This window comes from Corvus hawaiiensis, chromosome 13, assembly GCF_020740725.1.
Source record: "Corvus hawaiiensis isolate bCorHaw1 chromosome 13, bCorHaw1.pri.cur, whole genome shotgun sequence".
Taxonomy (NCBI): Eukaryota; Metazoa; Chordata; class Aves; order Passeriformes; family Corvidae; genus Corvus; species Corvus hawaiiensis.
The window spans coordinates 21,933,943-22,210,549 of NC_063225.1; the positions used below are offsets into that span (position 1 = coordinate 21,933,943).

The following is a 276,607-nucleotide window of genomic DNA, read 5'->3' on the forward strand; positions in this document are numbered from 1 at the left end:
GCTGAGGCTGGAACTGGAGCAGGGGCTGAGGCCTGGAATGGGAACTGGAGATGGGGCCTGGAACTGGAGCTGGGGGCCCTGGGCCCGGCAGAGAGCCTGGAGCTGGAGCTGGAGCTGGGCCTGGCGCTGGGATCGCGGCTGGAGCCGTGCCTGCCGCCGGCCGTACCCGCTCGGTGCCCGGGGGCGGGGGCGGTGCCGGGCCCGGCGGGCGGGCGGGGGCGGCCCCCCCAGCGGCGGCGGCCCTTGGACCCGGGTCCGCGCCGAGCTGAGCCATGGCGGCACCGGGGCAGAACGTGGCCGTGGTGGTTCACCGAGCCGGGGACCTGCGGCTGGTACGGCCGGGAGGAGCCGGGGCCGGGCGGGGGCCGCGCTCGGAAGGCGGCGGGGCGGGGGCGGCTCCCGGGGCCTGGGGCTGAGCCCGCGGCACTGGGGGCGTCCGGCAGCCCCGGCTCCTCCCGGCCCCGGGTGACCGTGAGCCGGCCCCCGGCTGGGAGCGGGGACGGGCCGCGGCTGCCCCATGGCAGGGCGGTGACCAAATTCGGGGGTGTCCCGTGGCTGGGGGGTGGCCGGGGGGGCGCGGGGGCCCGGATTCGGGGGTGTGCCGTGCATGGCTGGGCCCCCCCATCCCCTCTGTGGGGAAGCCTGTGACCGCTCCGGGCTCTTCACAACGTTACGGGGAATGACCCGGACAGGGAAAAAAAAAATGCACCAGCCCTCGTGTGCCTGGGAGGTGTAACATTTTTACAAGGGAAATAAATTCATAGATACGCTCATTCCCGCAAACGGAAAGGATGCAACAGTATCAGAAGCATGGTCTATTTTTAGCTGGTTCTGGCAACTTTGCATGTCCTGTCCTGTACATTTTTTGCTTTTCCAGTCTTGGAAAGGTTTCAGCTGCAGAATGCTCTTAGGGGTCACAGGAGGGGATAATCTTAAGATCTTTGCCAGCTCCGTTTCGGTGGAAAACCTTTTAACCCTGAAACCCAGAACACCCCCCCCCTTCCCATTTCCCCCCCACCCCTGCGATTAGTCATTCTCACACCTGAGATAGGCGCTCCCAGGGAGCAGGGGTGGAGGGTGGTTGTTGCTTCTCTGGGCTCTCAGAGCCCAGGTGAGCAGCAGGACAGAGGGTTTAGGGGGAGCAGGTGCTGGAGGACCCTCCCGGACGGAGGGAGCTTTTATTTTCTACTTTTTTACTACTTTAGGCTCATTCTGCTTCTCTGGCTGCTAATGCTCGGCTCTTCCTGGATGCTGAATCACCATGGCACTGCTGGAGAGCCGTCTTCCAGTTTGGCAAGTGCCAAAGGGAGGAAGGAAGATTTCCATGGGCAAACACTGGCAGGCACCAATGTTCTGTACACAGAGTCCTGGCAGGAGGGCTCTTAGGAGCACTCAGACTTTGGATACATGCCTTGTTTGGGGGTGATTACCAGGGAAGCGGTTGATTTTTTACCATTCCCGCCCAGCTCAAGCAACACGTGCGACATCTGTGTTGCTGGGCTCTAAACTGGCTTACACGCAGATGTGTGAGTTTTCCTTGGATATTTGTAGTGCTGGAGACCTTAGAGCTGGTCACCAGTGCCCTCCTGCATCACTGGCAGCACCCTGTGTGATCCTCCTGGGCTTCCCTGAAGTTCCTTTCCACGATGTGGATGGTGCTAGCTGTATTGACCCACTGGTCACAGTAATCTCAGCACTGGACTCTGAACTTGTTATTTGTTATTGATACCCAAGGTTGGGTGACACCATCTTCCCGTAATTCCTGCACCTTTCTTGATTCCTGGACATGTTTCTCATGGGCAGAGTCGCTGTGGTCCCTGTGCCATGTGAAAATGTGTTTGCTTTGTTTTTGTTGACTCTCCTCTTGTCCTTAGGTAGTTGCACAGGTTCCTCTTTGCTGCCCATTGAGGATTTATTTGTTTTATACTTGTACTATGGCCTCCCTTTCCATGTCTCCTTTCACTGAAAATGCTTGCTGTGTTTACTTTACCACCATTTCTGAACTTTGCAGTGAACAACAGAGAACAAGCAGAACTTGTGTCTTTGGTGTTCTCCACTTTGGTCACTCCTATTTTCTCCAATTCAGGCTGGAGGATTCACTTCCCACCAAGATATCTGGGTTTTTTGGGCACAGTTGTTATTGCCAGAAAAAAAAAAAAAGTGGTTTTGGTTTTATTTCACGCACACACACACACACACACACTCTTTTCAGCTAGAAGTTGGCTTTGTCTCTCACCATGGACTTTCTGTTTGGTCTGAGGTGGTCTGTACCTCTGGTGTGTCACCAGATCCTGTGATTATCACATTTTCTATAGAAGAGGTTACATCTAGATTGACCTCTTTTAGAAATAATGCTCTGGGCTGTGTCCTCAGTGGAACAAAACAAAGCCCCCACATAGAAAAATTGCAGATACAGGCCTGAACATGGAAAATTTCAGTTGGTTGAGTTGTATGAAAACATGTTTCCAGAGTTTGTCTTTCCATGATGTTTAAAAGATTGACATACAAAATAGCAATTGTGGAATATGCTGGGATTTAAATAGTTAAAATGCAGAACAGAACTCCTCAAAGGCTGAGCAGCAAATGAATTTTTAAGAGTTTATTGTTGGTACTACTCTGGGGGGCTTTTCTTAGAGACATGATCCTCAGGGTGGGTATTGTATTGTCCTGATGTTGTAAAACCCAACAAAATTATTCCTTTGGCTTTTGAGGCAGCTGAGGGAGCTTGGTGAAGGCAAAAGCTCTGTGGACCTTTTGGGTGGAAGGGTAATATGGGCCACTTTTCTAACTCTGGTTTCCTCATTCATCCTGTAAAGAGGTGCCATGGCAATTACAAGAGAATGTGAGTGTTTACCTTATTAGGTATAAATCATTATGTATAAATTATTTTGTAAAAATATTATGTATAAATTATGTATTACTGGCACAGGTTGGGGAGGCCCTGGCACAGGTTGCCCAGAGAAGCTGTGGCTGCCCCATCCCTGGAACTGTTCAAGGATGGGGCTTGGAGCAACCTGGCCTAGTGGAAGATACCCGTGCCCATGGCAGGGTATAGAATGAGATGAGCTTTAAGGTCCTTTCCTTCTGTGATTCAGTTATTCTATGATTATGTAGTAAAAAAGTTTTGTATTATTTAAGATAATAATATAAGCTTTAAATAATAATAATAATAATAATAATAATAATAATAATAATAATTAAGGCTTTACAGAACAGGTGGTTCAGAATCTTCCCAGAAGATTACAGAAGGGGATTTTTTTTGTCAGCCAGTGGGATGGATGAAGGATTCAGCTGAAACTTGGGGCTGCTCCAGTGCAGGGAAATTTAGTATGTGCCTCTTGTCTGGGCAGGGAAAGGGAATTCACTGCAAAATAATTTGGCGAGTGGATTCACAAGCTGGCAGTGTGCCCGTGTTACTCCACTGGGCCTGGAAAATGAGGGCAGCCTAGGAGCAGGCTCCGTGTGGCACAGCCGTGTCTTATGGAGCAGACAGAGCCAAAAACCCTGTCTGCTTATGGATTTACCTGAGCTAACCAGGGCTAAGTTTCCACAGATATTCCCAGAGATATGAACAAGCAGCTAAATGCTTTTTTTCCTTTTGTCCATAGGAAAACCGTCCAATCCCAGAACCAGGTCCCAATGGTAGGTCTACAGATGACTGATTCTGTCTGCTTTCTTTACTTCTCTCTTTGTTTTCTCATTCTCTTTTGCTGCTCCTAGATAATATAAAGTATTTCTGAGGAAGAAAATTATCCAAAAAAAGATTGTGTGACTGAAACAGATAATGCTGCTTTTCCAGCTGAAGAGCTGAAGCAGTCACAGATAAACCCCTTTATCTGGCTTTTTTGCTTCCTGTTCCATCAGTTTGGGTATGTCACAGTAAATGGCTCTTGGGACATGTCAGATGATCTTATGCAGGACTCAATATTAATAGGATGGGCATATGGGCTGATAAAAATTTGATTCACTAACTCTCCAGGGCTGAAATCATAGCTTAGGGAGAAGGAAAAATTAAATGGACTTGTTCTTTTATTCCTGCTTCAGCAATTATAACGTCCCTCTTAAATTGTATTATTTTGTTGACCGTATTTTTTATTGACATTAGCTTTTGTCTTACTCTATTTTAAGCCTTCTTGCTTTGTGAATCATTGCACAGTTTTGTATTTCAGCAGGTGGCTCATGAATGCGCCACTCTTCTAACGTGCGCACACACAATTCTGGTGTGTTGATTGAGTGCCAGTAAATTTGAACGTGTCGATACTGGCTTGGCCTTTGCCCTGGGGCCCAGGGACAGCCCACGTGCTACTGTCCCAGTGCCTAAGAAGGTCAGTTTTTCTACAAGGAACCTTCCCTCCTTTTCTGGCAGAGGTCCTGCTGCGCATGCATTCCGTTGGCATCTGTGGCTCCGACGTTCACTACTGGCAGCATGGTCGAATTGGGGATTTTGTTGTCAAGGATCCCATGGTGTTGGGCCATGAAGCTTCCGGGACTGTCGTAAAAGTGGGCCCAGGGGTGACTCATCTGAAACCAGGTATCTGGAACCAAAACCATCTGTTCCTTTTCCTCCTAATCAGTTCCCAAGGAAGTGTCGATAACAGGCTGTGTTCTGTTCTGTTTCGTAAGTTTATCTGAGGTTCTGAACTCACAGTATGACCTTCTCCTTCAAAAAGTGTCACTGCACTGCTGTTAGGCACCCATCTTGGCCACTAGATTATGGTAGCCTTGTCCTGGGATATCTTGAGCTGGTCTGGCTGTATTTTAATGCAGAGCAGAGTATATACTGGTACAAGGTGCCTTTTAAGGAAACTTGATAAAGCTTCAGAAACCACATCTGTAGCTCTTTCCAGCGACTTGCTGTGAGTGTTTCTTTTCTGTGTGTGTTCTTGAAGGAGCAAATGGCCTCCTACAGTGCAGAGGTCACTAGAGCAACTGCTCCAGGCCCTGTGGTGGGACCTCCACAACTAGCTGTGCTCATGCATGTCCTAGAAAATGGACTGAGCAGGGAATTTTGCAAACTTTGCTGATGAGAGCAACTTAGGCAAGAGGATGTGGGGGAGAGCCAGGAAGAGTTACAGAGAGACCCAAGGAGTGCCAATGAGATGCAGGTGAGATTCAACACAGATAAACACAAAGTGATGTTCACGACAGAAGAAACAAAACCAGCTTCATATCTAAAATGCTCTGCTGACCATCCCTGCTGAAGGGTGATGGCTCTGGCACTGTGCGTAGGAGCATTGGCTCAGCAGCAGTGAAAATGCAAATCACTGGTAGGAAGGGGACAGAGACTCAGAGGATGTCAGTGCACATCTGGAACTCTGCATGCAGTTCTGGTCTCCTCCTTTCCAAAAGGGTGTAAGACAAGTGAGAAAGGTTCAGAGGAGGACAAGGAAATAACGAGATGTGGAACAGCATCTCTGACGAATGTCCAAGTCAGGAACTTCAGCTGGGAGCTAGAGAGACAGCTCAAGGATATGAGGACTCATGGAGGGCTGGGAGAACAGGTTGCCCATTCTCTGGTTGCTCTGATGACTTGCGAGGCCACCTAAAGTCAGAGACTAGACAGGAGTAAGGGAATAAAGGTAGGTACTTATTTGAAAGGCCTTCAAAGGTACCCCCTGGGGAGTCCAGAGGCTACTGCTGAGATGGACCCCAAGATGGACAGCAGGTCACAAGTTCTTCACACTTTTATAGGTTTGGTTCATTTGCATATGAGGGTTAATTCTCCAATTAAAGTTTCAGTTAATGATGTAGTTTCCCCAAGCTTGCCCCCCCTTTTAGAGGCTTTGGTTTACATTTTGGGCCTAGGACGGTCTGAGTGTCCTTGGAGAGCAGGCCTGGAGAGGCTTTGTTATGTCTGCCTGGCATGAGAGAGCAGAAGTTAACAGGCTGCAAGAAACTTCAGAGTTACACACCAGGCAGTGCAGAATTTGAAAAATATGAAAGTTCAAACCTAAGGTATCAGGTCCAGCACCAGAGCAAGGCACAGTGAGGTGCAGCATTCACCTGAGATGTAGCAGACCATGTAGTTTACATGGTGGAAGGAGGAGGAGAAGCTGTTGAGTGTTACTGAAGACAAAAAAACCACTTGCAACTTGGGAGGCCTCACAGCTGCGTATCATATGAGGCTGGGATGATTCAGTATGTGCTTGTCTGCCTCTGTCCTGTCAGACACCTGTTGTTGGCCAGCTCAGAGGGGATGCAGTGGCCTAGATGGCTCTTCCATGCTGCTTATCCCCATGTCTGCCTGAAAGCCTGTTGGTGGAGAGCTTGGCTCAGAGGTTTGGCTCTGATTGGCTTCCTCTGCCAAATAAATGTGAGGCTTTGTGTCCCCTTGTGTACTTGCAAGTTGTACTGTGCTCACACTGTTTTCTCTAGTCCATCCTGCTTTGTGACTGCAATGAAATAATTGCTCTTTGTCCTGCAGTGTGTGTCCTTCCAGCACCCTGAGCTATTCTGTTGTAGCACCAAGCTGTCTCTGTTCCCAGATACGTCATGCCAGGCTCCTGGGTGTTCTGCACCTTAAGCTTCCTTCCCTGTGAGGGTGGTGAGGCCCTGGCACAGGCTGCCCAGAGAAGCTGTGGCTGCCCCATCCCTGGAAGTGTCCAAGGCTGGGTTGGACAAGGCTTGGAGCACCCTGGGATAGTGGAAGGTGTCCCTGCCCATGGCAAGGAGTGGAACAAGCTGAGCTTTAAGGTGCCTTCCAACACAAGTACTTCCATGATTCTATGATTCCCAAGGAACAGCTCTTTCCAGCTGGGAGCGTGGTGGCTAGCTGAGCTCACCTGCCCTATCCTCAGTATTTCCTCTTCTGATTACTACAGATTCAGCAAAGTATCTGGCCACAGTGTGATTGCCTGGGGGCTGCCCTTTCATCTGCTGAGGTTGTCTGCAAGGCAGCTGGAGGGAGGTGTGTGCGTGGCTGAGCTTCCATCTGTGCCTCCGAAACACCTCCTCTTTCCAAGTACCTGGGAAGATCTGGGTGATGAGGCTGCTGTGGAGGGAGCATTGGGAACCAGCCTGGTGTATGCAGCAAGACCTTCCTCATGTCCCTCCTGCCTCTATGGTGCCAGTGTTCCTGTGGGTTTTGATGCTCCTGCTACCTGTGTGCCACCCTGTCCCTGACCCACTCTGTTTGCTCTCACCCTGGCAGGTGACCGTGTGGCCATCGAGCCGGGTGTCCCAAGGGAAGTGGATGAGTTCTGCAAAACCGGGCGCTACAACCTGTCCCCGACCATCTTCTTCTGTGCCACACCGCCCGACGACGGGAACCTGTGCCACTACTACAAGCACAGTGCCAGCTACTGCTACAAGTCAGTCCATGTTCTCTCCACAGGGAAATATACACTCCCCGGGGGGAGATTAGCTGCAGCAATCACCTCTTGGCCCTTTGGAGCACTCTTTATGTGATCCCAACAGGTTTTATTGCTTTCTGGTCCATAAATAACATGCCTAAGCTTGAATGGCAGCCACTTTGCAAAGGGTTTGTCAGGCAGGCATAGTTTTTCCCCTCTGGTGCCAGACATAAACATTTCTTGCATGTCTCCTGGGATGTCACCGCTGGTTTACCCTTTAATTATTTTCCTTTTCCCATTTGCTCCCTGTTCTTGGGTTTTTTCCTGTCTCTTTTTATATCCTTGCCTTCCTAGGCCAGTGCCTGAAGGTCTTTGTCTGGTTCTTTGAGCTGAGTTTTGCTGCTGCTTTTCAGGAAACACCAGGGTGACTGCTGACATCTCGCTCTGTCGTTTGAGACAAAGTCATCCCGCTTTGAGCAGAGCAGGAACAGAAAGCAGGGGCCCTGCTGAGCTGTTTTCTTGTGTGACTCTGAGTGTCCCCACTAAGCTACCAGCATTACACATCTGTTTTCATGTCCAGTTCAGCAAACTTGAGTATGTTACCAATTGTGGCAGCACTGACACATTTGCTTAGAAGCAGATCTGTGCTTAAACACTCTGGCAAATCATAGAATCCCAAAAGGGTTTGGTTTGGAAGGGACCTTAAAGATCATCCCATTCCACCCCCTGCCATGAGCGGGGACACCTTCTACTAAACCAGGTTGCTCCAAGTGTCATTCAGCCTGGCCATGGACACTTCCAGGGATGGGGCAGCTGCTCTGGGCACCCTGTGCCAGGTCCTCAAATACTCCCAAGACCTGAAAACCCCTGTGCAACGTTATACCCACTTAAGTGCCTTTAACAAGGAGTTGAAAACAGCCCAAGTAGTGTCCCCCTGAGGCTGCTCTACCTGTGGAGCTTGTTCCTTTTCAGTGTGTGCAGAGCTGGTACTTCCATGAGCAGGAGCACCCTTGCGATTGATCTTTGGTGTCTGCAGGGAAAGCGTTCAGGATTGCATCAGTCAGAAGGAGGCACTTGACTGCTCTTCTCCTGAGAGTCCTCAGGCAGGAAGCTTTCAAAACAGATACCAAGCAGCTGCTGGTCTGGATGGGATTAACATCTCACTGTCCAGACCCACTGTCATCGATTTCCTGTGTATCAAAATAACATTTTCTGACAGCATCACATGTTTTCGCTTGACAGGAAGTGGTTGGTTTGTAGCTGGCTTCTTCCAGGCTTTTCCTTTTTCTCTCCAATTTGAGAAAATATTACTTTGGCTATTTATTTTATTTTTAAGCCTTGGGATACAGAGCCTGGACATGATGCTCCCAGTTTCAGATCAGCAGTGCTGTGGCTGGCTCATGTAGAGCTGATTCCCTGGCATGCAGTCACTCTGCCAGCCCAGATTTGCTGAGAACAGGTGATGGCTGAGCTCAGTGAGCTTTCTCACATTTGGGCAGTCATTGTGTGTCCTGCTGGTGGACAGACTCTGTGTTGGGTGCTCTGAGTAACTTGGTCATGCTGTGAAGCTGCCCTCCCCACTGACAGGGCGGTGCCCAAATCCAGCAGTAGCAAACGTGATGCCAAACTCTGTGACAACCGAACTTTTGGAGTTAGACCTTTAAAGCCTCCTGGAAATAAGGGACATGCAGATATGGTACAGCTGTCCTCCCTTAACCATCATTTCCATTTTTTTGGCTTCACATTGGCCTGGGTGAGATCTGACCTTGAGCTTCCCAGTGCTGTCACAGAGACCCTCCTGGCAGGCACAGCTCCCAGAGCTGTGTGAGAGCCCACACTGGTGGCTTGCTGGTGGGCAGCGTTGTGGAGCTGAGATTTATTTCTTCCAGCAGTTCAGAAGGGTTTCACATCCTCTCCTTTTGTCTGTCACTTATGTTGGCTGTGTTACAGGGCTGTTTTTGTCCAAAAGGTGTTTGATACCCACTGCACACATTGTCTCTGACTGCTGGGAGGGCTCATGCTGGGACCAGGCCACTTGTTGAAACACTTGGTGCCTCAGGAGAGGAGATCCTGGATGTTACAGGGAGACATGGATCTGGCTGCCTTCCCTGGTGGCATCACCTTTGGCAGCAGGATGTTTTCTAAAAGCTGATTCAACCCTGGTGAGGGGCCTGGGAACTCACTGGTGGGTGAGGCATAGGGCAGCTTCAGGGTGGTACATATGCAACTGAGGGAATCCAAAGGGAATGAGTGGCAACCGAGTCCTTGTTGACTCACCAAGTACCAGAGAGTTGATGTGGGGAAGTTTGTGGGTCCCTGAGTGTGGTGCTTGGGGAAGCCTCACTGATAAATGGTTCAGGTGTACTTGATGCTGCTTCAGAGGAGAGAAAGAAGCAATGGAACCTCTTGAAGCGTGTTCCAGCCTGGTGTTTCTCTGATCACAGGTGGCAGTGTGTTTTGCCACTGTGATTTACACCCATGTTTGGTCTTCGAGTGTCATGGTTTTCCTCATCACCCTCATAAACTACATTGCTAAGTGTTCATTGTGTCCCATTCTTGCAGGCTTCCAGATAACGTCACCTTTGAGGAAGGAGCCCTTATCGAGCCCCTCTCGGTGGGAATCCATGCCTGCAAAAGAGCGGGAGTCACCCTGGGAAGCAAAGTCTTCGTGTCTGGCTCTGGTACAGTGATCGTAGTCAGTCCTTGGGTTCCCTGCCTGCTGGGAGGGGATGGACAGCCTCAGGCTCTGTTTCTGGGCTCTGCTGTAAGGGTGGGTCATGGTGGAGCCACAGGCATGGTGAGGGGGACCTTGGGGCTGCCAAAGTCTCCTTGGGCCAGGAACACGCTGAGCTCTGGGCATGTTCCGAGGTGGGGCTGATGCTGCCTGGCAGTGGTTCATGTTGTCTTTCTCCCCTTTGTACCCAGGACCAATTGGGCTCGTGAATGTGATTGTTGCTAAGATGATGGGTGCAGCAGCCGTGGTAGTTACAGGTAAGTCCTTTTAGCCCTTTCAGAGTGTGCCTGTTTCCCACCAGACAGAATCATAGAATCATTAAGGTTGGAAAAAACCTCTTAGATCATCAAGCCCAACCATTAACCCAGCACTGCCCAGCCTAACCATGTCCGTGAGTGCCACATCCACATGTTTTTTTAACAGTTCCAGGGACGGTGATTCCACCACTTCCCTGGACAGCCTGTTGCAGTGCTTGACCACTCTTTCAGGGAGGTTTGATCTTAGCAGCTTATTTTTCCCTCTGGTAGTGCTGGGTGATGGCCTGGACAGTGTTTGCACACTGTTTTCTGCATGCAGCCACACTGTGCTTCTCCACTTGTCTTTCTCTGCCCTTCTGTCTGCTCCTGCTGGGGGTTTCATTTTCCACTGGTTATCCACAGTGACTGAAGTGGCCTTTTCAGAGTCTCTGCATTTCAGAAATGGGCCTTCCTTGCATAACTCTATCCTAGACATTTCTAGTCCAGCTGCTGCTTGCAGGAATGTCTTTGTCCAGCTGTGTCTGGAAAACCTCTGAGGAAGGAGATCCCATTTTTCTAGATACCTTCTCCAGGTTTGCATCTCTTAATGATGAAGCTCTTTCTGGGGTCCACTCACAAACTGTCATTTATGGAGATTTCCCCTTGATGCAAGAACTGAAATGAGTCTTCATCACCTTTGCAGCTGCCCTTCAGGTTATTGAGACAGCCATTGCCACCTTTTTTTGCCGTGCTAACCTAGCCCAGCTCCCCCTAGCTCTCCTCTAAGGTTCAGGCCCTCTCTCTCTGTAGCATGCCCAGAAGGATGGAGAACTGGAGTAACTGCAGGATGTTCTCTGGTTGAAATTTCCACCTGGGGGTTGAACAGGGCCTGGAAGTGGTGCTTCCAGCTCCCACCGTGACTCTGGGATCTTTCTGAGTGCTGATGGCCAGGAGGAGCAGTTAGAGGTGCCACTGGACATTGAGCACAGACTGCTGCCATTTGTATGTCAAAGCCCTAAAGGATCTGGACCTCTCAGGAGGCTGTTACTCACCTCCCATACTTTGAGCCAGGTGTATTTTTGACCCTTCTGTTACTGTGTTTCCATCTTTGGGTTGAGAGATAAAATTCAGGTCCCACCCTCTTGCCTTTACGGAAACATCCTTCTGTAGTAGCTCAGGTCAAAACACGAGGCACGTATTGCCTTCTCCCTTAATCCTTTTCCTGCGAAGTCCAGGGCATTTTTAGCTGTGCTGGCCTCACCCTGCAGGTGTGTGTGTTTGATGGACGTGATCAGTCCACACCTCAGATTTTGTGAAGTGTTGTCATTTGAGGATGATGTTTGCTGTAGGAAGAAAAACATCTCTGCCTCCTGAATCACACACGGGGAACCTTGTGCCCAGCTGGGCAGGTGCAGGGGCTGGGGGTGGTCTGGGTGGGGAAGGCTTGGTGAGCTGGGGTTGGTGGGGCTGAGGCAGCTGGCTCAGCCTGCCCCCCATTCCCACTCCAGCCTGGGTGTATCTCCATAGCACCAGGAGCTGCTGCTGCTGGGGGCCTTGGGCGAGCTGAGCTGGCGGTCATGTGCCACAGGAGGTTCCCGGTGCTTGGTTTGTAGAATCAGCAGGCTTGGATACATGGAATTACCCCTTCTTATCTTTATGTGCTGGTCTAGGTACTGATTCTGACTTACAGATGTCTCTTCCGCATGAGAGGGTTTTGGCTGAGGTGCTGAGACACCCTTGAAGGTGCTGTCCCAAGTCAAATATTTGTGTGTGACATGAGCTGAGGAATGGGTTTGGTTTGGCTCATTGCCGCTGGAGATTTTGCTGCCTGTCTCAAGGAATTGCTTTTTGTTTCGTCTTTAGGAGCCAACACCTGTGAGGCGCCTGCCTGCCCACAGAGGCCCTCTTGCACTTTGCTACCAGATTATTTGAATACACTGCCCTGACTTTTTATCATTTGTTTGTCTGTGAGGAACTTTGTCTGTGCAGCACTTATGGCTTTAAATGTTTGTGTTTGTTTTGACAAGCTTCTCACAGGTATAGAAATATTTAGAAAAGCTTTTCTGCAAGAACTCACCTCCTACAGCTTCTGTCTTTGGCTGGCCTGGAGTGTTTGATGTATTTAGTGGACTCCAGTTGGGTGAGAAGATCAGTGTGTTTCATGGGTCCTCATCTACTCTTCCCAAAGGTCTGTGTCTTTCTCCACTCCACTCCTGAGTGGGTGTGATTGGTGTTTATGGGCAGCCTTCTCCAGTCCTTCTGCCTTGCTGTTGCTCTAAAAAGCTGCTTTTCTCCTTAGATACATGTAAAAGATCAGCCTTCCTCACCAGTAAGTGAAGGGACAGTTTAGGTGTTTAGGGCTGTCTTGCTTTGCTCTGTTAGTCACTGAAGGTGCACTTAATAATTCCTACTTAAGGCAAATTATTCCTCTTGTTCTATCTGAATCTGAAATTCTGGGTGTCAGTGCCTCCAGAAACCCTGGCATTCAAGGTCAGGGGAGGTGAGTAACTGTACAGAGCTCAACTCTTTTGAGAAAGAAGATCAACATAGAAAATCTGAGAAAAATCAAGAGTATTTATTTGTCTGTTAAGCTGGCTCATAAACCATCATGAGAAGTTAAGGGTAATTTGATAACTTCTCTGGAAGCAATCAAAACTTTAATTAGCTCCAGGGCTGGGAAGTAAAAACAAATTTCTGACTAGAGGCAGGATACAAGCCTTTAATTTTACAATTGACCAGTTTCCCAAGAGCTGTGTGGCGTTCAGCCACAGTATGGTTTAAAGCCCAAACGATTTGATCCTTCCCAAGACTCTCAAGTGTCTGGAGCTCTGAACAATCCAGTGGCTTGCAGATCTGTCTGCTTCAGTAAGTGCTTCCTGGTGATTCAGGTGTACTGAGGTTATTGCAGCCCTGGCCAGGGCTGACAGTGTTGCTGCTGCATTCCATGTGCTGCTTGGAGCCAGGGCTTCCCTCCCGAGCAGGTCAGCAAAACAGAGGCCAGCTGCAGGAAAGGTGTTGGGTGTTTTCCTGCCTGAGAATGATTTTGTGGCCACTTTGAAATGCACTGGCTGCCCTGTTACTCTAGGGCACTGCCTGAGGATTATTTCTGCCAGAGAGACAGTATAAAATATATAAAAATATGTGAAATATAGAATAGAATTTCTATTATATTTTATATGTTTATATATATAATACATATTATATATATATATGTATTTATAATTTAAAATATATTAGTGACTGAGCAGATGTTAAAAATGGCAGAATCCAGCTGTGTCTGCCGTGAGCTGGTGTTGTGAGACCAAACTTGACAGGGAGTTGAGTCATTATTTGAGGAGCACTGTTGAACCCCTGTGGTCTCCTTGCCATACACTGAGGTTTGGGAGATGCCAGCCATGCTGGGCAAAAGTGTTTCATAGCACTTGAAGTGCCTCAAAAAGCTCCTGGCCGTGCAATTGGTGCATGGAAGGTGTCTGAGTGCAGCTCAGCTGGGGTCAAGCATGACCCCCACACAGCCTGGAGCCCAATGCCCAGAGCTTGGGAGGGACAGACGTGACTCCTGCAGCCACAGGAACGAGCCCATGTTGGGGCTTCCAGGGTGATGCTGCCTTTTCTTTTCAGCCTTGGCTTTTCCTCTTTCCTTCTGCATTTTATTATCCTTTGTTGTCCCTTCTTGAAATGCCCTCCACAGCTCTCCTGGGTGCTCAGCTTGGTAGGTGTGCCCACACTTGGCATCCTGAGCCTTCCAGCTGCCCATGGGGGCTTGTCTGTCATCTGCCCTGCCAGTGAGTGCCTGTCCATCCCCTGCCCTGCCTGTGAGTGCCTGTCCATCCCCTGCCCTGCCTGTGAGTGCCATCATTTTTGCTGTGGGATGGGCAGGGTACAGCCTCTGCCTGGCTCACTCCCAGAGCTGCAGCTGAGTCAGAGCAGCTCATGTTGGAGAACTGGCCTTATCCTCCTCCTCTTTCCCTTGATATTTTCACCCCACCCTACCTCTGACTTCTTTGAAGACTGTGCCCTGCCTCTTTCCCATGTGTGTCCCTAGCACAGACATCTTTTTCTGAGTCTTCAAGCCCAGGACCTCTGAGAGGAGCCCACCCCTCAATTTTGGGTCCAGGAAATCTTGGCTGTTACATCTTTTCCAGTGCCAGCATGCAGACCCCTGTAGACCACTGCTTTAGTGCAGGGAAAAGAGGTGATTCCTTCCTGGGAAATGCCACTCTTCTCCTCAGCTGTCCCTGTCCTTATCTCCAGAGGTGGCCTGGTTACCAGTGGTGCCTGGAGAGGAATAGGTGGCTTTCTTCCAGGGGATGTCCCAGCAGGACAGCTTGCTCCGTGGTACAAACCCCCTGTGGATCTTCAGGTGATGTTTACAGCCCTGTCAAGATCCCTCAGGACAGAGTACAGGAGTACAGCCATGCCCTCACAGATGTTTATCATCACCAGCTTTGTTGCTCTGTGTTAATGGGGTGTCTCAGGTCCTCCTTATTACCAGATCCACTCCCTTTTTTCTTCATGGGCTTGTCTGCTCATTCATGTGTGACAGAAACTGTCTGAGAGAGGCTCAGCAGCCTCCAGAGCTGCTACAAGGAGGGTGAAGAGCGGGACAGGTCTGTGACAGTGTGAACACACTAAGTGCTTACAACTAATGCATTCTGCAGTTTGCTCAGCTGAAAGCACTCGCTGGGGGCTCCTTGAGGAAGCCCTTGGAGACCTCATGGTCTGTTCTCATCATGAAGTGAAATGGCCACATTAATAATCCTCTGAGCCTGTTGTCTCCTGTTGGAAAGATTTCTTGGTGCTCTCCATAGCCAGGTGATTGATGCCACCGAGGAGCAGGGTCAGAGCAACTTTGCCCCTGGCTCTTGCTCTTTGAGAGGTGTCCTTGAGGGTGGGAGTAAATAATGTGGACAGCCAAGAAGGAAAAATACAAGAGTGGTGCAGTTTTGCCTCATTGTAGGCTCTTCCCCAGGCTATCTCGCTGAGTGTGTGCAATGGGGTTTCCTACAGTCCATTCTCACTAGAGGATGAAGGTCCTGTGGGAATTAATGAAGCTGCTTCATCAGAGTCATTGCCAGAGAGACACTGGGCAGTGCAGCTGCAGCCAGAGGCAGCTTTAGGTAGGACACAGCTGACTCTGGAGTAGGTGCCCTGTCAGCCCTGGCCTCCTGCTGCCTTTTGCCTTTGCCTGCACTGAGGTTCCTCTGCTCTGCTGCGTCAGGACAGCGACCAGTACAACCACAACAGCTTGGCCATGGCTGTTCCTGATCTGGTTCTTCTTGTGGTGTCCCTGAAGTGCCCTTTGGAGTTAAGCTTGGCCTTGGTTTGTCTTGACACACTCTCAGTGTTTCTGGCAGTGCCAAAGAGAAATTGGGCCATCTACAAACTGATGGTCTTAGAAGACACTTCTCCAGTCTAGGGGTGGTGGCTGTTCCTTCACTCAGACATGGTTCTGCATGGTGTGGGTTTCATCTGTGGGTTTGTGCTTCAGTCTCTTTGAAGCACACCCTCTTCTGCAGCTGGGGAGCCTTTGGCATCTCCTCTGTCATTAAGTTGTCCTCGTCGCTCACCCTTCATCATCCTCATCATCTGGAGCCCCCAGCACATGAAAGATGTGGATCTGTTAGAGCAGGTCCAAAGGAGGGGCATGAAGAAAATAAAGGGGAAGAGCTGGAGCCCCTCTGCTCTGGAGCCAGGCTGGAAGAGCTGGGGGTGTCCAGCCTGGAGAAGAGAAGGCTCCAGGAAGACCTCAGAGCCCCTTCCAGTGCCTAAAGGGGCTCCAGGAGAGCTGGAGAGGGACTTGGATCAAGGGCCTGGAGGGACAGGACAAGGGGGAATGGCTTCCCATGCCAGAGGGCAGGGATGGATGGGATATTGGGAAGGAGTTGTTACCTGTGAGGGTGGTGAGGGCCTGGCACAGGGTGCCCAGAGAAGCTGTGACTGCCCCATCCCTGGAAGTGTTCAAGGCTGGACAGGGGTTGGAGCAACCTGGTCTAGTGGAAGGTGTCCCTGCCCATGGCAGGGAGTGGAACTTTAAAGTGGAGTGGAGTCTTGAAGTCCCTTCCAACCCAAACTATTCCAATATTTTATGATCATTCTCTGCCTGCCAAGAAGGAATGAACTCTCACATCTTCTGGTTGTGCGCTGTCCTGTACACACACGTAGTGAGCGTGTGCCAGGTTCAGGTTCTTCCTCTTCTTTCACATAATACTCCAGTTTTTGACTTGATTTTCTTTCCACAGACTTATCTGCCACTCGCCTGCAAAAAGCCAAGGAGGTGGGGGCAGATTTCACCATTCAGGTGAAGAATGAGACCCCGAAGGAGGTGGCCTCCAAAGTGGAAAGTGTGCTTGGCTGCATGCCTGAGATAACTGTGGAGTGCACAGGAGTGCAAACCTGTATCCAGACTGGAATTTATGTGAGTACCACTTGTTCCCAAGGCAGACTAGTGATGGCATTGGTTTGTGTTTTCTGGGATGGTGCAATGAATGAGCTATTTCACTCCCACAGTGCTTAATTTAAGTGGGCTTGGTGTGGGGAGAGAAGGTGCTCATTAGACAGTAAACAAAGAGAGACAATTAAAGTGTTAACATCAGCATGGGGATAATTGATAACTGATTTGATGCTTGGGTGCTTAACCACTTACTAAGGAGACCCCAGTAAAGACCCCAAAACCCAGGAAGAAGGACAGCACCTTCCACTGAAGTTATGTCCAAATAAGAAGAATAATCAAGAAAATTAATTCCAGAAGCAATGAAAGAAGCAATTAAGAAAGGGATGTTTTGCTGCCATGAGCATCCTAACAGGAGGATGGGGGAAGGTTAATGTGGAGTTTCACAGTGAAAGGATGGGAGGGGAACGGGACAAACTGCAAAAAGAGTAATGCCAGTAGAGCATCAAGCTCTTAGTTTTAGATCTCTCCCATTGAAATCCCAAAGTACTCTTTGTAGTCCTAAATGCCAGCCATTTTTCAGAATGGGATTTGGATACCAAAATCCTTCAGAGATTTTCAAAAGATTGCACTTTTAGCTTTGATTACCATGTGTTTCACTCTTACAGACTCCTGACAGCATCCTGCCTCTCCCCAGCTTCTCTGCTGTGCCCCAGTCAGTGCATTGCAACCACAAAGGGGGGCTTTATTTTTTACAGACCCTGCACACGCTGTGTTCTGCAAAATGTAGCCTGTTTGTGTGTTTGCTCTCCAGGCCACTCGTTCTGGTGGGACCTTGGTGCTGGTGGGGCTGGGGCCTGAGATGGTGACGGTGCCCATTGTGAATGCTGCCGTGCGGGAAGTGGATATCCGCGGGATATTCCGCTACTGCAACACGTGAGTCTCGTGCAGGGGGTCCGACGTGTCTCCGAGTTTAAATTCTTCAGAGTCGTACTTTCTTGCTAATGGAGCAAGTATCTTTGCTTGATCTGTAGCTCTCCAGGAAGGATTCATGGGATGTTGTCAAGCTCCTTCTTAAAATGAGAGGTATTATTAAGTAGGCAGTTTGAAAATTAGATGAGCTGCTGCATTCCTTTGTATCCCTATTGCTCTAACTTGGCCCGTTCATGGTTGGGCTTGATGCTCTTGGAGGCCTTTCCCCACTGCAATGTTTCTATGATTCTAAATGGAGTTGCAACGCAATCCATTCGAGAGACTCTGTGCCAGAGAAGAAGCTGGGGGCTGACTGAGGCTTTTCCTTTTTTCTCCCTGCACTGAGTCCATGAGTTTGAGCTCTGCCATGGTCAGTGTGGGGGCAAGGAGGCCGGGCAAGGGGAGAGCAGAGCACGGCAGTTTTGGTTTTCATTCAGGGCTCCCAAACTGGTAGTTTCCTGTGATTTTCACTGTCTTCCTGTGATTTCACTTACGCTCCCAACTGTCTGTATAGCAGTGCCTGTCTTCTCAAAGCTTGACAGCCCAGAGCAGTTGGCTTGTCCCATCTCCCATACCAGACACTTGAGGTTCCCTCCCCAGAAAATTCCTTGCAGGCAAAAGTTCCCTGGGCTAAGGAAATAACTGTCATGATCCAGGCTGCTCCGTGCTCTTTCCTTGGACTCCAGACTAGTGGCTGCTCTCATCCCTTGCTCTCTGCTTCCCTTGCAGGTGGCCTGTGGCCATCGCTCTGCTCGCATCCAAGCGGATCAACATCAAGCCCTTGGTTACGCACCGTTTTCCCCTGGAGAGGGCTCTAGAGGCCTTCGAGACCACCAAGAGGGGTGAGGGGGTCAAAGTCATGCTGAAGTGTGACCCCACTGATCAGGGCCCCTGAGCTGTCCCAGTGCCCAGCTCTCATCCCTGCTGCTTGTAACTAGGAAATCACATGTAATGAGGGTGAGTGGCCCTGGGATACAGCATTAGAGCATTAACAGGTAACTACAAATGGACATCCAATAGTTTGAATCAAAATGCTGAATTAGAGATGATGGTTTGCACAGTTGGTGGCTGTTCTCTGCAGACCACACATGCAGGAGAGCCTGGCCAGGTTCCTCTGTGCCCCGGAGGGTGTCAGCAGCATGTGGCACAACCAGGATGGAGGTGCTGGCACTCCCCCTTCCCACCCCGCACTGCCCTTGCTGCAGCATTCCCTGCGTGGATGCAAGATAGCCCTATGTGAATATCCCCCCTTCCCGTGGCACCTTCCCTTGTGCATGCTCAGGGACTGTTCAGCCTGTGGAACAAAACCTGGCCATCCCCACTCCACGGGAAGCACTGGCACATTCAGGTCATTCCCTCCATGCTCTTCACAAAGCTCAGAACCTGGGGTTTATGTGGAAGCTGGAGGCCAGCTGGGGCCACATTTGCTGTGTCATTCCCCAGCAGCTCGTGCGACCACTGCAGGCAGGAAAACTGGAACTGCTGAGAGCCCTGTCCTTATGTGGCTCCCATGAACGAGCTGTTGGGGAGCACAGCTGCTTTTGGTGTGGAGGGGAGCACAGGTGAGACATGAGGGGACAGCATCACTCAAAGGTTTTGCCACTGTAAACAAATCATTATTATTTGGGAATATCAAGCCTTCCTGCTGTTTGTGAGCCACAAAAATGGTACTAACAAGGTAAAAAAATCTAATCTTTAATTACTGTTTAATTAATGTTAATTTTAGTACTGAAAGATCAGTTCCTTCCTTGGGCTGATACTGAACTTTCCTCAATAAATTCTGGCTACCTGAGACCTTCCAGATGTGTCCATTAAAGTGTGGGGTGGTGGGTTGGAGGGGTTTGCAGGGGACTGTGCAGACCTAGGCCTTGCCAGCGTGCACGTTGAGCTCAGTGTTAGAAGGACTGTGAAAGCTCAAATGACCCAACTACCTGGAAACCAAATCTCATGGTTATTCCAGATGTGGCCAAGTTAATTCTGGCAGAGATGGAAGGCCCCAAGTCCATGCTGAATTTTACAGGGATGAGACATATCCCAGAGGAGTTTTCTGTAGCTGGAAGAAGTGGTCAGAATACGTGTGCTCAGCACATTCCCATGCTGGGAGGAACCCTGTTGGCACAGCTGGGGATTCACTGGACACTGCAAGACTCTTCTTACTGGGAAATGGAAACTTACTCCCTGTAGTCTTAGGGGGCTGTTTAGCATCCTGAGGGCTGGAGTTATTCCCACAGCTCAGCCTGGTTGGGCTCCTTGTCTGATCTGCTCCCTCATCAGGTCTTGCTGGGGACATTGGCACTGCGGGAGCGTTGCTGCGGGCCACAGTCAGTGGGGCTGTGCCTGTAATCCCCGACCCCACCTACATCACCAGTGCAGGGGAAACTCACTCCAACATAGCCCATTTCCCAGGGGGCTGGAGTTAATGCTCTGTGCCAGGAGCAAGGCCAGCACTGTGCCACAAGTATTACAAGTCTGCAGGTGACCAAGACCCAACTACAGGAGGCAAAAAAGTGTTTTAAAACTCCAATCAGCTTTATTTAAGCTCAACCACCAGCCTGCAAAAGCAGCTGTGATGCAAAGCCAGGCGTTCCTTAAACAAGCACAACTGATCCCTGATTGAAGGATGGTGACACTGCTGGAAGAAGCCAATGCAAACAAAACTAAGGCCCTATGCAAACCCAGGGAAGGCTCGGAGAGTTAACAAGCAGGCACTGAAGAGTGTGTGAGGAAAGCTGTTTCAAGAGGAGGGATAGTGGGGAGCTCTCTGGCTCCTCACCCCATCTGTTCACCACACGGATCTTGGAACAAAGTGCTGTGAATTCAGGTTGTGTGGGCACCAAGCTGTTCCCCAACGCTGGTCAGAGACATTCCCTGAGTCTCCCAGCAGAGCACAAGCTCTGTCTTGTGGGATTAAGGTGGCAGAGCTGGGTTTAACTCAAAGAGTGAATTTTCTGGATTGGGGCACACCAGCCTGACCCTGGGCATGGGGCTGCAGGAATGTGTGGATGGTAGCAGGATGCCCTGGGCTCAGGAGTTCACACTGGGGCCATGTGGGGCAATGCTGGGATGTCAAGGCTTTACTGGCACAGCTGTCTCAGCTCTGTGGGTCTCAGCATCCCTGCTCTCAGCTGTGGATGGCTTTCCCCTGGGGAGGGTGGTGGGTGGGAGCCTGGGCCCACGGCCACCTGAAGCATCGCTGCTAGGTGCTGGGGTGTAACAATGCGGGCTGCAGCCAGAGGGTGAAACAGTGTGGGGTAGGGTCAAAAATTCTCATAGTGATGTGCAAAGTAGGTCTGGTCTTTCTTGTTCATCTGCCGGCAAGCCTGTTCCACGCTCTTTGTCATCCCGGGCGGGCCACAACTGAACACCCCGATCTTCTGCACCTGGAAAAGGAGGGAGCCAAAGGGGTCAGACTGCAGCACCAGTTCTCCCCACAGTCCAGCCCCCCTTGATCCCTTGCTCTCTGACAGCTTGGGGCATGGATGCTGACTGAGCAGTCTGTCTCAGCCTCCAGAGGCTTTTGGAGAGGTTGTCACCTCCCCATGGATCTGCCAGGGCCGTGGAGGAAGGATGGGAGCCCTCCAGCTCTGGTCAGTGGTTGCAGCTGGGGTCCTGCAAAAGCAGGGGGTGTTTAGCTGGTACGGGGCACTGCTGACTCTTGCAGCTCAGCCTGGCACCAGAGGGAAAGCAGGATTCATTCCCCTTCTGCCCTGTTCTTGGTGCAGATGCCACTGAGGTCTCCAGGACCTTGGGGGCAGGCTGGGACCAGTCCTCCACACTGGCCAGTGGGTGCACCTCCTCCTGTTCCCAGCTGGACACTGACCTCAGGGTGCACCTCCTGCAGCGAGCTGAAAAAGGGTACAAAGGGAGGGCGCCCAAAGTGGGTGATGGAGCGCAGCCCTGTGAACAGGCTCTTGTTTAGCACCTTCTGGAAATGCCGTTCACAGATGTACTGAAAGAGAGATTGGTGCACGTCAGATGGCCCAGCACAGCCCAACGTGGCCCTGCACAGCCTGGCATGGCGTGGCATGGCCTGGCATCCTTCCCATTGGATGTCCAGGCTCACCAGCATGGTGGTGCGCAGATCGAACTTCTCGGCCAGCTGTGTGATGTAGATGTGCACGGAGACCAAGCTGTTCTTGTCTAACTCTTCCACCTCCCGGATGATGTCCGTCAGCCACTCAAACTGCCGCTGAGTGCGTGTCACCCAGATGAAGTAGATCTGTGGCACATTGGGACGATGCTCAGAGTGGGGCCAGCATCCTTGTGAATGTCTATGGACTCCACAGAGGATTTTACCCCCAAAGAGGCCAGCAGCAGCAGGAGGCATCTCAGAATCACAGAATCAGTTAGGTTGGAAAAGATCTCTGAGATCATCAAGTCCAACCTCTCAGGGGGGCTCATCTTTCAGATACTTTCTCTTACCTTCTTACACAGCAGCTTGGAGTTTATGGATGACTTGAAGACCAGGTCCTTGAGAATGGATGCGAAGGGTGTCACCCCGATGCCTCCTCCCACCAACACCGACACCTCAAACTTGTTCCACTCCTGGTGGCCCTCCCCGAAGGGCCCGTCCAGGTAGAGCTGGAAGGGAGTCAGCCGTTAGCAGAAGTCTCTGCTTGCCAAGGTCTTGGCTGCCCTCAGGACTGGAGAAGAGCCTCAGGCTTGGCACAACCCATTGCTGAGATGCTCTTGGGCTCAGATGTCCCCATGGATGAGATCCTGTTCAGGGCTCACCTTGGGCAGTGTGCCGAGGAGGCCCAGGTTCTCAGGAGAGTAGAGCTCCCGCAGACGGGTGGTCCAGGGCCCCACGGCGCGGATGTGCAGGCTCAGCGTGTCGTCGTGCGGCGCCGAGGTCAGCGTGAAGGGGTGGTACTCGGTGGTGCCCAGGGCCACGCAGGCAATGCGCACCCACTGCCCGGACTTGTAGTCAAAGTCCTGTGGCCGCTGGAACTGCAGGTGGGTGACACCTGTGGGGAGATGGGGAAGGTGGAGCTGTTGAGGAGGTGATGTTCCTGCATTGCTGCAGCCCCTGATGCTCTTGCAGGGAGCCTGGGCTGGGCTGCTGCTGTGTGGCCAGGGATGTTGTGGTACCTGAGGGCAGGAGCTCCGCTTTCACCACACTGATCTCCACCTTCTTCCTGCTCAGGCTGTACAGCTTGTCTGCACTGTAGATAAGAGCCGGGATGATGAAGTAGATATAGAAACGGGGCTGCTGGATCAGTGCGTAGCTGCCATGGATGATGACCTGGGCAGGGAGCAGAACCCTTTAGCAAGGTGATCGTCACCCCAGGGATGATTTGGTGTAAGCTCAACAGCATGGGAAGCCAGGACTGGGGCCACCATCTCCCTTGGGACCACCCCAGCTATTCTATCTCATCAGCTGCACTGACTTGACCTACAGGCTTGCAGTGCGTTGGCACCATCCCTCCCTTCCAGCCCAAATCCTTTACCAGGATGTAGAGCAGCACATAGAGGTGGTGAGTGATCCAAAAGCCCTGGAAGCTGACACGTCGGAAGTGGTGGGTGGCAAACACGTACATCACAGCAAGGACCACGAGAAGCAGCACTCCTGTCATGCCTGTGAGAGGAAGAGTGGGGAGGCCCTGTGGGCGGGAACAGGGCAGCCCCACAGGGGCTCTACCTGGGCTGGGCAGAGGGCTGTCCATCCTGGGCACAGGTGTGCAGGTCTGTCTGTTAGGTGTTCTCACCTGGAATAGTCTGGAAGAACCACCAGTAATACTTCTGTGGGAGCTGTGACCTGGAGAAAGACAAGAGATTGCACTATGGAGTGACCAGAATGAAGTAATGGTTTCCATTTTCATTTCTGTCCATGCCCAGGACACCTGGTCTGGACTCTGCTTTAAATTCCACCTACCCATCATTTGTAAAGACGCTGGAGAAGAGGCAGGACAGCACACTGAGAGGTGTGACTGAGAAGATGTAGACATTCACTACGTGGCCTGCAGTGTGAAGCACTGTAAGAGACAAAAATACAGAGAAAGCATCACTTGATGTGGATGGAGATGTGTCAGACTCTGCTGATGTCCCCAGGGACCCAGAGATGCCTCCTCTTCTGTAGTGCAAGGCATCTGTGTCTCTGCAAAGTCTTTAGGCTTCTGCCTGGTCCTGCCATGGCGTGATGAGCTGCTCCTCTGCTTGTGGGTGGCACATCCCCCAGCAGCCCACCTACCTGAGAAAATCAGGGCTGCCATGGCAATCCAGCGGTGGAAGTCGACGGCGGCATCAAAGGGGATGTAGTGATTGAGGAAGGTCTCCCGCAGGACGGTGATGAGGTTGCGGCACATGGTAAGCAGGATGTAGGAGTACATGAAGGAGATGGAGGCAGCTGCTCCCCGGGAGATGATGATCCCCACGAAGGTGGTCTGTGCAATTCCAGTGCTGGGGGATGCAAAGGCGTAGTCTGGGGGGAGAGAGTGGAGGGCGTGTCACGTGCCTGGCGCTGAGGGCCATGAGCCTTCCTGCAACAAGGGGATGGCCACTCGTGTGGCTCCACCGAAAAGAGGACACCAGGGATGGTTTGTGTGGGGAAAGGGACACAACGACCCAGAACTGCCGGGTGACAGGGTGACCTTGGAGATCCAGGGAGGAGAATATCCAACAGGGAATCTGCACCTTGGGACTGTGGACTCAGTTGGGGAATCCAATATAAGAGGTGTCCATAAACTGGAACGAGTCCAGTGGAGACCACTAGGATGGGTGGGAGCTGGGTGACATCATGTAAGGGAAAGGCTGAGGGAAATGGGCTTGTTCAGGCTGGAGGAGATGGGTCAGGGAAGTTGGCTGTCTGCAGCCATTACATGGAGGCACAGAGCAAGTCTTTCTCAGGGATGCACAATGGAAGGATGTGAGGCAGGAGCACAAGTTTCACTGTAGAAAATTCAGGTTTGATGCAAAATAAAAAGTCTCCACAGGGAGGATGGTCAAAAACTAGCAGAGACCCAGCAAAGTGGTGAAATCACCAGCCTTGGAACTCTTCACACCTTCTCTAGGCAAGGCCTTCATCAGTCTTGTTCAGCTTTGGAAAAGGGTTTGCTCTGAGCAGGGCACTAGACCAGACCGTTCCAGAGATCCCTTCCAACCTCAGTGATCCCTTGGTCATCCCAGGGGAAGACTGCCACTGTTGCCCAAAGCTGTGCTGGACAGCTCCCCATCGTGGCCCAGGCAGCCCCAGCTTTGAGCCCACGGTGGGGCTGGGGGGGCACTCACAGTAGGCTCTCTCTGCAAAGACGCCGACGGTGATGGCGGAGAAGAGGACGACACAGACGATGTGGCGCCGGTAATTCTCAACGAAGCGCTTGAACTCCTGGATCTTTTGCTGAACTCTGTTCCTCTCGTACTTCTTCCGTTGTGCTTCTGTGTACGGATGCAGCTGGTACTGGTTTGCCCTGGCAAATAAAGGAGTGCTGGTGTCACCGTGAGGTTTTCCCAGCAAGGAATGGCTCAGGGCCCAAGCTTGGGTTTCCTCCCAAAGCACCGTGATCTCCCCTGCACTGCATCAGTGACAGGGGTGACCTGCAGAGCACACCATGAGAGAGTGATCTCAGGTCAGCCTGCTCTACAGTGCCTTCAAAAGCTGATAACAAAGGTGGAGAGAGTGACTCACAAATGAAACTGTAGATAAGAACTGTAGAAGAAAATTTCATAATAATACTCAACTGTCAAAAATTACGCCACAAAGGGGGACTTTCCTTAATTGGTGCAATTATGGCAAACCAAGATATTCTGGCCATCAATAACAACAGCTGAGCTACTTCCTTGAAGAAATACTTGCTTCTGCCCCAGCAGGGAGGACCAAATTCTCTCCTGCAGCTCTTGTAGGCAGCCCAGGCAAACCAGCAGCATCCCAAGGGGCAGAGGAGCACAGGCAGGAACTGTCAGACAAGACCCCTCTCTAAAAACCACTATCCCAACCTCTGGAGTTGGCCACTTCATTTGTTTGTTTTTTTTGTAGAGGTACATCACCCAGACCCAGATACGGCACTGTCCTGCCAAGATGGGACTGTTTCTGTAGTTCCTTGGCCAATGAGTGCCTCCTTGGAGTAGTGTCATTTGACTGGAGGGCTACCCATTCTGACATGGAGATGTGAGAAACAGCAAATAGGCTGAGCCCAAGCCCCAGAGACACAGCCAGTGAGGGGACTCACTTTCTTCCTGGTCTCTTCCTCAGTTCTTGGCCTTTTCGCTCCGTGTAGTGACTCACAGTGTCCAGATTTGAGTCTTTGTTCTCCTCTGAGATGGTTCTGTGGAAATAGAGCTATGTCTAGCCCAAAGCTCTATTTGCCAGAAGTGCTTGCCAAAATCTTCCCCTTTTCTCCACTTCTCGTCTCGGGCTCAGCTGGGAATGTGTCCAGCTTTTTCCCACAAGCCTGCTTGCATTAACTTTAATTGCACATGGTCTGGATTCAGTCCAAGATAACCCCTCCCTCTGACAAGCAAGGCCGGACTCCCATCTCCACACAGAGGATGCAACAGGGCTCTACAGGAGGCAATTCCTCCCCTCTGGCTGTGCCCAGGGAGGAGGATGGCAGCCCCACTGCAGCGCCCAGCGTGCACCTCCCACCCCTTCCCCAGCGCTGGGAGTTCCAACATCTGGTGGGAGCAAGTGTTGGAAGGCCTGGGCTGAAGGATAGATGTGAGCCAGGGCAGAAGGAGAAGGAATAGCAACAGTGACACTAAGGAAGGGAGCTTACCCTTTCGGCTCTTTCTTTTTTATGAAGGAGACACAATTTTGCAGATTTTGCTTGAACACTTCAGGGACACCTTTGAGGAGACAAAAGGACAAACAGCCATTCAGAAGGTGCAAGACAAAGATTAGGAATCTCCTGTGGGCAGGGAAAAGCTCGGAACTGGCCCAAACATGTCACACATGAAGCAACAGCTGATGCCCCATTACTGCGGTTGGGTTGGGGGAGACGGATGAACCAGGATTTGAGAGTTCCGTATTGGGTGCTGCCCACTGCCTCCAGCCTTGCAGGGCCAGGGGCGTCCCAGTGCTCGTGCCCACTGACCTTTGACACAGAGCTGGGTGAGCCGAAGCTCGCTGTCGTGGTCCCGCAGCATGTAATGGAAATTCTCCCATGTCAGCTCATCCCTGTCCTGGAACCCCGAGGCCCGAAACATGGACTCGGTCACCTGCTCTGCCTGTTCTCTTGACAGGCAGTTGTTGGAGATCTCGATGAAGGACCTGGAGCAAGGAGGCAAGATGGGAACACCAGCTGAGTCCCTCAAATAACACAGGGCAGAGTCCCAGACCAGTTTCAGGGGAGAAATGGGCTCTTGGTTGCAAGTGTTGAGCCCATGGTCTTCATGGGGCCTGAAGCACAGAAACTGGGAGCTGCTTCTGAAGACATGCCTATAAACATTGTGAAACATTAGGAGAGAGGAGGAAGAGTACCTGAGCATCCTCAGAAACTCCTCCTTGGAGAGGAACCCATTCTCATCAATGTCATACATCCTGAACATCACCTTGGATTTCTCCTCTGGGGACCCTGGTGGGGAGGGAGAGAGGCAAAGTAAGAACAAGATCCTATTTTCATCAACAAAGATGCTTTCATATGTTGTTTTTGAATGTCTGGACCTGCAGCAGTGAAGCCTCACCCTTCCACTTGACTTTCTCAAGTGCAAGGTGAAATATTGATCACATATTCTTTCTTGCACATTATTTTTCAAAGACAAGGTGTGCTTTTGCACAGCAATGATTTCTCTGGGAGCTGTTTTGATTGAATCTGGCATTCAACACCTCCACCTATGAATCCACCTTTCCAGTGGTCATTTAGGGAGAATCAGATTGCAGACACGGTTGCTATGATCTCTCAAGTAGAGGATGCACAGCCCTTTCAGGAGAAGGGCAGACACGTCTGTGGTGCTGGAAGACAGCTCCCATCTTCCAGAAAACACAATTACATTGTCATGCCCATAACTCAAGCTGAAGCTGTCCTGAGTGAAGGGAATTTAAATCTGTAGCAGGTTCAAATGCCTATAGGTTGATCTGCTGGGTGAATCTTGTCCTCCACTCTGACAGAGCCTAGAAATGGGACCAAGGGCAGCAGATGGAGGCATTAACCAGCTCCAGCTCCCACCTTTCATGAAGACCACCAAGATGTCCAGGAATTCCCGGAAGGAGATGTAGCCATTGCCGTCTTTGTCAGCCAGGGAGAACATGGAGTCCACAAACATGGAGTGGTCTTTGAGCCCCAGGGCTTCAGCAAACTCAGCCCTGGTCAGCTCACACGTTAGAGCCTCCTTTGCCTTCTGTGAAGATTCAAGGCTGAGCTCCCCGGCATCGGATCTGTCAATTTCCAGCACCTGCAGGTTGTGTCCCACAAAAGAAATCCTGTGAGTGATGGCAGAGCACAAGGCTGCTGTTTCCTTTCTGACCTATTGCACAAAGACTGGTGGCTCCCTGGCACAAAACTCGTGGCAGATACCATGGGGAAAGTCCCATGTCTTTCCTACACGGTGTGACTTTTCACACTCCACACGACTGACCACTCTGGAGACCTGATACACCACCCAAAAGTCTCCTTGCCACTTTAGGCACTTGTATCACTGCAGCAGATCTCCCTTTGTCTTCTGCAAAGGAAAATGTCCCTCGGTCCTGGAAGTATTGGCAGCTTCCTTGTGTGTGGCTTACCAGCTCTTAGAGAGAGCACCAGCCCCAACTTTCTTTGCTTAATCAATACAGAAATACCTTCCCCCACGCATCAGGGCTTGCTATACCTCTACACACCTGAGCAAACAGGTGCCTGAAGAAAGTCTCCAGAATTTGTTTTCTCTGCTCCTGGGTGACTGCCCGTTTCATCAGGCTCTGCTCCTTCATCTCAGACAGATGCAGGTCAAATCTGCTCTCCTTCAAGTAGTCTCCTAGCTTCCCGATGAAGATGCTCCTCTCAGCCTCCTCACTGAAGAGCAGCACCTGCAAAGGACCCACCAACTGGCCGTGATCATCAGAGGCTCAGCTCCATGGTATTTTCTGGACCTGGTGGTTCTCAGGAGGCCACAACCTCCCTTCAAGGACTTACACTGCTCCCAGTGTCCCCAGCTGAGTGGTGCAGAGGACTGTGGAGGGTCCAGGGGAAGGTGTCATACCCCATGCACCATGGTACTTACCAGGTCGTAGTCCTTGGGGCTCTTCAGGAGCAGAGCTTTGTTCCCTTTGTTGTTGGAGAGGATCACCTCCACTCTTTGGTGGGCTTTCAGGTTGATGCTCCGGAGCACAGACCCTCTGCTATCCAGCACTTTGAGCACTTTGTCAGCTTGGAGCTGAATGTAGACAGGAGAGCTGTCTGTCTTGGGCCCGTGCCACTCCAAGGCTGGTGGGAGAGAGCACAGGACTCAGCTGGAAAGGCTCCTACTAATCCCAGAACCTCCTTCACCGAGAGGCAGTTTGGGAGTGATTTCATAACCAGGCACATCTTAAAGGAATAATGATGATCTCCTAAGTGCAGAGCTCAAGCACATGGACACAGGAGGAGTACAGACTGTGGAGCAGGGAGGCAGGATTTTTCCAGTGTGCAGAGCAAGCAGATACAGTCCCTCTCCTGGATCTACTGGTGAAATTGCTCTACACAGGTTTCCTTCAGGCGTGGTGTGATCTGGGGAGGATTGGAATCAGAGTGGCACAGGATGACTCAGGTTGGAAGGGACTCAGGCTGGAAGGGTATCTTGCCCAACCTCCTGCCCAAAGCAGGACCAGCCACACGTCAGTCTGCTCAATGCTTTATCGGGTCAAGTCTTGGATAGGATGGACTACCAAGCTCTCTGGGCTCCCTGTTCCACTGCTTGACTATGCTCCTGGAGAAACAGTTCCTCCTTACATCCCATCTGGGTATAAGCCCCAGGCCCAGCCCTGCCTCAGTGTGTGCCCTGACTGCAGCAGCATCACCAGGTGCCATCGCAGGGTTGAAAGGGCCCCCTCACCGTGTATGGCCTCGCTGGACACCTCCCTGCGCACGCTGGTGCCCTGCTTCCTCTGCAGCTTCTTGAAATCTCTCTTGCGGAAAGCGGCAACAACCCAGGCAACAAACAGAGTCACTGGGGACACACGGGAGAAGGAGGCATGAGAGATCACGCAGCTCCTTCCCAGTTTCGGCTCCCTCCTGGTGCCCAAGGACCCTGCCATCTCAAGGACCTCAGGAGTGACCGGGACTCCGCGGCTCCTGCTGGGAGGTGCTTTGTCCATGGGCACCCAGCCCCTTTCTCTGGTGGAGAGGTGAAAGAGGAGAAGGGTTAAGAAACAGTGACAAACCCAGGGGCAGACAGCAGAGGACGACGATGATGATCCCGAAGCCTGCGCCGCTGCCTGCAAAGTAGTCCAGCACCATCATGGGTGTGCAGTTGGCCAGGTGTTGAGCTGTCAGCTGCTGGGGCTGGGGGCATGGGTCCCCTGCAAGGGGGAAACAAGCTGTGAGTGTCATTGACCTTGTACCCAGCTCACCTGCATCGCCCCTAGGAACTTCTGCATTAAGATGTTGATGGGGTTTGTGGCTGAGTGACTCAGGGAGCACTGCAAAACTGGGGTGCTTGAGTCAAACTCCAGATCTTGGGGACAGCCTTTGGGTTTGAGTTCAACCTTTGCCTGCCACAGCAAACCAAGCACAGAACTGGACTCTAGTGCTCTGGAGCCCATCTCCTGATGGGAGGGGCTGGCCAAGGGGCACCCTGAGCCACAGCAAACTGGGGCTCAGAGCCTCTGCTCATCTGGATGCTGCAAATCCAGGGAGACCTCCTGGTGTGATTACAAGGAATACACACCAAGGGAACAAGGGCTGGAACGTGACCCAGATGGAATGCTTACAGTAAATGGAAAGAGTGTGGCAAGATTCCAAGAGGAAAAGGCGTATTGCCAAACACAGTAGTAGGGATTTTCCCTTTGGGATCATGCCTGCACTTCAGCTCTCTTTCAACACCTGCATCATGCATCAACATCTTGCTCACAAGCAACCCTTGCATTTTGTGCCCATTTTGCTGGTTTAGGGTCATAGCAAGTGTGAGGCTTGAGAAACTCCAAACCTGATGTGTTCCCTGTGTCACTGAGTCGCTGGCTGTGTCACTGGGATGACTCTGCTTTTCTTGCTGCCTTGCTGCAGCCATTCCCTCCCTGCTCCCTCCCAGTGCACAGCGCACTCACCCTCTCTCCAGACGAACACGTGGGGCTGGAGGTCTGTGGATTTGGCATAGGTGACAGCAGTCAGGACACTGTGAAAGGTGGTGTTACGGATCTCCCTGACTTCCTCCTCCGTGAACAGCCTGAGGAAAAGGAGGTGGAGACAAGTGGTGGCCCCAGGTGTCACTGACCAGCAACAGGAGGGAACTGAGGAAGCTGGAGGATGCTTTTTCCTCCAGCCCCAGTTTCCATGTGTTACTGGGGTTTGGAGAGCAGCTACCAGATAGGGACAAGGCCATTACCCATTCTTGGTGTTTTCGAACCAAAACCTGTCGCTATCACGCAGGCGCACAAACTGGTCCAAGATGATGGTAGAGAAGAGGGAGCCATCAGCCTCCAGCATGCCTCCAGGGAGCAGCTCCAGTGCAGCCGTGTTGTTGGCATACAGGGCAGCGACGTTCTGCAGGACCTGGTGAGAAACCCCACCACACGTGAGGGAATTCTGTCAGGGCATCAGAAAGTCCTGGCAAGCCTTAGGAGGTGTGAGGAATGTGCATTTCCCAGGCATCACACACTTCTGTGGGCTGGGAGGATGCTGAGCCTCACAATGCCTCAAGCTCATGGCTTGAACTTGAGCGACTGAGCATTGCTCCCAGAGCATCTCAGCTTCAGGAGGAGCAGAGTGCCTGGGGGCACGGGAGTTTAGCACTGGGGCAGGATGGGTTATTCGTGCCATGTAATTACACAGTTACCCCAATGCAAGAATGAAAATTACACAGCTACCCCCCTGCAGGCATGAAAATCAGCCAGGGCAGGACATGCACGGATCTCCCTCTTCCTATGATGCTGCAGAATTCAGTTCCTGCCTGGAATGTCCCATCAGCCTATGGCCCACATACATTCCTTGCCCAGACCAATTTGCTGTTACCTGTGGCTCCAGGTGTGAGGCAAGGTTTGACCAGTTTTGGAGAGGTTTCAACCCAAATCGCTCCCGGACTTGGTTATAGGTTGGCAGGCCAAGGTCTCGCCCACGCTGAACCCAGCTGGCCACGTAGTCGGTGCGGGAGTACTTCAGGGGCCCATACCAGTAATCTGTGGGTGGATTTGAAGCCATGGTGATGGCAAGGCAGAGCCAGAGGAGCTGCCCCAACTGCCACAGCTGCTGGCCCGGCCTTGTCCTCTGCCATGGGCTGTGCCAAACACGGAGATACCTCCATGCCCTTGCCAGAATGGTCCCATGGACAATGCACCTCCATTAACAAGGCTGAAGCTGAAGCTGAAGCTGAAGCATGTGGTTGGGTGCTGCTGGAGGAGGCAATGGGACCTGCCTCCCCACCTTGGCCCCGGCACAGCCTCAGGCGTAGGGGTCCCCCACTAAGGCACAGCTGCAGTACAGACCTCGGAGATCTTCCACCACAACATTGTCCTCCCGCTCTGCGATCTGTGAGCTCATCCCCAGCAGGAGGTTGTCCACATCTTCTGCCTGCTGCAGCCCGGGCCTCTGAGAGGTATGGGAAGAGCAAGTGATTCCTCTTGCATGAGGGAGGACAGACAGTAGCCCCACAACCCGGAACTGGTGCCCCCAGGGGTGCAGACCCATGGTGCAGGGGAATCGGGGACTTCTTCCAGGCTCATTTTCTCCACATCAGCTCAGCCTTGAGGTCTGAGCCTGACACAGCTGAAGGCTGGGGATGCTGGATGGGGAGGGTCTCTCACCCCTTGTCTGGCTGTCATACTCTGCACCTAATTTCCCTTTCAGACCCCTGTGAGGTCCCCCACAACACAGAGCAAGACATGAAGCCCCCTGGCCAGCCTGCCACATCCTCAGGACCCCCGTGCTCCCTCCCCTGTACCTCTCTGCTCCAGTAGCTGTTGCAGAGCCGCACTGCTGGGAACGAGCCACTGGAGACAGACACGTTCTGGAACCGGCACTTGGTGTCTCTGGAACAACAGAGAAGAATTGGACCCTCCCAGGGCTGCCTGGAGCTGACAGGGCTTGGCTGTCTCAGCCGAGGGCAGGACATAGGGAAGGGGCAGAGACCATCCCAACAAAGGCCATTCCCAGCCACCAACCCAGCTCGGGTATTCCCTCCCCTGACACAGGCACTGCAGTCCCATAATCCTGCCGGGCTGCTCCTACCTCTTGTAAACACCTGGAGGCACCATGGTGGCCAGGAATTGCCCCGCAGCCGCCACGAACTCTGGAGAGAGGCTGGGGTCCAGGTGCTGCTGGTAACCTGTGGGGCAGCAGCCAAGCTGGAGGGAAAAGGGGCCAAACTCCCTCTCCCTCCCCACCCACCAGCTCCCCTGGTCCCCCTACCCCTGCTTCCAATACTCCTTTGTCTGCCTACCCCTCACCTTGGTACTCCGGGACCGGTGTGCCCAGCAGGGTTGGCAGCCACTCATACAGAACAATGCTCTAGGGAACAGGGAAGCTGGGTCAGGGCCAGAGCCATGCAGGATGTTGGGGGTCCCAGCAGAGCTGGGGGGTCCCGTCCCTCACCTGGAAAGTGGCGATGACTCTCTTGCGAGTGTGCTGGAAGAGATCCTCATCGGACCAGGCAGGATGCTGCTGGGCCAGTGCTTTGGCCAGCTGGTTGTGGTACCGAAACCAGGCGATGCTCTCAGCCTGCAGGAAGGGGTTCTCGTTCCCCCAGGCACTCCCCAGGTCTGCAAGAGCCACCATGACCATCAGCAGGGGATGTCACCACTGGGTCTAGCTGTGCCCATGGCTGGAGGAGCACACCTAGCCCTGTGGATGCAGCCCAGTGTCCCCTTGTCCCCTTGCCCTTCCTTCCTCCCCAGGCAGACCAGCAACCTGAGCAAGTGAGAAGCAGCATGAGGCCCCCAGCATGGATGAAGGGTTGGGCAGGTGAGGAATTCAAAGCAAGCTGAGCGAGTTTGTATCAGCAGCAGCCCTTTCCCCCAGAGGAGTTCACCTGGGATCAGAGCTGGTCTCTGACATTGCCTCCTGGGCATGTGGCCTCTGGAGTTTCTGGTGTGTCCTTGCTGGGATGTCTTCACTGGGGCTCAAATCTTCCTCCCCCTGGGGAAACTGCTGCTCTCCCACAGCCTCCTGACCCATGTGTCCTGCCTCCCTGCATCTCCTGCCCTTTCCCTTTCCTGGGGACCCCTCTGGGCTCAGCTCCAGGGACCTCCTGCTCCCCCCGCTCCCAATCAGGCATGAAAAACTATTTAAATGCCACCATTACCGTAGATCCCTTGGGGACCACCCTGTCCCGTGGATGGATCCAGTGCCTTCCACATGGGAACCTTCCCATCCGTCTGCCTCGGGAGGCCCCTGTTGGACCCTGATGCCAGCTGCCCCCCCGAGAAGCTCCTCAGGGCATCGCTCCAGGAGTGCAAGGAGCCGTAGATGGAGCTGCCGTCCAGCCAGCCTGTCACCTCGTTGGTCTAGGGCAGGCACAGGGAATAGGCATTAAGAGGTGCCAGGATTTCCCTGGAAAGGTGTAAAAAAGAGGTCTGGAAAGCCCTAGTCTGTCTCTGGTTCTTGCAAAGCAGCCTGTTTTAACAAGAGCTCTCGGGAAGCAGACAAATACACAGACAATCTCTGTGTAAACTTTGGGAATTAGTGCCAGGCAGAGGAAAAGACCAGGTCCAGGCTTTTCAAAAGTACATTTGGGGTTGTTTTTTCCCCAATTACTTTGACTATGCCCAGAAGCAGACATCTGTGAGTCCCTGTGTAGGCTGGAAGGAGACAAAACCCATCCCTTGGGAAACTGGGAACACCAGAGCTGACCTCGCAGCAGGAAGTCCCACTGTCCTGGCAGCAGGTTGAGTATATCCCCTGCCAAATGTTTGCATGGAAACAAACATCCTTTTCATTCTGAAAACATGCTGGAGCTTCCATTTTTTAAAGCTCTTAAATGTTGATAAAAACATGACTTGATAAACTGGTCTCTTCAGGATTTGTCACATGAAAGGTTTGGGGGGATATTTCACTTTGGTGAGTTTGGCTGGGAAGATCTCCAGCATGAAAGGAATCTGGGGAACACAAGCAGAACAGCAAAATCCAGAGAAATTGGGGGAAAACCTGTGTTTATTTTCCAAAATGACTGAAATTCAGGGAAGCATTACAACTTTATGGTAGTGCCAGCTCAGCTTTGTGATACATTATTGAAGATAGAGCTTGGTGCCTAAACCAGTGTGCAATAATTAACTGACCTAATTACCTTTTCTTTGTCCAGGAAATGCTTTGACCTTGAGCAACCACCAGTTGTGTAACTTGGAGGTTGACTTTGGGTTCATTTCATTGGTTCAAACACTAGAGAGTTGCATCTTTTTAGGGAAATAGTGGTGGTCTCATTTTACTTTTGCAAATTATCTTGGCTGCTACAGACCCCGATGGTGGGTGAAGAAGAATTTAGACGAAAGGCAAAGAGCAGAGGAGACCACACCTACCTGCTCCCTGGGATTGTTGGGGCTCTGCCCCGTCTCTGCTGCCCAGCGCACGCGCTGGAAGGGCAGGACCACATGTCCAATGCCAGCAGGGTCAAACACTGGGTCTCCAGATGGGATGTAGATGTTGAGGAACTCAGCAGGGCAGCCAGGTTTCTCCGTCTCCAGGATGTCCAAGAGCACATGGAAACCTGGCAGAGACCAAAGCATGGTGAGCAGCTGCGAGGACTGTCCACCTGAAGCAGGACATCAGTGTGGGCAGCTGTAGGTGGGCTGAGGGGACCACCATGTGCAGCAAAGGTGATCAAGGCCAGGTTGAACAGTGCTTGGAGACACCTGGCCTAGTGGAAAAAGATGACCATTGAGGTCCCTTTCAACCCAAACATTGTGGGATTTTATGATCTCCCAGAGATAGACATCTCTGGGCCTGGAGACCTAAGACCCCACTGAGCTCCTGGGAGACAGAAGAAACTGCTCCAACTTACAGCAGTTCAGCCCAGCATGGCTCTTATCGGTCCTGTCCGGTGTTTTTGCCATGGGGCAACTCCACTGCTAAAACAAATGAGGAAGCTCCCAACAGACAAATATCAGCACTTGGGTCAGCTGGCAAAGGTCACCGAAAATCCACACAAACTCTCCTGGCTGGACAGTGCTGTGGTACGGTGGTACCCAAGGCTTTGTGGGGCTGATCTCCACATGTGGGTCTGCTATGGAGGGCTGGGTGAGGAGTGCTCTGATGCATGGCCTTGGGTGTGTGAGAAACCAACACTTTTCCACCCAAACCACCATTTTTCCAGCCAGTGTCAGGCCCCAGCTCTTACCGAAGAAGACAGCCAGGACAGTTGTGTTCCTGCGGGAGGGCAGCCCCGAGGGTCCCTGTGCCACCGCGTTGCTGAGCTGGCGAGCGTTGGGCACGTGGGGCTCCTGCAGGGCCTGGTAGACGCCGTCTGCGTAGTTGGCTGGCAGGAGACGCAGCAGCCTGGCCCCTGCAGTGCCAAAAACATGGAATGGGTTCTGTGGTACCCGGTGGGAGGCACAGCCATAGTGGGATACAGAGATACGTGTGCAGGTCCCAGAAGAGGGTCAGAGGATAGCATAGGTTCTCAGAGTGGCCAAGAACACGCAAGTTTTGGTGTCATCACCCAAAACTTCTTGCAACACTGGGATCAGTCATCTTAAAACCAGGAGGGATCCTCCATCCTCCATCTTCCTCTCTTCCGCTTGTCCTTCTCTTGTCTATGTGCGTCCCTGTTGCCTCCTGGAGGTCAGGGGTGGTGCTCCAGTGGGTAACTGGAGCGATGCTGATGTCCCATGTTGACTGTGCAATCCTACACACCTGTGGTGTTTGCCAGCATGGCAGGAAATAGGAGAGGGAACAGCCAGAGAGGCAGCAAGACAAGTGCAAAGATGAGAGAGAAACACCCTGACCTTGCATGCACTGCTGGTGCCAAAACTGAAAAGCCCAGAGGCAGGAGGTCATTTCTCACTGGCTTGTCACCAGTGTGGTGGGCTCCATTTGCTGGTGCTCCCCAGAGGTGGGGGGAATCCTGAATTCCTGCCTTAGTTTGTGGCTTAGTTTCTGTATGTTGGTTTCCAAAAGTTAAGGTCTGACCTATTTGCTCTAGAAGAGGAAGACCTGATCTGCCAGGGCTGGTTTTCCCTGGCAGGCTTTGGTGTTACCAAAGGGCTGGTGACACACGTCGTGTGGGAGAGCCCATTGGACTCGGAGGAAGCTGTGCAGCTGCTGCTCCACCTTGTGCCACTGTGTCACCAGAGCAGTGGCCAACCTGGGCTGCCAGGAATGAGGATTCAGAAACTTCAGTGTTTCAGATCCTGCCTGATCCGTCCTGGTCCCTGACTCAGGGATATCTGGAGCTGAGCCCATGGGCTGGCTGTAGGCATGAGGAAGCAGTTCACCTCTGGCAGAGGGAAATCACAAATGCCTCTCCCAGTACCAACCAGTACATGGTATCCGCTCTGTGCAGGGCAGAAAATCAATAGGTTCAGCATTCCCGGACCATGAACTCTTCCACCTTGTGTTGAATCCTGGTTGAACTACATGCTGATTTTGGCTAAAGACGGTTTTTTGCAGCACTGGGATCCCTGACCATCACAGAAACACCTGCTGGAAAGAGCTGGGTCCTCCCTGCCTTGGATATTCTGAGTGATCTCACAAAGGCACAGCTTTGCTCTGGGACAGATCCAACACCAGCATGACCTGCAGGTTGTGCCTGGGCAGCAGTTAAAGGTGGCAATGCCCGGACACGGGCTGCCTGGCCCCTCCACACTTCTCTATCAGGGCTCTCAGGTGCTTCTGGGGTCTAGAGGTCTAGCTTCAGTGGTCTGAGGGCCGTGGGAGGTGGCGTTGTCTGCTCACCTGCCTGGTTCAGGCTCAGGTCAGAAAGGTTTCTGTCTCAGCCACAAAGCAAGCCAGATGGGCAAGGGGCAGCTTGCCTCACCCCATCCCACCTTTCCTGTCCCCAGGCCTGGCACTCACCCACGGAGCCATGGCTGTGGTGCAGCAGGTTGTTGTACCAGCCGTCGTAGCGCTGGACCTCCCAGGAGATGCTCTCCTGGGCTCCTGGAAGAGACAGGACCCACTTGATAAGCAGCAAGAAAAAAGCATGAAACAAGCACCAGCACTAGAGAATTATATTTATATTGTGATCTTTTCCCATAGTCTTTCTGCAACTTCCCAAATATGCATTTTTTTAGACAAGTTTTGCAGTCCTTTTGAGGGACAATAGCTAAAATTAGAAATTTGTGCTTGTGATCCTGATGTCCCCAGATCGATTTGTGGCCACCACCAGTCTAATCCCAAAAGACATTCCTCTTCTCTTTCTCTCTCACTGGATCAGAAACCTCTCCTTACTTCTGACTCCTACAATGTCCACACGAGCCAAGGAAAGATCTTGGCTCTGGAGTTGCGCTCTTGTGTCAGCATCAGCCTTATTTCCTTCATGTTAATTTTGATTGCTTTTACTTTTACTTTTTACTTTGCTAATACTAGCAAAGACTTCCAGTTCCTGCTTACAAGCTGTGTACTCATCTCAGCTGCAGTAGTGCAGTCTCTCAACCTGCACTTGGCTCCAATTTTTTCTTATCTCCTCACAAACTGCATCATAGAATCATATAATCATAGAATTTGGGTTGGAAGGCACCATAAACGCCTGTTCCATTCACCCTGCCATGCCATTCACCCCTTCCACTAGATCAAGTTCATCTGATATGATGCCCTATGAGTCAGAGGAAATTCCCCAGAGGGGCATCAGCTACCCAGGATCTCCCCTTGGGTTCCCTTCCCCAAAATCGCACTTACTCCCCAAGGTCCACGTCCCCACCAGAACCACAACCAAACTCAACATCGTTGCTGCAGGTTGCATCAGCCACTGGGTCCTTGGAAGCAGCGACCTGCAAATGGAGAGGAGAGGGAGGGAGGTGGAGCTGGAGGTGGGCTGCTCCCCGAGGCAGGAAACATGCACAGACCAAAACCTCAGCTCCTTTTTGTGGTTTCTGCTGCTGGGTAAAACCCCACTGCTGCCACCATCTGTCAGCAGTGTCTCCTGATTTGGGCTGTGGGAAGTTGGCGGGGCTCATGTGAGACCCTGTCACCTTGGGAAAGTTCTGTCAGGATGTGTCAGCTGAGCTGAGAACACCTTCCTGCTGCAGCAGGACCAGTGGCCCTGCCTCGGGGTATCCCAGTTACAGACTCACAGCTCATCATCCCGTTGTGCCTGCTCCGTTACAGAGAGCCCTTCATTACAGAAACAGGCACATTTCAGCTGGACATTTTTCTGGCATTGACCCATCCAGCTGTGAACATGATGGAAAAGCCTCAGCACACGGGCAGACATCCCAAAGTATGCGACTACTGCAGACAAGACAGCTTGATCCCTTCTGAGCTAACCTGATTGCCATCCCTCCTGACCAGCCTTTCTCATGATGCTTTACCACCTCCCTTTCCACAAAAGCCCTGGATCCAGAGCAGATTTCATCACTGGGAGCTGAACCTTTAAAATCCCAGGCAACACCTGGCAGAAGAGAGGGATTCCCAGCCCTGAACTGTGAAGTGATTTAGAGCCACAAATGTGACAATGCCATGCATAGAAATGCCAGACCTGAATTTAACTCCAAGATGGGGTTTTCCACTAAATATGGCTCTTTGCCCCTGTCTCAGCGTGAATCCAAAGATCAGCACTATTTCAGAAGAGCTGTGCTGCCAAGAGATGCAGCAATGCACAGGTTTCAGCTTTTCCTACACCACTCTGTCACATCCAAAGTGATCCTTTTAATTTTTTTTCATTATTTTAATTAAAACTTGAAGAAAATCCGGGTTTGGAAAGGCTTACACATTACCAGCAACTCTGCAGGTTTTATTTTGGGTTTACTGAGAGTTGCAGTGGGGATGTTTCACCTGTATCTCCCAGTGGTGCAAACCACAAAACATGAGTTCGTGTTGCACTGTCTGCTTGGAAAACAAAGTGGTCTGAGACTTAAATATTATCATTTGCACTCACATTAATTATGTTCATCAATTTAAACACTCATCACCAGGCTGTGAGCAGAGCATGTAAGCCGTGGTCACTCCTTCTGCCAGAGATCCCTGTACTTCTGGTCTTTTACATTAGAAAGTAAGTTGTGTCTAAAGAAGCGACATTTCCACGCTCCTTCACCATCACAACAGCTCTTCCACCCCACATCCTTTCCATCCCACAGCCCTGTGCTTAGCGTAGTCTGGTGGATGTGAGATTTGCACCGTGCAGCTGCTGGGAACTAGAGGCTCCGTGAGCCCCATCCTGTACAAAGAACGTGAGTTTGGCTTCTGGTGACACATGGAGATGCCTGTGACCTCTGGCAGGAGTGGCAGAGCCCTGTCACCATCATCACATGGGACTCTCCTGCCTGAAAGCTCTCCCTGTTGAAACAGCCCCTTCCCTGAGCATCGGCAGCACTTGTGGTTGACTTGTGCACAGAGGTCCACGTGGCCTCCTGTGCTGTGGGAAGGGACACCCCAGAGGCACAGCTGGCTCAAAATGGGCAGAGTTGCAACCCCCATCCCGAGTGAGGTCTGAAGGTGCCACAGAAGCGGCTCAGGAGACACAGAGCAAAGCCAAGGCTCAAAGCACATCACCACAGCCACAGCACAGATTGTGTCCCCCTCCCCTGGGTCTTCTCATAGAGCTCCTGCAGAACAAGTGTTTTAAAATTCCTTCTGTCGCTGAGCACATCTCTCTTCCTCAGGTATGGGAATTGCTCTTGTCCCAAGCCATGAGATGAGATGCCTTTATCTCTCCGTGCCCCAGAAACCAAACTTCACTTATTGCCTTATCAATCCAAGACTCTGAAGGTTTTCCAGTCTGAGTCATGGCCAGTGTGATACAGTAACAGTGGTGATCTTGCAGACTGACCTTGGAAGCCCATGGTGCAGCTTGCTGAGGGAAAGCTTGCCAAATGTGGATTATTTCCACAGCCTTGTCAAGTTTTCCAGGAATATTGCAATGATGAGCCATCCAGACTCTTCCACAGATTCCCTGTGCCACCTCTGGAAGCTCATTCCCTCGCTCTGCATATAGTGAAATTAAGCTTGTCATCCTTGTCTTCTCCCATCAGAGAGGATCCCTGTGCCCTGTCAAAGCCTGGAGTTTCACTGCCCTCCAAAAACTGTATGTCAGATAGTGCAAACACACAGCTTCCCACAGAGCAAGGGTCTCTTGTTCCACCTGATCCCAGCAGATTTGGCTCCACTAAAATTAGGGTTTCAGCCTCCAAAAGTCTCCTGGACTCTCCCCAGGGCCACAGGTCACCTGGGGTTGTGGAAAACACCATAATCCTGAGAGAGCATCAGCCCCACGGCAGAACCTAAGTGTGGTCACACAGAGGACAGCAGATCCAAGGCATTCCAGAAGCCTGGGGGCTGATCCTTATGGTCCTTGTGAGTGCCAGCTAATTTCTATCTCTGGTGGGACACGCTTGGGGGCTGCCGCCTTACCCCACCCACCAGTCAGTCTTAGGATTTCAGAACAGGCTACATCTCCCCAGCCTTGGATCCCAGAGTATCCTGGACACGTGCACACCCCATGGACAATGTGCACACAGGGACGAGTGGTGTCTCCAGCTTCCCCCTAGGGCCAGGTGCCCCGGTGCCTCCGAGCACAGCAGAGACTCCGTCCCCTGGAGGAACATGAGGGGTCTCTCTCTGCCTGTGCCTGCGGCAGGGACACGCTCTGTCCCGTGCCTGCTCCCTCACCGGCAGGGATGTGCGTGGCTCCACCGCACCCTGCAGGTGAGGACACGCACGGCCCCGTCTCACCGTCCTCACACATCACCCAGAGCCCTCCAGCCCTGAGGACGGGCAGTGACACGGGGACACGACCCGAGCCCTTCCATGCCCCGGGCACGGCCCCATCCCAACGTGTCCCCACAGCAGGAGAAAGCGGGAGCAGCACGGGCCCCTGTCCCCTCCCGAAGTGACACAGACCCCCGCCGGTGACAGCGTGCACGGCCCTGGCCACCGCGTCCCCGGGCGGGGCAGGGGGGGCACGCGCGCTCGCGGTCCCGCAGCTCCCACGCAAGCGGGAACACGCGCGGCCCCGATCCCGAGGAGCCACCCCACCCACGCAGGCAGGGACACGCGTGGCCTCGGTCCCCCAGACATCCTTCCAAGCGTGGACACTCGTGGCCCTCAAACACACCCCCAGCGGGGAACGCGAGCGTCCCTGATCCCTCAGTCCCCCCGCGCAAGCAAGGACACGCGCATCCCCAGCCCTTCTGTCTCCCTTTTCTCCACGCAAGCGGGGACACGCGTGTCCCGATCCCCGTCCCAGGCAGTGACCCGCGTGTCCCCGGTCCCCCGCGGGCGCTGAGGTGGCGGTGGCCTCACCTGCGTGCGGCGCGGCCGGAGTGCGGCGGGCGGGCGGGCGGTGCCGCGGGTTACATACGGCCCGCGCCGCCGCCGCCGCCTATAAGAGCGCTGCGGGCCGGAGCCGCCCGAGCCGCCGCCTGCAGCAGCGGCAGCAGCAGCAGCAGCAGCAGCAGGTAGGTGGTGTGAGGTGTGAGGTGTGAGGTGTGAGGTGTGAGGTGTGAGGTGTGAGGTGTGAGGTGTGAGGGCCCCCCCCGCCGCCCGCCCCGGTCCCTCTCTTTGCGAGCGGCCCCCGGCGCTGCCCGCCGCGCTCCGGGGGTCCCGGCTCGCAGGGACCGCGAGGGGAGGATGCTCCCCGTCTGGAGCTAACCCTCGGTTTCTTCTATTCCACCCTGCTACAGGGTCGGGAAAGTGCAGTGAGGTTGGCCCCTCGCCCCTCCTTCTCCACCTGCGAATTGCAGCTCTGATGATTCAGTTTCCAGGGGACAGGATTTCTCTTTTTCCTACGGAGAATACCGACCTGCAGCCCTGAGCAGCCCAGCTAGGATTGCTGCTGGCTCTGCCACCGGGAGTTTTTGGCTGAGCACTTAAAAAAAATCCTTTTGTCTCGATTCATTCTGAAGCAGGGAAATGGAGTTTCTGTAAGGAGAAACTTCTGGGGTTTGGGCAAACTTTCTGCCCCCTTTGTCTTTCTCTCCAAGTCCAGAATGTTTTAAAACATAAGATAAATCGTCTATTTCTGCTGAATTGCTGACCCTTCCTTGAAGATGTTTCCAGTCTTCCCCCCCTCCATACACTGTGGCAGAGGGAACCACAGGGGCTCTGAGGTCACAGCAATGCTTCAGTGTGGAGGATGCTTTCCAAGGTGCAACAAGTTCAGTTTCTCCTGCCATGAACTGTAGGCAAAACTTTTCCACTTGAAAGCTGCAAAAATGCCAAAGAGCTGGTCTTCTGTGAAGGGTAATCAAGGGAGAAAGATGGGCAGGCAGCAAAAGAGTTGTTTCCCTGGAAATTCTCTGTAAAACAAGTCCCAGAAATTGCAAAGTGTACAGAAATACAGATATCCCTTGGTGTTGGTTGAAAGTTAAATTAAGATTTAACAAGGCAGCATCCTCCTTGTTATGTTCTGGTTTCTCATTTTTTAAGCTGTGAAGAGTTGCATTTTAGTGAATACAGACTTGGAAATCTTTCTTTACTCCATTGTATCTCATAGGAAATTTGGGCAAAGATACCAGGAAACAAGTGGAATTCAAGTCAGTAAGATTTAGTCTGTCCTAAGTTAAACTGCTCATTTATTTCTTTTCTTGCAGCAGCTCTGACTGTTCTGTGGGCACTTTTGCTGGATTTCGGTATCCTTGGGAATCAGCTACAGCTCCTGCTTGCCAGGTAATCATAGCACTTGAAGGCTGTCCTTCTCTGGGTTTGGCTTTCCAAGGAAAAAAACCAAAGCTCTTGCAGCAAAATAGCCCCAAAGAAGATTCGTAAGACCACATGACAGCTCTGCTAGTCTGGAGCAGAGACAAGATAAATTCAGGTCCAGATCTGTTGTAAAATCCCAGTCTCCATTAAACTCTTGGCTGTTATTATCTGGGTTACTGGACAGAAAATTATTCTCAAATCAAATACCGCTTTATGTATTGAAAAGCAATTCAGCTGTCCAAGCAAACTGTTTTATGATAGCTGTCATGATCCCCACTCACTTCTAGGGATTTGGGACCAATTTTTTGTGGCTGAATTGCTCTGGGTTGGATCTTACCTAAAAATATGAGTAATACTGTTCTCGAAAAATGAGAATAAAATCACCTCCTCCGTACAGGGAGAGAATAAAACGCTGTTTGGTCAGGAATCAAATCAGCTCTGGCATTGCCGGGGTGGTTACATGCAGAGAGGCTATTAAATCAGCAAAACAGGAGGACTAAGCGTGTTATCAATCTTATTAGAAAAGATCCAACTCAGGCGCAGGAAGAAGGCGTGTAATTGCTGGAACTGGAGTGTCAGAGGAAGTTCAAAGTCATCTGTGGGATTGACACATCTTTTCAACTTATGTAATTCAGCTTCCTTTAGCCTTGAGATGTGCTCCCGAAGTTTGTATGTTCTTTGGACTCTCATCCTGGGACTAGGGGCTGCTTCTGGCCCCTCTGGACCAAGTGCAGGACCAATCCTCCCTCTTCCTCTTCCTCCTTCACCAGACCAGCAGCTCTTGGGGAAAAGCTTCTTGGAGGAAACGGGCAGGAGTGGGAGTAGTGGGCTTTGTTCCACTTGGCACTGCTGGCCCTTGGCTGGAAATAATTTTGCTATTGTGAAATCCATGTTTTCAGTGGTTCCTTGTAATTTTGAAGGAAAACACTTCTGCAGGGGTCACTGGCTTGGGCACTTCCCCTAAGGGATCACCCCAAAGCGGAAAGCCCTGGCTGCACCTGCTGGAGGGAAAGACCCGGCGCTGTCTGGGCAAGAGCTGCTCAACAGGTTCCTGCTCTGGGGCTGCTCCTCACCCTGCAGCAGCTCAGGGGCTCGTGGTTCCTTGGGCTGCCACAGTCCCTCGGGCTGCTGGAGCCCTGCCCCAGGCACCTCCTCTTCTCCACGGAGGGCTTTTGGGTGGCATGCTCTCTGCTGGGGAGTATTCCACCCTCCTGCTTGCTTGCAGCGTCACATTTCCTTGTCCCTCTGGGGACTCTTTAGGCGAACCTCCCTCAGCTGGTTACTCCAGAGCTGAGCCATCACGGGCTGGAGGCATCCGGGCAGGGCAGTGCAGGGTCCCTGCTGTGACCACTCCTCTCCCACAGGCTTCTGGAGGTGCAGGATGACTCTCTTTGATGGCGTCTACCCGTTCTACCCGCAGCAGAGGAAGGCTGCTGGGTTCGACATCAGGACCATCATAGTCATCGTGGTCTTCCTGACGCTGGCTTGCAGCTTTCTGCTCATCATCCCGGGCATCCGCGGACGGGCGGTGCGTGGCCCCGGGCACGGGCAACTGCTCCCCTTGTTCTGGCTGCTGGGACCCTCCGGGGTGGTTCAGGGTGAGGCAGGAGGAGAGCCGGGGTTGTTCGTCCCTGCCTGATGTCCCACCTCTCTCCCTGCAGAGGCTGTACTGGACTCTCCGTGTTCTCCTCAGCCTCTTCGTGGGAGTGGTGATTGTTGGTAAGTGCTGCGCAGCCCTCGGGGATGGGTCTGGGGGCGGGATTAAACCCTGGGGCAGAGTCTGTGTCTGGGAAATGTGAGCTGGGGTTGTGGGGTCTACCTCACTCACCCCTGCTCTGCAAAGCAGTTGCGTATCTTCCCAAAATGGCTTTCCCTTCCCTGGTACGGGGGCTGAGGGCGCTCGGAGGTGCCCATGGTTACTTCTGGGAGCTTTGCTGGCTGTAACTCAACCCGCCCCAGCTCCATCAGGCTGCGCAGCCCCACATTCCTCTGACAGCGTCTGTGACCTGACACAGACAGGGTGCAGAAACAACCACAAAAGCGAGGATGAAATGCAAAGAGCAGATTTATTTTCATTACCTCACCCTCGGGAGGATCCCCAAAGCAGCACTGGGCAGGGACAAGGAGGGGACCGGCACCACGGAGCTCAGTCCATGCCAGAGGATCACCAAACCTGCTGTTTTCACCTGTATTTCAGGGATTTGTGCAGGTATAGTTCACTGATGTACTTTGATCTTTCCTGTAGCAGGGTAGGATCTCAAGCCTGTTCAATAGGTGCTTCTGAGCTGCCTAAGAGATGCTCTGCTTCTCCAACACACAAGGCTAGACAGTGGTTACTGTGATCTATGGGTTTTTCTACACCCCAGCTGCACCTTGGTTGAGTGTGTTTACAATCCTCCTCACCAATTTTCCATTATTTCCCTCACTGTGTGAGCCCTCTTGTGCTGCCTGGGGCTGCAGCCAGGATGCTTGGAGGATGTGAGGAGCCTTGCAGGGATGTGGAGGGAGCAGGTTGGAATAAAACACAGGCAGGACAGAGGTTGCAGTAGTGGGGTGAAGACCTCCCAAGGAGCAAGGTCAGAGGAGAGGAAGGAGAGGATTTAATTTAGTAAAACCCAGGAAATCTTCTGTAATAACTGGTAGTGGAAACCAGCAGTGGGATTTCCAACTTGGACAGGGCAACAGGATGGGCAAGAAAAGGTGTGCTGAGGGGACAGAAGACAACAGGTGGCGAGAGAAACCAACCCTGACCCTAAATCAAAGAATCCCTCCTGCTGTGAAGGACAAGTTGGATTATAGGACTGCTCAGAGTGGGATGATGAAGGGAGAGGGATAATGATAACCTAGAAGATTCAGCCCTGATTTGGCCAGGCACTGGAAGCAGGTAGCCAGACTGGGACCAGCTGCAGGATTCATGGACCATCCCAGCATGCGGTTGCCATCCTGGGGATGTCCAGGTTCTGGGAGATGCCACCAGAGCTGCCTGGAAGCATGGTGCCAGGCTGGAGGTGGCAGAGGGGTGGAGGCCAGGGCTGACTCCACAGCCCCCTATCCGGGTCAGCCCTGGAGAGCCATCCAGCCCCGCTCCGTGACACGGCTGCAGCCGGGCTCTGCTGGGGCACATGGGAGGAACGAATTGTTCTGAAGCCAGAGTCAGAGTTTCTGTCTGGCAGCAGCAGGGCACACTGCAGCCAAAAAGCATTCCTGTGGAGCTCCCACTGCATCAGTGCCCTCTCAAGTTGACTCAACAACTGAACATTTTCTCAGGAAAGTTTTGTTCACCCTGACATCAAATCATCGGCTTTACTTTCCACACCCACTGCGAAGTGGAAGTGCTTCAGGAGAGGATACCTTGTGCCAAAAAAAATATACCAGAAATGCTTCAAATTTTTCTTTTTCTCCCAGCTGGAAGGACTGTCCGAGCTGTGATGACACTTCCCACCCCTCTCCACTGCCTCCATTTGACAGTGACCTTTACTATTCACTAACAGTGCGATTTAGGGAGCTGAATGTGTGAAATGAGACTCACCCCTGTTCCTGTGGCTGACAAACAGGCTCATCTCTGAGCCTGGTCCCTGGGTGCTGTGGTGCTTGCCATGGCGGGGAGCTTGCAGGGAAGTTCTGGAGAGGATGTCCAAGGAGAAATCAGGTCATGATGTTCATCCCTGGGGATCTGAGCTCTGCTGCTCCCGGATCCAGGGAGTGGATGCTTAGCAAGGGGAGGTCCTGAGCTCTGCAGGGTGTGGGAGCTGGTTGGGGCACATCCTGGTGGCTGAGTCAGCACTCCTGCCCTCCTAACACTCCCTTGCAGTGCCATGGTGGGAATGCTGCCACTCTCCTGTGATTCTCCCCTTGAGCACAGCAAGGCCTGAAACTGGACCTGCTTTAACCCCGCTTTAATTCTTCCTGGCAGTTGTCCAGTTCACAGGAGACTGGGAGATGGGCTGGGTGCAGGCAAACACCTCCTACAAGTCCTTCAGCCGTGCCCAGGTGGACGTGGACATCGGGCTGCACATCGGCCTGGCGGGGGTGAACGTCACACTCAGGGGTGAGTCTGACGTCCCCATCTGGAGCTCTGGAGTGGCCATGGCCCCAGGAGGTCTCCAGCTGCTCTGGAGGGGCCCTTGGTCTGTCTGGAGGCTCCTGGGACCCTGCTGTGCCCATGCTCCTGGCTGGCAGTGCCCAGCTGCTGGCACAGCAGGAGCTCAGCTCATCCCTCCTGCAGGAAACCCAGTGCACCAGATCAACGAGACCATCAACTACAACGAGCACTTTCCCTGGAACTTCGGAGCCGATTACGACCGCAGCTACAGCGAGGGGCTGGAGAAGGGGCTGCCCAGCCCCATCCTCTACGTGGCAGAGAAGTTCAGCAGTCAGAGCCCCTGTGCCGTGCACAGGCAGTACCGCATCGCCGGCCACTACGCCTCAGCCATGCTCTGGTGAGCCCTGTCCCGTCCTGCTGCAGGCATGGGAGGCGCAGGGATGTGAAGGGCTTGGCTGCCTTTCCCCCAGCCTTTGGGATGGGTGGGATTGCCTCCTTCCGAGAGGGATGCTGTGTGCACGGAGGGGTCCCTGCCAGGCGCTGTAGACACTTTGGGATGAGCGGAGAGGAAGTCCTGGTTCTCTCTGCTGGATAAACGCAGCAGGACTGAGCACAGGAGAGAGGAACGTGGTGCAGGTCCTTGCTGTGATGTGGTGATGATGGCAGAAGTCCATCCCCATGGATGGAGTTGAAGCTGCTGTCCTTAGTAGCCCAGAGAGGCCCATGGACACATGAAGAACTCTCCCAACCTCCCCTGTGAGTGTATTTTGTACCTAAGATTGGGATCAGGTGAGGAAAAATGGTGCTGCTGTTTCTGTGGAGTTGATCTGGACTCCTTGGCAAGGTCAGAGATATGCCACTGCCCACCTGGGCTGGGTGAGAACTGGTCCCCAGCTGGCAGGGGATGGTCCCTTCCCCCACATTGTTGGCCATCAAGAGCCATTGCAGTGCTGTTCTCCCTGCTTGGTGTTTGACAGCAGGGACACAGAAACTAGGGAAGGATGCCATGGAACAAGACCTCCTGGTCTATAGCTGAGGGCTTCCTCTGTAGCCCAACTCCTCAGCAAGTGCAGAGCTTTGCCTGCTCCTGCAGTTATCCCAGCCCTGGTGCTGCTCTCAGGGTCTGTGCTGCCCCACACGTGGAAGGGCAGGGAACTGGCATGGTCCAGATACACCGAGTGGGCTGCCACAGCCTCCTCTAGGCTGCTCCTGTCTGTGGGCTGAGCAACAGGAAGAGGAAATCTGTGTTTCTGCCCTTTGGGTGCAGCAGTGTGAGCCTTACACGTGTGCTTGCTCAGTGTGGGGATTAGGGATCGTTCCTGCCTGCCTACAGAGCTTCTCCACCTGTACAGTGCACTCTGGAGCCCAGATTCCTCCTCCCACTTGGAAATCCTCACACAGAGCATCCTAATCCGTGGCACTCGCACCATTCATCTGTTGGTCTTCTCTTGTCTCCAGGGTAGCCTTTTGCACATGGATCATCTCCAACATTCTCTTCTCCATGCCTGTCCTTGTTTATGGAGGATACATGCTCCTGGTCACAGGGGCCTTCACCATCTTCTCGCTGCTCTCGTTCTCCACCGTGAGGAACTCCCCGATGTGTCTGATCCAGATTGGGACCGGGACCCTGCATGTAGCTTATGGGGGATCTTTCTGGCTCGTGCTAGCAATTGGTAAGAACATCAGGGTGCCCCAGGTCACATCACTGTGTCCCTCTGGATGTACAAGAGTCCCAGTGCTTCCCTCCCAGGTGGGAAGTGCAGCTCCCCAGAGCCCCAGCCTGTGCCTTGGCAAAGCAGATCCTGGCAGAGATGTGGAGAGGGATAGGAAAAGGGGAAACACCATCTCAAGGGCGGTGGAGGCATTTATAGCTCCTGAGGTGCAAAGACATTGGGATCACTTGCCTGGGTTTTCAGACCTGTGCCTGGGCTTTAAGATGCTCAGAACAGCTCACACAATAGAAGGTGACCTTCCATAAGCAAAGGCATTGTCCTCTGGCAGGGGACCATCCGAGAAGAGCTGTTGGGTGGGGACAGTGCTGGAATGACAGGAACCCAATCAGAGAGCGTGTTTGTTTCCAGGCCTGCTCTGTTTTGTGGCTGGGATCACCATCGTGGCGATGCACCACCTCAATTTGGACCTGCTGAAAGCCTTCTTTGATCTCCGTGAGGACAAAGCAGAGGAGTACCAGGAAATGCCTGAGGTGTTCATCAACCCTCATTTTGTGGACAAGGGCCTGTCTCCTTCTCAACCCTCTGAAATCAACAGCATCTAGAAGAAAGTTCTCACTCCTTCCCTGAAGATGGACCCAAAAGGGCAGATCACAGACTCTTCTTGATGTCCCCAGAGACGCATTTCCCCATCCAACTGCCTTTGAAGTCCACGGTGGGATAGGTCCTTGCTGGCAAGTGCCTTCACAGACTGTATCTCCCTGGCAGTGCCCTCTGGAAGGGGCAGGCGATGCTGGCAGGCTCCCAGCAGAGCAGCTCACAGCTCCAGAAACTTGAGCTGCACAGCCACCTGGGGATCCCTGTCCCAGGAGGAATGCCCTTCCTGCTCCGTGCCCTGCCACAGCACAGTGCAGGGATTCTCCAATGGTCTGTTCCTGCTGAAAATGAGAAGCAGCTCATGGGTGACATTTCTCCCTGGGAGCACCTGCCACTCCAAAAGCCAGGGATTACACCTGCTCATTTCTTTCCCAAACATGAAATTTCGTGGTTTAGGTGTGTCCAGGAAAGCCAGGCATGGATCCAGCTTCTGCAGGCTGGATGCTACAGGAGCTGGAATAAAAAAAACTGCTCCAGAAACAAAGACTGAGTAAATGTGCCACAGAGTTTGTCGTGGGGGATGTGGTGATGTGATCCTTTTCACTTTCAAATTTGGCCTTTATTAGACAAAACTTGTAGCCTAGTGTAGGCCAAAAAGGTGCCATAGGAAAGGAAGGAGAGAGAAGAATGAAGGATGAAGAAGAAGAAGAATGAGAACACATCCCTGTCCAGCTGGAGCAGCAGGGGAGGGAGGGGAACCTGTCCCTCTGCCCCACTCAGGTGAGACCCCACCTGCAGAGAAGGACCTGGAGCTGCTGGAGGGAGTCCAGAGGAGCCCACAGAGATGCTTTGAGGACTGGAGCCCCTCTGCTCTGGAGCCAGGCTGGGAGAGCTGGGGGTGCTCACCTGGAGAGGAGAAGGCTCCAGGGAGAGCTCAGAGCCCCTTGCAGGGCCTAAAGGGGCTCCAGGAGAGCTGGAGAGGGACTGGGGACAAGGGCTGGAGGGACAGGACCCAGGGAATGGCTTCCCACTGCCAGAGGGCAGGGCTGGATGGGATCGTGGGCAGGCCCTGGCACAGGGTGCCCAGAGCAGCTGTGGCTGCTGCACCCCTGGCAGTGTCCAAGGCCAGGTTGGACGGGGCTTGGAGCAGCCTGGGACAGTGGAAGGTGTCCCTGCCCATGGCATGGGGTGGAATGAGATGGAGTTTAAGGTCCCTTCCAACTCAAACTATTCTGGGATTCTATATCTGAATGCTGGAAGCCTGGGCACCTTCATTCCAATTAATTGTAAAGTACAAAATTTCCATATTTTGAGTTTTCTTTCTGAGAAAAGACCCTTGCTGGTAAGTTACTTATTTCTGTCAGATGGTATTTGTGTGTCACTAGCGTGGTTTGTTCTGCACAGGAATTATTTTCAATAAAACTTTACTAAAACCCCTGTCCTTTGAAACACTCTGGACATTTGGGGGGCTGGTTTCTCAAGGAGGGGCCATGGGGCACAGCTGAAGCTCTTGCATTTCTGGCAAGCCTCCAGCAGCAGCATCCTTCCCATGGGGACAAAAGTCTCGCTGGCACATTTCGGGGTCAGCCACTAAGAAATCTTTGTCATGAGGAGCTGTGAAGGGATGGGAGAGCCTCCAAAGGACTTTAACGAGCTGAGGGCTGGGACCAGAGCTGTGAGATTAAACACGGGACGGCCGGGATTTCTGCAGCAGGTCTTGCACGGGGCCAGCAGAGCTGCGACAGCGACAGTGACACGATGGGGGATGCAGAGACCCTTCGCGCACTGCAGGGGCGGGTCAGGACGGACGGGGCTGGGCTGGCTGTGCCAGGGGCTGGGCTGGCTGTGCCAGGGGATGGGCTGGCTGTGCCAGGGGATGGGCTGGCTGTACCAGGGGATGGGCTGGCTGTGCCAGGGGCTGGGCTGGCTGTACCAGGGGACGGGCTGGCTGTGCCAGGGGATGGGCTGGCTGTGCCAGGGGATGGGCTGGCTGTGCCAGGGGACGGGCTGGCTGTACCAGGGGATGGGCTGGCTGTGCCAGGGGATGGGCTGGCTGTGCCAGGGGCTGGGCTGGCTGTACCAGGGGACGGGCTGGCTGTGCCAGGGGATGGGCTGGCTGTACCAGGGGACGGGCTGGCTGTGCCAGGGGATGGGCTGGCTGTGCCAGGGGACGGGCTGGCTGTACCAGGGGACGGGCTGGCTGTGCCAGGGGATGGGCTGGCTGTACCAGGGGACGGGCTGGCTGTGCCAGGGGATGGGCTGGCTGTACCAGGGGATGGGCTGGCTGTACCAGGGGACGGGCTGGCTGTGCCAGGGGATGGGCTGGCTGTACCAGGGGACTGGCCACCTGCAAGAACATGTGCAGGCGGGGGGCTTCTTCCCTTGGCTCCACACGGACGGGCACAGCCAGGGCCGCTGCTCGGGGGTGATTATTGTGCCTCACCAGGTCGCAGCAGCTTCTGCAGTTGCCCTGTAAGAGCCGTGATTGAGCAGCCCCTGCATTGTGCTGCTGCAGGTCCCACCTCCTCCCTCCACCGCAGCTCCCAGCTCAGTTTCCTGGCTGGACTGAGGTGGTGTTGGACAACAAGAGGTAAAATGATCACCACTAAATCCCCGGCTCTTGGCCCATGTGGACTCTGGCCCCCCAGTGTCCAGGGAATCTGGCATCCAGCCGGAATCAGTGCCAGCAATGGAAAAAGCACTGTGAGCATCTCGGGGAGCGCAGCCTGGGGCTCTGCGAGGACCGTGGCACCCTGGTGGCACTCACTGCAACCACCACGGCATCTGGCAGGCGGCCACTGCCCTGCTCCCCAGGCAGGAACACACCAGGGAAAGGTTTTTGAGGCCTGAATTTCGACTGACTAAATCAAAGGCATTTGTTGCGCCTTGGATTTGGTCCATCTGCAGGCTGGAGCATCTCCTGATAGGTGTCCTTGGAAACATCCCAGCTGAGATCCCAAGCCGAAGGAGTTCAGCTCCAAACCCTGTTGGGTCCTCTAGGTTCTCATTGAAGGCTCTTCCCACTGGAATGGGACGGGAGAGGATGCCATGGCTGAGCTCCTCCTCCCCAGAGGGCCTGGTCCATGGTGGTTCCTCTGCAAACCTCTCTGCGGGGCTGGATATCGCTCCCATCAAACCTCCCACACACTCAGGGGCACGCCAGGAACTAAAGTCCTCCCATATTCCCCCTGCTTGTTTGCTGGGGATATTCCAATACCCTCTTCAGGGTGCACTGACTTGGCTTCATTGCCCCACACTGGCTGGCCCGGGTTAGGTGCCCCATTCAGGACCACAAAAGGTCTCTGCCTTTTCTTTATCCCTTCCCTGTGGCTGCCACGTCACAGCAACAGCCCTCAGAGGGACACCTCTATCAACAGGCAAGTGAAAGGCCAGGTCAAACATTTTATGGAGATAGAGGGGAAAATAAACGAGCACAAAACAGAAAAAAAGTAGTGAAACCCTGAGAGAGGCAAAGGGGGGCAAAGCTGAAGCGTGCACCCTCCCTGCCAGCGTGGACAAGGGTCCTGCTGGCTGCCCACAGCCCAGAGTGGCTTGGACAATTCTGCCTTGGAAGTGCAGAATTTCAGTGTCTCCTGCCCCTGACATGAGGATTTCCACAGCTGGGCAGGAGGAACCCAGACTGCAGGTGCTGCTCCCCTCTCCCTAATTGGTTATAGCTGGTCTCCAAGGCACTGCTGCACCTCCCTTCCCACCTCCTCCTCTCCTTCCCTCCACCCAGCCTGGTACCTCCAGCATCCTACTAGATCATATTCCTCTTTGCCATCCTGCTCTTCACCCCATACCAAGAGATGTTGGGTACAGGGCACCCTGGGCAGCGCAGCTCCATCTGCACCTCCTGGCTGCTGATGGGAAGAGCATCCAAGGGCAGGGGGACTTTTCGAGGGTTTTCAGGGTGAGGGGGCTCTTGTGGGGGCTCTACTTCTCTTTGGTTCATATCTATGAGTCTGCAGTTACTTACTTTCCTCCCAGCTTATTCTGGTTTAATCTCTGTGTCCTGGGGAAGACACAGGAATGGACAGAGGGGAAGGGCAGAAAAACAGAACAACAAACAAAAGGCAAACTGTTGTATTTGAGACACCTTTTCAGATCTGGATATTCTCATCACTTGGCTCTTGTCATGTCTCTTTCCACCTGGCCTCTTGATGGATTTGGTGAATTCAGGAGCAGCATCTCCAGGCCTTGCCCTGCCTCCCTGTGCCTCAGAGCTGGGTGGCTGTCACCTGGCAGAGCTCACCCAGGGGGACCATGAGCACATCCTGTGCAGAGCAGCTGGGCTCAGCTGGCAGGCGGGACTTGTCCCACACCTCCTCTTTGCTGCTCTTGTCCAGGCTAAAGATGAGCTTCAGCTTCTCTGGCTGCACGGAGTTGAGGATGATGATGGCCAGCCCCAGGAGCAGGCACAGCAGCCCTGCAATGCACGGTGACACACAGTGACACCACTGCAGGAGTCCTGCTGGCTCCCAGCTCCATCCAGACCCAGCTGGGCACCAGGGACATGTGCTATCACCTGGCACGTCAGGGGAAGGTGTTGATTTCTCTTTCCCCATCTCGATTTTAGCATCGCTTTGGGCTCCCCAGTACAAAAGAGAGGTCCATAAACTGGGGCAGAGAGTTGGGGATGGAGCCCACTGTGCACAGGGAAAGGCTGGAGGAACCTGAGCTTGCTTAGCCTGAAAAAGAGGATTATCCAGGGGGAATTCATTACTCTCTGCTACTGGAAAAGGGCTGGTCTCCCTGGAGTTGGATGTTGTAGCATGGAAAATTCTGGTTTGATCAAAGGAAACAATTGCTGCCCGGATGTGGGGCAGGTCCTGAAAGGCAGAGGGAATCTCTATCCAGCAGGGAACTTCAGACATTCAAATCTCTTGACTGCTCTTCTCTTTTTCTCCCCAACCTTGATAATTCTAATCTAAAATCTTCTAACCCAAAATTAACGTTTTCTGTGACCAGCCATGGAGAAAGAAGGGATGAGGTGCTGTTGGGGCATCATCTCTGCAGGGAGGGACAAGAAAAGCCCCAGAAGCAAGCTGAGCACTCACCTGTCGCTAATGTGAGCCAAAAGGATTCGCCATAGTCTGTTCTCAAGGAAACTGGGCCGAACTGGATGGGGCACTTCGGGGTGTTTCTCGCGGTGAAGAAGAAGAGCAGTGAGAAGAGGATCAGAGCAGCAGTGAGCAGAAGCATGTGGCCACCATAGAGCAGGATGGACATGGAGAAGAGCAGGATGGAAATGAGCCATGTGCAAAAGGCCAGCCTGCAAAAGGACCACAAAACCGAGCAGAAAACATCAGGCTTAGAATATCTACTCAGGATCTCCTCTCCATGTTCCAATGGAGGGATAAAGCCCTGGGCAACCTGGTCTAGCTGGCCTTGCTTCAGCAGATAGCTGGACAGCCTGATCTGAAGAGGTCCCTCACAACCCAAGCAGTTCTGTAATGACACGAGTGCTGGAGCTGTGGGACAGATCCCGCAGCGGTGCAGAGCCATCTCCACACCTGGGAACGTTCAGTGTTGAACTCCCTGAAGCCCCCAAGCACCTTGGTATGGCTTTGGCATCAGCCCTGCTCTGAGTGTGGGACTGGAGGAGAAATCTCTGGAGGTTCCTGTGAGGGACTGAAATGTTAATGTTTAATAGCACAAACATTTGGCCATTTGCAGAGGCAGCAGATGCTTTGCTGGGCCTGGGTTTGCATCCCACGAGAGGGAAGGAGGGGTTTTGGGTGTGTGGTGGCAAACCCTCCGATGAGTGTCAGACAGAGGACCCAGCCCAGAAGCTCTGGGTTTTGAGCCAGATGAGGGAGAAAGCTGATAAAAAGCAGACCCCGGAGAGGCAGGGTGGTGTTTATTATCGTGCCGATGTCCCGTTACACAACTGGCTCAGCTGGAAAACTCGCCCTCCCTTCCCGGGAAGGTCCCGTTCACACGGGATGGGACGGTGTTCCCGCTCACACCTCGGCCTGAGGGCTTGCATCCCTTCTGAACGGGCAGAACCGGTTCAACGCTGGTGTGAGAGGCAGGGTCATGTCTTAGAAGGGATCATGAACCATTGAAGATCCCTGAAGCACCTCCAGGGTCTGAGCCCTTCCACCAGAAAAATACACCTGATCCACAGCGTTGCAAAGGGTAGGAGTCACCCTGCAGGGAAGGAACCTGGGTGTTCCCACCTAAACCTAAACCTGCACAGAACTCTGAGTTTCGTGGGACCCCCACCACTGAGAAGACCAGAAGAAGAGGATCAATGGGACACCGTCTGGTTCCATGGGTGGTCATATTTTTCACTTAATCTGTCTCTCTCTCACTCTTTCTCCTCCCCCCTTTCCTTTTCTATTTCTTTCTGTCTTTGTCTACCTCATATTTACTGTGACATAAAATCCATACTGTCGATGTCAGCATATGGTCTCGTTTGCACCTTAATTTGGGCAGAGGTATCTCTCTAACAATCAGATCTTAACAGTCCCTCCAAAGTAACTTTTTTCTGATTCTTGTGATTGTCCACAACGGGCCACCCCCAGGCAGTTCCCACGTGTTCAGAGGAACAATGGCATCGAGGGACACCTTTGTTTGGAGAACTGCACCATGAGCCATGCCCACACCTGATTCAGCACCTGGAGTGCACCCAGCTGCCAGCCCTACCCTGTAGGTTCAGCACCCTGGGGGGTGAGCCTAACAATTTTTCTGATTCCAAGGAAAAAAACAAAAATAAGGTTTTTGTGAACATTTCTGCTTTGAAGTACAGGAATGTTTGGGTGGGGATAATTATTTTCCCTGAAAATAAAAAAGGAGATGGGTAGAGGGACCTGGAACCTCCATTCACGGGGGAATTGCAAGGCTCGCTCTTCCCTGTGGTGCCTTTCCTCTGAGACTTCACAATCACAACACACACAAAGGGCTCTCAGCTTCATACCAACAGATGAGCTCTGAGCACCCTCTTGATGGTCCCTCCTGCTCCCCTTGGGCAGGTCTGTGACCACTTGGATGTGCAAAAGAAGACCCTTCACAGCCTGTTTTAACTGGGACTCTCTATCTTGGTCCTTGGGAGAGATCTCGAACCATAAGCCCCACAGCTGCGTCTGTTTTCCCTTAAATGAAGAATAATTTTTCTCAGACTACAGTTCTGTACGTCAAGGCAGGGAACACATAAGAGGAGTCTGGAGACATCGACAAAAGATGCTCCAAGGGTGGAGCCCCTCAGCTCTGGAGCCGGGCTGGGAGAGCTGGGGGTGTTCACCTGGAGAGGAGAAGGATTAAGGATCCAGGGAGAGCTCAGAGCCCCTTGCAGGGCCTAAAGGGGCTCCAGGAGAGCTGGAGAGGGACTGGGGACAAGGGCTGGAGGGACAGGACACAGGGAATGGCTTCCCACTGCCAGAGGGCAGGGATGGATGGGATCTTGGGAAGGAATTCCTGGCTGTGAGAGTGGGGAGGCCCTGGCACAGGGTGCCCAGAGCAGCTGTGGCTGCCCCACCCCTGGAATTGTCCAAGGCCAGGTTGGACAGGTCTTGGAGCAACCTGGAATAGTGGCAGGTGTCCCTGTCCATGGCAGGGGGTTGGAGCAACATAAGCTTTAAGATCCCTTCCAACCCAAATCTCTCTGCGATTCACAATTCTATGGATCTGTGACAGGCCAGGAAGCACGAGAACCCCAGATTCTGCAGAAAGCCAAGGCTTTGGCACGGCCTTACAGCGATGAGGGTGGCTCAGTAAAACTCCCTGTGCTGTCCCCTGGCTCTTTCCAGCTCCCCCTCGCTGCGGGGGACAGGGCTGACCCCTCGCTGTAACTCACCACAGTGCGAGGGACGCGTAGTGGCCAGCGATGCGGTACTGCCTGTGCACGGCACACGGGCTCTGACTGCTGAACTTCTCTGCCACGTAGAGGATGGGGCTGGGCAGCCCCTTCTCCAGCCCCTCGCTGTAGCTGCGGTCGTAATCGGCTCCGAAGTTCCAGGGAAAGTGCTCGTTGTAGTTGATGGTCTCGTTGATCTGGTGCACTGGGTTTCCTGCAGGAGGGATGAGCTGAGCTCCTGCTGTGCCAGCCGCTGGGCACTGCCAGCCAGGAGCATGGGCACAGCAAGGTCCCAGGAGCCTCCAGACAGACCAAGGGCCTCTCCAGAGCAGCTGGAGACCTCCTGGGGCCATGGCCACTCCAGAGCTCCAGATGGGGACGTCAGACTCACCCCTGAGTGTGACGTTCACCCCCGCCAGGCCGATGTGCAGCCCGATGTCCACGTCCACCTGGGCACGGCTGAAGGACTTGTAGGAGGTGTTTGCCTGCACCCAGCCCGTCTCCCAGTCTCTGGTGAACTGGACAGCTGTGAAGACTCCAGGGGTTAGTTACAGCCTGGCAGCAAGATGTCTGGTGCTGGAAGCACCTGCCAGGACAGTCACCATTGTCTGAGCATCCCCTACCTCACCCCAAGGTCATGACTGGGCTGGGGCAAAGTCCTGTATGTCCTTCCTCAATATCAACCCCGGCCCATGACCCTGAAAGCCCCATTTGGGTTGGTTTCTCCCCAGCTCTGGTGCAGATCCTAACCCTGGAGGCAGTGGGGCTGATGTGTGGGCACTGTCTGGGCACTGCTTCTCATCTAAGCCCCTGCCAATTTGCCTGAACCCCTGGAAGCTGGTGGTGGGCTTTTGGTGACTGCCCTGGATATGACCACCAGTCTTCAGCCTGGAGACAGATGGGTGCTTGCACCTTCCACCAGTTGCTGGAACCAGGCCCCAGACAAAAGACATGTGTCCATCTTCCCCATGAACTCACCCTACAGGCTGGTCTTAGGCCTTGGCTGGTCTCTTCACCCTCCCCCACCTTTCCCTTCCACGTCTTGAGCATCCATGAGCTTCCCCCCAGGACCCCAGTACTCACTGAGCACCACTGCTCCCATGAAGAGTCCCAACACCAAGCGCAGGAACCAGAAGAGTCGCTGTAAGGGGTGAGCAGAGTGCAGGGACAGGTATCAGTCAGATTTTGCCGTGGACACCTCAGGCACCAAGCGTGGAATTCACCAGATGGTGAGAAATAGACCCCTTCCTCCCCTGGGGAGTCACCCCATGTGCTCTGTGGGTGGGTGGCATGGGGGATACATGTGGCCAGGGCATCCCTGCCATGGTTGGGGGGGAGGCAGCAGGGAGATCCAGATAGAGACAGAAGATCAAAAGGACCCACTGGAGAAAGCTGTGACGTCCCCTTTTTTGGGAAGGAGGGTGGAGACATTCCTCCTAACAGTCTTCAGCTGGAATTTCCACACTTATCCAAACCTCGCGTGTTTGGGCCTGTTGACAGCTGGCCACAGCTTTAGACAAAAGGAGTGACTGAGCATTTGTAGAGTGTCCCCTGGGGGGCAGAAGCCCCTCAACCAGCCCTGCTGCAAAACTGGGCACACAACAAACACCCAATGTGGCTCACAGCGGGGTCTGTTGGCCACGCAGAGCCCAGCGAGCAGTGCTGGGACATGCGTGGTACACACCTCCTGCTTTTACTGAGGTTTCTGAGAAGGTGGGGTGAGATCTTTAAGCCTCACCCTGCTGCTCCACTCTGGTGAAATCATTCAGGCTTGTTCACAGAGAAATCCAGACAAGATAGATCTGGCTTCCTCAGAAATCTGGGGTGGTGGTGTTTGGTGTCTCTGGGATGGGTGTGCCTGCTTGGACGGGCTAGAGCTCAGCCCCATGGCTCTCTAGAGATCCCAGAGCCCTGGCCCTGAACCTGTGGGCAGGTTTGCTTGCCAAGTCTGTTATCGAGGCTGGGAAGGAAGAGGAATGTGGGACCAGAGGTCTGAACTGCCCCTGCCCCTCCACTTACCCCCCTGCCCCGGATCCCTGGCAGGATGATGATGAACATCAACAACATGGAGAGGAAGACGGTGACGATGACAGCCCGGGTGGTGTCAAAGGGGAAGCAGGCATTGGCTCCAGGGTAGAAGGGGTAGGAGCCATCCCACAGCGTCATCTTGCTGCCTGGAAGGACTGGAAATTGGCACCCAGATGAGAGAAAATCATCTCCACACTTCCACTCCACCCAGCCTTCTCCACGGAACCACCTCCTGCCCCCTTGCCAGCACTCTGCTGGTCCCGGGCACGGCTGTGCGTGCACCTCAGTGCCCCTTGGACTCTGCAATCCCGCACTGGGCATGCACTCAAGCATCTCCTGCGGGAGCCCTCCATCCTCCCGGCGTACAGGGTTGGAGCCACCAGGGAATCAGGTTGTCCCCAAAGAGGGACAGCAAAACACGCAAACACCGCTGGGCTGCTCACTCCCCTCCTCTGCCTGTTCTCCATCCCCAAAATCTTCCCTGTGCTCCCACCCTCCCTAGTTCAGCTCTTTATCCAGCAGCCTGGCTCCCTCTGTGCCCGGAGCTCTGGGTGAATCGCTGCAGGATGAGCCCCGCCGGGCTGCTCCTCGCTGGCCCGGCAGTGTCAGCTCCTCATCGTCCGAGGAAGCGGCAGGAACCCGGAGGGGACAGAGAAACTGCCCGTCCCTGGCTGCGCTGTGCCGCCCACCCGGGACCCGCCTGGGGCAACGCTGGGACGCTGCTTGGGGGCGAAATGTTGTTTTCACCGCAGCACTCGACCAGCTCACTTTCCCGCTGGGAAAGGGCTGCCATTCCTCCCCGGGAATGGAGGCTATCCCTGCAGCAGCAGCAGAAACACCCACATCCCCTTCCCCACCCCGAGCCTACCTCCGCTGCGGCCGGTCCCGGGCTGGGAGCTGGGGCGTGCGCCGGGAAGCGCCGGGATGAGCCGGGAAGCGCCGGGATGAGCCGGGATGCTGCCTGCCCGCCTGCCAGCGCTTCCTGCCAGGGCTGCGGGCGAGGAGCCAGCCTGGCGTGGAGTCACGGCTGTGTTTCTCCCGGTGTTTTTCAGGGTGCCCTCCTCCAAAGGCGGTTAGATCATCCAGCCGCTCCGGCACTCCTGCTGAGCCCCAGGGCACACAGGGAAGCTACGGGCTGGCACAGTCCTGAGAGCGGTTTGCCTTCTTCTCCTTTACTTTTCTTGCAGAACAGTGCAAAGTCCAGTTCCACACGGCAGGAAGACCCTGGAGCTGCCAGGCCCCTGTGGATCCTTGTCCGAGACAGCAAAGCCCTCACCTGCACCGCCTGGTGAAGGTTCCCAGCTGAGATCATCGAGCACGGGCTGTGGCTGCGTGGCCTCCTTGATGACCCTGCTCCTGGCCCCATCCTTGGGGGAGTTTCCCTGGGAAGGTCCTGGTTGAGCTGTTGGTCACCGGGCAAGGTGACACAGTGACTGGCACAGGGGACCAGCAGAAAGGAATGGGTCTAGAGGTGCTCCCAGCTCCATGATGCAGAAGATGCTCAGCTTTGTAACCTGGCCACGGCATGGAGACCATGGAAATTCAAGCTTTTGTGGTTTGCTCTTGTACTTTGGCATTTTGGTTGGCTGAAGAAAGTTGTATTGATACTGAGAGGGACCAGCGTGGCAGAAACACTCTCCTGACCCATGTTTGGGGTCTTCTCTCTGAAATTGGCCCAGCCATCCCCTGGCTATTTCTTTTTGTATCCCAGTGAATGGGCTGGCTGGACGCCCACCCCCTTGGCAGAGGGAGGCAACAACAAGTTTCCACTCATGCCCAACAGGAAATAAAGGCATTTTTTGGGCAAGGATTTTGCCATTTCCCCTCAAGTCCCCAAATGGTCCTACCCAGTCTGAACACTGAATCCCTCCCCAAGAGTTGTTCAAAAAAATTACATAAAGGGTGGCAAGGGTGACGTGGCTGGGGAATGCATGTGCAGAGATGTGCTGTCTGGTGGGGATGTGGCACCAGCTCCAGCTCTGTCAGCCTCTGCAAAGAAGAGGGAGTTGTGAACTTCACAGCAAACAGAGCAAATCCTTAGGAGTGATCACACGGATGCCCGTGGGGCTTTGGACCTGTTGGAAAGGTGGAAACACATCTCCCTTCAGTGTGGGAGAGGACAACTGAGGAGGTGGGTGGTAACCGGCAGGATGAAATTAATCAAGGTGGGGAAGTGAAGTGACTCACGGGATGAGGGTCTAAACCATCCCTCCTTGCACTCCCTGGAGCTGGAAGAGGCAGCAGAGAGATGAGCCCTGCACTGGCTTGGATAGACCAAATGTGGAGTTTGCCTTTGAAAGGGATTGAGGCCCGGCGGGTTTGGGGCTGTTCAGGTGAGCATCACAAACCTGTCCTTTGGGGAGATACCCTATTGCCAGCAATGAAAACAAGGGGGAGGGAGTTCCCCTTCTTCTCAGCAACACAGGGTTTGTGTGCAAGGATGTCAGGGGGGAGTTCCCAGAGCTGCTCTGGTTCCCTCATCTGTCCCCAGCAGTGATGGAAATGGGGCGTGATGGTGACAGTGGGATGCTCCTCTTCCCTGGACTGCTGATGAGATCATATCCTGGGAAGTGTGAAAAAACTGCTTGATTTACCCCTCACCCAGCACTCTGCATATAGGAAGAGGCCATTATTAAACATGGTGTTTTTTCCACCTTTTCAAATGTTAAATTTCCTGGCTATTTCTGCAGGTAGTAAAGGTGTGTGTTTCATCACACAGTTTCGAGGGAACATTACACGTTTTCCAGGGAGTTTCTTCTCCCGCTGTCAGCACCCTGCCCTTGCTGGGGCAGTCCTCTTCCTTGGGCAGCTTCTGCTTCCCTCCCTCTGGAGAGATGGATCCCTGGATTAGGGATGAGTCATTTGATGCAGGTCACCGGAGGGAGGTGGGGGCGAGGGGAGCAGCACCCATCACCGCTTGTGCAAGCAGACGTTTAGTGCTGGATCAGCCGCCTCTCTCCGTGCTGGGAAGTGCAGTGAGGAAAGAGTGGGTACATGCCTGGGCAGGGAGGTGATTTTGGGGATGGACCAGGAAGATTTCTGACCCACTGGAGCCAGAAAAACAGATGCCCAGGTGTCACTCTGCCCCATAGCTGTCCCCATCACCCCTCTGTCTTCTTCCCTGACAGGGACAAAGCTGCAGCTGGGGTCGAGCTGGGACTCTGTTGTGATGAAGCCCGTCCCATGGGTCCTTGCCCAGGAATCTTTGTTACAGCTGAATGGCCCATGATTGAGCAGCTTGAAGGAAAGGACAGGAGGAAGGAAGGAGGGACTCCCTCTCATCAGTTCCACCTTGGTGAGCAGAGAGGCTGCCGTGGCCTTGGTTTGACTCTAGATATATTTGCAAGAAGGATCCATTTTCCAGCTCTATTTGGAAGTTACACATTTTGAGAGAGGGAGAAGGTGTTGCTACCCACTACACCGATCAGTGGGTTTCCTATCTTATGATGGAGACAGGTCAGGGTCACGTGAAAGGACTGCCAGGAGATGGAGGCAGAGCTCAGCAGGAGCCACACATCATCCTGGTGGGAACTGAAACAGGAGGGGTTTCAGCTGCACTTTGAGGAAATCCTCATCCAGAAATTTTGTTGAGTGTTCAGCCCTCTGCCCCTTCCAAGAGCCATCGTGCAGGAGAGGAACACGTCTCTGGACACAGCCTGGACCTTCTGTGGCACATGACAGGAAGAGCATCTTGCTTTGGGTACTTGATCATCTCTACTTCCAGTCCCAAACAGCTGCTGTCAGCTCCTGCCAGTGTTACAGGTTTCCATGTGTTCTCAGAGATCATGGGACAGAAGCATAGCTGTCCCATTGCCCTCCCAAATATCTCCATCCCACCCATAGACTCCATGTTTGATCCCATGGGCACTACAACCCATGTCTGGGTGGGGAACGGGCTGGGCCTGGTCCCGTTCCTTCCCTTGCCTTCCTGGGGCTGCTCAGCTTGGATGAGGGGCTGCAGGTCCGGCCCTTCTCTGCTGTCCACGGACCCCAAGTGCCCCTTGCAGGCTGCCCTAATCCCAGCCTGCAACAGGGATATGGGGAGGGATCATGCGAGGATCTAAGCAGGTACCCTGATACCCTGGGGGGTGGGAGGAGAGGGGAAAGACGTCACTTCCCATCTTGCATCTGTTACAGGTGTTTCCTCTCCATCAGAGTGCAAATGGATTTGCCTGCTCCCAAACTGCTCCTCCAGCCTCATCCCAGAGTGTCTCCCTCATCTGACAGAGCTCCTCTGCCCTGGGATGAGTCTCAGGGAAGTGCATAAGCTTTGGGATGCGTCTCATCAGGGATTTTACTGTCCCAGTGTGGGGAACCTTGATAACAGATAACAGCCCTTCCTGCCAGCTTGATGTAACCATCAGGGAGTCAAACTTTTCCCAGCTTTGCTGGGGCTTGTTAATGATGCACTGTGTGGTAATTAGCACTTTCATCCCTGCCCGCAGCTTAGAGAGAAGCTTTCTCTTGTAATCCCTGGCATTAGAGGCCAGTTTTAAGCAATAAACATTTTTCCATGGAAACTCCTCTGTCTTATATCTCCCTGCCAGCCTTGGAATCCCTTCACACCACCTCCTGAGGGGTGTGAGCTTCCAGATCTCGGATCAGCAGAGTGAACATTGTGGTGGAAGATATCCAAGGCAGATTTGGGGTTGGCCAGGTCTCCCATGCATGTTGTCTACCAGCTCTGGGTGTCACAAGAGCTTTGATGGACAATGTTCAGAGCTCTTCCCACCCAGTGCTCCTGTCCCACCAAACATCACCCTGGGATGGTGTCTTGCAGTTGGTGACAGTCCTGCTGTGAGTGAAGGGTTGAACCAGAGGCCCTCAGCAGTCACCCACCAGAATTTACACGAGACTGAAGGCCCTGTTCCTCGCACCATAGCCTCACAGACCTCCCAGCAGAGCTGGTTCCCTAAAACCTTTCAGGGTATGTGTCTCCCATCCTTCCAGGGAAAATACACATGGCAGGGAGCCAGGAAGCTGGCCCTTCATGAAAGGACGTGGTCTTCTGAGGTCTAGGCCTGCCACCCAAATGTTCCCAGGCAAGAGGAACAGAGTCCCTATTGTCCCAAGTCCCAGGTAAGTATTCCCACAAGTCTCCTGCCCTGCCAGGAGCTCCCTTATCCCTTCCTGTGGCACTTGGATCCAGGTCCTGGAGCAGGTTGCTGCCTCCCACACCAGCAGCATGGCCAGGCTGGAGCTGCTTCCTGAGGCCATGCTGGAGGCTGGTGGCTCCCTTATCAGTGCTACCACCCTGGACCAGTTTTTGCTGGTTTTGGCCTGAAAACACTTGGAACAGGCACAGATTCCCTCCTGAAGGCAAAGGTGTCCTTGGCACGTGAGAGGGTGGGGGATGTCAACAAGGCTGTGGGAACAGTGAGAGAAGGAAATGAAAAGAAAGGCGTGTCCTAAGTTCCTGTATCCCACCTGGACTAGGAAAAGGTCTTACTGTATCCACCTCTGCCTACTCCTTTAGGAAGCAGATTTGCCAGAATTACTGCTTGGCTTGTCTGCCACAATAGGAAAACACCTCAGTGTGGTGGTACTGACCTACACATATTTTATAAAATCCCTAAATTCCATGGCAATTCTTGCACCTCTACAATTCCTGGCATAGTCTCAACATTGTGCAAGGAGTTCAAAGGTTGGCTGGTGGCCATGGTAGGAGGTGGTTTATGGCACCTTCCTCTGCAGCACAGCGGGACCGTGAGTGCCACGAGCTGTAACTGGTGCAATTTCCCAGTGCTCCCTCAGGTGCATCCTGCTCACTGTATTTTATGCTCCACGAGCCTGATGAACCAATAAATATATGAACACCTTATTCCTATTGGAGTCCTTGGTTCCTTCTCAGCCCCATACAGAGGTTAAAATGAATAGAAATGAATAGAAAATGGCAGCGAGATTGTGTTGTGTTCTCTCACTGCACTCCAGCACCCTGATGATTTTGTGAGTCCTGTGGCAGGAGGGCTCTCATCCAACCCCATGGCTGGTTTTGTCCCTACTGCTCTGGAGCTGTTTTCATCCCATACAAAAGCCCATAAAAGAAGACTTTGTGGGTCTGTAGCTGGGATGGTCCCTGTCTCTTGCTCCAATTTGGTGCACACACACTGTAACAGCATCTCCTGAGCAGGGTCATATAGAGGGCTTTGGCTCAGACACAGCCCTGAGACCTCCCAGACTGGGCAGGCAGGGGACTGTGATTCTGCTGACACAGCCAAGCACCTGTGCCTCTTTCCTTGGGTTATTCACAGCAGGAGAACACTCAGGATTTCAAGGCTCCATGTTCTGTGATGTCCATGCTGTAGTTTCTGAAGCACAGCCCATCCCAGTCCAGAGCAAGCCATTTCCTTGGGGCCAGGGTGAACACATCCCTTGGGGGAAGATTTGGCTTGGAACCAGCAACACTGGAGTCATTTCATATCCCAGAAGGCTGGGATTTCTCCTGGGCTGAGAAAGAGGGTCAGGAGAAGAGTTTCCTCTAAAGACCAGAGCAGTGAGAACAGACTGGTGTGTCCAGGGAGTTTGGCCCCTTCTCATTTCCAAGTGAAACTGGAGAACTGTTGTTCCAATGTGAAATGGGTTCCAAACTGCTGGGGCTCCTACAGAAGTACCAGATCTCTGTCAGGCCTCTTGCTGTCTACCATCTTTAGTTGAATCTCTTCAAGAGCCAAGGACCTGATGTAATGAAAGGCTTCACCACAAGAAAAAGGAAAAAGATTCTGTGGATTGAGATAAGAACAGTTTGATAATTGAAAGATCACAAAAATATAAAAATACTAATAATACTAGTGATACTCCATACTACTACTGCTAATGATAATAGCTGTAATTAAAAAAAATGTTAAAAGAACACCCAAGAAAAACAAGGGATGCACGATTCATGCTGACCATCTGCTGACCAATGCCCAGGCTGCCCCTGAGGGCAACTGGAGGCTCTTCCCAATTTATATACTGAATATGATGTTCTGTATTATGGAATATCCCTCAGCTGTCCTGGCCATGATTCCCCCAGCTTCCTGGGCAACTCCTCACTGGCAGAGCGTGGGACACTGAAAAGTCCTTGGCTTAGAGTAAGCTCAGCAACAGCCCAAACATCCCTGTGTTGTCAACATTATTCTGGTCCCGCATCCAAACCACACCTCTGGACCAGCTACTGAGACAAAAATTAACTCTATCCCAGTAAAACCAGGGCAGTAGCCACCCCTTACCCACACCACTGACGGTATGCCAGGTTCCACACTTCCCAGGACGCCGTCACCTTCCTTGTGTTCTGATGGATACACACAGAGATCATTCCCACAGTTGATGGACTGTGCCTGTAAAAGTCCACTGAGTTCATTTCGACCATGACCTTGGGTTCCAGCTGTCTTTCAGGGCAGCAAAAGTTTGTTCCATGCTAAAGCCAGTTCTTATTCCATCACCACTGCACTTGTCCAGTTTCATCAAAGTTCATCCCTTGTTAATGTGATGATCAGAGGGGAGTCAGGTTCAGATCTCCAAATCCAGACCGTGCTGTGAAGTGCCTGGTGGGATGAGGAGTGTGTAGAAGTGCCATAGAAGTGATAATGCACAGCATTATGTACCAACTGACTTCATACAATTGAACTTATCAGCTGTTCTCACCCGAGATCAAATTGCCTTGAGGCACAATTGGTCTTTCCCATCCTCCAGCACCCACAAAGTGGACTCAAGTCCTTGAGCAAAAGGAATGCCATAGATTGGGTTTGCCTTTGCCTGAGGCAGGAATAACCCAGATTGTTTTCTCCAGCATATACTTTATGTGCACTGCAGGAACTTTACCCCATTCTGCTGTACCTAAAGGTTTGGATTGGGCAGGGCCAGCCCAACAGGCAGATCCCTTGATGTTGACTGAGTGGTTGTTGGCCTCTGTTAAATGCATATCTCAATGTTTGAAGGTCCTATCACCCTCTCAGTGTCATCTTCACCAGTCTGATTTTTCCAGAGGCTGGTGCATGATAGGAAAAAGTGAGCTGGTGGGTTATATCATAAGGAAAAGGCCTTTGTATCCCTTAGCACAGAATCACAGGATCTCTGAGGTTGGAAAAGACCTCCAAGACCACTGAGTCCAACCAGTGACCAATCCCCACATTGCCAACCAGACCAGAGCACTGAGTGCCCTGTCAAGTCATTCCTTGGACACCTCCAGGATGGGGACTCCCTCTCCCTGAGCAGCCCCTTTCAATACCTGACCACCATTTCTGTGAAAAAATTTCTCCTGATGTCCAAACTGAACATCCCCTGGCACAGCTCGAGGCTCTTTCCTCTCCTTCTGTCCCTGTTCCCTGGGAGCAGAGCCCGACCCTCCCTGGCTGCCCCCTCCTGTCAGGGACTTGTGCAGAGCCACAAGGTCCCCCCTGAGCCTCCTTTGCTCCAGGCTGAGCCCCTTTCCCAGCTCCCTCAGCCGCTCCTGGTGCTCCAGCCCCTTCCCAGCTCGGTTCCCTTCTCTGGACCTGCTCCAGCCCCTCAATGTTCTTCTTGGAGTGAGGGGCCCAGAGCTCCCCCGCAGGACTGGAGGTGCTTCAGCAGTGCCCAGCACAGGCGATGGGCACTGCCCTGGGCTGTGGCCACACTAGTTTTGCTACAAGCCAGGTGCTGTTGGCCTTTTTGGCCACTTGGAATCTCTATAAGCTTTGAGATCGTACACTACATTTAACGTCACCTCCTCTGCACTAGGATGCCCTGCTCCCTGGAAATCATTTGGATACAGTGCCAAGCTCTGGAAACCCACTTCCTCGGGCTGTCCTGGCCTCTGTCCTGGCCGGGTTTACCTTGGTCAGGTCAGGGTTTCACGCCCATGTCAGGATATGAAGAGCTTTTCCTGGAGGAGCGTGGGGGATGGCAATGGAATTTAGGAGACGGTTTTGCTCCCTGATGGCAGCCTGCTTCCCTTTCTGCCTCTTTCCCTCCCTTCCTCACTGCCTGGCTTGTTGGTCTCCTGTGGAAGAGAGGTCTCCAAGCGCCTCAGAGGAGGGAGCACCCCACCCCGGGGCCTGATGTCTTTGCGAGAACACAGCAGGAGAGTGTCCTCTGTCAGCGAGCACGGCAGGGAGCACTTCACCAAGCCTGGGACAACAATGACACCAAGTGGTGGCAGTGGGCTTTCACTGGCACCCCCTGAGCCAGCTCCTGCTCTGAGTCACCCCACAACCAAAGACGCAAATGTCAATGGTGAAGGTGGCTTGTGTCCATTTATCTCACTTCACGTTCTTTGCCATGGCAGGCTGGGGGGGAAGCCGAGGAGCAGCAATGCTCACAGCTGTCCAGGAGCCCTCAGGGCTTCCAAGGAAATGTGTCACAGGTCTGAGCAGCCCAGGAAAGTCATCCCAGTGACCCTGAGGGGTCTCCTTGCATCTCTGCTTGTGGTGTGCAGAAACAGCAAGTTCTGCTGTGAGCAAGGACTTGAACCCCAGCAGCAGTGTGGAGGGTCATCCTCAAACCAGAGGAGCAATGGGAACAAACCAGAGCTGGGAAAAACACTAGAGTGAAGAATTTACTAATTTTCTAAGCTAGGGCACAAAGCTTTGGTCCTGGAACTTTCCAAAGAACATGACCTGGTGAGTGATAGGACATTGTGCTAAGCCTGAGCATGCTGTGGGCCAGCAGGTAAATGTCAGAAAGGTGGATGACAGGGCAGAGCTGGCAAACTGCCAAAAATTATGAGCTTCTTCAAAAGCTTTCTTGACTTTCTCAGTTTGTAATCTAAATTCAAGAGGGAATAGGGGTTGAGTTGTTTGCCTGTGAGGGAGAAATAGAAACATTGAAACAGCCGAGCAGCGGACCCAGGCTCCACACGTGGAGGTTTTCAAGCCCTGAGTAACCCAGTCTGAGCTCAGGGCTCACGCTGCTTTGGGCAGATGGCTGGACTAGAGATCTGCTGAGATTTTCTCCAGCCTGAGTCATCCTGCGCTTGTAGGATGGTGTCCAAGGGAGGTGCAGGACACTCAGGGCTCGGGGGACCAGCATTGCTCCAGTCTGTGCAGCAGTTCAGAGGAGGAGGATGAAGAGATGCTCCACGGTGGAAAATGCACTCCTTGAATGGACCACTGCCATGGAAGGCACTGCCTGTGGAAGGCTCATCCATGACAGAGCAGGTACATCCCTCCTGCCTGCAGCTGTTGCTTCCACAAGAGGACTGAGTGTCACCTGCAGTGACAACAGGGAGGAGGAGAGGTGCTGGAAGTGAGTCTGGCAAAGGGGAGGGGAGGTACCTTCCCCAGGTGTGAAAATGCTTGGGGGGTTTGTTTTTTTCCAAAACCTGAATCAAATACTTATATTAAATTAATTGACAATAAATTAACTTATATTCCCCAAGGTGAGCCTGTTCCGGCCATGGCAGCAGTCACCAAGTGACCTCCCCCTTCTTTATCTCAGTCCAGAGGAGAGTGACGGGGGGCTGGGGACAGACAGACAGAGAGGCAGCTGGACAGGTTCTGGCTCAGTCAGTGGGAGAATGAGGATCTCACCTGGGTGTCTCATGGCCAGGAACCTGCTCCTCCTCCAGTGAGCTTGACAGGGTGGTCCCATGACACATCAAGTCAGGAACCCCATTAGGCTGTCAGTCCCTCACACTGCTGGCTGGGTGGCATCTGGTTTCCTCCAGTGTCAAACACTGTCAGAAACAGTGTCATTATTTTTCTTGCTAATAATTAGTTTTAAGCCAATTAGCTTAGCTCTAGCTAATGAAAAGGTGAGCTGGGGGTCACCCACATCCCAGAACACAACAACCAGTCTGGGCAAAAAGTAGACAGAAGTCAGATTCCTGCGCGAACAACTGCAGGACAGTGAGAAACCTCTTGAGCAAAGCTGGTGGGTAGGAGACCATGAAGGGCTCACAAAAGGAATAGCTACAGGTGGTGCTACAGGTGGGCTGTTCACCAGCAGGATGTAGAACCTGGGAGGCTCAAGGTGATGCTCTTCCCTGGGGCTGCAGCCAAGCAACTGCTCCAGTGAGGAAGAGGAGGCTTCACAGGATCTGAACTATCTTTGAAGGGATAGGGAGCATGGTGGGAAGGTCTCCTAGCATGGCTTTGACCCCTTTACTAGTTATCAGCATCTTCAGATGCTGGATCATCCCTTGGCTTGGTGTGATGTGGCTCTGAGGTTCCTGTTCCTGGGAGAAGGGCTCTCGTCCTGTGGGATCAGAGGATCAGGCTGAATGGGGAGCAGAGTGTGAAAGTTCATGGTTTCATTTATGGCATCATTCTGGGCTCTGCTGCCAGGTTTTGCCCTTCCGGGGGACATCCCCAGGGCCATGGAGATATTCCAAGGAAAGGCTGACACAGTAGCAATTGCTCAGCTGGGAGGAGAGAAGGCTCAGGAGAGACCTCAGAGCTCCTACTAGTGCCTAAAGGGGCTCCAGGAGAGCTGGAGAGGGACTGGGGATGAGGGACTGGGGATGAGGGACTGGGGATGAGGGACTGGGGATGAGGGACTGGGGTGCCAGGACAAGTAAAAATACCTTCCCACTCCCAGAGGGCAGGGACAGATGGGATATTGGGAAAGAATTTCTCCCTCTGAGGGTGGGGAGGCCCTGGCACAGGGTGCCCAGAGCAGCCGTGGCTGCCCCTGGATCCCTGGAAGTGCCCAGGGCCAGGCTGGACAGGGCTTGGAGCAACCTGGGCTAGTGGAAGGTGTCCCTGCCCATGGAATATGGCTACAAGATGATCTTCAATGTCCCTTCTAACCCAACCCATTCTCTGATCCCATGACCCCAAGGAGGGGCTGGCAGCCCTGGGGTGCATCTGTGAGCAGCACTTTCAGAAGGTATAGAACCAGAGTCTGCTCATGGGACTGCTCCATCACTCATTCCAGCCAGGTCGCAGCTCCCTTCCCCAGCCATCCTGCACAACAAAGGGCCTCAGGGCTGTACCTCTGCCCCTGGGTGTGCTTAGCTACATGCACGAGGTGAGGGTGCACCAAGCCATCCTCACAAAGCAGCCTCATCATCACACTGTTTGATGCCAAGGCCAACGAGCCTGCAGTTAACCCTGAGGTGCCACAAGGCTGGGACTCTGACTGAGCCAGAAATCCCACCACTGCCAGGACAAGATTTTGCTGGTAATATTCCCAGCAAGGAGGGTCACAAATACGCTCCAGTGGTGAGTGGCGTGATCAGCTCACCCAAGTGTGCCGTTTTGTCACATCAGGGTCTCCTTCAGTGAGTAGAGGCTGCAGGGACTGAATCCAACCCCTCTGAGCTGTTGAGAGCCAGGAACTCCCCTTCACCCTGCCCCAAGGTGCTCTCACTCCCCCCTTCTCCCTGCCCTCCTACCTCCACAGAAGAGTCTGTGCAAAGAGCCAGTTTTATTCACGGGGCACATCAGATGTCAAGAAAACACAAAACATACAGGAACTATACAGGGAGGCTCCGCTTTTCACACACACCATCACTATTAACAATATTACACAGAGAGAATAAATAAAAGTGATGTTGCTGTAGAAACCCCCAAGGACGATGCTGTCCTGCGTTCATCACGCACAGCCGACCTTGCAGACCTCATCGTCCCCAGCTGCACCTCCTCAGTTTGAAAAGTATTTCTCCAGCACCTTTGTTAAAAGCCCTGTCTCCTACAAAACAAGACACAACGGTGAGACACGGGGTCATGAACACAACCACCACCATCACCACCCATGCTGGGTGCCACAGGGCAGATCAGACAAACATCCCATGCTGGAAGCATGATGGCACTTTCAGGGGTGGCTTGGGACAGCCCATGGGAAGGACACAGCCAGAAGCCTCCCATCTGTGCTCCAACAGCTGAACCATGGCTGTCAGATGCCAGAGGGAAACTTCATCCCAGTGAGGCAGCAGCTCCAGGGGAGAGCCTCATTCAGCAGAGAATGTGAGAAGGCAAAAAGAGAGAAAATACAGCAGGGAAGAGTCACAGAGGGGCTTGTGGGAGTGGCACTGCCCACAGGTCCCAGAACTATGCAAGGCAGCACCTGCCTTCAGGCAGAAGGGCTCTCCCCATACCCCTGGAGCTGTTCCGTTCCACGAACACGGTCTCTGCATCCTGGGGAATTAATGCCACCCATCCAAGGAGATGACAAAGGATGGATCCTCCTCTGCCACCCCAATCCTTGTCACACACAGCAACGTGGCAGCACTGCGAAGCCCCAGCATGCTGAGAGCCAAGCCCTGTCTGCCACACATGGCTGGAAAGTTGAGATGGAAGAGACAGATCCTGAGCAAGGCATGGACAGGGAGTTGCACAGGGCAGAGCTATGAAAAAGCCTGTGAGGAAGGTCAGTTCAGGCTGGGTGCTGACACTCAGTGTCTAAAAACAGTCACGCTGAGGGGGAAAGCCGTCAGGGTAGACAAGCTACCCAGACAGCTTTCCCCCTCAAGCCAAGCCAAGCTGGACTGGCACTGTGACAACCACAAGAGCAAGAAAAAGTAACATCACACAGAACAGTACAACCAGGGCAGCACTCAGAGGCACTGGGGAGAAGCAATTCTGTAATATCCACAACAGCACAGAGGTGAGGATGCCCTGGGGATGGGTGGGAGAAAGGAGCAGGAGGGCAGGAGTTGGGGAAGTGAGGTGCTCAGAGGTGCCCAAGGAGCAAAACCAGAAACAGCACCCAGCAAGGGAACCAGGGCACTGGCCAAGGAGAGGCTTCAGGCTTTGGGAAGAGAAAGGGAGGGGCAGGAGCCAGCTGTATATCAAGCAGCTCAGCTGTGATGCCACACATGGGCAGGGCATCCCACCCAGAGAGGCACCAGGCACTGAGACAGGCACTGGCCAGCACCTGCATGGCCACAGACAAATTGCCCTCCAGCAGCAGAGCTTTGGCACCCAGTCCCACACCTGGCCAGTACCCACCCCTGAGCACTGGGAAGGAGCACTGGCAGGGCTGGCAGGGCTCAGGCACTCAGCTGGAGCCTGTGGCACAGCACCAGTGCTCGGGGCAGCCTCTGCACAGGCACATCTGCAACATGAGCAGCGACCTACGCAGGGGAGAGCCCCAGGGAGCACCTTTACCAAATTCACACCACACACTCAGAAACAAGGCAGGTCAGCGCATCTACCAGCTCTGCCATCCTCTCAACAAGTGCCCTCCTGCTCAAAGGTTCCTTGGGGAGGATGGGGAAGAGTCCAGAACCTCCACAGCCCTCATCTTCTTTCCTGCTGCATCTGAGAAGCAAAGACTGCAGCAGCCCAGCACAGCACACTGCACAGGGAGTGGGGTGGGCTGATGCCTTCAGCCATGCCCAGCTGGATCTTCACTGTGAAAAGCCCTCTACCCAATGGGAACTGCTCTTTAGGAAGCCTCAGTTTACCTTAATCTGCTGAAAGTGAGTAAAACAGGTGCTTGAACAATCAGTGGCACTCAGGCTCCCAAGTCTGCAACTCTGCTCCACCTGTGCCTTCCCAAAAAAAGCATAGAGGAGCAAGCCCTGCCTAACCCTGCGTAGCAGAAATAGCTTTACCTGTGTGCAGTGCTACTGGACAGCTCCTCAGGCTTCTGGCCCAAAGCACAGGTGGGACTGACCTAAGAGAATTTCATCCTTTTTAGACTCCCAGTTACTTCCTGCAGTGAGTGGAAAGGGTGAGGCACCAGGGAAGTGTGCAGGAGGCAACAAACAAGCAGAGCCACACAGACGAATTCCATCTGTGGACACAGCAATTCCATCCCTGGACTGAGCAATTGGATCTCCACATCCTGCCTGAGGATCTGTGTCTGTGCACTGCTCCCAGGGGCAGGTTTTCCACGAGGAGCTGAGCGAGCTCCAAGGTAAAAGCCACAGTGAGGAGGCTGAGGATCTGCCACAGTGGGACCAGTGGAGCTCCTGCCCCCTCCCTGCTCCCCAAAACCCGCTCTGCAACAGCAGGACCAGTGCACACCTCCCTTCTGCAAGGCTTTGTGCCCTCAGCACTGAGGAATCCCAACCACCGTGACACAGAGCCAAAGCTCTTTGCTTGACAGATACTTTCCCTTCACACACTCTGTCCCTCTTGGTCTCTCTCTTCAGAAATAAGAGGGAGAAAGGATTTCCCTGTCCTTGGAAAAGGGGACACCATCCTCTTCTGCATCTGGCTGAGGAAGACCCAGATGCTTATTAACAAGCCCTGGAGATCACCACTGTCACAGCTCCATCGCAGTGTTACTTGCTCATCCTCACACCCTTCCCAAGCACCTGGGATTGTTACCGCCCAGCTAGACACACGCCTCAGGACACTTCTCCTCTGTCCCTTTATGGTTGGTCTTAAGAAATGGTTTAAGGAGGGTTAAAAGGAGGGTAAAGGGGGGAGTGCACCTCTAGCAGCTGTGCAGGTGCTCCCATCTCCAGCACAGCTCCTCCACCTTCCTGCTCAGAGCATCTCCCTCCATGTAAGTCAATATTCACCTGGTCAGTGAGGTCATATTTCCCTTGGTTCTCATCCAATAGTCTTTCTTGCAGGAGGATTTTCAGGAGCTCCCGGGTCAGCAGTTCCATCATGTCCTCCAGCAGGGCTCGTAGAGAGGGACCGAAGACCACTGGCACTGCAGGCTCCTCCGGAGTCTCCAGGTGCGGGGAGCCTGTGACGCTCTTCTTCCCCATGAAGTGACCTGCAACACCACACACGGTGTGTCTGGGGGGACACAGGGCTCCGGCTGGGCTGTCACCGGCCACCCTGCACCAGCACAAACCAGCAAGAAGCACCAAGTGACCTAATGCCCAAACCAGCTGAGTTAAGGGAAACCCAGAAATCCCAGGTCGTCGCTCCACATGGGATTTTTGGGAAACTTTCCACTCGGCTCCTGCTGACAGGCTCTCCGGGGTTACAGAGATGCCACCCGGGGAGGCTGAACCTGATACCCACGGATGCCGGACTGGTCAGTCTGCTGGGGATGTTGGACCTAACACCCGGGGATGCTGTACTCGTCACTCGCCTGAGGACGCTGGACCCGCCGCCCGGGGATGCAGGTGGAGGTGGCTTCACGCCTGCCCTGGTCTCCCCCTGCCCACCGTGGTCCTGCCAGCACTCCCCTCCCCTCGTGGGAGCGGGGGGCTCCGCACAGGCAGCCACAGGACAGCGCAGGAGCTCGCCGTGCCCCGCACACCCCGCGTGTCCCCCCGCCCGGTACCTGTGGCCCAGAGGTTGCCGCGGGGGTTGACCTTGATCTTGGCGGCCTGGCTGCGGTGCTCGGCGAAGTCGAGGTGGACGGCAGGTCCCAGCGCGGCTCCGCAGAGCAGCAGCAGGAGGCAGCGCAGCGCCATCGCCGCCGCGGGACCCGCGCCCGCCGCCGCCGCCGCCGCCGCCGCCGCCCTTATACCCGCGGGGGCGGGACCTCGCTGACCCCGCCCCGCCCCGGGCGGGCACACCCCGAGCTCCGCTTGTGCCCCTCGGGTGCCAGCCTGGCGCTCGGGCGGCGCGGGACGCCTTTTGTACTCACTTTCAGCAGAGCCACCACTGGGGCTGAGCCCCACTCCCAAATCTCTCCGTCATGGCCTGTCCGTGCTTCCACCTTCTCCATGCTGCCTTTTTGCGCTGGAGCTCAGCCATGAGCTTCATTTCCAGCTCAGCTCAAAGCCATCTCCCAATACGTGTACCTGCGCACCTGATTATCGCGATGGATAATCCGAGGATCCTGTCCTTAAGGACCTGCCAGCTCTGCCCAGCTCCTTCACTTTCCAGAGGAGCCTCCCAGAGGATCCCACTTACAGCAGAGCGTGAGCACCAGTCCGTGTATCACTTCTCACCTTTTCCACTCCCTTTGAGGTTTTGCAGACCGCTGTTTCCTCATTACTTATACCCAAACCTTCCATGGATTATCATGTTCCCCAAGAGCTCCTCCTTTTCCATTAAAGGCATGGAGCTGTGCCCAGCCATGCCAGGGATGCAGATAGTGGGGGCCTGGGACACAGACTGTGTGTGCCCAGGGCTCAAGTGAAGTGAATTCCAGGTAAAACTGGAAGCATTTGATCAGAGGGCTCCAAGACACAGGTTCTGCTCTGTTTCTTCTTATCCCTTGCCTGCAGCCAGCAGGGATTCCTCCAGGTTCCATATTTACACAGGGATACTCTCAGAGTCTGGACCTCAGCAGGCTGGGGTGAGGTCTGGTGGGGGTATCCAGGGTCCGATACAGTCCTGGCAGGTCCATAGTGATGAGGAGGGCCTGGGGCCAGGTCAAGCCAGTCACTCAGTCAGGCACTGCTGAGCTCCCACAACACAGATCACTGACAGACTACAGGCCCAGGGCTGAGCTCAAAGTGGTTCCTGGGTCCACGTGGATAGAGGAAATTCCCAGGTGAGACATGAAAGTCAATTAGTGTCCTAAAGACCCTGACAGCTTCTGCTGGATTTACAGTTCCACAACTTCGCGAGGAGCTGCTGGTCAGTGGGGATGAGATGACCCAGTTCTGGGAAGTGGCAGAGGGAATTCATTAGCAATGCCCTCCTCAGCATGTGCTACCGTTCAGGAGAACAGGGCTGGAGGGGACACATTCCCTTCAGCAGCAGGGGGTCAGAGTTCAGACTGCAAACTCAGCTCTAAGTTTACGAGAAGAAAAAAAAATCCCAAAGTGTTCCTGTGTTACCAGGCATCCTCCCAGACTGTGTGAGTGTCCCCTTGGGTGGCCAGGTCAGCGTGGGCTCCCTTACTGTTCCAGAGATGTGGCACAGTGATGGACAGGGCCTTCTCCTCCCTCACCCATCAGGTGTGACACCTCTGCCAGCCGTGTGTCCAGCTGTGCTGGAGGTCCTGCACTCCAAAGGGGGACCTCACTCCGCTCTCTCACCACATTCCTTCCCTGTGTTCAGCAGGAGAATGGCTGAGCAGGCAGTGCTGGGCTTGCCACTAGAGGATGGGATCCTTTAGGGGGCCACGGGGTGCATGAATACAGTGCTCACCCCAGATATGGCATTTGCAGCACTGCAGCTCCAACTCTCACATTCACAGCATGGCAGCCTCGTCTCCCCCATCGAGTCAGCAGAGACAGGAGACCTGAGGCCCCTGGTGCCAGTGGTGCTGCTGGCTGGGACCACCACTTGGGCTCTGGCGCCCCTGCCAGTGCCCACACGCCAGTGCTGCAGCTGGACAGACAGAAACACCCCCGGTCCTTCTCTATTTCCTCTCTCAGGCTGTGTCCCCCGCCAGCGTCCTGCACTGCCATTGCACTGACAAAACACAGCTTGAAATGGACGGACATTATCCCAAGCCTTTTCTTTAAAACAGTTTTAAATTCACTCATGGTGGCCAAAGTGATGGAAATTTGGGGTGTCTGGAGAAGGTGTGGGATGTAGGAAGGGCAGGAGGAGGAGGAGGATGTGAGGTCCAGAGAAGGTTCTGGATGTGGATGAAGCTCCTGGTGCTGCCCAGCACTGGCACAGCTGAGTCTGGCTTCTCCTTACCCTGGGGAAGGAGTGTTTTTTGGGAAGCTGAGCAGCAGTCCTCCACTGTGGGGAAGAGCAAGCTGAAGGGTTACCTGTAGGATTAGGGAGGATGAAGCCAGGGATAAAGTGATCCCAATTACAGAGGGCAGAGGAAAGAGCCCCAGGCAATTACAGCACCAGCTGAAGTGTGACAGGGTTAAGTCCCACTCCTTCAGCGCTCCTCACAGGCAGCCCCAGGGACAGGGGCTGAGCAGCGGGAAGCTGCAGGGTTTCAAACAGGATGAAGCCTTTTGCACTGCTCTAATTAAATGCACAACCAAATGGACCCAGATCGTCCTTCTTTTTCAGCTGGTGTTACCTCAGCCAAGGTAGGAGCAGAGGCGCAGGATTTTCCATCCCAGTGGCACTGCTAAGCAAGCTTGGGAAAGGCTGGGAAAAGGAAATCAGGGAGTTCCTGCCCTTTTGCAGTGTCACCGTAAACCCTCAGAAACGGAGGGGGGTTTCAGATTAATTGCTGAGTACTGAGGCTTGACAACATGATGTCTGTGTGGGAGATGTGAGCCCATAACCCTGATTTCAAGCCTGGAAAGAGCAATGCAACAGCTACTCAGAGACGTGTTGGAGGCTGGAAGTGGGAGCACAACTCAGGGCAGCCGGTAGGGCTTTATTGGAAAACAACTGGTGAAAGGACACCGAGCTCAGCACTCACTGGGCAGCAGCAGCACCAGTGCTGTGGATCCAGGCAGGGCTCCAGGAACAGCAATTCCTTCCTCCACAGCAGCCTCGGTAAATACCAGCCCCAGACACCAGCAGAGAGACCAGATTTTCTCTGGATTTCCCAGTCTTCACAAAGAAGTTGTTCCTAATTTTCAGGAAAATAACTGGCACCCAGGACCTGCTTGGGAAGGGCACCAGGACCTGAGCTCCAGACCCTGGTCACCCACCTGGTGGGTTTGTGGGAGATTTTCTGCCTCTGCCTTTGTCCTGCTTTGGTGGGTCAGAGCACCACATCCAGCCTGGAGCCTGCTGGGACTTGCAGCATTCCAGGTAGGAATTGACACTGCAGTGCTTCTCCAGCACTTGCTCTCTCCAGCTCAGCAGAGATTCACCTTCCCAATAGCTACCAGCCTCCACGGGAATCTTCCCAGCTTACATATCAAAAAAAGCTGTAGAAATTCTACTTTATAAATCAATTTTGCTGGCAGAGGTCAGCACACTAACTTCCACAGGTGATGCAGGAGATGCAGAGGTGACTCCTTGGAAAACGGCAGGCTGCTGCTGGTTATGTCCTCGAGGCAGAGGAGGGTCAGCACAGAGCTACCCCTCCCCTCCCCGTGGGATTTACCCTCCGGGGCTGGGTGAGAGCAGCCCTGCACAGCCCCACACCCTCCAGGAATGTCCCTTCCCTCCCAAAACACCTCGAAGGTCCAGGGATCCTCAGCTTCCCCGGAAGATCCCTGCAGATGCCTGCAGCCAGAGGGAGCAGGGGTTGTTTTGCTCGGTTTTCCCCCAGCAATCGACACACACCATTTCCTCTGGATGGCTGCTGACCACAGAACTGACATTTTCACAGCACAATCTGTAACAACGCCGACGTTTCAGATAGTAACACTTAACTTGGAACCCATTGTTTTACAAATAGAGTTAAAATTGGTTTTCCCCCCTGTGCACTGTTTTATATTTATGTACATTAAAATTTCATCTTTTTTATTACCCAGTCTCTTCCCTCTTCCCTTCTCCCTTTTGTTCTTTACATTTTAACAAACAATTTTTTCCCTGTAAGGATCTCACCCCCTGTTCCAGGGCTGCCTCCTTCCTTCAGGAGCCTTTGCTGAGGGACTTTGCCAAATACCTGTGGGAATCCAGGTGGATGATCCCTGTGGGTTCACCTTGCCCGTAAGCCTCTGAATTCCTTCAACAAGTTCCAAGTCTACTCTTAGGGTGTCCTGTTCCTTATCAAATTCCTGTCCAAGTAGGGATAAGATGAGCAAAAACAGACCTGTGAAACAGGCACTAGTAGCAAATCCTCTAAATGCACCTAAAGATGAAGCAGGATTTCACCAGATAAAGAAAGGAAACCACAACTAAGCAAAATAAATGGATGCAAAAACTGCACAGCCAAGAGGGCCTTGCTAACAAATGTAACAGATCAACCTGGAAACACCCTGGTTCAAGGGCTTTAAAGCAAGGTCCATTTTGTTTTTTCTCTGCTTTGCGTCCAGGTCTGGAGTCCTCAACACAAGAAAGACATGGACCAGCTGGAGCAAGTCCAGACATGGCCACAGAGATGCTCCCAGGACTGGAGCCCCTCTGCTCTGGAGCCAGGCTGGGAGAGCTGGGGGTGCTCACCTGGAGAGGAGAAGGCTCCAGGGAGAGCTCAGAGCCCCTGGCAGGGCCTAAAGGGGCTCCAGGAGAGCTGGAGAGGGACTGGGGACAAGGGCTGGAGGGACAGGACACAGGGAATGGCTTCCCACTGCCAGAGGGCAGGGATGGATGGGATCTTGGGAAGGAATTCCTGGCTGTGAGAGTGGGGAGGCCCTGGCACAGGGTGCCCAGAGCAGCTGTGGCTGCTCCATCCCTGGAAGTGTTCCAGGCCAGGTTGGACATGGCTTGGAGCAGCCTGGGCTAGTGGAAGGTGTCTCTGCCCACAGCAGGGAGTGGGACTGGTTGGGCTTTAAGGTTCCTTCCAGCCCGAATCATTCGAAGATTCCACGATTTAGTACCGTTGGCGTTGACTCTGCATCTCCCAGAGAGGTGGCCAGGCTGGCAAGGGAGAGACTCCATGCTGTGGAGTTCAGGCTTCCCAGGCCCTGCAAATAGCCACCTGGGCTCAAAACTGATGGCTCTAATAAAAAACAAATACAAGGAGCAAAGGCCTCGAATGCCCCTATTTGTCTCCTTCACAGAGCTCCTGGTGCCAATAAAACTCTTAGTAGCAGTTAAGTTGCTTCAGCCTCTTCTTCACCACTTTTCCAAAGCCAGGTCCTGCCACATGCCTGAAGGGTCTATTCTGATGTACTTTTCTCTTGTTTACAAAGATTAAATCCCTCTGTTACATCCATCTGTCCACAGGCAATAGCTGTTGTTTATAAAAGATAAAAGTTGAAATCTCACACATCTTGTTTTCAACTCACTTTCAATTTTCATTTAAGCTGTAAGTGAGTTGTGGTTTTCCCGGAGGTTTTCCTTTCACTCCATGCCTGCTGGATGTATACAAATAACTGCTCTGCAAGAAGACTTAGAGAAGAAAATCGTGTTTTCTTGCAGGCAAATCCAGGCCCAGCTCAGAAGTGTCCCAGCTAGAATTATACAGCAGAAATCTGACATCCCAGTTTGAGAGAATCAAGGCCCAGAGAAGTTAATTTCCTTCATATTATTTTTCCTTCAGATCTGTTTCTATGGAGAAAGAGGAAGTTGGAAAACAAAGGTGATACCAAAACGTTCAGCAGAGAGAGATGCAGGAATTTTTGAATTATTAAACAGAAGGAATAAAAATAGTCAAAAGATAAGGAACTGGGCAGAAGGAGCAAGAGACTGAGAGCATCTGCTCCATCCTGGAAGACAGATGTTCTGAAAGGGTGATTCTGTGATCTGAATCACAGAGGCTGGATTTCTAGTCCATCCCTATTTAGACTGCTCTTCTCTGTGAAGATGTTTATTTCCCCCCAAGGTTCAGGGAGCCCTGCTAGATCAGCCATTCACAGGACCTGCTAGAACTGAACAAGTGCATGAATTTCCCCATGAGCTGGAGCAGGTTTAACACACAATGTGCTCAACCAGCAGGCCAGCACACAGAGGCAGATCCTGCTCCATGGGGAAGCAGGACTGTGTCTGAGGGAGCTGGTGGGTTTTTACAGCAACTGAGGAATAAGAAGGGATGAGCAAACTGGAAGAGGGGCTCTCACAGCTGGGCAGACTAGGAACCTGCAGCAAAGCCACCCAATTAGGGCAAAATAGAGCAGGGTTCTCAGGAAAGCTCCTGTGCCCCATGTGAATCCAACATGCTTGGGCTGGTGGATCTACCCCTGCAGAGACCTGTGGCTCCTGGCAGGTGAGAATCTGGGTGCAGCTGACAAAGGGACAGAAGTGTTATGAGGCTGGGGAGAGGTAAAAGGGGCAGGAGGCTGTTCAACTGGCTCAAAGTGTGGGTGCTGTTTCTCTCCTCCCAGTGATGAGAGGGTCAGATCAGTCACCCACCACACATCAGCTCCCACCCTGAGCTGCTGACACGGTGGGAAGAGGGCAGGCTGGGCCCTTCTGGCATCACCCCAGTGCACCTTCCCGGAGGATGGAACCAGGACATTCCTCATCTGATTCAGCCACTGAGTCATTGGCACTGTGTGGGGCACACAAACAGCTGCTTTGCACTGCCCCTGCTCTGGCACAGGAGCCATCCCCAGGGCACGTGCTCCAAGCACCTCTCCTCTCTTCCTTCTCTCCTCCTCTGTCTCCTCTCCTTCTCTTGGCCAACTTTTGGGATGTCCTGGGAGCTGCATGCTGGGTCTGCATTGTGCATTTCTCCAGCAGAGAGTGGTCTTCAAACCATGCACGGACCAGGTTTCATCTTGAAGATGCTCCTTGGAAAAAAATACAGTTGACTTGTTCTGATTTTAAGGGCACGAAAATCACCATGAAATCACCCAATCTCATTAAAGACAGTGGGGAACTGACCATCTGACAAACCTGAGCCCTGTGAACCCCTGCAAAGCAATAAGCAGCGACAGATCTGCATGAACCACCGTGATGCTCACTGCTGTTTAACCAACAACCGCGTGTTCAAGCGTCAGAAATACACAAAACCAGCCCCTGTCTCACGGAGCTCCAGCTCGCAGCACGTCACCCCCCACAGCTCACTTCCTGACCATCACACTCTTGCTTATGCATTTAGCTTTGATACAAAAAAAAATCACCCACTAGAAATCCAGCAGCCATCAGACAGAGCCCAGCACGGCTTTGCTCCATGAAACAGCTCCTGCCCGTGAAGGAATCTGTGCCCTGAACTGCGGATGTGACTGAACAGTAATTAAGCACTGGAATTGCTACCAGAAAACCTGCCCTGTTTGGCTGTAACCACAACAGAGACAGGAGCAATCAGCCCTGGCAGATTTTTTCCTGCATTTTTTTTCTCCTTTATAAACCAGACCTTTCAACACCCACGTACTTTACAAACAAATCCCATTCCTGTGGTGACACAAAGATCTCTGTCCATTTCCAAAGCCTCCAGTGTCACCGGCTTTGCTGGAGCTGCCCAGACAGTTTCACCTTTAAAAAAAAAGTAGTGTAAAACTGAAATAAAACATGAACACATCAAGTTCTACCATCAACAACCCTGGCTCTGTGGGAGCTCAGCAGTGCTCCCAAACACCTCAGCATCAGCACCCAACCAGTCAGAGATCCTGCTCACTCTGTAGCTTTTCTGCTCAGCAAAGCAGAATAAATCTGGCGGGGATGGAGCCAGCAGAACTCTGTGTCATCCTGCCCCCACATCCCCAGTTTCCAGCCTGTGCAGGCTCATCCCCGGCACTCCCTCATCCCACTACAGCAGGAAAGGTGCTGCTGGAATGCAGGAGGCAATGTGGGAGGTGCCACAGGAGGTGGTGGGTGTTGGAGTTGTGAGGGGGTTGACTGCTCGTTTATTCTCGCCCTAATTAGTCAACTCCTCATTTCATGACTGCAGGTAACAGAACCACATTCTCAGCTGCACAGAGCTGAAAACATGCAGAACAGAGGCTGCAGAGATGAATTCCCAAATGTCATATGGCAGCCCCTGGTTTAGGGCAATTGCTCCTGCTCTTCAAGCACCTGCAGAGCCTGGAGAGGAGCCCCCGAAGCTGGGCTGCAGCGGGCTCCAGTCACCCCTCACCCCGCATTTTTTAGGCACTTTCTGTTCAATTCCTTCACACAGCATCAGGCAAGGGCAGGGCACATCCTCCTGCAAGAGCTCATGTTGGCCATGTGTCCCCCAGCCCAGGGACTCCTGACACCAGCTGCCACCCTCTGGACACATCATCCTGCCAAAGAACTGCGGTCTCAGCAGTTTGAGAGCTAATCCTTGCTCTATAATCCTTTGTGGTTTAGCCTTTTTTTTGTTAAATTAACTCGGTCACAGGAACACAACTGCTTTCGCATGCTCAGAATTTTGGAGGTGTGAAAGGAAGAGGACTTGGAGAGCAGCAGCAGCAGCAGCGCTCCCAGCGAGTGCTCATGGGGAGGTGTTGATTAGCAGCTTTCAGACGAGCTCAACTCAGCCCTTTGTGTGAGCCCAAGTCTAAAACCCACTTATGCACAGAAGCTGTTTAGGTTCAAGGCAAAGCAGGGACAGACTCAGGCTCCACACGAGCTGCAGAGGCGGAAATGCTGCTCCAACCCTCAGGAAGGTGCTCTACAGGGGTAGCAGCTCTCAAAGATTCTCTGTTTTCTCACTGCTGCTTGGGTTTGACTTCTGACAGAACATCCCATCCATATCTCAAGAATTACAGAGAAACTCTATCCACATTCTCCACTCAAGGGCTCTAACACTGGGAGCAAGAGATACAGATTTTACTACCATTTTTATTATGAAGTTATGATTACTCAGAGCCACAGGCCCGAGGCTCAGTGCTGGGGGCTGGACCTGTTCATAGACTCTTGCAGTGCCCTACAAGTGATGTTTGCTTATCCTACACAGAGAAAAATGCACCTGGCAACATCAAAACCAGCAAAACAGCACAATTCACCTCCAGAGATAGGAGAGGCCTGACAAACCCAATGAGGGACATATGCAAGAAACTGCAAACAGCCATAAACACCCCACTGGGGTTTGTCCTTGCTTTTCCTGACTGCTTTTGCTTTATCCAAGCTGTGTGCGTGGCTGCAGTGACCACCTGCAATGATTCCTGTTGCTCTGGAATCCTGGAGCAGTCATGGAGAAGAGCTGACAAAATGCAGCATCGCTGCCTTGCACCTCCTTCCCTGGGCTCTCTCTGACACCTCCACCAGCAGGATCACTAGCCTGAATGAGAAGCTCAGAAAAAACAGCTGCTGCATGTGCTGACAAGAGGGTTTTTTATTTCAGACCTCAGGGCAGCCTGTAGCTTTCAGGTGAGCTGTGAGATGTGGCCAGCTGGAGACATGAAACCCTTTTCCAAAATCCAGCAATTTTTATTATTGCATCCTGCTAAATCATCCCTGCCAAACAGCTGTGGGTATTTCCTATCTCAAACCTTCTGTTACCTAGTGCACAAAGCAATTCTTTGCCATCTCCTGCCCCAAACACCTTGCAGTCTTTAAGCAGATCATTTCAATGTGATTTACAGAAACACAGAAATATTAAACAATCTACAGCTCAGGACAGATTACTCTCCAAAAAGAGATGAGAGCAGCAGCTGCTACTGCTCTGTGAAGAGAGGACAAGTTAGATGGTGGCTCTAGGAGTGAGCGTGCAAGAGCAAAGCCCAGGTATCCCCCAGAACCTGGGCAAGGAGGCTGCTCTCATCAGGGCAATAACAAAGAACCTGGCAAGAGGCAAAATCTTTATTCCAGTTCTGAATTGGAAAAAAACCGTCACGGCCACAGCTCACCATGGGACAGTTCAGTCAGCACAGGGAGGGGGCACCTGGCCCAGCCAGGCACAGACTCAGGACACAGTCCCAGAGGCACTTGGAGAGGAAGCTCAGCTTCAAAGTACAAGCACTAAACAGTTTGGCTCAAACTTTTAATATAAAAATTCACTAAAAAGGCTAAAATATGACAAACCATTGGAAATACTGTGACAAACATTCGCCCTTACGCAGTAAAAACCAAAACAAACCCAAACTGGCAAGAAGCTTTGAAATGCATGTTTTCTTCTTTCTCCTGGCACATCAGACCATCAGCTACTTAAAACGTTCGTCTAGAAAAATCCATGGCACCTTCACCTCGTAGTTCAGTGCAAGGGACTACTCTCGATGGACCAGCACAAATAAACCCAGCAAAAAGAGGACTGCATACTGCAAGAGAGAGAAGAGGAGACACAGGAGTGCACACTCACATCTACAGAAGCAAATGCACAGGGCACAGGGTTCTGCCCCTGTTCTCATGAAGGAATTTTAGCTGGGGTGGTAAAAGCAGGCAGGAAATGGAAGAGATCTTACCTTAAATTTTGGATAATCGTTCATTAAGATAGTCACTATTCCAATATAGGGCACAAATCTACAAGAATAAAGGTTTTCTTAAAACAAACACTATTCCAGGGTGCAGAGGGAGAGTCACTCAAGCATCCCGAGGGTTGCAGTCAACGGGCTGGGGACTTGTTCCTCCTGAGCAGGGTGGCTGTGGCAGTGGGGCTGAATGACAACCAGCCCCAGAGTGTGTTTCAGCCTCTGCCTGGTTCAGATTTCACCTGCCTGCAAATGCTGAGCCTCCCAGGGTAAATCTGGTGACAATTCTGATCAAATCTGAGCCCATGCTACCCTTACATCCGTGTCCATCCAGCAGCAACATCTCAGGATGCAGCTCACAACTTGATGCCTTTGCTTAAGCCAAACTAAGAACTGAACTCTCCACACTCTCAGGCAGGTTAAAAAACCCAACAGGGACAGCTCGACACAAGGGGGATTTACCAGATGGCTTTGGGGGACAGCAGTGGGAAAAGCCTCATCATTTTCAACTTCACTCACCCTCTCGCTCGTCCTACTACGTCCTTCTTCTCCAGCCAGTGCTGCCCCTGTTTGTAGAGCCCTCTGTCATCTACAGCATTGTTGTCTCCCTTTGTCAGAAATTTGATGTCTCCGTTTTGCCTGGTAAAGACAGGACAGCCAGGTAAGGCAGGACAGAAACTTGTTCAAAGCTTCAAAGTTCTACAACAAGCACGGGGAGACCAACACAAGGGCACTAGAAGCAACCATATCCTACAATTCAAGCAGCATAAAAGAGGGAAATTCTGTCAAATGCAGCAGAAAGCAGATGGTTTGGAAAAACTGCCATGGGAAGAATGAATTCTGGCCCCAGCCAAGCTTTCCAGCAGAGTCTCAGTACAGAACCAGCAAGACGAGCTGTTTCTAGTGCAGATGCAGCTATTGCCTCTTGGCTTTTGACCCATCTTGTGTTGATGCTTCTCTTGCTTCACACAAATGTTGGGTTCTGGTCTCCCTACTACCACACAAAAGGAGAGGCTGGGATTGAAGCACACAGCTCTACTCAGCAGTGGGCAGAAGCAAGCTGAAACTTAGAACTGATTAGGAAAGGGGGACAGAAAAAAAACAAATAGTACCATGATGACACTGCATGAACTCACGATGTGCCTACATCTGGAATGCTCTGGGCAGTGCTGAGCCCCCCAGATCCTTTTCTGCAATAGAGAGAAGAACTGGCAAAGGTTGAGAAATGATTAACAAGGTCTGGAACCACTTCTACACAAGAAACTAGAGACCAGGACTCTTTAGCCTGGAAAAGGCAGAACTGATGGAAGATATGACATAGTCCACCACAAATGACAGCAACAGTCAAATAGCTTTTCATTGTCTCTTCTAATGCAAGAGCCAGAGGGTACCCAAAGGAGCTCAGAAGTAACGGGGCAAAACCAGGCAGAGAAGGTATGCAGAAATAGCCACAGTGCAAACTAAACCACGTCTCTCTGCAAAGGTAGTTTGGTTGGCAAAAAATTACATTGGCTCAAAAATTGACCAGATACTCCATGTAAAAGAGGACATTAGGCTATTCATAAGGAACCAGGACTTTGTGCTTGAAATTGTAACCTGCAGAAAACAGGGAAATTATCACTACATACTCTCTCTAGTCTTTAATTCATCCTGAGATGAATTAATTAGCTTGCCAGAAATGGGATCCTGGAGCAGATGAATCTTTGCTTTGACCAGGAAAAAGCTTTATAGATCCTTTCCCAGCCATTCCCATTCAGATGCTGGACAGCAGCTCATGCCACTACTCAGGGATTGGCCACTGTCACCTTCCTGTGGCACCTGCAGGCAGGTGCTGAGCAGGAGCGTCCTCAGTGCTTGAACCTCAGCTCTCACAGAAATGACAGATAGAATGCAGAACACAAAAGCACGCAGCTCTGTGGAGCTCAGGCTGTTGTCATCATGCCTGAACACCAACAGGTTCCTTGACAAGAGAAGCGTGGAAAGGAAGCAGGGAAAAAACCCACAGCTCTTTCTCCAAAGCACATCTGGCTTGTGTGGGAACAACAAACACTCTGGGAGCTTAGAGACACTGTCTGGGAAAAGATAAAGATCCCCAAAGGTGCAGATAATGTAGTTTAGCTCTGAAGAGTGAAGGTGTAGGAGTGCAGCATCTTATTGAGCAGAGTCAAGGCTCTGTCACGACGTGGCACGAGAAGCCCAGGATGTGCTTCTCTACTGTGTGAGGTGACTGAAGTCTGGTCTGGCTGCCCTGCTCCAAAACCACTAAGTAGATTTGGATGGCAGAATCTGTGTTAGTAATGAAGAATTAATTCCATTTTGGGCTGAAACAAAAAGAAAAGGCCAGCGAGTAACAGACATTTTATCACTGACCCAATACTGATGTGAACTGGGGCCTGAGTTGCCCCAAAATCACAGAGAGCACTGTTTCTGTTTTCCTGCATTTTGACACTCCTGTCAGCTTCTGCAGAGACTTTTCACTTCTGAACTGGCACTAGAAAATTATTCTTTAAGTAGTGAAAGAAGCAACTGATACCCAAATCCTGCTTTCAGCTCCCAGGTTCAGGTTGCAGTATGGGTTTTTCATTTTATCACTCCCAGTAAAAAGATCAGGTTTGTGTTTGGTTGCTTCAGTTAAATGAAACCTACAATACTGCAGAATGCTTTCACCTTTCCAGGATTGGCACTACAGCCCTGTTACATTTCAACAAGAAATAGTGCTGGATACCCTAATATCTAGAGATAGAGCCAGGCAAAAAAAGAAGGGTGGGCAACATCTGGAGAGAAAATGCTGCACAGAACAGGGGAGGAGGAACACTGCATTTCACTTGAAAGAGTTCCCACAACATCACAGAAAGTGCTCGTGCAACATTAGGTATCAAATTCAGAGCATAAACTGACATTATTTTTAAATTAGTGGTATCAAAGAACAGCACTTTGAAAACCTACATTGTTCAAAGTTCTGGGTACAGAATAAATCCGAACAACAAAGAATGTGCTTTGCCTACTGGGAGAGGCACCGCTCCCTCAGAGCCAGGATTCCATCTGTGCATTTATGTGCCGGTCCCCCTCGAGCTGGACCAGACAACTGGCCTGGATGTTCCACAGGGAAAGGGACCCTCTCCATCCCATTGACCTCTCCACTCTGAATCCTCAGATGCCACCTGGTACAGCTCCAGCTCACTTCAGAAAACATTTACTCAGCAGAAACAGATGCTGGGACCCCAACCAGCTGTTGCCTCTCAGAGCTGCCATGAAGAATCAGCGATTCGGTTCAAGATTCAGTTTTCACTCAAACAGCTCACATGGTTGGCTCATATCTCCCCAGACTGGTCTGGAGAGGCCATCCAGCAAAACAGGAAAGCTCATAACTGCAGTGGAAGCCTTGGTTGGAAAACTAAGCCCTGTTCAGCCATGAAATCAATGCCTGTTCCATTCCTTCACACACACAACCTGCCCAGTGCTGAGAGTGAACAGTATATGAAGACTCCAAGGATAACAACACAACTTTCTAGGGAGATGAAAGGCCCTGAGTCTGCATGACAGCAAAGACCAGGACCATAGAGACAAGCTCTAAAATAACACATGCTACACACAAAACACCCTTCTGCCACAGCTATGCCCCACAAACAAGAGTCGCTTCACACACAAACGCAGCCACACTACAGCAGGCAGCACAGCAGCTCGGGACAGACAGGATGGCACAGGAGACAGTAAGTGGTGTCAGCCTTCCAGTGCCTAAATGGGCTCCAAGAGAGCTGGAGAGGAACTTCAAACAAGGGCCCTGAAGTAACAGGACAAGGGGGAATGGCTTCCTACTGCCATGGATAGATGGGCTATTAGGATGAAATTGTTCCTTGTGAGGACAGCGAGGCCCTGGCACAGGGTGCCCAGAGCAGCTGTGGCTGCCCCTGGATCCCTGGAAGTGTCCAAGGCCTGGTTGGACGGGGCTTGGAGCAGCCTGGGATGGTGGAAGGTGTCCCTGCCCATGGCAGGGGGTGGAATGAGACTGGCTTTAAGGTCCCTTCCAACCCTAACAATTCCATGATTCTACAGTTTGGAGTGCCCAGGGCACTGGCACAGACTCCCAGCTTGTGCCTTCTACTGGATGATCTTCACAAGTAAACCAAGGAGGACAGATTTTGTCTGTCTGAAACTTTTGTGTTACTTCCTACAGCACCTGGATATCTATGATTGACATCCCACCCACTTGTTTACCCAAGATGATGAAGAATAATACCAATTAGGGAAATATCAGCAGTAGAACCCCCCCAGATTCTTAACATACTTCTCATGGATTTTCAGGACGCGATGGACTATAGGAATTTCCCTTCCTTCTATCCTAAAGACGACTATTTCTCCCACTCTGATTGGATCTTCAATTCGGTTCGTGAGGAACAGGAGATCTCCTCTGTGGAAAGCAGGCTCCATACTCCCACTGAAAGAGAGGAGAGGAACAATTGAACAATATTTAAACACTCAGTACCAGGTTTCAGAGTTTATGGTCCCTTAAGAATAATCTCACAAGAACCTCAGTGAGAGAGAGAAGCTGTGGATACCCCATTCCTGGGAGTGTTCAAGACCAGGCTGAAATATTGATGAAGAGCTTCTGATAAAACCACCTTGGAGACTATGCAACCGTGTAACCTCTATTGCAATCAGGTTTTCAATCACCGTGCTGCCAGCAGTTTGGATTTGCTGGGAGAAGAGCACTGGTGTTACAAGCACATCCAGAGGGGAAAAGTTTTCTTAATAAGCAAAAAGCTGAAGACAAACACTACCTTTGGATTTCTGAGCTCACCACTGGCAGGGCAATGCTGGCAGCTCTGTAATGCTGGGAAGCTTTTTTAAATTTCATTTATTTTTTGCAGATAGATAGATTATCATCAGAAACAAAGCACTGAAAACATCAGGCTCTTGCATTCCCATCTGAAACAGACACAGGGACTTGCCAAAAATTTGTTACTGTGATTCATTGCTTTGCTTAATGATCTCATTTCAGGCACCACGAGTCAAGTTATTTTTCTTCTGTCTTGTAAATGGCAATTGTTACCAACTACTTATCCTTCCTAATTCCACATAAATAATGCAAAACAGAACAATGAACTTTAAGTACTGCATGCATTTGTGTTTCACCTTCACAGAGCACAGCAGCTGCTGTTCAGAACCGCCGATCATATCACCGAAGAGGGGATGTGACCTCACAGCCCCGTCTCACTCACTGAGAGAAACAGCAGGAAACATCTGCCCTGTGCTTCACATCAGGAGGGAGTTCTGTAAGTGGCACTTGGTCATGGCATTACAGCATTTTCTACATCATGAACACTGACACAGAAACACACAGGAACGGCCAGCGTGGCCACAGAGCAGGTGCAATATTCGTGCCAGCATCCAGTGGCAGCCCAGGGAATTTGTCCCAGGCAGCAGCAGGGTGGGAGTAACACCGGTGGTACCACTGTAGGGCACTACTGTAAGGACAATGTGTGACACCCAAAACACCCAGTGACACAGTGACAACCCTTAAGCTCAGGACCACCTCTATAATGGACAGTCATTGAATCATCACAGATGGGTTGGAAGGGACCTTAAAGCTCATCCCATTCCACCCCCTGCCGTGGGCAGGGACACCTTCTACTAGACCAGGTTGCTCCAAGCCCTGTCCAGCCTGGCCTTGGACACTTCCAGGAATGGGGCAGCCACAGCTGCTCTGGGCACCTTGTGCCCGGGCCTCGCTGTCCTCACAGGGAAGGATTTCTTCACAGTGACCCATCTAACCCTGCCCTCCGGCAGCAGGAAGCCATTGCCCCGTCACACCTGCCCGGGTGTAAAGTCCCTCTCCCTCTTTTTTACCAGCCCTCTTAGCCCAACCCAGCCGGCTGACAGAGCAAGGTGAGATGCTTCTTCTTCCCGCTCCCTCTTCCCTCGCTCTTCCTGAGCCTGGATTCCTAAGGAGCTTCTCGCCTGCTGGGGCTGTGGCCGGAGCCTCCATCTGACCCATCCCTGTGGAGTTTGAGCCCCCGCACCCCGGGACTGACCTCAGCACCACCACGATAGGGCTCTCGCTGCCCGTCACCACCATGAGCCCCTTCCAGATCATGAGGGCGGAGGACACGATCATGCCGAAGTTCAACACCTGGTAGTACAGCTGGGGGGGAAGGGGGTCGGTCAGGCCCCGCCGCCAGCGCACGGCAGGGCGGACCGGCCCCGTCCGCCCGCTCGGTTTTCCCCCCCGGCCCCCCTGGCCCCTCCGGCACCTGCCGCTTGTTCATACGCCGCACATCGTCCAGAAAGTCCAGCGACAGCATCATCGCCGCCGCCGCCGCCGCTCGCACGGCCCCGATTCCGCTTCCGCCCGCGCGGACACGTCACCGCCGCTTCCGCCCCGCGCGCGGAGCCCGAGGAGCTCCGGGGGAGGCCCCGGGGGCGGCTCCGGGAGGGCTCCGGGGGAAGGTCCCAGGGGGAGCTCGGGGGAAGCTCGGGGGGAGGCCCCGGGGGAAGGTCCCAGGGGGAGCTCGGGGGGAGGCCCCGGGGGAAGGTCCCAGGGGGAGCTCGGGGGGAGGCCCCGGGGGAAGGTCCCAGGGGGAGCTCGGGGGGAGGCCCCGGGGGGCGGCTCCGGGGGCAGCTCGGGGGGAGCTCCGGGAGGAGCTCGGGGAGGGCGGCTCCGGGAGGAGGCCCCGGGAAGAGGCTCCAGGGTCACCCGGCCGTGGAGCCGCAGCCGGAACGGAGCCGCGGCTCACCCGCACCCGAGAGAGCGCCCCACGCACCCAACACCCGCATCCAGCTCCGCACCCCCATCCAGCCGCCGCCCCACATCCAACAAAGCACCCCCTCCAACCAACACCCCACTATCGACAAATCACCCATCCAACTGAAACACCACATCCAAGCGATGCCCCACCCAACCAAAAGCTATCCAACTAATGCCCAATTCCATCGATGTCTCTTCCATCAGTGCCCCATCCAGTGAACACCCCATTTGGCCAACACCCATCGAACCAAACCCTTATCCAACCAACACCCGACACCCATCCACCTGACACCCCGTTCACCCAACATCTCATCTAATCTACACCCCCATCTGACACCCCACCCACCCAATTCCCCATCCTACCGACACACCACATCCAACCAACACCTCACATCCGAACTCTACTCATCCAACAAACACACGATCCCACATCCAGACAGCCCAAACGGGCTGCATCCAAGCACCGCAAGACCAGATGGTGACAAGCCCAAGCAAGGAGATAAATAGTTCTTAAATTATTTAAACATTGTCAGAGTAAACAATAACGAGTGGAGTTCTGGCTCAACAGAATGAAAAAAATAATGGTATAGAAGGTAATTATATTACACAAAGCATGGGTGTGACAGGAAATGAGGGAGGAAAGAGAGAGTCAATGTGACTACATGGAAAGAAACATCTCCTGAAGGATGGGTAACGCTGAGCCGCAGCAGGAGAGGAGTTACGGAGCTACTGACGGAGCGCCAGCCCCTGCCGCGCCACAGGACGGTGCCTCCCACCGGTTTCAACACCTCTGTGGGCTGTGCTCTGCTCCCCTCCCCTCAAAACGAGCTGTCAGGGAGCCCTGGCACTGACACATCAGGAGTTCCAGAATAATTTCACTCCAGTTGACCCCACTGATGAGATGGGGGATGTTATCCCTTTCTGGCGATGGTGCCAATCTGAGCTTCCCACTGGGATGAGCCACTGAGCGCCGGGCCTGGCAGCACCCACCCCGGAATGGCTTCCAGCAGCGCAGCTCCACAGACAGATGGCCAACATGTCCCGGAGGGAACCAGGCCCTCCTAAACACGGTACTCACCAGGAGGACTGGGGCTACAAAATCCTCTTTCGAGGATGATTCAGGTCCAAGACATTTCATTATACTGTGTTTTGGAAAAGAATGTTGTTATTTGGGCAACTAAAGAATAATCAGCACAACTTACAGCTCAAACCCATCCCGTGTAACGCAGATCCCGGATCAGCCAGCACAACCCTGACAAGTGCGTTTGGCCGAGCCAGTGTTATGAGTTAAAATGAGTAACACAAAGGCAGGATGGGGAGAGAAAAAAGAAGCCATAAATAGAAGGAGAAAGAAAGGGAGATTGGGAAGGCAAGGCTGGGGCTCTGGGCAGAGGCTGAGGCAGTGCACACTCGAAGGAGGAGAGCTCGTCTGAAGGAAACTACAGCTGCAAAGTGCTCCTGGATCCTCAGGATTTGGCCAAGCTCCACCGAGGATTCTGGCCCTGCTTTCCCTTTTCACCTCTCTGGGCTGGCAGAGAGTTAGTGCTTAGGATGCAATGGCAGGGTTGGTTTTGTTTTTTTGTGTTTTGAATTTCCCTTACAAATAGGAGTTAACGGAAAGCAATGTCCATCCCAAGAAATCAACAGAATATTTCAAAGATTTGCCCCATCCCCACCCTGTAGTTTGAGTAGAAACCCCCTAACAAAAAACTCCCAACCAACCAAAAGGGCTTTTTTTTTCTTGTTTTTAAGTCTTAAGAGACTTTGAGTGATTGTTCTGTGAGGTGCTGTTGGGGCCTTCTACGCCACATGTCTGACTGTGCTCACAAAGAGCTGAGTCACTTTTGCACTCTTTGTATTTGTTTTCCTCTTCCACCGAAGTGTTCAACTCGCCATTGTAGTCCTTGTGTCCATTCTCACCCATCTCCATTTGTAACTTCTGCCTTTCATCTTCCTCCTCCTCCTCCTCCTCTTCCTCCTCATCCTCCTCATCTTTGACTTTATGAACAATGAAGAGGTGTCTGTTCAGAGAGATGTGGGAGGTGTAGCACAGGCCGCAGAACAAGCACTGGAAGGTGGAGCTGTCGGTCTTGTGCCGAGGTATGTGTTCCTGGAACTCAGGCTGCATGTCCGTCGCAAAGCCGCACTTTGCGCATTTCCACGGCGCTTTCAGTTTTTTGGCTGGCGGCGCATCCAAACCTGCAGTGCTCTCTCCCTGACCCAGCTCATCCAGTGCCATCCTCTTTGGAGACTTTGCCTTAAAAAAAAAAAGATTAAAAAGTTACTTTGTCATTTGAACCCACGGAAGAGTAAGTGCTAAAATGCACATGCATGTCTGAAGATGCCTGAGGGTGAAGTCATGCCTAGGGATTCCTGGTGCATTCCCTTCCCTACCCATACCCAAACACCTCACCCGGTGCACAGGATTTCAACTGCTGTCCTGCAATGCTGGGAGATGCTGGCTGGGCAGAAACATGATGGGGAAATAGTTTAGAATCACGGCATCATGAAATGGTTTAGGTTGGAAAAGACTTTCAAGCCCTTCCAGTTCCACACCCTACCTTCCACTATCCCAGGTTGCTCCAAGCCCTGACCTGGTGCTGGACACTTCCAGGGATGGGGCAGCCACAACCTCTCTGGGTAAAAATTTGGTTTGGTGTGGGAACAAGTTAGACTTGGTGTGGGAAGGAGGGGCCCACAGAAGAGGGACGGCTGGGGGACACAGGGGTCGTCATCAGCCCAGACAACACTTCTCAGATTTAACTCTGAACAGCCTCCCCTCCACTCAGACTTTGTCTTAGTGGCATCCCCCAGTAACTCATCCCCTCTTAGAATCCTCCAGTTTCTTCTCCCATGAGGATGGCTTGCTTGAATATGTCCCTGTGGTAATATGCAGAATGTGTATTTTTAAAATAAATGGAGCAAAGAAGCCCAAACAGCCAACCCTCCACTCCAATCCAAAACAAAATCAGTAGAACAGTTACATACACTATACAAAATTATACATTCCTATTTAAGAAAAATGCAGTTCTCATAGGTTCTCATCTAGCAAGTATTTTAAAACAGAAAATAAATCTTTTATAACTAGCAGAAAAAATAAGGGAGAAAGAAGAAAAATGTGCCATGCTCATGAACGGGGTACCAGGGGAAAACAAGGGTAATAACAAACTTAAATTACAAAGTAGACTGAATAAACACCAGTAAAACACAGCAAGCAAATCTTGAGAAATGCAAGATATGTTGTCCTGGTGCAGCTCAGCTGCGCTCACACTGCTGACCCTGACTCTGCCAGAGGGAATCAAGCTGGATGGAACTGAGTGAGGGAAGGAAATCTGCCCTATGGATGGGAGGGCTTGACTGGCACAAGGCCACAGCTTGATGTAACACCCCAAATGAACAGCTACTGGCCAGGTACATTTAATTGCACATTTAATTTTCCATGAAAATAGGTATCAGTTACTTCTGCTCTGTCTCTCTCTGGAGCTTTCGCTTTGGCCATCTGGGATAAGTCTGGGTTTTTGATGCCGTGCATGAGGCTGATGTGGTTCTCCAGCATGAATGGCTGAGGAAATGTCTGATTTTCATCTGTGCAGTACCTTGGAAATAAAAAAAAGAAGACAATTTATTAGAGGACCTGCTCGTTGTACTGTGCCAAACCAAGAGCTGTCATTGGAGACAGACTCTGGTGAGTAATATACCATTAGATTACCAAAATACACAGCAAAGCATCATTTTAATAATAAAACATTACCCCCAAGAGAAATCTAGAACAGTTTGGAGCTTGTCACAGTGCTCATGAATGAGACTAGGGCATGTCTTCTTTACAGTACTAAATAAATGTAGGGACTAGTAGGGGTCAGGCCCCCTGTGACAAGTGCCAGAGGATAAATGATCAGGATGGAAAACATACGGGAGAAAATCAGACTCTGACATGAGACACCTACACAGAGGGAGCTGCTGACTCAAGTGACACCGAGGAGGCCTGTGGCACAACGCAGTCCTGCACTCAGCACTCCCAAGTACCAGGGAGAACCAGCATCCTATCCACCAGAAGGTACCAAAACACAGCTAAAATTCTTACTGAACTGCTGAAATTCCAACTTTTATACCAACAACCTAGGCAGAAGCACTCAGGAACATGCCACTTATATGTAACTCTTCATGTTCCAACCTGGCAGGACTCCAGAGCTGCCACAGAGCTGGCTGACATCTCAAAAGGAGCTGTGAAGGGGATGCACCGTCTGTACCTTTGCTCCTGGGTGACTGAGATCTACTGGAATAAGTGCCAGGCCTTGCAGACATCTAAACCAGCCCCCCTGAAGTGCACAGAGGGTTCTGTTAGCAACTGAGAAAGCCAAAACTGAGTATCTGTGCTGTTCTGGTGCCTGCCAGCACAGCACAGTGAAGGTCCATCAGCTACACGTGGACCTGAGCAAGGACAAGTGACACCAGAGTCCCCTGAAGTGCCCTAATTGCATCTGAGACAGAAGCAACACGGGATTAAGGGCAACAGAGAGGAGCTGAAGTGTCTCTGGGTAACAAAGACATCTTCTGAAAGCATAGAAGAAGATTCCTACTGATCTTCCAGTAACTAGAGGGAAATTAAATAACAGTGAGCAATGATGTGAAAATGCAGACGTGCTCATTGAGTACTTCTGGGTTTTAACAGGAATTGCTCAGAGGATAAATCAATATTTAATGATGATGGAATTTTTCTCCCTTGTGGAGAAAAGCTGAGAGGTTATTAAGTGGTATTTATCAAAAATAAACATGTTGAAAATCAAGTGTTTCAGACAGTTTGTATTTAAGACTTTGAAAAGAAGAACAAGATCTTACAACAATAACCAAGTGAATTATGAAAGAAAATACAAAATACATCACAGTATTTTGCAATTTGCCCTTATTTAGAATTCTTTTCATGTGAGCAGGGAAAGATGCTTTTCTAACCTGAATTACTCCAGTGACAAGCATGGCAGGAGAGTGTTCAAGCAAGTCCTCTAGCACTGGTTTCTCCCTACAAGTTTATCCAAAGCCAGAGACCTAAGCAGGGCAGGGGGAGAAAGGGGAAATCACAGCTGGGAATGTTAGAAGCCAGAGGGAGGTCACCTACAAGCAAGCATGCTGGAGTCACAAAAATAGTCAGTAATCAGATCCATGACAGATTTTACTCATATTCCACATGGAAACCCAGGAGAAGAGGGTGACATGAAGTTAAGACACCAAAAGCCCTGAAGAGAATAACAGGTGAGAGTGATACAAAATGCCAAACAGGAAGAAGGAAAAGAGACACCAGAAGCAGAAGAAACAAGGAGCAGCGGACATGTGATGCCTTACAGAGTGCTGAAAAGAGTCAGGGAGGAATTCAGAGACCGGATGGTAAGATTTTTAGAACAGCACTCTGGACAAGCTAAGAGGGATCAAATGGAACACAGGACAAGAGACATCAGATCCAAACAAAGAGCAGCTCTTGGAGATGCTGGCACAGTATTCCAAGGAAAAGGTTTCATCTGCAGAGTGCTGTGATTTCAGTAAGTCTGCCACTACAATGATTGAGGAGAGCACAACCACTGTGCAATTAAGACTTCATCAACAGAGTTTGAGAAGGAGCAACTACAAGCTGGAGAATTAAATGCAACCACAATTCCCTTGCTTTTCTAGGTGTGTCTTCTCTGCTAGCATGATCATGGCCCCTTGGGTGAACCAGTGGATCCACAGTTGTGTGTTGTTCTGAAAAGTAACAAGATAATGCACAGCAGGCTGGCATATCCTAGGCTGTCAGGAACTCCCACACACAAATCCTTCTTCCCAGTAACATCTTATGCTCATTTTGATCCTGAAACATTTCACTTTAAAAACAACTGATCCGGAGAGAACAGATTTACACAGATCAGGTGAATGTACACCAAAGACTATCACCCATGAACTTAAAGCTGAATGAAACACAATGGGAGCACCCATTTCATCTCCTCCAGACGTTCCAAGTCAGAGCAGTTATAAGAAATGGAAAGTTTAGAAGTCCTGGATGAAAAAACGTTTCAGGAATGTATTCCCAGTGGTAATGCCTATGCTGCATCCATTTACTAAAAGCTATTGTGGCTCACTAGATAGCCCAAAAAAATACAGTACTTGAGGAATGTACTTGTACTCTTCAGATGAGGTTTTAGCAACTTGAGTGCAGTGAAGTGACAACAAATGTCAGAAACTCTTGCATTAAACCAAAATTTTAGATAAATTTGAAATATCCCCCAACCTACATCACTGCAAACTTCTTTTTCAATCCAAATGTGCTTTAATCCCGTCTCAAAAGGATGTCTCGGAATGAGACAGGAAGGAATTTTGTGCGGTTGCTCACCATACAACTTTCTCTGTAGCAGTTAGAGGCAGATTCATAAGCATTGGGCTTTGTCCTGAACTGAGACTGTATCCACAGTTAAAACATGTTCACCAGCAATGATTTTCATTCACCACTGATTTACATAACTGGTCTGAAGTCTTCAGATCCATTTTCCAACTTTGAGGCGTGACTTCCCAAGCAATTCCAGCAAGATTAATTCTCCATTGCCCTGCAGCCTGTGCAGTCAGTTCTGCCCTTGCAAAGCCACCGCAAGACCTGGTTCATTAGGATTTTACACACCTTTTGCACCCAAGGAGAAGGCACAAGAGTGATGCATAACCACACCAACCACAAAGCAGTGAAAGACTGGCCCAGTATTTTATTGGCTGTTTCACAACGATGCACAAAGTAAATCTCATTTTGTACCTGCAGATCTCAAATCACACCTTCCCTTAAGTTTCCAAAGGACATTCACTGAGCAGTCAAAAGCAAGGTCTTATTTTAGCCACTAAGTCTCTCATGTTTAACACATTCCTCTCCTCACTTTCACTCAGTAACTTACAGACTGGAGTAGACAGGAGCAGCAGACACAAGCTGTTAAAACTTCCAAACTTGAAGGATTAGACTGCTGCTGAAAAGCAGTTTGCAAAGTGGCCTTGGGTACGTACCAGCAAGTGTAGACTTTCTTTGCTGTGTCGTGGTTATTGCGGATGTGTCTGCGCAGGCTGTTGGAGGCATTGAACGAGCGCTCGCACTGGCGACAGGGGTATCTCTTCACGGACTGGCAGGAAAAGAGGAACAGCTTTGAACAGCAGGGACAGGGAAGGCACTGACTGGATTCTAATTCCCATGCTCTTCACCTGGACATTACTTCTCAGATGCAAAAAAATCCCTTCCATAATACGTAATTCCACTGATAGAGATCACTGAGATTTTGAGATCCCGCTTCGATTCAGCGCAACAGCTGGGTAATACCAGCACTGATCTTATAAAACCAGGACTACTTAAAGCACATGCTTGATTTTATTGATTTTTTTTATTAGGAATTGCATATATGCTTCTCCTGTGGGTTCATTTCACTGCTGGACCCCGTGCAGAATTCACTCAGTGGAAGGTCCCTTTGGCCCCAGAAGGCAGCAGGACCCCAGGGAAGTAAAAATCCACTTACCCTTCTCACTCCTCATAATTCAGCACAAGAAAAGGCCCATCTGCTAAAAAGCATCACACGGGCCCTCCTGTTATCCATGTATGATATCTACATCCCTCTACAAAAGTCTGCCCAGCCTGTTACCAGCCTCCTCCAAAATTTTCCTACAGCCCTTCGTATAACCTGCATGCACATTCCAGTTAAAGTCTTAGACTTGTTTAATTATTATGTGTATGTATTAAACTGAAATATTTGCCCAATTTCCTACTTCTGTGGAATTCAAATGACAAATATCAGCATTCTCAGTCTGCCCTCATCTTCTTCTCTTGAAGTGAGGACATGATCAAGTGGGACACCCCAGCCCACCCCAAATCAAGTTAGAAGGACTCAAACACCATGATCCCAATTCCCATTCATGGCTGGGTGACTCAGGGTATCAAACAAGAAGCCCTGATGCCAAAGTACTGAGAAATCTGGCTGCACACAGCATCTTGGCCCATGTTCTGCCAGCGACAAGGATTAGCTTGACAGAAGTAGGTCAAGGCAATGCAAAGCTTGAGCTGGATGAAACCCGCAAAAAATTGAGATTTGCAGCTCTTGTACCGACAGCCCTGCAAAGGGGCCTAGAATGCAGGAGCCTGGTGCTCTTCCCCAGTTCCCTAGCTCAAGTGTTTCATCCAAGTCCTTACCCTTCCATGATTTCTCTTCATGTGGGACACATAGGTTTCCCGATCAGGGATCCACTGTGAACATTCCTTGCAAGTCCAACCAGTTCTTCTCAGTCTGGACTTGGATTCAGGATTGTGTCCTTCCACCCTCATGTCTTTCCTCATCAGAGGAGAGTGAGAAGTCCCGTTGGCTACCAAAAGCTCCTTTGGTGAGATATGAACCTGGTTCCTTGAAGCCTTCTCAGACTTGTGCTGGAAGTTTGAGAGCTCTTCAGGATTTTGGGGGACTCCATGAACACCCTGTATAACAGTAATAGTGGAAATGCACATAACATTTACATACAATTCATATTTCACACCCTTATTTATTAAGGAACACTATTTACTATTTCAATACCTAATTTAAATCCCCACTGGCCAAACAATGCGTTGTTGTCTTGCTCCTGCATGTTTTCCCATTTCTCCTAGAAGCTGCTGCAGTGCTTTCCCTGACAAGAGATTTTCCCAAGAAACATGAAGCTTCTGTTTCTGTTTCCTACATGACAACAGCCGCTCCTTGGTGCTGCCTGTTTAGCATTTTGGATAAGCCCTGGGAACTCTGGTTAAACAGGGAAGATGTAATGGAAGAGAAATTTTAATTGTCATTATTTCAAGAGCCTAAGCTCTAAAAACACAGAGCTTTGGTAAGCTCTGAATGAAATGTTTGCTGGTATCCTGGGGGCTCCAAAGCTGCTTAATCTTTGCTCAAGGGATTGGAAGAGAAAATGTTTAAGTTTCTCCAAGTCTATTTCCTTCAATTCCTCTCCATCTATTGATATTTACATTTTTCACTGTTCAAAACTTTGCTCCTGACATAGAAGACCAAGCATAAAGCCAGGAACCAGCCTTATAAGGAATATGGCTCCAGGCTCTTCGGTTATTCAACACGCCAAAATCCAAAGTCCACCAAAAAGTTATTTTAACAAAGAAAATTGAACAGAAGGAAAATAATCTAAAAATGAAGAGCTGTGGGAAAGCAAAAGCAAGTAAAACAGCAACATACCAAAGAAACCTCAAGAAACTCCCATTAGGAACATCGACAGTTCATCCACACAAAAGGCTAATTTAGAGGTTTAATTGTGCACAGTAATTAATAACGGGTAAAGTTTCAACACACAAAAGCCCCAGGCATTTGGAAGTCTTTCTGTGGGTTAGACACCAAACAAATCTCCAAACACAAGGTCTCAGCTGAGAAGTCTGTGTGCTTTGCACCTGGCCCAGCTGATGACCACAGAAGCCACAGCACTGCCACCTCCTCAGGAACACAGACACATCACCTTTCTCCCCACCTGGAAATCTCTGGAGTGTTTCAGTGCCCATTACTCCACTGTTACACCACCGGGGTAAAACAAATGAGGATTATGGAAAAATGAAGTGATTTCTCTGCAGAATCAATACCAGTGAGCAGAGCTAACTCCTGCTTTAAAGCCAAGGAAGATGAGGAGGCACATGGATTCTTTATTTTGTTTGTAGGCACACGCTAGACAGCCCTTCCTAAAAACTCTACTGCATGAAGGTGACTGCAGAGGAGATGGGGGGGTGCAATTACTACCCTGCCACAGCCAAAAAGCCTTCCATTATTTCAGAGGTTAAGAGACAAAGCTTTGTGGTGAAGATCTCGGGGCGCTGGTGTACAAACTGCTGCAGGCAGGTTCCTGGGGTGGGATCTGACAGTGAACCACAAGGTGTGTATCTCAGCTCCAGCTTTTTAGCACTGGGGATGAACACCTCTTTGAAGGTCCCAGCCTTAATCTCAACTTTATTTTCCTAGCTATAATGCACCAATATTAGTAATCATTGACTTCACAGGAGGGCTTCAAATTGTAATTCATTACTGCATGCAAAGCACTTCCAGATTTCCAAGTTAAAGACATGGGGGAGAGAGCAAAGAAGGAGTTTTGAATGGGTTTTGCTTTCAGGAATGAGCTAACAAATCTTCTGGCTTTTGCAGTGTAAGTATAAAAAAAATAAAGTCACTGATTAAAAAAAAAAAGAATCCTTTTTTTTTTCCTAATCAAAGGGAAAGAAGACTGCAAGCTCTTTCTTCAGAATGCCACTGAGAAATCTTCCAACAGGATTTCCATGGAGTGTTGTTGAACACTGAACTTAAAAATATCCTGAGCAAGATAACAGAAAAACGTGGCACTTTTACATGGATGGGGTAATCAGACCTGAAAGGCTGGCACCTCCAGGGTAAGCACTTCTGCCTTTGCCAGTCCCCTCGTGCAGTCCGGTGTGGTTCAGAGCAGCACGGAATCAGGCTGTTAAATGCCATGTGACCTCCCTCTGGGGCAGCTGCAAAGGGGCCAAAGCTCTTCAGGTGAGCACCCAAAATGGTAGATGCAGCTTTCACTATATAAATTCAGTAACACTGTGGGCAGAGATTAATTGTTCCTGTCTCTCAACCAAAGATAAAGCTGCCACATGAATTTAATTACTTTCTTTCAGTTTAAGAGGCTGGGGACTCCCCATCCCTGGAAGTGTTCAAGGCCACATTGGACATGGCCTGGAGCAACCTGGGATAGAGGAAGGTGTCCCTGCAGGGGGTAGAATGAAATGGGCTTTAAGGTCCCTTCCAACCCAAACCAGTCTGTGTTTCTGTGGTTTTAGGAAAACAGAAGAGCTAAAAAATCAAACAGATTTACCTGTAAAAACAAGTTTTTGTCATACAGCTAAAATGCATCTAGATGAGAGGAACTGCCTGCATTAAGCCAACTAACACAAACCACTCCACTGACATTTCCAGATCCTGTAAATCACTGTAGTGTATATTTTCCACTAAGATATTCCTCAAGAATCTTCCACTTCTTCAACCACTTGCCTCACATGGTTGATGTAAATTCTCTGTGAACTCAAAACATAGGATCTTGCACCAGTAAGGGAGGGAGTCACCTACCTTAACGTGCTGCATTAGCTGCTGCTTCTGCATATACACCAGCTGACACTGTGGGCACTTAAACACTCCCACTAACAACTTGCTGGTGTTCTGCAGGAAGTGCTCTTGGAGCAGCTTCTTCTTGTTAAAGACCATCTCGCAAGAGCATTTGTAGATCACCCTGAAACAATTAAAGAAAGTAAATTCAGTCTCTCTGCCTCAAGACAATGGAAAAAGTTATCTCAGCAACTCCAGAAAGGGATGGACTTCTGAGGAGGGCTGTGCTCTCCATGTATTGTCAACACACACCCACATGGGCAGTTGAACCACTAACTCAACTGGGAAGAACAACAAAATGCCTCAGGCACATACCACAGCTTGCTAAAAATAAGTTTACTTCTATGCATATGCATAACTCCAGTGTGTGTGAGCACAGATGGGAGCAAACACAAAGCATACCAGCCAGCTACACACTGCTTTCAATCCCACCTTTCCATAGTTCCTCCCTTAAAGCACAGATTTTTGGCACCAGCTCAAGCCTTGGAGGGAAAAGCTAGAGAGTGGAAAAATCAGGAGGCTTCTCTCTAGTGATTTTTGGGGGCAACACTGCCTGGGATAACTCTCCTCTTCCCTTTGAGTGCCAGATGCAGCAGCTGCCCTGGAGCCATCTACCCAGAGGTGCCACTGTGGGCCTGCTGGACAAAGAGGTGACAATTAAGTTCCTTTTATGGATGTTTAGTTCTTCCCTGCCCAAAGTCCTCTCCTACCCAGGAGACTGTGTTTGTACCAAGGACAGCATGCTCTGGTTTGGAGCAGACCCCTGCTGGCAGACAAAGCAATGGATCATCTTATACAAGGACAGAAGCCAAAACCAGAAAAAAACTGAGTGAAAGGGGGAATCTTGGAGCCACCCAGCGAAGGAGAAGAAGAGATAAAGCCAAAACACTTACTGAGTAGTCTTGTGAGGCTCTGTTGGGTGCTGGCTGGCCATGTGAGCCATGGTGCTGTCGGCAGACTTGAAGGCCTTCGGGCAAAAAGAACACTTGTGGAAGACTTCGCAGTGTTTCTCATGGATGTGCACTTTGAGCATGGCGAGGGTCATGAAGACAACTCCACAATGGATGCACCTGGGGAGGGATGACAAAGAGCTGAGTTACAGCCACAGCATCGCTTCCATCACACCCCTGGAACGGCACAGATGGAAGGACCAGGCTGCAGTGGGTCCTTGGTTCAATCAGTTCAATCTCTTCCATATTAATGTAGAAGAGTCAAGGAGGAATAAGATACAGGAATTTGGCGCAAAACTCACAGCTAAACGTTAGCAACAAGCAAACAAGACCTATAAAAGAAACCTTCAGAGACTAAAACAACCCAAAAAGAATAAAGATGTGGTTCAACAGAATGCCAGCCCTGTACCTGTGAAAGCCAATTCCAGCACAGGCACAAGTGAAGGACTAAAGTAAAAGTACCTGATGAGATCTCCCTGTGGCAGAAAGCAGCACAAATACCAGTTAGTCCCCAGTACAAAATAAAGAGCACGAATATCCAGTCAGAAATCTTCAGCAACTGCTACTCCACTGAGCTCCAGAAAATCACAACAGCAACAGCAAAGATACTGAAAACAGCAACAGAAACACCCGAGGAACTGATAAAGCTCATTAAAATCATTAAGATGCAGGTGCTGCCTGGAAAGTGCTTGTTTGGAAGGGCTGCCTGGGTGCTCAGGGAAGAGAAAGAGAAAGGAGAAAAGGATTCTTCTCGGCAGCTGAAAACAAGGCCAAGAGGAGAGCAGGGCCACCCCTCTGGTCCCAGCCCACCTCTCCTCCAGACACACACCTGATATTCCCACAAGATGGCAACAACCAGCAACCTTACTTCATTTGACTTTAACACTCCTCCCCAGATCTACCTGCTGTGCTCTGAGAGATGCCATGCTCCAACTTAGAAGGGCATGTGAGGATGCAGCCACCTGCCCTCACCTGCCTCGAGCAGAGCAGCTGCAGGGTTTGCCATCCCATAGGTGCACCTCTGCTGATCTGGGACCAGAACAGCCTCTCCCAAGGGTATTCCATCAAAATGACACCAGTGGAACTCTGCTTAAGCCAGCACTGCACGTACAGATGCTAGAGCAGGAGAGCCCAGCCTGGCAATGCAAGGGCCAACCTTGTGCTTGTGGGATGTGAGATGCACAAGGGACAAGCCCCTCACCTTATGAACAGGTTCTCCCTTCATTCTGAGGGCCGTGTGTGCCCACGGCACGTTCGGGGCCGCACGCTCGGCGCTGCTGCTGCAGATGGACCCCAGCTATCGCGCACTGGAGCAGCTCCAAGCCCGTATCAAAAACAAACAAGCTGCTGGAATATCCTTCCCTCCGAACCAGCCTCCCAACAGCGTTTAGGAAACAAGCCCAGGCTTTGAAGTTACACTTCAAAAGATCATTAGGCAGAAGCCAGCCTAAAGGAGCCAAACCCTCTCCCCCAGACTTTTAAGAAAACACAGAACTGCTGTTTTCTTAAATTTCGAAAGCGAAGCAGTGACAGAAGCTGGTGTCACCTTTGGGGAAGCATGAAAACATTCTGCTGGGGTAGCTCTGCCTTCAAGCCTGATCCTCAAGCACATGAGACAGGGGGAGAGAGGCAATTCTAGTACAGTAAGACCAGGAACCACATTATTATGGAAGAATAAATTCCCCAAGTATAAATGGAAGAACAAATACTAATCCTGGCAGTAAGGAATGGCTGGTACATCTAGGAATATCCAACGGGCTTTCTCCACAAACACTCCCAGAACTAACAAGAGATGGTTCTGCCTGACACTTGATCTTGGGAAGTACTTCATTAAGAATGAGGATGGAAACAAGCACTAACTCGGGTCAAATGATCACAGGTTAATTTAATTTACAGTAAATGGAAGTCTAAGCAACATCCACTTTGTAATTAAGAATCCCAGTGCCAGAAGGACAAGGTCTGATAAACTAATTAGCTGAACAAAGTGGATGGAGATGTAAAGAGGCTTGCCATGTAATTCTTGCAAATTGCAAATTCCACTATCATCCCCAGCACTCTTGGATCCCTCAGGGCAAGGAGGGGTGGCTAGAAGTCCTGGAAAGCATCCTGTGAGAGGAGATAACAGCTACAAGATGTTGTCTTAACCCTCTGAATGCTTCCTATGCCATCACCTTCCAGCCTCTCAATTCTCCAAATGGCACCAAGCAGAAAAATGAGCCCCAAATTGGTGGGGACAGCTGGAAGGGGCTTGGAAAAAGTGGGCAAGGTGACACTTGGAGCCAAGAAGAAAGGAGCATTAAGGACAATCTTGCTGAGTTTCATTTCTAACTGTAGAAGACTATTCTCATTTTCAGTGCAATCACTAGCCATGACTCAACTCCAAATAAAACAACCATACCCCAAATTTAATTGAAAGCATTGGGGTATTAGCAGAAAAGGAGACAGAATAAGCACTTATCACAAGACCAAAACCAAATCTATGCTCCAGAAAATCAAGAAAAACAGGAACATAAAGAGAAGCAGCAAGAGTCATGCTCATCCTGGGGGGATTCAAAGAGTTCCTCAGCTTTTTGGCTCTGCAAGTAAGAAACGTGAAAAAAAAGATTAAAGTCACTCTGTGACTACAGGGCAGGTGCCACAGATTATCTAGATATGGCTCTGCAACCAAAATTTATCTCTTCTGTTTTCAACAATGTCAGTGACATCAGCCCTGCAGCAGAGACAGGCAGGATAACAAGGATGGCACAGCCAGACATTCACCTGTCTAGTGGACTCAGCTTTCACAGATGAGCTTCAGCAGATGTGAATTAGAGGAGCAGTTAAAGAAATTCAGCTTTTAGAGAAGCTGGGTAAAGCTAAAAAACCCATAAGTATAATTTGTGAGCTTTGCCTTTGTTTAGATCTTCATTAATGTCCCTGGCACAGCAAGCAGGTATCTGCTAACGACATCTGTAGACAGACTGAAGTTCTCATTGCTGATTCCCAGGTGCCACTGAAGTCCCAAGAACTACACCAAACCCAAGTTAATTTTCTGACATCTACTCCATTCCCATTTTTCCATCTCAGGGAAAACATTTTTCCTCCAGCCTTCCTCCTTCCCGGATTAATTAATTTTCAAACAGCCCCAGTGTCACAGCCATTTAATATGTGATGGAATTAATTCTTTGTTGTGGGCTGGGTCTCCTCAAATCAGATCCCACATTAAAAAACCTTATCTGTATATAATTAAACTCAGAATCAGTTTGTTATGTGCCTCTTGTCTTCACAGTTGAAAGAAAAAGCCCTTGAAAACCTCGGTGTGATTCAGACCAAACCACACAGCAGAGCTTCCTGAATCTGCAGACATCTTAAAAGAACAGCTCCAAGAACAGAAATTGCCCTGTTTGAAATCTCAGAGTATTTAATGGCAACCAAGAGAAAAAACAGAACTTAAAGCAAACTCAAAAGATACCCAGTCTCATGTCCCAAGCAAATCATCATGTGTTTAAAGCTGTGCTGCAGCTTCGGTGATCCAAACATGCCATGGAGGGAAGGCTTGTAGGGAAAAGTAACATCTAATTAGAGCAAGCAGTTTTATTGGAGATATTGTACCACATCCAGAACCTTGGGAGCCTTCCTCCACCTGTCTCAGCTCATGAGAACTGTTCGGAGAGTTGCAGGGCCATAGAAGGAAATAATCTATGCTTCTTCTCACAGAGGCACACATCCTCAGCCCATTATAACTGACATAAATATAAATTCAAGCCTTAAGGAGATTTAGAGGATTAAGATCTGCAATCTTTTTGCTATAAGTATCAATCCTGAGACACCCAGTTGCAACATGAATTCAATACAAGAGCTTTTCAGCTCAAAGATGCCACAAAATAACGTCTGCTCTCAGAAACCTTCCTTAAATCCAGTTAGTAATTTCCCGTTTCAAATGTGTTTTGTCATGCAGAAGACCACGCCAGGCTCCAGCTACATCCACTTTCATTTCTGCTGTAAGTAAGACACATTTCAGAGTCACATAATGTTTTGGGTTGAGAAGGACTTTAAAGCTCATTCCATCCACTCCCTGCCATGGGCAGGGACACCTTCCACTACACCAGGTTGCTCCAAGCCCTGTTCAACCTGGCCTTGAACACTTCCAGGGATGGGTGTCCCAGTTTCAGCTGGGATAGAGTTAATTTCTTCTCAGCAGCTGCTACAGTGTTGTGTTTTGGAATGAGAATAACAATGATAACACACCGATGTTTTGGTTTTTGCTAAGTCCTTATCCTAAGTCAAGGACTTTTTTGTGTGTGTGTGTTGTCTCCTGCTCTGCCAGTGAGAAGGCACACAAAACAAACTGGGAGGGAGCACAGCCAGGACAGGGACAGCCATAACCTCACAAGCACAACCAAATAGCAGAGGTGTAAATGCCAGCTTCCCAGAGAGCCTGTGGAGCTGCACACACCTGAAGCCAACTTTGCGGGAGTAGTGCAGGCAGTTCTCCTTGACGTGGGTCTGGAAGTAGGCGGAGCGGCACACGGCCCCGCACTCCGGGCAGCAGTACGGGGACTTGTGAGCGTGGATCCTCTGGTGGGCACAGTAACTGCACTGGTTGGGCAGCATCATCTGGCACACTTGGCACGTCTGATGGAAGAAAGGAAGAAAGTCAGTTATTCTCTGTTTGGCGTTTTTTTTCCCCCAAATTCACCCCAGAAAACTTCCAGGTTTAAAGGAAGCACAGGCATACTCCTCTAGCAGCAGCATCATCTCCACAAAGCTCTTTAACTAATCTCCTTATCATCTTTTCCCAACATTTTCACAATTAACCATTCCAAGTAAAAGCTCCATATTTAAACCACATCCTCAGGTTTATTTCCTTTTTACCCCCTAAAAAAGAAAAGCAAACTCTTTCACCTCTTAGCTCTGAGGATGTTCTGAATGCTCAGCACTTTCATTTCCTGATTTGAGGAGAGCACTTTTCTCAACAAGCCCCCACCCCACACCAAAACATCATAAAAAAGGAGGAAAATTATAGCCCAACTCCAAACCCCTGCTGCTGAAGGCAGTGCAGTCCTGATGTGCACCTTCCCCATCAAAACCACTGCTGTGCGTCTTGCAAAATTTCTTTGTATCAGATGAAATTTGAACTTTCCAAGACCACAAACTATGTGTGTTTCCCTTACAGAAACTTCTTGATGACTAGAAATAATGCAAAGCCTCTTTCTCTCCCTACTTCATCCTTAACGAAAACCATTTTTACACAAACGCTTTCTATCAAAACTGCCTTGCAGAAGCATCATTTACCTGACATGTAAAGTTTTTATGTGGATGTATCATCCCATTTTTAACAGCTGTCAAACCTCTGCTCCCTTTCACAGGTGTCTCTATAGTCCTTCAAAGCCCAGGAGCAGCTATTCATCCTCTGTAGGATGCACAGTACTGGATGCCTGAGCAGGAGTAGAGCTGGAACAGACCCCAGCCCACCCTGAGACCCTCAGGAGCAAAAACTCTTTCGACAATAATCCCAAGCAAAATCACTCCTCTAACTTAAGAATGAACAACAGCAGGCAGCTAATTATGGATTATCAGATCAGGTAATTTAATTAAATAATTTCTGTGGACTTCACTGCTGGCAGCCAGGGTAGAAACATGGGACAGACGCCCCTAAATCTGAAAAAAAATAGCATAAAATTAATGGCCAACTCCCTTTTCTATATCATTACTATTTCATGCAGCACCTCTGAGATGCTCCACTACATAACATCCATCAGGGAGCTGTCAAAACCCCTGCAGCTAAGAGAAAGCATCACTTATAATAAAATGCAAAGCTATGACAAACCTGAAAGGTTCATGGGGTGGAAGGGAATAAAAAATTAGGCATTCAAAAGTGAAAACCACAGAAATTGCCAAACACATGAAAAGCTTCAGGCACTTGACCCAAGACATGCCACAACTTAAGTTTAGAGGAGAAACGGTTTCTCCAGGAAGGAGAGAAATGAGTGGAAAAACCACGTGGTAGAGAGACCCTATGTACACACCCATCTGCAATTAAAGGAAACTCAAAGAGCATTTCAAATGCTGCAGAAGTCCCCCAATTTCAGCAAAGAAAAACAGTGCTAATGAGGCATGGGAATGGGAAAATGGGAAATAGAAAAGCCCCCAGGATCTCTCTGCGAGGAGTTGAGCAGGACCCTTAACTATCCAAAGTGCACTCAAATCCCCAAGTAAGAGCTACAAGAAGTAAGTAATTAGCAATAAATTCGTAGTAAGTAAGAGTAGTAAGTAATAAGTAAGTCATAAGTAAAAGCAGTTTTATTGTGGTTAAGACGTTTTTTTCTAACTGGCTTGAGATTTGCAATGGAAAATTTATCTCCCTGGCATTGTTAAAACAGGACTCTTCTTGCTGTGATCTCAACTAGTATTTAAGGCAGAGTCAGCACAACCACAAGCTGAAAGCACCTTTGCCCTTGTAACTCAGTGAGAAACCCTCTCTCCAGATCCTGCCTTGTCAAAGCCAATTTAGTTTGGATTTTAAGACAGTTTGAGGCTCACCTCTTCCTCCCACGCATGTCATACCCACTGCTCCCAAAATCAATCACCACACATTGAAAATCTGAATTTTCACCACTCTGTGTGTTCCTGTGCTGGATCTAAAATATGCCAAAATCACTCAGTATTTGATGAGCTACATGCCAGGGTGCTGCTGCCTGGGGATGTCAGAGGAGCAGCGAGCTCCTGTCACCTCCTGTGTTATGTGAAAGGCTCCACAGGGACCAAAACCATGCTAACACAGGGCAGAAAAGTTTGGGGACTGTGAGCAAGAGGCATCAAAACTGTAGTTATCTACTTCAGGCCTGGCAGGAAGACTGCCAGAAAGTGTGGACACATGATATAGGAATAAAAAGAAGACTCAGTGAGGATGAGGCTAAATGAATTCATTGCTCCTGCAGACACCACGGAAGGAGCTGGAAGGATTCCCACACTGACACCACACACCACAGGGGGGACAAACACCAGCCCAAGGCTCCAAGTTCAGATTGTCTTGTGGGAGAGTCTAGACGTTGGGCAGTAAACAGACAAAGAAGAGTGATGAGACACAAGGATAAATGAGCAAGAGTAAGGAAACTGTCATGGTTAAGCAGCATGACTTCTGAACTTGGGAGAAGTCAATGGAGCTTCTCCCTTCTGGCCACATGGAGCTATCCGGGCTCTCCAGAGGAGTCAACAACCACATGGGTTAGGAAGATCTGAGCTGCAATGGGTCAGGATACCTGGATTTCCCAAACAGCTTTGCAACATCCTTCACTACAGGATTTTGAGGAAACTAAGGTACCACCACATAAGAGAAGGACTTTGCTTGGATAAGTAAGTGGTTAGAAGAGAAGAACAAGCAGTCCTCTGACAAAGCAAGGTCCCCAGGAAGTTCTGCTGGCATTTGGGCTCTTCAAACTGATGATCATAACCCAGTAGCTCAGCACGTTACAGATAAGGGCTGACCACGAGGGCTGGCTGCAAAAAGAACATGTAGGGCTGAGGGTAATAAAATGAACCAAGCAAGGAACATACTAGAGCTGAGGAAGGTTCCAGGAAGAGAAAAAAAACATAACTGGTATCTTCATGCTCACACTCATCCTTTTCTCAATGCCTGCAGAAGACACGAGGCCAGACATCCTGCCCAGGGGGATTACAGGAGGTTCTGCTCATTCCTTTTGCACCAGGAGCTGCTGCACTTGTCAGGAGCCAATGTGTGGCCACTCTGGGCTCCCCACCAAACACTAAGTCTTGGACACGGAGTGGTTTTTCCTTTTGCAACTATTCTGCTTCGTATGAGAAATTATAACTCGGTTCCAGATGTCACATTTTTATCTCTCTCCTAGTTTTCCATGACTTTTCAAAGAAGTCTGGCAGCAATTTGAGACATTCATTAGTCAGTTATTTCTAAAGCATGTTACCAGGACAGGATTTTGAGTTGTGTAATGTCTGTGTTTTTCCTATACTCCCATAGCCTATGCTTTAATCAAGAGTTATTTATTACAAGTTTTCTTTAATTCTGGTTTGCCTGACACATTTCATTTGGGCTTTTCTTCCACAAGTCACATTCACACACAGGCAAATGCTCAGAAGCTCAGCCGGTTTTGGAATACTTGAGTTGATTCCCATTTTTACTTGTTAGCTTCTTCAAAAGGGAAAAAAAAATTAAATATTCACTGAGATACAGTGAAGATTGAACTACTACTACTCAAAAAAAGTTTGTCTGTTAAACCCAACCCTATGGCCATAGAGGTGTTTGCAAATCAGGGCATTTATAGTAACACACAGTTTTGCCCCAGACAGTGCCTGTGGACAGGGCTTTAGCATGAGCAAAGAAACATTCCAGCAATTTTAGTCTCTTTGCTGTTCCAGGGTTAAGTAATGGTGATGAAGTCCACACCTACTTCAGAGCTGCCCCCAAGGCAGACTACAAGGGTCCACCTTCACATGATCATCATGGAGCTTCAGTTAAAAACACTTAGGCACCAACCCTATGGCATGGGACCAGGGCAAGGAAAGAGGAAAAGATTCACAAACCAAATTATCTCTAAACAAAACCAAACCAAAAAAAAAAAAAAAAAAAAAAAAAAAGCAGACCCCAAAAAACAACAACAAAATTACTAAGGACTCAAAGTGAAACAGCCATAGGGGAACAGAAATTATATTTGCAGACTGCTAATGTTTTAAAGAATGCTTGCCCCTAATATATTCAAACCAAAAATCCCCTACCAGTGGTGCCCTAACAGCCCCAGTTCTTCCCAAATCCAGCCTTTTGCAAGCTATAATTTTCCTGCTTAAGGCAGAGCTGCAGGGGCAGCCAAGGGATCATGGACAGAGATTAGCAGGATCCTCTTGCTATTAAAAAAAAATAGTGACCAATTAGTACTTAAAGTTAAAGGTTAACTTCCCATTAGCTCTCCCTTACTGCCTGGCTGGGATCAATGCCAGCAACCCGCAACCCTCAGCAGGGGTGCTTTAACTGTAGTGCTGTGATGTGCTGGCTCTGGGAGCACAGCTGGTCCCAACACCTTCATCTCTGCCCCCTGTGCTCCCCCTCCCGCATCCCCCACTGTTTGTGGGCCACACTACAGTCAAGCTCCAGATGCTTGGAGGGCTATTTTTGACTTCTTTCAACCATCCAGGTTACAGCACTGCTACACAACATTTTACCAATGTGAGGAGAAGCGGTGAGCAGAGAACTGAATCTGCTGTTGCTGTGATAACTGAACTATACTCCTGCCCAGGTTCTCTCTAAATGAACAGGCATCATTGCATTAACATGTTCAATAAATGGATGAAAAAAACCCCTTCAACAGAAACTCAAGATTATTCATTTGAAGAAGAAAAATCTAGAACCAAACTAATATCCTAAAACCAGTGCGTTCAAGTTTCAGTGACAAAACAGAGGTTAAGGTCAGTCCTAATGTAGAGATTTTATCCTAATTAACACTCCTTTGTTGCCATACCCAAGCAGAGCAGCTATTGTTATTTCCTTAGGTTATAGTTGCCTATTTTGTCAGCCTAAGGAGCCAATGCCACTGAGGGAGCCTGCCTGACCTTCAGCCAAAGGACATGATCACGAGACACCCTTTAATCCCAAACTTCTCCCATCCATCCTCTTTTCTACCTTCAGCTCACTCCCCCCTCACATCTATTCATCCTCAGCCTCGTTGTTGCATGCCACCTCCTCCCTTAGACCTTTTGTATTTGCATCCCTCAACCTCACTAACTCCCAAATCCAGTGTCCTCCTCAGACCTTCACCAAGACCAACTCCTATACACACATCTCCATCATCCCAACGCAACGATGCTTAAGCTTCAGTAAGGCACTCAAATAAAAACTTATCTTTGGCAACTAAGGCTGTTAAATAAACACAAAATCCATTTTTTTGGTACCTGGAAAAATCCCTGGTTAAAGCATCAGGGTAAATCTAGAAACTTGACAGCTTAGAGAAGCAAAGTGGAATTGCAATGGAAAAATCCACTAGCATCACAGATCTTAGACAACATTGCATCAAACCAGCTTACTTCTGAATTTTCTAAATCTGTAGCTCTTCTCTCTTTATGATCTCAGCTTTAATTTCAAGAATTTCAGTTTCCACATCTTTTCTTTTGACCCACTGTACCGCGTTTACATGGCAAGGTTTTGATAGGGAGGTACTGCAGGGGTGGCCTCTGTGAGAAGACACCAGAAGTTTCCTCCATGTTGGACAGACTTCTGTGATGGATCTGTCACTGGCCAAGGCCAAACTCTTGAGCAGCACGTCTGGGATAAGGAAAAGGTAAAAGATGCTGTGCAGCAGCTGGGAGAGGGGAGTGAGAAGATGTGAGAGAAACAGCCCAGATGCCAGAGCAGGTTCCCCTGCGTACCATCATGAATCAATGGTGACACAGGTTGTCCCCCTCCAATCCATGGAGGACCACAGTGGATGTGCCCTGGAGGACACTGCAGCCCATGGAGAGAGCCCTCACTGGAGCAGGTTTTCTGGCAGGACCTGTGACCCCATGGGAGGCCCATGCTCTTCCAGCCTGTTCCTGAAGGACTGCACCCCATAGAAAGGATTCATCCCAGAGCAGATCCTGAAGAACTGCAGCCTGTGGAAAGGACTTATGCTGAAGCTGTTCGTGAAGGACTGTCTCCCATGGGAAGGACTCCATGATGGGGCAGGAGAAGAATGTGAGGAGTAAGGCTGAGTAGGCACCTGGTTCCAACTAGAAATCGGAACTCCCACTTGCTGAAATGATCACTTAGTGGATTAAATGAGTTTTCACACACACAGTTTCAAGTCACCAGTGTGACCCCATGTGCTACGCGGCACACGTTCCCTCTCTTTTCTTACAATGGTGATGTTAAAGGCTTCTGCTCTTTCCTCCACCCTGCAGGGTTGATTCCTGCCCACCCGTGATGACCATCTCACAGCCTCCCAGCTCTGCCTTTTTCTTCTCACCTTGCACCCCAATTTCTTGTTTTCCTGGCCTGTCCTTCCCAGAAATCCTGTGTCCCTTCATCACAACACTCCAGTCATGCAATACATCCCATCTCTTTCCTGTGATGTCAACATGACCAGAGTCCTGCACATAGATCACAGGATCACAGAATGGTCATCATTCATTCCACCCCCTGCCATGGGCAGGGACACCTTCCACTAGATCAGGTTGCTCCAAGCCCCGTCCAATCTGGCCTTGAACACTTCCAGGGATGCAGCAGCCACGGCTTCTCTGGATTGGAGACTGCGTTTATTGCCCGTGGTGTTTGCATCAGCATTAGACACTTCAGAGGGCACCTTCTCCTCACAGCAGGATTGAGCAGACCATCACTACTACCTGGGCTCTCATTCCCCTGCCTGTCACCCCCAGAGCTCTGCAGTCACTTCTGATATTCTCAGCTGGAAGAAAAATGCAGGAGCAAGACTCTTCCTTTTAGTCCCAGCGAACACCACTTCCATCCTACCCAGGACAGCCCTCCTGTCTCCCTCCAGCTGTCTCCTCCTCGTCACTCTCAGCCATGTCCTGGCCCCTAGTTCCCAGCCCTGCTCTTTATCCCCTTCCCTCCAGCTGCTCTCAGTCCCCCAGGGGCTGCAGGACCACCAGGGCCAGGCATGGGTGGTGAAGGAGAAGAGGGTGGATTGTTGCCTCATGGCAACAGATCACACACTGATTTAAGCAGACCACGGAGCCGCACCCTGGCTTTTCTTCCTCACCAGCCTCTCCTCCTCATCCTGATGCTCTGGTTCGGCCTTGGGTGCAGGCTCTGCTATCCTGCCACTCATCTCTTTGTCTTCACTCCCAGCAATCTCTGCCTGGAGCTCCATTACCCCAACATGCTTTCATCGTAACATCTTCCATATCCCTTTGCTTCTACAAAATCCACAGGGAAAATTTCCATATAAAACAAAATCCATCCTTGCTAGTACCTAAGGACTGCATTAATCATTCTTGGTTTGGGACAGGGAGAAAACAGTGCTTTATGGGGCCAAGGGAATTTTTTGCTGATTTTCAACCCTCTTGTTTTCTAAATTAAAACATGAACTTGGAGGGGGAAGGAAGAGACAAATAGGAAAAATACAGCTGCTGCCTTTCTTTTTTTGCCGCTGGGAAATTACCAGGGCGGCATGTGGTCCGACTAGCTCCTGGCAAGTTTTAGCCAATAAATTATAAAGCATTGATTTAAGAGGAGGAAGGAAGAAGAAAAAGCAGCAAAAAAATTGCTTTTAAGTAACTCCAGTGTAGGTGGTATGTAAACAGGACACGTCACAACTCACCGAAAAATTCTTATTGGACAAAAAAAAAGATAAAAGAACAAGAAAAAGAGTTAGGAGGACAAAAGCATAAAGGCTCAAGAAAATTCAGAGGTCCTGAGTTTATATTTTGTACTTCATTCGAGTTGTTAGCTACCTTGGTGGATTTTGGGTGGTCAAGTCAAAAAAGAAAGGAAAAGAAAAAAGGATTAAACATCTCTGGTTACCAGCAGATGGACAATTGTACCCAAGAGGGTAAGGAAGTACTTTTAATTCTTGAACATGTTATTGTGCACTGGTCTGTCCCTGCCAAGAAAACAAATAAGCTCCGTCTCAAAACCAGTTTGTGTCTTTTGTTCCGTTACTTCTGCTGCAAAGCTCTTCCAGAAGTCATTCCTCTGATGATTACAGACCATCCTCTAATTTTCTATGTAAATCTATTTCAGTCTGTTCTTGCATCATTATTGTCCCTAAATTTAAAAGCTCCTTTCTACAAACCTCGCACCAGATACAGGGTGAGAGTGAATACAGACGACACTAATGAAAAGCACATCCTAAATGCAGGCACCAGGAGCTGCATGGGCTTTGTTCCTCTCCTGTAATTTGAGCCCTGAAAAGGCTACAAAAAACTGTCTGATGCTGATGAACTGCCCAGAGCAATTCCTGTGAGAACAGGAAATACTTCCTATAGGCAGATTTCGTTTCTGGTGGGTAAAAAAGTGCCACTATACCCACCTTAATCCTTTGTCTGCTTCAGTGCTGAAGTAGACCCACCCTCACTTACCAGGCCTTTGCCAAGCTAAACTCATAAAGGTGTTTTAATTTCCCCTTAAGAGATCATATTTCCATTTCTGGTCATTCTTTCCTCACTTATTCCAGTCTACCCTGATAAACAAAACAATACACTTCTTTCCAGCTCGGTTATTTCTAGCAAGAGGGAGCATTACCACAGCCCTGACGGGTGCTGCAGATTGACGCAAGTCTCCTGCACAGTTGTGTCACCTCAGTCATTCAAGGACTTCTCAAGACCAAAAATTCTGCCTTTGGTTGCTTTTCATACTATTCCTACCCAGTCTTCAAGATCATCTAGATCCTCCTGTAAAATACTCCCCACTTTCCATGACTTCTTACTTTGTTAGTTCGGTTCAGCAAATTTTTTTACACAGTCATCCTCCAAGGTCTCCTTAACACAAATATTAACTCCAGAGGTACCCAAAACCATCCATGAGGAGATCTCACAAAAACCTGATCCCAGTTGCAGTTATTTCCTGGATTTTACCTGATTCAGCTCCAACCTCATAATCCAACTTCTCCAGTACATCCATTCTCCATGCAGCACTGTAACAACCATCTCACTGAACATCAAGGAGATGAGGATACACTCATTTTTCTATTCCAGAAATAAAGATTAATTTGGCATAAACTACAGCTTTCCACCCCTCCAAAAACATCTTGCTCTAGAACACACCACTGTATCAGACCAAATGGACCTGAAGTTACACAAAACATCTGGTACCACCTCTTCAACATCTGGACAAGCATAATGCCTACATAGAGGTTTGAACAAAATCCAACCTCCCAGCTATTCAAATTCCCATACTGCTTCCTTCTTGCAGTTCAGCAATGGAAATGCAGTACACAGGTGCATTGAGCAACTTAATTCACAAGCAAAAATTGCAGAATTGGCCTCACTAGTTGCCAAAAAAAGGCAAAGTCACTGTGATCCATTAAGGTGATCCACTCAAAACATACATCTAATAAATCCAGTTCTTTCTGTTTCTGAAATGGATTATTCAAGCCTGTATCTTTCCTGCAAGCCATGGAGATCCCATCCCACCATGGTATTCAGCTGGGAGGAACTGCCTACAAATATTCTGTACCAAAATAAACCAGGTAGGATTTCCCTGCTGTACTCCGAGCAACTGCAATCATGTACATGTTTAAAATACAACATTAAGGTCAAGCTCTCAATCATTTTTCTAAAGGTCTTTCCTTTAGAAAACCACAGCACCTTCTCAGCCACATCATCGTCCCCCTCTCTTCCTCCCACTTACTCCAAATCTCCTCCTTTCCCTGCTGTCCAGACCACATCCCTATCTTCCTTCCTTCCTGCAACAGAACTGTGACCCACCCATGTCATTCTCATTTTGGCCACACCTGTGAAGGTCATTTACCCTTTATCCGTCCTATTAATGTGGGATTTACCCGCAGCCATGTAGGAATGTAACACCAGGTATTTCCCAAGCCACCATCTAGAAGAAAGAGAAAACCCAACAATCCCCTTTCAAGCAGCTCTGAGAAACCTGAAAATGTCAGAGTAATTCACAAAGTCATGGTAAGAAATTCCAATTAAAGTGACAAGTCGTAAGTATCAACACAGGATGAGTTTTCTCATGGAGCAGAGCCAACTTAGGCTCTTCCCCCTCTCCAATCCAATCATTCCTGCCTCTTATCGCAGGGTGCTCGTGCTTCAGCTCCTGGGTAACCGAAAACATCGTACCGAAAAACAAGTTTCTTTCCTGCTATTTCTTTTCTCCAACAACCTGGATCAACCCTTCCTTCTTAGCAAGGTGCCACACCAAAGCCATGTCCAAAACAGCTTTTGGGTTAAAAGCACCATAACTGAGCACTGCAAAGCCTGTTTGGTTTCTCAGGTTATGGTCACACTGGATGTACATCCAGATTTGGTGTCATTTAACAGAAAAGCTTCCAAGAATATTGATCAAAAATCACCTGGCTTATTTTCCACAGGTTTCCACCTTCTAGTACAAACCCAGGTGCTGCAGATAAATTGCTTTTACCCTTTCCCTTCAGCTGAAGTTGCTCTTTCTATTATATTCTATTATATTCATCTACCCTCTCCAAGAATTCTCATTTTTAGGGACAATCTGGTACCAAGCATCTGAATAGTCACAGATTAAAAGCTTTTGGCCATAATACAATGGGGACCTGCCCTGCTACTTCTTGAAGCTCCTTAGAAGGCATAAATTAAGCCATGCCTTTATGTGAAAAGCATCAGTACTTCCTAGTTTCTCAATGAGGCATGGCAAAGAGTTTGTGCCTGAATTCTGGGATTCAGTAAGAAATTTAAAAATACAAAAAATTTCCAAATTATCAGAGTGCAGTTTTTTGCTATTTTAGGAAACTATGACAATTGCATCCCATACCACCACTTCCAAACCAACATTTCAAATCAGTGAGAAAGACATCAGGTATGGAGGAAGAAATACACAGTTTTTGCTCAAATGCACAAAATTATGATCAAACTCTAGACAGTTAGTCTCTTGAGATCTAGGGATGTGGTTCACAGCCAAGCTTGCCCACAACAATTAATACTACTTCTGCATTCTGACAGATTGTCCCACCACTGCAGCATGCTGTGGATCAAGCATGACGACTGGTGTGGACTGTGGTTTTAATTAGATGTACCAGTATGTAAATCAACACCTTCTGCCCTGTGGACACAGTGGTTTTGAACCACTACTAGGGGCACCTAAATATGTTCACTACAGGTGTTACATCAATGCCTTCTTTAGCAACGCAATTTCAGAGAATCAGAGAATCCCAGACTGGTTTGGGTTGGAAGGGAGCATGAAGATCATCATCTCGTTCCACCCCGTGCCAGGGGCAGGGACACCTTCCACTAGACCAGAATGCTCCAAGCCCCATCCAACCTGGCCTTGGACATTTATGGGGATGGGGCAGCCACAGCTTCTCTGCACACCCCATGCCAGGGCCTCATCCCATCACAGGGAAGAATTTCTCTACATCCAATTTTCACCACTGCCCCAAAACACAGGTGTCCTGGCACAAATCTGGAGACAGAAACCATGTAAGAAAGTGTTTCTAAAATCAGACACTTGATCCTCTCCTGCTCATACCAACATTTCTCTTTTTTCTGACCAAAATAGAAAGAACAACCCAAGGAATTAACTTAATGCAGAGTCAGGGTATCATCTCAGAAAGGGCTGGCCATGTTCTCCTATTCCAGGAGTTTATGACACACATTCCAACAGCTTCACCTGCAACCTTCTCACACCATGATTAATAGTATTACATTCATTAATACCCTATATGCAAAACCTTCAGCTTCTCAGACCTTGATACTGCTGGGAGCTACGCTGTGTTATCCCTGTGGGACATGTGATGTGAAGGTCATCCCTACCTTTTTTCCTTTGGACTGCTCAGAGAACCAGGGACCCCTATGAGACCACTGAATTTCACACATCCTTTTACCTCTCAGCCCAGTGACACCAAACACCTGGGCTCTGGTAAAAGGCAGCGGGATGGTTTCCATCAGCTACTGCTAAATCCAGACATACAATTACAGGCATGGGGCACAAATGCTTATTTCCTTAGAAATGTAGCAACTTTATTGAAGCAGATGTTCTGGGAACAGCATGGAGCACCAGGCAGCCTGGAGGACAGCAGATACAGTGGAAAAGGACTCCCAGAGCACTGCACGCATCCCATGGACTATAAGCATGGGAAGATCAAATGGAGGAACTGGTTTCAGAAGCTCAAAGGTAGCCTCTTTTTTCAATGCTTCTCTTCAGAAATACACTGCAAAAATAATCTCACATCTAGCAGAACTACCTGAAGTGAGAGGCTTAAACTCTATTCTTGGTTAAGTTGCAGAATAAATTATTTGATTAGAAGCTAAAAATACTTACTATCACATATTCTTTTCCTCTTTAAGGAGCTCTTGAATTGATAATCCCACAACAGAAATAGGAAGTACGTTTTTAATGCCACTGATTAACATTTTAACTCACTTTGGAGCAGCCACTGTATCCCTTCTCCTGGAATTTTTAATGCCAGACTGCTGACATTTCCTAAAAATGCATTAGAGTTGAAAAATAAGTTCAGGTGTTGACAGAGCGCAGTGCTCACTGGCCTGCCTCGGGCAAGAAACCTGATTACATGGCCACACTGATTCCTTCTGGCCTCGCCATTTTTTATGACATCAAAACCATTCAGCCATAATCTATTTTTTTTTGTTTTGTGGCTGATGAATTTAAGATAACAAAGCATCTAAATGGGACCACAGCAACCTCAATACTCCTGCAAGCCATTCAAGCAGCACAGGGAGGCTCTGGAGAGTGCAGGTGCTCTGACAGCCATGGCAGAGATGTGGTCATCTTCCCAAATGATGGCATGGAGTCCTATTTTGTGAAGCCCTTGCACCGGGAGCCAGCTCTGCTGGCCACCATACCGACCTGGAAAGCTTTCACCTCATCCAAAGAGATAAGGAGAAAGGAGTCCTCCTCCTCTTCAACTGCAGGTTGGTTAACACTTAAGACGAACTGTGTCTTCCAAAATAAAAGCCACAAACAAAGTGTATGGTCCTGGTATACAACAATAATCATCTTCTTCTCTTCATCAGGAGAAACCTAATCTGGAGTTTAATTTAAGGGGATTCCAACCAGGTCCATAAAGGCAGTGGAGACCTGAGCAGGGCAGCACAGGAGGAAGGCAGGAAGCCACTAACAAGGATCTTGAACCCCCCTACACAATCATGGTACCCTCTCACCCTGTACCACCCAAAGGGAAAAAAAACCAGAACCACCCTCCCACCCCACATACCACAGCAGGCCTGTCCAATACACACATGACCACGCCAACAGCAACGATAGCACCTGACGTGTTACACAGAAGGTTCTGGCACCAGTTCCAACAAAGGCAACATTAAACTGTACCAGATCTCCTCCAGCCATGCTTACAGCACAAAAACCTGTTTCAGGAAACGCTCCACAGATCCACCCCTACGGCTTTCTTGCACACCTCATCCAAGCAATCTTTCATCTCCAGCACCTTTCTTTGATGCTCGAGGACCTCCATAGTCTCCTTACTCTGCTCTTTTTACTGGCAAGGGGCAAAAAGAGGGCAAGCAAACACCACCAAACGTCTCTTCACGCACACGCGTCTGGGCTCATGTGCATTCCAAATCCTCCCCACAAGCACTTTTTTAGGCAGAGCAACTCATTTGCCACCACCATGCCTACTTTTCCCCTTGAGGACAATCTCTTTAAACTCAGAGAGATTTAACTAATAACATTAAAATGATGACTTACCAGTCTCTCATTATCTTCTGAGGTCCTCTGGTAATGAGCTGCTAAAGAAGCGTAATCCTGCTCCTGCTTGTTACACTCCAAACACTTAAGTCCATGACGGATTAGCCTCTGAGGGTCCGTGTAGAGAGGCAAGGCTGGCTGAGTGTTCGCAGAAATCCCTACCCCGCCTCCTGAAGCAGCAGTGGACTTAGGTGGAGGAGAGGATGAGAGCAAAGTCTGAGGAGATGGAGAGACTGAAGAGCTTGTAGGAGAAGGTGAAAACATTTGGTCTATGGAAATTGGTTTCATGAGCAGCTGAGAACACTGCATGATAAACCCTTTGCTCTTATGATCTCGTGCATGTTTAAGCAAGCTACACTTATTAAAAAAAAGGAGCATAGTTGAACACTGAGTGCACATGACTTCAATGTGAACGCTTCGCCTACTATAGTGTTGAGTCAGGCTTTTCTCTAAGGCAAATGAGTCCCCACATTCCAGGCAACAATACCCAGAAGCAGGTAAATTAATACTAGTGTCAGGCGGGGGGCTAAGGTTCGGAGTATATATCGGCACTGGATTGGCACTGTGTAGCACTTTATGGAATGCCTCCATGACAACAGGAGCAGCTTTCTTGACTTGGTGCACCAGCGGCACTGACATCTGTGTCACTTGAGGCTGGTTTCGCCTCTGTGCCGATGTCTTCGCTGTAACAGAAGCGGCAACACTGTGGGGGACCAAGTTGAGATTTGCCAAGTGCACAGCTTTGGGAAGAAGACTGGAGGTGGTCGTGTTGGATGGCTGCGTCACAGTACCCTGCTGCTGCCTCTTGACCCCCACTTTTATGGCACCGCTGCCACAGTTTGGCAGTGGAGATAAGGACACGGTACACGTGCTGCTTGCAATATCCATTTTCATACTGTCTGAGTAAGGACTCGTTACATTTGACAGCTGGATAGCCACAGCAGCCCCGTTTTTGGTTGAATTCCTGCCAGCCTCACTTTCCATAACTGCACTAGTATCAGGGGATGGGAAAGACTTGATAAACTCTTCGGCAGAAGAGGTTTCTGCAGGTGACTCTTCTGAAGATTTGCCCAATTCATCGTTTTCTGGCAAAATTCTAGTTACAGTCCTTTTAATTTCACCGGAAGATGTCTTGATAGTCTTTATTCTAACTTTGGGAATAGCTGGTGGAGAGCCAGCTGCCATGGAAGGAGAGCCTTTCCCACTGCTGTCACTGCACACGCTCCGAGGACTCTCAGGCTGCTTGCTGGCCTTCCTCACCGCCTCCAAGGGGCTTCGGGGACTCTTTGGTGACTTGGGCATTTTTGGACTTCCCTTCATCCCGTCTTTAAAAGGACCAGGTTCCTTGGTAAAATTTGGCTGATCGCCTTTTGGAATACATGCAACCTTTTTGGCCTGAAGAGCTACTAACGCTGCCACGCAGGACGACAACTTGGAATGAGTTGGCTTTAGCCTCTGCCGAGGTGGTATTGACGAAGACATGTTTAGCTCAGGCACAGACCCCTTGCAGTCTCCTAAATTATTGTGAGGGAGGTCTCCAAACACCAAGCCTTCTCCAAGAAAGCTGTTGGTATCTACCAAGTCCTTGCTTGACTCCGCAAACCTCTCCACTGCTTTGTCTTGCTCTCTCCTGCTCATTTCCAGCCTATTCTCTGGCTGGCAGTGGATTTCCATCTTCTGTTCCTTTTTACAGTACTGATCAAACATGCTTAATTCGGGCTCTGGCACCTTCCTAAGATGATCTAGGACTGAAGCCCCTGTTGGTATATATATTGAAGGCGGTGGAAAATAGGGAGTTTGGGCATGTTTGGGTTTATCCCCAATACTGTTCTCTTTGAATGCATCCTCTGGTTCAGGGCTGGAAATGGGGCTAAACTGACTAAATGTTGGCAAAGGCTCTGACTTGCACTGGTCCAGTTTATCAGAGTAACCTCTTGAGCTATCGCCATTAATAAAAGTTGACTCAAACTTGCCATAATTATGGACTAAAGCATGAGCCTCGGCTGGCAGATCAGAGCCACGAAACCCATTGTGTAACAGACCAGGTCCAAGGTGATTCCCCTCCTTTTCTGCCTCAAAAGACTCCTGGCGACTTGTGTTCTTCACTATCACACTCACAACAGGCGCATCAGAGGGAGGCAGAGAGTGGGATAAGGACACACTCTCATCGATGCACATTCCTGACGACTTCAGGTGATTCTCACTCTCCTCCCCAGCTGATGGAATGGTCTCCTTAGCATCCAGGCTAGTCGGATCAGGGATGTCAAAAGCAGCCAAGAGGTCATCAAAGTCGGGGGTTTTCATGTCCCCCATGATGAAAGCTAAAATTAAAAGCAGAAGAAATACTTTGTCAAGTACATTCCCCCCACGGACAACCTTTGTAAGATTCATGTGCATCAACATCTTCTGTTACAAAAATCACAGCTGCCCAAAGCCCGGGATGTGGGCAGAGCTGCTCCTCGGAGGTGCTTCAAGCAGCATGGTGGGAGACAGCAAGCATCCCCTTATCCGGGATCCCCGAGAACAGAGCTGGTACAAGCATGACCTTTGAAACGACACTGAGCTCATGCAGGGGACATCTTTTTGAACTGTCAGGTGCATTACTAATCCAAAGCCAGCCATCATCAACACAAGACTCTGAAGTACATTAGCAGAGGGGCTTTTTTGCTTGGCTGGGGTTTTTGTAGAGATAATAGGCAGCAATTGCTGCTTATTCCTCAACAGATTGTCACATCTGAAGAACTCAGTCCTTCCTCAAGGAAGAAAGGCAGGGGCAAACAGCTGGCCCAAGAGACACAGGCCTGAAAAGTGAGATGGCTCCCTACCCTGAGGAATTTAGATAATAGAAATCTTCAGTAAATATTTCAATACAACAGCTCCAAGAAGTGTTATTTGAAACAGGGGCAATCCTTAATTAGGTAAACACGTGAAGCAAAACCACCCAAAGATAGAATAAAGATCCATATCCAAATCGTAAGAAGAAATCATGTTCCCAGCCAGCTCTCTCTTTCTAAGCTCTTCAGAAAGGAAGTGGGGACTTGGAACACTCAACACAGCAACCTACAGCAGGAATAATCAAGCTCTGATGAGATGCATGAAAACTGACAGCTCAGAATTACTAGAACATTTGTGTTCACTTCTGTCAGAGATACCGGATTTCCACTGTTAAACCAAAATATTTTCAAGTTGGTACAATATAGAGACTTCACAAATATTTAATGAGCCATTCTTTTAATATGTTTTATTCAAACCTCAAATTTATGTGAGCTGGTGCATGCTGTATGTAGGGGAGGGGAAAAAAACCCAAAGCATGTCAACAGAACTAGCAGGACACCAGTTCCTGCTTGGCAAGGAGCACCCACAGGCAAGGTAAGTCCTGCCACACTCAATTTGGGCTGCAGTAACGCTGCCAAAGCCAGCAGCAAGAGAGGGAGACTGAGAGGGTGGCAGGACTCCAGGACAATGGAGAAGAACTGGGAGCAGAGGTGCAGGCAGAGAGGAGGACAAGGCAGAGGGAGAGAGAGAAGCCATCTGATGCCTTCCCAAAAGGGCCCTGCTTTAAGGCTGCTGTCATTACTGACAGTTGGGTTTAGAAGTTTGTCAAGCATCACGCTCAAACCAAACAAAGCCCAACCCTTCTGGCCAGGCTGCTGGAATGGGGAACAACTCCTGGGCCAGGAGAAATCACTTCAGAGTGGAGCACAGGGACACAGTGGTCTTTGAGCTTCAGCTCAGCCACTCCTTCAGACAAGTCCCAGAGGTGCTGCTTTGGTTAATCTACTGCAAAACACTCTGCAGAGATTTACTTGGTCTAAGAGCAGCTTGCTGTGGCTGAGCTTACACTCGTTCTTAAATTAAACCCTAAATATGAAGATGCACAGAGGGCTATGCAATAATTTATGATCATGTCCCTCAAGGAAGTGCAGCTGGGCATGAAGTTCCTGGAAGCCCAAATTATCCATACACTCCACATCCCCAGCACTTGATAAGGACTTTGGAAACAACACAGATTACTGCAGTTGGCAAAGGCACGGACCTGAAACTTCCCATTCCTTTGGGTGGGAAACCTTGTGCCAGCTGGGAGAGAGCTAGGCACCAAAATTTCTGGCACACAAATCCTTTGGAAAGGAAGACACTTCATTCCATAACCTGGCATGCTTGAGTATCGTACAGAGAAAAATGAGCCTGCCAATCACTCTTGACCTTCCCCTTCCCACTCTGGAACACCTCTCTGCACCTGTGTTTTAAAATGCAAGACAAAATAAATCCCAGGTATCTGCAGCATCTCAAAAGATCTTTTTCTTGGGAGAAACCTTGCTTTTTCAGAAAGCATTGGTGTTCATCTTTGAGTCTTATAAAATGCGAATTTACTGTCTTTGCAATCATGAGGGCACAAGTCTCTACCCAAGTATTTATCCACAAAATTGCATCTTAAGCTTGTCAAACCCAAAGCTACAGCTTCTCATAATAAAGCAAGTTTTGACCCAGATTCTAGAGAATAAGCACTTTATCGACAGAAGTGATTTTTAATTAACATAAATTTAAACTTTTGACTTAACACTGTTTATCTCTCATCACAGATAACAAACAGGAAAGAGATACTAAGGGAAATTATGTAAACTAGCTTGTGAGGAAAGCTGAAAATAAAGAACTTTGTCCTTACTCCATCATTCTTGTGCAAAGGACTGAGAACCCAAGCTTGGGATGCAACGAAAATGTGGAGGCTGAGATTTGCAAAGCAGTAGAAGAGGTGAATAAAATCAGCAAAGAAGGATTTATGAAGTAAAGAGTATATTTCAGTGTGCAAACTCAGCCCCACTATAGCACATTTCTTCAGGGCTCAGGAAACCTAGAAGGCTCCAAGCCATCCAAAAAAACCCTGGGGAAGGATGTGAAATCCCAGAGCCTTGTGCTATGGATTAGCTTCAAAGTCAAGGAGAGGCACCACAGGACCCGCATCCTGCACCCACTCCACACAAACCTTCTGCTAGCAGTGCTATTCCCAGGGGCTTTTGGAGATCGGAAGTAGATGCTCTGCAGCTTTCAAACCAGGAAGGAGGTTTGAGATTGCCACTTAACAGTGAAGCATGAAAGCATAATTTCCCAGTTACACCAAGAAAATTAATCATAGAACGGCTTGGGGTGGAAGGGACCTTGATGACCATCTAGCGCCAATCCCCTGCTGTGGGGATTGATCACATACATTGCCATTACTAAATATTGATAATTCTGCAAAACAACAGCGTACAAGGGAAAACATCTGCCAAGGGTTGCTCACACGGCGCTGGTGTCTCCGGGAGGGGATGAAGAGACTGCATGCCACGGGAATCCCTTGGGAAGGCAGGAATAGCAGGCGCCGGGAAGCGCGGGGAGAGCAAGGGATGGGGGAAGCGGCCGCGCAGGGGCTGTCAGGGCTGCGGGGAAGGCACGGGGCAGCCGCAGCTGGCGGAGGACTACACCAGAGGGCGGCTCAGTGGCAGGCGGGACCGGGGGCTGTAACACCCGTGAAAGTTTCATGAGCCCGGTGCGGTTCTCGGTGCGAACGGGGCCGCTGGGCTGGGGACTCGTCCGGCCCGTGGCACCCCTACACACAGAGACGCTCACCCACACACACCACCCCCGGCCCACGCCGTCCCCACCCGAGACAAAGGCCGGACCCGCCGCCCCCCGCGCTGACAGCCGAGCCCGGCCCGGCCCGGCCCGGCCCGGCCCCGCCACACGTGGGCCGCCCGCCGAACTTAGTTTGTCCCGGCACCGCCGGGCCGGGCCGGGCCGAGCCGGGCCGGGCTGGACCGGGCTGGGCCGGGCCGGGCCGCCGCGGGCACCGCAGCAGAGCCGGGGCCGGGAGCCGAGGAATGGGGAGAGGTGGCGGCCTGCGGGCCGGAAGAGCCGGTACGGGCGCGCAGGGCTCGGTGCGCCGGCGGCGGGGCCGCCCGCCCTGCCCGCGGGGCGGCAGCACCGCCCGGCCGCGGGGCCGGCGGGAAGGAGGGAGCGCGGGAGGGCGGAGGGCAGCGGGAGGGGCGGGCCCGGCGCGGCCGGACCCGGGCGGGCGGGCAGGACTCACCCACGCAGGCGGCTCCTCTGGGCCCGCCGGGCCCGCGCGGCCTCACCCCGCACCGGGCACCAACGGCCGCAACATGGCGGCGGCGGCGGCGGGCGGGGCCGGGGGCGGGCCGGGGCGGGCCGGGCGCGGCGGAACCGCCCGCCCTTCCCTTCCCTTCCCAGAGACTCGCCACCCCGGGGCCCCGCTGCCGCTCCCCCTCCGGGAGGCTCCTGGCAGAGGCGCCCACGGGCCCGGCCTGGACCCGCCGCCCTCTCATGCCGCCGGGGCCCCGCGCTCCCGCTGTTCTTGGGTTTCCTCACCAAAACCTCCCCCGAGAACAGCTCCCGCTGCAGTCCCCGCTCCGTGTCTTCAACTCCTTCCTCGCTGTGTCCCACACCCACCGTGATGCAGTTTGCTCACAATTACACTGATCGACCCACTGATCTCCCATAAAAGCGAGAGCAAAGATGTGTGGAGCTCCAGGCTGGTGAGCCTCACACTGATCCCTGGGAAGGCAACGGAGCCAATAACACCTGGAGTCGTTTCCAAACACACCGAGGACAAGGAGATGTCTGGGATCTGTCAGCACAAGTTACAAAGGGCTTCCATCCCTGATAACTTGATGCCTTCTGCATCGGAATTACTAGAATGGTAGATTTAGATTAGAGGTTAGGCAGACATTCTTCCCTGTGAGGGTAGTGAGGCCTTGGGACAGGTTGCCCAGAGAAGCTGTGGCTTCCCCATTCCTGGAAGTGTCCAAGGCCAGGTTGGACACAGGGCTTGGAACAACCTGGAACAGTGGAAAGTGTCCCTGCACATGGCAGGGCCTGGAACAGGATGAACTTTTAAGGCCCTTTCCAAGCCAAACCAATTCTATGGCAAGTTCAGAGGATGAGGAGAGGGTGGTGGATATTGTTTGTTCTCCACCCATGTCCAGTTCTGGGCTCCTCAGCATAAGAGAGACATGGACATACTGGAGGGAGTCCAGCGAGCTGCCATGGAGATGATGAAGTGGTTGAAGCACCTCCCCTGTAAGGACAGGCTGAGAGAGCTGGGGCTGTCCATCCTATGGAAGAGCAGACTCAGGGAGGGCTCATCAATGTCTGCAAGTACCTGCAGGGAGGGTGCAAAGAGGACAGAGCCAGGTTCTTCCCAGTGGTGCCCAGTGCCAGGACTGGAGGCCATGGGCACGCACTGATACACATCAGGAAATACTTTTTCCCTGTGACGGTAACCACACGCTGGCACAGGTTGCCCAGGGAGGCTGTGGAGTCTCCATCCTTGGAGGGGTTCAAAAGTAGTCTGGATTTTCTGAGCAGCCAGCTTTAGCTGGCCCAGCTTGAGGCTGGACCAGATGACCTCAGGAGCTCTTTTCCACCCCCAAATACTCTGGGATGCTGTGAGGCATTTTGTATCCAGGTGTGGGTATGCACACTCCTATCATGATAAATAAACAGTATTTCTTGAGGCTGTCTTCCCATGAACTGACATTTTAACCATCTACCCCCAATACCAGCTGTACAGCATTGCTCATACTGCATTTGTTTCTCATCTAGTTACATATTAATTTCTTTCTTTGTCATCATGGGCAAAAAAAAATCTTTTTTTTCTAACTGACACATGTAGCTTCACATCCTCGATTTCTGAATCAGTGTCATCACTTTTCTCCTTTTGGAGGCGATAGCCAGTTTCCAAAAATGAGCAAAAGGACAAAGGGAGTCACAAAAAGAAAACATTTTCAAAATTGCAACTGTTACCTGTAATTGTAGCACATGTCTATGAAAACCTCTAAGTTGTATCTAGTAAGAGAGCTGACATTTGTTACACAATTTACTAAGAGCAGTCACAGTCCCAAACAAGTTGTAGCTTGCAGAAAAGCTGTGGTAATTTGCAGGATTGTGATAATTAAGAAATGTAATGCAAATGGAAATTTAGCTCCATCCTGCAGATGGCCAAGGAGGAGAGACAGCCCTGGAGTGGCTGGGTCCCTTCCTCAAGACAGCAGAGACACAAAACACTGTAAGAAGAGTTTATGTCTTCCAGCATGACCTAAAAATCACATTCCTTTTCTTATTTTTAGTCCAATGTGGTTATTTGACAAATCTGGAAGTAAAAAATCTTCCTCCTCTTTGTTTTCCTTTTAAAGTTTAAATTTGTCTCTTTAGGCTTGTTTTGTAAAGGTTGTGGAATCCGCGTCTCTGGAAGTGTCCAAGGCTGGACAGGTTTTGGAGCAACCGGGTCTAGTGGAAGGTGTCCCTGTCCATGGCAGGGGCATGGAACAGGAAGAGCTTTAAGGTCCCTTCCAACCCAAACCAGTCTGGAATTCTGTGATTTAATGTGGAAAAGACAAAAGGTGTGGATCTAAGGAGATGATGTACAGAGCAGCCCTCTGCACATGGGAGGCGCTGAGGCCTGAGCAGGGAACATTGGTGGGACCTGCTGGTGGCACCTCAGAGAGGGAAGCCCCTGGATGAAATACTCTTAAGCGATGTCCAGCTGCATGTGAGACCTTACATTTAATTCTTAGCCTGCTTGGGGTTGTTGGTGCTTGCTTTTAGCTAGGGGAAATGGTTCTTCCCAGGTGCTAGTGTGTTGAAAAGTGTATGGAGTCAGGCGGGCTGGCAAGAACAGTGAGACACATTTTATTTATAATAACAAACATTACAAAGTCTTGAACATTCATGTCTAAGCAACTGTCAGTTTTCACATCAGCATTCATTTGTTTCTGCCAGAGGTTTGTGTTGTAGGGAATTACCTTGAGCTGGTTGCAAAACTTGCGTGTTACAAAACTATAATTAATGTTTCAGAAACTCCAGGGAAGATTTGTTATTGGCAGGGTGAGTACAAATCCCCAGACACAAACATTCCTCTAAGATAACAGTGTAGCCTTTGGCATTATCTACACACACACAAAAAAAGTGATGTAACTTAAATCAGGGTAATTAGTTACACTGATGTCTTCTGTATACACGTAAAACCATTTACACCTATCACTTCGGCTTTTTGGTCTTCCTCACTCCCTGGACCTGCCTTCTTCATTGCCCCAAAGTGGTTTTTTTCTCTTTTTCCTTATTGACACAAATATGGATGAGCCAATGCATCTCTTCAATGAAGATCCCTCTGTACAACCACTGATCCACCATGAACACAGCAAAACCCACCTCTACTCCACATCCATGCTCACTCAGCACGACTTGTAGGGTTGTAATACTCTCTTGCAGTGATAGAGCCCTGACCTTAAATTCCTCAGTCAAATCTAAGAGAACAAAGCCATGTATCCCAGCAAGTTTGGGAACAGGAATAAGAACCATAATGTGGCAACATCCTAATAGAGGAGGACTGTTTCATACCATGACGTGCTTCTGAATCCCATTTGTTGGAATTTGGTAGATTTCCAGTTGGAGACATGATGAGTGTTGGGGTTTTAGGAGTTCTCCTGGGGTTTTTTTTTCTGTTAAAGGAATTTTCCCCATAAGTGTTGCTAAGGGGACAAATTGCTGGGTACTTCAGAAAAACAAAAGAGGTGGCTACGGGATGGGGCGCATCTGGCTACTCTTTCGTTTCACCTGGGTGTGCGGACAGTTGGTCCCCAGCGTTTGGACGTTTGGACGGAGAGGGAGGCTGCTTCGTCAAGCCCCGGGATCCCAAGCCCACCTTCCCTGCCCCGCTGGGAGCCGGGCCATGGCCGCCCTGCCCCGCCGTTGCTTTGAGCCATCGCTACGGTGTAGCCGTGCTCTCCCTGCCTGCCCAGACCTCTGTGGGGGCTCCCCGTTTGGATACACCTCGTCTGCCGCCCGGGATTTGTGCTCGTCCCTGCCGTTCCAGCCTGCTGTTCCTGAGAGTCCGGCCGGACACCGGGATCAGCTGCCCAGGGGTTTGTGAAGCCTTTGTCCCATCCCTCCCCGGGATCCCGGGGCACCGGTGCCGCGTGCTCCCCGAGCTCGCTCCGGAGCGCCCCCTGCAGCCGCGGGGGAACCATCGCACCTGCCCTGCTCACCGGGAGCCGCCAGCGCCCCTGCCGGCTGCGAGCGGAACTGCACCCGAGGGGAAAGGGCCTGACAGCCGAGAAGGCTGGCACTGGGTTTGTGTTTGCTGTCACTGCCAGAGTTGTTGTTGTTTTGTTTGACTGGTTATACACATATAGATATACAATAGTAAAGAACTGCTATTCCTATTTCCCACATCTTTGCCTAAAAGCCCTTGATTTCAAAATTATAATAATTCGGAGGGAAAGGGAGTCACATCTGCCATTCCGAGGGAGGCTCCTGCCTTCCTTAGCAGACACCTGTCTTTCAAACCAAGAGAATGAGTTAGATGGATTTCTTGCAGAGAGGTTGCAGCAAACCCTGCTGAAATGCCAAGGATGCACGTTGCCATTAGCAGCTTCTTCTGGTGCAATACCAAAGCAGTTCTACTACTCAACCAGAAGACTGGGAGAATAACTTCAGACAGCCAGTTTTCTTCACCCATGAGAACTGCAGGCTCCAGTGCAGTACAGACACGCTCCAGGGTCTGGGCAAGCAAAGACCCTTTTCGCAATTCTCCGTGCCAACAGCAGAGCCTTGGGCTCCGTGTTGCTCTGCCTGAATAGAGCTGACGTGACCGTTTGAGGGGTTCCTCATGACCACTGAACATGAGTGCGATTCACAGTGACCCCCTGCTTCTCCAGCTGCCTCCAAACGGAGTCACTGCCACGCTCCAGCCTATGGCAAGAGAACCTTCTCAAGATTCTCTTCTGCTGAAGCAATGTTTCCTGTGGCTGCAGTCTTGGGCCTGGCCCTGGGTCTGCAGTGGCTGGGGAACACCATGGTTTCCCCATACATTTCCCAGAGTGACAAGGCTGGCTTGAGCTGTTCTTGCCTTTGTGCCTCCAGTTGCCCCATGTGGTGTCAGTGGGACAGCTCTGTGAACCAAAGAGAACTGATCCTGGCTTGTAAACCTCTTCACAGAAGAAAATAAGCTTTGAATCATCCCTCGTCATAGAATCATAGACTCATTTAGGCTGGAAAAGCCCTCTAAGATCATTGAGTCCTACCATTAATGCAGCACTGCCGTGTTCACCACTAAACCATGTCCCCAGGTGCCACATCCATTTGTGTTTTAAATCCCTCCAGGAGTGGGGACTCCACTGCTGCCCTGGGCAGCTGTGCCAGTGCCTGAATGTCCTTTCAGTGAAGAAAATTTCCTTAATATCCAACCTAAACCTTCCCTAATGAAACTCAAAGCCATTTCTTCTTGTCATCCTGGCAGCAGAGCCCGACCCCCCCGGCTGCCCCCTCCTGTCAGGGACTTGTGCAGAGCCACAAGGTCCCCCCTGAGCCTCCTTTGCTCCAGGCTGAGCCCCTTTCCCAGCTCCTTCAGCCACTCCTGGTGCTCCAGCCCCTTCCCAGCTCCGTTCCCTTCTCTGGACCTGCTCCAGCCCCTCAATGTCTTTGTTGTCAAGAGGGGCCCAGAACTGCCCCCAGGATTCAAGTTCAGCTTACACATAGTCCAGCAAGTGGTTGTGTGGGCAAAAATTAAGACTGAAGTACTTGGCTCCCAGGTGGGATCCAGTTGGAGGGACAGCTGCTGGGGTAGAGGGACCAGCAGCACCAAGCCACATCCCACATTGCTCCTGGAAGCTCTCCTGAACATGGGTAAAAAGTTTAAACAAAGCTTGAGAAAATTGCAGGAAAAACAATTCCATAAGTGTTCTCTGTCTTAAACTGCCAGTAGCACACTCCAAGCAATATCAGGGAAGTTGTATCTTGAAAAACCTCCCCAAGAAAACTCAAGAAATTGCTTTGCATGCTCACAAAAAGAGAGATAGATGCTGGCACAAGGCCAGCGTGGGTGTAGCTGAGGGGTGAGCGGGATGTTTTTCCCAACAGGAGGAATAGGCAGCCAAAGTGACCATGTTTAAGGTAAGGCAGGAAAAGAAGAGGTGAGTAGATTAAATTCTTCTGCTTCAAATTGTCACACAGAGCTAGGAGAGGCATTTAGGAGAACATAAGAATATGTTTCCAGGTGTCAAACAAGGATTAAGGGCATCATAATCCCAAAACAAGGGGCTCATGTACAGAAGCGAATACTTGAGTAAGGATAAAATAGCTCAGAAATGAGGGCTTCTGGTGGACAGCATCCCCCTCCCCCCCAACCGTGCCACTTCTGCCCCAGCCCTTTACATTCCTGAGCCCCTTTCTTTGTGCTTCTGGTTGTTGAAATGGCCTCTGGCACTTTCCCAGGTGCTCACAGGAGCCCTGCTGATCCTCCCCGGGGCATAATGAAAAGGTCACAGGGACTGTGAGGCATCTGAGCAATTTAATCCGCAGCTGGGCTCGAGTGGGGTGGGTCCAGCCCCAGGCAGGGTGGCACATGTTGAGGCTTTATCCCAAAGCCTGTGCTGAGGAGCTGGATTTTAAACCGTTCCAAATCTGGGGCAGAGGCTTTTCTTCATAACTAGGGACAAGAGGATAACTAGGAACCAGAAGATTTTTCTTCTTGCTCTCGAAACCTTCAAGTTTCTAGGAATCCCACAGGTGAGGTAATAAAATCCCCTGTGTTTGACCTCCATCCTGCTATACTAATGTCATATTAATGTCAGACTAATGGCATACTAATGCATTTGCATCAGGAGCTGGGATCCACCCATATGGTGCCCCAATGCATGTCCCCTGAGCAAATCAGGGTGTGCTCCAGGGCACTCTGCTGCTCTCATTCCCTGGGTAATCCTTCCACCAAGCTCTCAGTCAAGGGAAAGACCAGCATCTTGGAAAAACTGCTGAATTTTCAATTTGGTTTGGATTTTGTTAACACAAACGTCTCGCCTTCAACTTTTTGTCTTGCATTATTTCACACACGAGGGCAGAGCCCCCCATATCTACTGCAGGGGGATAAATGTAGACAAGTCAGTGCCGCTTCAGCCTCCTACATGTCCTGTGCCTCCTGCATCACCCCTGCCTCTACCTATTTCTCCTGCACCTCCTCTTCCTCCTGCATCTCCTGTGCCTCCTGCATCTTCTCTCCCTCCTGTGTTGCCTCTTGTTCCTGCCTTGCCTTTGGCCCTTGTATCACCTTTAGTTCTGCATCCTCTGCCCAATGGGGCAGCCCATACTGGTACCACACAGGACACAGCTCCATGCCCCTGTGAAAGACTTACTTGAGGAAAAGGCTGGAATTAATCAGCAGGAATTACTCCCCTGGAGAGGTCACAGCTGTCAGCCACACGTTGCAGGGCTGCAGCTCCTGAGAAGCAGTATAAGATGCAATATCAATTTCCTAAAAGTTAGAAACTCATAGAATCATGGAATGGTTTGGGTTGGAAGGACCTTAAAGCTCATTTTGCTCCACTCCCCGTCATGGGCAGGGACACCTTCCACTAGACCAGGTTGCTCCAAGCCCCATCAGGGCACAGGGTCTCATAAGAAGTGCAGGGTTCTGAATACTTTTTGTTCAAACCAAGCTTTGAGAGAAAGGAAAAAAGATAGGAAACTATAAGGGGGTGTGACAAATGGGCTTTTCAGGAAAAAAAAAAAAGACAACAGTTGTAAGATTTGTTAAGAAGAAAATTCTTTTTATGCCTTAAAAACACAAGGGATTGCACTGAGAAAGCACTGTAATAGCACATTCAAAAGTCATCTGAAAATGAAGTTTTCAATTGTGGGCCTCCTTTGACCCCATTAACTGCGGACATTAGAGCATTTTCATGTCCTTTTTTATCCTGTTAGACATCCATGGGGCCCTCAGTTAAGCTGGGCTGTCACTCAGGACACTGAGCTATGGGCTGTGGTGGCTCTGATGTGTCAGCGAAAGATGTTTAACTATAGGACAAACAAATGTCTCTGGCCTTCAAGAAACAATTTTCCAAAGGTTGAACTCGTATTGACTCATGCCAGCACAGCAGAGAAATGTGCTCAGCACTCTCATTGCAGCCTACCAGGAAACAGCAGTGTTTCCTGTGAGGGAAAATAGTGGAGAGGAGCCAGGAATGAATAAGCAGCCTTATTGCATTGTGGATCATAGAACCTCTTCCTATGAAAGGGCTAAGTGGGGCTTGTTAAAGCATTGATGAAGTCAAAGAATAAAATTACAATGAGGTGGACAGGATAAAATTATAACCCCCAGGTAGATAGGTAGGTTAAGGTAGAAAGGAAACAGGTAATAAAAGAATTGGCCCCTTTGGGAGGTAGCATGTGTCATCTTCTCCTGGAGCATCTTGCTATGTCATAAAATGTCCAGTGAAGAAACCTCTCCTAATATCCAACCTAAACCTCCCCTGGTGCAACTTGAGGCCGTTTCCTCTGGTCCTACTGCCGTATGTCACATTCCTCAAGAAGGATGCGCATCACACAAGGACCTCAGGAAGAGCTTCTGCATTTCTGCCCGTGACACAGGGACCGTGTGTGTCTGGGACACTCCTTTTGTTCCAACCACTGAAGTGGCCTGAAGGAAGCCCCTGGAGTTTACTGATGTGCTGGGGGTTTGCGATGTGTTTCTGAATGTCCTGCGGGAGGAGCTGAAATGGGCTGACTGGGCTGGTGCCAAATCATGGCAGTGGATGAGCATTAAATAGGGACTTACTTTGTCTCATGGAGTGAAAGGCATCCATGACCCAAGGAATTCCAGAGCCTGACAGACACAGGCATGCAGACCACTTGGAAGTATTGATCTTATACTTTCAATTAATCTCTTCTGCCCCAAATCCTTCAATTTTTCCTTCCAGATTGATTGTAATTTTCAGCATGTTTTTTGGCGCTCTCCATTGCATTCTTGGCAGGACTGTCCCAAACCAGTGCAAAGGCTGGACCCTCCCGGTGAGATCTCACTTTTGATGCAAAGTGATTAACTTTGACATTACCATTTCTCAAGCAGCAGATGCTTCATTCAAGAGCTATAGCACAAAAGAGCTGAAGAAGTGTGTGTATCCAAAATTAAGGCCCTGGCACAGGTTTCCCTGTCCCTGGCAGTGTCCAAGGCCAGGTTGGACAGGGCTTGGAGCAACCTGGGATAGTGGAAGGTGTCTCTGTCCATGGCAGGGAGTGGAACAAGATGAGCTTTCCAACCCAAACCATTCTGTGATTGTGATTCACTGAAATTCAAGCCCAGGATGGGGCTTCTCCCTGCCCACAGTGGAGCTGGACCTTCGTCCATGGTTACAGCTGTGGGTCATTCTGTTTCTTCTTGTGATTTTGGCCACCACAGTGGGGCCACAGGGACTCCATGGCTTGCAGGAGAGGGAGACTGAGGGCAGGCAGTGTCAGGGGGAGCCCAGCAGCGATGTCAATATGAGGGTGTGTGCAGGTGGGCACCCACGAGGCTGCAGCAGCTCTCAGCAGGCTCAGGAGGGACTCCAGGGGCTCCATTATGCCAGCAGTGCACTGAGAAAAACTACCTCCAAACTGGAAATGGTGTCTTAGTGATTAAATTGCAGATTTTCCCTAATTTACACAGATGCCAGAGAGACGTTTTTAAAAGGATGTGAGAAACTTGGCAGCAGTGGAACTTCGGAAAACAGCACAGAGAGCAAAGGTATTGGTTTAGCAATGCCAGTGGTGTGAGGATGTGACTGGAAAGGGCTGCAGAGAGAGTGCTTAAATCTCATTTAAGAGAGTTCAGCTGAAACTGTTGTGGGAAGAAAGACAAGGTCCCCTGCTGAACCTCCACTGCTTCTCCCACACCACCTTTGACTGGGAGCTCTCCAGAAAAAAATAATACTCAAATGGCACTTGTAGAGGAAAAGCAAATATCCTCTCAAATCTTTTCACTCTGTGCCCTTCACATGCTCCCAAAGTGACCATCCAAACCAACCTGGCAGGGAGCATGCCAAGCCCAGCCTCACCCCCAAATCCTGTCTTGCAGACATTGCCAGGATCACTGCCCAGCTCATCCGGGTATGACCAATACATGTTGTGTGCACCTCACACTGTGAAATCCCCCAGTCTGGGAGGATTCACATGGTCTCACTGAAACTGGGTGAGAAACCCAAATGAGCTTATGAATTTGCATAGCCAACGTGCACGAAAAAGTCCCATCAGCAAGAGAACACTGTCCTCCCAGAGGAGGTGCTCTGTGCTGTCTCTGACCTCTCAGGCATTGACCCTCCAGGGACACCTGCCAAATAACCTCAAAAAAGACAATTACAACTTTCAGCTTTCAGTAATGGGATATGTCATTTGTATCTCCACCAAACACGAGGAATGCACTACCTTCTCTGCCTCTGCTCTTGGCTAAATGCTTTTGTATTCCACAGGCAGTGACAACCACCTTCTCTTTCTGCAGCAGCTGTGAAAGATGTGAACCTGCTGTCCCAGCTAACCTGCCCTCTGCTGTCCAGGAACAATTTCTTCTTCCTTTCCAGTTACTCGACCTATTAACACAATCAAACTATGCTTAGAAGGATTTTTCCTTGTGAGGATGGTGAGGCCCTGGCACAGGTTGCCCAGAGAAGCTGTGGCTGCCCCATCCCTGCAAGTGTTCAAGGCTTGGTTAGATGGGACGTGGGCTGAGAACCAATTCTTTGCAGCTGTTTCTGGTGTTAGAAATGATGACAGGCTGCCCTGGTGCTAAACTGGTGTTCTGCTTTGCTCTGGAAAGCAGGGAGGTTATCAGGCCATCACAAGCTCCCTGCACAACATTGGAGCTGCTTGGGACACAAAGTTTAGCAAAAATCAAAACTTGGGGAAAAGAGCAGTAACAACAAAAAAATTAGAGGAAATCACGGGTTTGGGAGGTCCTTCCCAGAGGACAGAGTGAGTGGAACATTATTTCTGCAGCTTTCTCTGGGTCATGAGCTGTGTTTCTTACACAGCTTGTCACTCCTGCACGGTGCAGCAAAGGTCCCTCTGGACTGGAGGCTGTGAACGGACGGTGCCACGCGCTGAGCTCCTCCCGTGTGCAGCCTGGCACAGGCTCCCAGGCAGGGCCCCGAGGGAAGGACACGAGCAGTGTCCCAGGGCTGCACTGGTGCAGGCACTGCTGCACACACACAGTGCAGGAACTTGTTGGACCCGGGGGTGCAGCTCCTGACTCTCACACTGCAAAATACACAAGGGCATCAAAACATGCACAGCAAACCCTTGCCAGACTTCCAGAGTGCTCCACCACCCCAGCTCTCCTCCAGACCTCTAAAATCACAGGCACATTTACATTCCCCAGGAAGTTTCCACAAAAAAGCAGTCCAAGGACCCCCCAGAGGATCACCTGAAAAGCTGCAGAGGCCTCAAATACCTGAAGGTAAAAGCAGTCATTAAAAAGGCATAAACAAAGGGCATCGTGATTGTTTTGCCACGTCTCCAGACTTGAAAGGAGGCTGAAATAACCTTTATATAATCCCATTAGCATTTTCCAGTGAAAACAAGGCATTTTAGGAGGCTGAACAATATCTTTTCTTATCATCCGGAAAGGTTAGAGGTATTTATCTGATCTAATATTTTATAATTGATATGAAGTGACACAGAAGCATAAGGCAGGCAGGCAGCAGGTGGCTGCAGTGACACAGCAGAAGCCACCCTCTGCTCTTCCAGCAATGCCCAATGGCCTGGGCATGAGCCAGCTCTGGCAGCAACATCCCTTGACCATCAGCTCTACAGGAAAGAGGACTTTGTGTTGTGCCCTGCTGTGGTGAGGACCCCAGATGCCAAGGCCAGCTCCCCCACTCTTACAACACTGTAAGACCACTTGACTCTTTTTCAGTGTCACATTTGCAGGAGCTGGTGCTCTACCATTGCATTCCCAGGGGATGAAACATCTTATAGAATCATAGGATCATGGAATTACTGAGGTTGGAGAAACCCTCTAAGATCATTGGTCCAGTTGCCAGGTCCACCACTAAACCATGTCCTCAAGCGCCACATCCACGTGGTTTTTTCGAACACTTCCAGGGATGGTGACTCCACCACTGCCCTGGGCAACCTGTGCCAGTCCCTGAACACTTTTTCTGTGAAGAACTTTTCCCCAATATCCAATCTAAACTTCCCCTGGTACAACTTGAGGCAGTTTCCTGTCATTCTGTCCCTTGTTCCCTGAGAGCACCACTCAGTCCCCACCTGGCTGCACCCTCCTGTCAGGGAGTTGTGGAGAGGCAGAAGGTCCCCCCTGAGCCTCCTTTTCTCCAGGCCAAGCTCCCCCAGCTCCCTCAGCTGCTCCTGGCGCTCCAGCCCTTTCCCCAGCTCTGCTCGTGGCTCTGGACACGCTCCAGCCCCTCAACGTCTGCCTTGGAGCGAGGATCTCTTGCAGTGACTGTATCTTCAGCCTGCCCGTCCTCTGTGCTTGTTCTTGGTTGGGAACACAGCCTTGGCCAAACTGCTGCATCCTCCACTGAAGGAAGGGGTGAGATGCCCCTTCTGTGGAAGAGGGAGGGAGAGAGAAGAGGGAGGATATAGGGGTTGGGTGTCAAAAATAGGTCCCAATTCCCAGGAGGACCCAAGGCAGTCAGAGCTCATGTGGTCAGGCATCAATGCTCTCCACAACGGTGAGTAAGTATTGCCTATTTTTCATCTCTGGTAGGGAATGGAAATGAGGAGGTTATTCTTTGCTGAGACATTCTGGAAAGTCATAGCTGAAATCTCGCACTTGTCTCTTCCATCTGTTTATTTTTACCACTTAATAACACGTCTGTCTCGTCAACTACTCCTGACACTGTGGCAAGAAAATCCAACTCCATGAAGACAGATTTATCAAAGAGACATTAGCTCTTCCTTATTGTGTGACACCGTGTCAGTTCTTCTCCTGCGCACGAAGTCTGGTCTGTAATTTCAAAGTGTGTCTTCTATCTCTTTGAGGGGGTGATATGACAAATACATTTGAAATTGTTGCTTGTTACCCAAAAGGTTATCCAAACTGTGAAGATAAGAAGCAACTTCAAGCGTTTCAAGGAGCCTCCTTTTTTGATGTGTTTTTCTCCACTGCCACATGATGTTAGAGACCTAATTTCAAGCAATTAGTAACAGTGGCAAAACAGTCATTGAAATAATCTGTGACAGAGGAGAGAACCCTGGGACAACATGAAAAGTCTGTGCTATCAATAATTTCTCACCATTAACAAGAAAATCCTGGTCTGCAAGGCTTCACCATGACACCAGACCTGCTCCTGCCTCTGCTTTCCAAAGAGGGGCCCCAGTCTCCGCAGAGGTGCCCAAATGCAGGTCAGCAGTGTGAACCTCCTTGTGAGTCACCTTGGGTTTATCAGCTTGACAGTGGATGGCTTCACTCACCCCTTTTGTTTCAAACTGTGCTCCTGGTTTCACTCCTGAGCCTTCTGCCTGATGGGGGGGCCCTGAAGAACTGAGTCTGAACCATCTGACATTTTCAAATGAACTGATTTACCATTTTTTCCTTATTTTCTAGCCCTGCCATGAACTTTGTTTTTTAAGTTTTGAATCCAGCTAAGCTGAACCAATGTCCTTGTTTGCTTTTTGGACAGGGAGTAGGGATATTTCACTGAAAGAGTCTTAAAACTCCAGTTTGGTGTTCAGAATCACTCAGAACACATGCACTCTTCTGGGTGCATTCTGGTAGCACAACCACAGCGTTGGTTGGGAGGGACATAATCCAACCTCCTGTTGGAAGCAGGGCAGCTGCCAGCACTGGGAGAGAGCAGAGCAGAGCCGTGGGTGTCTCCATGTGCAAAATGTGATGGATAAAGGCCGTCTGTGACACACTGGCTGTGAGAGCAGCACCTGGATTTAATGATTCCCTCCTCACTGAGCCTGTGTCTCCCATTACTGTCTTGTGCATGGCCCTGATGTGCTAAGAGGAAGTTGCCTTCCAATACCTGGTGCTCCAGAAGTGATCCTCAGCTAATGAAAGCAACCCTCAGCATTTCAGAAAACAGGTGATTCCCATATCATATTGGCTCACAGGATCATCCTCTTCACTCCTTGTCCACATGAAAGGCAGCATTAACTTCTAGAGAACATGATAACCTGCCCTTTGGGAAGCTCCTTCCTTCCCTGGGAGGGAATGGCCACTGAATTCCTTCAGGATCTCTCCTGCCTGTATGAGAAGCTACTTCCAAAAACTAGAGAAAGAAGACCAAAACTATATTGTTGAATCTTGGAGTTTCCCTGCATGTCCCTGTATATGTTTTATTACACTGCAAGCATATTCTATCAACAGCACCATGTGCTCTGCCCTGTAATGTGGAGTAGGAAATGATCTGGCACGTTCTGTACATCATGGAAAACCTCTTAACAAGTGGAAAATAGGGAGAACCTACTAGTTTTACCAGTTTCTGAAGAGTAAATTCAGATTTACTCCTGTGAGGGAGAAGGATTTGTTCCAAAAAGATGGAAAGAATTAAGTGAGCTGGTAAGTGAAATGACTTCAACATTGCCCCATACTGACTTTTCCCCCCAGAAATGACTCCTGCAATGAAGGACCTGTCTTGTGTTTCTTTCTCTCGTTGGTTGAGGCTGGAGAGTGGCTGATGTGAGACAAATCCATCTTCTCCTTCCTTTGATCACAAAAACACCAACTGAGAACAAACCTTCAGGAATCTGCTGCCAACAGAAGGGTGCCAGGCTGGGGTGGATCTGCCAGGTAACACACACATATAACATATAATGTGCACATATAACACACCCCCTGACTGCACCCGGGACCACGATTTTCCAGTAACAGACTGAAATGGCATTTCCAAGATTCCCTGATTTCTCTGATTTTCACTGCCTAGTTTTATCAATCCTTTTGGGTACACTTGCCTTGTTGTGTCAGGAACTGCCAAACATCAGCAAATGAGCTGAGAACTGCATCCCAAATGAATTCTATAGCAGAAGAAGAACGTATCAGGCTGTTGTCCAAGGCCTTTCCCTTCAACACATATGCCCTAGCAGAGAAGAAAAGAAGGGCATCTATCTAAAAATAAAATTATTGAATATTTAGGTGCTGCTATTTTCATCATGTATTGTTTTAAAGCTTCAGTTCACTTGGTGCTTTTTAAAGAAAATACAGACTTGGGTGAAGGAAAGCAGCTGTATTACCTACAAAAATGGCTCTAAGCACTGTTTGCAGCCTCTGGGCACAGGCTGGCCCAGAAGCAGGGGAAGTGGAGGGCAGTGGCTGTGGAAGGGAAGGAGGCAGAGAGGGAAGGTGAACTGGAGCCGACGTCTCGGTCCCGCTTTGCCTGCTGCTGCCTGGGCACTCCCCCCTTCCCACCCTTCCAGGGGGTGTGGAGGCCAAGCTCTACAGAAAGGACATGGCTAAGAGACACACAGTCATCTTGGGATGCCTTGTCTGTCCTGGATGCTGGGAGATGGAAACACAGATTTCCAGAGAATTTACTGGCACTAAGCACCATGAGGGAGTTGGGATTTCATGTGTAAAGGTGGGGATGAAGGATCCACAGTCCCATCCCCTCCTACAATGACTCCAGCTGAGGCCCAAGACACAAAGTTCACCTTTGCAATTCAGCAAGTTCCCAGATGTGACAAACCATCATCTCAGGGAATGAACCACCATGGGAATGTGGTGATTCTCCCCTGGGTTTGGCTGCAGGGTCTCCTTGGAGGAGCAGGAGAACTGATGACAGGGACAAGTGCTGTGGTTGGCACCAGGACAGGAGACCACCTAAGCCATCAGAGCCACACTTAGAAAGCAGAGGGACAAATCACAATGAATGAGGACTTATTTTATCTACACATTTCACCTGACATCATTTCATCCTATCTAGTAATTTGATCTGCCTTCTAAATCCAAACTTCAGTATTTTTAGTTATCTAAAAAAAGAAACAATGCTCACATAGAAGAGCCTGGAAGCTCAAGATGGAAGCATGAAATCCCAGTAGATCAATATTAAGTTACACCCTGGCAATCAGAGGGAAAATAAACACAGTTAACTCAGAGCCACGTGAAGCTTTGTGCATTAAAAACACCAATAGTGTTTTATTCAGAAAAAATAAACAGCCTCACTTTGAATGAGAAAACATTCACATTAGATGACACCTGGCATGATAATGGGAGTCAGGAACAAGCCTTGCCTCAACAGCACAGGAGGGTGGGAACAATCCTCACAGAGACCCCCCAGCTCCTCCCAAATGCCTGCTGAGCCATTCCCACAGTGCCCTCAGTGGCTGCTAGTATTGAGTTCATCTTTGGTTCTTCCTGAAATTAGTTTATTATTTTCTGGTTTAGTTTTTCTATCAGCCCATCTTATTTAAACTATATCCTCTGAATTTTTTTTTTTTTTTTTTGAGCTTTAGGTTTTTTTCTAGGAGACTTTCTAGCCTTCAGCCAGCTGGGGCCCCTCTTCTTTCCCTTGGCTCTACTCACTGTGAGAAGAATAAAAGCCTCCTCTGTTCTCTTTGGACAGGTTTCCAGCACTTGTAGAATGGTTTATCTGGAAGCAACTTTTCAGATTTTTCTATGCTGCAACTGACACCACAGACAGAAATGTATCTTCACTGAAGGAGAGCAAAACTGAGAAAATTCTGCCTCCAACCCTTTTAAAGCAAGACAGAGCTCAGGCATTCTCCCCACCCTGCTACCCTTGACCTCTCAAGAAGTTTTGCCCTCCAACCTCTTTCTTCCACAGGACCACAGCAGCCAGAAGGGATCGCCAGTGGTCTCTGGTCCAGCCCTCAGCCAGCTTGGATCAGGTCATCAGCACCTTCTGTAGTCCAGAGCGAACTGTCCTCCAAGGATGGAGACTGCACAGTTCACTGGGGTCACTGGCCCCTCTGGAACTATTGGATCACCCTCTCAGGCCGTTACTGAGTAATCACCTTTATCAAACATGTATGAGGGAAGCAATCAGGGAGGGGCCTGTGCCCACCCAGGCTGCCCTTTGGGCCCTGCTCACCTGTGGCTTTCCCCAAACAGCTGGTTCTCCACGTAGTGCTTGAGGTTGCCCACAGCACAGACAGGCACACAATCTGCAGAAAAAACAATCTGCACTAATAATAACTTTTTTGAGGTTATCCTTTCTCAATCCCGGTACATTCCATCTCTCCAGTAGGACACTCTGCACCTGAGAGGAACTCGGAACTGCAGAGGGCTGAACACCCTTTAATGCCCCTGTACCAGGCTGGAAGGGGCAGGTGTCAGTGCACCTGCCTGGAGGCTATTCCTGGTGGAACACCAGCCTCCAATGTAAACACACACTGCATAGAACACCTGACCTTCTTTTCCTGGCAAGCGACTGTCTCGTCCCAGTTATAAATACATTCTTCAGAAATACATAAATGCATAACTTAACACCTGCTTTGACACAGGCATGGGAAGGAAACCATGCTGGGACCCCAGGGAGAGCCTACACTCTTTCACCTGGTCCCCCTGGTCCAGCCCTGTGTCCCTTGCACAGCTTGGTGAGACCCAGCAGCCATGGCTGGGATTTGAGCCAGAGGGGTCTGTAGTGTTTGTGGGCTTCTCATCACATTCCATGCAGCAACTTTTGTTTTCAGGCAGAAAACATCAACCAGTGCCCTTGTCTTGCAGTGGTGCTGGTTTTGCCTGGCAATGCTGTGACTGGAGGGTGGCCCTGTCCTCTGCCAGACACAATGACTCCCCGCTGGTCCCGATGCTGCCATGGGACAGGGAATATTCCCCGAGGGAATTGAGGCCCTGCACACCACACGGTGCAGATAGGAGAAACCTTTCCAAAAAAGCAGCCTTGGCCTCATTCAGACAGGGCGATGCCGAGGCTGGGAAGCAGCTGGTGGATTCTGACAGATTTAGCACTCAAATTGAGGCCTCAGTTAAAAGAGCAGCTCCCAAGGTTGAGGCTCAGGGCCCGTCCTGCCCCGGGCCAGCCCGAAGCAGTGCCAAGCAGAGCTCGCCCAGCTCGCTCTCATCGTTCTCCTCGGGCTCGCTGCTGAAGTTGGAGGGGCTGCTGCTGGGCAAGCTGTGGCCAGAGCCTGTGCTCAGGGATCCCTGGCCCTTCGGGTCCGCGCTCAGCGCCAGCGCAGCTCGCAGGCACGCGCTGCCGGCGCGGGCAGGAGCTGGCTGGGCGTCCGGCTGGGAGTCATTCCTCTGGCTGAAAAACTGCCCCAGCAGGGATCTCTGGAGGGTCGTTTGGAGGCTTTCACAAGTCCTCTGTTTTGTGCTTGGCCGGGTGTAATGCAAATCCAACTGCAGGACCACGTCTGTCTGGAAGGGGAGAGCAAAGAACACAAAGTGAATGGGAGAATTCGATCGGAAGCAAAGCTCTCCTGCTGCTGCTGCTGCCAGAAAGGAGCCTTGGCTGGCTCTTGTGCAGGCTCACAGCCCCATGCTGTGGCACGATGGAGCAATGCTACTGCCAGAGAAAATGAGCTGTTCACACAGCTCATGATGCTTACAGGCCTCAGCCATGGATTCTGTATTTCAGGACTTCTCCTGAAATCAGGACATGTGGGATCTCATCAGCTCTATCAGGGCACTGTCACTGCAAGCACCACTCTGGCGATGTGGGCACAGGGGAGCAGGAGGGGCTGCACCATGGCCAAGACCAACACACATGGGAGAGGAAAGCATTAAACACTTTCAACCCTGGAAGTGTTCCAGGCCAGGTTGGATGGGGCTTGGAGCACCCTGGGCTAGTGGAAGGTGTCCCTGCCCATGGCAGGGGGTGGAATGAGATGAGATTTAAGGTCCCTTCCAGCCCAAACCATTCCGGGATTCTATGAACTAAAACACACCTGACACTCTAAAAACCAACAGCTTTAAGCAGCAGTGCTCCACAGGGATCTGCTCACAGCCTAGCACTATTTTAGAATTTTCTAAAAGATGAAGAAATAAGAGAATAACCACATTCATGGCAGTCAAACCCCTGAAAGCAGACCCCAGCACGGCGCTGTGCCTGAAACACCTGTAAAGAGCAGGGAGATGTATAATAGAACAAGAAGATTTTGGCAGGCGATGCCCAGTCCAGGTCTCTGTCTGCACTTAAAAGCAATGCAGAACAACTGGGAAAGGTTCAGAAAAGAGCTCCAGGAACAATCAAGAACTGAAAGCACTGCCATATGCTGAAGCACATCACGTACTCAGCAAGCAGAAGTTGCTGTAGGCAGATCCAGGCAGCAGCTTGAGAGCAGCACTCGGTGTAAGATCCACTGGCTGTGTGTTAGGAGAGGAAAAAAAATGTCCAAGTAGAGACAAAGTGCACACTGCTGTTTGAGGAGAGACAAGCCAGGAGACCAGCAATTCTGCCTCTCTCATGGTCTTTAAATAGTTTGAGGGTGTTTTCAAGCGTGCCAAAGAGGCACAGCTTGGATCAGGCTTGGCAGTGTTACTCTGATGACAGGAGATCCTGGCCAGCCCATGAGCTCATCTCTCAGGCAAGCACACAGCCTCGTGAGACATCCTCCACCTGAAGTAACTGGGCAGGTCTGACCTCCCCGTGGCTGATGGGGCAAAGAGCAGCTTCCCTGGCCAGGCAGCACAGAAAAACAGAACAATCCACGACCAGTGATGCCTGTCTCTGCTCCCAGCACAGGCTGGTGTGGGTCAGCTTTGATAGGAAGGTCAGGCAGGGGAGACAACACAACAGCAAAGAGCATCCACGCTTGGGCTCTGCAGCCTGATTGTAAATCAGAAAGATTATGCTGAAGTGGAAAAGGTGAGGTGAAAGGACAGTGCTCTCCTATGGAGCCAGGCTAGGAGAGCTGGGTGTGTCCAGCCTGGAGAAGAGAAGGATCCAAGATGACTTTAGAGCCCCTTCCAGTTCTTAAAAAGGGGCTCCAAGAGAGCTGGAGAGGGACTTCAAACAAGGGCCCTAAAATAACAGGACAAGGGGAATGGCTTCCCACTGCCAGAGGGCAGAGCTAGGTTGGATATTGGGAAGGAATTCTTCCCTGTGAGGGTGGCGAGGCCCTGGCACAGGGTGCCCAGAGAAGCTGTGGTTGTCCCATCCCTGGAAGTGTCCAAGGCCAGGTTGGATGGGGCTTGGAGCAACCTGGGATAATGGAAGGTGTCCCTGCCCATGGCAGAGGGTGGAACAAGATGAGGTTTAGGATCCCTCCTAACCCAAACCAATCTGTGATTCTGTAAAAGAGGGCAGCTTTTGTGCCTTGAAGATCAACAAGCTCCTCTAACATCAGTGTGGATGTGACACTGACACAGACACATGGTCAGAAAGGCATATCCAGCTCCAGCCATGGGGATGGGGACACCAGTTCCATGAGAATGCAGGAGAACTGTGGAAATTTGCACCTGGTTACTCTCTACCTGAATTTTCTGCAGTGCACAGAGCTGGAAGATGCAGTCCAGCTCCTCCCGCTTGTACACAGAGGCGAGCAGACTCTCCACATGGTCCAGACGGCTCTCCCTCTGGATGGCCACGTCATCCGTCTCCTGGGTCAGGAAAACAAGAGGAAATGCAAGGAAATTTTAGCATCAGCATGAAGCATTGAGGCACAACTGCCAATCAAACACGTGCTCAGGGCTTTGATTGACATGTTGCCTGGTGGAAATGCTGTGTATCCTAATATAGAAGTACTACAGAGAGCAAGCAACAGGAATGCAGAGATTTTACACACTTGCCTTGTGCATATCAATGAGAAGACCCCGAGTACATCTTACTATGAAAAATGGGGTATGGTGGGATTTTCAGCAGAGCCTGAAGCAGCACCAGCCAGTATTGTAACCACTGGTACTGCCAGCAGTTTGAAGGCAGCAAGTTTTCCAAGGGCACAGCTGGAAGCTCTGAGTTGTGCTGAGTGCTGAATTAGCCCCTCACCATCTACAGAACTACCAATTCTTGCTGAGTTCCTCAAATTTAGCCAAAAACAGCCCTGTGTCTATGAGATCCTCTTCAGTACTGACTGAATCTTGGAGCCGCTAATACCCTGGGAAGAGACAAGGGAATAAAGGCCTTACGAAATCATAGACCATGGAACATCCTGAGTTGGAAGGAACCCACAAGGGTCACTGAGTTCAACTCCTGGCCCTGCACAGACACCCCAACAATCCCACCCTGTGCCTGAGAGCAGTGTCCAAACGCTCCTGGAGCTCTGGCAGCCTTGGGGCTGTGACCATGTCCCTCTCACTTTGGATTTGAGTCCTCCAGAATGGACCATAGTCCACCAGTCCCTTCCAGAAGGCACTTGCCTCTGCTAGCTGACTCTGGCAACCGTCCCAGTGTGATCCTTAGCAGGAGAAGTTGTGCTGGGCATGCTGATGAAGGAGGCCGTTAGGATATTTGGGGAGGTAGAAGTTGGAGAAGCCCTGGGAGCTCTTCCCGGCCTTCCCTGAACTGCTGCCTGCAAACGGCCAAAGTGATTTGTTTCTGGCCAGGAGAGTATGAGGAAAAACATTGGATCCCAAATGCTGGCTGGGATCTGCAGGCATCAGGATCACCCCTGCATGCAAGGCTGGTGGAACAGGAGTAGCACCATCGCTGATCCAGTAGGTCACTGGAGGCTGAGGAAACACCATTTATCTCTGTGCAAGAGAAAGCCAAATCCATCTCCGCACTTGGCAGCTCATTACTGGAAAGATAAACTGGAGGGAGCTTGGGGAAGATCAGGCCAGTGAATGGAGACTAAACCTGGGGACCAAAGAGGCACAAAGCACATCAGCCAGATGCTGCTGACACAGGGCTTTGGCAGCACGGCTGCAGAAGGGAGGATGTAGCCCTGCTGTGTCCAGCCAGCTCCATCCTCCAGCACATGCTCCGACCCACAGCGCTGCCTCCAGCCCAGGGGTCCAACAGCACAAGGAGCTGCTGGAGCAAGTCCAGAGGAGGCCACAGAGATGCTCTGGGGGCTGGAGGCCCCCTGCTCTGATGTCAGGCTGCGAGAGCTGGGTCCAGGGAGACCTCAGAGCCCCTTCCAGTGCCTAAAGGGGCTCCAAGAGCTGGAGAGGAACTTTGGACAAGAGCCTGGAGTGGCAGGACAAGAGGGGGACAGCTTCCTACTGCAGGGGTAGCGTTAGATTAGACGTTAGGGAGAATGCAATCTCCACGTTGGAACTTCCTCCCCGCAATTCAAACCATGACTTACTTCCATGTTGGAAACAACTTTTTATAGATTTGAAGGCCCCATAAAATCAAAATTTTTGCTTTTCTTGCCTAAACTACGATTGTCTTGCTCTTTCCTTTCATTACTTCATCTGTGCTTTACTTGGCACACTTCTTTTCCATGAAGCATGGACCCAAAACTGGACCCAGTGTTCCAGCAACAGCCAGGAGAGCCAGACAGGATCTCACAAAAATCTCAGAGCTCTTGTTTCCAACCTTGCCATGGTTCTGTGCCCTGTTTTTGTCACCCCAGCTGTTTTGGGCTCTGACCAGAACTGGTTCCCATTCACTGCCCATCCCATGCTTATGCTACTTTTTATTCTTGCTCATGTGCAGGAACTTGCATCTGCTGAATAACAGCCTTGGCCTCGAATTGCACCTTCTGTTTATACAAATCCTTCCAAAATCTAACCCTGCCTTGTAGCACCTTGCAGAGACACTTGCAGGTGTTACAGGATCTGTGTATTTAATAAGCACATCAGTGAAAATAAAAATCAATCCCACAGCCCTGATTTTCCAAAAAGCCCAAATATATTCAATCACCCTCAAAGGAGAGTTTTCTCTTAGTTTTAAATGGAATTTCCTGTGGATCAGTGTGTGCCCATGGCCTCCAGTCCTGGCACTGGGCACCACTGGGAAGAACCTGGCTCTGTCCTCTTTGCACGCTCCCTGCAGGTATTTGTAGACCTGAATGAGTTCTTTCTAAGCCTGTCCCTCCACAGGATGAACAGCCCCAGTTCTCCCAGCTTTTCCTCACAGGGGAGGTGCTTCAACCACTTCATCATCTCCATGGCCCTTTGCCAGACTCTCTCCAGTATGTCCATGTCTCTCCTGTGCTGAGGAGCCCAGAACTGGACATGTGTGGAGGACAAACAATATCCACTGCCCTTGCCCTGTCCCCCGAGCTCATCACTTTGATGCAGAAGGCATCAGGTTATCAGGCATGGAGGCCCTTTGCAATCTACTGTAACTGATCCCAGTCACCTCCTTGTCCTTGCTGTGTTTGGGGGTGATTGGCTCTGTCACTTCCTCAGAGATCATGGTGAGGTTGACTCTCCTGGAGCTCCCCAAATCTTCATTCTTGCCCTCCAGGAAGGCAGGACTGACAGGGGCTTTTTTCCAGGCCTCAGGAAGACCATGAGGAGATGGAGAGTGTCCTTGCAGTCTTATCTCCAGCTCCCTCAGCACTTGTGGGTGCCCCCATCAGGTCCTGGGGATTTGTGAATGTCCAGCCAGTTCAGTGCTCCCTGACCTGGTCCTGCTCCTCCTCCATGTGTCCCCCTTGCTTCAGACCTTCTCCTTAGTTTCAGGATTCTGGGAGTCCTGAGGTACTTGTAGAAGCCCTTCTTGTTGCCCCCAGATCCAGCTCCACATAGGCTTTGACTTTCTGAGCCCCATTCCTACATGCTTCAACCACATCTCTGTAGTTCTCCTACATTACCTGCCCCTGCTTCTGCCTCTCGCACACCTTTTCATGTGTGAGCTCAGTTAGGAGCCCCCAGCAAATCCATGCAGGCCTCCTGATGCCTTTGCTTGACTCCCTGTTCCTCAGGATCCTTGAAAATCCACCAGCTGGGTTCCAGGGCTGTATCCCATGGGAACACAGCTCTCCAGCCTAGTGACCTTCAAGACAATCACCTGGGCAAGAAGCAACCTGGTGTGTCTGCTTCAGCAGGAGGGTTCTGATCTGCAGAAATCCCCTCCAACCCCAAACGCTCAATGACTCTGTGCTCTCAAGGGATGAATTAAAGCCCTGACACATGAGATTCAAAGCCTGTCAGCTGACAGCAACTCATTATCCACAAGTATCAGCAGTCTGCTAAATTCCCAGCCACCACAGCCTCCTGTTCCACAAACTAATTCCCTTCCACACTCTCCTTTATCATTTCTGGCTGTATAGGAGAAAATGGAGAAAAGCATTTTCTAAATTAATTTTTTTAGACAATTCATAATTACTTATAAACCTTTCCCCATGGTGGGATGTGTTTTTTAATGAAGACGGTGCCCAGGAATTGGCAAGGCCAGGTTTTAGCTGGCCCTCAAATAGGGATACTCTAAATAAATTGGGGGAAGGTTGACTGGCAAGGCCATTATGTCAAACAGCTCCAGATCAAGTGTCTGGTAAACAAGGAGATCCAACATAAAGGTTTTTAAAAAGTAAGGATTTAAGCAGTATAGAGAAAAAAAAATAGGAATGCCTTGGGTCATGTGCGAGACCAGCCTCTCCCTCTAAAGACAGTGCTTGTCGGGTAAAAATGCAAGTCAGGCAACCCACAGGATGGGAGGGAATATGGGACAACTAAAGAAAATGAATCAATGCCAGAAAATTCCATCATAATTATTCCTGGCAAACCCACAGCAAGCCTATTTAAGTCCCTTTGATAACCAGAATGTGGCAAATGGTGGGAACACTCCCATTTCCTACATTCCCCATTTCCTCAACAAAACAGCTCTCTGGGATCATTCTAAGGGCTTACAACCTCACATTCAGCCTGATGTTGTTGGCCTTCAGCCTCTGGCTCCTGCAGCTCAGCCACGCACGTGGGACTTAGGGGGACCCCAGCTGCCCTGAGCATCCCTCAGGTGCTCTGGAAAGATTCTGGAGGGAGCCCGGTGGGCATCTCAGGGACCCCACAGGGGTGTGGTCGTGGCTGTGGTGTCTGAGGTGGGGCAGGTGACAGTCATGGGAGGACACGCTGCTGCCTCTTCAGACGGCACTGGAGCTCAGCATGAGCCAGCTCCGCCGTGCAGTGGGACAGAAGCAGGGATCTGGCTGTACTGGGGTACCTTTTTGACTCTCTGATCCCTCTTGAGACAGCTCCAGAGGCAGGAGCAGGCAGCTGGGTTCCCCCTCCCCCCCAGTCACTGATGTTGGGGGAAGCCCACAAATACATGCTCACACACACAGACACAATTTTCATGCATGATGCTCACAAGAGGAAATGGTGGTGCAGCTTAGGAATGGGCAGGATCAGGCTCCAAACCTCCTGGATACACCACGCTGCATCAGTGACCCCAATGTGCTGAGGAGCAGCGTCCCTCCACGAGCAACAAGGGCCAAAAAATCCACCACAAACGAGCTACGCTTTGGAAGAAGGGCTACAGAAAACAAGGGAGATGGTTACAGAAAGGAGCAGCAAATTAAATCCATAGGGGTGGCCCATGGAGACCACCAGGAAAGCCCACACTGGGCACATGGTCTGTGAGGAAAGGTGTGAGAAAGGGTGCAAGGAAGCTGGTACAGCTCAACTGGGAAGGAATATACTGTTGCATTAAGATATATTAGCATGGCAGACTGAGAAGGCATGAGTCAAAAAGCCAGACCTGCTTTCTAACACAGAAAACAGAATAGCTCTTGGCCTCAATCAGATTAAATGCAATAATTTAATCAGGTAGGACAGAAATCAATCTGAGGGACAACTGGTTAAAGGCATCAAACTGCTGCCAAATCTTTTTTGTGATGCATGACGAGCAAGGCAGGGAATCCACAGAGGTGTGGAAGGAGCCTCAAAGAGGTGTATGCAGAGGAGGGGATCCATTTTCACCTGGGATCAGCCTTTCCCAGCCCTCAGGACTCAGCCCAACCACCCTCCGACCTCTGAAATGGGGAAAGCAGCCCAGGAACAGAACTGGCCAGAAGACTCACGGCAGGCCAGCGGAGCAGGAGCTGGGGGTCAGTGATGTGGGCCAGGGGTGGCTGTGGCTTGGCACACACGAACATCAGGTTGGAGAAGAGCCGGAGGAAGTGGAGCTCCACCCGTGCCCCACATGGGAAGGTCACCGTTCTGCTCAGCGGCTCTGGAAGGGAAATTCAAGCAGGATCAACTCCTCAGAGGGTCCTGTCAACACCTCCCTGCAGTGCCGTGTCCCTGAGGGGCACGGGGACCCCCAGTTCCCTCCTCCCCACACCCCCCATGGCTCACCTTGGCTGTGTCCCCAGTGCTCAGTGGCTGCTCCTGAGGGACAGATGGGATCCGTCAGGGACCGGGCTTCCTTCAGCGTGTGCTTGATCTCCATCACCTGCTTCCCAGTGACCAGGGGATCATGGCCAATGTCTGCAGGAAAGAGTCGGAAGCACAAGGATCACTCCAGGTTCCTTATTGATCTCCCTGCCTTTCAGGCCCTACACAAATGTCCCCATGCTGCTCCCAGGCTACTGAAAGATCCCATGGGGCACGGCCTGTGATTTGGATTTTAGGGAGGAACGGTTGGCTGGCTGGGATGGGATGGTCTCTGCTCTCTCTTCTCACCCCCTGCACTGAAGCAAGTGGTTTCTAACTCGTCTCTCACCTTCTAACACATCCTCCAGCATATGTGTAACCTTCTTCTCTTGCAGAATGTGTTTCTTCAGGTATTTCATGAAGATCCCAGAGCTGAACTCCCCATCCTGCAATTCATAGGCTTCTGCATCTTCACTCCTGCAAGAATAAGGATATTTCTTCAGAGTCCTCACAGTTCTGCATTGGGCATGAGGTCCAGGGTGAGTCTGGGGTGGCCAACTCCATCCAGACTGTAGTGCTGTAGTGGCTGGGTCCAAGTGAGCTTCTCAAGGAATAACACAAAGTGCTTGGGTTGTGTCCTGGAGAGGGTGGGCAGGCCACAGGATGGGAAAAAGCAGTGGAAGGGAATGGGATAGGACAGCACAGTCTCCTCTGCCAGCCCAGGCAAGTGATGAAGGTGAAAAGCCAGTGGAACTGGCACTGGACCGGGAAATAATACCCAGCAGGCTTTGGGTGGGCTGCTCATGGGACATGCACCTGGAGAATCAGGCTGAAGAACAGGTGACAGGAGCTGACGTCACCTTCACACACAACTTGTAGCTGAAGCACAGGCTGACAGCAGCAGGAAGGACAGAAGTGCCTGAACAGCAAACCCAGCAGATGGAGGGTGAGAGCCAGAGGGAACACAAGAGAAGCCCTCTCCAGCCTCCAGAGCCACCATGCATGCAAGGATGAGAGGAGACAGGGCTGTGCCAGAGTGTGGTCCCACGTGAGGGTGTGGGGGTGGTGAAGTCACTTACGTGGAATAGCCATAGACAGTGTTTCCCCACGGCTCCAGTGGCTGCACCTGGGACAAGGCACACCCTGGGTTGTACCTGGAGAGGAGGCAAAGGCACAAGTCAGTGTCGAGGACATCTGCAGCTGGCACGAACAAAGCCCACACACTCCTCGTGTCCATCTCTTAGGGATGGCAGTAGGATCAACCCTCACCTCAGATATAACCAGAGAGACTAAAGCTGGGAGTCCCACCAAGAACCCAAACCACAGGGGAAGGAGTAGGTATGTCCAGCTGTGGCTTAACTGCACTGGTAAGCTGCTCCCTGCCCTGAGCCTGAAGCTGTGGTACAACCTGGAGCTGTGGGTACAACCTGGAGCCATGGGTGCACATTGCCACCTCCCTCCAGAGGCTGGATTTTAACATGTCCAGGCAGAACCACAGTGCAGAGAACACACAGGTTCACCATGGCCCAATGGACAACCATCCCTCAAGAAGTCAGAGGTGCACAGCACCATGGTTACAGCTCAATTGCCTTTGCTGGAGGTCTGGGACACCCCACGGGGCCCTTCCAGACCACACACACACACTTTTGCCTCAGGGAACCAAAGCAGGCTATGGATGATACACCCCCAGATCTCCCTCAGAGACAGGACCAGGACACGCACACAAGTCTCAAAGCTCAAAACTGGTCCTGGCACCTCAGTCTAGATGCAGCTGAATGAGCACAGCCCCTGTTATTCCCAAAATCAGGTAGATCCATGGTGACAGGATCTGATTTCCAACAAAAAAAGATATCTTGGTTGCATTGAATGGTCAAGCCTTGCCCATCTGACTGAAGCCAGACTGACAGCACACGGACAGGCTGCCTCCAGGTCACACCAGTGACTCGGAGCTGTTTCCAGTCACACAGTGCAAGAGCCAGGCACAGAGGCAGCATTAGTCCATGCAATTCAATCCCAGCACAGTTTCCTGGGGCTGGAGCTGGGACGCTAAGGAGAGCAGAAGGGACAGGGGCATTGCCAGCAGCCAGCACGTCACCTACTGCTGGTGGCACAGTCTGGAGATGTTTAATGGCAGAATTCAACTGACTTGTGTAAGTTGTCTTTAAAGATGATCAGAAGAGAAAATGTGAGAAAGAAGACATGTTTCTAAATCTGAATATTGAGATTTATCTGCTCCTCAACTGCTCCTAATTTAATGCAGAAATCTTTGGTTCCAGGTCCAAGGAGAAATCAGGGAATTCCTGGAAAAGGCAATCGCATCCACCCAAAATCAGCATATAAATGTATGAGGCTACACACAGGCTCTGTGCTCTGGTTCCTCGCCTGCTAAGGCTGAGCATCTGCTCCCACTTGGCAAAGGATGTGTTTCTCACCACCCTGGCATTTCTGATGCCAACATACAGGGTGAGGAGAAACTCTGGGTGAGCTCCCTCTTAGCACAGACACAGCTTCATGCATGAGCTGCTGACAGACCTGCAGCATCAGTCTGACCAGGAGGGTGTCAGGAAGGGAGGCCCTGGGAGCCTTGTTTTATACAGAGGTGTAAACACACACAGCTATGAAATCCAGGTGATTCCTTGAGCTGAAATGGTGATTTCTCGAGAAAAAATGAGCTCAGGAGAGAGCTCCTGCCCCCAAAAGGTCTGGGATAACACCCACTGCATGAAGTACCATGCTTGCTGAGGAAAAGGGGAGGTGTGAACTTTGCAGAAGGAGGGAGAAAACCAGCTGCACAACTTTGCCTAAATATCACAGCAGATCTCACACTGCATCCTCTTCCCAGAGCACCACTGAGACTCCATTGAGCAAAGGAACCGCTGGAAATGCCAAGGAAGGAGACAGCAGCTCAAAGGGAGACAGACAGCAGCTCAAAAGCTGGTTTACAGATTGTTAACATTGGCACTGAGGTCCCTGTGCAGCCCCCACACTGCCTCCCCATCACACACTGCCCTCACATGGAACACCAGCAGCCCAGAGCTGCACTAGTCTGGCTCCAGCAGAGTATCCATGAGAGCCAGGTGTTCCTGCTTGGCTGCAGGCCATTCCCTGCCTGTTATCAAACTGGGGAGGACAGCCAGGTGCTGCAAGGTGTGCCAGGGAAGCAACACACTCTGCTTTCAGCCGCCAGCAAGAAGGGAGAAAGGGGATGCTCCATTCTGGGGAGTTCAGGGCAGCATCAAGGGACATCAAGCTCCCACTCCAGAGCTGCAGGACAAGTCCCAGCACAGCCAGCTTTAAGCTACTCAAAGCAAGCAGCCCCACCACGACAGCTAAAAGGCATGAAAAATTTATCATCTCTCCAGGGGCTGGCAGATCTCTCAGGGTATCAAAAGCTCTGTTGTCTTTCCAGTTCTTAGCACAGGAACCACAGCACGAAGAGAGAGACATTCCTACGTTTGCTCTCCAGGTCTTTTCTGACCTGTAAATCTGCCTCAGGAGCCTGAAATAAATGAACTAATGACAGCTTCTACTGCAGCAGTCCACCCACCTCTGCTGAAACTGGACAAGTAGTAATTTTCTGCAGCAGGATAGAAGTCTGCAGGCCAAGTGAGGATGATGGGTTTTCCACAGAAAGAGGAAAAATGCTTATCTCTGACCTCAGCAGCAGCTGCTTCACAACACAACCACTTCAGGAGGATTTAAGGCCAGGAAAAACAAGTAGCAGGGCTTAAAATATTTTCCCTGTCAAGCTGCACTCTTCTCACTGAGATGTTAACAAGATTGCAGCCAGGAGAAGAGAGGTGAACTGAACGCTCCCAGCCTGAGCACGTGGGAAACATGGAGCAGCAAAGCACACAGTCAGCAAGATCAGCTCAGGTGGGTCAGGCTTGAAACACAAGACAAACCCTGTTCTGAGTTTCAGCCAAGAATTCATGCCAGGCAGAGCTATCCCTCCACAGGCTTGAGGCAACCTGCCTGTATTTGCCAGGCTCCTTCACCTCAAAAAACCAAGGGAGGGTCTCCAGCCCCTTCTCTCCAGCAGATCTCAGACAAGGTCTGATGCTCTCTGCACTAATACGTGACTGACCTGTGGAGGCCGGTGAGCCTATGGAACAAGGGACAAAGAGAGTTCGCTGGTGGGACAGTCCCTAAGATCAGAGATCCTCCCCAGGTTAGGGTGACAAAAGAGGCTTCCCCAGGATGCATTGCTCTGTTATGTTAATGTACCCCAGTTCTGTTTCCCTGGTTGGCCCATTGGCCTCCCTGCCCCTCGGTACTTTATATGTCCCTGCCCTAGAAGGTTCTCCACTCTCCATTCCCCCATTGGCCCTTGCCCCATTGCCACCCCCTCAGAGCTCCCCACTGTCTCCCTTACCTAGTCCTGCCTGTGTACCACCGCCGTGCCCTCAGATCACTGGTCCCTGATGCTCCCTCCGCTCCTGTATAACCCTGGACCCTCCTATGTTCTTTGTCTTCGTCCCTGGAACCCTTCATGAGCGTGGCTGCATTAAACTCCTCCCGTGGAACCCCATAGGAGGACCCTTCCTGTCTCTTTGTCGTCGATCCAGTCCTGGAGCTATCTGTGGTGTGTGGATGTACATCCTTTCCTGCAGCTATCCGTGGTGTGTGGGTGTACATCCATTCCTGCAGCTATCGGTGGTGTGTGGGTGTACATCCTTTCCTGCAGCTATCCGTGGTGTGTGGGTGTACATCCTTTCCTGCAGCTATCCATGGTGTGTGGGTGTACATCCTTTCCTGCAGCTATCCGTGGTGTGTGGGTGTACATCCTTTCCTGCAGCTATCGGTGGTGTGTGGGTGTACATCCACTCCTGCAGCTATCTGTGGTGTGTGGGTGTACATCCACTCCTGGAGCTATCTGTGGTGTGTGGATGTACATCCTTTCCTGCAGCTATCCGTGGTGTGTGGGTGTACATCCTTTCCTGCAGCTATCCATGGTGTGTGGGTGTACATCCATTCCTGCAGCTATCCATGGTGTGTGGGTGTACATCCACTCCTGCAGCTATCGGTGGTGTGTGGGTGTACATCCACTCCTGCAGCTATCGGTGGTGTGTGGGTGTACATCCTTTCCTGCAGCTATCCATGGTGTGTGGGTGTACATCCATTCCTGCAGCTATCGGTGGTGTGTGGGTGTACATCCTTTCCTGCAGCTATCCATGGTGTGTGGGTGTACATCCATTCCTGCAGCTATCTGTGGTGTGTGGGTGTACATCCTTTCCTGCAGCTATCTGTGGTGTGTGGGTGTACATCCTTTCCTGCAGCTATCCGTGGTGTGTGGGTGTACATCCTTTCCTGCAGCTATCTGTGGTGTGTGGGTGTACATCCACTCCTGCAGCTATCGGTGGTGTGTGGGTGTACATCCATTCCTGCAGCTATCTGTGGTGTGTGGGTGTACATCCATTCCTGCAGCTATCTGTGGTGTGTGGGTGTACATCCATTCCTGCAGCTATCTGTGGTGTGTGGGTGTACATCCATTCCTGCAGCTATCTGTGGTGTGTGGGTGTACATCCATTCCTGCAGCTATCTGTGGTGTGTGGGTGTACATCCTTTCCTGCAGCTATCTGTGGTGTGTGGGTGTACATCCACTCCTGCAGCTATCTGTGGTGTGTGGGTGTACATCCACTCCTGCAGCTATCGGTGGTGTGTGGGTGTACATCCATTCCTGCAGCTATCCATGGTGTGTGGGTGTACATCCACTCCTGCAGCTATCGGTGGTGTGTGGGTGTACATCCATTCCTGCAGCTATCTGTGGTGTGTGGGTGTACATCCTTTCCTGCAGCTATCCATGGTGTGTGGGTGTACATCCACTCCTGCAGCTATCCATGGTGTGTGGGTGTACATCCACTCCTGCAGCTATCGGTGGTGTGTGGGTGTACATCCACTCCTGCAGCTATCCGTGGTGTGTGGGTGTACATCCTTTCCTGCAGCTATCTGTGGTGTGTGGGTGTACATCCACTCCTGCAGCTATCGGTGGTGTGTGGGTGTACATCCATTCCTGCAGCTATCTGTGGTGTGTGGGTGTACATCCATTCCTGCAGCTATCTGTGGTGTGTGGGTGTACATCCATTCCTGCAGCTATCTGTGGTGTGTGGGTGTACATCCTTTCCTGCAGCTATCTGTGGTGTGTGGGTGTACATCCTTTCCTGCAGCTATCTGTGGTGTGTGGGTGTACATCCACTCCTGCAGCTATCGGTGGTGTGTGGGTGTACATCCATTCCTGCAGCTATCCATGGTGTGTGGGTGTACATCCACTCCTGCAGCTATCCGTGGTGTGTGGGTGTACATCCACTCCTGCAGCTATCGGTGGTGTGTGGGTGTACATCCATTCCTGCAGCTATCCATGGTGTGTGGGTGTACATCCATTCCTGCAGCTATCCGTGGTGTGTGGGTGTACATCCTTTCCTGCAGCTATCTGTGGTGTGTGGGTGTACATCCTTTCCTGCAGCTATCTGTGGTGTGTGGGTGTACATCCACTCCTGCAGCTATCCGTGGTGTGTGGGTGTACATCCACTCCTGCAGCTATCTGTGGTGTGTGGGTGTACATCCTTTCCTGCAGCTATCTGTGGTGTGTGGGTGTACATCCATTCCTGCAGCTATCGGTGGTGTGTGGGTGTACATCCACTCCTGCAGCTATCGGTGGTGTGTGGGTGTACATCCATTCCTGCAGCTATCTGTGGTGTGTGGGTGTACATCCATTCCTGCAGCTATCTGTGGTGTGTGGGTGTACATCCATTCCTGCAGCTATCTGTGGTGTGTGGGTGTACATCCATTCCTGCAGCTATCTGTGGTGTGTGGGTGTACATCCACTCCTGCAGCTATCCATGGTGTGTGGGTGTACATCCACTCCTGCAGCTATCCATGGTGTGTGGGTGTACATCCATTCCTGCAGCTATCTGTGGTGTGTGGGTGTACATCCATTCCTGCAGCTATCTGTGGTGTGTGGGTGTACATCCACTCCTGCAGCTATCCATGGTGTGTGGGTGTACATCCATTCCTGCAGCTATCTGTGGTGTGTGGGTGTACATCCACTCCTGCAGCTATCGGTGGTGTGTGGGTGTACATCCTTTCCTGCAGCTATCTGTGGTGTGTGGGTGTACATCCACTCCTGCAGCTATCGGTGGTGTGTGGGTGTACATCCATTCCTGCAGCTATCTGTGGTGTGTGGGTGTACATCCTTTCCTGCAGCTATCTGTGGTGTGTGGGTGTACATCCTTTCCTGCAGCTATCTGTGGTGTGTGGGTGTACATCCACTCCTGCAGCTATCGGTGGTGTGTGGGTGTACATCCACTCCTGCAGCTATCTGTGGTGTGTGGGTGTACATCCTTTCCTGCAGCTATCCGTGGTGTGTGGGTGTACATCCTTTCCTGCAGCTATCCGTGGTGTGTGGGTGTACATCCATTCCTGCAGCTATCGGTGGTGTGTGGGTGTACATCCACTCCTGCAGCTATCTGTGGTGTGTGGGTGTACATCCTTTCCTGCAGCTATCTGTGGTGTGTGGGTGTACATCCTTTCCTGCAGCTATCCATGGTGTGTGGGTGTACATCCTTTCCTGCAGCTATCCATGGTGTGTGGGTGTACATCCACTCCTGCAGCTATCGGTGGTGTGTGGGTGTACATCCATTCCTGCAGCTATCCATGGTGTGTGGGTGTACATCCACTCCTGCAGCTATCCGTGGTGTGTGGGTGTACATCCTTTCCTGCAGCTATCGGTGGTGTGTGGGTGTACATCCTTTCCTGCAGCTATCGGTGGTGTGTGGGTGTACATCCTTTCCTGCAGCTATCCGTGGTGTGTGGGTGTACATCCACTCCTGCAGCTATCCGTGGTGTGTGGGTGTACATCCACTCCTGCAGCTATCCGTGGTGTGTGGGTGTACATCCATTCCTGCAGCTATCGGTGGTGTGTGGGTGTACATCCACTCCTGCAGCTATCCATGGTGTGTGGGTGTACATCCACTCCTGCAGCTATCGGTGGTGTGTGGGTGTACATCCTTTCCTGCAGCTATCTGTGGTGTGTGGATGTACATCCACTCCTGCAGCTATCTGTGGTGTGTGGGTGTACATCCTTTCCTGCAGCTATCTGTGGTGTGTGGGTGTACATCCTTTCCTGCAGCTATCTGTGGTGTGTGGGTGTACATCCACTCCTGCAGCTATCTGTGGTGTGTGGGTGTACATCCTTTCCTGCAGCTATCTGTGGTGTGTGGATGTACATCCACTCCTGCAGCTATCTGTGGTGTGTGGGTGTACATCCATTCCTGCAGCTATCCGTGGTGTGTGGGTGTACATCCACTCCTGCAGCTATCCGTGGTGTGTGGGTGTACATCCTTTCCTGCAGCTATCCATGGTGTGTGGGTGTACATCCTTTCCTGCAGCTATCCGTGGTGTGTGGGTGTACATCCACTCCTGCAGCTATCTGTGGTGTGTGGGTGTACATCCATTCCTGCAGCTATCTGTGGTGTGTGGGTGTACATCCTTTCCTGCAGCTATCTGTGGTGTGTGGGTGTACATCCTTTCCTGCAGCTATCCGTGGTGTGTGGGTGTACATCCACTCCTGCAGCTATCTGTGGTGTGTGGGTGTACATCCACTCCTGCAGCTATCTGTGGTGTGTGGATGTACATCCACTCCTGCAGCTATCTGTGGTGTGTGGGTGTACATCCTTTCCTGCAGCTATCTGTGGTGTGTGGGTGTACATCCACTCCTGCAGCTATCTGTGGTGTGTGGGTGTACATCCTTTCCTGCAGCTATCTGTGGTGTGTGGGTGTACATCCTTTCCTGCAGCTATCTGTGGTGTGTGGGTGTACATCCACTCCTGCAGCTATCGGTGGTGTGTGGGTGTACATCCACTCCTGCAGCTATCTGTGGTGTGTGGGTGTACATCCTTTCCTGCAGCTATCCGTGGTGTGTGGGTGTACATCCTTTCCTGCAGCTATCGGTGGTGTGTGGGTGTACATCCATTCCTGCAGCTATCCATGGTGTGTGGGTGTACATCCACTCCTGCAGCTATCCGTGGTGTGTGGGTGTACATCCTTTCCTGCAGCTATCGGTGGTGTGTGGGTGTACATCCTTTCCTGCAGCTATCGGTGGTGTGTGGGTGTACATCCTTTCCTGCAGCTATCCGTGGTGTGTGGGTGTACATCCACTCCTGCAGCTATCCGTGGTGTGTGGGTGTACATCCACTCCTGCAGCTATCCGTGGTGTGTGGGTGTACATCCATTCCTGCAGCTATCGGTGGTGTGTGGGTGTACATCCACTCCTGCAGCTATCCATGGTGTGTGGGTGTACATCCACTCCTGCAGCTATCGGTGGTGTGTGGGTGTACATCCTTTCCTGCAGCTATCTGTGGTGTGTGGATGTACATCCACTCCTGCAGCTATCTGTGGTGTGTGGGTGTACATCCTTTCCTGCAGCTATCTGTGGTGTGTGGGTGTACATCCACTCCTGCAGCTATCTGTGGTGTGTGGGTGTACATCCTTTCCTGCAGCTATCTGTGGTGTGTGGATGTACATCCACTCCTGCAGCTATCTGTGGTGTGTGGGTGTACATCCTTTCCTGCAGCTATCTGTGGTGTGTGGGTGTACATCCACTCCTGCAGCTATCTGTGGTGTGTGGGTGTACATCCTTTCCTGCAGCTATCTGTGGTGTGTGGATGTACATCCACTCCTGCAGCTATCTGTGGTGTGTGGGTGTACATCCATTCCTGCAGCTATCCGTGGTGTGTGGGTGTACATCCACTCCTGCAGCTATCCGTGGTGTGTGGGTGTACATCCTTTCCTGCAGCTATCCATGGTGTGTGGGTGTACATCCTTTCCTGCAGCTATCCGTGGTGTGTGGGTGTACATCCACTCCTGCAGCTATCTGTGGTGTGTGGGTGTACATCCATTCCTGCAGCTATCTGTGGTGTGTGGGTGTACATCCTTTCCTGCAGCTATCTGTGGTGTGTGGGTGTACATCCTTTCCTGCAGCTATCTGTGGTGTGTGGGTGTACATCCACTCCTGCAGCTATCTGTGGTGTGTGGGTGTACATCCTTTCCTGCAGCTATCCGTGGTGTGTGGGTGTACATCCTTTCCTGCAGCTATCTGTGGTGTGTGGGTGTACATCCTTTCCTGCAGCTATCCGTGGTGTGTGGGTGTACATCCTTTCCTGCAGCTATCCGTGGTGTGTGGGTGTACATCCACTCCTGCAGCTATCCGTGGTGTGTGGGTGTACGTGTGTGTGAGTGTGTGCCGGTCCTGCCGAGCGCCTTCGCCCTGGAGACGCTTTTAGGAAGTTGTGGCTGGACACCGTGACACTGACCCATCCCCAAGGACACCCTGCAGGACCTGACAGTGTGGCTGATTTTATGGCACAGATCAATAACATCTGACAGAGACTCAGCAGCACTATGGGGGATGTAGCAATCACAGGGGCTGCCAAAACCCACAGGTGAGGATGGCCACCCTCCTCCAGCCCTTGGAACGCCCAGCCCAGGCGGGGGAAGGGGGAAGAGGACCCTACCACTTCCTGCAGGTGTCCAGCAGGATGATGTTCAGGGCCGTCTTCTGCTGCTGCATTTTCTGGAGGATCCTCTGCACACTGATGCAGTTCTCAGGGGCATAGGGTTGTGGAGCATCAACAGGGACCATGTAGTTCCTCCCCAGATGTTCGTACCCGTGTCCAGCATAGTAGAATATAGCTGTGAAGAGGGAGAGGAGAGGATGACTCAGGATGCCAACCTGCAGGTCTGTAACCAGCTCCCCATGGCCATGTCCCACCTCATGTCCTGAAGGAATACTGGTGCAGGGCAGACCTAGACCAGTAGCACCTATGGAACTGGAGCTACACTGACCTCACAGTTTCAACTTTTTCCCAACTATTCCCTTAATTAGAGTTGGAAGCAGCCCCAAGAGGCTCTCCCGTACTTGTGGGTTCCTGCACTGTTTGTCTCCTGAAGTCCCTGGGTTTACACACTTCCAAAACCTCTGTGCTACAACACCCAGGCTCAGCACCTGCCAGGCTGAATTTCACCTTTGTACAATGTCTTGTACAAGAGCTCCTCAGCTCTTTGAAGGAATAAGGCAACAGAAAAAGATTTTACCAGGATGGAAAATACATTAACAGCCATTTAAATGAGACGCTCCTCAGTTTCCTAGTTTGGGAGAAGAGACTAACAACTCTTCTTAGGAGATCAGCACCAACTTAGGTGATGGGAAACATTCTTGACTTCAAGGGTCTGCCTGTTTTCACACTGTAAGCTGGTGAAAAATTAGACACAGAGAGAAGTGAGTTCTTCAGATGTCCAGAACACAAGGATCATGTGCTGCAACAACCTCAAACCAGGCACCAGCCCTGTCAGGCAGGGGAGGAGTCAGACTCATGCAGATGCTGGTGGGAAGTCCAAGACCCAACAAGAATTTTGGGTTTTACACTTAAGCACATGACACTTAGTAATGGTTTCTGCTTTCCCAAGAGATGGCAACACAGGGCCATCCAGGTGGGAAGCCAGCACTGGGGAGCTTGGGATGGCCTAAGCTGGGGCTCCTCTCCAAGCCCTGTGTTCAGTGCAGGGCTGGCACAGGGATCCCCAAGAAGGCTGGAGCTTCCCAAAAGGAAGCTGCACAGCAGCTGGCTGCCCCTCCCCAGCACCAATGACACTGCTTGCGGGATGCTGGTTGGTGAAACCCAACTTGGAGAATTGAAATGGGTTAAAAATAGCTCTGCGAGGTGACACAGAGAGTTGTGTTACTGCAACCGAAGGACAGTGAAGAGTGAGAGGTCAGAAATCAGAAAAAGCAGCTAAGAAGCAACAACAGGAGAAATTCTTCACTCAGATTCGCTGCCAAAGCCCACAGTTCAGTGAATAACCTTTCCTCTATTTTCCCTCCACTGTTCCTGCCCCTGGACTTGGGAGGGCACTCACTTTGGTCTGATTTTGCAAGGATGCAGTAACAGGGGTAGGAGCTGAAGGGCTGAAAGCATGATCTCATCGTGTGGAGGATGGAAAACATGATCTCATAGTCAAAAAGGCCTTGAGTCACCTTTGGTTTCTATTCTCAGGGCACAACGGAAAGTTTCTCAAACGGCCATTTTCACAGGTGCCCATGAGATTTGTGTTCCTCTTCTTGTGGATTGCCAGCCAGAGACAGTAGGATCTGATTTGCAGAAGCTTTAAACTTTCATAACTTGCAAATCAAACCCACAAAACCCTCCCCTGAGATTAGAAAAGAGAATAAAAAAGGAAGCCTTCTAGAAAAAGTAGATGCAGGTTGGGCCCCTTGAGCCTTTGAGCACTGGTGGCTTTTGTCCCTCTGCCTGTACACACAAGAGAAGTGATGACATCTGTTACCAGGCAGCATCACTGAGGTTTGGAAAAAAATGAAATGTAACAGGAAAGCCCACAAAGAATGATTCAATCCTTAAATCTTCTAACTTTTGAGGTCTTGTTGAGCACCTGAATGTACCATCAAGTGCTCCCCATGCTATATAAACCACAAAGACTCATGTTCAAATCAAAAAGGGTGGGTTTCACATCACCTGAGCAACTTCTCCAGCCTCTCCCGGACTAAATCTCTCCTCCTGAACAGGAAAGTCAACAATTTGCCCAGAGAAGGAAAGGGCTGTTTAATTCTGAGTTCTTTCCACATTGTATGAGTCAGAACTGCCCATCACAGACAAACTTCCGAGTACCAAATTAAAAAGGGGAAGCTCCAGGCACTGCTTACAATGCAGCATGAGGCTTTATAAAGGCATGACTCCATTTTCCTCGTATTCCACTCACAACTTTCTGCTCTCGTTGCATTTCCAATGTAATTTTTTTGATTTGGGACTTTTTAGGATGCTCAAAAAAACATCCACGGGGATTCCCTATTTGTCTGAGGGATGTTTGGGGCCTTCAAAAATCCTCTGCAGCTTTTCTAAGATGAGATCAGGAGGAAAAGCAGCCTGATAACCCACCACCTCCACACAGTGAATTGGAGAAACCTTTGGATCATAGAATCATTAGGGTTGGAAAAGACCTCCAAGACCATCAAGTCCAACCTTGGACTGAACCTCACCATATCATGCAGTGCCACATCCACTTGTTTTTTGAACACTTCAGGATCCAGGCCTGGGAGGAGAGGGAGAAGGAGCTGTGCTGGGGTGGTTGGGAGATGTGGAAGTGGAAGAAAGTCTCACAAAAGCCCACAGTTCCTGGAGGGACAGTTACAGAGACCACAAAGCCCAACTGCCCTCTTTGGCACAGACCATACAACAAGGGGCAATGAGCACCAACCCATGGAGGTTCACGTTCACCAGTCAGCCCTCTCCTTCCTCTGTATGTCTACACAAAGCTCTCCTGACTTCAGCTCTGGTGGTTGCTACACAGGAGGTGGCACCTCCAGGTTCCTCAAGAACACTGGGATGCTGCAGGAGCGTGTCCAACCCACAGATGGATGTACAGGACTGGCTGTCACAGGCACCTCTGGAGTCTTTAACAGGCTGCCTGGGTTGTTCCTGGAGCTGCTGTCTCACCACAACTGGGGCACTCAGCAGGCAGCCTGACCCAATGTCCCACCATTAAATTAGGATTCCAGCCAATGTGGCAAGAATCCTGAACTCAATCACTGCTGGACCCAGCTCACACTGGGGTTCACTGCCTCCAAAGAATAGCACACCACTGAGCCTGGAGAGCTGTTAAGAAAACCTCAACCTAAGCAGGCGCTGCCTCACAAACACTCAACACTCAATTCAGCTGTTAGTGTTTTTCCTGACAGCGCACAAAATCAGTTTTGCCAGGAAGGATCAGAGGCCACGAATGCAGAAAAGCTCTAAAAGTCCAAATAAGGAATGACACTGTGAACGGTTTGCTGTTTCCAAGCATTTTTTCTCTCCAGTGCTTAGGAAGGGCCATGGATAAAATGCCATTTGGTCCTCACATGCCACGGATAGAGGGTAAGACTGGCAGCTGGGATGACTCTGACCTGGGAGGGGAGGTAAAGCTTGGGATACAAGGGGATTTCAGAGAGCAACAACAAAAGGAAGCTGCAAGTGAAGTCATGGGAATACGCTGTCATAGGTGACGCGCTCAGCTGGAGCACCAGGACTGCGCACGGCCCTTCCCACCAGCTCAGCCTCCCCCTCCAGTCAGTGCTTCCCAGAACAAGGCGGCTGTGCAGCATTTCCCTCGTGGCCAGGTCCCCATCCATTGCACAACCTCCAAACCTCACACTGAGTGCCAGCCTGGAATCAGCCCATGATGACTTTCACTGTCTGGGTGCCACACAGGTGGCAGGTAATCCTCACACTGAGGTTTGGAAGCAAAAAAAACCACCTGCAAGGTGTTTTCAGGGTATCTGTCATGCTGGGAGAATCTCAGGGACCCCAAAGATGCTACTTGCACCACCAAATCTGAACATCTGCTTTAAGACCCACAAATCTGCTGGTTGGGTTCGTGGCTGAGGAATGCTTCCCACTGAGCAGTGTGCAATAAGCTCGAAGCCCAACCTCAAAGCCACCTGCAGATGGAAATGCTTCTCTGCAAAAGGGTTGTCAAGGGCCCAAATTAGACCTTCAGGAAAGAGAACTAAGAAAATCATGACCAGATTCAGCAGTCAGGGCTCAAAAGGAGCTCCCCTCCTCACACATGATGGGGGAGGACAATCAGTCAGTCTCCTCAATTCTTTCAGCCAAGGAAAAATCAAAGCCCCCTTTCCCATTCACTATCAGAAGCACTGGCTCCCCAAAAACTCAGTTTGAGCCCACACTGTTGGGGTTGGAGGTGAGCCACGTGTTGGAGAAACATCCACTTTGCCTGACTATAACCTGGCCAAAACTGAACTACACTTATCCAGGGGCTCCTGCCAAGCCTGGTACTGATGCAGGTCTCCCTTGAGATAGCAAAGCTCAATTTCTTCTCTTTTAATTCAATAACTGTTCAGAAAATTGCCCAATCTCTACTCAGCATGGGCAGGTGGCTGAGCTGGCTTTGCCTTACCATAGACTCCCTTCCCCAGGAGCTGCAGGAACCGACTGACCGCTGCCACCATCTCAGCCTTGTTCAGATCCAGCAGGGAGACAACCTGGAAGCCCAGATGCTCCAGGAGACGACTCAGCTCAAACACATCCCTCACAGGAGCCATGAGGTTGGGGTGATGCTGGTAGCGGTTGTTGCCCACTAAAAGTGCTATTTTGCCTGTAGCTAAAACAAACACCAAGTGAAAAAGCCAGAAATGCTCAGCAGGAGGCAAGATCACCTCACCTCCTCCTGTTGGAGTGAGGATATGGGCAATCTAAGGAAAGAGTTAGGCAGCAAGGATAGACCCTAGGCTGCTGCAAGCCTGGAGCACCCTCCAGAAAGCCCTTGGCTTTCTGAATACTTCAACAAAATACACAAACAATCATTTTGACAGAAAGGCTTGAAAAGTTTTCACTTGACAACCAAAATCCCAGGAATGCAGAGGTTCTGCTCTACCTGCCCTACCATGACCACAGGTCTGGCATGTCAATGGTGCATGGGAGAGGGATTTGCTGAGCCAGGCTGAGGGGTCCTCTCCCTCACAGGGCTGAAGGAGAGAAACCCATGGCTCCTGCTTTGATTTTATCCCCACCTCCCACTGTAAAAAAATGGGATTTATGTCGCTCAGTAGTGGTGGGAGCGAGGAACTTTGCCTTGCTCTGAGGAGGTATTTCAAGTAGGGATAAGTTGTCATGTGAACAACACTTTTAAAATCATTTGGCAGGCACAGAGTTTAGGACTCAGTTACTCATTACGAATAATCTTACTCCACTTGCTGAGAAAGATCAGGGCTTGGCAGGGGATGGGACTCATTTTATGCTGTGCAGCTCTAATCCAAGAGTGCAGAGCCTGTGGCAATATGGGCATAAAGGCTTGAAGCGGTCTCTGCAGAAAAAGCACTCCCATTCCTTGTCCTCCCATCCACCCTGGAGCCTGGCTTTTAATTAAAGGAAAAATTGCTCAGGAAGAAAAGATGAAAGTACTCACCAAAAAACTTTCCAGAGCCACATGTACCTGGAAAAGAAAGAGGGAAATGATAAGCCTGGGCCCAGCACCCAGTGCCAGGTCTGAATCCTGCTCCAATATCCCCAACAACGCACAGCTGGATCAAACACACAGAGGATCTGCACAAGCAACACTCCTCAGGCAATTCCTTCATAGCCTAACTTTATAGACACTGGTCTGATGTTAGGAGGATTTATGAAATCCAGCCTGATTTATGACACCCTGAGCAGCTGGGATGCAAAGCCTGGAGAAGTGGCAGACCAGGATAGGAGGGACAACATGGAGAAGCTCGTACCTGATGTGACTCACCTGCTACCCTGCTGCAGCAAAAGCAAAGGGAACACAATGACTCAATAAAAGCTCCAAAACGGAGCGTTTCTCCCCAGAAATGTCCAGAACAGAGAAAGTTTGCCTGTTTGCTTTTGATTGCAATAATATTCCCAGAGTTTTTCATCTCCCTGCTCAGCCTTTCCCTGTTGTTTTAGCACTTCTGGCTCAGAAAAGCTGCTCCAAATGTTACTCACTTTGGTCCACAAACTCTCCTACCTGAGCACTTCCAGCCTCTTAAAATCATCATTACCCCTAACAGTTCCAGCTTTTCCTATTTAAATTAGAAATAAATTTAAAAATCCAGCCCAGGAGAAAATTCCAGAACCCTACATGCTCTAAAAGAAAAAATTAGGGATAAATTGCATAAATCTCATGGGTCTTTGGCCCCTGAACCAGTGTTGCTGATGCACCAGAGATGCCTGAAAAGCTTCAGAACAAAACCACTCATCCTTTTCTGCCTCTGACAGAGGCACCTGTTGCAAGTTAAAGCTCCCCAGCAGTAACACATTGAACTCAACCCAATCTGGTGTCCAAATCTCACTATCCCCCTAGGACGTGTTTTGCCAGCTATGAGGAGGCAGGCAGAGTGCTCTCTGGCTACACAAGATCAATTTGTACTTTGGAGAAATTTTAAAGCCAGCCTAAAAGGCAGGACAAGAAGCCTATGGCATAGAAAAATCTCTAGATGGAGTAAAGAGCCAGCAAAGCCAGCCCATGCTATTCCTGCCTCACATAGGGTAAAGGCAGAGGGTCAAAGCAGCCAGAGGTGGAACGTGCCTGGGGGTCTGGGGACACATCCTCTCCCTGGGATCCATCACTCACACAGCATCAGCCCTGAGCTGCCAGCCCGAGGGGCCTGAACCTTCCCAAATAAACACCATCCTCTCCAGCTCCATGTCTGAGCACATCCCTTAATCTCAGTGAGACTGGAAATGGGTCTGGCCACAGGAGCCTGCCGCGATTTGGCCTGGAGCTGTGAAAGCAGCATGCTGGCATGGTAAGAAAATGGCAGGGAGTAGCTGAGGGCACTGAGCCTGCCCTTACACAGCAGGTGTCTGACACACTACAGGGCCCAGCAGCATCCCACCTGTCGGACAGCACATTGCTGCAATTAGGGGGTTTTCCAGCCACTGCTCCTTTTACTCCCTCAGAGCCCCAGTATCAAGGAATCCTATTTATCACAGTCCTTGTTCACCAGCTCAGCACCTCCAGAGAGCACCAAATTCCTTTGTCCCCTGTAATTATGTCTCACATCAGGTGATGTGCAGCAAAGCAACGTGGGCTGGTTCTGCTCACCGATGTGAACGTCCACGGCGTTGGTCCAGTGCTCTCCGTGACTGTTAGAGGCACAGCAGAGGTACGTGCCGGAGTCACTGACCTTGGTATGGGTGATCTAGGCAGATCAAAAGTTAAATCACATTATTTATGGTGAAAGTCTGAAGCTCCCTGTCAGGATCTGCTGAAGGCACTCACGGTCATGGAATAAGAAGTATTTTTCCTACTGTTCGCAGAGACTTTGCCTCACAAAGAATCAGGATGGGGACAAGACCCAGAGCAGTACTAGCTGGCGAGGACTCTGGTTCTCCAGCCCAGGATCCTGCTCAGAGAGGGACTAAAGCCACCACTGAGTCAGGGTGGCCATAGCTCTGTCTATGCAAGCCCTGAACACCTCCAAGGACAGAGACCTTGCTGCCTTTCTGGCTCCAGCACAGCACCATCCACTTCTGAAAACAACCTCTTCTTAGTGCCCAGACTGAGCTTTCCCATCAGAAGTGCAATCTAAGGCCACCACGTAATACCATCTAAGGCCATCTGTAATACCATCGACCACTACTGAGAAGAGACTGGATGTCTTGTCCTTGTGCCCTTCACATAATGCCCTGGAAGGAAATCTCCTTTCTTGATTCAAGAAGACAGCACTGATTTACACTCAGCCAGCGACACAAAACAAAGCGAGCCCTTCTGCTGCCTCCCTGACTCTTTCCTGTCAGGGCAAACCACATTTCCTTCTAGGTCTCCAGCAGGCACACAGCATTCCCGCAGCTCCATCAATCCGCACTCCCCTGCATACACAGACAATAACTGTTCTCACGTCTCTACTGTAAACAGGCACAAGAGATGTGCTGAGAGCCCTTGACGCATCTGTGGATTGGTTTCCTCCTAGAGGAATATCCACAACTTTCAAAGAAGTCCATAAAACATATTCCCCCTTCACACAGAGCCATCCAGCTGGCTATCAAAGCAGTGGGGTGATATGTGGAGGGCTTTCTTACAACCCTGCAATCAGCTTCTCCCATTACCCACCTCAGCAGCAAAAGCTTCTGAACTATCCCCAGAAAACCTTACCCAGAGTTTTTTTCTCTTCTGCCGCTCCAGCAGGTTCCCATTGTGGTACCACTGGTAGCTGGGGGCTGGGACCCCCATGGCAGCGCACTGCAGCTGCAGCGGCTGCCCCACCTCCACCCGCTGCTCGCTGGGGTTGAGGACAATGACTGGTTCTCCTCGCCACAGCCGAGGGGGCAGACCTGCAAGGCAGCAACACAGAATTGGTCCTCCCTCCACAAGGACAGCAAACAACGGCCATTTTCAACTATCACCTTTCTCCTTGGGGAGCAGGGAACCCTTGAGAGCAACGCCTGTGATAGTAAATGCCACACCAAAGCCCTGCCTCTGGCTTCCCAAACCTGATCCTCGCCCTTTCCTTCCAAGGGTGCAGTCAACATTCTAAGGTCAACCACGCCCCAAGTTATTTTGGGTCAGCTTTGAAGTAGCCAGATGGGTTCTTCCAGTCCCAATACCCAGAATAACTCTGGGAAACCCAAGGCAAGCATGAGGTGCAGGTGGACGGGGCTTGGAGCAACCTGCTCTAGTGAAAGTGTCTTGGGGTGATTTTATGATACTACTGTATTTCCCTATCATCTGCTTTATGCCCAGAAATGGGTCCCATAGCTTTAAGCTGGGTCCAGAAGAGGGGGGAGAGAAGCCAGGCGAATTCCTCAGCATGGTTTGTGTTCAAGGACTCACACATCCCCCGCATTCTCACCGCTGCAGAGCCGAGGGAGCACCTTTCTGCTTTTAGCCAGCCTCTTAGCTGAGGCAAGAAATAAATTTTCCCATATTGGCATACTGAATTCCTCCGGTAACTTCTTCTTCTTCCTCTTCTTCTGGAACTCTTCTGCCTAGCTGTGATCTGAGAATCAGATCATCGGACCCCGTGGACCAGCAGGGAGGCTGTGGGGATGCCACATCTCAGCCTTGGACATCGGGAGGGGTCGAGCCAGCTACAGAAAAGAACTCTGAATCCGCCAGCTTTCTCCGCATCAAGGAGGTTTATTATCTAACACTACTCATTTGTTTCCTGTGCCTTGCTGGTACTCTGCTTGTTAAATAAATAGGTTTTCTTCACTTTCATCCAAGAAATTCCTTTCATATTGGTGGGGGGGGAGTGCTGAAACCTGTCTTCTGGGGAGGAGACGTTCCTTCCAGAGTGTTTCCCCCTAAACTTGTCTCGAACCGAGACAGAAAGGTGTCCCTGCCCATGGCAAGGGGTGGTACAAGATGAGCTTGAAGGTCCCTTCCAACCCGAACCATTCTGTAATTCCATAATACATCAAGAAGGTAAAAGACAGGTTTGTACCTCTGGCAACACACTGATGGACCTCCACCTTCACCCAGTCGGAGAAGACGGCATTTCTGTGGAGGTCATTGACCCTGCAGGTGTAGAGCTGGGTCTGCTCTGCAATGATGGGCAAGTCTTGGTTGGTCGCTCCAGGAATCGGGCGGCAGTCAGACTAAAGGGAAAACACAGGCAGTGGGCAGCAATTCCTTCCCCACTGCTGGCAGTAGAAGGCACTAGGAAGCCCCTTGTAAGAGCGGCAAAAGTGGAAATCCCTGGTTTCCTCCCCTTCTTCAGCTCCCCCACTGTGTGCAAGGACCCAGCCTGGTGCCATACCCAGGGCCACCCCATCCTTACCTGGTACTGACAAAACCACTGGTACTGCAGTGAGGTGCATCCCTGGGCTCGGCACCGCAGCATGAAGGAGTATCCCACCGGGACAGAGACGGAGACTGGCTGCTCAGTTATGGCAATGGCTGTGGAGAAACAGCATGTGCAGCTGGGAACAACACTGCAGTCACAGCCCAGCATCTCACCCTCACCCAGTGGCCAGGCATGGTGGGCTTCAAGAGGGATACTCATCCCAGCAGGCAGGAAAGACTGGAAGAACAGGGATGCTCCTGTGCCCAGAGACTGGAGAGATGGATGGATGGATGGATGGATGGATGGATGGATGGATGGATGGATGGATGGATGGGTGTGTACGTGGATGGACAAGAGGATGGGTGGGTGGAAGGATGGGTGGGTGGATGGATGACATGGGGCTCCTCTGGGTACTCTCGCAAGTGCCCGGGGGGTGGCACAGTCACTCTACCCACTGCCCCGTGACCACTCACCTTCCTGCATCGCTTCTCCGGCGGCTCCTCGCCAGCCTGGGCGGCCGCCGGCCGGGCCCGCGGCAGCTCCTCTCCCCGGGACGCGGCGGCGGCACCTGCGGCGACGGACGGCGGCGCTGGGGCGGGTCGGGCTCGGCCGAGGGTCCGCTCACCCGACGCGGCGGCCCATGGCGGGCTGGGGGCTGCGGCGCCGGGCCGGGGCCCGCACTCGGCTGCCGCCGGCCCCGCGGCCCCGGCACTTCCGCGCTCCCGGCCCGCCCCGCGCCCGCCGGCAGCGGGGGCGGCGCCGCCACGCGCCGGGGCTGCGGCGGCCCTGCACGGCCCGGCTCCGCACGGCCCGGCCCCGAACGGACCGGCACGGCACGGACTGGACCGGCTCCGCACGGCCCGGCCCCGAACGGACCGGCACGGACTGGACCGGCTCCGCACGGCCCGGCCCCGAACGGACCGGCACGGCACGGCCCGGTTCCGCACGGCCCGGCCCCGAACGGACCGGCACACGGACCGGCACGGCACGGACTGGACCGGCTCCGCACGGCCCGGCCCCGAACGGACCGGCTCCGCATGTCTGGCCCGCTCCGACGGGGACGCTGCAGGACGTGTCCCTAGCCCGGGTGCCACGGCCGCCCGCACCTCCCTTCCCACGAGTGACCTTTCCCTCTCCCCAGGGGTGTCCTCACGCCCACCGCCACTGCTGACCTCACCCTCATTCACACGGGTGTCCTTTCCTCCTCCCTACAGTGCCCCCTTACCTCCGCCCCCCCGTTACAGCTCGACTTGTCCATATCCCACAAGTGTCCTCACCCCCTCCCCACGGGTGTTTTCACCCCCAATCCCACTGGTGACCTCAACCAATCCCCACAACAGTCCTTGCCCCTTTGCCACAGGTGTCCATATCCCCATTCTGGTGGCCTCAGCCACTTACCGTGAGTGTCCTCTCCTCCTCCCCACACACCTGCTTATGGGTGTACTTGCCCATATCCCCACTGGTGTCCTCACCTCCCTCCCCACCAATGTCCTCCACCCCATCCCCACAGCTGTCTTCACCCATATCCCCACTGGTATCCTCACCCTGTTCCCACAGGTGTTCTTGCCTCATCCCCATGGGCATCCTTGCCCCTGTCCCCATGACCACCCTTGCTCTCATCCCCATAGCCACTCTTGCCCCCTGCCCACATCCCCTGTGCCCACCGCTCTCACCCCCCAGGCTCCACGGCCACGCTCACCTCTCTCCTGGGGATCACAGCCCAAAAAGTTCATGGTGGAGCCAGCACTCCCACGGGTCGGCACATAGAACCCGCTTCCTCCAAGAAGTCCCCGCCAGCTGGGCCGGGCATCACGAGGGCCCCAGGGGAAGTTGTGCCAGGCCAGCCCTCCGGAGGTTGCACAAGCCCTTCTGAGAAAGGAAGGACAGACTGACGAGTCCACAGTGCTGTGCCGTAGCTTGCACTTACAAGGTCAGACTCATTAACCCAAAACTCATCACCCTTCCAGAGGCAGCAGGACTACAAGGAAATTACCTGGAAATGGTGAACGTAGAGGAGAGAGGGTGGCCAGGGAGTGACTGAGTGTCACTCCCAAAGAACTTTGACGTGACTGGGAAGGCAGCGTGACACAAAGCCCATAGGAATTAAGCCGGTCTGGGCTCAGGATGTGGGGTGACAAGGTTCCCATTCCCAGGGCAGAGAAATTCGCATCTGGCTGGCTTCTCCCCATGTTCATAATCCTAGGAAGCAGGTTCCCATGGTGCCAGGAGTGACGGGGACCAAGACTTCAGCATGAGGGGGATGATGGACCAGTTAGAGAGGAGGCTGTGAGACTCTCACTCTGCTGCTGAAATTTCTCTATGCTGTAGCAGTGGCTATGGGCCGACCAAGGAAAAGCAAGGCCATCAGGGATGTCTCTCCCAGGTGGCAGCATGGAAGGGCACAAATAGGGGCATCAGGATGGCAGAGAGAAGCAGTTGTGGCCGAGTGCTCATGGATCCACGCTCTATGGAACCCAGGGCAGGGCTGAGCTGTGCCATAGGGTTGGAGGGACTAAGCAAGGCTGAGGGCTGCACCTCTACCTGCTGCTTTTCTTTTCTAACCACTGGGGAAGAAGGTGGTAGGAAAAAGCCAAACCAAACACACCTGGTGGATCAAGGAAGGATTTTCTCCCTCCACATCCTTTCCTTTGTGCAGAATGGGACAGAATCTAACACTGCAAAGGCAGGAAAACCTGCTACACCTTGTCCATCCAATGTGACCCAGAGCAACCCCTGCTCCAAAAAAGGACTGATCCTCTCCTTCCATGGATACAAGAAAGGTGATGCTTAGCATGGGACCTTTCTTTGTGCTCATCTCCCCAGCTGTCTGAAATCACACAGACTGTCCTTTTTCCTATTTTCTCAAGGGTCCAGCCAGGCATTTGGAAATACACCCTTGCAGGTTGAAAATCTATGAATGATTGTAAATGAGTATGTGCCAGCAGCTCCATGTCACGCGTATGCTGCACAATTATTATCTATGCAGCACAGGTAGCTAATAAAAATTATCATTAAATAAAGCCCAGAACTTTCCTATGGCTAAAGATAACGCTTCTGGTTGATGCAGAATCTCTTCAAATAGCTGGAGGTTGCTGCGTTCCCTGTAGACAGTTTCTCCAGGTTTGGACAGAGAATCCTCCTCCAAAGACCTCCTCAAAAAGTCCATTGTGCTCGTCCTCTGTCAGAGCCCTTCCCTGGCACCATCTGTGAATATTTGGGGAAGAACCAGAGGTGAGAGCTTGTTGTCAGAGCGCATGAAGAAGCCTGTCATTTTAGAAAGGGAGGAACTTAAGGGTGCAGAATGGGAAAGGGAAGGATAAATTGTGTGAGAGGAGTGAGAAAACATCTGCGACTCTGTGAGTCAGTGCTGGATTTGCAGGCAGAGGAAGAAAGCTTTGCTAATGAGGAAAGCTTTGCTAAGCCTCGTGCCCAGCTTGCTCAGGCTCCAGCAGCTGAACACGTTTCCCCCAGAGCTGGGAGCAGAGGGCACTGTCACTCTCTGAGCAGACTGACAGGAGAGCAGATGCTGTGAGAGGAAGCTGTCTCAGCAAGTGACGGGCACAACAACCATTCAGAGCTTGCAAGGGCAGAAAAAGAATATAACATAACCCCTGTGCATCTGGGAGGGACGATCAAACACCATAGCAGGCTCTTTCTCATCACATTGGAGCTAAACCTGTGCTCACTATCCAGGCTTCTCTCCACTGACGGGGTGAAGCACCAAATCATGGTATGAGCAGGGTGGGAAGGGAGCTCTGGGGGTCTCTGGTCCAGCCCCCCACTCTGAGCAGGACATCAATCAGCTGCTCAGCACCATGTCCCATCCACAGCCAACTGTCTCACAGAGTGGAGATTGCCCACCTCTTGGGTCCCTGTGGTACTGCTTGATTCGCTTCACAGGGCAAGTAATTTTCCTAATATCTAATCAGAACTTTCCTCCTTGCCATTTGCATTTTCTCCTCTCATTCCATCAGTCTGCACCTCTGAGTCTGTGCCCTCCTGTGAGGTAGTGAAGAAAACAAGGTCTTTCCCTGAAGCCTAAAACCCAGTTTCTCTCATCCTCTTCTCCTATGTCAGGTGTTTGAGCTCCTTCAATCTTTCTAATGGCCTTCACTGGACTTGATCCACCATATTAGTGTCTTTCCTGTATTGGGGAATCTGAACAGACACAGTTCCAGGCTCAAAGCAGAAACCTACCTGTTCTGGACACGCTTCTTAGATAGTCTGGGCTCTGTTCCATCAGATCAATATGCCAGGAGACTGGGCTCATGGTAAAATAATGTGTAATTCATAGGCTGGGACTTGAATTCAGGTTTCCTGAAGGTGTGGGACCTGAAAGTCCTCTTTCTCCTTCCCGAGAAAGGGACGGGAGCAGGAGAATGCCAGCTTGGGTCCTCCCAGCCCAGCATCCTGCCTCCCACATTTGGGCAGCAGCCAGAGCAGAGCAAAGGGTGTGAGATCAGGGCACGCACACACTGAATATTCTTATGCAGCTCAAACATTTCTTGAACTGAAGGTACTATCTTCATCCTGCATAAACCTCAGGAGATTTTCTTTCCACAGATTTGTCCTGTGGATTTTATTAATCCCTGTTGACGGTGAACAGCCACAGCCATGTGTGGGAGTAGCCTAAAGCTAAGGGAGGGAGGAAGCATCTCCCTTTCACTTATTTTACCTGCTAATTTGACTTGTTCTCCTTGTCCTTCTCAGCTGTGTATACCTCAGTCATGGGCACCTCAGTAGTTTCTTCCAGGCTGAAGAGTCCCAGTCCTCATAGGTACCCTTCATGCAGCAGCCAGTCTGGACCTTGGCTCATCCTTGCTGCCCTTCTCTGAGTTCTGCATTTGGGTATTTTGGGGGTCTGCTGTATTCTGTTTGAGATGAATTATTTCTAAGTGACATTAGCTCACACAGAGCACACTGCTGCCTATTGAAAATGAGTATTGTGGTTTCCCCCGTGGATCATGTTACATTTGTTTTATGCAATTTCATCTCCTATTTCACTGCCTGGTGAAGGTGAAGTCTTCAGTCAGCCCTCTGGGACCACCATTCTCCATATTTCCTAGGACCACATCCAAATGTCTTATGAGGTCCATCTCCTTTGCATTTGCCAAGATCAAGTATCCTCTCTCGTATCACAAATCCTGCACCTGACATGCCTGATAATGTGATCATCTGCCACTGTTGTGTCACCTGTATAGGTGATGCACACACTCTGTGTGTCCGTGCATACCCTGGTGCCAATCCCTATCCAAAGTCACCTTCCAAATCACAGTGTTTGCTGGGGAAAAGGAATCAGGAGTGTCCTGCACCAACTGATCCATCACCTGCCCTGCTGCTTGCTGCCACATCTGCTGCCTCTCCTGCCCAGGGAGGACCAGCTCAAATCATGTTGTATTTCCTGGAAAGGAGCAATTTGCCATCATTTCCCTGCTCCTGCCACAATCGCTGCTGTGCAGCCATGGGCAGGCAGCTAATCCACTCAGATGAATCTGCTCCATCCATCATTCCAGTGCTGGAGGGATGTGGTGCCACCAGTGACATGTCTGCAGCTCATGATGCAACAGCTTGACAGGCAAGAGAAAGGTAGAACAAGAAAATAATCCAATTTTATTACTCATTATATTTTCATGTGGTATTAAATCACTGCTAGCAATTGTTTGTGACATGTATCCACCTTTTACATCCCTCTTTTTTGCTGTCTTTTTAAATGGAGACTGAATAAATACCATCACAGACTTTCTCTTTGGCATTCTGGGATAAAAAACAGGCTGCCAAGTCACGAGACCCCAATGTGAGGATGTGACTGCCATGACCACACTGAGTGGTGCAGCCAGCCAGGGTGGGAGCCTTGTGCCTGCAAGGAATCGAGGGATGTTGTAGCTGATCCTGAGAGATCACAGAATCATGGAATATCCTGAGCTGGAAGGTACCCACAAGGACCAATGAGTCCAACTTCTGGTTCTGCACAGGACAGCCCAACAATCCAACCCTGTGCCTGAGAGCATTGTCCAAACTCACCTGGAGCTCTGGCAGCCTTGGTGCCATGACCATTCCCTGGGGAGCCTGGGCAGTGCCCGACCATTCTCTGGGGGAAGAACCTTTTCCTCATATCCAACGTAAACCTGACACAACTTCATGCTGCACCGTCGGGTCCTGGCAGTGGTCACCAGAGACATCTTTGAGGTGTGAGAAATCCCCCGCGGTTGGGAGGTTAGTATAAGAAAAAGTTCACTTCTTCCTCAAAGGCTGGACTCGAGCCGGCAGCGACGGCGGCAGCAGGAGGAGGCCGGGCAGCGGGCCCGGGGAGGCCGGGCAGGGGCCGCTGCGTCACGATTGACAGCGGCATGTGCGGGGCGCCTATAAAGGGCGGCGCTGAGTGACAGGGCGGGCAGCGACGGCCGCGGGGCAGGGCAGCCGCACTCCGGCCATGGGCTCGACCCGCCGGGCCCTCGCGGGCCTCTACGGGCGGGGAACGAGCCACATCGACGGGGCGGAGGAGGCCGAGAGCGCGGCCTGGGCCTCGCGGCCGGACCGGCGGAGTTACCTGCTGGGCATCCGACCCCAGAACAGGTGAGCGCCGGCCCGTGGGAAGGCGCTGCTGTGGGTGTGTCCCCGGGCTGGCCGCTGCCGTGGGTGCGGTGACAGCGGGCGCGGGGCTTGCGGGGGACAGGCGGGGGAGGCGGGCCGGGCCGGGCCGGCCGCGGGTGCAGCGGGGAGGGCGGGCTGGCCCTCACCCAAGCCGTGAGGCTACCCCGGCCTCGGAGGGAGCGCGGGGCTGGCCGCCTGGAAGTGGTGTAGCCAATGGGCCTGGCCATCCCCGGGGAGCTCCTCCAGGGGAGAAAACCAAGCGATGGCTCGGGGTCTCCAGAGGAGCTGGTGTGCTGTAGGCCAGTCCCTCGCCTCCCCAAAGAGAGCTTGGGGGTGTCACAGCTATTGCAGGGCAGGGCCTGTCAGCATCGCACATTGTGTTTGGCTGGGCGGGTGTGTGAAGTGGTGGCATCATAGAATAGAATCATGGAATATCCTCTCCACAAGGATCATCGAGACCAGCTCCTGGCCCTGCACAGGACACCCCAACAATCCCACGCTGTGCCTGAGCTGGTTGTCCAAACACTCCTGGAGCTCTGGCAGCCTTGGGGCCGGGACTACTGCCCTGTGGAGCCTGTTCTGGTGACCCACCACCTTCTGAGTGAAGAACCCTTTCTTAATATCCAATAATCTATCTTAACCCCCCTTGTACAGCTTAATGCTGGTCCCTCGGGTCTTGTCCCTGGTCACCAGAGACCAGAGATTGATCCGTGCTGCCTCTCCTCTTCCCCTCATGAGAAAGCTGCAGACCCCAGTGACGCCTCAGTCCAAGCTGTAATTGTGAAATCCTGACAAACACGAGTGTCTCCAGTTAAACTCAGGGAACAGCACTGACCTTCCTGCCTTCATTGTAGTAAAGCTGTTCACCAGACAGAGCGAGGGGCCCGCTGGGTTCTGTGCTCGGGTGCCTTATCTTATTGCCAAAAAGGCATTTCTACAATGTAGATAGGGGCTGAGCAGCAATGAGATCAGCATTCCTGGGTCAGGAATGGCCTCCAGCAGAGGGTCTGGGGTAGGAATAAGGCTTTGTTCGCAGGGAAAAGGTATGATAAACATGCTGTCAGCTGAGCCTGACTGAGGTTAGGAAACACAAAATTACAGGGTGACATGCCAGCAGCACCCAAGGTATCAGTGATTGTGTGAGGCATTCAAAAAAGCCTCGAAATTTCTTTGAATTCACTGGGAATGTTCTTCAGTCTATGAGCTCTCCAAATGAATGTGCCTCTTCCCTGCTGATGGTTTATAAATAATCCATTTCCAGCGTGTCAAGCATTGATGCCTCAGGGAGTCAGACATTCATAAAAATAAACGCAGGACCAAAAGAGATAAAAAAGTGCTGCTTGGAAGTCAGGTGTTAAAACTGGGGTAATGCCAAAGTGAAGTTGCCTAAATTCAGTTTCTTTGTGCTGGTATCATGTCATGCTGGGGTGTGAGCTAATTGCAGACTGGCTGCACACCATGACATCTTCAGCACCATCAAATGCCCATACAGCTTCCACAGCCCGCAGCCTCAGATCATACCATGGACAGGAAATCTCTTAACTGAGCCCAGTGACTCCATTCTGCGGATTACAAGCTGAGAGAGGCTTTAATAAAGATGTTGAGATGTTTGGGTTGCCTACAGCTTAACTTTTCTTTCCCTTGACTATGCTCAAATTGCAGCTTTAAACAGTTTAACAGTAAAGGAGGGTTCGTCCATCCTGCAAGGAATACCTTCAGTGTTCCCAGCCGGATTCCCAAAGTTAGGTCTGCTGAGGAAGGCATGGAGCAATGTAGAGCCCATGCAGGCAGTGCACCTGGTGTCTTTTGGCTGCACCACCACTTGAGGCTGTGGCTCAGGCGCGGTAAATCCGGCCCATGGCTACAGAGCTCTGAGCCCTGAACCTCTCGAACTTGTCAGTCTAATGCTGCCATGGCTGCACCCCAATTTCCATCCGTGGGAGCCCAGTGCTGGCAAAGGGACTCTGTGCTGCCCCACTTAAATCAGCAGCACATTCAATTTCCACAAATTCTCTGGTCATTTTTCCAACCGCTTATATACATGATTGTCAAAGCCTGGGGAAGGGCAATTTCATTTTGCCTCGTAACTCTGCTGTCTGCCCCTTCTGTTGTAAGAAGCAGTGACTAAATAATTGCTAAATGGCAAAATTGACCTTTCCTTGAATTCATGGCAACTTCCAGGTTCCCTAATGAGTTAGGGAGGAGGCGTATAAAAGTCTGGTTCCCTGCAGAGCCCTACAAGTGCTGAAGGCTTGAGCCAGGATTTTTGGAAACTGTTGTCTAAGATGCAGGGCAAGGGCTTGAATGAAGTGGGGCTTTTTATGTTGTAATTAAATAATGTATCATAACAATTCTGGAAGGCAAGTGAGTGGAATAGCAAGGAGACTTTCAGAAAACAATTATGAGTGTAATTAAATCCAGGAACATCTGGAGAGCTTGCCTAGGAGAACTTGAAAAGCACGATGAGCAACATGCAGAACAGCAGATAACACTGAGCAGCTCTCTTTAACACAGAATGGATTTGGATTTGCTGGGTTTGAAGCTAACAAAGGCAATGGGACAAGTGATGCAGAACAGGATTGCTGTGGGAGGCTGCTCTGGTGGTTAGAAAACAAAAATGGATATTCCAATCCGAAGAAAATGTGGTGGTTTTCTCAGGTTTCTCTCCTTCTGTCTTTATATGTCTATATAGAATATGTTTAACCAAAATATTTGCCTGTTCTCTTCACCACTTCTTAAAGCAATAGAAAGTGTAGTAACATGGTAGAGATACATGAAGACATGGAAAAATCTTCAAGAAAAGAAACTGAGGTTGGAAATCCCTGCTTCTGGGGTGACTTATGAACATATTCTGCTCTGGGGTTCCAGCACAGCAATGGAGCTGTTGGAACAAGTCCAGAGGAGGCACCAAGATTGTCAGAGGGATGGAGCACCTCTGCTGTTAGGAAAAGCTGGAACTGTTCATCCTGGAGAAGCTTTTGGGTAACCTAATTGTGGCCTTCCAGTACCTGAAGGCAGCCTAAAAGAAGGATGGAGAGAGACTCTTTACAAGGGCCTGGAGTGACAGGACAAGAGGGAGCAGCTTCAAACTGCCAGAGGGCAGGGTTAGTTGGGCTATTAGGATGAAATTCTTCCCTGTGAGGGTGGTGAGGCCCTGGCACAGGTTGTCCAGAGAAGCTGTGGTTGCCCCATGCCTGGAAGAGTTCCAGGCCAGGTTGGATGGAGTTTGGAGCAACCTGGGCTAGTGGAAGGTGTCTCTGCCCATGGCAGAGGGATGGAACCACATGAGCTTTAAGGTCCCTTCCAACCCAAACCATTCTGTGATTCTATGTTAAGGGCAGTTTGGATGGTCTTACTTGGTCTCCCTAATCCTGTCAGAGGAAAGGGTTGTCATGTAAATTGAAGGATATGAATTGGGTAACCAGAACATGATTTTTTTGGGTTTTAACTTGTAGAATTTTCCAGAGGTGGTGCTAAGGGGGCCAAAAGAATAGAGATGTTGAAAATGGCCATAGAGAGAACATCATCCTTTTATTAAACAGAGCATTCAGGGTATTTACTTTTTGTGCCCTCAGGAACTAGTCTTTTGGAAGGATTTTCCCTATGAGCAAACAGCTCAGTGTCTTTCCTTTGCTGGTCTTTTAGCCTACCTGATACTGGACAGTGTGAGGAACAGCTTTTGGCCACAGTGACTTGCCTTCTGCTCTGGCTGCTGACTGGATTTTTTTTTTATTTTGGAGTAGCTGTTTTGTTGTGTTTTTTTTTTTTTTAACAAACCTCTTATGTCTCAAAGCACTTGCCTATAATTATTTCACAAAGTGAGAGGAGGAGCTCTCAGTCCTGTCCAGGGTCTGCCTTAGCTGCATTCATGGGCCACAGCTCTCAAGACATCTTTTTAGGTGTCCTTTTTGTAAGAACTAGTGAGTCTGGAGAGTGTATTGTGCAGAGAGATGCAATTTTATATAAAATCTTCATCTGAGTGCTAGGCAAACCTCTCTGCTGGAAGTGATCAGCACCTCTTACCTCATGCAGGTGTCTGCTCCTAAGTCTTGTTAGAGCATTGCTTCCTTGCTCAAATATCTTTCTACTGTCACGGCTGCATCATATGCAGATATTTATAGAGTGTAGTGACATTGCCTCTGATCTTTTCTTGGATGACTGCTCGGGGTGGCAGTTGAGCTCAGGAGAGGGCCTTGCCACTTGTCTCTTCTGGCTGGAAGCCATTCCCGATGTTGTCCCTCTTGCTTTGCACATAATATCAAATGAAGGAGAAAGATCTGTTGCTATAATCAAGTGTGCTGGAAACTCAGGAGCACCTGGTTCCTGAAAAGCAGGTTTAGTTCAGACGAGTTCCCTGTTTAGCAGCTGGGCATCTGCAATGTCTGACAGTGATGCCTGAGATGGCCACCTAAAAACAGAGACTAGACAAGGGTAAGGGAACAAAGGTAGGTATTTATTTGAAGGGCCTTCAAGGTACACCCTGGGGAGTCAAGAGGCAACTCCCAAGATGGACCCCAGGTCACGAGTTCTTCACACTTTTATAAGTTTGGTCCATTTGCATATCAGGATCAATTCTTCAATTACAACCCCAGTTAATGATGTAACTACCCCAAGTTTGCCCTCCTCTTCAGAGGCCTTAGTTTACGTATTTTGGAGCCTGGGACAATCTAGGTATGCTTGGAGAGCAAACCTAGAGTGTCTTGTTATGTCTGCCTGGCATAAGAGAACAGTAGCTAACAGGCCACAAGAAACTTCAGAGTTACACACTAGGCAGTACAGGATTTGAAAAATATAAAAGTTAAAACCTAAGGCATCAATGGGACTTTGCTTTTGGCGAGGAGTGGTGTAACCCCCTGGTCAGATTCCAGCTAAGGCACCTGAGAGCACTCACTCAGTTTGATTTGTGGGATGGAAGTGTCCCAAACTCTGGAAGGAGGGACAGCCAGTACCCACTGGAAAGGCAAAGTTAAAGGCGTCAATGACTCATCTCCACACCCTGTGACCTGTAGGACAGAGGTGTCTGTTTCCCATTGCTATAACTACCTGCACAGTGTGGTGTCTGGTTTGAGTGGGGCTTCTTGGCAGTTGTGCACTCTGAATAACAATCCCCAACAATTCCAAAGGGAGATTTTTCAGTTCCCTTTCCATAGCCTCCTGTCCATATGTCCATTTCCCCTAGAAGGCCAAGCAGAGCTGAGTGTGCAGGCTGATGAGCCAATGCCGTTCAGGGCCACTGTTAAAATACAGAGTATATCACCTGTGAGACCTGTGCTTCTCTCTGGAAACCTCATAAAAAGAGATGTTTCCCAGGCCAGAGATACCATTGCGTGGAGGGGAGAGTGTGGTCATCTCCAAACAAGGCACCTCTCATGCCACAGCAGAGGCAGTTTCCAGGAGATGGAATTAAAGCCTGCTCTACCCTTGCTCTCTTCCGATGAGGGGAAGAAGGTCTTGAGTGAATGAAGTTGTTATCTCTCACTGACTCAGTCTCACACTTCACAGCATTGCCTGGTCCCAAGAAGAGGAAGATGGAAGGGCTGTTACAGGCAATTTTATTTTCTTTTTTTTTGGTTTTCTATGTGTAGTGAGCTGCCAGGAGGATGTCACCTTTCTTCAGCATCTCATTGTCCAATATTTACTTTGCTTTTTTTTGCCATTTCTCACTCCTTGATGTCTTTCTAAGTTTAACTCGGGCCATAGAGGCAGCAATAATTCCAAGTTAAAATACACAAATCTGAGCCATCTTCAGAGCATTACAGAGGCTGATACAGGAATGTGTAACTTAATTGATTGTTTTCCACCTTCTCTGTTAATGAAATCTAGCCCTGAATTGTTATACCCAAGTCCATGTTTTTCTCAGCAAATAGTAAATTACCTGCAGAAAAAATTGCAATATTTCTGCATCTCTGACACCGATTCGGTCTGTGACCTTGACAAGCAAAGACTCAATACATCTGTTTTCCAGTCAGTGAAATAATAATGTGTCTTGTACAGCAACATAACACTCGGAGCTGCTTTATCACGGGCCTGCTGATAGCTCCTGCCATGGTGTATGAACACCAGCACACTCGTTCTGTGTGTGCAGGGAGTGCTTGATAAGGAGCGGGACACGTGGCAGGAAAGCAGCCGTGAGCACAACCATGCGTACATGAAAGCCTCAGTATTGGCTTTTAAATGTTGAAAAGGGTTCACTGCTGACAGCTGAGGCGGGTTTCGGAGTGGCTTGTATTTGTCTCAAGCAGTATTAACCTTGGAGGCAGACAAGTTCATAGGAAACCTTATACTTGGAAGTCTGCATGTCCAAAACATGCCCAATAATGTGACGGATCAGAGAGCCAGTGAGGAGGAGTGTCTGTAGGGAATTGCCAGTCCCTCTGTCCAGCTCCTGGGATGGACAGGCTGCCCGGCTCTCCGGTCAGTGCTGATTCCCTCAAAACATAACTTGGAATTGTCAGGTTTGCTGTCATAGACATATTTTGCTGTTTTTATCCTTCGCTGGACAGCTTGTGTAGGTCAATTTTCATGCTGTGGAAGAGCACTGAGGAATATTGATCACTGCTGCAGCTCAAGCAGCTCGAGTCCAGGTGCTTGTCTATATGAAGATGGAGCCACTGTTAAGCCTATTTTAGGGTCTCCTGAGCTCTTGTTCACTTCCATGTGAGGAATGAACTGGAATGAGAAAGATTTCTTTATCTCAGGGTAAAGAAATACCAAAAGAGAGTAATTTCATGGAGTGATTGCAGGAGAGATTGGAAAAGGTGCCAGACTGAAAATCTATGTTTTTCAAGCAGTTAACTTTTCAGTGCCAGTGGGGTGATGTACCAGCCCAGACCATCAACTTGAGTGGTTAAAAAAAGTGAGTGGTGTTGACAGTTCTGCATCCTGCCCTTGCAAGACTGAAATTCAGCAAGTGCATGAAAAACGGGGAAGGCTGTCTTCACTTCCAAAGAAAATTATGAGTAGTTGAAGGGCTAAAACCTTTAAGAGGATGATAAACAGCCAAAGGAGTTTGAAAGCATATGATAAAATGAAATTTAATGAAGAACTGAGACTGGTAGAGGGGATGTGGTAGAAACGTATAATGCTATGGTCCAGCACTTAAGAACAGTTCTGTATTTTCAGAAATAGCTTATAAAATGCTGAGCTTCTCTTCATGAATGGGAAGGAGGCTTCATCCCATGGGTGCTGGACATGCCTGGGGCAGACCTTTTTGAAGTCCACTTTTCCAATAGAAGGAAAAGTTATACTTGAGCCCTTGATTCACTCCTTTAGACGTGTTCCTCAGGATAACACAAGCATTTGCCTTTATCCAGTAACTGTAATGGCCCTGAGCTTGCTCGAGGGAGACACATCCATTGCTGATGCTGCATTTCATTAGCAGAGCCTTGTGCTGTGTGTGCTAGTAAGTCCCTGAGGAGCCTGGGGCACAGACAGCCTGGTCCCAGGAGAGTCAGACCAGGCACGCTGGAGCATCTGGTGCCCTGCTCAGGAGTCCCCTGTTTCCAGCAGGGTAGATTGGGTTCTGATGTAGCTGTGCTGTCGCAGCTCTACATGGATATGCTGGAACGTAATTGAAGTGAAGCGCCAGCTGCCTGCAGGCGGGGTTGTGCTGGCTGTAGCCTCCACAATTTGATCGTGCTCTCTGGGGCTTAAATCTCTAGTCTGAAAAGCAAATTTAGCATATTGAGGTTAAACTTCAGTTAATACATGATGGTCTTTTTCTTCTGATAATATCAAGGCTCCTCAAGAGACCCTCAGTTCAGTGTTCAGCACTGTCTCAGGATGTGCAGTGAATAAAGCCCGTGTTGTCTTAATACTGGGGATTAAAAAAAAAGCGTTGTCAGTGCTTACTGTTTGATCACATCCATGAGCACAAGGGGTTCATGGCACAGGCAACCTTTGTTCTGCCTCTTGCTATTTTCTTTACATCCAAGCCAAGACACATCCCTATTTGTCTTATGCAAGAAATCATGATTAAAACCACACTACTGCCTACACTAGCATTCTAGCCAGCAAGGATTTTGGGAACTTCCCTCAAGAAGGTCTTTAGTATTCCTGGAGGGTAAAAAGATGCTTTTCCCTTGCAGTGATAAGAAAAATGTTTTGAGATAAGTTAAACCTGTGAGTTGTGCTTCCAGACAGAGAGCTGCCTGGGTAAGCCCAGAGCACAGGGATACAGCTGCCCCTGGGATCAGCCCAAGGGATAGAACCACCCCAGGGATACAGCTGCCACTTGGGGTGGTTGTGCTTGGGAGGAGTGTGGGGAGGAGGAACCTGGATCCCCAGGAGGCCAGGACAGGGTGAGAGCAGCACGAGGTGCAGTTTGAGCTCTGGAAGCTCTGAGGGTGTCTGACAGTGTTGAGGACAAGGTGAGGGGCTGGTCAGTAAGGCAGATAATGCAAAGCTGTGCCAGAAAGGGCATGGAGCTCACAGGGATGTTGCAGGAGGACACAGCTCAAAGGACACAGCTTCTCTGTCTGGCTTCTCCCATGGACCAGCACAGCATATGAAAGATGGATCAGGTGAGTGAGTGATCCTCAGCCTTTTACTGTGAGCATTTGATTTTCCCAGCTGGATCCCACCCAGCCTGCATATCCTTTGGCTGCATGACCAGCAGTTGGCGCTGGGAACGGACCAGGATCGTGTGGCAGGGGGTGAAGAGGGTGAAGCTGCTGCCAAAAGGCCAGGTGCCACCCATGTTCGTTGGGTTAAAACTGCTCCTGAGCAACAGTCCTAAACTTCTGCTGTCTTTGCTTTCCTGAAGGAGAAGAGTCAGTGAGCCCTTCAGGTTTTTCTTCTTGATGGAAATTTTTTGTGGAAAGTGTCAGGACTTCAAGCTGAACTACTTTTTTCGTTATTATTCACGTGGAGGTTCTGCCTCCACAGGTGGAATGTACAGTTGGCAGGAGCAGTTTTCAGAATCTCTCTGTGGTCATTTTTAGAGCAAGAGTTGGAGTCTTGCTGGCTTCCACATCACTGGGACTCACATGTTTGGGGTAGGAGACCTGAAGAGGTGCACCTTCAGGTGGACTTCCATGTGGTTCTTTCTGCTGTCTTCTGTAGCACCATTCTAGAGCACTGAAGTTTGGTGGTTCACTGGTCTTCAGAACAGAGGCTGAGAAGGTTTGATCTGTCAGCATCTCTGGATGTGGTAGTCTGGCTTGGTGCATCCCAGAGGGGGTGCCTATGCTGCAGTCACTTCCAAGGCTATATGGTGAGGTTGTTGCATAGGCATAACATGCACCTCAGTGCACTTAAACCACTGAGCTTACATGCTGCTGACTAGCTTGTCCCTGTTAGTTGTAGACTTTTGATTGCCACGTGGGTGAGCTCAAGGCTTGAGGAACTGTTCCTGACTGCAGGTCAATGCACAGAGGTTGTTTCCTACAGCCTGCAAAGGGCTGCTGCCACAGTCCAGCAGTGTGGCCCTTTGGCTAGGGCACGAGTCCCTGAAGACACTCCTTTGGGAGAGCTGGTGACCACTGGTAAGTAGCTCATCCAGATGTCTTGTGCAGGACTTGTGTGTTTGATTTCATTCCCTGAATTGGTTAATGCTACTACATGTTCCTGCAAAGAAAGCAAAACCCGTAGATTCTTGTAAAGTCTACTTCTGTTATTTTATTTTGATGTTTTGCCAGACCTTAGTGATTTGGTTGGAAGGCAATGTGTAGTGATCAGAGAGTTTTCAGCTTCTCCCAGAGGCTGTCCTTGGAAACACAGAGGGCACCCAGCTCAGGCCACCTGCTTGCCAGCAGAGAATTGGGATGGTCTCGTCCATGCTCCTGCCTGCGTTTAACCAGACGTCTCCCGTGGTGGAGTTGCCTGCTTTGAGCACAATGCTGCGGATGGTGCATGGAAGGCTCAAGGTGCTGCTTCTTGGAAACCTACTTGTATAAATGTCCTGACACTGATTCTGTGCGGATAACGACCATTTCAGTTTTACAGCCTTCGATTTCAATTCACAGTGTGGCTTGCTCGTCCTGGCAGGCAGCCTAAGGCAGCTGTACCTTCTTTTAATAGGAACTCTGACCTCTGCAAAACGGCTCATCATTAATATGTCTCTGTAACGGTTTGTTTATTTCAGCTCCTTTCCATGCTTTTCTCTCTAATGGTTTTTATGCTGTTTTTTGCTTAGCTTATCAAGCAGCAGATTCTCTCCCTCCAGTTTAGGAAGGTAAAACTACATTGCATTAAACTGCTCTGACCAAACACTTTCCTGAATCTGTCTGCACACAATTAACCTGTAATGCTTTGGTACTAATTAATTAATCAGTCGAGAGCCCTGAAGTGATCTAACAGCCTCATTTTGCATGATTTGATCTGTAATACTTGCTTGAACTGCAGAAAGAAAAGTGAATGTTCATCATAATTCCTGTATTAAGGTGCAAGAAATATTCCTCTTTCTTGGCCAAAGGATGGGTGTTCAGCTACTTCTTTATATTAAAGCGAGACTTCCATACAGAGACATTAAAAATTGGATGTGACTGCCCTGAGACATCCAGAGAAAAAATTTTCTTCCCCCCTACCATGGTTGTGAGGATCCTCTTTCACTTGGACTCTGCCCCAAAATGACTTGTACAGCTGTACTTTGCCTTTGGCAAAAGAACACATTTGGAAATCAGTTGGCATTTCTGGTTTGCTGGAGTGGCAGGTGGAAGAATGACTGTGGAGGGAAAGGCCTCTCCGGAACACCTCTATAGCTCTGGGATTTCTAACCAAAAAGTCAGAAAAAGAAAATCATGACAAGAAGAATATACTTCTCAAATCTCCTTTTCCAGCAGGCTTTTGTATGGAAATCCCTCTTTAATTGAAAAGGCTACTGAATTGCTGGGGGTCTCTTCTAGGCTCCAGGGCTTTTTCTGCCCCAAAGATGCAGCTCCAGGAAGGCCCAGAGAAAAAGTGGGTAGTGCTTTATGTCCAGTTCCTTGAATACTCTGAATTACTGGTTTAGAAAGCAATTTGAATTGGACAAGCCTCCTTGCAGCTGGAGTGAGTCAGCTGAGAGCCCCGCAGTGCCAGAGCCTTCAAATCCTGCTGTGACCAACACAATAGTTTCTTTGAAAGACTCAGTAGACCTTCCAGGCTTCCTGCCAAGTGTCATTAGGCAAGTCTCTGATTCATCTGCCAAGCCTGTGGAACCCCCAGCTTCTGACCACAGCTGCTTTCCAAAGCCATTCAGTAGCCTTTGGTATATGTATTTCACCTGGTTGTGGGATTTGCACTGAGTGGACCAGACTTATTCCTGGTGCTGCCTGCTGGTGCTGGTGGCGTGGTGCTGGGATTAAACTGGGTCCCGAGTGTCACTATGTGTGTGTGCATCACTTGATTATAGGATGCTGATCCGGTTTCCCTCCTGCTGGGATATGAAATGTTGGTTGATGCTTGGGAAATTCCTTTATGTGGATCTGAAAGGCATTTACTGGTATGAGGTGGGGGATCTGTATTGAAGGGAGCATCAAAACCCTACCAGTAACCGCCTTGTACTGGATTGTCTGCCTTGCTCCATGGAAATGGGCATTTTTTTCCTGGGATTGGAGTTTGGAAAGGTTGCTCTGATTTGAAACAGCTTTTGATTCCCACAGCCCTTTCCTGGCCCCACAGTTGAGTGAAGAGTTGCTTGCCAGGGCCAGTGTCCTAGTAACCATTGATTTCCACAGAAAAGAGTCTGAGCTGTGGAATCTGGTTTTTTTACCCCATCCCACACATGTGTTTGGATACAGACCATGTTTTTAACCCTCATCCAGTAGATGAATCGGGTTTGCAACATCCTGAGCTTCCCCTGTCCTGACCCTCATCCAGCACAGGGTGCCTGGGAGCTGGGTGAGGTTCCTGCTGCATCCCAGGGGGTTGTTACTCAGGGATTCATCTCCCTGCATCTCTTACAAACCCATTCTAGCAAGAAGCCAGAGGGAAAATAATGACACTGCCGCCTCCAGGTAAGTTTTCAGGGTGGATGGAACAGGCAGTCACTGTGGCTGGAGCTCTCCTGACACCTTCAGCCATGCATGCTTAGTCCCTGTCAGTGCACCTACCCTTGCTGGGTCATGCTAAATGTGGGGTTTTTTGGTTTGCCCTGAACCAGTTTGCTTCCTTAGCAGGTAGAGCATTAGTGGCAGCAGCACCAGCATCCTGCCTGCAAGCTGGGGCTGCTTGTGAGGCTGGGGTCCTCCTCATGGAACCCCCACCATATACTCTGAGCCCTTCTGCTCGTGGTGGAGCTTTGTCAGGAGTGGTTTGGGCATTTGTTCCATCCCTTGCATGTTTCTGGAAGCTGATCACTTGTTTAAGGAATGTCTTTCACTGCTGAAAATTATATAAATGAGCTGCCAGCTACCAGTTCTCTTGCAATATTTGCTGTTTCTCCCAATGTCCTTGCACTTGAGACCTTGGGGTCCCCTCTCCTATTGTAAATGTGTAGTGTTTTAATTGCAGAGGGAAAAATGAAATAAGAAGCTCTTCCCTTCCAAGAGCCTCAGCATTATCTGAAGGAAAACCCAATTTGGGATTAAATTTTTTCCCTTTATTTAAGAAAGCCCAGATTTTCTGGGACCTTTCTCAGTGATGCTGCAGCAGGGTTGGCAGTGCTGGATGAACATGGTGATTTATTGCACTCATTGGACAGTGCTGAAATACCTGGAGAATCCATGGTCCACTTTTGAGCATTATAGATTGCACTGTTAGGACAGTGCTGGCTTTTTGGGTGTCCCAGCATGAACTTTGAGGTCAGAGCCTGAACTCCTGGAGTAGGGAGTGTGAGTGCTTACCTGCATCAGTGAGGAGCTAAACAGGGAATTCCCAGCTAGCTCCTGAGCTCAGAAAGCTGCTAGCCAGACTCAGGTCTTCCTCAGTGAGCTGTCCCATGGCTGGCAGCTTTTCTTCATTCTAAGAGGGCTGCTGCATTCAGGAGACATGTTCGATTCCCACTTGACCTGAAATGACACAAATTCTTCACAAATAAAGAAAAATCCCAGTGAACAGAAGAACTCTTGAAACATTTATGGTTCAGAACTGGGAATTGACTTTGTTAGATGGGGCTCTAAGTTTGCTGGCTGGCCAAAGAGATGTTTTGGTATAATCCAGAGCTAAAATGGGTCTTCATTAATCCAGTGGGTCAACATTCATTGCCCTGATAGCCATAGGGGCTAAGACAAAGGGAATGGCTCCTGAATGACACTTTAAATTGACAGTCATCTTGGGAGGGAGAAATCAGTCAAATGCCCTGTCACTGGACTGGACTTGTGAGCAAGTGTAGGGATGATGGGAGGGAAGAGAGCATGGACAACAGCAACACAGGCTGCTGAGATGAGACACGAGGTGGACCCTTTGGTTTTTCTGGTGCTTTTATCTCTAAGAAATGCTTCTTGAATCTTCCAGGAGCACCTTCTGCGCAATCATTTCTCAGCTGACGGAGGAAACACAGCCACTATTTGAAACCACTATCAAATCCCGTGCTGTGTCCGAGGACTCTGATGCTAAATTCACGTGCATAGTGACAGGTAACAGTGTCTTCAGTGAATAACGTGGTCCTGCCTCACCTGCTGGACTTATGCCAGTTAAACTGTCCAGCAAGTGATAACAAGGACAACAAGCCCACTGTTGTCAGAATGCCAAGTAGAGGTTCAACAATTGCATGATGATTTTAGCTTTAATTTAAGGGAGGGGGGAAACACCTGAGAGTGTAAAGACATAAAGGCATAAGCTAACATCTCAAACAAGGCAAATGAAAGACCAGAAAGTGGGATATGCTGGTTGCTGCTTGGACCAGCTACGTTTTATTGTCCTAATCTCTGCTTCTCTAATCCTGGATTCCATAACTCAGGAATGTGCAGTCTTGAAGAGGCTGTCATGGTGGAACCAACTCTGTCTTTGCTGGCTGTAGATGGTTAGAGCACAGCTACATTTGTATCAGTGATAAACTTCTGTGTCTGTCAACATCTGAAATAAAAGCTGGTCACTGCCCAATGAGCTAAAATCTCCCCTTGGGAAGGACGGTGTTAGGTCAAGAAGAAGAGGAGGAGGAAGAGGCCAAAAGAGAGGGCTGGTGCTAAGGCATTGTGGTGATGTGGCATGGCAGCACATTGGTATAGAGGCAAGTAGCTCCTTTGCTGATGAGATTTTGTTCTTTAGATATGGAGACTAAAATCTCTTCTCTCAATGTACTAGTTAACAACTCCATGATCCTTCCTGACCTCACTAGTATTAATTACTTCCAACAGGTTACTCAGTGAGAGACATGAAACAAGTTTGTAAGTTTTGGAAGGAGGAGAGTATATCCAGTGAGCCTCTTAGGCACAAGGGCCAAAGCTTTCCTAAGGAAATCTTTGGTTTGCTGTTAGAAACAGGCTGGAAACGAAGCACAGCCTCAGTCCTTCCGAGAGCTGCCAGCTATGAATTCTTGGATTTTCTCTTCTGGATTCCCTTGTTCTGAAGGCTGACCACCTGAACTTGCAGGGGTACAATTGATGTATTGATTTTATTGAGGCTTAACTTCAGCACACCCCTTCTTGCTGCTTCTAGGGCCAAAGGGGGCTGCTGGGAGGTGCCTCCAAACCACTCTATTTGGGGAGTCATTAGAAGGGCTCTTCCCAGTTTAAGTTTTTTGAAAGCAAAAGCTTGACATGTTGTGCAGTACCATGGAGCGCACCATTCTGCAAGTGTCAGAGGTGAGAAAATGTTTAGGTATTTTGGGAAATCCAGAGCAACAGTCCTGGCTTCTTTCACTGGCTTAAGTCTTCACCAGTTGCAGAAGGTTGATGGTTCCTTCTAACAAATTCCGTCTCTTGCTGGTGTGCTGCACCAGGCAGAAAACTTGACCTGATACTGGCCTCATTTTCTGCTCAAGTGAAGGAAATTGTCAATGAATCTCTTTCAGCATGTGTCACAGTATTTTTGTGCTTGGTAACTAGGTTGGGGGACGTCTCTATGCACTTAGAAACTTCCATGGAATTGTTTTTAAAATCAGCCTTGGTCTGCCTTTGCCAGATGGGCATCTCCCACATGTGGTCCTATGTACTGCTTTAGGAGCTCAGGATCTCTTTGGGAGAGAGGAGCAGGAGGTGGAAAGCATACTCTGACTGCAGAGTCTGGGTGGTAGTTCAGTTATCTCACCCTGCCATGATGTTTGTGTTCAACTGGGAGGCATTGCTGGGGGCAAGGAAACGGCAGTGACATCCCTGGCCAGTGACCAGAGTGGAACCAGTTCAGTCCCAGCACTGTGGCTGGAGTCCAGGGACACTTGGGTGGAGGCAAAGGGCAGACAGTCACCTGCTCCTGTTTTGACGGTCAAGCCACAAATATGGATACATGACCTACAATAGCATCTTACTTTTTTTTTTTGGCTACTTCTTGTCCAGTAATGAGAGTTACAGGCTAGTTCCACATCTGGGAATACTTGGACTAGGGCTTGCTGGGCCTGTCCTAGGAACACAGAAAGATGCAAGCGTTTGAAGAACCAATCTCCAGAATGTGCTGAGTGGTGCAGGCAGGGAAAAAGCGGGTCAGGCAGAGGCAGATTCCTGTGTGTGGAGGCACAAACCTTCCTTTCCTCCTGATGCCTAGTTCAGCCTGCTACTGGTGTCCCTTCTATGTCTGATTTGACTTTTTTGGGTCAAATCCTGCATCAGTTATTAGATGTTTTCTTTTTTCAGACAAAATTAGTTTCATCCTTTGTTCTCTAAGAGATGTGAAAAAGGGAACAAGAACATCTCCATTTACTGTGCAGCTTCATCCCACATCTCTGCACCAAGTGCTTTCCTTCGTGGGCCTGTCTGGACTTCAGGATCTCAAGGGTCTTCACAGCTCATTCCCAGTGAGTGGATATTGGGCTTCTCTCTTCAGAGTTGCCCTTTGTGGAGGTGCTGCCACAAGGATTTTCCAGCTTTTTAGTCACTTCTGTATAGCATTGGCTGGGAAGGAGAGATGTCAGCTGATGAAAGGGGGGGAGTTGGATGAAGGGGCCTAGGTCTCTGGCTGCTTGTTAGGGAATGAGTCCAGCCAGGACAGGTGATGGCTGCATCTAGCCAAGACCACTGTATGTCAGCACCAGCCCACTGTTGTACAGCTGCCTCTTCAGTGCTGTTTCAGCCCTCCTTAGCCACGTTCAACCCCTCTGATCTGGCTTCCCAAATCGTCAGCTCAAGAGCTTGATCCCATCCCTGCCTCCATGGTTTTATTGCAGAGTACAGTGTGCAAAGGGGAAGGAGTTGGGGTAGGGTGAGTAGACAGTCACATGCTTAGTGGATGCAGTTTTTAATAAGGTTAAAGGAGTTTAACTTGCTGCATTGGTGGTGACCCTCTGAGCGAAGTGTTTGAAGGATGAGACTGAGGTGCTTGGATGAAGAATGTCTGGAGACATGCAAGGGCTGTGAGAGGGGTTTGGGGATGGGGTAGTGACTACAAGAGCAGAGAGTAGGCTGCTGGGAGATGAGGAGGTTTGGCTTTGGGGCCAAGGACAAAGGAAGGATGGTGGATGAGCGCTGCTCACAGTGGCATGGGGAGCTGCTGCTCTTAGTATCTGTCCCTCCTGTCAGTATTGCTAGAAGCTTCCTTGTCCTTGTGTGCTGGAGGGGTTTAAATCCATGAAGCCAGGAAGGGTAAGATCTTGCCATGAATTGTATTCCCAAGACTCTTGAAGCCCCTACTCCATGTAGCTTGTGTAGAGCAGAAACTGTGGAGATTGTTTAATGGTTCTAAATTCTTACCACCTTCCCAAGTTTCAGAAGACTAACTGCCTCTCCTTCCCTGCCCCCAAAAAAATAAAAAAAGAAGAAAGTGACTTGAAATAGTTTCTCTGGGTGATTTTGGATAGGTATATTTAGAACTATTTTAGATGCAGTCACCAAGCTTTGAAGACTTCCCAGATTTTAACACTTTTCAGAAAAAATGTTTGATCTAAACCTGGCAATCTCCATGAAAAAAAAAATCCTTGCTCTGAAAAGTCTTCAGGATCCTGTGGTGGCTGGCCATCACACTGGAGAAATGCTGCTGGAAGACACACTTCCCAAAAAGCTTTTGCTGGGCCCGAAGATAAGGAGTGGATGCCTTCTCTCCTCCCAGGAGCGCCCGGCACCACTCTGTCTGCAGCTTCGGCGCTCTGGCTGGGGGCTGCAGGGGCCCAGCTGCCAGCAAATCCCTCTTGGCACCAGCTGCACGGGGGGGCTGCAGCAGTGGAAGGTTTGGAAGGACGTGTGGCTGCTCAGGGTGTCTCCTGCTACGGGTGGCCATCCGGTGCCTGCAGCATGGCAATGCCCTCGGTTCCACTTCATCCCACTGGACAAGCTGCGGATGCTGTGCCTGCAGGGGATGTGCTGGGAGTGATGCCTGACCCCTCTTTCCCCCCCTCAGCAGCCCAAAGATGGATGTCAGCAGCATGAGCACCAGCTCCCCTCCCCATGCCGGGGAGACTTGTCCCTGCACAGGCGTCTTTCCATCCCCTGCTTGGCTCTAATTACAGTCCCTGGGGAGGGGTGGATGGTGTTTGGACAGGCAGCTGGGGCCACTGTCCCTGTGTGGGAGGTGGGAAGCCTTTCAGCATCCACCTGCCTGCAGACTTCCAGCCAGCACTTGCCTGCAGCTCCCTTTGGCTGCAGGCTGGAGCATGCAGTGGGAGCTGGTCCTGGCATTGGGCTTGCGTGGCGGTAGCTGCTCAGAGGGAGCAGGCAGCCTCAAGGACAGAAGTGCTACAGGTCAAAGGGAGTTTAAGCATAGCAGGAAGGCACTGCACAGCTATGGAAATTGCAGCTCTTTCCGGCAGATGTCAGCTGGGAATGGAAATCAGCTGTGGAGGCCACGGGGGGACATCACAGGGTTTCTCGGAAACTGTCCGCTGACAGTTCCCTGAATGAAGGGCTGTGATTGCTGTTTCTTAGGGTGTCAGGAAAATCCACCTGCCAGCTCCCTGCAGGATGGACCATGGGGGCCTCCTGAAGGTCTTGCTTGCAGAACAGCCCTTGGGAAGGGTTGGATTGCTCTGGGCACAGTGTGAGCTGTGTATGGAAATTGTTGTGTTCGTCATCCCTGGAGCAGAAAGAATTCACCACAGGCTCATTCAGCCCAGGGTCCTGCTTCCAAGTACAGGCAATAGTTAATATTTTATGAAAAATATAAGCAGCAGCATCAATCCCTGATGATCCCGTCACTGGGATGCTCTCAGGGCGTTCTCCAGTTCCCAGTTTAGGGCTCATTTTGTTCAGCCACAACTACCTGAGGGCTTTGCATGTCTCTAGGAACCTGCTTGGGAGGTCAGAACAACAGCAAGGAACAGGCCGTGGCAAGAGTGGGGCAGAGGGGGAGGACAGAAAGCCTTGCAGGAAGGGTGTTGGGAGAAAGTCATGGCTTGGCTTCCTACAGAAGAGGAGAAACGAGACACTACCCAACAGAAAGCCAAAGCTGCTGATTGCAGCAGTGGGAGGGGATTGAAGCAGCAAAGCATGTGGGAGATGTACGGAGAGCGAGGCTGGAGAGGGGGGATGCTGGGACAGTGTAGAGCAAGAGACCTTAGAGGGGGAGGAAGAATAGAGTAAAATCCAGTCTGTGAGGTGTCTGCTGTGGGGATGGATGCTGCTCATAGAGGAGAACAGGAAAGAAAAGCTTCTGAGACTTACTTTCCCAGGTCTGTCTGGTCTCAGTGGACTAAATCCCTTGAGGAGCCAGAGGACACTGAGGAGCCACCACAAGCAAGGGGTGAGCAGGGGAGCCAAAGCAGTACAGGAGATTTGGCATATGCTGCTTTTCTGGGCAAAGGCATGTTGGATTGGCCAAAACCTGGGTGAATTCATGCTGATGAGTCTGCTTCTGGACTCTCAGTCCGGCTCTAGGACCTTCATGAGAGCAGGAGTAAGCTGGGCTCAGGCATTGCTATGGGCTGACAACACCTTTGGCTGGTGCAAGGAGGACGTTTGAGGTCCTGGTTAGCCTTCAAACCTGTGGCTTGGTAGCTGGGGTCCAGAGTGCACCTTTTCCCTGCCTTCTCATTACTCCAGAGTCATTGGGTTGGGACACTTTGGATATTCCTGGAAAGCCCTCATCAGCCCCATGTCTGGGATGTCCATGGGAGCTGACCCTTGCTACATTCTGGGGTGCTGTGGGTGATCCTTGGGGTCAGGTAGAGTTGAGGAGCATGCCAGACTGCTTCCTTCGGCCACACAGAAAGCCTGCAGGGACATTTGCAGCAGATAAGCTTCAGGTGTCTGCACTGGGGCTTCAAACAGCTGCTGAGCATATCGACTACAGCCAAGGCATGATGTGATCATTGAAACTTTCATCCCATGCCCTGGGGGTCAGCTTGGCTGGGCAGTGAGCCCTGAGTGAAGTGCAGGAACCCCTGCTGGCTGCATGAAAACTGCTCTTAATCCGAGCTAGAGCTGCTGTCAGTGGGCAGTGTAGGCTGTGGCTAGCGCTGGTCCATGGGGGACCTACATGCTGATCCAACACCTCTGCCAGTGGTGGGGTACATGGCTGCATGCCCAGCTTCCCAGCCAGCCAGTCACACACATCATGATGTCATTCTACTGAAAAGGCAGGTGACATCTGTTGTCAAGTGACATTTGTAGGACACTGAGCTGACTGTGATGCAATCAAGGTTGTTTCTGTTCAATGGAAAGTTTCAGATCAGCTTACAGGCTGTGACACTGTGTGAAATGCTGAGAGCTCCGTGGAGGGGTGAGTGCCCGTTCTCCAACCATAGCCTTGGCCTCATCAAAACATCTCTCTTCACATAAAAGTGACGGCATGCTCACCTTCTCCCAGCCAGTGTTACAGGAGACGAGCGTGTGATCCACTCCTCTCTGTTCAGGAATGAAGTGCTGGGATTTTTTTCTCAAAAATAGCGCTATTCCTAGGAGTGATAAAAGTCTGAGATAAGCCCATTAAGTTTCCACTGTTTCTGTTGTGCAATTTAGGAATGTGGTGAGCCCAGAATAGCATCTATCCTGGTGTACCAGATTGTTTTGCTGCTGATACCATGCTGGCTGTGCTCTTGTGTGGAATGTTTCACTCTCTGATATACCCTCCGTGTCCTCCCCAGGGTATCCACAGCCAGAGGTGACGTGGTACAAGGATGATGAGGAGATGGATCGCTATTGTGGCTTACCTAAGTACGAGATATTCCGCCACGGAAACCGCCACACCCTGCAGCTCTACAAGTGAGTAAAGGAGCTGGAGAGTGGCTTCCTTTGGTGATGGGAGCTCTGAGTGTGTTCTCAGTGGCTGGATAAGCTGTCAACAGTGATGTGGCGACAGTACTTGGCTGGCCCCGTCTGCTCCCCACTGTGAGTTCACAGCTGGCCCTTCCCCTCCAGTTGTGGCTCCCCAATCACACCAGTATGAGATCCATTACTGCATCCAGCGATAGCTGCCATGCTGGAAGCAAGAGGAAGGGAAGGAGAAATCCCTCCCTCTGGAGCCTTCCAGTGCTGAGCATTAGGGCTGACAAAGGTGAGCAAGGAGAAAGCACTATCTGCCTCCAAGATGATGGGCCAGGGAATCAGGTAGAAACAGTAGGATTGTCCTAAGCAAGGAAGGGGCTGCAGCCATGGCCCAGGTGGGCCTTTCCTAACTGTCATCATGGAAAGGGCTGCTTTGGCCCTGACTGATGAATCTAAGGGCCTCCTTCATCCAGCCCTGACTACCAACTTCTTTTAAATTTGAGCAAGGACTGTGTTTCTGGAGAGCCAGGCACACCTTGTCCCCAGCAGGCAGAGACCTGTCGCACCTTGAGTCCTGGATTTGGGATGTCACACAGGTGTGGCACTGACTGAAAATGCAGAATATCAGTGTTGTTGATAGTCCTGCCATCCTTGTGCTTCTAGCCTGAGCTTTTCTGCTCCCTCAGCTGTGCTCCAGGTGTCCATCAGAGGCTGGCTCACCTCTTGCAGGAGGGATCTCCGTGGGTCAGGTGTCCTCAAGGGGTGACAGCAGGGTTACAGGCAGGTGCTTGTGCTGGTGCCTGTGACATGGGGTGGGAAGACTTTGGTGGTGTGGTAGGGTAGAGGAAGAGCAAGAATGCCATGTGGGCTGTGTAGAGCTGAGAGAAAAAGATCCTGCAGAGGACTGTGACCAAGAACAGCTGGGAAGCCTGGTGCTGCCTGTTGCTCCTCCATCACAGCCCTCATACCAGAGTTACAGCCCTGGCTGGAGCCAGAACAAATTTAACATCAAACTTGCTTGTCTGTTAGTGCGGAGAGCAGGCAGAGCCAGGGACGGAGGCCAGCCCAAGGCCTCCAGATGTTCTGTGGGCACCTTAGGGGCTACATCTTCTGGACTCTCCGGAGCAAGAAGTGGGAGAGCATGCATGCTTGTGTGTCCAGTGGACATCCTGGGGAGGATGGGTAAGTCTCACACACAGCTTTTGATTTCCAGGTGCCGAGAAGAGGATGCAGGCATTTACCAGGCCTCAGCTAGAAATAACAAAGGCATTGTGTCCTGCTCTGGTGTGCTGGAAGTGGGAACCATGACGGAGTTCAAAATCCATCAGAAGTGGTTTGACAAAATCAAGAGAAAAGCTGAAGAAAAGCTGCAAGAGATAGAACAGGGCAAGAAACGAGGAAAAGAAAATGTGGAAGTGGAGAAGTTGCAAGGAATGAGCCCTGAACGGCTCCAGAGGAAGCGGAGGCTGGCTAGAGATCAGAATCTCCGGTCAGGAGACTCTTCATGGGAGAAGGAAGATGCAGCAAAAGTGCACGTCGCTGATTCACAGTCCAGGTTACACAAGGATATTGCAAAGGGGACAAAGGAGCAGCCACTCAATGCGGTGCCAGGCTTCCCAAACAAACTGGTGGCACCTCTGAAAGCAGAGGTGACCACCAATGGAGATGCCACTTTGGAAAGTGGGGAGGAGAATGGGAACAACTTTCTCACATACATCTACGAGACCGTGGAGGACCTGGCAACTAAGCCAGGGGCGAAAGACTCTGCAGCTAAAAAGAAAAAGAAGGTGGAGGCTCCTTCAGCAGCAAAGCAGGAAGTTTCTAAGCGAGAAGAAAGTGGGAGAGACAGGGCCAATCCGTCTTCAAATCCCAGGTTTGCTCCTCCTGTCCCCTTACGCAGGAATGCACGTTTGAGGGCAGCAAGTGATCAAGAAGTGGAAACCAGTCCAAAGCTCAAAGAGCCTGGGAAAGCTGTGAAACAGGACACTAAAACCAATGATGATGTGTACTTCTCTTTAAAGGACATGTATTTTGATAAGCAAGTGAAGCCAGCAGCAGGGAAGAAGGAGGTGGGAGCCAAAGACAAGGCTGGGAGTGAGGCTGCCCTGTGGCCTGTGGAAGTCAGCAGACAGACAGAGGATGCTCCATTGTCCTCTGAGGTGTTGGAGGCAAAACCTGTGCTGTCCGAGGGCCAGAGAGGCCAGCAGCAAGAACAGAAGTTGGAGGGAAACAAAGAGGTAACTAGGAGAGACAACAGCCAACACAGGGGTGGCAACAAGAAAGTATCTGTTCTGCGCATTTGTATTGTGGCACTGGGCCTGGTAGGCTGCCTGTACCCACGGGATCTGCTGCCGAGGCTCTGCAGGTCTCCACTGGTGAAAGCACCCCGGAGAAGGGCTTTCTGGATTTGGTGAGCCCAGACAGCAGAGCTTCCACCCCATCTCCAAACAAATGTCAGCTGAGGTGGTGAGAGATGTAAGTTGGGGCCATTCGAGCAGCTGGTCTCAGTGGCCTGGGGCTCTCCAGTTTAATCGGCAGGCTGACCTCATTCGAAATGTTTTCAGATCAGGTCGGCAGGGAGCACTGAATGGGTATTTATAGCTGGGCTGGGTGCCTTGTGATGGCATCTGTTCAGTTTAGCAAGGGAACTTCAGTTAATGAACCCCCTGGGCAGATGAGTTTGGGGTGCTAGGTCCCATGTGACCCTCAGGGCCTCAAGTTTTGTTTACAGTGCAACATGTATACAGTAGGTCTGGACTATTTTTTGGCTCATCCCTGTCGGAAAAACTCTGTTGGGAGACTCATTGTGGCGGTGATGAAGTGCCAGGGTACAGCACCTGCTCCTGACCCTCAGAGCATCTTTTAGTCAACCACTATTTTTGTCGCCTAACCTGAAGTATTTGCCATAAAAATATTAGCCTGGAAGCTACCAGACTATTTTTCCCCCATTTTTCTTTAATGACCCTTTCTGTCATAAAAGGTTCCCTGAGTCCAGTTTGCAGGTGCTGTCAGGATTTGGAGTTTGGGCTGTGGTAGGTGCTCACTTCCAGCACAGACAAGGCTCCAGGTGCAGCACCTCTTGCTTGGTAGGTAGTGCACATATTTCAGAATGTGGAAAAATCCACAATGCATAAGGGACTGACGGGTGCTCCAGTGGAAAAAAAAAACCCAAACCTTTCTTCCTCTTTTAAATTTCTTTAGCCATAGGTGAGTGCAGCTTGCTGGTAAGAACCTGCTGTGTTGGGCAGTGCACACCTGGGTTCTGGCCTTGCTGCTGCACAGTGCCATGAACTTGTCTTCAACCTGACCCACCAGCATCACATACTGCTGCAGAAATTATTGCTGTTCAGGCCAGCCCATGGCAAAGCCATTTGTTTCTCCCCTGTCTGCTCATTTTAACACCCCTCGCTCTCAAAAACGAAGGAAAAATGCTGGTGGGCAGCAGCCAGGCTTGGGCTGTCATCCCTGAGCCTTTGACAGTACATCAAGGTTTTTTTCTCTTTAAAAACCCCACTCACAGAGGGAAACCTGTGACTTGTCAGCTGGTGTGCCTTTGAGGAGACAAAAGGGAATGCTTCTGATTTGAATTTGAATGCTTCAGCTTGTTGGTGCTGCTGGGGAAAGTCCTCAAGCTTTTGTGAGAGCAAATAAGCTGGTTTAAAGCATTTAAAGCCGATTCCAGGCATGTTTCAGGGTATTTTCAACTCCCAGGACAGGCGTTACTTGTCCTTTTCTTTTTTATTCTTTCTCTTTTAAACAATACAGGTCATAGCGTGAGTGTTTTCCTAGGCTTGGGACATCGCTGGGCCTTATGCTCAGGACTTCTCTTCTGAGCTGGATTTATCTGTAGCAAAAGGCCAGACTGTAGCCAGGCTCTGAACATCCTCCTCTACAAGAGCAGAGAAGAAACTAGATTCGCATGGTGATCACTCTTGCCTCAATTTTAAACTGATGATTTTATTATACTTCTTGAATTTTGTGGGTAGGAATGGCCTCTAATGGTGCTTCCCCCACCCCAGCCCTTCAATACTCGTGTTGCCTTAACAATTGGAAAGGGAGTTTGGACAAGGACCTGGAGTAACAGGACAAGGGGGAATGGCTTTCCACTGTCAGACAGCAGGGTTAGATGAGATATTGGGAAGAAATTCTTGGCTGTGAGGGTGGTGAGGCCCTGGCACAGGTTGCCCAGAGAAGCTGTGGCTCCCCCATCCCAGGAAGTGTTCCACGCCAGGTTGGACAGGTCTTGGAGCAGCCTGGTCTAGTGAAAGTTGTCCCTGCCCATGGCAGGGATTGGAATGAGATGGGCTTTAAGGTTCCTTCCAACCCAAACCATTCTATGTTTCCTTTATTTGCTTGGAGAAGGGCTGAGAGACTGGTCTTACCTTTCCTCTTTTCCCCAAGCTACCAAATGAAGCAAAAGCAGCACAAAAAAGAGCCACAGCCCTCCTTTTCCATGCCCTTCATTCTGGTGGGCTTAAAACTCAAGTCAGGGACCTCAGGAGAAAATCCTTAGCAGCGGATCCTCCAGGGTGGAAGGGGGACCCATTGTGTGCATGCCCTGTCCCCGTGCCATTGTCCTGGTGATACTTGCAGAGCATCAGCCGGGCAGAGCGTGTACCACGGTATCGCTGCCTCCCCTACAGAAACAGACCATGCCCCTTGGCTGGAGGATCTCGGCAGCTCTCCTCAGGATGAAGCTTGGCCGTCGCAGCAGGCAGCTTGCTGACACGTCTGCTGGGTGCAGCTGCAGTCGGAAACATTTGAGCTTCCCGAACGTCAGAGAAGCAGAATGGCTGAATAGTGCTGATAACGTCAGGGTGTACAGTTTCACTATAAATCATTTGGGCAGCCTCATCCTGATAGTGTGTGACATGCTGATTGCCCCGTCTCGCAGTGGAGATAGGGGAGCACTGAGTCTTTAAAAACATCAGAGAAATTATACAAGGTCTCAGCAATGGCTGGTGAAAATGGGAAAGTTTTGCTCCTTGGGAAGATGCTGAGTCAGAGGATATTGGATTAAAAGCTGAATTATTTAGAAAGGTGGATCTCTTGCCTCTGTACACCGCAAGGGTGTTGAAATGCAGAAGGGTTGGAGCTGATTAAAAGAAGAAAGATTTTGTGCAGCCTGACAGGTGGGACCCACTCCTGTGGGATGATGGTGAAGCCAGAAGACCCTGGATGACAGAGTAGCACTGGTATCAGGGTAATTCTCATGATTCAAGAAGAAGTTGGGCAGTGCCATATGGTACAGGTGGACCACAAGTATGACTGCACAGACCTGGGCAGTAACATGATGCTAATTTTCTTTTTTTTTTTTTTTAACTAGGTTGCAGCAAGAGCGGGACAGTTTCCTGGTGACCTAAAGCATCCAGTGTCCAGTCCAACCAAAGAGACCAGTCAGCAAGGCAGTAAGGTAGAGGAGGTCAGGAAAGAAGTGCCTGTTTGCCAGGAGACCAGGGGGGCTGTGGAAAGGACAAATCCTCGGTTTAGGCCTCAGGAGCCACCAAAGCCACCAGCACCTTCTCCAGACCATGTGCAGTCTGGCAAGGAGCACCCACCCCCCAGGAAACAGGCAGAAAGACATTCCCATGCTCTTGAGGGCAGAGAGACTCAGCAAGGACTGTTAAATCAAGAGGACAAAAGCCAAGGTGGGGAAGAGTCATTGCTAACAAATTTGAGTCCTCCAGAACCTGGAGAAAACACTCCTCTTGAACAAATCCCGTGTCAGACAGTCAAGGATGGGAAGAGCAAAGAGGCAGGAGCAGAGTTGTCTGGGAGCCATCCTGGTGTGAGGACAGCAGGAAGTGATGGAGCAGAGCCATATCGTGGGACTGTGCCCAGGGAGGCAGGAGGGATACCTTTGGGCCATCAGAACACTGAAATGGCAGCTCCTGCTTCAGTTCCTCTTGCCAAGGAAGAGCTGCCTCCTGCTCCTCCAGTGAGGCCATCAGTGGGTCGGAAGGCACTGCAGGTAGCTCATGGCACCCCAGGGATGGAGGCCACTGCAGGAGAGGTCCTGTCTGGAGCCCAGCTGCTGCCTCCTGCGAGTGGAGAAACAGAAATCACAAAAACAGATGGATCTGCCCTGCGGGAGATGTTTTCAGCCGTCATGTTAGAGGAGGAGAATGCCAAACCAGTGCCCGTGGGACCTCAGGGGAAGGAGGGAGGACTCCTGACAGCCACAGCTCCATGCCAGGAACCAGCAGCATCTTCAGGGACTTGGGAAGGAGTCTCTGAGGTTCAGCCACAGGTACCACTGGTCCTGCCTGGCTCTGAGAGATCTCAGGAGATGTCTTTTGAGGAGAAAATGCAGCACAAAAACCTGGTTTCCTCCTTAAAGAACTACCTGCTACTACTTCTAAAAATGTCAGATAGCAGTAAGGATGCCACAAAAGGAGACATTGACTCGGGGGACAAGGAGCAGCCAAATGCAGGTGAAGGCATAATCCCAGAGATAGGCATTGCTGGCCTTAGCCCTCGCACCTCAAGGAAAGTTTTGGAAAAAGTACAAAACAACCAGCTCTTTCAGACAGCAGAGAACTTGCCTCTGACCCCCAGGACATCCAGACGGATCACAGGCATGATTAACGAGGAATTTGTTACCAGCAAGGAGATGCTGGCTGGCAGGCCTGTGCAACCGAAGAGACGCGCCTGGGGGGCTCCTGAGGCCGAGGGGCCGCCTCCACTCTCAGTGCCCTCCATTGTGGTGGGCAGCATGCCCACAGCAGGAGTGGCTCCTCATCTTTCTGATTCGCCTCCAGTGAGCTCTGAAGAGAGCCCTGCTGACCCTCTGGCAGTACTACCTTGTGCCACACCAGAAGAGCTCGCTCTGGGGGCCCGGCGCAAAATATACCTGCCAAAACCCAAACAGGTGGGGGTAGAAGAGGAGGCAACCCCGGAGAGCCTGGAGCACACAAGAAGTCCGACTGTTTCACCACGGCAATCCAGGAAGAATGCATCCTTTTTGCATTCTCCTGCCCTGGCTCCATCCTCTCCCTCAGAGCAGTGCTCTCCAACCCTCATGAGGAAGATGGCCACGCTGGAGGTTCCTAAGCTGTACGAGGAGCCTGCAGGTGACACCAGTGGTGACCAGGAGGTCCCTGGAGATGCTAAGCCAGAAGCACAGCCAGCAGAGTCTCAGAAAACAAATAACCCATTTAAAGGTGAGGGAAGAGAGAATCCCCACGAAGCACATTCCCTTGTTGCCTACAAAGGGAGCCAGTGATAGTCAGCTGGGGCCACATGAGTTTTGTGCATTTGCAGGGTTTTCAGCATCAGCCTTTGGCTGTGTGAAAGCCAAAAGTCTCTCCCAAGACTTCTGCCCCAGTGCAGGGAGGGATGAGGAATACAAGAGGCAGCAGCTCTGACACTGGCTGTCTCCACAGCCTGGGCTTCCCCAGCCCAAGGGATCACAGAATCCTCTTGATTATGGTTTCTGTGTTCTGGTCCTCATCAAGCCTGATGCTGGTAGGGGATCCTGAGCTACCTGGTCGAGTGGAAAGTGTCCCTTCTCATGGCAAGAGGGTTGGAACGAGATGGTCTTTAAAGTTCCTTCAAACCCAAACCATGATTCCATGATTCAGTGGGCATCACAGGGTACACACTCCTCTTCCACGTCTGTGGTCAATGCTAATTTGATTCCTTGTGGCATCAACTGTAAAAAGGGAGAATCCTGAGGTTGAAGGAACTAGGTGATACGGGAATCAGGTCTCTTGCAAAGTAAGGGTAACCTCGATAAATCCCTACTTCAGTAGATGAATATTTCCTCCAATATTCCAGTGTTTTTCTGCATTTCCTCTGGCCAGGCCTCACTGGGTATTGCAGTGCTGCACTGTTGAAGGAATTTGTTGTACCGCTTGTATCCCACCCTGTTTATCCCAATGGAGCTCTGAGACCTTCCCTGGGAAGGCAGTGTTACACCAGGCTGTGCTGACATACACGTGATACCCAAAGCCCTGAGCAGCAGCGTGGGCGTAGGCTGGCCTGTCCCCAGAGCTGTGGCCAGCACTCTGTGTCTCACCACCCATCTCTTTGCACCCTGTCCTTAGCTCCACAGGTGGTCCGTAAGATCAGGGCAGAACAATTTTCCGATGCATCAGGAAACCTGAAACTTTGGTGCCAGTTCTTCAATATATTGAGCGACTCTAAGCTGACGTGGTACAAGGACGAGATCCCTGTAGCTGAAGCCCAAAGGAGGTAACCTGTCGGCTCCACGGCAGCACAGTCCATGTTGTCACCTGTCACATCCCACTCCTTGCCTTGACCAGGGTGAAGGTGCCCCTCTTGCTAAGGCAGCGTGGGAAGCTCAGTGCATGGCACAGTACATTGTGAATTTCATCATCTCAGTGCCCCACAGAGGGAAGGATCGCCCAGATGGGGAATTGCTGCCAAATTGATCCTATTGATGCTCCATCTGGAGTGTCTGCTTGGAGTACCCAAACCGTGGGGAGGGCAGAGAAGGTGTTACGCCCATCACAGAAATCAAGAGCTGGATGTGAGCTGCAAAACTGGGACCCCAAAGAATCCATGTGAGGGTGGCAGCCGTGCTGGGAGGGTCTTCTATGCAACCACTGCTGGGAGAAAGCAGCTCTGGTTATGCCCTCCCTATCCCTTGGCACTGCCCTTGCGCAGGGAGAGCATGTTCAGATAGCTGGGGGGCTGGTTTTATCCTTTGGGTCTACTATGGAGAGCAACTTGTTCTCAAGCCCAGAGGATTTGTGTAGGAATATCATCCACATCATTTAGGGTTTGCCTGATGCCTTTGGTGTCCCCCGAGTTCCCTTTACAGTGAGTAGATGGAAAGAGGTGATTCTCGGGCAGAAATTGTCTCCTGGGGCAGATATTTGAGCTGGGGCAGATGGGCAGTAGTGGGCATTACCTTCCAGCAGACCAGAACAGAGCCTTCTCAGCCAGTGGGTTTCAGGATGAGAGTCCCACCTCTTCCCTCTGTGAAGCTCTCACTCAGGGGCAAGTACCTTTATCAGTCTGTAGCCTAATCCCGGTCAGATTTTGCAGGGTTTGCCTGGAGGATGAGCATGTCTGTTAGTACAAACCACAGGGCAGGACTCCTGGTGCCATGACATGCTGGGGGAGCAGCTGAGCTGCCCTTGGGATGGCTTCCTTTGTAGCTTTCTTCCATTCTGCCAAGGGCAGTACGGTGCCCACCCAGAGTGCCTGTCACAGGGCTCCCATGTGCCCCCCCACACCACATGGGGATGTGGCCATGCTCCATTTTTTTTCCAGTGCTGGCGATGAGGGTCAGGCAGCTTTGGCTGTTGTGCAGGCGTCCCAGAAGGATTGCGGGGTCTATCGGTGCGTGATCAGCAACGAGTATGGCACCGACTCCACAGATTTCCTGCTCAGCCCAGAAGGTGAGGAGCCCTCAGCAGCCTCTCACAGCTGCCTGGGTGTGCCATGGGTGGTATAGCCTACTGCAGAGAGGGCTTGGTGCCAGGCTGCAGCGGGGGAGCCTTGGCACGTTCCTTAACACCACCTCTGAGGTGCTTCTGCCTCCGTGTGCCAATTTATGAGTGATTCCCACCATCCTGCCTGCCATCCCTAACTGTGCAAGTGCATGGGGCAAGGTGGGATCCTGGCAGGACCTTGACACCTCTTCGCTTTCTGTCTCCTCTAGTGTTGTCAGGATTTATCCTGCGGGAAGAGATTGAAGGTAAGGGCCACATGTGATGAGCTGCGACTCTGCCCCTTGCTGAGTGGGGCAGGCAGCTCTGGGGCAGAAGCAGGACGTGCCCATGTTGTCCCCACCTCACCAGCTCTTCCCCCCACCAGTTGGAGAGGAGATCGAGATGACGCCCATGGTGTTTGCCAAGGGTTTGGCTGACGCAGGCTATTGGGGGGATAAGCTCTTCGGGCGCGTGGTGAGCGAGGACATGGAAGTGGGTGCTGGTTTCTTGCGCAAAGCCTGCCGTGCCAGAGCCATCTACGGCCTGGAGCCTGTCTTTGAGTCCGGCCACACCTGTGTCATCAAAGTGCACAATTTCATCGTCTTTGGGACCAAGAATGAGAACAGCCTTATTGAGAAGAACTATGATATCACCATCCAGGTGGGCATCCTTGTGGGCCACCATCCACCTTTCTCCCTCCCACCTTCCCCATCTGCGTGTGAGTTGGTCCCCAGAGAGTCCCCAGTTCTGTGCCCACTTTTGCTATTTCCTTCCACTTTTGGAATGCTCTGGAGAGGTCTAGCCATGTTCCAGGGGGCTGGACATGTCCTTGCCATTCTTGGCTTCAGCTCTTCCCTCTGATTAACATGGAGCTGCTCGGGACTTTCCCATCACCCTTTGACCACCAGGACAGGGAAACAACTGGCAGTGGTCCCACGGAGGCATTGGTGCAAGATGGGACAGGTTCTTAACTCTTCGTTTGCTCCTCCAGGAATGTAAAGTCCAAAACTCCAGCCGTGAGTACTGCAAGATCTTTGCTGCTGAGGCACGAGCCGTCCCTGATTTTGGAGCAGTGCCTGAGTAAGTGATGTGCTGCAGTTCCACTGGCTTGATGCCCTGGCAGGGGATGGTGGGAAGATTTCCTGTGGGTGATGGGGCATCCCAAAGGGCAGTGCACTCTACTCCCACGCACAAATGGAAGGGATATTGGGAGGAAGGCAAAAGCCAGGGTTGCAGACAGTGGTGTGAATCTCTACTTGCAGAGGAGGGAGAGGTCACCATGCTGACATTGTCTGTGAATTCCCACACAGGATAATTCCTCTGTACCTGATTTATCGACCGGCCAACAACATCCCTTATGCCACAATGGAGGAGGACCTCGGCAGGCCCTGTGAGCAGTACTGTGTCACCGAGAGAGATGGCAGCTTGGTGGCACGAGGCTCCTCGGAGATTGTGCTCAAATGCTGCACCTTCCAGCATTGGGTCTACCAGTGGACAAATGGAAACATCCTCGTGACTGACATGGAAGGTAAAGGGATCTCCTGTGTGAGTCCCATGGCCCGTCACCACCCTCCAGCCTGGGAAAGGAGGAAAAGCCCCAGGCTTGCCCTCCTGCCTCTCTCTTCCCCCATGCCATGGAGCCCTCTACCCAGGGCAATGACCTGCCCTTGGTGGTGGTGCCTGTCCTTCTCTGGACAGAGACTGGTTGTCCTCTTAAATTACAGGAGTGGGCTGGAAGTTGACCAACGTGCGGATTGCTACCAACCTGAAAGGGTGAGTGACCTCCAGCTGCTGGAGCAGGGTGGCCCTGGCTGTCCCCAGCTCTGCCGCTCACCTGGCGAGGGCCATGGTGGTCAGGCTCCATCCTTGCCTCCCTGCTCTGCTGGGACATCTCCTGGTGCAAAGCGGGAGCTGAGGATGGCTGTGTTGGCAGGTACCAGGGGCTGAAGGAGAGCTGCTTCCCCTCTCTGCTGGAGCAATTCCCGGCCACTCACAGGTGCAATCATTACTGCAGCATCCTGGGCCTGAAGATGCTGGAGCCAGCCAAGCCCAAGGGCTCCAAGAGTCCCTGTCTGGGCAGGAAATCTGCCCAGTCCAGCCCCCAGCTCCAGAAGAAGGTGTTGACAAGTCCTCAGGGCACCCGCAAGGCTGCTGTGAGCCCCAAGAGCTCCCGGAGAGCTGCAGAAACAGGGGAGGCCCCAACAGCCTCCAAACCCAGGTCAGGAGAGAGCAACAGAGCTGGCTGCCCGCAGTAGTCAGAGCTGCTGCAGCTGGGACCCCCACATGACCATTGTGGGAAGGGGAAGACCCTGGCAGTGGCCTTCTCTGTGGGGCTCCTGCCCAGCCTGCAGCGCTTGCATTGTGTGGTGTGTGCTAATTTGTGAGCAGCTGGGCCAGGGCTGCGGGAGCTGTGAGCCATGGGCCACCTCCCCAGTACCTCTACTGCTGCTGCTGTGGGGAGCCTGTGGGGCCGTGTGCCTCTCCACGCTCGGACTCGCTTTCCTCTCTCAACTTTCCGTAGGCCTTCCTTAAGGCAGGGGCAGAGCTGCTTGCTCGGGCTTGGCAGGCACCATGTCCCTGCCTGGCTCCCCAGCAAACTGGGAGTCCTGGACACCCTCCTGGCTCCCAGCACCTCATGTCCCTCTCTGTGTCCCCATAAAGCGACCGGGCCAAGCCTTGCCAGCACTGTCAAGGATGAGAATCCCACCAGTGCCCAGGCTGTCCCCTGTGCCCTGGCACCCCCTTTTTCCTGCAGAGGGCTCCAGCAGTCACTGCAGGGCTCCTCTGCTATGGTGCGGGGCTCTGGAGTGTTGGCTGGTCCCAGGGCGGGGTGCTTGCACTGGTACCAGCTGCTGCATAGGGATGGGGTTTTGCACTCCTGCCCTCCCCTGCATCCCAGGGAAGTCTCCCACCCTGTTGCTGGGTGGCTGCTGAGGGCAGCCGTGCTGCTCTGGATGGTGGCCAGTGCTATGGTAAGGATGCTCTACCTCACATGGGATACCTGGGAGCAGGACAAAGGAGCGACTTCCCCTCCATACCAGGATCTGCCGTGGCACATGGGGGTGTGTAGCCCACAGGACACGCTCCTCCTTGCCTCCGTGCCATACATAGATCCTGTATGCCCCAGCCCCACAGCACAATCTGGTGCTTAGCATCACCCCTCCTTGGCACAGGCTGGACTCCAGTGACAGCTGGCGGTACCCACTCCAAATCCTGCTACCCCTGGCTCAAGGCAGTGATGGACAGGCACAGGAACTGTCTGCTCCATCACTGTGCAGAGCATCCCCTTCCTTGGGGCATTGCAGGAGGGTGCTGGGTGCCAGTGACACTACCCTGCAGGGTGGGGTCCCAAGCGGTGGCTTGGTGCAGCCTGATGGAGGGAAGGGGCTGGACTGGGAGCGTGGCGTGCTCTGGACTCCTGGTCCTTCATCGTTGGGTGACTGTAAAATACCAGTGTACATAATGTGGCTGCCTTGGCGCCTGGGTGCTCTCGAGTGCAATAAAGCGAGAAGGACTGGCCTGTTCCCTGGCGCTGTGGTCCCTCTGAGAAAGGTGCACCCAAGTACAGTGGGATGGGTTGGCTTTGTATTTGGGGGAAGGAAACATCTTCAAGCACTGGCTTTACCCCATCCATGCCCCGTGGGGGAAACGATGGTGGCTGGGCCCAGAGCCTAAGGCTGGCAGCAGACAGGGGCTCAGCTTGCGAGGTCTGCAGCGGGCACGGGATGCAGCCACAGCAAAGGACCTTGTGCTGTGTGGGACAGCCACAGTCAGGGGCCAGAAGGGGTCTGAGGGCAAGCACACAAGGGTTGCCATAATTTATTTGGGAGCTGTTCCCTTGTGTCCACGGGGCCAGCAGCTAAGGGTGCAGGCTGCAAGGTGCACACAGCTGTCCGCCAGCACTGGAGTGGAGAAGACCAAATGCTCAGGTTTCTTTGGGGTTTCTTCTACCTTTGGGGATAGGCCTTGCAGGTCCTGGTGTTCCCCCACCTCTAGGTTGTCCATGCACAGGACGTGTGGTTGTAGTGCCCGCAGCACTCTGTGAGCCAAAGAATGCTCTCTGCCTGCTCAGCCCAGGATCCAGTGAAGGAGAGTGTCCCGTTCCGGAGCACCGAGCTGGAAGGAGAGACACAGGGTCAGTACAAGCTGCTGCCTCACCACCTGGGTCCTTGAGCAGGACCAGATGGCTCTGGGGCCCTTCACACCCACCTGGCAGAGAGCTGCTTACAGCAGGTGTACATGGTGTAGCTGGTTGAGCTGAAGTTGGTGGTGCTGAAGAACATTGCGCAGTCACCCACCTCTGTTGGCACGTGGAGGAGACCTGGGGGACAAGGTCTTCTACTGGGACTTAAGTGTGACCATGGATCCAAATCCCACACCCCAAGCAAGCTGTGAGTCCTGTACCCCATGCCTACTCACAAATCCCACACCCTGACTATACCTGCTTGCAAATCCTGTACCTGGGGCTGTGCAGGTCCCATGAGCCATCCCACATCACCCCCAAGACTTCAGGGAGCTCCGTGAAATACTCCAAAAGTTGCCCTTGAAATGTTCCAGCCCAGAGGAGGATGAGGGGCCCCAGAAGAGCTGTTGGGCTTGGGCAGCCCTTGGCAGAGCCACGAGGGGAGAGCAGGGTTTGGAGGCTCTGGCAGAGCCTTGGGGGACAGGCCATCCACCTCCATCCCTGAACCCTGCACTTACGGGGTCTTCAGCCCTGTGCCTGTCCCTCCCTGGATCTCTCTGGCCCCACTGGCAGTGGGCAGAGACCTACCTGCCAGGCAGGCATTGAGCATGGAGACGCAGATGCCAGTGAGCAGGGCCCGCAGCACCACGGAGGCAAGGTCACTCTTGCGCTGGGGCACCATGGAGGCTGTGGGGGCAAAACAGACAGTGGGGTGAGTCAGACCCTTCCTCTGGCTTTACACTGGGCTGGGGACAGATGGGGACATGTCCTCAGTCCCAAGCTGGCTCTGCCACATAGTGCCCTGCCCAGCCCAATTCCTGCTGTCTAGAGGGTGTGGTGATCCCAGCTAGCACCCAGTGCATTATCTGCCTGTCCTGGCAGAGCACTGTGCCCACCCTGTACCTGTGGGTGATCCACCAGAGCCCTGAGCACTCCCAGCACTGGAGTCTTTCTGCTCTTTGCCCTGTGGCTGGGTGACACCCAGGCTTGGGGTAACATGCACGTGCTCTTGCACATGGGTGCAGAGCAAAATCATCCCGGTTACCTCATGCAAATCCTGTTTCTTATCTGGCAGACACCAAACATGGAGGCTTGAGGGCAACAAATTCCTGGCCCAGGATCCCCCTCACTTGTGCCCAGGCACCCAGGACATGGGTCACACTCACCCAGGCCTCCCAGAGTGATGCCAATCGAGCTGAAGTTGGCGAATCCACAGAGGGCAAAGGTGGTGATGCTCTCGGCTCGCTCCTGGAAGGCACAGCAGCAGGGGATGGTCACCTCTGCCCAAGAGCAACCCCAGAGTTGAGCACCATATTGGAGCTCCCAGACAGACATGATAGAGGAGAAGTCCCCCACCCCAACCCCTTCTCCTTCAGCTATTTTTGGGAGCAGGGGTGAACGGCTGGGGGGACAAGGGGCCCTGTAGCACCATGATCCATCCCATCAAGGAGCAGGATAAATGGGAAAGGGCTTCACTGACTCCTTTCTCCCACAGCCAGCCATTAGCAAACATCCAAGTCTAGCTGGCCTGATCATCAGCCTGATTCAATGATCTTAGAGGACTTTTCCAAACTCAATGGTTCTATGGTCCTCTGCCTGCCCACCCCCCATCTGCCTAGCCAGGTCCCATGCCCCATTCCAGCTGGCTCCATCCCTGCCCTGTGCCTGGCAGGGTGGGAGGTGTCCCTCACAGATATCCACTGCTTCCGGTTCCCATCCCACTCCTCCAGGCCCATCAGACGGTTCTTCTTGTACGTGGCCAGCTGCTGGTATGCCACAAACTCATTCAGGAAGATCTTGATCCCCAGGAGCTCAGCCACCAGCGGTGAGTCTGCCCAGTCTGCCCCCATGAGAAAGGCCACAGGCATGAGGATGTAGGAGCAGATCACCTGGGAAAAGCATCCCAGAAGGGAATGACTCAGAGCTGACCTTCTGCACAGCCCCCGGATTGGACATCCGCTGCCAGCACTTGCCAAAAACCCAGCAAGGGTCTCAGCAGCCCACTGAGGCAGCAGGCAAAGGTGGGGATGGGTGGGGGATGCAGGATCTGGCAGCCCAGACCATGGGTCTGCTCCTAGGGATACCTGGAAGGTAAGACCTTCAATGTCTACCATCTCCCCTAACCAGCGGAGGGTAGCGTTGATAAACTCCAGCACGGCCAAGAAGGCGATGAGGTTGGCCGCAATGTTGGCCACGAGACCCACGGAGGCGGCAGCCCCATTGCTAGCAGCTTCTAGGATGTTCTGCTCTTCCCTGCATGGAAAAAGCCCCAATGTACTCATCTGGCTGGGCATCCCCCATGCCAGGTCAGCGCTCACTCCATGGATGTGTGCACACAACAGGCTCTCCCAGCCTTGGGCCACCTGCAGTGTCCACTTGTGCCCCAAAGTGCCCCCATGGCTTCCCTGCACTGGAAGGACACATGCAGCCCCACTCCACTGCCCCTCTCCTCACACTCACCCACTGGAGAGGCGGATGCTTGCTTTGCCCTTGAACTTGGACTCCTCCACTTCGGGGTAGACGAGTTTGGCCATGGCGAGGGCGCAGGGCGCAGCCATCACAGAAGCTGCGATCAGGGACGCTGCATCGATCTGCAACGTGCAGACCAGGGGCATAGGCACCTCTGCACAAGGCTGCACCCCGTGACCTGCCACCCCAGGGCATCCCAGTATGTGGCTGAGGGCATCCCAGCACGTGCCTGGTGTCAGCCAGTGACACTCAGAGCAGTTCAGGGCTCTCCACTTGCTCAGGGTGGGAAAATTGGCTGGTTTTCCCAGCTAAGCAGCCATGCACATGGGGCAGCTCGCCTGCATGGAAGCATTGCTGGAGCTGCAGTGATCGTACCCTTGGTGATGTTAATCTCTCCTGCTATTTGATTTAATCATAATGGCTCTTGCCCCTTCCTTGTCCCTTTTTACTGGTATCAGAGCAATAGGTTGTGTAACACTGCGAACTTCTACCTGCTGACAAAGGGCCAAGCTCCCAGCCTCACCCCTACCCTGGCAATGTCTCATTTCTCTGACCTTCCACCCTTGGTTCCCCATTTAAGGAGACTAATTAATGTTTAAATAGCAGGAGCTCAGGCAGCAGGTTAAGGGGAAGGTTTATTTAGAGCACTGATGAACTGGAGAGGCATCAGTGCTCTGGACCCTGGGGGGTTGGGGCCAGGAGTGCCCAGGGGATGCTGGAGGAGCAGGGATTGTTCAGTTGGGCAAAAAGAGGGAGGGGGGTGGGTATTGCTGGTTCTGTTTAAAAAGGGGTTGGAGGGAAGACACTGCTCAGTGATACTTAGTGAAAAGGTGAGAATCACAGGCACAGTTTGAGTTGGATATAAGGAAAATTTGCTTCTTGTGACTGAGGCACCTGCGGGGGAAACCAGAGAGGCTGGGAGAGATCTCCATCCATGGGATGCTCACCACCAACCTGGACAAGGCCCCAGGCATCCCCTCAGTTGCCATGATCTCAGTTGGCAGGAGGCCAGACCAGAGACCTTCCCAGAGGGTCTTTCCAGGCTATATTATCCCATGATTCTGTGCAGGGACACACGGTAGGGGTCCCATAGCACTGCCTTCTACCTGGCAGGGCTCTGAGGTTCTGGCCAGGACAGCAAAGGTGAGGCTGGATGGGGTGTCTTTGGGACAAGGTGAGTCTAGACATCCTGCTCTCATCCTGCTTATGGAAGGGGACCATGGAGCACCTGCTGGGGGTCTTCTCTCATCCTCAAGTCCAGGGCAGTTCTTGCATGTCAGGACCCTGTAGCAGGGAGCATGTGGATCCAACTGCTCGTGCACTCACCCCAAAGGATATGTAGGCACCCATCACGCTGCCTGCGATGGTGGAAAAGCCACCAGTCATCACAGCATGGATTTCGGACAGGGTCATGTCTGTGAGGTATGGGCGGATGAGCAGCGGGGCTTCGGTCTGTGGAAGAGAAAACCCTGCTGTCCTTGGGATGGGGCCACACAGGGACACAGGTCTCATAGGGAGGGAGAAGACCCTTTCTCCAGGGCAGGCTCAGCTGCAAGCACTGAGGAGCTGGATCTGCTGCCCAGGACCTTACCTGTCCCACGAAAATGTTCCCTGCCACACTGAGAGTCTCGGTGGGAGTGGTGCCCATTGAGACTTGAAGCAGCCAGGAGATCTGGGGAAAGACACGGGCACTGTGTTGACAGAGGCTCCTGGCACCCTGCCACCATACCCATGAAGCCAGGCACTGTTTGGCCCCTGCACGGAGGTGATCCTGGGAAGCACCCCCAGACTTGGTAGAAACGTCAGCTCTAGGGTTCTGGTTTTTCGGCTTTCTGAGAAGGACACGCTAGAAAGAGGGGGTTTGTGCCTATTCTTTTAAGCAGGACAAATCACCCCAAATTAGTACCATGACAAATTTCCTGGGAATCTCTCAGCTGACCGTAGTAGACAGAGAACCCAACAGGTTCCTCTCCTTTCCACTGCCATCTCAGATCTAGGAGTGAGGCCCTACCTTGAGAATAAGCCACTGCATGACACCGAGGTAGTAGAGGATGGACATCACACAACTGAAGAAAACAATGATGGGCAGGGTCTGCAGGCAAGGCAAAGGGTTAAAGGAGAGCTGAGCCACACATCCCGGCACCCATGAGCACCAGGCTGGGCAGGATGTGGTACTGCACAGCCAGCCAACACTACTGGGTGCCACAATGCCCAGCTGGGCTGGCAGGAGGGACAGGGACCAGTGAAAATCCTCCATGGCACTGAGGAAATCCACAGGTGGATAACACAGCTGAGGAAGATCCGTCTCTGAGATGGTTGAGCTCTACTGCAGCAGATCTGGCTGCATTTAGCTCTCCGCTCTCCAGGACCCAGCAAAGAGCCAGATCAGAAGAAAACCTCCCCACGCCCCATTCCCTGGCTGACCTGGAAGGCAAAGACTTCTTCAATCAGTGTGTTCCCAAAGACAAAGCTGGAGCCAGCTGTGGTGTAGCCCAGGAAGTACTGCAAGGGAAGAAGTTACATAGTAGGACAGAGATCTACATCAGGTCCTTCCCTGGTATCTCATTCTGCCTAGTGAGGGGCTGTGCCCCCAGTCCCACACCTCCCTTCACTGCACACCAGAGAATGACTCTCTGAGACCTCAGATGGGGATACTGTTGGGCTTTCCCAAAGCCACAGGGCTCTGCTATAGCCTGCAAGTGAGAGCACACCTAGGGCTCTGGGCTGCTGCAGAAAACCAGGGAAGAGTTGGCTTCCCTCCAGTCCTGAACAAAAGTGTCTGTGAGCATGCAATCCCTGCCATGTCCCCTCCCCATACCACACTCAGCTTTTCCTGTTAATCGTAGGGTGCAAGCACAGGATGGGATGAGTAGATGCAGTACCTGGATCTGGTCTCCCAGCCATTGGAAAGCTTGAGTGCCGGGAGTCGTTCGGAGGATGAATAGTCCAAGTAAGAACTCTAAACCAAGACCCCAGAAAACAGCTCTCCAGGACACCTGGGGACAAAAAGCAGAACAGGAGCTGAAATGTTGTCAAGGCCTACAGGCTTCCCCCTCTGGTTTCCAGCTGCTGCAACAGCAGCACATGGCAAACACCACACAGTGCCCTGGGTGAAGGTCATGGGGAGACTGATAAAGTATCACAAAAACCGGCAAACATGGGTTGGTGACAGAGCCAGAAATGAGTTGGTGGGACTCTGGAACTGGCTGGAACATAACCTTCTAGGCTGACCCAGGAGACAAGCACAAAGACTTTATGATGACTGGTAGCAGAGACCTGCTAGACTGAAACTGGCTGTTCAATAACCCTTTGGAGGAGCAGGATGAAGGGACTGCCAAAGCATTGCAGCAGTTTGGGCTGGAAACCACTGGGACTTCAATCATTTCTGACCATTTCAGGCCCCCAAGGCACCTGAAACTCAGGCCCACCCTCCACCCACAGCACCTGAAGCTCAGGCGTGGGTCTGGTGCTGGGTTTCTAGGTCTGACCCACCATGAGGGACATGGCAGAAAACAGGGCAGAGGCAACGTTGGGGAGCCCTGGGTTGGGAAGGAGAGCAATGCAAAGAAGAGCAGTGAGGTGGCTTTGGGGTCCACCCACCCAACCAGTTCAGCTCCCCAGGCTGTGCCCAGCTCGGCTCAGCTCTGGTGGGCTTCTGCTTCCTCCAGAGAAGGGGATGCCAGGGGGAATGAAGTGCTTGTTCTCCAGTGCTGGGTGGCCACCTCCTGCAAGGGGACGAATGGCCAAGTCACACCTGAAACACGTACCGCACTGTGGTGCTTGGAGCAGGCAAACAGGAACAGCACCAAAAAGCAGAAGCCACCTAATGAGATGAGCTGCTCTGGGTTTCTGCCAGGGTCCAAAGCCAGCCACACAATCAGGCCTGCCAGGAGGGCCACCCACAGGAGCCTGCAGAGGAAACCCCAGACTGTCAGCAAGACTGTGTCCCCATGGGGAGAGCAGCTCACAAAGGGCAGGAGCCGATTGTGATGGAATTGCCACTGTAAGGTCCATGTATCTGAAGAAACCTGGGGCTCAGGCACAAGCGAGGGGTGTGAACAGCCATCACACTACTGAGGCAGAGCAGCAAGACATCTCTGCCATGGCTTTTAAGTGGTTCCCAGACTGGGCCATACTCGCCATTTGTGAGGTGCCAGCATGGCACTAGAGCGCATGCCTGATCCCATCAGCTGTGGTTGTGCTGGCAAGGGCCATGGGAAGGGACCCAGCTGCTGGGAGGGATCTGGCCCTGCTTTCTGACTCACCATTTCAGCCACTGCCAGGACTTTTGGAAGCACTTCCCGATGGGGCGGAGGAGCAGCAGAACCTTTGCCCCACAGTGCTTCTTGAAGATGTCCCAGCAGATGAAGAAGACAACCACAGCAGTCATGACCACCAAGGCAAGGGCTCGCTGGAAGTTGAGGTAACAGGCCGCAATGAAGTAGCACAGGTAGGCTGGAGAAGGCACATTGGGGGTCAGAAACATCAGGGCTGTAGGATCATGGGTTCATAACTAACTGGGGCCAACCACGAGGTTTATTTCCTCCAAATGTCCTTCCCTGACCACCCTTGAGGATCCCATCTTTGCATGAGGAGACCTCAAGAGCACCACCCCAGCTGGATGCAGAAGGGGCACAGTAAACCCTTTGGGCAGGTAGAGAAAGGCCAGGGGGACAGTGAGGAGAAGATAGAACTGGACAGGAGTGATGGGGTGAGGAGGGGGCAGTGAGGCTGCTGGGAGTGGATACAACCTGCACACACATGACCACATTCAGTACATGGAGTCTGGAGGCGCAGCCAGCCAAAGGGGTGGGGATGTGGAGTCTCAGTGCTGGGAAGTCCTCACCTACGCCAAGGAGCCCCAGGACAACTCTTCTCAACACCTTGGCATGAGCCTTGCAGAAATGTTTTGCCTTGGATGCTGGCTGCAGGGCCTTCCTGGGGAGAATCACACGCCAGAGACATGAGAGACACAGAAGATGGATGTGGAAGATCAGCCCAAGCCAAGCCAAACCACCCCAACTGCAGCTGGCAGTTGACCATGGCTCCCACCGGGCACTTCCAGCAGGAGGAGGTGGTACAGGTGGGCCATAGTGACAAACCCCAGCACCCCCATCATCACCTCCTACGGGGACAGAGACCCGCCACTGGCACCCTACAAGACCACATGGAGCCATCAGACATTGTCCCGTCCCACCATGTGCTCAATACCACCCTACTCTACTCCCAAATCAGGTTTGTCTCTGGCAGAGCTCACACATCTGTGCAGATTATCCCACCTGCAGTAGGAGGAGAACCTCCCTTTCCCTTCTCTTCTCTCCTCCTGGCTCTCACTACATGGACCACCACAATCCTCATAGTGTTTCTTCTCTCCCTGGAAAACATCATTAACTGGAGCACCCTGTGAAGGGAAGGGAAGGGAAGGGAAGGGAAGGGAAGGGAAGGGAAGAGAACTTACTTCTAAGCTGAAAGCTGGGTTATCTGTCCCCTTCTCAAGGCTGGCCAGGATTATCTGATTTCCTTCCATCTCCAGAAGTTCCTTTGCTTCAGTGCATTAGGGAAACAGCACTGGGAGGGCCCAGTGCTGGCTAGGGAGAGAAAGATGGGATCACCTCGGGGAAGCTCAAACGTCCCACTCTGCTTTTGAGTTTTGGGTGTCTGAGAGGAGAATGCCCCTTGCAGTCAGTATTCAGAGCAGGTCCTGCCCCAGCGCATCAAGGGACCATCCCATGGGGTCCTCAGGCGATGGTGCTGGTGTGCTGAATTCCTTGTAACTTTGGAGAGGTCTTTTATGTGCTTCTAAGGAATTATAGGAGAGGACTGAATGCAGCTGGGAGTGCTGGTACTCCTCATCCAAGTTGGTGACTGTGTCCACCAGCCTCTGTGAGCCTCTTTGCAAGATGGATTTTTCAAAAAGTATCCTTCCTCATCGAAAGGTCTTGGTGCAACCAAGTAAGAGGAAGAAGGTCTTTCATGCTGATAATTAACACAGTGAAGGAATGAGGGGTAGGAATGAATGGTAATTTGCATAGGGACTGGTCCTAAAGAAGAATCATATGGGGAGAATTGGTCCAGCAAACCCAGAAGGACCAGTGTTGTGCCAGGGCAGGAACCCTTGGAGCATCATCCCATTTGGACACCCTCCCGGTTCCTCTACCTGGAGAAGGATGAGGGAAGAGCAGAGACTTGCAGGCAAGGCAGTGATCAACTGCAGAAGCACTTCTGTGTGGGGACAGGGGCAGTAAGAGGTTGTCTTTGCTCTGAGGAGAGTTGTAGAGGTCTGTGTGGAGAAGGAGGAGATTACAGGGTCATCGCCAGTTTCTCGCAGTGTCCACTGAAGGGAAAGACTCAGCCCCAAATGAAACAGGTGAAAGTGGGGAGTTTTGGAGAACATCCCCCTTGTCATGGGACCTCATGGCAGCTGAAGGTGGTGTGGCCAGGGCTCCACAGGCTGACAGAGCCGCCATGGGGAACCACTGGGGCGTGCTGGCCCCCATGCGTCCCTGGGTTCATGGCTCCTCGGCAGCAGGGCAGGACCCAGGCCCATGATGGGAACCCAGGACCTCACACCCCCCTCAGAGGCCTCCAACATCGCTGGTGCTCCTGGTGCTCAGGGATGTCTCCCCAGGACTCTGGCAGAGATCAGGAGGGCCCCCCTCCCCAAGTCCACCACCACTTCAAGGACACTCCCCAGGACCCATCTGTTCTCAGTGACCCCTCCCAGACCTCACGGAGTTCCAGGACCACCCGGGTTCCTGGCTGTGACCCGGTCCCAGGCTCGGTGCCTCCCAGGACTCCTGGGCTGCTGCCACCTCCTCGTCCCCGCGCCAGCCCCAAAACCTCTTGTTTTGGTTCAGGCTCATTGGCTGCCGGCCCCTCAGGGGCGGGACCACATGGACAGGCAGATAATGAGGGAGGGAGGGAGCGGAGGGCTGCCCCCACTGCCCCCCGTGTACCGGCGCCCCGCGCACTCCTGTCCCGTGTCCCCCGCAGCCCCTGGAGCACCGTGGCCACGGGACCCTCTGCCCTGTGTCCCTGCACCCCACGCCCTCACACTCCCGGTGGCCTCATCCCCCGCGTCCTCACATCCCCGGTAGCCTCGTGCCTTCCCTGTCCCCACGGCTCCCCCGCCCTGGCACCCGCCGTCCCCCCGCACTCACCCGCCAGCCCCGCAGCTCCCGGTCCAATGCCTCAGTTACCCATTAACAGCTCGGTCCAAAGAGCTGGGCTGGGCACTGCGGCGCCGGGGCCGCCCCGGCTCCTCCCGGGGCTCACACCGGGGCGCTCTGGAGGGCGTGCGGGGGAGCCCAGCGCCGTGGCCGCGCAGGGCACCGTGCCACCCAAAGAAAGGTCAGCCGGGAGACTTTCCCCCCAGGCAAAATGAGCCTTGAGGAGAGATACTGAAGGTAGAAACCAAACTTTTACCCCACCCTAGGAAATGTTTCCCAAAGAAATCCGGGGTGCGGCACACGTGGCCTCCAAAGCTTCAGTGGCGTGAAGTCACGTCACCTGGTCCCTGAGAAGGACGGGGTGGAAGCCAAGAAAAAATGTCCCCCCTTGCACCGTGCGCTCGAAACCACCTTTTCACGCGGGATGGTGGGAATCGCATCCCCAGGTTTGTGCACCCCACTGGTACCTCCCGCTCTCTGTTTGCACAGGGAGCGGTGAAGTGCTGTGGCTCCGGGTGTGCCAAACCGGGGCTGGCAGGGATCAGTTCAGACATAGGTGATTAATGACACCACCGGGCACTCAGGGCACTCAGTGCCACGCGCTGCCCGTAAACAAACGCTCTCCGAGCCACTTCCGCCCCTTCTCCCTGTGGATTTCGACCAATCCCGCCGCTAAAGCTGCCCAGGGTTGGGGAGGGGCGAGGGCGCGATGGCACAGATCAGTATGTGGGTGACAAAGGGGAAACCCCGACAGGTTCGGCCCCGCCGCGCGTCAGCGGCGCAGCACCAAGAGCCGCCGCGCCGCCACGCCCGCCCAGAGCCCCGGTAGCGCGCCGTGATCGTATAGTGGTTAGTACTCTGCGTTGTGGCCGCAGCAACCTCGGTTCGAATCCGAGTCACGGCATCGCCCGGCGGTACCACGGCACACGGGCTCTGCTTTTGCCGTTTTTCGCTCGCCCACCGCGCCTGCCGGTTTTTGGTCACGTCGCGCCGATATTTCATTTTTCTTCATTTTTCTTTCTTTTTTTTTTTTGCCGGTTGCCGGCGGGGCTTGGGGTCCGGGCCGGGCTGGGCTCGCCCAGCGCGGGGGGTCCGCGGGCGCCGAGAGAGAAGGAGTGGAGGGACAGAGAACAATAAAACAACGTAAGATGAAGAAAATAACATAAAAGTAGAAATAGTAAACAAAATCATAAAATTAAATTTTAAAGTAGTATTTTTAAAATAAGAGGAGAGGAGACGAGAGGAGAGAATGAGGTACAAAGTAAGAGTAAAATTGGAATAAAAATAGAATTAAAAATTAAGCAAAAATAAAATATAAAAATAAAATATAATAGAAAATATAAAATTAGCCTAGGTAAAATAAAAGTAAATAAAATAAATAATTAAATTGAAAAATAATATAAAATGAACTATTAAAATAAAATTAAATATAAAAATAAAATATAATAGAAAAAACTAAACTATAAGTAACATTCGATGACATAAAGGTAAATAAATGAATAAAATTTAAAAATAGAATAAATTAAAGAAAATACTATTAAGGATAAGAATAAAACATAAAGTAAAAATAAAAAACTAAAATGAAAATTTTAAGTTATATTAAACAGAAAAAAATAAATAAATGAACATAAAGTAACTAAATTAAAAAATTAAAATAAATGAAAAATAATTAAAACAAGTTCAAAATCCTAACAGAGAACAACGATATTAAATTATGAAATAAACCAAAGCAGAAACAGCCCCGGCAAAAGCAGAGCCCGTGTGCCGTGGTACCGCCGGGCGATGCCGTGACTCGGATTCGAACCGAGGTTGCTGCGGCCACAACGCAGAGTACTAACCACTATACGATCACGGCGCGCTACCGGGGCTCTGGGCGGGCGTGGCGGCGCGGCGGCTCTTGGTGCTGCGCCGCTGACGCGCGGCGGGGCCGGCCCCGCTCCGCGCCCCCCGCTCCGCCCCCGCGGGCGTTCCCGCGCGGCAGCGCCGCGGCTCCGTCCCGTGTTCCCCGCGCGCGGCCGGGCGCTGCTGGGGGGCCCCGGGCCGGGACACTCTCTCTGCCGTGGTCCCGGTGCTCTCACGGCCCTCTCCCGCTCCCTGGCCCCAGCCCCGAGTCTCGCCCCGTGTCTGACCCCAGCTGCGGCGTTCACCCCTTCACCTTCACGCTCTGCCCTGGGCCCAGCTCCCTGCTCTGACCCTGATCCTGACCCCTCCCCTCATCCCAGCCCTGTGTATCCCAGGGCAACCCTGTTCCCCCAGCTGTAACCTCACCTCTCGGTCCCCTTCGTGTTTCTCAGAGAGTAAAATTTTTCCCAGCCACAGGACTAATGAACGACTGGGCACAGAGGTATGGGAGAGGAAGAGAGGGACTAAGGATTTTATGCCCCTGAAACAGTACCAGGGATCAGTCTGTGCCAGACTCCTTGTTTCTCCTGCTGAAGCACATATCAATAGCTAATGACTGCTCTCACCACTGCTGCTGCTTTCCTGCTCCCAGTACTAAAGGTCCTTTCATTTTCACAGATATGCAAAGAATTCCAAACACCTGGGATCAAAAAGATTTTTTGACATAAAATATTTTAGAGTCATCGCAGTATGACTCATTCTCTCAGAAGAGCTGGTCGCAAAAACATCATCTCCTTCACATGGGATGAGCTCATCACTTGTCATACATACACACTTCCCATGGGAGGGGGTGCAGGGAGAGGCAGGGGTCCCCTACAACCGTGCTGGGCATGTCCCTGCACCCCATCCATCCTGGTGTATCTGCTGCAGCTGGCAAGTCCTAAATCTAAATCAGTCTTCCTGAGGCTTGGGGGAAACCAGAGAAATGCCCTGTGCACCTTGATTACTCTGTGAAGTAATTGCTCCAGCCACCCTGAGCTCATCTTGCTCATAACCAGCCCAAAAGAGCGAGCTCAGAGTGGTGGAGGAAGACAGAATGGGTTTTTGTGTCCTCCATTTGTCTATGCCCACCTCGTCCTGTCCTCAGCAGTTTGCTGCTGTGCACCGGTGGTCCTTCAGCAATGGTGGGAGCCTTTGCAGTGGGAGATGCTCTCCCACATCAAACTGGCTGGCCAGCAGACAGTGAAGGGGGTCTCTTTGGTGGTATTCGAATGACCTGGGTGTCCGTGTGCTACTGTCCTGCCAGTGTCACCTTTCTCCCTCTCTTGTCCACGCACCAAGATCCCAGTCCATGCCTCCTATGGGGCTGCAGGGATACTGCTTTTGTTCATCTGTGTCCAACCCTGTCACCATCTGTGTCCTTATGCTGGAAAAAAATGGATACAGAGACACTGGAAGGAGATACGTGGTTCTCCTCCCATGCCCAAGGAGTTTGACACCATCATCATCCTCTTGACTGCACCAAGGAGACAAATCCAGCCACCAGGCACCTGCAGGACAGGTGTAGCTGAGTCGTAGAGGTGGGATCACTGCAAGCTCTGAATCCCAGGGCATGAGTTTGTGAAGGGAAAAGGTCCTTGTGCTGCCCTGTGCCTGGTCTCTTGTGCCTCCCTCCCCGCTGGCACAATGCCATGAGTTGGACCATGTCACTGGTGAAGGGATAAGCCCAGCTCCATGTTGGCCTGGACAGGTGCTGTGTTGAGTCAGGACGGTGTGGTGGGACCCATGGGAGATGGTGGGGCATGCTCTGGCAGGACATGCTGTCCGTGACTGGTGGGGACAGAGAACCTACAGTGACACACATGATGACCAGGGGATTCCTCCTCGGGGACTTGCATGGGCAGGCAGAGTGGGACCCCTGAGGCTGGTATCACCACGGCCTTTATCCCAACTCCTGGCCTGGCAGGATGCAGAGCTCATGTTTGGGCGGGTGGGAGGATGCTGGGCACTGGGCACAGTGGGCTCCTTGATGGCATGGAGGAGGTAGCAGGGCTTGTGCTTTGGATGCTTGGCAGATGTTTCTAGAATGTGGAAGTTGGCAGAATTACAATGACCTCAACTGCTGGAACAGGCATGGCTGAGATAACACTGCAGCAATACAGGGGAGTCGGCCAAACATGGAAGTAAGCAGGGAGGTGCGAGAGGACACAGATAAGTTACCGGCTGTGGATGAGAAGGAGGGAGCAAGAAGCTGCTGCCACCCATCGCTGGTGGTGGCCTGTCCCAGCTCAACTTTCTGCCATAGGCTGCCCTCCCCAACAGAACTGGGATCCTAAAGAAACCGTGCCAGGTTGTCAGGGCCCCAACCGCCCTTTGCCATGTGCTTTTTTGTCCGGGTGGTTTGGACCTGCCAGGATGTGCTTGCACAGCATGGAGGAAAAGAAACGAGCTTGTGGGAGCATTGAGGGACCCATCTGTCTACTGGGTAACTTGAGCCCTTCAGGCTGCTCAGTGCCCGGGCAGGATGGCTGCTCCAGGCAGGCTCCTCTGCTCTTCCCACCCTGCTCTGTCCCTCGATGTCTTTTCTCTGAGCCCTCTGATGCCTCTGGGTTGCATTCAGAGGGATTTTAAAGGTGCCTGGAATGTCAAAACACTGGTGCAGCCAGGCAGAGAGTGCTGCTGCACCCAGACGTTGCCACTCTGTGGCACAAATATAAATCTTGCAGCTGGCACAGGGACAAGAGCAATTCATCACTGCACGGCTGCCTTGGCTGCTCTGCCCCTTGAGTGGCCTCTCCAGCTGTTCCCTCATGGAGGCAGCCCCTGGCCTCCTTTCCCGGTCTCAGGAAGGCAGATGGGAGGTAGAGGGATCCCCACCACCTCCTCTTTTTCTCGTGGATTGCTAAAGCAGCCCTGGTGCTGGGGAGGCAGGATGGATGCCAGTGCTGTGAGGAGGCGCTCTGTGTTTTACTGGTGATGAAAAAGCAGCGGTGCAGGTCAATGCTGTCCTCTCTGGCTGTTCAGAGGCCAATAAATCCAACTCAGAAATTGCTCTACTGCTGAAATCCCACCTTCCTTCCTAAGGAAATCAGAGCAACTCTACCATGGAGCCCAACATCCCATATTCCCATACCCATAGGCACTGCTGGGGCAGAGCTGGATACTGGAGCAAGAGCAGGGAAAGGTTCTGGGGCTGTGATGATTTGAAGGTGAAGGTCTGGGTGGGTTTTAGGAGTGAAGGACAAAACACCTGAACTGGGAAACAATTGCAATCAACCTGACCTCATACTGTCCCCACCATCCTCTTCTAGGGCCACAGATGCTCCAAGGGCTGGAGCCCTTCTGCTCTGGAGCCAGGCTGGGAGAAGTGGGGACCTCAACCTGGAGAAGGCTCCAGTGAGACCTCAGAGCCCCTTCCAGTGCCTAAAGGGGCACCAAGAGAGCTGGAGAGGGACTTTGGACAAGGGCCTGGAGTAACAGGACAAGGGGGAATGGCTGCAACCTGACAGAGGACAAGGTTAGATGGGATATTGGAAAAAAATTCCTGGCCATGAGGGAGGTGAGGCCCTGGCACAGGTTGCCCAGAGAAGCTGTGGCTGCCCCATCCCAGGAAGTGTTCCAGGCCAGGCTGGACAGGTCTTGGAGCAACCTGGGACAGTGGAAGGCGTCCCTGCCCATGGCAGGGAGTGGATCGAGATAAGCTTTAAGGATCCTTCCAACCCAAACCATTCCATGGTTGTACCTCATGAGACATGCACCAAGAACTGAAAGAGAAGGACTTGAGCATTTCTTGACATGAGTGTTCAGCTGTGATGCTCTCCAGAGGCTTTATGAGCCCACAACAGCACATGAGGTGGGTCCTGGTTCTTCCAAAGCCTGAACTTCAAAGGACATTTTACAGTCTGCTAGTGAGAAAATGGGAAGGGAAGACAAACAGGATATAACAGACTAATTTTCTGCTTGGTTATATTTTGGGATCCCCTTGCCTGACTCCAATGCTCAGAAATCAAAGAAAATGGTACCCAAAATGTGTGGAGCAAGGATTTACCAAAGCTGTCCTGTCCAAAACCCAGAGAGCACAGAGCAGAGCAGCCTCTGGAGCCCTTTCCTTGTGTGTCCAGCATCCTGCTGAAGATGGAACAGAGGAAAGTGCCCCAGAGGAGAACCATCCTGCAGCCCTAAATAAATGCTGCCACATGTCTGTGTGTGCCCTGACTGATTCCAGCTTCCAGCTCCAGCTCTCACTCCGCCTTTGTCTGTGCACAGCAGGAGCCTCCTCCTGCTGCAGGGATTTATGGCCTCCACATAGCCACCTCTTAACCCGGCTTTGTGCTGCTGAATGGGCAGAAAACAGGCCACCATGAGCTGCCAGGCAGCCTGCCAGCCCTCACTTCTCCACCTCTTGCACTTGTCTCTGAATTCACCTTCATTTTCTGCCTCTCAGCCCCTTCAGAGAAACTGGACTGGTGGCAACTGCAATTGATCCCCTCTCTGTGGGAGGAATGGCCACTGTTTTACCCTTGTCCACTGAGCCCATCTTCCTGATGGCTGATGACAGCCCAATTAAGAGATATAAGGGGATATCAGGGGTGGTTCACACCCCACAGGCAATGTAAAGCTAGTGTGAGTCTGTCTGGAGAAGGACGCAGCTGTGTGATCGTGGCTGTTGCAGCTGGATTAATCAAACCCACCATTAACCCCTTCCTGGGGCACTCAGGTCCCCTGCCAGCCCCACAGCACAGGCCCCCACCCGCATGTTGCTCTGATTGAGCTGCAAATGCTCCAGCTCCTTAGTTTGCTCAGCCTCAGATCGATGAGTGCAGGCGGCTCCAATCAATTCCACTTTACCACTCGCTATTGAGTTCAGATGCATGCTCTCCCAGCTGGTCCCGCTTCCTTTGTTCACTCAGAAGAGGGATTCAGGCATTTTATCCCAGCTGGACACTGCTTTGCCCTTGCAGGGTCAAACCCTTTGGTAGAAGCAAATAAAACCCCATGGAGGGCCAGCAATGAAGGGACAGAATTTGTGCTACAGTTGAAGCCCTAAGAGCATCCACCTGGCCGGCAGTGTGGAAGCAGGTGGCTGGGTGAGGCGATGCAATTTGCATGATATAATAGAGCTGTTGCCACCCAGCCAGCATCTGTCATGAGGTTCCCCTGCCATGATCCTTGTTTTGCTGCAGGAAAGCTCCTGTGTCTCAGTTTCCCTGTCCCCATGGGAGCTGAGTGGGGAGAATTCAGCTCACTGGGACTTGAGCCCACACAAATGATCTTGCAGGAAAAAAAGAATAACATCAAAGAGTTTACATAACGGCTGCTTGGAAATTTCCCTCAGACCTGGCATTTGTCAGTGAAAGAAGTGTTTCTTACCCTCTGGGTGTCAGACCTACAGTCATTTTTCCCTCATCTCTTGTCACCCAGCTTTCTTACTGGCCTGTCTCCAGGGTGCTGCACCTGAACCTGTGGAAATTAAGTTCCCCACGGCTCTCTACACCTCATCAAAGTGTTAATGACATAACGGATCACACCACAGAGCAGTTGTGACACTTGGGGTTGTGATGTGCAGAGGGCTGTCAGCACCAAGAGCAGAGGCAGGGACCATGATTGGCATGGCTGAGGGGATGACCAATGGATCTGGCTCCAAGCTGGCAGATGTCTTTCAGCAAGTTGTCATCTCTTCTTTTGGTCAATTAGCATTGCTTCAATTATACTATCAACTGCATAGTGATTTTTTTTTACAGAAAGGTTGGGGAGCTGCAAAAAGTGCCTGCAGAAATTCACTCCATTTGGTAAAGACACATGCTTTGGGCATATCCTGCCCAGGCTTTGATGGTCTCCTGGTGCAAATGTGTAGCAACACTTCCCCTGGACATGATCCCTGCCTCTAAAGACTCACAAGGCTCCTTGTGCCAGTCCTTGTATTTAATATGTATTCATGGATTTTTTTCTGTGGATTTGTCTGGTCTTGTTCCTAAACTATGTAGCATCTGCAGCAGCTCCTGGCAGGGAGGGCTGCTGTGTGCTGAGTCTCCTCCTTGTGTTATCCTTGTTATTGCAGCCTCTCCCACCTCCCCCAGCTGTGCAGATCTCTGCTCTGTGACCCTGGCTGTCTCTTTGCTGTGCCAAAAAGCCCTGGTCCTTCATGGACCCCATGTGCAGAGACCTTGGATCATCCTGTTGCCCTTCTCTGCACATTTTCCAGCTCTGCTGCATCCTTGGAATATGGGGACCAGGAATGCATGTAGACTGGGACTGGCTAGGGAATAGTGGCACCTCTGATTTCATCTCTCCTTTTTCCTGACCCTTCCTATCAGCTTGACAGAGAGTCTTTGAGGTTTTGACCTCTACTGAGTGCTAAGGGGATGGTTTCACAGACTGTCAGAGCTCCCAGTCTCAGAGCCCATCACTTTAGACAAGAGCCTGGGCTTGGTTTCCCCATGTGTGTCACTTCCCTAACACTGGCTTTTGTCTCATTTCATTGCCAAGTTCCTCAGCCTCTCAAAGTCCTCCTGCAATTCCTAGCACGCATCCGCAATTTCCAGAATAATTCCGTATTCTTGCAGATTTTGCCGTTGACTTCATCTTGTCAAAAGATCTGTGTGTGGAAACGCAGGGACCTCTGCTGGATCATCCTCAGGGGCCTGCTGGCTTTTTCCAAGAAAGTCACTAGCTTTGGAAAAGAGAAATTCACTGCAAGAGAGATGTGTTGACTCTTCCCCAATATGTCATATTTACCCATCTGTCCCCTAACGATGCCAGTTTCCTCCTCCGTATGCCAATTTTTGTTCATTTGCAGAGAACAGATGTGTCATTTATCAGTCTGGGACTCCCTGGCTGCCTCCCAGGAAGCATTTTTGGTGTCACAGTTGCCACCTTCCAGTCCTCATGTCCCCTGCTCTACCCAGACACCGGGGGAGGTCTGGGTGTCACCCAGCAGATGTGACATCCTCCTGGTCCCTGCTGTGCTGCACAATGGGGTGTGTGTGGGTTGCTCCTGGGGAAGAAAGGAGCAGGAATCACCACAGCTCCTGCGAATGGCTTTTATTTGAAGCTGTGGAAGAAGTACCTGAAGATTCAAGGAGCTGCAGGCTTCCCTGCAAGCCGGATGAGATGCTGGCGTCAGGGGAAAGAGCCGACCCAGCACCTGATTAAGGTGACACATTGGCAAGAGTCAGATTCAGCCCCCACATTAACGGGGGGTGAGTCACCAGGGAGTGTGCAAGGGCAGAGACCTTCTCCTCTGAGTCACCGGAAGCTGCTGCTTGGGGGACGCTGGGCTGTGTCCGCACCACCCAAGGTTAAACTGGAGGGGAAGGTTTACCAGGAAGATGTGCCACAATCCCTCCTCAGCCCAGGGAAGGTCCTGTGTCCTGTTCTTGGCCCGGCTGCCATACAGGGCTCTTGTCTCCAGCTGGGGGTGAGCACCAGGAGCACTTAGGGCGCCTGAAACAGCTCCTCAGGCCCCGGAGGATGGATGAGGGCTGAGGATGCACAAAGCTCTCTGCTGGGCTGGCAGGAGCCCAGAAGACATTGCCTGGCTTTTTTTTTCCTGGTGCGTGCTCTGACCTGTCTAGATATACCCAGACAAGCAGCTCCTTTGGTGAGAAGAAGGGTGATGCTGTGAGCACCAGCCTGGAGATCTCAGCAAAGAGCTCCTGGACCCTTCAGAAGTGGAGAAGAGGGTGGGAGCAGAGATTGCAGTGCAGAGGACCAGCCCGGCATCCTTGCACACAACTGCAGAAAGCCCTTCTGCCTTCCCTATTCCTGTGGTCCCTCAGAGTGAACCACAAATCACTTCTGCACAGCCATGGGTTGTTCTCTTCCTATTGAAGGACAGTGTGTGAAAGGCTTCGTCACCATCTTTCCCTCCCTCCTGGGGGCTCCATGGGCTGCAGGCACTGCCAGGCAGCCTCCAGCACTGCACATCCTACCTGGGGATGCTTCCCGCTGCGGCTGTGTGAGAGAGAAGCTAAAATGTGGAGTCTGACACGCAAGTGGTGCGGCGTGTGCTCCCTGATCCTCCCCTCCCGCGTCCCCTGCCAGTCCCTACACCCGTGGCACTCCATGACAGCCATCTGTCATGGTGAGCTGCGGTGACTCGCAGGCAGAGTGGCATCACAGCCACCGTTGTGGTATCAGGGTCAGTCTCCACAGTGCAGGCATCAAACCTGGGTCCCAACGTGCATCAGATATGGAGCATGTAAACAGTTGGGATTGGAGCAGCGCCAGGTGCAGCTTGAGCTGCACACAGAGCCTGGGTTTGGCGGTGGGAATGTAGAAATCTGCCACTGCTCCTCCAAACCTGAATTGAACCACTGTGAGCAGAGGGATGTCACCAGCATCTTGTCATGGCTACAGAAAAAAAATATGAGCAGCCTGTGCCTGTGCCAAGCCATGCAGGTGGTAAGGAGGTCATTTGGTCTCCTTCTGGAAGGCCATTAAAGCCCCCCAAGCAAAAAGGAGTCTCCCAAGGGGGCTCTCACCTCAGATGTGTTCTCTTCACCTGCTGCTTGTGTTGCTGCCTGGGTGGTTTGGCCAGGGGGAAGCCAATAACCAGGAGAAGCTCAAATCTGAGGGCTCAGGTGCATCCAGGGATTTTGATGCCCCTCCAAGCTCTGCTGAAGCCTGAGGTGAGAAGGTGATGCCTCAGGGGCACAGATCAGAGAACGGGGCTACATCGGGCCAATCTGGAAGAGAAACAGGCCTGACAAATGGTGAGGAGGTGCTGGGGTCCTACATGGGCGTGGACCACAGACCTTTGTCAAATCCCAGCATAGCCCCAGCATAGCTGCCTCTCCAAGGAGGGAGCGATGTGAGGGATGTGCTAGGACTGGATGGGAAGGAAGAACCTCTGCAATTCCTCTAGTACAGTAGTATTTAAAAAAACCAAACACCACTACAAGCTAGATGCCTCCTCCGTCCCCTCTCTGGAGACGCTGAGCGTGTGTTTTCCAGACCTGAGGATTTAACAAGATCCATCTCCAACAGCTGTTGCTGAACATCCTCCTTGGTTACTGACAGAGGGTGGAACTGCTTTCAATCTCAAGTGCCATTAGCCCTGCTTCCTTCCAAATGCTGGACAGGCAGATTTATTGAGAATCTCTGTCTTTTCTGCATTTCAATAAGTCTCATCATCTCCATCTGCCAGGAGCAAGGTCTGCTGCTAGACCTCAAACACTGCCTGGTGATCACTTTGTTCCTCGCAGATGCTTTTTCTCCTGATGCCTTTTGCATCTTGCAATCCCTATGCTTTGAAATTTCCAGTGTTGTTTTCTGGGTTCCATGTTTTCTTCTTCCTGTGGAGGAAGCTCCCTTGGTGTCTGGTTGGACCTGGGGAATCTGGATGGGTCTCTCAAGCAGGAGTGTGCTCAATGAATCAGCAAATCTGGGACTCAGTGGGCTCCCTGGGCACATGTTGGGTGTGTACAGCGCCAGGATGGCACAAGAGGCTCCGTTCCTTGGCAGCCCCATCCTTACTCTCCTCCTGCACAGGGCTGGTAGGAAGGAGGTCACCACAAGAAACTTCTCTCCCCAGCTAGGCACCCTGACAGAGATAGCCCAGCACCTGTCCCCACACTGTGCAGGACCATGGCTCATGGTGTGAGGACATGCAGGAACCCATTGTGGCATCTGTCCCTGCTCACTGGATGCCTCTGCACAGCTTCAGCTCTGTGGGGGTCCTGCTCTTGGAGCATCCTGTCTCCGGCCCTTTTCTTTCTTCATGGCCTTCAGGGATTCAGCCTGTGAGCCTGGAAGCAGATTTGGGTGAAGGTGTGGTGTTTCAGAAGGGATGTGAAGGATTTGGGGGCATAGCTCTGGAGACAGGGCTGCTGGGGCATTGGAGAGCCCAGGGAAGCAGTCTCCATGGTGGGTGAGCTGAGGGGGTGGTCAGGCTGGTGATGGCTGTGTGTCCGGGGGGAGCAGTCAGAACGTGTGTTAGCATGCTCTTTGCTGCTGCAGCGGCCTCGGGCTCTGCTGCCATGCTCCAACACACTGCTCCCAGTGCCACATTCCCACTGCATCCCAGGGGATGTCCTCCAGCCCGTGTGCTGGGGATCAGCCCTGCACACTCGCCCCAATGTCTCTGCACATCCAGCTTGAATTCAGCCTTCTTCCTGAGCACTTCTCTGCCTTGTCCCGGCTCACCCCTTCCTGCAGTGTTTCTTGTGGGGGTCCACAGCACCAGCCTTGTGTTTCAGTCTCTGTCTGGAGTGAACTGCTCCCACCAAATACCTCCCAGGCCCGGGGTTTGCACCGAGGTGTTGGACTCGATGGCCCTCGTGGGCTCCTTCCAGCTCAGGACATTCTGTGACCCCACGAGGGACCTTTATCGCCCCTGCCTCGCCGGCTGCCTCCCCGTTGGCCCTTGCCCTGGTGCCGGAGGACGCTCCGGGGTGGCTGGGAGCAGCACCGGGGCCGCATCGGGCCCAAGGCCGCCGAGAGCGAGCCGAGAGCCCGCAGCCGCCCGAGCGCGAGAGGCGGCCCGGAGTGCCGGGGAGGGCCGCGCCGGGCGCAGCGGAAGGCGGCGGGGAGCGGGGCGGGCCCCGGGAGAGGCGGGCCGGGGAGGCCGGGCCGCGCTCAGGGCCGCGCCGGGCCGTGCCGGGGGGAGCGGGCGCGGGGCCGCGGCGCGGGCGGGGCGGGGGAGGCCCCGCACCCGGCGCTCCGGCAGGTGGCACTGGCTGCCTCCCCCGGCCGCCTCCCCCGCGCCCCCCCCGGCCCCGCCGCCGCGCTCAGTCCGCCGGCGCCGATGCTGCTGAGCGGAGCGGCCGGCTCGGAGCGCGGCGGCGGCGGCGGCGGCGGGGCGGGGGCCGGCGGAGCCCCGCAGTGCGTGGGCACCATGGCCCGCTGGCTCCGCGAGCACCTGGGCTTCCGCAGCGCCCGGCCCGCACCACCCGCGCCGCCCAAGCCCGACTACCGCGCCGGGCCGCCGCCGCAGCCGCCCCTACCGCCCGGGGGCGCGGCCGAGCCGCTGGCCGCCGCCCAGCCCGACATCGTGGCGGCCTACCGGCTGCAGAAGGAGCGCGACTTCGAGGACCCCTACAGCGGCCCGCCGCCCGCTGCCGCCCCCGACGGGCCCCGCTATGTCTCGCCTAAGCACCGGCTCATCAAGGTGGAGGCGGTGGAAAAGGTGCCCGCCAGCCCCCCGCCGCCGCCGCTGGTGCCCGCCCCCCCCAGCTCGCCTCCGGCCGGCCCCGAGCCGCCCGACGAGCCGCCGCAGGAGGTGAGTGACCGGGCACGGGGCTCCGCTGCTCTCCCCGCGGTATCCCGGCACTTGGGATGCCCCGAGTGACCACGCCGGACCCTCGGCCCCTGCCGTGACGAGCAGGGCCAGGACCCCAGGGGCAGGTGGAGCCTGAGCGCCTCGGTCACGGAGATGCCCTCGGTGGTTCCGCCAGACCGTTGGCATCCACAGTAAGGAGCAGGGTTAGGATCCTCGAGCACCGAGAGGGGGCCACGGCCAGGCTCCACGGGGCTCTCGTGTCGCGTCCCCCCCTGTGCCCTGGTAGCACCGACATGCCGGGCACACGTCAGCGGGAACGGGGGCGGCCCCGGCTTCCCCTCCGGCTCCCGCGGGAGGCAGGTATGATCCCCAGCGGGAAGTGCGCTCGCAGAGGAGTACGGGACCGTCTGCGGTGCCCTTCGACGCTGGGGCCGGTGACCCTGGGCCTCCCACCGCTCCATGCCCGGCGGATCTCTCTCTGCCCGCTTGCCCGGGCTGCCCGTGCCAGCGGCGGCGGCCGGACCCCCGGAGATGCCGTGCTGCTTTGTCAGGGAGCCTCAGCGCCTCTTTGTCTGCCGCCCCCCCCGCCGGCTTCTCCAGGGTGAGAGCAGAGCTTGGCGCTCCCGGTGCTGGCAAGGAGGCGAGAAACATCCCCGGTGAGAGGTAGGAGCTGGGCAGAAGCTCCCTATGGGGAGACGGGCTCTGAGTGGCACAAAGGCCTGGTGGAGGATAAACCCAACCAGGGCTGCGGGCCTCCCTCTTGGCGGAGAGGCTGATGCGGGGACTGCACAAATAAAGGCAGGAGGGGGTAATTAGTGCCCGCTAGCGCTGCCGCCTGCAAGACGGAGCTTGTCAGGCGAACTCGACGGGATTGCAGATCTGGCTGGCGGAGGGAGTCGTGGATCCAGTCAGTGATCACATCCGTGGTCCTGGGACTGCCAGGTGGCACCATGAAATAAGCACCGGGAAAAATCTGCTACAGAATGTTTTAAGCAGATAGAAAAACTTGTTGCGGTGGATCTTGGGAAGTTGCTTGTACTGACTAATTTCTTTTTGGAGATTTCCAGAGTGGCCCAGAGCTCCCCTTTTGAGCTGGGTAGACTGGCTGCTGCGGGCAGCAGAGGAGGATGAGGAGGAGGGCACTGGTTGCAGGGACCAGAGGTGCCACCACGGTGCTGTGGTTTGCTGAGGCAGTCTGGATGGTTTTTTCCTCTGGAGCACGCGTTGCGGGATCAGAGCAGGAGCAGGAGCGTGTGGACTCAGGCTGTGATGTGCAAAGGGCTGAGCCAGAGTTGTGGGAAGCAGGGACTGCTGACAGATACAGCCAGGCTGTTTGGGGGTCCAAAGGCTGGGGAGAATCTGGGAAGTTTAGAGAAAAGTCAGAAGCTGGAATACGTTTGGGGAAACTGTGCTAACAGCGCTAGGCTGAAGAAGACCCTTCATTTATCCAAGATAGGCGGTGATTAGATTACTGCTAGTCTCCTGCATGCTACTGTAGGGAGGAGGCTTCTAATTCTTTAGGGCTCTGGTACATGATGGACACAGACAGAGCTCCAGAGCCTGGGTGAAACTGGAATAAAAGTGGAAATATTGGATAGTGCTTGCAGCTGTCCATTAATACAGTTTTCCTAGAGGAGCCAGGGAGCATCCACCATGTGGAGCAACTCTGTTGGGCTGAAATGCCCTTTGCAGCTCTCATCTGCTAGCCTTGGCACTGGGCTGAGCAGTGGGTTCCCCAGCTGCTCCAACATCATGGTGGCACTTCCTGGAGGTGGTACAGGAGGATGGAAGTGCCTGGTGGGGGTTTCCTGCTGCTTGTGACCCTTGCTCTTGGTGATGTCAAGCTGTCCTGGAACAGGGAAGGGATGCTGGAGCTGGGTTGGAGCCTCTGCTGAGATTATGGTTGTGCAGGGGGCTCAGTGCTCACACACTTAGGAAGAGGCTCTGGGCACTGTTCCCTACCTGCTGCAGGGACTGGGACTGCAGACCCCTTGGATTGTGTTGATGCTGGAGATAAAGGAGAAATACAATTCTGTGTACAGACAAAGCTGCTGGAGCAGAGAGGGTTTTTGTTAATGATTGATGGGGAAAATCACTCTTAATAAAATGTGCAGCCCTTCCAAGTGGGGACAATGAGGATGGAGAGAAGTGGAAAGAGCAGTCACTGGTTCCTGATTGTGTGGTTTGGCTGAGACCGTGTCATTTGTTGTGGTTGGGGGCTGACTATGTTCCCTGGGAGCCCTCTGCCTGCTGTAGCTGTCCTGCGAGTTCTGGAGAATGGAATGGGCAGGAACATCTTGGCACAGGAATCCTTCCTGCCTGGGCTGCACGATGTCTTGCTGCTGTAGCATGAGCCATCTCATCTTTGTGCCTTCTGTGGGATCTGCAGCATCCTGTGGGGTTGCATTAGAGAGAGCTCTGCAGTGACTCGTGCTGCTTTCCAAACTCTGCTGGAAATGGTGCGGACAGCACAGGCCCTTCTCGATCTGCTTGGTCTGACAGGCCTTTCCCTACAGCAGTGGACAATGGACTGGCCCTGTGTGGTTCACCTGAGCCAGGTGGATACCCTGGAGATGTCTTCCCTGCCGTGTTTGGATTAGGCACAAGGAGCAACGCCACTGGGATGCAGCGGGGAGAGATGCGATGAGGGACCTTCTGCTGCCTGCACCCCAGGTGTGCTTGAGGATGGGCTTGGGGATCTGCCTGAGGACATCTTTGTCCTGTGCCCACCGGGACCAGTCTCTGCTGTTCTTGCTGGGAGTGCAGGGTCAGTGCTGCAGGGTGTGGGAACAGCCCGTCAGGAAGCTCTTGGGTGTGTGTCTTTCCTGTGAGAGCCTCCTCGAACTGAGTCATCTTATGTGATGCTGATGCCGTGCTGTCCGTCCCGCATGCCCTCCTCCTGTGCCACGGGTGCAGCCCTAGGCTCCCTGCCTGGGCATGCCGTGCCCCATGGGGCTGTGGACCAGACCCTTCTGGGAAGGTCAGTGTTGTATTTGTTTTTGGGTTTGGCTTCAGTGTCTGCCAAAAGCCAAGCTGCCAGATGTGTAAAACTGGAGGAATTTTGCACCTGACAGAATGAAATGAGTTTGCTCAGTTTAACCAATCTTCTGAGGAGACCCCAAATGCACTTTATCTCCAGGGTGAGAAACTTGTTTTTAAGGTGGAGGATCTCCCCAGGAATGCTCTGCAAACCTCTGTGTAGAGTGGAACATCTTGTTGTGACATAAGGTGGTGGCAGGTAGAATGTTTCTGGGCAAGATGAGACAAAGAACCCAGCTCTGCCCTGGGACTTTGGTGTCAGAACTGTGAATGCTCTTGAAGAGCTGTGATCTGTCACCTTCACTAGTGGGCGGCATAAAAGCTGTTTGATTGCGAGAACCCAGTGATGATCTGGTTCTTTGCATTAATTTTGTTTTGACTTTCTTTTTTTTCCCCTTACAGTTGGCATGTATAATAGAGCGAGACAAGCTTTGGTGCTGCAGCAGGGATTTGGGATTTGCATTGCCATGGCAGATAAATACATGAAAAACAGTCATGCTCAAGCAGGATATGTGTCCAGGTGCCAGTGGTGCTTGGCTGCTCCCTGAAGGACTGGTCTGCACCAAGAGCTGCCCTGGGATGGTGGCTTTGCATGTCAGGCTTTGCTTTGCACCCAAATTATTTCAAGTCTAGCAAAGCTTGTGCTGTGTATGAGCAGGAGATGCCTCCATAGCCATGTGGTGGGATCAGCAGGTGGTGAGCAGCTCCCTCAGCAACATGGAACATGAGCAAAGCATGGAAATGCCTGGCCTTTGACCAGAGTGTGGGGGCTTAGGCAACCCCTGGGAGCTGCCCTGCCAGCGGCTGTGGCCCTCTCCTGCTCTGGGGAGCAGCCGTTTGCCCTGTGGCTGCTGCTGAGAGCCCTGCATGGCTCATCAAGTCCAGTACTCAGATTAGGAAATGTCAGAGATGCAGTTTCCTGAGCAACTGTAATATGGCCTCATGTTCAAGGGCATTAGGATGTGCCCGGTAATTGCATGATCTCTGCTGTTTGCCCCATTCCAGGCACTGGCTGGAGCCTCCAGTCCCTCAGTCAAGCACATTTTTGTGTGCTTGCTTGTGCACCCTGAGGTTGTGATGCTCCTGGAGGCTGTAATTACCTCCCCACCTTTTCCGCGGCTCTCTGCTGTAATATCTAACCATTTAAAAAACAAATGGGTTTGTGTTCTCATCACCCTACAGTTGGGAGACCTTGCTCCTTCTCCTTGAGGCAGTGGAGAAGCAAACTAGTGTGGCAAATTCCCCCCAAACTCAAGTAGCTTGCCTCTAATCCAAGGCCTTTTCTCTGCATCCAAGCTGAGCCCAGCAAACCACATTCTCTGTCAACAATCTCTGCTGAGTGCCACTGCACCCTTCTGCAGGCAAAATACCCAGTTTTATGGGTCTTGACAGTGACTTGTTAGGATTCTCCACTATCTTCTGCTTTCTAGACCTGGAGGCATCTGAGTGGAGGCCACTCTGTGAGCCTGCTGGAGCTTGTGTGCTCCCCCCGGGATGCCAGACCTAAACACGAGGAAATACAGTTGGAAATAAGGTTGGGCTTGATGATCTTGGAGGTCTTTTCCAGCCTTAATTATTCTATGACAGTGACCACTGTATGCAGGGAAGCCTCTCGGCCCTGTCTGAAGCTGCTATGTGTGTATGGGGCAGAGGGAGGGTCCAGGACTGGGTCTGCGCTTGTCTAGGAAATGTGGTTTGTGGCAGGTCTAAATGTGGTCAGGTTGGGCTTGGGGCCAGAGGAACAGACAACTAAACCCAGGAGGGTCAGCAGACTGCATTTCACAGCTCCCCAGCATGCTTGGAGCCATGAGAGCTCTGCACAGGGTGAGCATTGGACATGGCACTGCCCGTCCACCCACCCTGCCTGTCGAGCCGGTGCATTTGTGTGTGTGGGGACACTGCCAGCATGCCCATGCCTCTATTGTCATGAGCACGTGTGTGAAGATGCTGCTGCTGTCACAGGACTGTCACAGATGTGGAGATGCAGCAGGAGCTCTGTGCAGCTTTCGAGGCATGGGAGAGGCCGTGGGATCTCCCGGCTGTTTGGAGCAGCTTCACTGAGATCTCGCAGACAGCAAGTGGGAAGCAGGTCCTGGTTGACCAAGCAGCTGTAAAAGTCACCAGCGACTTGCATTTGCCCTGGGGAATTTTGCCCTGGTGGTGGCAAGCAAAGGGCTGCAGACCCCTGGGCTCAGCACTGCCTCTTCATGTCCCCAGTGCCTGACAGGGCCTGAGCAATGCCATGTCACCCCCTTGGATGATGGAGGTAAGAGCAGATTGCAAAGCCAGGGGCTGACTGCTCCTGCTGCCCTGTCCTGGCTCTCTGCCCCATGCCTGGGGTGGAGACAGTACTCTGACACTGTCTGTCCTCTGCTGCCTTGCCACGGGGTGAGAGCATCTGCAGCTCCCATGTTTGAACCCTATTTTACTCCTCTGGGGCGGTTGGGATTTGGTCTGAGGATGATCAGCTACTTGCTCATGCCCTGGGAGGGCTGACCCAGTTCCCCATGCATTGGCTGCCCATGGAGGTGGGACATTTAGGGAGGAGATGGTGAGCCAGGTGCAGAGAGCCATGTGCCTCCTGTAGCTCATAGGGATGCCAAGTCTTGGGACTGCACGGAGGTGTTTACAGTTCCAGTTCCTGTTCCCTTTTCCTGCTGAGTTTTGCTGTTACAGGCCATTGTTGGGCGTTTTGCACAGGAAGGAGGGAGAAGTGTTTTGTTTTAAGCCGGTTATTGGAGCTGCAGAGGAATGTGTGAGCAGCCGTGGTCTCTGTGGCTGGCCAGGAGCAGGGGCAGTGTGTAGTGGTGATGATGGAGCCTGGCACTGGGTGGGATTACACAGCTGCCACACCATGCTTGGGACATTTGGTCCTTGCTGTGGGACATCTCCATAGCCCATGTTGTGGTAGCAAACCCCCCCAAGCCAGGGGTTTGCGTCCTGGTAGGTGAGCAGACCCTGGTAAGGTGCTTGGGTACACTTAATTGCTGCTGGAAATATTGCCTGGCCCTACTTTGGGAGCAGGCTGTGTGGCTGGAGGGTGGGATGTACAGCTCCAGGCTTCCTGGGGACTGCAGTGTTGTGTGATGGAGTGCTCTGGCTGGGAAGCTGCTGAGGTGCTAGAGCAGGCATGTGGTTCCAGTGCTGGAGGGGATTGAGCTCTGGGACATGCCCCATATCCTACTGCAGGATCCTCTCCTTCTCACTAGTAAGTGCAAATCTCAGGAATTTAGTGCTGACCCTGTGACATGGCACTTGAGAAGCTCCTGGTTCTGCTTCCTGGAGAAAGGCTCTATCTTGTCTTACTTAACTTAGGATGTGTCTGGGGATGCTGTGGAGGCCTGGGAAGGAGTGGAGAGGAAGCCATAGGCTGTTCTTAACCCTTTTGTTAGAAAATATCTTCAAATGAGTGCACAGGAGCCCTGGAAAATAACCAGCAAGTTCCTAGTCATGCCAGTGCCAGCTGACACCCTTCTTTTGGGATCTGTGCCCCTTCTCCCCCTTGGGAAAGGAAATGTGGCTGTGTGCAGGAGAGCATCTGTGTGCCATGGAGGGTATGGCACTGCTGGCAGCCCTGCGCCGCAGTGGAGACCCGGCCAGGACATGTGTGTGGGTGCTGACAGTGCTGAGCCTGATGGTGAGGGAGGGGCAGGTCTGCCTTCTGCTCTGCTTGGCTCCATCCCAGCTTTTGGGACAAAGGCTGGAGCGTTTCCATGGCCGAGTGCCGGTGCCTGGAAAGCTGTCAGCTGCCAGCACCTGCTCTGCAGGGCTGCCATGATGCAGGTTTGGGCTGTCAGTGGCCGCTCTGGCTGCTGCTGGAAGAGCTCGTGAGGAGCTCTGCCTTCCACCTCCCAGTAAAGGCAGAGAATGCCCTAACTCTTTTCCTAATCTTCCCCTCTTCCAGCTGGCTGTCCTGGAGGACTATGCAGATCCCTTTGATGCGGCACAGGTGGCAGGTAGCCAGGCAGGGCTGGAGAAGGTGATGGAGAATGACGGATATATGGAGCCGTATGAAGCCCAGAAGATGATGGCTGGTAAGGTGGAAGGCTTCATGCAAAGGCCACTCTTTACACCTCTGGTCTCCAAGTTTGGTGGCCGCTGTACTCTGTTCCTTGCAGCCTGTGACAGCATTGGCTCCCCCAGACAAGGCAAACCAGGGCAATGGCTGTGGTGGGGGACAGCCATTTTACAGGCAAATTTTCCCAGCTTCAGCCTTGTGCTCTGGGTTTGCCAGAGCACTCAAAGACTGTCTGAGCACTACAGGCACATCTCTCCCTGCGATGCTGTCCCCCAGGACTCCCAATTGCCAGGCTGAGCCAGGAGGGACCTGACATTGCATGCATCTGGCTTAAAAGTAAGATGGATGTGGGACCTATTTAATTCAATTAGGACTGGGCCAGAACATGCTGTGTCTGCTGCAGCAGCAGGGTCCCCTGTGGGCCTGTCTGGGGCTGGAAAACTGGCAAGCTGGGAGCATGTGCTCCTGAAGGCAGTGCTCAGAGTCACCATGGTGGCTTGTGTGCTCCAGGCTCTGGCTCTGCTTTGTGGTTTTCATGGAGCGAGTGGTTTCTGGAAAGCTCATGTGGCTTTTTGAAGTAGACCATTATATTTCTTGGAAAAACCAGCAAACAGTGGAGACGCTGCTTGTGCCTGTGGGAGAGACTATGTTTTTGCTTGAGGGAAGGGCGTTTTATTAAACTGGCCACTCTGGGTCTCCAGGGGAGAAACCCAGCCTCACTGCTTGCAGGAAATCAGGCTTGGGGGGTACTTCTGTCCCCACTGACCCCGTTTTGCCGGGCTGCCCAGGAGGGGGGGTGTGGTACTGTGGGGATCTTGGTGCTGCCGAGCAGCTCTCCCACTTCTGGCAGCTGCTTGCTGTCTCCTCCTCTGCTGATGCTCCCTACCCCATTTTACCCATGGGTGACATTGAGCCCTGTCATCTACCACGGTTTTGGGGACCATGGCTGTGTTGGGCAGAAGGCTCATGGTCTTTTCCCTCTTCTCCTGCTAGAGATCCGCCAGAAGGGCTTACGGGAGGCTCCCGCCCGGCCGCTGCACCTCTACGACACTCCTTATGAGCCTGTGCTGGACATGGACAGTGACTGCCCAGCTTGCCCCCGGCCCAGGGAGTCCCGGCTGCCCGAGGATGATGAGCGGCCGCCAGAGGAATATGACCAGCCCTGGGAGTGGAAGAAGGAGCGGATCTCCAAAGCCTTTGCAGGTGAGTGATGGGAGCAGCCATAAAGCAAACAACACTTTTTGTGAAACTGGATCCTTGGGGTCAGTAATGTTGGCCTCTGCATTTCCATGGCTCAGGGAGCGCTTGTGTTCTTGCAAAAGCTGTTTGTCTGAGCAGGGAGCCAGGCTGGACAGAGTGATGGATAGAGCTGCCTTGGTCATCTGTCCAACACCTGTCTCCTGTTGCCTCTTCCCTGCTCTGACCAATCACAGCCTCTGGTGCAAATTAGCACCCCCAACCTTGGGTTACCGGGGTCGGTTCAACCCTGGGCTCAAGCAGATACCTCCATCCTCAGGGCAGGAGGATGCCCAAGGAGCCTTCGTCCAGGCTTCGTCCAGCCCCCCGACCTATTTATCTGTGCTGCGGGATCGATTGTGTTTGTGTTTGGTAATGAGGAAATCCATGCTGTGCATTAGCGCTGGCTCCTTGCCAGTGCTGGCTAATTGCCACGCTCTTATCTAGGATGCATTTTAATTGCAGCATTGTGTGTGTGTGCTGCAGTTGGCACTGAGGGTGCTCAGGCTGGTGGCACTGTGTGGAGATGATGGCAGAGAGAGATGTGAAAATTTGAGGTTGGAGAGTGGTTCACCTTTTGGGTTTGGGCACTGCGAGCTGGAGATGGGTGTGCTGGGCTCAGCGCCACAGTGCCTACTTGTGCTTGGGGCCACCAGGTCCCCCAGCACCCTGTTCTGAGGATTCGGCGTGTCGGGCTCCATCTTGGAACAGTGTGTACTGCTGGGCTGGGTTTGTGCTTTGGTGTCTGTGCTCTGGATGAGCCACCTTGCTTGATATCCCTGGGTGGAGGTGGTGTGTTCACAGGTCTGGCTCACATGTGGATGCATGTGAGCGCTGCCCAGCGTGCTTCAGGCCTGCTCCAAGTCCCAAGGGAGTTAGGCTGCTGTTCCCTGGGCCACGCTGGGACCTGCTGCCTGTTTTTTTCTGAAGCCAGAGCAGGTCCTGCTGTGTCTCGTGGGGTGTTTTTTCTCTCCAGTGATGCCAAAATATCTCTGCTGTCCCATTCCCCCTTTGGGGGTCCATGGGACCCCTGCTGGTGGGCAGCTGGTACTGGCACAAGGCTGCAGCCCACTGCTGCCTGGCAGGGGAATGTGGACGCTGTGAGTGGCTGGGAGACACCTAGGGCAAGACAGGCAGGACAGATGGCAATGGAATGTTCGGCCAAGGCCCCCAGACAAGTATGTGGAATAGGGTGATTGCAGGCTCCCCCATACCCTAGAGAGGGTTGGCTGGAAAACCTGATGAAGGAGCAGGGTCTCTCCATTGGGAATGTGCCCCACCTCAGGCCTGTCCTTGCTTGGTGCTATGGAGGGGATGAGATGGCCAAGCTGGTGTAGGGCTCCTCGGAATTTAGTCCTCAGGTCTTTCCCCCCACAACTGCTCTCCTTCTCCATGGACCTCTGGTGTTGCTGATGGTTTTTTCTAAGCCCTTTCTTTCTGTCTCTTTCTCTCTCTTTCCCACACCCTCCCCACCCCCCATCCAGTGGAAATCAAGGTCATTAAAGACCTGCCATGGCCCCCACCGGTGGGACAGCTCGACAGCGGTGAAAGCCCCCCGGATGGGGAGGCTGGTGCCCCCATCCCTCTGCAGCACGGCCAGCACAGCTACGAAGACGCCAATGGTGGGTCTCGCGTGACAGCGGTGTGTCCGGGGGGGCTGTGGCCAGTGCTTGCTGTGACCCTGGCCCACTGCGATGCCTCGGAGCTTGCCCAGTGCACTGCCAGACACGACCCTCCTCCTCTGCCCTCCTGCAGCTCCTCCTGGCCCCCTCAGTTGTCATGTGCTGGACACCAGGTGTTTGTCCTGCTGCACCTTCCTGCTACGAAGAGGCACCAGCTCTTTGCAGCAGTGGAGCTGCTCCGGGGGATTATTCTGTGGCGGAGTCATTACTGTCCCTTTTGTTCTCTCCTCTTTGCCTCCAAATTCCCAACATTTGATGGCTGCTTTTAAGGTCTTCTTGACAATTGCACTGAGTGTTTAGCTGATGTTTTCTTGCGACTTTTAATACCCAGGTCCCTTACAGGTGTGCTAGCAGCTAATTCAGATCCCAGTGCTGAAGATGGGGCTGATTTTTTCCCCTCTTCATCATTTAGCACTGCTCCATTTCCTCTGCTGTTTTATTGCCTTGCTGTTAGTGTCAGGAGGTCCCTGTGGATTCTCCACTCTTGCTTTTGCTATCCTGAGCAGCCAAATCTCCCAGGTACACTTTGTCATCTCAGGTTTGCCTTGTTGTGAAGCCTTTTTTGTGTGTGCTGAGCACAGAGCCCCTGGGTAAATCCCCTTTGGATGCTGCTGGCAGTCTCGCTTATGAAAGCCAAATATTGCTGCTTCTCTTTTAACCCTTTATTGATATTTTAAGGACCTTGCTCTTATGCTGTGGTGAATTAGGATTTTGCCAAGAGCAGTAGGTGGGGGGATTTTGTGGAAAGCCATGACTGAGTTGTTAGCAGTGGGGAACTGGGATGCAAGCTGTGCCCTTTCTTGTGCAGTGGCATGCCGTGCCTTCCCCACTAACACTGCCCAGGTGGGCACTGCAACATGCCAGGTACAGATACCTGATTTCCTTATCTGCAGTTACCCAGATCCCTGCAGAGCTTCATAAGATAAAGCCAGAGTGGCCTTTGCTGCTTCCCGGGTGGGTTTGAGCACAGGCTGCAGGTGATGGCTTGTTTTGGTGCTGATGGTGGGGGCACTTGAGAATGAAGTGGCTGCTCTGAGGGCTTTGTTGGGGACTTCCCAAAACCGTAGGGATGCTGCAGGCTGAGATCAGTTCTCAAGAAGAAAGGTCTTGACAGGTGGGAACTTTCTGATCCTCTTCCTGCAATGAATGCACGTGTCAAGAAAAATTAATCTCTTTGCTATGCAGCCTCTTCTTTTCCCCCATCATTTATTATGCCCACAGTCACTCTGACATGCATCTTGCTCCTGATGAATACATCAGTTTGTCATTTTTCCTGGATTTAGCAACACAGAGTCTCTTTTTTCTCTCTGACTTGCCTTGCTTTGTTATGTTAAGTTTATCTTGCCAGAGTTTTGTCTCATTTTCTACTTCCCGTGTCTTGGGGTGACTTGAACGTCTTGAAGGATGTCTTCTTCCTCCTAAGGGCTTGTTTTTAATATCCTGTTTAATCATGCACATGCCTCTGCCTCCCTCTTGACAGGTGCAATGCATTACTTTTGAGCCTGTAACGCAATGACTTTGTGCCGCCAGCAAACACTTGGGCTGTTTGATTGTCTAGCTTTTAACAATTGCCCCAATTTTTTAAGGTGATGAGTTGAAATTGAAGCCTGGGCGTGATGTACAAAGGCGAGCATGGTTAGTGAAAAGCCAGAGCACCGCAGAGGCAGGGCTTGTCAAGTCGTAGTGCTGAGTACCTCCTCCCTGAGCTGCTGCTTATGGTGGTTTAAGCCATGCTAAGCTGCAGAGGATTTTGGCTGGGCTTGCTTTTGGCTGCCTTCCCCTCCTTGCAGTGCTGGGGGGGCTGGAGTCCTGCTCACCTGCATAGCGTGTGGACAAGGTGTCACTCAAACATCCTGCCTTAGAGGATGCCCTGCTAGAGAGGAAAACATCCCTCTGGCTATTTTTTGCCTCCCCCTCCAGCAGCCAGGAAGCATGGAGAGAAGTTGTCCTGTCTGGGGCATTCCAGTAGTCTTGGGAGCTGTGATTCCTGGGCTCGGCCACCTCTGGGGAGACTGTGCTGCCATGGTATCAGCCCCTGGCAGCCCCACACTGTGGCAGCTCTGCCTGATCGATAAGTAATTTGTGCAAGGGGGTTGGCGGTACAGGGAGCAATAATGAACTCTTGGGAGGAGGGAGAAACAATATTGTTAATGCTGAAATCATCCTGCACGGAAATAACAGGCGGTGGGAGGCCAGGTCCCCAGGGCATGGCTTGGTCAATCCCCCATGCTCGTGGCCATGGCTGGGCTGGTGACAGGCAAGTGGCAGTGCCCGGGGAGGTATCTGCAGTCAAAATATCCCCTTCCCACCTCAGGGAATTGTTTTTTCACCCCATGTTTATTTGTGCCAGCAGAAATGTGTCCATTGGTTCCAAACTGACTGCTTCCTTTAGCTCCATCTATCCCCTCTTCTTTTTTTTAAATCTAATTTTTTCCTCTGAGATTGGGGAACCTCTTCTTGCTGCATCTCACTTAACTCTCTACCACAGCCACCAAATGTGTTTTTGCATTAGCAAAACCTCCTGAGCTTTTGAAACCTCCCTGGAAATGTCTTCCATGGGTTCAGCTACTGGCTCCAGGCCTGGCATGGTGGGGACCCAGCCTGGGCACTGCAGTGATCAGCAGCCCAAGAGCTGCCCTGCTCTTGCTTAGAGCAGGGGGATGGGGCACTGTTGAGGGGACCCAGCGTGATGTAAGTGGCTCTGGCTCTTCCTGCTGGAGAAAGTTAGGATCCCAGCCTGTGATGCATGTCTGTTTTGCAGGTCCAACGGAGGGGCTGGGGTATGGCCGCACCTCGCCCTGCAGGGAGGAGAAAGCCAGGGCTGCCCTCAGGCATGGCTCCAGCAGCCTCAAGAGCACAAAGACGCTGACCACTGAGCCTGGCCCCTTTGTTGGGGAGAGGATTGACCCTGCCCTGCCCCTGGAGAGCCAATGGTGAGTCCCGCCTGCCCAGAGTGGCTGCCCAACCCCTCCACCTGCACTAGGAAGCCCTGTGGTCACACCATGAGGAGCCCTGGGGCAGACTTGCTTCTTTCTTTCTTCCTTGTCCCCACACTTCAGCCTGTTTGTCCCTGCCCCTTGTCTCCCAGCCCCAGTGGTGCCACCCTCTTCCCTCTTCCTGAATGTGGCTGCAGTCCCCGGGGAGGTGCCGGGGGCTGGCACTGCTGCTGCCCCAGGGCACAGCCCTTCCTATGGTGTCTGCTCTGTGCCCAGCACAGCCCATCCCTCTCCCCTCCAGCTGGTACCACGGAGCCATCAGCCGGACAGACGCAGAGACACTGCTGAGGCTGTGCAAGGAGGCCAGTTACCTGGTGCGCAACAGCGAGACCAGCAAGAATGACTTCTCCCTCTCCTTGAAGTGAGTGAACCTGGCGGGGCTGGGGGGGTGTGGACCCACAGCAGGGGTGACCCGGTGCCATAGGTGGGTGCCCCAACTGAATTGTGCCCATGCTAATTGGGTAATTGTGAGATGACCATGGGTGGTCAGAAATGGCTGCAGTATGAAGGCCACACTTTTCTGTGGTGTGGCACAGGTTTCTGGTTTGATGTCTGGCAAAAACATCTCTCAGGAAGGCTTGGAGATCTGGAGGCCCACTGCTCTTCCTTGGCAGTGCTAACAATCCCTTAGATGGATCAAATGATGTGCCTCAGTGCCCAGTCAAATGTGTCTGGTTACAGCTTCCAGCTCTGCCTTCTTGTTCCCCCTTTTTTTGTAGCTTAGTTTCATGGGAAAAGAAAGTTTGTGCGAGCCCATTGTTGATGGAAATGGGGGTACCCATCCTTGCCTCCCCAGCCCACAGATCCATTGCTCAGCTGTAGAGAGGGCTTTACCCTGCTCTGATTTGCCAGTAGGGAAACCTCATCCCCACAGCACAGCTTGGTTTATGCTTGGGTTTTTTTGGGGAATCTTTACATACTCCCCAGTTTTCCAGATTCCCTGAATGCCAAAATTGCATGAAGCATCTTTGCATGTGTTCTGACAGGGGGGAACTGCCCACAGCTCCTCATCCAGCTCTTTCCTGGCTCTTGGGGCAGTGTGAAAATCAAAGCTGTTACTTTCTGAAGATGATGATGGATGAGCAAATACCTTCTTGCTCTTCTGCTGGACAGCTATATTAGCTCTGTTCCTGCCAGATGGGAAACAAGTATTTATGGAGCACTTCAGCTGTCTCTGCCCAACAACAGGCCCTGTAACCCTACACGTTTCACAGTATAGTTTGGGTTTCCCCAGTGGTCTCTATACCTGCACTGCTCCCTGCAGATTTCAGCCTTTTGTTTATTTCCCAGTGGCACAATTGTGAATTAGATTGCTCTGTCTCTCTCCATATTTTTTTTCACTCTTTTTGTTGCCTTCAGCACCAAACCAGGGCAGGAGTTCTGCTGAAAATACTCTTTCTTCCTTCTCCACATAGAGATTTCAGATCATCCAACAAACCCTTCTGGAAGAGTTCCCTCCTTTCCCTTTTTTTTTTTGTCAGAATTTTTACTGATGCTTTAGTTTTCTCAGTGCTTTTTCCTTGCCCTAGCTTGTGAGCCGTTTTGGAACAACAGCTTGTTCTGGTTGGTGAGCTGCATTTGAGGCTGCGAGAGGCCTCACCATCACCTTGTGAGTGGCATTAGTCAGCACGTGTGTTGGAGAGCCTGGGAGGTGCCATTCCATCACCAAAGGTGGCTTTCCATCACCTCTCCACAAGCCAGTCACCTGTTTCTTAGTGTTTTTTCCCTTACTTCTTGCCACCATCCTTAGCTTTATGGCAAAATCCTCCTCTCAGATGGCATGGTGTGCAGCAGTCACACCCACCTTCTCCAGTCCATCCAGGAGTTGCTCGGGCGTTGCCTTCCTTGCAGAGTTTGCGGAGAACTCACAGCCCTGAGAGCAGGATTTTTACTCCATTGCCTTTCTCTGTAGAGCCTGTTCAAGGAAAAATCCCCTGGGATGCTTTTTATAGAGCTGTAAGCTGGCTGTCTGCAGCTCTCTCTATTATTTTTTTTTTAACTTTGGTTTTTTTTTTTCCTTGAGGAAGGAGGCACAGCCAAGGAGAAGGTCTGAAAAGCATTCCAATGCTGACCTGAAGTTCTTTGGTGTTTCTTTAAAGGAAAATATGCACAAGAGAGAGCAGCCAGGAGGAGGTCAGGTAGCTGGAAGGATTTAACCTTGCCGTGACAGTCCTGGCTGGTCCCCCACTGCCTGTCATGGACAGGGTCATGTCATTGCCTCAGATGCTTGGAGAGTGGGTCCCTCCTGGTTTGTGCCTCCATGAGAGTGGCTGAGGCCACACTGCAAAGCTTTGGGTCCTTCCTTGTGCCTGTAAAGGTGCTCAGCAGGAGCACCACCCACCCCTTGTCCTGGCTGCTGGTGTTTGCAGCCTGTTCCCTCAGTCATCGCTCCAGGGATGCGATCTCATCGCATCCCTGAGCTTGTGACAAAGACCTGTGGAGCAATTTGGCCAAAACACAACCAGTATCATCTCTCCATGGTCCCATGTGGCAGTGCTCCGGTTCCCTGCCACAGGGACACAGGACACGGCGAAGCTATTGCTTTTCCTCGGCCCCTGGTGGGGGGCTGTAGCTGACTCCCAGGACAGCTGGCTCTTTGCTTCTGTCTCTAAATGGATTTCAAACCCATTCTAGTAATGCAGCTGGGCTGTCCATTATGGCCCATCTCCAGCTGGGGGGATGGGGCCAGGCTGTGCAGCACTAGAAGCGGCTCAGCATCACTGATGAGGTCCTGTCTGCTTTTAAGTCATCAATATTTTGCCGTAATGTGCATTCCAGACGCTGCAGACAGGCTGTGGCTCTCCTCGGAGACGCAAATTAATAGCGACAGGGCCATTAGTCCGCCACTTGGAATCAGCATTTGTGGCAGGATCTGCCTGCACAGCTTGGCGTGGCTTGGTGCCCGTGCTGTGCTGGGAAATGGCCTCACTACGCTGAGTGGATTTTATGGAGCCTGCAGCGGTGGCGTGGGGAGAGGGGGAAGGAGAAAATCCTTCGGCTGTGGGCCACAGGAGAAAAACCTGGTTTGCCATGGCGAGGCTGGAGATCTGGGAGCTGAAGTCCTGGGAGCTGAAGGGCTCCTGTGAGAGCCAGTGGTTGCAAAAGGGGCATTGTCACATGCAAGGAGCAAAAGCCACTACCCCTCCATGACCCTACAGCAAGTGCCCCTGCTGCCCTTGCCTCGGTGATGCCTTTCCTGCCCACACACACCCCAGATGGGTCCTGCACACCCCGTTGCATGGCCGTGCTCCCCAAAGGGTCACAGTGCAGTGTGGTTGGCCATGTCCCTCCTTTGCCCTGTGGGCTTTGTTGGAGTCGGCCAGGAGCAGGATGGTGCAGGCAGGGCCATGGCTGCAGAGAGGAGCCAGCAGTGTCCCCCTCAGCTGCAGAGGCAAACTGCCTGTTGTCGGGGGGTCAGGAGCTGAGGGGAGGCTGGGGCCAACTGTACCCCCTAACCCTGTCTTGATCTGTCCTTGCAGGAGCAGCCAGGGCTTCATGCACATGAAACTGTCCCGGACGCAGGAAAACAAGTACGTGCTGGGTCAGCACAGCCCGCCCTTCGACAGCGTGCCGGAGATCATCCATCACTACGCCAGCCGCAAGCTGCCCATCAAGGGGGCTGAGCACATGTCCTTGCTTTACCCAGTGGCCATCCGTACCCTATAGTACTCACCCCCACGAGCCAGGCTTAAGGCTGGGTGCACCCAAAACTGGCCCATCTGCAGGGCTGAGCGCCACCGTGATGAGGATGGGCTCCAGACCGTCAGCCCACAAGCAGCTCGCTGGGCACGGCCAGTGCTGTTGGGGATTGCTGCAGCCAGGCCCCTTGTCCTGCTCTTCTAGGGGCTCCCATGCACTGGTTTGCCTGCTGGCATGGCACTGGAAGGACCCCCTATGCAAAGAGCTGAGCGGGGCTCGCCGGCTGTCCACACCTGCCTCCAGGCAGAGCTTGGGATGCCAGGACTGGGGCTGAGACCTTGGAGAGTCCAGGGAGGGGGGGCAGTGTATGTGAGTACGGGGATAAATCATCTGGTAGCAGGCCTGAGGTGCCTCCATGAGGGTGCCCATGAGAGACAAAACAGCTGTGCCCACAGGTAAGAAGGCTGGCAGGGGTGAGCAGAACCTCCCTGGGGCCAGCGAGGCACGCAGGGGCCCAGGCAGGCTGCCCTCACCTGCACCGGTGCTCAGTACTCACTGCCATCCTTTGCCAAATGTAAATAGTGACCAGCCTCGGCTGTGTGTGCAGCACCACTGCCTAATAAAGCGGTGCATGGTTGCCTCCTGCTCCATGGGACTGTGTGCCCACATCCCACCGCAAGTGGGGGATCAGTGTGGCAAAACAGCCGGAAGCTTTTAAGTGAATTGATTTTCCCTGCTCCCTTGCGTACACTGACACCAGCATGCCCGTCCAGCCAGTTCACTCCTCTGAGACACAGGGGACAAAGGATGCTGGTGGTCATGTCCTTGCCATATCTTTGAGACCCTTTGTGGGCAGTGATGAGCTGATTTTGGACTTGCCTGTTACTCCGTATAGAAGGGGGTGCTCTTTGGGATCTTTTGCCTTCTTGTTTTCCTTCATCTCTCGTAAATCTTAGGCAAAATCCCTGAATTTCAGAGAGCTCCTGATCTCCTCTGAGAATTTACTGGCTCCAGTCCTGTTCTTTGTCTTCCTGACACCTTGTCTTTGGGCCAGCTTGCTCCTCTTTTTTTGGCTGAAGTTCTCTCTGGTGCTCTGTACTGTTTCATGCATACCTTGCCTTTTAACCTTGTTCCTGGTGTTGCTCCTGTACCCATGCACTTACATTTCCTGTATCCGTGCTTCAGCCTAAACTCCATCCTGCTGTTGCTCCCCAGCAGCACATTCCCTTTCCCCTCTGCTCCATGGATGGGAATGACAGCAGCAAATTCACTGCTGGACCAGCAAAACATTTTCTGTAAGTGGAGCAAAGCCCTCAGGCATCGGTGGGATGAGTTAGCAGTGGCTTGATGAAGGCTTTGTGAAAAAGCATCATCCTCCCCTCTGCCTGCTGCCAGGAAGAAGCTGTTCCTCCTGGTTGCTGTGGGGGACTGAGGTGATTGATGGGATTGTGAGGACCTTGTGTGAGTGAGCGCTGCAGCCACTGCAGGAACCTTGCTCTGCCATCCGAGGCTCTGGGGTTTTTCAGACTCTATCTTAGCTGAGGGGTGGCTGCCCTGCACAGTTTTGAGCTGCTGTGGGGGCCATGAGGCATGGCCAGTGTGGTCTGTGAATGCACCCCGCGGTTGGGAGCCTGCAGAACTGCGCTAGCTTGTTCCAGGATGCCTCAGCCTCTGCCACTCCTTAAAAGGCAGCGGATTGAGTTGGTCGGTGTCTCCTTACAGCCCACTTGGCTGCTGGCAGTTCTGGCTGCCTCTCTCCATCCCAGGGAGGCATTTTGTCCAGTGGGGATGGAGGTGAGTCTAGTGAGAGAGCTTTTCTCCCAGAGCCTGCAGGAAGGGCTGGAGATGCAGAAATCTGCACAGATGCTGCTGTGTGCCCTTTCTGCACTTGGAAGGTTTTAAGTACTATTTAGCAGCCCTGCTGTCCCCTGATGGCTCCAGTGAAGAGCTCATCACGGGGGATCCTCTGCCTTCTTGGAGGCTGTGAGTGGGAAAGAAGAGGCTTCTTGTGTCCGTGCAGCTCCCCACGTAGTGTGGGGCTGTTTTCTTGAGGAACTGTGTCAGGGAGCAAACTGCCTGGGAGCCAGTGCTGGCTGTGCAGCCTTATGGTGAAACCTTGCTCAAGCAGCCTGGCTCCATCTCAGGAGCATCCCTGCTTGAGCACAGGGATGAGAGGAATGAGACCTGTGTGCATTGCACCAGCTCCCCAGAACCAGTCATGGACCAGCAGGACTGCCCTGCAGCTCCGCTGTGTGTCCAAGTGCTTCAGGAAAGTGGCTCCTGATCATTGCTGTGGGAGTTACATCCCGCCTGAGCCCCTTCTTCTCCAGGCTAAAGAAGTGAAACTCCCTTGTTCTGCCCCTGACCATCCTCAGCAGGACTCTCTGACTCTCTTCATGTACTTGGAAATAGTATCCAAGTGGGGTCTCACTAATGCCAGATAAAGGGAAATAACCCCTTCCTTTGTCCTGACCACCAAAAATATGTTTCCAGTTCTGGCATCCTCAGTGATGGAATGTGAACAGCAGGTCCCCAGAAAATTTGAACTGAATTTCTCTTCAAAGGGTATTTTAGTGCTGCCTTTGCCGTCCTGTGACTGAAGTGAGCATTGTTTGGGAATGAGGTGGGTGAGGGCAGGCATCCACCAGGGCTAGAGAGGTGACAGGGATCCCCATTCATGAGAACGCTAATCCCCAGGAGGGACAAGGGCGTGAGCAACCTTATGTGGTTTTGAGGTTAACCCTGTTGGGAGCATAAAGTTTGACCAAAGACCTTTGTTTGTAATAATTCCCAATCCACTTGTCCAGCAATCCCCTGTGTTTTCCGAACTGCCTGTGTTCTGTGTCCCTCCTCCCAGTAAGTGAAACAGCTCTGTCATTCATTGCCAGTTGCTAGTCCCTCACTAAGCCCTCCATAATTGCCAGGCTGGTTTAGCATACTGCAGGTCCTGATAATGAAGGAAGGAAGTTTGTTTTGTAATTGGATTAGCACTGTTGGGAACAGCTCATGCACAGTGTCAGGGCTGAGCTGGTGTGGCCCTGGCCTTGTGCCGCTCTGACTGGTTGTGGCTCTGCCTGGGGCTGTATTACCCCTCCACAGGACTTCACTGCCCAAAATGATGCTCACAGGGCTGTCTCCCATGCAGACAGGCGGAAGGAGTTCAGGCTGTTCAGCCTGGAGAGGACAAGACTCCAGGGAGACCTTAAAAACCCCTTCCAGTGCTTACAGGGCACAGAGCTGCAGAGGGACTTTGGACAAGGGCCTGGAGTGACAAGATGAGGCAGTGGTTTCAAACTGAAAGAGGGCAGGTTTAAATGAGATAGGAAAAAATTCTTGGCTGTGAGGGTGGTGAGGCCCTGGCACAGGGTGCCCAGAGCAGCTGTGGCTGCCCCTGGATCCCTGGAAGTGTCCAAGGCCAGGTTGGACAGGGCTTGGAGCAACCTGGTTTAGTGGAAGGTGTCCCTGCCTATGGCAGGGGATTGGAACATGATGAGCTTTAATGTCCCTTCCAATCCAAACCATTCTGTGATTCTATGAAAAGATGTAGTTTTGCAGGATGGAGGCAACCAAGAGGGATAAAAGACTGATGGAGGGCAGAATTGGAGCTTGCCCATCTGGGAAGCTGGGGTGTGTTCACTGACTTCCGTCCCTAATGTCTCCCACCTGGTGGAAATGAAGCTCTTTGGTTAGTGCCAAGCCTCACATCACCCATCCCAGCACAAGTCATCAAGGCTCCTGAGTACCTCAGAGGTTGGAGAGAACTAGCAAATGATCCTTGTGGGACTGGGTTAAACCTTCACATTGTTTAGGGTGTGCTCCGTCATCCATGCCCCCTTCCTGCCCCTCTGGCCTGGAGAAGTTCCCTGAAGCCCAAGCCTAGTGATTAGTTTGAAACCCCAGCCCTAGCAGGGATGCTTAATTACTTGAGTGTCCCTGAGAATGCTGTGCCCTGTGTTTTGCCTCCAACCACAGCAATCTGCAGGAGGATCAGATAATAGCTCAGCTGCCAGAGTTCAGAGCAAAGGAGAAAAATTTGTTCCTGATCCTTGCAGGCTGCCAGTGGAATGTGCAGGGTAGCACATACATAGCACACATGTGCACTGGCACAGACATGGCCCAGCTGAATGCCTCCTCTCCAATCTTCTCTTAAAGACCAAATGTTTTACCCAAGGGACAAGTTTCAGCTTCTGACTTGGAGACCAGCCTCACTCAGTCCCTTCAGTACTGTTCCTAGCATCCTTCCAGCCACTTTCTTGCTCCTGGTGTCCTGTTTGAAAATTGTCCCAAGACATCTCTTCTTGTATGCCTCCACCTAATTTTGAGTCTACACCTGTGAATAGTTCTCTCCTTTTCCATGCACAGTTTTGGAGGCCTGTCTCCAAACCAGCATGCTCAGGCACATAGAAGGGGAAATTGTTTTAAGCTAAAGGAACATCGATTTAGATTAGATAGAAGAAGATTTTTACAGTGTGGGTGGTGAAACCCTGATACAGGTTGCTCAGAGAGGTGGTGGAGATCCCATGTGTGGAAACGTTCAAGGCCACATTGGACAGGGCTTGGAGCAACCTGATCTAATTGAAGATGTCCCTGCTCACAATAGGAGGTTGGACTAGAAGGCCTATAAAGGTCCCTTCTGACCCAAACCTAGGATTCTATGATCTTCCAGGTGAGACCATCGCAGTGCCTTGCTAATGATGTGGCTGTGTCCCTCCCCAAAACACATCCCAGGCATGATGATTCCACACTCCCAGCCCTGCATTTCTTGCTATTAACATTAGTGGGGTCAACCCAAGACTGGGGTGGGGAACAGTGCTGGAAGCTGCTCAGAGACATCCCTTTAACATAGCCCAGCATTTACTTGGTTAGCTGGTTCCTCCTCTTGCTAAATCCATACCCATGACTTCCAGCATTGGAAATTGGTTCATACTGGGTGCAAGTCAAACTTCTTCCTTAAATCTAACCAGGCTAAATTATCATAAAAGATAGAATCATAAAATCATAGAATGGTTTGGGTTGGAAGGCACCTTAAAGCTCATCTTGTTCCAGCTCTCTGTCATGGGCAGGGACACCTGCATTCTCTGTCCTTCCCATCTCGCTCAGCTCGATGACCTGCACAGCCACCAGTCTTTCTCTTAATTTTCACCCTGAACATGTGTGTGCTATCTTTTTCTCCATTAAATGGCAGGCCCTGAGCTGTGCCTGTGTGGGACTGGCAGGCTTGCTGCATGTCCCCTCTTCCTGTCCTGTGCCTTGCTGTGCATCCACAGTGCGCTGTGATTTACTGCCTGAGCACAGCATCACAGCTCCTGCCCACAGTTACCTCTGCACATTCACAGCACGTCTGGCTTTGGTGTGCTCGCTCTGACCGTGCTCAGCATGTCCTGGTTGATGGGGAAGGCTCGTGCATCTCTTTGCCTCCATGTAGGGCGATGTCCGAGCAACCCCCAGCTCTTTCTGGTAACTCACTCTAAGGATTGCAGGCTCTCTGCTGCACCTAACTCCCTTTTCCTTCCACACATGCAGGTTATCAGAGCCTCCCCTGCCCCCATCTGCTCAGCCCCTCTCGTAACCATGTCCTGCAAGGGCTGAGATGCAGCCTGGCATCAACATCCTGGGCTGTCCTGGCTCATCCTTCTCTGGAAACCACGGACTGAGTGCTGACTGAGTTTTAAAGTCCTGCTAGAGGTAATGGAGAGTGTCTGGCAGGCAGCAAGACCCAGGGTCCTGCTCAGTGTCGTTTAAGCCAGAGTCCCAGTTGCCACCCGCACTGCAGCTCCAGTAACTGAGGCCTTCTCAGGGGAAGTGTATGGATTCCCAAGGACTTCCTCTACTGACCTGTTGGATTGGGAGAGCAAAAGGGAGAAACTGAGATATCAGAGCCCCCAGAAATGCTTCAGAGAAAACCTTGAAGTCCAGAGGAGAGGATTGTCACTCCAAGTCACAGACTAGGCCCATCCAGGCTTACACCAAGAAATGTGGGGAAGGTGTGACACAGCTGTGGGCTATGAAGGAAGCATGGGAGGGACAGGGTCTCCTGTCCCTTGTCCTGGGAAGGTCTCCAGCCCTGTTTGTGATGCTGGTGACCACAGCGTGCAGGGAGAGCTGCCAGCTGGAACAGACTGGGGCTGGGAAGGAGGGAGGTACAAGCTGAGACTTCTCCAGCTTTTTGTACAGAAGGCAGTTCGTGGGGTTTTGTTTGTTTGTTTGTTTGTTTTTTCCCAGAGAAGTGCTGAGCTAAAAACCATCTTCCTCACTTCTGTTGTGAGTTGTAGCTGAGCTCTCACGTGCCACAGGCTGGGGGAGGTAGTTTATGTGGGACCAGGTCTGGAGACTGCACCACCCACATGATGAGGGCTCTTGCACTTGCACTCGACTTCCAGCCTGTCCCAAAGGAAGTGGCACATCATATACCAGAACAGGCAAGAGAGCAAGCACAGGGATGTTTTTCAGCGCCTTCTGCATCACAGACCCTGTACTCCCTGCTCAGCTGAGGGTCCCTCTGAAAATCCAACTTTTGGGACACCCTTAGGCTCTGTGGCTTTGGCATTGGCAGCCCTGCAGACAGCACAGTAATTTGTGCTGGCAGCAGCTGCTCCTACTCAAAACACAGCCATAATTGTTCTTGCTGGGCTGGTCCTGCTTGGGGCCATAAGGAGCAAGATCCTTCTTTTATCGTCATCCATCTCATTCCTGTCTTGGCAGCTGCAGTAAATGTCTGTCAGCAAGGCCATCAGGGCACAAGGTCGGGTCAGCTGTGGCAGGGGATGATTTTGACAGACTCACAGGTTGCTTGGGATGTGGAGTGGGAGCACTTTTCTCCTGTGGCTTGGTGTAGGGATGGGATGGGGTCTCTCATGGCAGTGCTGGGGGGACACGGTGACCCCTCTGTTCTGCTCTCCATTAGCAGCGCAGCTCCGGGGTCTGTGTGTGCTGGGCGAGGGTCAGCGGGAATGGGCCATCCCTCCCTGATGGCAACAGCTCATTTCCATTTAGATAGAAGAATTTCAATCTCAGTTTGCCAGCTCTTCGCCACGGTGCAACTCAAGACCCAAATTTCCTGAGCAACGCCAGATGCTCTCTGGGCTCGGGGACTGCAGCGCGTTCGGGGGAGCTGCCGCCCGGCCCTGGGGACAGTTGGGGGCGAGAACACCGGTTCTGTGTAGCTGCGCTCGTTCCCACGGCATCTCCGCATCCGAAACTGCCGTACTGCCCTTAGCGCGCCCAGCGGCCCTCGCTGGGTTCTGCCCTGCTCTGGAGCAGAGGCACCCGCGGGGAGGCCGCGCGGAGGGCAGCGGGGCAGATACGGGACACCGGACACCGCGCCCCAGACCCTGTCACTGCCCGGGCGCTGCGGCGGCGCCGGGCAGGGGCCCGCGGCTGGAGCGCGGCTGCCGCCTGCCGGGAGCAGCAGGGCCGGCCCGGCGGGGGCGGGGCCGCCAGGAGGCGTGGCCGGGGGCGAGGAGGCGCGGCCGCACAGCCATGTCGGAGGCGGCGGCGGGAATGGCGGCGGCGGCGGCGGCACCGATGGCACCGATGGCACCGATGGCGGAGGCGCGGCTGCGGCGGAAGCAGCTGCTGAGCGCGGAGGAGGCGGAGCTGTTCGAGCTGGCGCAGGCGGCGGGCAGCGGGCTGGACCCGGAGGTGTTCCGGTGAGCAGCAGGGGCGGCCCCCGCGGGAGCCGCCGGTGCCGCCGGAGTCCCCTCTGACGGGTGCTCTCGGTGCCGGGTGTCCCCCCCGCAGGGTGCTGCTGGACCTGCTGCGCATGAACGTGGCGCCGCTCGCCGTGTTCCAGGTGCTGAAGTCGATGTGCGCCGGGCAGCGGCTCCCGCCGGGGCCCGAAGGCGGTCCCGCCGCGCCGGCGCCGATCCCCGCCGACACCCGAGGTACGCGCCGGGCGGGGGCGGAGCGGGGCGGGCGGGGGGCGGTGCCGGGCCCTTCCCCGGTGTGTTCCCGCGCAGAGTCCCCCGAGGACGGCCGGGCCCCGCCGCCCCCCGGCCCCTCGCTGCGGCCGCTGCGGCCCGGAGCGCGCCTGGCGCTGCCCCGCGCCCGGCCCGCCGCGGGAAGGGGCCCGCGGGCTGCTCGGCCGGGCCCGGGGGGCGGCTCGGGCCGAGGGGCCCGCTCGGTATGAGCCCAGGCCCGGCCGCTGCCCGCGCCCCCTTTGTCTTAATGTTCATCGTTTCTAGGCAGCGAGAGAGCCGGGGGCAGGTTGCTGTAGTACTTGTGCTGCGTTTTGTAGCCTCCTGGCTCTTCTCGCCAAGCTCTTAACAAAAAAACTCCTTTATTCTACAATATTATACAGTACTGCTTTGTTTGTATATAACTCAAAAAAAGTTAAAGTTTCCGGGCCATGAGGAATCCCCGGAAAAGGAGAGAGCTGTGATGCTTGCTTTACTCTGTCCTCACGTGTGTGGTGGCTTCCAACACCCATCCAGCGGTTTCCATCCTCTAGAGGTGGTATTTGTGTGGGAAGATGAAGTGGAAGGCTATGGGGGACTGTCAGCTAAAATAGATACTGCTTTTGAATTCATTTATCTCTCCTTACTGCTCTAATCTCCATGAATGGTAACAACAATAGCTCTGAACTTGTGCCATATATACATATATATATATATGTAATTTTATTTTTTTCCTAGCCACTTCTAATAAAACTTCTATTTACTCCCTGAAGTGACTTGTGGCTGGTAGCTCACCAACTCTGTGGATTACTTCCAAAACGTTTAAAAACAAGTAACTAGAGTAAGTCTGCTGTCACTAAGCCTGAATTCACAGTGGAAAAGTTCATTTCTCTTGTGCTCAGAAATGTGTCAGAAAGGGGCAATGGTCCCAGCAAGAGTCTGAAAGTGGATGAGATCAAGTGAAATTGTGTTGTCATGTCTTTTTCTCTCTCCTTCTCTCTGTTTCAGGGTGAAAACACTGTTGTAGGTGTTGAGTCTGTGTTGATCTATGCTGAATTTTGAGGCAAAAGTTGCAAAAGTAACTGCCAGGAAGGACTATGCTGGGAACACGGAGAATGGGGCAAGAAAGAAAAACTTGGTGGGCATAGGAGGGAGAAGAGTGAGGTTTCCCTGCATAGTAGCATAGTAGCACTTAGTCTGGTCTCACTGCTGAGGCTGCATTGGTGGTTGGGCGTATTTTTCTCTTGACTGTGCTTGCAAGTCCTGTAGAAAGTGAAGCTGAGAGGGGGATTCATTTGAAAAGTAGTCAGTTTTGGGAAAAAGGAATTATGCCACAATCTGGTACCTTCACAACGGCAGAGCTCAATGAGAATCCCCTCCTTTAGCAGCTGAGGGGAACTTAGGAAGTTTGCTGAAGCCCAAATAGAGTGTGTGGGTAAAGTGTCCAGGAGTCCCTGGACTCACCATGAACAGGTTTCCCTTTCTCAGGAGATGCTCTTGGTTAAGAATTCCCTGCCGAGAAGGTTGTTGTGGTGAAGAGAACAGCCTCACATGTGACTGTGAAATGACTCTGAATATGCACAGGGGCAAGGGAAGACACCTGTCTTTTTTTCTGAACAAAATGGGAGAGGTGCAGCACTTTGATTTTTTGAAGTGTGAAGCAGTGTGCTATTCTGGTACCACATTAAGAGGAAACATCCCAAAAGAGCAGAGATTTTGAACAAAAGATGCTGTTAAATTTTGCTTTCTCCTCTCCTCTGTTGGTGCTCCAGCTGTTACAGGCTGCTCAAACTGTGAAGAAATGTTGCAGTGGTTTTTGTTCCCATCTGTAATGTGGAGCAGCTTTTTTTTTCTCTCATGTATGCTCTTTGAGTGGTACTTTCTGGACAAATGAGGCTTTTTTTCTTGGACTGGGCTACTGCTATGAGCTAATTTTAGCTAGTAGTAGGCTGGCTCAGGTTTGAAACAGGCCAATAGCCACTTGTTTTTTAATCAACATTAAATTTCTCAAGATGAAAGCCAGAAGCCCTAAGGTAGAGTTGGTATGCCCTTAACTGTTGCCTCCTACCAGCCTGCTTCAGGCACCTTAGAGAGGCTGACTTTGCAGGAGTTATCTTGAGAGCTTAATTTGGTGCTCATTCTGTATCTTTAGCAGAGCATCTCCTGGTCTGAGTCAGATTTCAGTCCTACTGTGTCAAGCCAGGCTTTTCTCTCCCTAGTATCCCTTTAAAATTGATGTGTTGGTGATGCTATGATGATTTTTTGTCTTTTTTTATATATACCTTTTATATACCCTTTTATATAGCTTTTGTGCATCCCCAGTGCTTTTAGCATGCATATTTGTAATTCCTGAAGTCTGATAACTTAGCTTAGACCCAATATTCTGTTAAGCCAGGAGACCAAACATCCTGGAGGCCTTGCAGTTGGAGGCCAGAAAGCCCTATGCTATCCTGAGAAACCAAGGTCTTCCCTAGAACATCCTGTAAACTAAGATAGGCCCATCCATGGGGGGATTCCTCAGGATGGGGGCTTCATTCGAGCCTCTCACTGGAGAATGATGGATATGCTAATTTGCAAGGCCTATAAATTGTATATGTGATCTATCGTGTGTGCATTTCAGCACATTCCATCTGGATGAAGTGGTGCACCTTGAGGATCCTTAAATAAATACTGAGGTAAAAACCCCTTTTTCCCTTAACCATGTCTGGCTCTTAATTTTAAGACCAGGGAAAGGCAACATTGGTATCCTGGAGTGCTCTGGGACAAGCCCTTGGAACCAAAGGCGAAGTGTAGTGAAGATCAGGGAAAGATGGGGGTGCTTTTGGCAAATATTTTCAATATTAGTTTGGCTTTCAGTGGCCAGTTTGGCCTGTTGCTGCCTTATTTTCCATGGCTAAAATACGTTCTCAGTGCAAGTTAATGCACTGGAACTGCTGAAGCAGGAAGATTGTGCCCATCAAGCTACAGTTTTGCTGCAGATATGGTCAAACATTAAATGCTAATCTTGGATTTGCCCTCTTTGCAAGCTGTTGCTCAGTAATGGTGCTGAAGAGGCAGTTGGGCCTCCTCTTTCTTTTCACTTTCATCCTTGACCAAATTCCGATGGACAGCACTTCTATACCTTGTCAGAAGACTTGGTCTTCCCAGCTGTGTCAGGTTTTTTGTTTTCTGTAAGCCTGTGTTAAATTGGAGCCCTAACTCACTTTGAATAAAGCTTCTCTTTTTAGTTTCTGCCAGCCCAGGTGACTTTGCTGTCACTCAGCATTCACTGACATGAGCTAATTCCGTTGTGAATAAAATTACCATTGAAAAGCTAACGCTCAGAAAATGGTTTAGGCAGAATGTAAGCTCAGCAGGGGCTTATCACAACTTTAGTCCTGTGTTTTCATTTCTGTGAGTATAAGAAGTGCTGGTAAGATCTTGTTAATATGAAGGACATGTTTTGTCCAGTCTTCCTTGTAAGGATCACAGAATCAGAGAATGGTTTGGGTTGGAAGGACCTTAAAGCTCATCTCATTCCACTCCCTACCATGGGCAGGGACACCTTCCACTATCCCAGATTGCTCCAAGCCACATCCAGTCTGGCTTTGGATATTTCAAGGGATGGGGCAACCACAGCTTCCCTGGGCAGTCTGTTCCAGGGCCTCACAGCCCTCAGAGAGAAGAATTTCTTCCCAGTACCTGATCTAAACTTACCATCCTTCAACTTGAAAAAGAATCACTTCTCTTTCACTGAGCTTTCTAGTTCTGGGCACAGTCCAAGTCCATCCTTCAGGAGTTCGGTAAGTGTTAACAGGGTGTCTGGGGGTGTCCTCTGGGCTGGATCTGTTCTGCAGGAGCATTTGGTTTGCCTTGCCTTGCCTCCTTTCCCTTTAGGAGCTGCTGTAGAGAAGGGGAACTTAAGCGCTACCTGCTGTTGGCTCTGCAATCTCGTTGGAAGATGCTCCTTCCATTTAAGAGGATGGTGCAGCTTCCATGCAGGACCAGGCATTTGGCGAGGGAAAATGCCTCTTCTGCATTGCTGGGACTTGTGTGTGTGGTTACAGCCCAAGCTCTGTGCTTGTATCAAGAACAGTGATTGTCCTGCGCAGGCTTCTCAAGCTGCTTCACGGCTTTTGGCTCAGCCCCTGCACTCCCTCCCCTGTCAGAAGGCAGACAAGTGGCTGAAGGAATCCAGGTCTCACCAAAGATCACCCAGGCCTGTTCTGCACCAGTTGTATCAGAAATGAGATCCTGGCTTAGGCTTCCCAGTACATCATGGTGCAGGGAGGCTTTTTAAAACAGCTGAGTAAGGCTGACTCAGCAGTTCTGGTCAGCACTATTGGTAGTGAGGGGTGCCCGTAGTTATTTCAGCTTTTGTGCTGATGAAGCATCAGAGGGAGTCTGAAATGAGTGACTTTGTGTTTTCCCAGAGAACACAGCCATGGCGTTCTGTGTTGGCTGGTAACTGAATCCATGACAGCTGCCTGCAAATTGCTGTGTGTGGTTTTTAGAGCATCCATCTGGCATATTTAGCTGGATGCAACTTAATGCGAGCTATGTTCAAAATGGTCCCTCAGCATTTGATTTGGGAGGGAAAGTGCTGGTTTGAAAGAGAAAGAAATTCCCAGGTATCCTTTTGTGTGTGTGAGGGGGAGGGTTCTGTTAAGGACAGTGGTGTTGAGATTGGCCTAGACTAAACGTGTATAATTAAGTGTCCCATTTTCTCACATACTATTTCTGTGCTTTCTGTTTCCATCAGCCAACCCTCAAGTCCCTGCTGGTTCCCACGCAGTTTTCTACCCCTCCATACACATGCATATGTCAATGCCCTGCTCTTTTCTTTAGGCTGATGAATAGTCTTTGATGCTTCTCTCACTCTTTGAACTCCAACCTCTTTTTTCACATTCCCCACTTCCCCAGAAAGTGTCTTCACATAAAATTACTTCCCAAAGTTTTACCCCAGCTGATTTCTCTTCTGAATGTGTTGTTAACCTGAGCTTGCTTTTCAAAACCTGTCTCCTTTGTAGGCCTGTCACTTGATGTGTGGCTTTTAAGGCTGCAAGGAACTGACACAGGAAGAAAGGAGTTGTGCATAGCAGGGGTCAGAATGCTCTCCTGCCCAGGGAAACTGTCACAAACTCCAGTACCTGTTGGAAAAGCCACGGAGCCCATCACCAGCCATGGGCTCTGTCAAAGGTTCCCAGGGTGAGTTTTTATGGTCTGTGTGGAAAAATACGCTGTGGAGAATCACAAGTCCTTTTCTGCCCCAGCATTTTTAACTACTTTCTTCCTGTGTAAATACTTAGGTACAGTCAAGGTCTCAGAATTGTAAGTGTTGCTGTTCAGTTGTTTCCTAAATACTCCTCCGTGTATTACACAGCTTGTTGCCAATTTGTCCTTCATGTGTGTTCTTGCCATCTTTGCGGTTTTTGTGTCCTTCCCTGTTCATCCCTTTTTCTCACTTCTTGTTTCTTTCCCCTTGTGCTGTCTGTCTTTAGCTGTGACCAGCCTTTTGCAGTGGTGACTCTTGGGTGCTGCTGGCTGGCCACACTAGCTGCTTTGCATTCCTCTTCCACTCAGCCTTGAGCTATCTCAGGGTTCGACTTGATGTGGGATTTGTAGTGTAGACTTCTGTATTAAGGAGATAAGGATAATGCTGACAAGGAGAATGCTGTGTAAAGCTCTGGTATTGCAGAGGGAATCCCCATGGAGATGCTAAGGATTTATCGTAAATTTATTTAATCTGGGGTTTATACATCATACACTGAATTTTCCTGTGGGTTATACAGGCTATTATGCTTTAATTGTAAATTAAATGTCTCCATGGGATCTGAGTGGTGGCAATGTGTGCCTTGCACCTGAAAATATTCCCAGACACTTCGTGGTCTGCATGTCTTCTCTGAAAAACTGTAGAATGACCTATTGGTGACTTAAATAGGACTAATCAAAGGACTAATAGAGTCCTGATCATGGTTTTCTTACTTTGTTGCTCATACTCAGGTTTTTTCCAGTACTCCATCAATACCATTCCAATGAGTGGATTTCCTACACTCACTGAGGAGCAATTAGGTTGCCTTCAGGATTTTATCCTGCAACTCTCGCTCCCTCCAGCTTTTCCTACCATAAACAATAGAATTTAGGCCTTCTGAATTAGAGGCCTTTATTCATGTTTTGTGAAGTGATGGACATGGTAAATACATGGGACAAGTTCTATGCACAAAGAATTCCTGATGCGAAGTTGTTGCTGTTCCTCTCCCTTCCCCCTCAGGCTCACATTCTAAAATGAGTGATTTTTCTGTATTGTAGGCAACTGACTAGCTTCAATTTATAGACCTCTGTCATCTTCTGGTACAGAAATTATAATTATGTCAGTTATTTTAGAACCGATAAAAAATTTTCTCACCTGTACTGTACTTTTTTGGATGGCTGAAATTGCCTTGGTTAAAAGTTCCTGTACCTTTCCTCTCCCAGAAAGTAGTAATAAATTTTGATCCTCTCAAAATACAGGTGAAGGAGTCTTTTCTACTTCAGGAGAAACAGCAGACTAACCGCTTTTATTTCTTCTTCCTTATCCCAGTAATAACTTGCAAAAAGTCTAGGCTGAAATGTCACCTGCTGTGGCTCTAGTCCCAAAAGAATAGGTGGCCATGGAGGTTTCTCTCCCGTCACACTTTCCCCACGGGAGCTTTGCAGGTTTACCTGAGGCTCTGAGCTTTTCTCGCTGCTGACATTCAGCTAAATGCTGCACTGGGATAATTTTTTCAGTATGTCTTTTCTGGCTGATTATCAAGCTTTTTTCCTCCTCTTTTTCATGCTCTGCAAGGCAAGAAAGGAAAGGGATTTAGAGGAATACTGTAAATGCCAGACTTGTCATGTGTGGTTTTGTGGCAAAGTAATAAGATATGAGTTTGAATGATAACTCAATGATAATTAATTATTTCCCCCCACCCTACCAAAGAAACACTCAAAAAATCTTATGATTATAGATTCAATAGAGCTCTCCGTGAAAAATGAGGGACCTTTTCCCCATCTTCTCTTTCTGTAATCTTATGTGCAAGAGAAAGAGAGAAAATGAGATAGCCCAAGTGTGGTGGTGAAAACTAGTAAAATGAGGAGCGACCAGGGACACGTGAGAATTTGTAGGGAAAAGGCTGGTGTGCTTCATGTTGATCAGTGATGGGAGAGAAGCTCTTGTGGCTCTGCTGAGCAGTCTCGAAGGGAACTATTTATCAAAAGAGCAGGAGAGGTGAATGATTTGGGCTCTTGAGTGATGTTTTGGTTCTGGAAAGAGCCCAGGTTAGGTATTAACTGTTGAAGATGTGGCAGCAGCTTTGAAGACCTAAGAATTGTGTTGTAGAAGAGAACAACTTGTGGAGTTGATGGCAATATGCACTGCAGGAGATATCTTGAGAGTGTTGCAGCCCTGGTATCCCTGACTGTGCTACAAGTAAATGTACCAACAGACATTTATGTATTTATTTATTTACCAGTGAGAGAAAAATCTGTAGTCCTTGTTACTGCTCAGAGGCAGGAAAGGATCCCTTGAGGAAAGCAGTAGGTTGAGTAGAGAGGGGACTGAAAGAGAAGAGCTTTAAATTTCTACATCTGAAAGCATATTTGGGGTTGGGGTTCCTTTCTTGCCTCCTGCTTGACATAAGGCAGTGCTTCTTTCTCCCTCTGGTACTTAAGACTGCTTGTGTGCACATACCATTCTTCCCAAACTGTGCCTGGCTCTCGAGGAGATAAACAGCTCCTGCTTCTGGGGTCATCTTTGGGGAGGCACATATTTGATTAGTCTCTCTCTTGGCTTGTCTCTTGCTTCTGTAGCTATTTGGGCTGCAGTTATTCTCTGGCAGCCAGACATATTCAAGATAAGGACCTGTTACTGGTCTCACAGGGGAACGACTTCTCTTCCTGAGCCAAGCAGAAGAAAAACTTGGGTGATGAACTGACCAAAACCCCCACACCCTGCCTCCCTCTGCTGTTCATGGGAAGGAGGGAGGGGTTGGGGGAAGAAAAGATGTTTTTAAGGACTTATTTTACCTCTCATTATCCTTCTCTGATTTTCTTAGTAATAAACTCACTTTGTACCTCTAAGATGAGCCCATTTTGCCCTTGGGAGTGTTTTCTCCCAGTCCTTAACTCATGAACCCTTTGTTAAATTTTCTTTCCTCTGCCCAGCTGTAACAAGGGAGGGTGAGTGAATGGCTTTTGGGGGTGCCTGGCATTTGGCCAGTGTCAAACCACGGCAGTCACCAAGGAAAATATCAGTGAAATCCTTTTTGTTCGTCTGTACTACTTGAATTACAGAGAGTTTATGGTCCTTGAGCTGCTTTTGTGCTTTGTGGTAATTGTATCTGCTATCTCTGATAGTGTAACTGAGGGAAGCACAAACTGTATACCTGTCCCTGCACACTTCAGGAGCTGTCCTTGTCTGGTCTGCACAGACTGCTTCCAAAAATACACTGGGTATTTATGCAGTTTCACTGGTTTGTTTTACTGTGATTTCAAGGCTAGGGGGATGGACAGCACATGCTTTGAGTGCAGCTTCTCTTCAGTCAAATGATTCTTTCTCCCCAAGTTGTTTTCAGAACGTTGAGGGCCTGAGTCCAGTGGTGCTTAAGGGTACCGGTGTGTGTGTATACATACCTGGGTTGAGGACCTGCCCTCTCAGCGGACAGATGCTTGTGAGAAGGGGGAGGACATTCACCTGGGGACATGTCTGGGATTGCTAAAAGCATCATGGTGAATAATGCTTTTATTCTTGCCACTTTTTCTCTCAAATACTGTGAGATCACGTATTGCCTTTGCACAGTGTGTTTGTTTTCATGGACAGCACTTGCTTTAGTGAAGCTGCTTAAAGTGCCTGAGCTACTACACAGCTGCCAAGGCTGGTTGGCTGGCATGGGATGGTGACTGCTGGCACGTCGTTGCCGTGCTTGACAAGAAGAGAGTTTTCTAAGAGCACCTGACTTGGCTGGGATAAGTGAATGGATTTTTGTGCCACCCAAATTTTAACAGATGAATAGTGGCCACCTGCTCTTACTTGGAAGTTCTCAGATTGTCTTTGTGGTGCAGCAGGGTGTTAACTGGTGGTATTGATGTGAGTCCTGTTCCCAGACAGCTGCTCCAAGGAGACAGGATGGTCTGATAAGTAACAGTCCTCTGTCCGTAGCACAGATGATCCAAGATAAAAGATTTCCAAACCATGTCCATGGAGACTCTAGAGTGTAGAGCAGCTGTTGGTATTGTGGAAGTTGCTCTGATAATGGTTGCCAAAATGTCACTCTTCATTTTAATTGCATGCATGTAACTACAGCCCACTGTATTCCTGTTTTGTTTTCTCCTTGCTATTATTCATTTTTATGGTGCTTCATGGAGGTTGGCGTCTTTAGTAAAAGCTGTGCATCACTTTCTTTTTATTCTCTTTCCTAAAGTGAGTCCTACTTCTCACTTGAGGGAGTGGCAGGAAAAGTCAGTGTCCCTCATCCCCTCCTGACATTTGTGTCAGCAATACCGAGTCTGTCACTCTCTGCTCTGACAGGATCCTGTTGCCCCTTGCCTCCCTCAGCTTCTGCCATTGTACCCACTGCTGCTCCCTGCTCCTGCTCTGCCTCTCAGAGCCCATCAGTTGTGCCCCCAGGAGGGGAACTCTCACCTCCTGAACTCAGTAAGAACACTGGAAGTCCTGTGTAGAAAAACACCAGAAAATGTCTTGAAAACACCAGAAAATTATAAGAAATCCAAATCTGCTCATTGAGTGACAGAGTGATATGCAGAGAAGTGTTTGTGATCTGATGATGTGGCAGCAGCCTCAGATGCTGGTGGACACTGGCACATCCTTTCACTTATCCCAGCTCAAGGTGTTGGAAGCTCTTGGTGTTCCAGCAGTGCTGTTTGCTATGCTGCTGTTCCTGTGCGGAGTGAGTGGAACAAAGTGGCTGGTTACTTTGTAGATTAAACCTCATGAAAATTAAAAATGCTTCCACTGCAACTTTGGGTTTTGCAGCACCAATACCTGTTGGGCTGAATTCACCAATTTGCTTTCTGCACTGGATGCTGAAGGTGTTTGTGAGATCTAATGGAGTTTTGCCTCCTGCATGCTTCCTGAGGAACGCTTGTGGCTATCTGCTGTGCAGTGATGCTTGGGTTGGGATGTGAAAATTAATGGATATATTTATTTATTCAGGGAGAAATAAAACCAGCTCTGCTGTCAGTGGGACACAGATTCTGGCCGAAAGAAGCAGCCGGGAAGGATCTGCCCAGAGGATGCCCCGACAGCCGAGTGTGAGCCGTATGCAGAAGGCAGGAACCTCTGGGAAGAACACTGGGGGAGGCAACAGTACCTAAATCAGACCTTGGAACAGATGGGTTTTGGTGCTTGACAATGTATATAAACTGTGCTTGTTAAAGCTGCTTGTGTTGTATGTATTAACCTGCAAACATAATTTGTAATACAGGAAACAGAGCTGTTGGTTTTTATTTCCAAAAATTCCTTTGGCCACGCAGACTGCTAGGAGGTGCTCTTGCATTTGGCTTGCCCTGTTTCCCCATGTGCCTGTTTACAGCGTTCTGGCACCTATATCTGAAACCGGATTGATCTCTCCCAAAACATAATCCCATGTTCAGTCCTCCCAGTGGTGCTTGATGTGATTATTCATTTACAAAGCATTACAGCCCCCTTTGCCTCAGGAGCCTGGTCAAATGAGGAGATTGTTCCAGATAAGGGAGGGAACAGCTCCATCACTTAGGGCAAGAGACATACAAGTACCTGAAATGGGTAAGTGGGTTTCTTAGAGCTCAAGTGTTACCATGCATGGTTCCAGAGGGTCTCCAGGCAGTAGGGTGCCTCCTAATGGCTCTAGGAGCTCAGGGGCTGTTAATGAATTCCATGTCCCTGATTAGGAGAAAGTGCCTCCATTCTGTGGGATTTAGATGGTGATTCCTCAAGAATCTCAAGATCTACCTCTCATAGGCCTGCTTCAACAGGTGCTAAAATGAGATTTGCAGGATCTGGATTTCTCCTACTCTGATCAGGTAACAAAGTGCAGCTGCTTCCCTCAGTAAAAGGTGGTGGAGTTCAGAGGCCTGAGGGGGGGGGGGGGGGGGGGTAGCCAGGCACAAGTTATGGGGCTGGGCATCGGGAGAGCAGACTTTGGCCTCTGTAGAGATCTGTATCTGGAGATACAGTCCCATGGGATCAAGCCCTGGAGGTAAGTGGCACCCAAGGAAGAAGGTTGATATTCTAGAATATCAGTGCTCAAGAGTGAGTCCCGCCTGACAGCCCAGAGCTGCATCCCATGCCTGAGGTCCAGCTACAACCCTGACATCCCTTCTTAAAGCCACATCCCTGGCCCCTGTCACCCCTCACCCCATGTCCAACCCCTCTCATAACCTCAGCCTTGTTCCCTCCAGGCTCTGCAGAGCTGGAGATGCTGCTGGGGGCTGCACCTTGGGGTGGGGGCTGTTCCCTGTGGCACCTCAGGTCAGTGGCCTGGGGGCTGTAGGTCCCCTAAGGTTGCCAGGGACACTCTGGAAGGGACAGGGCAGGATGTGGGATGTTTTTGAGGGGTGTTGAGGTCAGCCAGGGCTGCAGGGAGCCCTCCTTCCCCCATGAGACAGCAGTAGGTTTTGTGATTAAAACCTCACCTCCTTGAATGAAGAGGAGCAGGGGGAGCTGGAGTAGCCCTGGGAACCTCCCTTGTGCTAGGGATTCCCTGTCCCAGCTGCTCCCAGGGTTCAGAGGTAGCTCCCATCCAGAAGGGTGAATGGGGCCACTATGCAGGTCACATCTGGTCCCTTGCTAGCAGCAAGTATGTCGTGCTATAGGATGGAAAGGAAGAGCATTTTGGGATTGTGACTTATGGGATGTTCAGGGGAGGAAACAAAAGTGGGGAGAAGGAGGGATCAAAGTGGTTTGGGGGAGCCATAAATGTGGGAAAATAGAGGGATAAGGATATGACAGCCTGTGTGGCTTCTAATGCCCATCTACCAGTCTGGGATTACAGATGCAGTCTGTGCCTCCTGGGGATACACACTGAGCCTTGCTGGTGGCTGATGCGGGGGACATGGATGTCTGTCACTCTTAGGGTGCTTAATCAGGTGCATGGGCAGGACACTGACTGGTGCACTTTCTGTGCAGCTGTTTGGGTGATGTTGGCTGTATTGTTGCCAAAGAGGCTTGTAAAATCCACAGATAATTTGATGAGATTTGTTTTATAAAGCAGATAAGCAAATCAAACTAATTAAAGCTCTGTCAATATTTGCATAGAGATGTGTGATGTCAAGTGGAATTTGTACTACCTGAGTAACTTCAGAATTCTCAAGATTTTAGAAGTGTAACACAGAATGTGCAAACACTCACCTAATAATTGAGGGCTCTCAACCTCACAGAGTGGCCTTGGGCAGCATCCTGGCTCAAGGCAGGAGATCCCAACAGTCCTTCTCTAGGGACAACTGGCTCCACTGCCCTGCCTGCCCACCAAGGCCCCAGCTGAGTTTGATGTGTTGTCAGATGGCCACAACATCCTTGCCATCTGACCTTCAGCCCCTCCACAGCACCAGCAGATGCAATGGTTAGTGCTGCACGCCTGAATCCAGCCATGGCTCGGCTGAGATCAGTCCCGGGTCTGGAGGGCTGCTGGAGCTGGTGCACCTGCCACGAGCACCCAGTGAAATTTATCCTTAAATAGGAATGAACACCTGCAAAAGGAGGAGTAGGGAAAGCAGGGGGAGAGCCTAGCAGCTCTCCCAGTGGACCATCCAGCCAGGGCTGAGTAGTGCAGGCAGGATCCCTATTTTCCAACAGACTATTTCCCTGTACCATCATTGCCAAAAAAGGGAGGGCCGGACGGGAAAAAAAAATTGAAATTCACGAAAAGCTAGTGTGGCCCGTACGGGGATCGAACCCGCGACCTTGGCGTTATTAGCACCACGCTCTAACCGACTGAGCTAACCGGCCACCCTGGCAGCCGCCCCGCGCCGCCATCCCCTGCCCCTCCGCCGGCTCCACCGCCCCAGAAAAGGGAACAAAAACGCAGCTAGCAGAGGATGGTTTCGATCCATCGACCTCTGGGTTATGGGCCCAGCACGCTCCCGCTGCGCCACTCTGCTCCCGCCAGGGGGAAGTTTGTCCATGCACGGTCTCATGTCCGCTTCCGTTCTGTCCCCGGGCACGCGGCAGCGGCGGCATCGCAACCCGGGAGGCACCGACAGCCCGTGCGGGGTGACAGGAACACTCCGCTGGCCCCAAAACGGGGGACAACGAATGAATGCACTGGTGCGTGGCTGCCCCACTTGCCTGTTATAGCTTTGACCCTGGCCCGGGAGCCACAGGCTAAGTGCCCACTGCGCTGCTGAAAGCAGAACAGAGACAAAGCCCATCTGGTATCTTCTGCTTTCTGGCTTGCCTGGTAGGAGCTGCCATTCACCTGTCGTGTACATCATATTTTGGGAAAACGGGCAGGTGTCCTGTGGGGAACATATAAAGAAGGCTGGTGGGTGGGTGGATTTTTGCACAAGTTTCTCACAAATTCGGGAGCATGGTTTCCCAAACTGCTGTCAGTGGGAGGTATAAATATTTTGGGAAACCCCCTGGATGAGAACATAAAGCCTGGGACTGGGGCTACTCAGCACATCACACACCTTGTATCTGCCTTGGACAGCACCACTGTGTTCACAGCAGCCTCGTGGCAGCGGGACTCAGGCGCAAAACGAGGACACGCTG

The 276,607-nt window shown here is 51.5% G+C and overlaps 12 protein-coding genes and 4 non-coding genes across 27 annotated transcripts; 6 read left to right on the forward strand and 10 right to left on the reverse strand.

The window, feature by feature from the left end:
• The first annotated feature begins 213 nt into the window (after positions 1-213).
• SORD (sorbitol dehydrogenase) lies at positions 214-19,417 on the forward strand. The gene is made up of 9 exons (XM_048318050.1): positions 214-332; positions 3,609-3,642; positions 4,367-4,531; positions 7,151-7,310; positions 9,855-9,973; positions 10,218-10,283; positions 16,505-16,680; positions 17,468-17,589; positions 18,355-19,417. Exons 1-9 carry the CDS (start codon positions 273-275, stop codon positions 18,518-18,520), a joined length of 1,068 nt encoding a protein of 355 aa, XP_048174007.1. The 5' UTR covers positions 214-272; the 3' UTR covers positions 18,521-19,417.
• Positions 19,418-20,133: 716 nt separating this feature from the next.
• On the reverse strand, positions 20,134-47,278 carry DUOX2 (dual oxidase 2). 3 transcript variants are annotated; one of them, XM_048318175.1, is made up of 34 exons: positions 46,978-47,278; positions 38,490-38,581; positions 37,668-37,751; positions 35,992-36,156; positions 35,174-35,361; positions 33,964-34,165; positions 33,255-33,421; positions 33,110-33,170; positions 32,892-32,988; positions 32,605-32,692; positions 32,150-32,252; positions 31,680-31,843; positions 31,054-31,220; positions 30,776-30,894; positions 29,894-30,031; positions 29,566-29,679; positions 28,756-28,958; positions 28,376-28,561; positions 27,726-27,951; positions 27,041-27,134; positions 26,655-26,830; positions 26,337-26,406; positions 25,791-25,886; positions 24,853-25,031; positions 23,816-24,046; positions 23,501-23,600; positions 23,334-23,383; positions 23,076-23,203; positions 22,717-22,870; positions 22,360-22,592; positions 22,048-22,206; positions 21,689-21,844; positions 21,446-21,574; positions 20,134-21,005 (listed from the first exon to the last, which is right to left on the reverse strand). In XM_048318175.1, the coding sequence occupies exons 2-34, from the start codon at positions 38,551-38,553 to the stop codon at positions 20,883-20,885; spliced, it is 4,614 nt and encodes a 1,537-aa protein (XP_048174132.1). In that variant the 5' UTR covers positions 38,554-38,581; positions 46,978-47,278; the 3' UTR covers positions 20,134-20,882. The 3 variants fall into 3 exon arrangements, with proteins under 3 accessions (XP_048174132.1, XP_048174134.1, XP_048174133.1); XM_048318177.1 differs by lacking the exon at positions 46,978-47,278 and adding an exon at positions 42,550-42,585; XM_048318176.1 differs by lacking the exon at positions 46,978-47,278 and adding an exon at positions 42,051-42,081.
• Positions 42,181-50,301, forward strand: DUOXA2 (dual oxidase maturation factor 2). Its single transcript, XM_048318178.1, has 8 exons — positions 42,181-42,205; positions 43,340-43,415; positions 44,813-44,976; positions 45,110-45,167; positions 47,362-47,496; positions 47,674-47,887; positions 48,949-49,163; positions 49,572-50,301. Exons 3-8 carry the CDS (start codon positions 44,830-44,832, stop codon positions 49,763-49,765), a joined length of 963 nt encoding a protein of 320 aa, XP_048174135.1. The 5' UTR covers positions 42,181-42,205; positions 43,340-43,415; positions 44,813-44,829; the 3' UTR covers positions 49,766-50,301.
• A 3,527-nt stretch (positions 50,302-53,828) lies between these two features.
• On the reverse strand, positions 53,829-61,274 carry LOC125332922 (dual oxidase maturation factor 1-like). Its single transcript, XM_048318322.1, has 7 exons — positions 60,455-61,274; positions 59,578-59,741; positions 58,642-58,699; positions 57,950-58,084; positions 57,559-57,772; positions 54,818-55,032; positions 53,829-54,186 (listed from the first exon to the last, which is right to left on the reverse strand). The coding sequence occupies exons 2-7, from the start codon at positions 59,722-59,724 to the stop codon at positions 53,978-53,980; spliced, it is 978 nt and encodes a 325-aa protein (XP_048174279.1). The 5' UTR covers positions 59,725-59,741; positions 60,455-61,274; the 3' UTR covers positions 53,829-53,977.
• Positions 61,275-71,891: 10,617 nt separating this feature from the next.
• On the reverse strand, positions 71,892-75,960 carry NMB (neuromedin B). Its single transcript, XM_048318174.1, has 3 exons — positions 75,682-75,960; positions 74,960-75,162; positions 71,892-72,174 (listed from the first exon to the last, which is right to left on the reverse strand). Exons 1-3 carry the CDS (start codon positions 75,812-75,814, stop codon positions 72,127-72,129), a joined length of 384 nt encoding a protein of 127 aa, XP_048174131.1. The 5' UTR covers positions 75,815-75,960; the 3' UTR covers positions 71,892-72,126.
• Positions 75,961-85,609: 9,649 nt separating this feature from the next.
• SEC11A (SEC11 homolog A, signal peptidase complex subunit) lies at positions 85,610-92,414 on the reverse strand. The gene is made up of 6 exons (XM_048318044.1): positions 92,299-92,414; positions 92,080-92,189; positions 90,333-90,482; positions 86,567-86,686; positions 86,042-86,099; positions 85,610-85,897 (listed from the first exon to the last, which is right to left on the reverse strand). The coding sequence occupies exons 1-6, from the start codon at positions 92,350-92,352 to the stop codon at positions 85,847-85,849; spliced, it is 543 nt and encodes a 180-aa protein (XP_048174001.1). The 5' UTR covers positions 92,353-92,414; the 3' UTR covers positions 85,610-85,846.
• Positions 92,415-93,284: 870 nt separating this feature from the next.
• Positions 93,285-129,329, reverse strand: ZNF592 (zinc finger protein 592). The gene is made up of 9 exons (XM_048317848.1): positions 129,240-129,329; positions 123,176-125,496; positions 109,298-109,476; positions 104,806-104,982; positions 103,877-104,036; positions 100,963-101,241; positions 99,795-99,907; positions 96,253-96,388; positions 93,285-95,049 (listed from the first exon to the last, which is right to left on the reverse strand). The coding sequence occupies exons 2-9, from the start codon at positions 125,486-125,488 to the stop codon at positions 94,540-94,542; spliced, it is 3,867 nt and encodes a 1,288-aa protein (XP_048173805.1). The 5' UTR covers positions 125,489-125,496; positions 129,240-129,329; the 3' UTR covers positions 93,285-94,539.
• Positions 129,330-145,052: 15,723 nt separating this feature from the next.
• Positions 145,053-177,085, reverse strand: LOC125332690 (mucosa-associated lymphoid tissue lymphoma translocation protein 1-like). The gene is made up of 15 exons (XM_048317860.1): positions 177,071-177,085; positions 175,845-175,939; positions 175,366-175,484; positions 175,030-175,183; positions 173,739-173,917; positions 172,689-172,785; positions 171,045-171,071; positions 170,037-170,240; positions 165,581-165,758; positions 156,149-156,223; positions 155,419-155,546; positions 155,052-155,183; positions 154,775-154,926; positions 149,337-149,462; positions 145,053-147,278 (listed from the first exon to the last, which is right to left on the reverse strand). The coding sequence occupies exons 2-15, from the start codon at positions 175,852-175,854 to the stop codon at positions 146,916-146,918; spliced, it is 1,944 nt and encodes a 647-aa protein (XP_048173817.1). The 5' UTR covers positions 175,855-175,939; positions 177,071-177,085; the 3' UTR covers positions 145,053-146,915.
• Positions 177,086-181,751: 4,666 nt separating this feature from the next.
• Positions 181,752-215,035, forward strand: ALPK3 (alpha kinase 3). Of its 3 annotated transcripts, XM_048317810.1 has the most exons (14): positions 181,752-181,944; positions 192,098-192,136; positions 195,337-195,458; positions 201,986-202,103; positions 203,320-204,343; positions 207,433-209,269; positions 210,155-210,302; positions 211,350-211,477; positions 211,741-211,776; positions 211,896-212,170; positions 212,502-212,590; positions 212,821-213,038; positions 213,235-213,283; positions 213,444-215,035. In XM_048317810.1, exons 1-14 carry the CDS (start codon positions 181,802-181,804, stop codon positions 213,763-213,765), a joined length of 4,548 nt encoding a protein of 1,515 aa, XP_048173767.1. In that variant the 5' UTR covers positions 181,752-181,801; the 3' UTR covers positions 213,766-215,035. The 3 variants fall into 3 exon arrangements, with proteins under 3 accessions (XP_048173767.1, XP_048173768.1, XP_048173769.1); XM_048317811.1 differs by lacking the exon at positions 192,098-192,136; XM_048317812.1 differs by lacking the exons at positions 181,752-181,944; positions 192,098-192,136 and adding an exon at positions 186,466-191,828.
• Positions 215,036-215,297: 262 nt separating this feature from the next.
• Positions 215,298-225,535, reverse strand: LOC125332389 (sodium/nucleoside cotransporter 1-like). Of its 2 annotated transcripts, none has more exons than XM_048317156.1 (19): positions 225,323-225,535; positions 224,320-224,442; positions 223,621-223,750; positions 223,442-223,536; positions 223,009-223,100; positions 222,428-222,617; positions 221,930-222,071; positions 221,045-221,158; positions 220,587-220,664; positions 220,174-220,254; positions 219,754-219,834; positions 219,489-219,614; positions 218,154-218,284; positions 217,778-217,946; positions 217,385-217,582; positions 216,860-216,941; positions 216,282-216,380; positions 215,720-215,831; positions 215,298-215,626 (listed from the first exon to the last, which is right to left on the reverse strand). In XM_048317156.1, the coding sequence occupies exons 3-19, from the start codon at positions 223,687-223,689 to the stop codon at positions 215,503-215,505; spliced, it is 1,983 nt and encodes a 660-aa protein (XP_048173113.1). In that variant the 5' UTR covers positions 223,690-223,750; positions 224,320-224,442; positions 225,323-225,535; the 3' UTR covers positions 215,298-215,502. The 2 variants fall into 2 exon arrangements, with proteins under 2 accessions (XP_048173113.1, XP_048173112.1); XM_048317155.1 differs by having other exon boundaries at positions 225,302-225,535.
• A 628-nt stretch (positions 225,536-226,163) lies between these two features.
• Positions 226,164-226,235, forward strand: TRNAH-GUG. Its single transcript has one exon. It is a non-coding gene; the product is annotated as a tRNA-His (tRNA).
• An 879-nt stretch (positions 226,236-227,114) lies between these two features.
• Positions 227,115-227,186, reverse strand: TRNAH-GUG. Its single transcript has one exon. It is a non-coding gene; the product is annotated as a tRNA-His (tRNA).
• Positions 227,187-237,961: 10,775 nt separating this feature from the next.
• SHF (Src homology 2 domain containing F) lies at positions 237,962-255,727 on the forward strand. 4 transcript variants are annotated; one of them, XM_048318021.1, is made up of 7 exons: positions 237,962-238,394; positions 245,338-245,467; positions 246,445-246,654; positions 248,172-248,309; positions 251,131-251,302; positions 251,582-251,726; positions 254,845-254,933. In XM_048318021.1, the coding sequence occupies exons 1-6, from the start codon at positions 238,011-238,013 to the stop codon at positions 251,706-251,708; spliced, it is 1,161 nt and encodes a 386-aa protein (XP_048173978.1). In that variant the 5' UTR covers positions 237,962-238,010; the 3' UTR covers positions 251,709-251,726; positions 254,845-254,933. The 4 variants fall into 4 exon arrangements, with proteins under 4 accessions (XP_048173978.1, XP_048173977.1, XP_048173976.1 ...); XM_048318019.1 differs by having other exon boundaries at positions 237,968-238,394; positions 251,607-251,726; positions 254,845-255,727; XM_048318022.1 differs by lacking the exon at positions 237,962-238,394 and adding an exon at positions 239,036-239,057 and having other exon boundaries at positions 251,607-251,726; positions 254,845-255,727.
• A 6,716-nt stretch (positions 255,728-262,443) lies between these two features.
• On the forward strand, positions 262,444-273,345 carry LOC125332479 (mitotic-spindle organizing protein 2B-like). 4 transcript variants are annotated; one of them, XM_048317374.1, is made up of 5 exons: positions 262,444-262,653; positions 262,745-262,887; positions 267,909-268,086; positions 271,463-271,626; positions 273,071-273,155. In XM_048317374.1, the coding sequence occupies exons 1-4, from the start codon at positions 262,484-262,486 to the stop codon at positions 271,614-271,616; spliced, it is 645 nt and encodes a 214-aa protein (XP_048173331.1). In that variant the 5' UTR covers positions 262,444-262,483; the 3' UTR covers positions 271,617-271,626; positions 273,071-273,155. The 4 variants fall into 4 exon arrangements, with proteins under 4 accessions (XP_048173331.1, XP_048173332.1, XP_048173334.1 ...); XM_048317375.1 differs by lacking the exon at positions 271,463-271,626 and having other exon boundaries at positions 262,447-262,653; positions 273,071-273,163; XM_048317377.1 differs by lacking the exons at positions 267,909-268,086; positions 273,071-273,155 and having other exon boundaries at positions 262,447-262,653; positions 271,463-271,579.
• Positions 273,346-275,768: 2,423 nt separating this feature from the next.
• On the reverse strand, positions 275,769-275,842 carry TRNAI-AAU. Its single transcript has one exon. It is a non-coding gene; the product is annotated as a tRNA-Ile (tRNA).
• Positions 275,843-275,922: 80 nt separating this feature from the next.
• On the reverse strand, positions 275,923-275,994 carry TRNAM-CAU. Its single transcript has one exon. It is a non-coding gene; the product is annotated as a tRNA-Met (tRNA).
• Positions 275,995-276,607: the final 613 nt, after the last annotated feature.

What these genes read in the sequence shown, in the direction of transcription:
- SORD (XM_048318050.1), top strand. Translation starts at nt 273, where the DNA reads ATGGCGGCACCGGGGCAGAACGTGGCCGTGGTGGTTCACCGAGCCGGG. An exon ending in AGTCTTCGTGTCTGGCTCTG is followed by an intron (nt 9,974 to 10,217) that starts GTACAGTGATCG and finishes CTTTGTACCCAG; the next exon opens with GACCAATTGGGCTCGTGAAT. An exon ending in GTATCCAGACTGGAATTTAT is followed by an intron (nt 16,681 to 17,467) that starts GTGAGTACCACT and finishes TTTGCTCTCCAG; the next exon opens with GCCACTCGTTCTGGTGGGAC.
- DUOX2 (XM_048318175.1), bottom strand. Translation starts at nt 38,553, where the DNA reads ATGCAACCTGCAGCAACGATGTTGAGTTTGGTTGTGGTTCTGGTGGGG. An exon ending in GCCCCAAGGACTACGACCTG is followed by an intron (nt 28,562 to 28,755) that starts GTAAGTACCATG and finishes GGTCCTTTGCAG; the next exon opens with GTGCTGCTCTTCAGTGAGGA. An exon ending in AGCGTCTTTACAAATGATGG is followed by an intron (nt 23,384 to 23,500) that starts GTAGGTGGAATT and finishes GTCTTTCTCCAG; the next exon opens with GTCACAGCTCCCACAGAAGT.
- DUOXA2 (XM_048318178.1), top strand. Translation starts at nt 44,830, where the DNA reads ATGACTCTCTTTGATGGCGTCTACCCGTTCTACCCGCAGCAGAGGAAG. An exon ending in CGGGCATCCGCGGACGGGCG is followed by an intron (nt 44,977 to 45,109) that starts GTGCGTGGCCCC and finishes CTCTCCCTGCAG; the next exon opens with AGGCTGTACTGGACTCTCCG. An exon ending in CGTGGGAGTGGTGATTGTTG is followed by an intron (nt 45,168 to 47,361) that starts GTAAGTGCTGCG and finishes TCTTCCTGGCAG; the next exon opens with TTGTCCAGTTCACAGGAGAC.
- LOC125332922 (XM_048318322.1), bottom strand. Translation starts at nt 59,724, where the DNA reads ATGACGCTGTGGGATGGCTCCTACCCCTTCTACCCTGGAGCCAATGCC. An exon ending in CATGGGAGCAGTGGTGCTCA is followed by an intron (nt 58,085 to 58,641) that starts GTGAGTACTGGG and finishes GAGTCTTCACAG; the next exon opens with CTGTCCAGTTCACCAGAGAC. An exon ending in TACGCGTCCCTCGCACTGTG is followed by an intron (nt 55,033 to 57,558) that starts GTGAGTTACAGC and finishes GTCCTTTTGCAG; the next exon opens with GCTGGCCTTTTGCACATGGC.
- NMB (XM_048318174.1), bottom strand. Translation starts at nt 75,814, where the DNA reads ATGGCGCTGCGCTGCCTCCTGCTGCTGCTCTGCGGAGCCGCGCTGGGA. An exon ending in CGGCAACCTCTGGGCCACAG is followed by an intron (nt 75,163 to 75,681) that starts GTACCGGGCGGG and finishes GTGGTGTTGCAG; the next exon opens with GTCACTTCATGGGGAAGAAG. An exon ending in AATATGACCTCACTGACCAG is followed by an intron (nt 72,175 to 74,959) that starts GTGAATATTGAC and finishes CTTGTTTTGTAG; the next exon opens with GAGACAGGGCTTTTAACAAA.
- SEC11A (XM_048318044.1), bottom strand. Translation starts at nt 92,352, where the DNA reads ATGATGCTGTCGCTGGACTTTCTGGACGATGTGCGGCGTATGAACAAG. An exon ending in GGCGTATGAACAAGCGGCAG is followed by an intron (nt 92,190 to 92,298) that starts GTGCCGGAGGGG and finishes CTTCCCCCCCAG; the next exon opens with CTGTACTACCAGGTGTTGAA. An exon ending in GTCCTGAAAATCCATGAGAA is followed by an intron (nt 86,687 to 90,332) that starts GTATGTTAAGAA and finishes TGTCTTTACCAG; the next exon opens with GCAAAACGGAGACATCAAAT.
- ZNF592 (XM_048317848.1), bottom strand. Translation starts at nt 125,488, where the DNA reads ATGGGGGACATGAAAACCCCCGACTTTGATGACCTCTTGGCTGCTTTT. An exon ending in CAGAAGATAATGAGAGACTG is followed by an intron (nt 109,477 to 123,175) that starts GTAAGTCATCAT and finishes TTCTTCCATCAG; the next exon opens with ACGTGCCAAGTGTGCCAGAT. An exon ending in AAGAAAGTCTACACTTGCTG is followed by an intron (nt 96,389 to 99,794) that starts GTACGTACCCAA and finishes TTTATTTCCAAG; the next exon opens with GTACTGCACAGATGAAAATC.
- LOC125332690 (XM_048317860.1), bottom strand. An exon ending in AGTGGTTTTGTCAGTACCAG is followed by an intron (nt 175,184 to 175,365) that starts GTAAGGATGGGG and finishes TTTTCCCTTTAG; the next exon opens with TCTGACTGCCGCCCGATTCC. An exon ending in CTGGACACCTGCAGGAAGTG is followed by an intron (nt 156,224 to 165,580) that starts GTAGGGTCCTCT and finishes CCTCCTCTCCAG; the next exon opens with GTACAACCCAGGGTGTGCCT.
- ALPK3 (XM_048317810.1), top strand. Translation starts at nt 181,802, where the DNA reads ATGGGCTCGACCCGCCGGGCCCTCGCGGGCCTCTACGGGCGGGGAACG. An exon ending in GATTTTGGAGCAGTGCCTGA is followed by an intron (nt 212,591 to 212,820) that starts GTAAGTGATGTG and finishes ATTCCCACACAG; the next exon opens with GATAATTCCTCTGTACCTGA. An exon ending in ATTGCTACCAACCTGAAAGG is followed by an intron (nt 213,284 to 213,443) that starts GTGAGTGACCTC and finishes CTGTGTTGGCAG; the next exon opens with GTACCAGGGGCTGAAGGAGA.
- LOC125332389 (XM_048317156.1), bottom strand. Translation starts at nt 223,689, where the DNA reads ATGGAAGGAAATCAGATAATCCTGGCCAGCCTTGAGAAGGGGACAGAT. An exon ending in AAGAAGTCTTTGCCTTCCAG is followed by an intron (nt 220,255 to 220,586) that starts GTCAGCCAGGGA and finishes CCTTGCCTGCAG; the next exon opens with ACCCTGCCCATCATTGTTTT. An exon ending in TGTAAGCAGCTCTCTGCCAG is followed by an intron (nt 215,627 to 215,719) that starts GTGGGTGTGAAG and finishes CTCTCCTTCCAG; the next exon opens with CTCGGTGCTCCGGAACGGGA.
- SHF (XM_048318019.1), top strand. Translation starts at nt 238,011, where the DNA reads ATGGCCCGCTGGCTCCGCGAGCACCTGGGCTTCCGCAGCGCCCGGCCC. An exon ending in CAGCTACGAAGACGCCAATG is followed by an intron (nt 248,310 to 251,130) that starts GTGGGTCTCGCG and finishes TCTGTTTTGCAG; the next exon opens with GTCCAACGGAGGGGCTGGGG. An exon ending in GACTTCTCCCTCTCCTTGAA is followed by an intron (nt 251,727 to 254,844) that starts GTGAGTGAACCT and finishes CTGTCCTTGCAG; the next exon opens with GAGCAGCCAGGGCTTCATGC.
- LOC125332479 (XM_048317374.1), top strand. Translation starts at nt 262,484, where the DNA reads ATGTCGGAGGCGGCGGCGGGAATGGCGGCGGCGGCGGCGGCACCGATG. An exon ending in CTGGACCCGGAGGTGTTCCG is followed by an intron (nt 262,654 to 262,744) that starts GTGAGCAGCAGG and finishes TCCCCCCCGCAG; the next exon opens with GGTGCTGCTGGACCTGCTGC. An exon ending in GATCCCCGCCGACACCCGAG is followed by an intron (nt 262,888 to 267,908) that starts GTACGCGCCGGG and finishes TCTCCTTTGTAG; the next exon opens with GCCTGTCACTTGATGTGTGG.